The sequence below is a fragment of the Sarcophilus harrisii genome, chromosome 1, assembly GCF_902635505.1.
Source record: "Sarcophilus harrisii chromosome 1, mSarHar1.11, whole genome shotgun sequence".
NCBI classification, from domain to species: Eukaryota; Metazoa; Chordata; class Mammalia; order Dasyuromorphia; family Dasyuridae; genus Sarcophilus; species Sarcophilus harrisii.
In genome coordinates, this window is record NC_045426.1 from 560,213,470 (window position 1) to 560,501,827 (window position 288,358).

At 34.6% G+C, this 288,358-nt stretch overlaps 5 protein-coding genes across 16 annotated transcripts; 3 read left to right on the forward strand and 2 right to left on the reverse strand.

The window, feature by feature from the left end:
- Positions 1–61,199: 61,199 nt before the first annotated feature.
- ECI2 (enoyl-CoA delta isomerase 2) lies at positions 61,200–94,928 on the forward strand. 2 transcript variants are annotated; one of them, XM_003760213.4, is made up of 10 exons: positions 61,200–61,680; positions 69,207–69,369; positions 71,699–71,797; positions 72,021–72,200; positions 75,258–75,327; positions 81,532–81,634; positions 82,852–82,972; positions 89,810–89,899; positions 91,010–91,153; positions 92,264–94,928. In XM_003760213.4, the coding sequence occupies exons 1-10, from the start codon at positions 61,586–61,588 to the stop codon at positions 92,417–92,419; spliced, it is 1,221 nt and encodes a 406-aa protein (XP_003760261.2). In that variant the 5' UTR covers positions 61,200–61,585; the 3' UTR covers positions 92,420–94,928. The 2 variants fall into 2 exon arrangements, with proteins under 2 accessions (XP_003760261.2, XP_012397130.1); XM_012541676.3 differs by having other exon boundaries at positions 61,200–61,542.
- On the reverse strand, positions 92,485–121,555 carry LOC116420650 (uncharacterized protein C6orf201 homolog). 2 transcript variants are annotated; one of them, XM_031946928.1, is made up of 4 exons: positions 121,263–121,470; positions 115,352–115,541; positions 95,850–95,934; positions 92,742–92,829 (listed from the first exon to the last, which is right to left on the reverse strand). In XM_031946928.1, the coding sequence occupies exons 1-3, from the start codon at positions 121,453–121,455 to the stop codon at positions 95,922–95,924; spliced, it is 396 nt and encodes a 131-aa protein (XP_031802788.1). In that variant the 5' UTR covers positions 121,456–121,470; the 3' UTR covers positions 92,742–92,829; positions 95,850–95,921. The 2 variants fall into 2 exon arrangements, with proteins under 2 accessions (XP_031802787.1, XP_031802788.1); XM_031946927.1 differs by lacking the exon at positions 95,850–95,934 and having other exon boundaries at positions 92,485–92,829; positions 121,263–121,555.
- FAM217A (family with sequence similarity 217 member A) lies at positions 121,268–181,704 on the forward strand. Of its 5 annotated transcripts, none has more exons than XM_031946924.1 (9): positions 121,268–121,354; positions 121,811–121,958; positions 124,956–125,392; positions 150,152–150,257; positions 151,921–152,005; positions 152,130–152,143; positions 152,822–152,893; positions 152,983–153,053; positions 172,265–173,819. In XM_031946924.1, the coding sequence occupies exons 3-9, from the start codon at positions 125,121–125,123 to the stop codon at positions 173,490–173,492; spliced, it is 1,848 nt and encodes a 615-aa protein (XP_031802784.1). In that variant the 5' UTR covers positions 121,268–121,354; positions 121,811–121,958; positions 124,956–125,120; the 3' UTR covers positions 173,493–173,819. The 5 variants fall into 5 exon arrangements, with proteins under 5 accessions (XP_031802784.1, XP_023352133.2, XP_031802785.1 ...); XM_023496365.2 differs by lacking the exon at positions 121,268–121,354 and adding an exon at positions 121,384–121,459; XM_031946926.1 differs by lacking the exons at positions 121,268–121,354; positions 121,811–121,958; positions 124,956–125,392; positions 172,265–173,819 and adding exons at positions 146,552–147,244; positions 179,876–179,947; positions 180,789–181,704.
- Positions 181,083–223,572, reverse strand: PRPF4B (pre-mRNA processing factor 4B). Of its 6 annotated transcripts, none has more exons than XM_031946920.1 (16): positions 223,298–223,572; positions 214,664–215,866; positions 204,159–204,335; positions 202,315–202,470; positions 198,846–198,927; positions 196,993–197,203; positions 195,854–195,927; positions 194,389–194,479; positions 193,694–193,841; positions 192,295–192,432; positions 189,704–189,857; positions 186,201–186,315; positions 185,392–185,543; positions 183,885–183,971; positions 181,844–182,598; positions 181,083–181,334 (listed from the first exon to the last, which is right to left on the reverse strand). In XM_031946920.1, the coding sequence occupies exons 1-15, from the start codon at positions 223,420–223,422 to the stop codon at positions 182,395–182,397; spliced, it is 3,117 nt and encodes a 1,038-aa protein (XP_031802780.1). In that variant the 5' UTR covers positions 223,423–223,572; the 3' UTR covers positions 181,083–181,334; positions 181,844–182,394. The 6 variants fall into 6 exon arrangements, with proteins under 6 accessions (XP_031802780.1, XP_031802779.1, XP_031802781.1 ...); XM_031946919.1 differs by lacking the exon at positions 181,083–181,334 and having other exon boundaries at positions 181,844–181,978; positions 182,320–182,598; XM_031946921.1 differs by lacking the exons at positions 181,083–181,334; positions 181,844–182,598; positions 183,885–183,971 and adding an exon at positions 185,944–186,105 and having other exon boundaries at positions 185,482–185,543.
- A 5,499-nt stretch (positions 223,573–229,071) lies between these two features.
- On the forward strand, positions 229,072–274,594 carry LOC100920627 (zinc finger protein 26). The gene is made up of 7 exons (XM_031946929.1): positions 229,072–229,478; positions 245,024–246,202; positions 248,098–248,197; positions 248,947–249,192; positions 263,452–263,585; positions 272,704–272,827; positions 274,207–274,594. Exons 2-7 carry the CDS (start codon positions 245,050–245,052, stop codon positions 274,364–274,366), a joined length of 1,917 nt encoding a protein of 638 aa, XP_031802789.1. The 5' UTR covers positions 229,072–229,478; positions 245,024–245,049; the 3' UTR covers positions 274,367–274,594.
- The last annotated feature ends 13,764 nt before the right edge of the window (positions 274,595–288,358 follow it).

Genomic DNA, 288,358 nt, shown 5'->3' on the forward strand with positions numbered 1-288,358 from the left:
TTTCTATCAGCTCTGATTTTTTTCATCAGGAATTCTTAGAAGTTCTTCATTTCCTTAAAGATAATTTTGCCCCCAATAACATTGTAGTCAGTTTTGATGGATGTTACTCTTGAGTGTAAACTTCTGGAATTTAACATTATAGGCTCTCTGCTTTTCTATAGTGGTAGATGCAAAATCATATATATACTGACTATGGTTTCTCAGTATTTGATTTTATTATTTCTATCCACTATTTTTTTTTAACCTAGAAGTTCTGGGGTTTGTTTTTTGTTTTTTTTTTGTTTTTTGGTTCGTCAGAATTTTCATTGTGAAGTTTTTTCTTTTTTAATTTATTTATTTAAAACTTAAATATATTAAATAACATTAAATACATTAAATAAATTTATTTAAAATTTAAATACAAATAAATAAAAGAAAAAGAAAAAAGTTGATATACACACAGAACATAAGAGAAAATTCAAAGCAATAAATTTCCATTTCAAGAAAGCCTATATAATAAATACTATATATTATGTTCAGAGCTACCCATCTTTTCTTTGCTTCCTTGTAGGTTTTCTTTTGCTCTCTACTGTGCACTTTTTGCTTTATTCTTTTTTGTTCCTTCCCTCAGCCCCACTCCAAGAAGGCTACAATTAAGCATGGATATACATATATATATATATATATATATATATATATATATATATATACACACAAATATATGTGTACACACACACACACATACATATATATACATACACATATCAAGCTACTAATTCTTTCCATTTTTTTTTTTAACATAGCTGACATGTTTTTCAAGTTTTTACTCTAGCATTCTCACTTCAATTATAAAAAACATTTCAAAATTATTTTACAAACTCTTACTTCATCTTGTCCAGGAATTGTATTTGAATTTATGCCCAAAATGTGTTTTTCTTTGAGAGTTTGATTATAGATATTTTGGAGTCAGTCTCTTCTGGGATTCTGTCTTGAGTGTCATTGTTATATAATAGCTTTTTATGGTAGGTTCTTTTTTGTTTTTTGTTCCCTCATCCTTTTCCCTGATTTCTGATTCTTTGTTGGGGCCAGACTCTGTATACTTCAGGAAAGAATTTCTGGGCAGGTCCTGCTATTGTTTACTTTGGGGTATTGAATATTGGTTTATTTTATGATCTCAGGGACAGTTCAGAGTAAAAGCCTGTATGTTTTGTATTCCCAAAGTTATCTGACAAAATCCTGGGGAAATTCTTTTTTTTCTGCCCTCCTGGAATTGAGGAAGTATCAGGTACATAAAGTACACAGATACTAGGTAGTAGGAGAACAATTCCCAGTGTAAAGAATTCACAGTCTCAAAGGATGTCCTTTATTGACATGAAAGGGTTCACAGGCATTAAGCAAAATGACTACACACTGTGTTCTGGGAGATTTTTTTTTTAAGTCAGAAGGAAAGGGAAGTAAGAGCTGCGTTTAGGAAGTTAGGGAGGAGTTAAAGTGGATCTTAGTGGAGAAAAACTCACATGTGCATCTATGTGACCAACTGCACAGTGAAACAGGAGGAAGTAGAGTATGCTTTTTAGATATGCAAACAAAACAGTCAAAAATATTCTGGTAATAGGATGGATGATTAAAGCTCCAAGCATGGAGGTTGGATGGGTCAATTAAAGTTACTTTTCCACATCATCGGTACAAGTTCCTGATGTGTGTTTGGATTTGAGCAATAGGCCTATAAGCTTCTTTCCCATTTGGAGTTTCTGTAGATTGCTCTTAGATTTAGATACTACTACCCAACTAGAAATCTCTGCTGGTTCAGAGAGACAGACAAAGTTATTCCCTTTACAGGCTTCAAACTGAGCTAGAATATAGAACTAAAATTCTGCTCTGCTACAGGTCACACAGTTCTCACACTGAGAAATAATTCTATTGGATTTGGTATGGGGTGAAATTAAAAGTCTTTAACCATACAGCTGTACAGGTGGGTATCCTATAGAACTCTTGGAATCAATACCTGTCCTTTTTCATATGGGAAATCCAATTCTCTCCTTTCATACCCCATTGGCTGAGTACCAGAGATCACAACTTAAGTGCATAATCCCTCTTAGACCCTTCTGTTTTAGATCTGGGGGTCTCTTTTTGGTGTTATATAGTCTCTTCTGGGAGTTTTCATTGGGTATTTGAGGAATATTATTATGTTGTATCATTTCATAATCAATATTACTCTTTTGTCAAACCCCGTTTTCTCAGTCTAGCTTAAAAAAACAAGTCTCCCCTAGTTCAAATAAAAGTGTGATTGAATAATATGATCACTCCCTAGTACCCGGGGCATCTGCTTGTGAATCAGTCCAACCTGGATGACTAGCTTCATTTACTTAGTAAACAAAGAACCAACTTGGACTGAGGCCCTCCCCAGAAAATGGCTCTCCAAGCCTTCCCACTCCTTAGGAGCGACTTGGTCTCTAAGGGGAAGAAGGGGAGAGTAGGGGAGATCCTCATTGGGGTGATTCTGATTTTCTGGCCAAGATTACCAGAGGCAGCTGAGACCCATAAAGCAATTAGTATTCCTTAATTGGCTGAGAAGGGCTGTTCAGCCCCACCTGAAAGCCAAACCACTTTACCCAGCTGCAGCTAATTATATGGCCTTTTAACTATCAGTCCTATCCAATCGCTTCCTTTAGCTCAATCAAGTCTCAACAAATATGCTTGTTTTTTTGTTTTTTTTGTGGGTTTTTTTTTCAGTTTTTTTGTGGTAGCTGAGCCAACTTGGGGGAGGAGGGAAGTAAAGAGAAAAGAGTGATCTACTTTGTTATCAGCTACTTATGATACTGTTAAACTATAATCTTGCCCTGGAGACAAATTTTGTTTTTTATGAAGCTTACTGTAGAGATCTCACCCTCAGGGAATTAATACAGGTGAATGGCAAAGTGCTGCCAGAGGTCACTGGGGGCCTTATGGACACTTTGTAGATAGGCTTTTCACAATCAATAGACACCGTTTGAGCTCTCAAATTGACCCAATAGTGTATGGGGTGTTCAAGAAGGCCTAGCACCTCGGGTGTGAGGGCTTGCTGAGCCCCTTTCAGGCCTGCTCATCCACCTTTGGTGTTTCACCTGGCTCCAAGAAGCTGTAGCATGCACAGCAGCCACGCCAGGTAAACAGTCTCAGGAGATGAGCTGGGCCAGGCTGAAGGCTGCCAATAGGCCTCAAAGCCTGAGTGAGCTGGAGGGATGTCCATCCCCACATTCAAGTGGAATGGGCAGATGAGGACAGTTTGTTCCCTCGATCCTGAAAGCAGATATTGTGGGGGGCTTAAAGCTCGGTCAGACATCAAAGATAACAAGGTTGTCCACTATATCCCAGGCTGTCATCACGACTGGGTTTCAATGACTGAGAGAGAATGAAGTTGAAGACTTTGTGCAATTCTGCCTCACTTAAATCCAATTTGCACACCAGTCAAGATGGTTCTCTTTGAAAAGGACAACCAGCCATAGATCAAAGAGATAATGTATTGTCTGTGGAGCTTGCCCTGGCTAAAACTAGCAGGGTACAAAAGGCTGCCTTCAGTCAACAGATTCTCTGAAAGTGAAAGAACATGTCAGTGGAAGAGGTCACGAGACCTTAGCTTAAAAAGGCCAACGTCTCCCATGTCACCCAGGGCCATCTCCAGTCCTCCTGATCTGTCTCGGGCTCTGGAGGGGAAAATCAGACAGTGACCTTGCACTGTCCTCCCTTTCTTAAACCCAATTCACTTGCATGTCATGGCATCCCCTCCTAGTGATGTGGTCTTCTTCAAGAACAGGACAAACAATAACAGTCTTATAGCATTGTTGATACTCCCCCAGCTCAGGCTCATTTTGATTAAATTATACATAATACCTAGTATTTACATGTTGCTTTAAGATTCTCAAGGTACTTTATGTTTATTTTATTTTTTATTTTAATTTTTTTGACAAGGCAATTGGGGTTACACAGGTAGTAACTGTTAAGTGTCTGAAGCCAGATTTAAATTCAGGTACTTCATTGCATTATCTGACTGCTCTGTGCTTACATTTGTTTGATCCTCACAACAACTTTGGGAATTAGGTATTCTTATCCCTATTTTACTATTGAGGAATCTAAGGCAGACAGAGATGAAGTGATTTGCCCAGCTGTTAAGTATCTGAGGCAGGATTTGGCTTGGCTCTGATCCTGGTCCAGAATTCTATTCACTGTACCAACTAGCTGTATCACATCCCCACTATACCTCCAATAAAAAGATATATGGAAGAACATTCTGAGCTCATATCAGTAATCAGCCACAGTCAGACCCAGTAAATTGACTCTAATGTACGATGTCATTTTGGTCCTTTACAAGGATGAAGGACAATAACCAAAAAACTATGAAAGGTGTAGTACGGTAAGGAATGGTGGGAAGGCAAGGTTCTGTTTCCAGAGATGCTATAACTTGGCTATTAGAATAAGAGATTGGGGGAATCAACCCAGTGATCTATATTATCTCGGCCAGGGGTAATTCAAAAACCACAAGACATGATGGACATTCAATCCCACCAAGTTCAAACTTCAATTACAGTGCTCTTGCTACTGTGCATGCTTAATTAACCTCATTAATACTGACTTCTACAAGGAGGAGATTAAGCTTCATTAACATGATGGGGGGGGGGGGAACATGATAAAGAGAGTATGTAGAAGGTCTATAAGGAAGGGTTCTGACCAACCAGGACTCTAAGGGATGAGTAGACTAAACTTAGAATACAAGAGCTTCCTCTACTTCTGTATGAGCTCCTTGGGGAATTACACACCCACTACTTGCAAGAAATTAAATAAAAGCCTTCCTCCATATACTTCATCTCTGAGTCAAGTTTTGGCCACAAAGAATGGTTGCACATTACAGAGATAGATGGAAGAAAGAAGCCTATTCAAGTAGGAAGAATGAATTGTTAATTGGTCATTTTGAAATAATAAAACAAGCAAAAAACCAACAAGGCTCTCCAACGTGTTGATAGAACTATGATAGAGAAGCTATAGGATGAACTAGGCAGAAATCACAGAGGAAGAAAAGGTTTAGTGGTCTGCAATTGGTGCCCATGGAGAAACTAGCCATACCAAGTAAAATCCACTCTTTCTCACTACTCACCGAAATATCTCTCTCTCTCTCTCTCTCTCTCTCTCTCTCTCTCTCTCTCCTCTCTCTCTTAAATGTTTGGTAGAGAATGAAGTTCTTTACTAAAGCCAACTTGCCAGCAGTCTCAAAGCTAGCAGTGTGCTTTAATACAAAGAACACAGGCCGGGAGAAAGCTGAGACAAGGGTTCATATCCCAATTCTGCCACAAGCAAAAGAGTGAAACTTGGTGAGTCTCAGTCTCCCCTCACATTAAAATGTCTAGAGTATCTACTTTACTTGATTATTGTGAAGATCACATGAAATTATGTTAATATGAAATAATGTAATGATAGCTAACATTTTTATTGCATCTATAAGATACCAGATACTGTGCTAAGTGCATTACAATTATTATCTCATTTGATCACAACAACCCTAGGAGGTAAGTTTTATAATCCCTATTTACAAATAAGAAAACTGAGGCAGACAAAAAGTAAAATGATTTGCTTAAGGTCGAATGATTAGTTAGTGTCTGAAGGAAGTGAACTCAGTACTTCCTGACTCCAGACATAATACTAGGGCTATTGAGCCACCTAACTACCCCAAAGTAAAGGGCTAAGCAAAATGACAACTGTTATTCAAATTGTCCCAAAACTAGGATTAGGAAAATAGTTGATTAAGAATTGAGAAATTCATTTTGGCTGCATAATCTCAAGTAAGCTACTTGCTCTCTGTAAACTTCAGCTTCTTTATATGTAATTATTATATAATAATTCAAATTTATCTCTTGCAGCTGGGTGGTATAGTAAATAAAGTGCCAAGCATAGAGTCAGAAAGACCCGATTCAAATTTGAACTCAGACTCTTATTAGCTTAGTGATCCTAAACAAGTAATTTAACCCTGTTTGCCTCAGTTTTATATTTAAAATGAGCTGGAGAAGTAAATGGCAAATCACTCCATATTTCTGCCAAGTAAACCCCAAATGGTGTCAGGAAGAGTTGGACATTGCTGAAATGACTAAACAATCTCTTGCTTTAGGAAACAATTTCAAAAAGACACAGAAAGCCTTATATGAACTAATGCAAAATGAAGAACAATGCATATTGTTAACATCAATTTTATAAAGATGAACAGTTTTGAGGATTTTCATAAATTGATGAAGAATGAAATGAACAAAACCTTTTAAATGATTTTCATATGGTATGATCTTGAGATATTTCACTCTCCTAGTTATCATCCTCTAGAAACTCTCTAGTTTATCAAAATCTTTCCAAAAATGGAACAGAAAAGTGAAGACAATACTAGAAATATGGCTTGGCCAGAACAGAGTACAGCAGGTTTTTCATCTCCTTGGTCTAGACAGTTTTGCTTTTCAATGAAGTCTAAAGTCACACTCGCTTTTTTGATTACAATAATAAAACTACCCCTAATGAGCATGCAGTCTACTAAAAAAAGTTAAAACTTTGTCAGAAAATCTATTATCTAGATATTTTTCCTATTTGTATTTGTGAACTTGATAGTTTAAATCCATGTAAGACTTTACAATTCTGTCTATTATATTTCATCTTATTGGATTCAACCTAATGTTCTAGACTGTTGAATTTTTGTTTTGGATTTTTTAAAATTCTATCATTCAATGTAATATATATATATATATATATATATATATATGCACATGTGTATGTGCTTATAATGTATATATTATATATGTACACACATGTTAACATACTTCCTATTTTCTGCAAATTTCTGCAAATTTTCTGTATGTTGTGATAACTATATTTTCATCTAAGACAATGATAAAAATGCTAATTAGCACAGGGCCAAACATAAATCCCTGAGATACTACTGAAGACCTCCTCCAAACTGATATTAATGAATAATTAATTATTATAATTATAATTAATTATAATAATTAATAAATAACCCTTGTATGCAGTCACTCAACTATTTCTCAGTTTCCCTAACTTAACTACCATCTGGCCAACTTCTCTATATCTTATCCACCAAACTATCAGAAAATCTTTGTCATGTTCTTGTAGCAACTCTTTGGACTACCAACTTGTACTCTGACTAGCAGATTGGGTTCTCCAGAAGGAAGATATCACATTGGATTCTAGGGATGATCCTGTGGGTGCTATTCACATTATTGCTTCTTGTGAGCCCCCACCAGCATGTTTCTGATTAACAGTCAATAGACTTAATTAACTTATTAAAGGTAATTATTCAAAAAATATAGCAAGAGCAGTAGTTACAAAAGCATTCCCTCTGCCCCATGAGTGTAGGACACACTCCCATAAATACTAACAAAATCCAGAGGAAAAGTGGGTTAAAACAGTGTACAATGTTAATGAAGTATCTTAAGTACAAGGTATGGCAAAGGCAACTCACAAGTTACTACTGTAGGGCCCTGAAATCCTTTCTCTCTTCATAAAGGCTTCCCATAGCTCTCCCCACTTTGAGATATAGCATCACTGTTGAGAATGATAGTTATGTCTCTGCTAGCAGGGGGCCCATTCCTTGAAGCTATTTCCTTTCTCTGGTGACTATTTCTCTGTATCTACATCTGTCAGGAATGTATGTCTCTGGCCCCTAGTGTGTCCTACTGCAGCATCTCCTACTGATTCAATAGCATCTCCCAAAGCTACATAGCCGATGCAGTAAAGGGAGGAGAGAATTCTCTCCTGACTCCCTATAGAGAATCTCCTCTGGAAGCTTCTAGCCTGTAATCTTTCCTCTTCTCATATTCAAATGGCAGAAATTCTTCCAGGTTCTAGCTATTTAAAGCCCCCACAGGTATGCCCAATTTGCTTACTCAGACATTTCTTATTATTCCTTCCTCTGAATCAATCAAAGATGTTAATACCTCATAAAGGTATCCAAGAATAGACATTTCTTTACATTATAATTAAAATCTTGTGGTTACATTCTGAGCCCTCTGTTATTATATCAATTAAACTGAGAAGTATGAGAACCATATTCTTCTTCTCGTGCACCTCAATAAATATCTAAAGCAACTATATCTAATTGATCCTTTTTGTAACTATCAAAATAGGGTAACAAGGTGAAACTCATAACATGTTCTGTTTTAAAACTTTATTTTTTTCAATTAATAAAAATCTAGTTTCTCTTTTGCACAACTTCCTCCTCCCTAAAAAGAAAAAAGAAAAAAACAAAATCTTTGCAGCAAAGGAAAACAAATTCCCACGTTGGCCATGTCCAAAAAGAAAAGTCTCAGTCTCCATTTTTAAGTTGTTTATTGCCTCTCTGTAGGCAGGTTGATAGCATAGAATAATCTGTTCTTAAGGAAGTCATGCAAATCCTTAGTGATCACCATTCTCTTTGTACATACTCAATCACCATATCTTTAACAATACATTCTAGAAATTTGCCGGGAAACAAAGTCTAGTTCACTCACTGATCTTATGACTTGCAAAATATAATTTCTTCACTTTTTTGAAAATCAAGACATTTTCCCTTCTCTCATGCTGTGGCAACTGTTCCATTCTCCTTCATCTTTTATAACCCAACTGATATACAATTTATTAACCAAACTTAACTACACATTTGAGGCAAAGGGAATTAATGAAATAGATTAACTTGGAATTAACTCAGATATTAAACTCTCCTGGCACTTATTCTCAAATGGCTGACACCCACCCTCTGATGGTAGTTAATCAATTATATCTTCCAGTTTTATCATTATCCTGGTATGTAATTCATATGGTCCTAGTGACTTGAATTCATCAAACTCAGCTAAATAATCTCTTGCTATCTTTTTATTTATCTTGGTTTTTGACTCTTCATAATTATATTTATACTATTTTCTTCCAATCCATAGATTAGTCTCTTTGGAAGAGAAAACAAAACAAAACAAAAAAAAAACAAAAAAAAAACAACTGAGCATCACCTTTTAGCACTATCATAAATTACCATCATTTCATTCACTCAAGTACTAGTCTTGTTCCTTCTTGATCTTTCTTTTCTACCCAACATTATTTTTTAATCATTTATTATTGTTCCTAGCATTCCTTGCAACCCTTCCAATTTTGACACTTTATGAAAGTCTGTGACCAACTTGGTACTCATCCTTAGTTATCTCTCCTTGTTTCCATCTTCTAGGAATGCTTTTTAAAAATCTAAATTATTTTATCAATTCCCCATACAAACACTCACATCAAAATCGTTAAAAAAAATTTGCACACAAAATTCTCCACAGCTATCTCCTGGCCTCTATCATTAGAATTGTTTCTCTTTATGTGCTCAGAATTTTACTCTTGAGCATTTTCTTTTTGGCTAATTTCCCCCTGAAGAATTTTAGACAACTGGATCCTACCTCTCCTTTCTCCATATCTTTTGAAATCTTCTCCCTCCAAATCCAGGATACATGTCAGACTGTGCCCAAACATTTTTATAATGATTTCTATACATTGACTATCAAGACTGTCAACTCCTCCTGAGCAAGGATATTCTCATCATCTCTCACTTTACTTAGCAGAAGGAAGTACATCAATATCATCATCATCATTAGTAGTAGTAACATTTATACAGCACTTATACTATGTGCCAGACAGTGTAAAGTACTTTTTAATTATTATTTCATTTGATCCTCATAACAATCCTGATAGTGCTATTACTATATATATGTAAAATAAATGCTTAATTAACTTATTGTTATTATTTAATTGTTTTTCATCCACTTATGATTCTTTTTGACACCATTTGGAATTTTCTGGACAAAGGTACTTCTACAGCCAATCAACCTATAAGTGCTATATATATACTAAGTACTCTATATATATTTGTTTGGAGCAGCTAAGCAGTATAGTGGATAGAGTACAGGGTCTAGGATATGAAAGACTCATGTTCCTGAGTTCAAATCTGGCCTAAGACACTTATTAGCTGTATGGCCTTGGGCAAGACACTTAAAACTGTTTGCCTCAGTTTACTTATCTGTAAAATGAACTGAAGAAGGAAATGACAAACCAAATCACAGAGGGCTGGATATGACTGAAACATGACTGAACACATGCACAAAATATGCTTGTTTAATGAATGATCCATTTTAGGCCTCTACACTGTTTTTCTTTGCTATCAAGAATTTGGGATACTTGATATTTGCTTACTCTTTTACTTGCTTTCTCTTAAGAAATGTCATATTATCTTGTAATGTCTTCCTCTGCTAACTTCAGTTCTTCCTACTAGAAACTCCTTATAAATTCTCCACACCTACCCTCTGCCCACTCTCTATCAGCTGTCTGGAAAGCAACAGGATGAACTTCCCTTGTTTAGCTACTTTCTGGAGGGAGGTATTTGGCCTAATGATCCATCAAAAAAAAAACCCAAAATTATATTTTTAAATAATATATTTATTTATACAGAATTTATAAGTTTACAAAATGTTTCTTCATGATGATCCAGTGAGCTACATGTGACAGCACATAACTTGTGCACAAAGATCATTAGACTGTAAGCTCCTCAAGGTCAGGGACTATCTTTTGCCTCTTTGTATCTCCAGCATTTTGCACATAGTATGTGCTTAATAAATGTTTATTGCTTGGTTGAGCACCGAATAAGCCAAAACTAAATATACATATACTGCTTATCCCTTTCCTCATTGAGAATGTCACACAAACATTATCATTCCCATTTTACAAAGAAATTAAACATCTTCCCTGATATCACATTAGCTAGAAAGCTATAGAGAAGATTCAAATACAGACATTCCAATTCTAATTTCAGGGTTATTCAAGATATAACACTTTCTAACTGAGAAAACAAATGATATTTTCTTCAATGTTGAGAAGATGGAGCTTAATTATGATTTGGCTAATCACTTAAAGATGATATTTAATTTTAAAATTTGTTTTTAAATTAAAACTTAAATAATAATTTTTATAGATTTTGGAGGGTGCCATAACCTTCTTGGTACATATATGTATTATTCCCTCCTAATGTAAGTAGGATTTCAGAACTACCAGCCCTCCTTCCCCATCTAATTCCTGTTCTTGCTTTCACACTTTATTCACATAACATGATTACTCTTTTTATTATTTCCTATATGGTATTGCTTTTTTGAATCATATACTTGAAAACCAAGAGAACATTGTACACAGCAACAGCAAGATTATATGATGATCAATTCTGAAGGACGTGGCTCTTTTCAATAGTGAGGTGATTCAGGCCAGTTCCAATTGTCTTGTGATGGAGAGAACCATCTGCACCCAGAGAAAGGATTGTGGGGACTGAGTGTGAATCACAACATAGTATTTTCACTTTTTGTTGTTCTTGTTCTTGTTTGCACTTTGTTTTCTTTCTCATTCTTTTCCTTTTTGATCCAATTCTTCTTGTGCAGCATGATAATTGTGGAAATATATATATATAGAGAGAGAGAGAGAGAGAGAAGAACTGCACATTTAATCCAATATAAATTGGATTACTTGCTTTCTAGAGAAGGGGGAGAAGTAAGGGAGGGAGAAAAAAATTGGAACACAAGGTTTTGCAAGGATGGATGTTGAAAATTATCTGAGCATGTGTTTTGAAAATAAAAAACTTAATTAAAAAAGAATCATATATTCAGTCTACCCCAATCTTTCTATCAAATTACTAATTATAGTCTTAGAGATATAGTTTCCATTTCCACATACAGAACATAAATAGTTTGTCCTTACTGAGTCCTTTGAAAGTAATATTTGATCTTCACCTCATATTTCTCTTGGCTCTTATATGTCACATTTTCTATTAAATTCGGGGATTTTACCACAAAAATCCTGAAAATCTGGCAATTTGTTGAATGTCCTTTTTTTTTCATTCAGAATTATGATTACTTTTGCTGAATATGATATTTTCCAGTCACAACTTTTGTTCTTTTGACCTTTAATATACAATATTCCAAGATCTGTGATCTTTTATTATAGCTGCTAATAGGTCTTTTGTGATTCTAATTGTTTTTCAGCATATTTGATTATTTGTTATTGTCATTGTTGCTTATGAAATTTTTTCTTTGATCTGGGGGTATTAAAAATTAGGCGTGATGTTCCTATTGTTCTTTTTCTTTATAGGATCTCTTTCAAAACATGATTGGTAGATTTTTCCTATTTCTACTTTTTCCTCATTTTATCACTTCAGGGAAATTTTCTTTATTTCTTGAATTATTATATCAAGAAATTTTTTTATTGTAGCTTTCAGGTAGTCCAGTTATTATTAAGTTTCTCTTCTTGACCTGTTCTGTAAATCTGTTGAATTTCTTAGGAGGTCTCACATTTGCTTCTATTCTTTCATTCTTTATATTTTCTTTTATTGTTCCTTGGTCTCTTATGACTTTACTGGCTTCCCCTTGCCCTATTCTAATTTTCAAAGAATCATTTTCTTCCTTAATACTCTGAATCTCCTTTTCTAATTGGTTGACTTTAACATAATTTTCTTGTTTTTCTTGCATTGTTCTTTTTTTTAAGTTTTTCCTCAATTTCTCTCATTTGATTTTTAAAGGCTTTTTTTTTTTAGTTCTTCTATGAATTCCTGTTAAACAGGTAACTATTAAAATTACTCTTTGGGATAGGAGAGTCTTTTTTAACTTTGGTATCTTCCTCTGAAAATGAACTCTAATCTTCCCCTATATCCATAATATCATTCTATGATTGGGTTCTTTCTCCTTTGCCTGTTCATTTCTTTTTAATAACAGCATTTTAGTGTAATTACCTCTAGTCCGGAGGTAGAAGGGATGGTGCCTCTGGTCCTCCTTCAGTTCTCCCCTTTGGCCTAAAACCTGAAACTAAGAAATTTGTCCTCCTGTAAGTGTCTGTGGCCATCAGCATTCCTGACCCACTGCTTCTGCACTCACCCAATGTGTGCTGGTTCCTTATCCCCCAGGAGGACGTCTCAGCAGCACAGCTGGGCCTGGCTTTTCTTATTAGCAGAGGTTCCCTCAATCTTTCCTGACTGAGACATCTGAATGCCCACATTGTTTAGGAAGTGAAAGTTCCTGTAGCAGGGCCAAGGCTACCTCCCGATTCAGGTAATCCCAGGGCTCCAGGCTTGTTTTTTCAGTGGAACTAATCTGGAGGTATTTATATTTCATTTGGGCAGAATGTTCTTCTTGGCATTTTTTTTCAGATCTTCTCCAATTGTCCCAGAAGGGCTTCTGTTCTATCCCAACTCCTGTTTGTTTTTAACTGCTCTATGTTTACCCTGAGGCACAATTTTGTCTTATTTATGGAGAAAATCTGGAGAGCTTCGAATTTTCTGACTTATTCTACCATCTTCCCAAAATATTCTCAAGAATAAATTTTAGATCATTCCTCAAACTTCAGACTACTTATTGCAATAAAACAAATCCATTTACAAAAATATGTCCCAGAAAACAATTCCACAATATTCTCCCATAACCTTTTCTAATATTTCATGTCATAAAATTCTTTCTTAAGCTCTGAATATTATAGCTCTAGACCATTTCCAATTATTCTTTCCTCTGGTGAACAAGTGGTCACTTTCTTCTTAAGAAATTAGCCAAAAAAAAAAAAAAAAAAAAAGAATTAGCAAATCATCCTTCATCTGATTTTTCTACCTATTGACATCTCAGTTCTTTCATCTTGGTTTGTCCTCTTCTCTCTATTCTCTTAATCATATTTATGACTTACTATTGAAAGTTTTCCAGATTCTTCAGGTCCTTATAGGATTGTTATATATGGAAGAGGGTTTACATTTATTCAGCTTAAAAAGCAACCATGATGGCAAAGGGAATGGAGACTCTGCCACAAGGCAATGGATCTTCTCCAGCATACCAGTGTCCTTTCTAAAATGTTACCCAGATATAAACACAACAATCAAATTGTCTAAATAGGGAAAAGTTCAAAAGGATTATTTCCTCCATTCTCAATATTACATCCCTACTTATACAGCCTAAAACTGAATTAAGACTTTTTGGCAGTTATATGCCACATTATTAACCCATAGGAGCCTGTGACTTAGTTGCAATTGGCAAAGGCTATATGACCTTGATAAAGCCATCCCTTTCACCATTCCTTACTATAAAATAGCATTCCATCACATTTATACAATATAACTTGTTCAGTCCTTCCCCAATTGATGGGCTCCCACTACTCTATTTTCCACTTTTTTGCCAATGCAAAAGAATTATATTTTTGTATATCCTTAGTTTGTTTTGATTAGTATTAATCCCTTCCTAAATCTTCCTTCCTTCTCCTTCTCTTCTATTTCCCTTTTGAATGACTCCTTTCTCTCCCTTTCTTATTCCTTCCCTATTTAATCCAACTCTGTATCTGTATATGTTCATTCTTCCCTCTTTTAACCAGTTCAAGTGAGATTGAAAGAATTTTATGTTTTATTCTGGAGGCAATAAAGAGCCATTAGAATTTAGAAGTTAGAAAAGAACCAGGAGCAATAAAAAATAAATTTATAGGAAAAAATTAGAGAAAACAGGAGTTTAATGTTACTAACATAGCTGCTAATTTTATGACTTAGAGATGGAGTTGAGGAGTGATCCGATTCTGACTCTATACACAAGTGCAATACCCATAATTCTCTGGGAAGACCTTCAGAAGGAGATCTGTTTTTAGGCCTGAAACATCACTAGGTCAAGTAGTGGACAATCAACTTTGTTTTGCAACTTTAAGCACCTCATTATTGTTGCTCATTAGTCTCAGAAACTCTGTTATCACTGACCAAAAGGCTGTTATCTGACAGCCAGCAATATTTACAGCCATGGCATCCTGATCATAAAGAATAAGCTGGGGTCGGATAACCCAGGGGAAGAAATATATCATTTCCAGCTACATTCCTCCCAAGGCCAGGGGGCCTTCAATTATTGTCCTATCTCCACTAGAATCTGCATTACACTATAGTTCAGCAGCGAGAATTTTTTTCAGGCTTCTCTACATTCTTATAATGCTCTCCCTTTTCATCCCCATTTACCACTTTGCTCACCCCTTTTAATTTTATAAATTTATAAATTCTCCCTTTAAATTATTTTCTTTTATTTGATATATTGCTCATTTGTACATATTTGTTTACTTGTTGTCTTCCCTATTAGATTGTGAGCTTCTTAAGAAGGACAGGGCCTGTGTTTTTTTTCTTTTTGTATCCCCAGTGCTTAGCATAGTGCCTGGCATCTACTAAGTGCTTAATAAAAGTTGATTGATTATTGATAGTTTAATCCAAATTTTGCATAGATGTTTAGATTTGAAATATCTATTTCAATTTTTAGATATTTCAAATCTAAACCAGCTAAAACTGAACTCTTTACTTTTCCCCTCTAAATTCTTCCCTCTTCTAACTTTATTAAAACTATGGAGGTTCAAAGGCCTGGAGAGACTTACACGAACTGATGCTGAGTGAAATGAGCAGGACCAGGAGATCATTATATACTTCAACAACAATACTAGATGATGACCAGTTCTGATGGATCAGGCCATCCTCAGCAACGAGATCAACCAAATCATTTCTAATGGAGCAGTAATGAACTGAACTAGCTATGCCCAGAAAAATAACTCTGGGAGATGACTAAAAACCATTACATTGAATTCCCAATCCCTATATTTATGCACACATGCATTTTTGATTTCCTTCACAAGCTAACCCTACACTATTTCAGAGTCTGATTCTTTTTGTACAGCAAAATAACGTTTTGGTCATGTATACTTATTGTGTATCTAATTTATATTTTAATATATTTAACATCTACTGGTCATCCTGCCATCTAGGGGAGGGGGTGGGGGGGTAAGAGGTGAAAAATTGGAACAAGAGGTTTGGCAATTGTTAATGCTGTAAAGTTACCCATGTATATATCCTGTAAATAAAAGGCTATTAAATTAAAAAAAAAAAACTATGGAGGTTCTTCTCTTCTTCATCACCCAGGTTTTCAATCTAGATGTCAACCTTGACTCTCATCCCCCCTTATCCAATCAATGGCCAAGTCCTGTAGTTTCTACTTCATGTTATTTCTCATACACACTCCCTTTTCTCCTCTGACGCTGCTGTCACCATTGTAAAGCCTCTTTTCACTCACAGCTAGACTCTTGCAGAAGCCTGCTGGTTGGACTCCCGGCCTCCAGTTACTGCCCACTGCAGTCCATCCTCCAATCATCCATCAAATTGATCCTCCTAAAGTGCAAGTCTGAACACGTAACTCCCCTTTTCAATAAACTTCAACAGCTCCTTATTACCTCCATGATCAAGTGTAAGTTAGTTAGTCTATTTTTTTTGCTGAGGCAATTGGGATTAAGTGACTTGCTCAAGATCATAAGCTAGGAAGTACTAAGTATCTGAGGCTGGATTTGAACTCAAGTCATATTGGTCTATTCCCTATTTAGAATGTAATAAAAATATACAGCTGGCAATTCAAAACTCTTTTGCATGAAACTTCTTGGAGATTAATTATTCAATATTCATTGTGAGATACAAAGTTAGTGAGAGCCTGGGAGGGGGAAGGGAAGTTCCTGGACTTGGGGCATCCAGCTTTGAGGGGGAAAAAAAGACATACTTCTAAATTCTCTTCAGGTCCTTGATGGGAGAGCAAGACTCTGGGAAGAAGTAAAAATGTATGGGAGCCAGAATTTTGAACACATCCCTACCTCCAGTTTACTATACTACAGATTTCAAGAAATTTCCCCTTAGGGAAGATCTGGAACAATCTTTCTTAATTGAACATAGATTTATCATTCCTAATGAGAAATCTCATTTACTCTGATATATTCTCATCTATGTTCTTTCTCAGATTTCTATTTGTTATTGAGTTGAATAAATGGGTTTATTTGCTATAAATTCATCGTGAGACTGGTATTTGGTAGGAAGAGGATCAATTCTTGGCTATATAGTATACTCCTTTTCCTCTAGATTAATGTTAATTAAGGAGGTGAATATACATAATTCTAGCTCAATATTGTTTCTTTTAGGAGAGCAAATTGGCTACGTTCTGTTTCTATCTCTTGGTCCCCTCCTGGAAGGAATCACAGTCTCCCTAAGAGAAGGAAAGATGGAAGAGACTTGCCTTCATGTGAGCCATATCCAGAAGGATGTGGATACACATAATCTACCTTGTCCTCCATACTCCAAGAGGACCAAAAGAACATCACTGTTAAAGTCGAGTTACAGTCTGACTGTGGCTCATCAGACCAATATGACTACCAAGTGCCTTGCCACAGGTCAGACACAAATAGTTCCTAGGAACATCTGAGGGGCTTCTCTAACTTTGGGCATCCCGTGTTTCCTTTGGACTAATTCAGTTCTGCTTTGCTCGTAGAGCACAGCTCCTTCTCTGATGAGGGCACACCATGCTGGGCAGTCCTGTGCCAGTGTTTCCTATGTCATACAAATGAGTCCAAAGTTCTTAAGAAAGACCTTGAGAGTGTCCATTTAACACTTTTTCTGACCACTTTGTGAGCTTTTTACACACACACACACACACACACACACACACACACACACCGGTTTTTAAAATGTGAAAGGGACTTGTTATTCTATATTGAAATGATAAATATGATATTTTCCCCTAAAAACTAGAACCAAAAATTCTGTAGCTTTTCAGATGCCTTTTATCTGGTTTTAAAAACTGTTATTGCTGTTTCTAGCCCCAGGTAATTTTACCTGTAGGTCCCTGCTAAGGATAAGGGACATCTGATTATGTGAAGTACTGAGGAAAGGCCCTCAATAAGAAGCTTCACAAGGACAAGAGTAAAGAGTTTAATAAAAACAGGCCATGAACAAATGGCTTTTTTTCCCCTTTTTTTGGTAGAATCCTACAAATGAAGCCCGGGGAAAGACATTCCTCAGAAATAAAGTCCAAAGCCATTCCTCCCCAGAAATGACTAGGCAGTTTAGAAACAGCAGGCTGAGACTAACTCCAGATTCAAGGTTATATAGCCTTTTCTTTTTTCATACCTCAGGCACAACAATTTTAATATTACTTTTTTCTCAGCTTCTGTTAGTTAGTCTAGATCTTTCTTTTCTGTAAGAGCAGCCTGGATTACTTACTTTCTTCCCAACCTTCAGGGCATAACACAGGGTCAGCAGTGATCAAATAGGGGAATGATCTTTCTGCAGTGACTGGTAAACTTGAAATGTTTTTCAAATAACTTAACAATATTTCTGGACCTGCTTTATCTGAGAAACCAATCAAGATGAAAAGATCAATGTGTGACTGATGCTTTCCCCCTTTTGTTACCCTAAAATTTTATTTTATTTAGTTAACTAGATGTTATAATTATGGCTGTTTTAGTATAGTATTTTTGTATTCGGGTAGGTTGGAGCTTATCCTTCTGCAGAAAGGAAGGAGAGAAGGAAGGAAGGAAGGAAGAAAGGAAGGAAGGAAGGAAGGAAGGAAGGAAGGAAGGAAGGAAGGAAGGAAGGAAGGAAGGAAGGAAGGAAGGAAGGAAGAGAAAGAAAGAAAGAAAGAAAGAAAGAAAGAAAGAAAGAAAGGGAGAGAGGGAGGGAGGGAGGGAGGGAGGAAGGGAGGGAGGAAGGAAGGAAGGAAGATAGGAAGGAAGGAAGGAAGGAAGGAAGATAGGAAGGAAGGAAGGAAGGAAGGAAGGAAGGAAGGAAGGAAGGAAGGAAGGAAAGAAGCAAGGAAAAGAAAATTAAAAGGTATAGCTAGGTGGTATAATAGATAGAGCATCATCCTGAGGTCAGAAGATCTGAATTCAAATCCAGTTTCAGACATTTATTAGCTCTAGGCAAGTCATTTAACTCTCATTGCCTCCAAAATAACAAGAACCAAAACCACAGTGAAACTGTGGAAAAGCTTTGTAATCGGATATTGTTGACTCCCAATATGGGGCCAAAAGCCAAGACCTCCATCTCTGAGTTAGAATATCTCAGTATAAAAAGAATCTAGTTACAATGGAGATTGAAGAAAAAGAGTAAGGTAACTGGACTAGACCCTCTCTCCAAAGAAGAGAATTAGCCAATGCAGTCAGTGAGGTCTGTGCTTTATGGTAGTGAATGTGTAGCACTTCAGGATTCCCCCTCTCCCCACAAAAATATATATTTACAAAAAGACATATATGTGTATACATATATATAGAAAGACATATATACACAGAAAGATGTGTATATATACAGAAATATATATAAATGTATATGTGTACATATATATTTAGTATGTTAATCCCTTATGGGAGTGCTCATGAATGCCTTTCTGTCATTCACTGGGATTTAACTCCCTCCTGGCTCCATGTTCATGAACTCCAAAATTCTTTTTTCTGATCAAAATCTTCTATCATTCCATTTTCCCCTAAGCCTTATGACTCGTAACCCTGGTCTCCATCCTCAAAGTTATCTCCAATCCCTCAAACCCTTGGTTCTTTCCCAGATAACATCTCATCATCAGCTACATTCTCTTCCCTTCCTTATCTATCCCCTCACCCCCTTTCGTGAATCAGTTCAACCCCATGTCAAATTATCAACAATGATAATGGCCTTGAGAGACCAACCATGATTACTCCTGCCATCTGCTTCCTTCACCCCTATCCACCCTGATGAATAGAGCTGGAGAAAATCATGAAACATGTAGATTGGATCCTCTTATCAATTTATCCTACATAGTCTCAATCTGTCCTTCAAGGGAGAAAGACAATCCCTTTGAACCTTCCTAATCAGTTCTCCATCCCACTTATGTCAGTAGATATTCTAAACCTTTCCATCCTTTCTTAAACTCCTGGTAGCATTTCCTCCCCTCCACTTTCTCATACTTCAATGGGAAAAAATGAGACCATTCATCAATCCCTCCTTCTCTCCCCAACCTGACATCACTTAACAATCTTCCCACACTATCTCCTCCTTCACCTCTGCCTTGAAGGTATAACCCTGAGTGACTGATTCATTTAACCATACCCTCCTTTAAAGTAAGGGATAAGATACACAATTAATTACAGATCTCAGACTAAATGTGAATGACTTCTCAACAAGACTCCTGTTGTGACAGGCCCAGGAAACTTGACCATACCCCAGAGATCATTTTTAAATTATCAAGGGAGCTGAGAAGGCATTCATTCCAAAAACTGTAGTAAATGTGATTTTCTAGCAGCCTCTTGAGGAGTAAGAGAAGTATCAAAAGAGAGTATTAAGATCAGAGGTATCCAAGTGGATCATTAGTTCAACAGGTATCAGAAAGACATGAACTAAGGTAAGCGCCAAGAAAACCTTGGCTTTTCCTAGCTTACACTCCTGGTACCTATTTACGGAAATAATAACAACAATAACAACAATAAGAATGACTAGCATTTATTAACCACTTAGAGTTTACAAAACATTTTACAAATATTATCTTATTTGATCCCCATTTTGACTAGCTCACAAAAAACCTGCTAGATAGGAACAATGATTATCCCCATTATACAAATATAAAATTTAAGTGATTTGCCCAGGTGACCCAGTAACTAATGTTGAGAACAGGCATAGGATAGAGAAAAAGGGATTGATGAATGACCTCATTTTTTTTTCAATGAAGTAGGAGTTGGCGAGAAGAGATGCTCTCAGGATGCTAACTCAAATCTTTTTGACTTCAAGTCTAACGCTTTAGTCACTTTTATTTTGTTACCCAAAATTTTCCAGAAAACCAAATTTTGCCTCAACCACAAAGAAAGCAGGCATTAGCTAGAGACAGATATAAATATAAACAGAGAATTTCTACCTAAAGTAAGAAATTTTCATAAACAGGGACTTAGAGTGATGGATGACTGAACTCATAATTTTTTCTCTAAAATAAACTAACAATGAAGGATTTGAGAAAATCTAAGACATATGAAACTTAGAGATCATTATCTTGCCTTTCCTAATTTAAAATGAGCTATTTTAAAAAAAATAGGTTGTTACATATAAAGTGTCAGCCTCATCAAGCAACTGAAATAACTTTCTTTGATGACCTCCCAAATGCCAATGAACTTTTTTTTTTTTTTAATGATCATCTTTCTTGACTTTCCTGCAACTTTTGACAGTGGTAATCACCATTTTCTGCTATATATAAGGTTTATTAATACTTCTCTCTTCTTATTTTTCCCTACATATCTGATGACTCCTTCTCAGTCTCCTTTGCTTGCTCTCTGCCCACTGAACATGGATATCCCCAAAGTCTGCATGTATCTTTTTCTCTTCTATATAGTATTTCACTTGGGGAATCTCATCATCTCCTATGGATTTAATCATCATCTCTATGAAGATGATTTATAGATCAATATGTTGTTATTCCAACTCTTCATTACTTCATTTGGGATTTTCTTGGCAAAGATACTGAAATGATTTGCCATTTCCTTCTCCAATTCATTTTATATATGAAGAAATTGAAGGAAACAGGGTTAAATGACTTGCTCAGGATGACACAGATAATAAGTATCTGAAGCCAGATTTGAACCCAGTCTTCCAGATTCTGGGCCCAGCATTTAACCCTGATCACTCTCTAGAGCTCCAGGTGCTATCTGCCTTTTGGGTTATTACACTGAATGTCTTGTTGGCATCTCAAATCAAGATACCCAAAAGAAAATTCATGATTTTTCCCACCAAACTACCCTCGTCCCAATTTTCCTATTGTTATCAAGGGTTCTACTATTTTCCAGTTATTAAAATTCTCAACTTATGTGACATCTTTAATTCTTAATTAGAACTTGTCCCATGTATTATTTGTTGTCAAATCTTGTCATTTTTACCCAATATTTTTCTTGTATTTCTTCTATTCACACAGCCACCATTCTTGTACATCACCTTATGTCTAGACCACTGCAAAAGTTTTCTAACCAGTTTTCCTGCCTCAGGTCTCTCCACATTCAATCCATCCCTCACTGAGGTTCCCAGGGTGATTTTACCAAAACTTAATTCTAACCACATCATCTCTCTATTCAATACTCTTGTGGCTCCTTCTTATCTCCAGAATCAAATATAAAAACCTCCATTTGTCATGTAAAGCACTTCACAACTTGAATCCTTCCTCCTTTTCCAGGCTTCTTATACTCTACTTCTCTCAATGTACTCTATGATTCAGTAACCTCATTTTACCTGTTATTCCTCGAACATAACACCATGTCCAGGAACCACATCTTTACACTGGCTGTGCCCCATGCCCCATGTCTTTCTTCTTGCTTCTTCCTCCTGGCTTCCCCGATTTGCCTCAAATTCCATTTTTGGCAGGAGGCCTTCCCCTACATCCCATTCCCCATGTTAGTTATCCCTTTTCCCTGATACTACTTTTTTTTGTGAATTTTGGCAAGTGATTTGTGGTGTCATTTGAAAGAATTCAAGATTTGTATTGTCTTCAAATCAAATAAAGGCATTTATTAAAATTTACATAATCAGCAGGCTCTCCTCAAGGAAAGAAGCAGCCTAACAAAGTAGGATAAGGATTTTTATAGAGCAAATGGTATTGATTACATCTCAAGAAGTAAATTTGGGGGTTTGTCAGGTTCTAAAGTCTTAGTGAAACTGCACATGTGAATACTCAAAATGCATATAGAAAAGTCCACTCGGGAAGATATTATTGTATGATAATGATATTATAACTACTCTGATTTTATTATAAATTCACCTACAGGACAGCAAAGAAGGATAGTGCTCAACAATTACATTGGGGAAAGTCCCTTCTGTGATTTGCAATCCAACATCCTCCTCTGCATCCTATTGTTGCTACTTTCTTATTGGCTGATTTCTGAGGTATACCTGAACCAAATAGTGTGGTCATAGAGCATGCAGACCTGCTTGTTGCTATAGTGATTTCTGTTGGATTCAGGACTGGGGGCAATAGTAAGGATTCCATCACACTTATACTGTGTATATAACATGCATCTAACATGCATGAGTAAAAGCAACAATAACAATAACAGTATTTATATAATATTTTAAAATCTGCAAAGTGCTTTATATATATTTCATTTGATCTTCACAACCCACTAAGGACATTCTATCATTATCCCCATTTTACAGATGAGAAAATTGAAGCTGAGGGAGTTCAATGACTTGTAGTATTTGCATGTTGTCTTCTCCATTAGAATGTGAACTTCTTGACAGCAAGAGTTATGTTTTTGCTTTTCTCTGTATTCCCAGCACTAGCTTAGTTCCTGTCATAGAGATAAAATTCAATAAATGTTGTTTTCTGACTGACTTAATGGGATACCTTTGGAATGAGAACAACACTAAATTCTCCATCTGAAATGCATATGAAGGTCTTGAAAGACAATACTAGTTGAGGCAATTAGAAAAAGCTACTGAACTAATTAATGAAAGGAATCCAAATGAAATAGCTACAGGTGATTTGGGAAAGCTTCACATCATTTATGCACTAGACAACTACAGGGAACCATTCCCTTCTGCATTAATGGGTTAAATTGTCCAATAAGATAAAAGAGCATTCTTGGAAATCTATCCTTTCTTGAATGGATGTCTTTGGATGATACATAATAATTTCATCCATTAGTATTGTCTTGATTTGGCAAATCCTGAATTTTCAGTATGGGAGTATGGTTACTAAAAATTCACATCTATAACAACATCGGTGAACCTGTTTGTTAAGAGGAACCTGTTGTTAAGAACAGTCAGGACCCCATTTTTCATATAATCTTACAAATAACTGAGCTTCCTAGCAAGCATGAAGTATTTTGTAAGCTGCTATATATTTGGAAAGAGACAAGATTTCAGACTTGTAGATAACTACAACAAGCTGAGGACCTGAATAAGAGACTGAGTTGATGTCAGCTTCTTGATAGGTAGATACATGGAATTCCAGAGATTTTTGGAGAAACATGAAGAAGGAAACTGAAGATGATTGTTGAATATGTCCTTAATTCCCATCTTTCTTCCTTAGAAACTGCAAAGTGGATCTTTTTGAGTAAGATTGGGCCCTTTTTTCTTGGTTCAAGCTGAGAGATCATGCTCAAATCACAGAATCTGCAATTATTGTTAGGCTACATTTGCGGTATTAAGTGTAGAGAATTCTATATTTACAAGTCAATGGGAGTAATGTCTTTTATACACAACTTTAAGACGGGTTATATTAAAATTAAGATCCTAGAATTAATAATCAGATATTTTACTCAAGATTAGTTTGTGGTACAGCAACAAGATTATGTGGTGATCAATTCTGATAGATGTGGCTCTTTCCAATAATGAGGTGATTCAGACCAATTCCGATAGACTTGTAATAGAGAGAGCCATCTGCATCCAGAGGGAGGACTGTGGGAACTGAATATGGATCACCACATAGTATTTTCACCTTTGTTTTTGTTGTTTGCTTTTTTTTTCTTTCTCATTTTTTTCCTTTTTGATCTGATTTTTCTTGTGCAGCATGATGAATGTGGAAATATGTTTAGAAGAATTATACATGTTTAACCTATATTGGAATACTAGCTGTCTAGGAGAGGGAGGAGGGGGAAAAGGAAGGAGAAAAATTTGGAACACAAGATTTTTCAAGGGTAAATGTTGAAAACTATCTCTGCATGTATTTTGAAAATAAAAAGCTATTATTAAAAAATTAACAACAACAAAAAGATTAGTTTGCACTAAATGTAAAAGGAAGAATGGAAGCTCACATGGCAGTACATATAAGGCTTCAGTTTTGTTCCAAATAAGAAACAAAAACATGATAGTATCCTGTTCTAAAGTCTTTAGGCTTACTTGAATGATAGATCTAATCAATCAGGAAATAAAGACAATAAATTCTCCCCATTAAGGAAGAAATTTTGATAATGTGTTTCAAAGAAATTTTGTCTTATTTATGATAAGCAAATTAAGCTTTGAAGGATCATTGTAATCCAGTTTAAAAGTAGCATCTCTTTGAATTTGCTTTTGACCAGATTAAAAGGAGAACCCTAAGAGTTGGGGTTCTTAATTTAGTTTCAGTCAGACATTCCTTTAACAGAAACCTATAGGCCTATTTTCAGAGTAATGATTTAATTAATTAATAATTATTAAATTAATATGATTGATTAAATTAATAAAATAAAAACCATAGGATTAAAATGAAAATAGGTTATATTAAAATAGTTATCAAAATAGTTTCTTAAAAATTCATAAATCCCAGGTTAAGAATCATTGCAGAGGGAGTGACTAAAGAGAAAATAATTGGTTTAAGAAAGCTATTTACCTGAGGATACACAGATATTAACATTATTGTAGTTCTATTTGAATTGTTCAAGGCCATAACCTATCCTTTAAACTGCCTTATCTTGTTGTTGAATTATTTTGACTTATTTCTTGAACACTATTAAATGGAAGTAGACATTGCCTAGAGAGAAAGAATTCCAATTAACAGGGAACCTTTGTCGATTTGGTTCTCCCTTCAAGCAGGAACTCATTATTATTAATAAATCTTCTCTGACAAATATTGCCCAATAAATGAAGAATAAAGTTTTTGTTCCATCCTACCACCACTAAGACTAGAAGGAAGATCCAGGTGTTTCATCTTCTGAACCCACTTCCTGAGTTTTCAGATGTATCTGACATTATTGAACACCCTTCATTTTGTAGTAGTCTTGTGGTCTACAAGTCTCTCCCCACTCCATTCTATCCTCCACTCAGCTATCAAAATCACATCCTAAAACATGACCATGTTATTCTCCCCTTTCACCTCCAAGAACAAATATAAAATCTGTAAAGTCCTTCATAGCCTTTCCAGTTTTTGAATTCCCCAAATATATTGGGATTCAGTATCATGAAGTGTCTCAAAAGAATATGTAGGTTTGACTATCTCCAAATCAAGAGGCAAAGATTTTATTATGCATTAGCAGCAGCGTTCCAAAAGGGAGTTTAGACATTAACAAGGGAAAAAATGCTTGGCTTAAGGCAGACAAAGTTCCTAGAGAACTTGCTGTCATAAGTTGGACAGTTTCTAATGAACCCAGTATTGTGATGCTTAGTAAGAGGGCTAAAAGTTCCTAAAAGGAGTTAGCAAAGAAGTGGGGCACCAATATATTCTTTTATAGGAAAAAACCTCAGGAGTTGACATTTATAGCTTGGCCTTCTGACTGGATACTGTAACTGTGGGGTCATGATAATTTTGTCTATGTAAGAAATTCAGACAAGAGCCCATTGCAACAAAGGCCCACTTAAGGACAACAAAAGGGACCCCTTAAGGACAAGATAATCCTTTTCAATGTCCCTTCCCAGTTTACCCAGGGAATAGCTAAAGTTCCCAGTTGTATATAGTAATTCAGGACCTCTTCAGTTAATGCTTCTCCCTATGGCCCATGTAGCTACCAGGATGTTGGGGTCTTTTTTGCTAAGGTCTCATTCATCCCATCAACCCCACTTAACACACACATACAAATACACACTCATCCCCACTCCCTGCCCTCAATATACTCCACTGAAACCTTCATAGTTAGAAGACAAAATATTCAAATCCCATCCTGAGTCAAGAAAGTAGTGTATAGAAACAGAGTGATGGGACAGTGGAAGGGAGATAAATGGCTTATTTGATATTTTAGAGGACAAGTCTCTCTGATATGAATTTTTTTCAAGGCACCTTTACTTACATTGTACAGAACATACTCTAGGCTATTTTTCAAATGTTTTGATAATAGTATTCCTAGAATTACTTGGTATTTTAGGTCCTACTGTTTTTTGTTTTTTTTTAACAAAGTAAAATTCAACTAGTCAAATTCGGAATTTCTTACATAGTTATGGATTTTGCATTCCCTAAAGAAAGAAGTATTACAGTAAAGAAAGAACATAGGATTTAAAGTAAGAAAAGCTGATTTCAAGTCTAGACTCTATTTCATATTAGTTATATGAAATCCAGTCTCATATCTGCCACTGCCTGGTCATCTCTACCTGAATGACCCCATAGACTTTTCAATGTCTTCCCTTTAAACCGGCTCCTCTTCTTAATTTTCCTATTTCTGTTAAAGGTATCACTATTGAGTGAAAAGGGAAACTGAGGACTTCTCTGTGGGAAATTCAAGACTCAGCACCAAGGATCTGCTAATCATTAAGGCTCTGGGAAGAAGAGCAAAAGACTTGCTCTTCTAGCAGAAATACCTGAGATAACCTCCTAGACTTTACTTAACTGCTTAGAGAAAAACATGACTAATTATTTAATGGCCTGGAGATATTCAAGAAGTCTCCAAACTAGCTATCACTATTGATTGATTGAGGAAGCCTGAGATAAACTAAGTCTCCTTGGTTAAAATTCCCGCTTTCTTTTGTTTTAGAACACAGGTGGTCATGCCATCCCTGACTTCTCAGGGAGATCAGAGCCCCCAGGGGGAGGTGATCACACCCTCCCTGACTTCTTAGGGAAGGAGGTGAAAGCACCGAAAAGGAGGTGATCATGCCCTCCCTGACATCTCAGGAAGGGAAGTGAAAAGCACCAAAGGGAAGTGGGGATTGCTAGTGGGTTTTTGGGCTGAAGGGTCTTATTATGCACAAACCCATCAGCATGGGAGGTATTACACAAGCACATAGCAATAATACAGAGGCTATTAGGCATGAACCTCTTCTCAGTCAGTGCAGGCTCAATGTGGTGTAACAAACATGAATTGTACATGCAAGTAGTGATATAACAAACAATATAAATCAACATGGTGTTGTAAAAGATTTCCAGAAATCCTAGAAGGAGAGTATGTAAACAACAGTCACACATCCACCTTCTTCAGCAGCCAAGAGATAGTCCAAAACCAATCTATTGTCCCTTGCTTCACATGTCAGGGAATCCAATGATCCCCACAAGTTTTTGAAGTCTTGCAACAGCCTTTTTATGTATTAGGGAATCCAATGATTCCAGCAGATTTTGAAGTCCTACAACAATCTTATCATTTCTCAGAAAATCCAATGATTCCTGAAGGTTTTGAAGTCCTACAACAATCTTTTCATGTCTCAGAAAATCCAATGATTACTGAGGGTTTGCAAGTCCTACAACAATCTTATGTCTCAGAGAATCCAATGATTCCTGAGGATTTTCAAGTCCAACAATTTTTGACGTCCATTAGTGAAATGCCATAACTGCCATGCTCTTTCAATGGTAGGCACAATCAGCAACAGAACCACCCAATATTTCTTGAGTCATCTCCTTCGTTTCAAGAGTCTGCTCTGTCTCTCTGTGCTGGACAAGGCAAATACAGCTCATTGGCACCCAACTGATTCCTTCTTTACCTGTAGAGATATAAGCAAACCCTCTCCCCCAAGAAGTTAACCTATCTTGTCCATTCCACTCACCACTTTCTGGGTCTCTCCACATCACCTGGCGATTATCTAAAGATAGTGGAGCTTCTTGCACTGGACACTGCCCTTCCGGTGGGTTGTAAAACCTGTCTGCCGGAGCCAGTGCAGCTTTGTCAAAAATCAAGACATTAATAGTATAAAGAGCTAGATTTAGAAGTTCTCTAGGGTTACCTGTGGCTCCCCCTTTCTTTTGTTTTTGGAGGAGCATCTTAATGTCTCTGTTTCTCCTCTCTACCATTGCCTGTCCTTGAGGATTAAAAGGTATGCCCGTGGTGTGTAAAATCTGATACTGTGCACAAAAGTGTGCAAAATGTTTTGAAGTATAAGCAGGACCATTGTCTGTTTTTATTGTTTGTGGCACACCCGTAATTGCAAATGCTTGTATAAGGAAGTCAGTGACCACTCAGGCTGTCTCTTTTGCTTCTGGTATTGCAAAAGAGAATCCTGAAAAGGTGTCTGCCACAACATGGATAAAAGACAGACGACCAAAAGATTTATAATGGATCACATCCATTTGCCAAGTGTGATGACCGCATATTTTAAAATCAACCGGATTCAGGAATTCAGGTTAAGGGAAAATCTTCCATCTTTATTCTTTGTGGAGGTGTGAGCCATCCTGACAGGAACCTGGTGAGCAGCTTCTCTGTCTCTCTCTCTGCCCCTCTCACTCCACCCACCAAAGTCGTCCTTACGTCATTTCCTATACAACACATCAGGACTTGCACAGAGAGTGGACTGGGGACATTGTTTCTCCAAGCATGTATATTAATAGAGTATAGTCCAATTACTATTTAGCCTCATGTGCTTGGGACCTCAGTGCATCAATTCGAGCTTCAGCCCATTACATAAAATCTTCTAACTCCTCTGGTTTAATGGATTACTTATCTCTCTAAATAAATTTCCTCACTGTGAGGGATTATGTGTTTTCTCAGAAAATGATTAACTAAGGTAGATTGAACCTATAACCTAAATTTAGTTTATGAAGGTCTGATGGGTTTGGAAAATGAAATTCTTTGTACAAACCTTAGAATGCTCATACTAGCTCAAGTACCATAAACTTAGGCAAACACACCTGCAAGCATTTCTAAACCTTGTGAAACTGACCACCATAAACTTAAACACATCTGCAATAAGTCAGCTATATCGGCTTGGCTAGAATTTAACAAACCTGTGCTACTTCCATCTAAGCAGGCAGTGAAAATTAACTGAATAAGGGGAAGGGATTCTTGTGGGTTATGACTACATAATAGCCCTTAAGTTCTGTGAAATCGGCCTCCTCTCTCTGGAGAACTGAGTGACCGTCTGCTTCTCTTGAGAGCCTAATAAAACTTCTGTTCTTCACTTTGAGAAATCTGAGTAGTCATTTTGAGTTAGGACTTGCCATACCACATACTATCTTAACGGGTTAACGGGTTAATAATTTTCCAATTATCATAAATTCTTCAATGCCCCTCACCTCATCTCCCAAATCTAATCAATTGATAAATATATTTTTAGATTTATTCTATTTCAACAAAGTATGAACAGACGTTTTATTTAAGAACTCTGAAAGAAAAACAGGAGGGGGAGGATTGTTCACTTAGTCAATAAAGTGCAAGCAATATCTATATTTTTCCCTCTACAGCTGCCATGTAATTCAGATCCTCTTCTCTAGCTTGTATTACTGAAATAGGCTCTTATTGAAACTGGTCTCTCTGCTTTCCAGTGTATATTTGAGGGAGGCTTAAGTGAGATACTCTATGAAAAATTCTAAATTAATATCAATTTACTATTATTATTTCTGCTGACAATGTAACATGCAAAACTGAAAACAATACTGGAGAAATGTGTGGCAGCCAATGCAGGGAATACCTGTCAGGTGTGTACTAACCGACTTTGACCTGAATACTATGTCTCTCTTAATTGTAGACAACTATAAAAAAGGATGAACCTTGATTTGAAGCATATGCGATTTCTTTTTAAAAAATTAATAGAATTTTATTTTCTCCAATAACAGGCAAAGACCATTTTCAACATTTATTTTTTGAAAGAGTTGAAAGACTTCCAAATTTTTCTCTGTATCTTTCTTCTCTCTCCTCTCCCAGACAGAAAACAATCTAAGTTAAACACGTACAATCATATATCTAAGAGAAGAAGAAAAGATGAGGAGAAGAAGAGAAGGAGAAGAAGAAGAAGGTTTCTAATATGTTTCTACAAGTGATAAAAGGCAGGCAGAGATATCACTATCTAGGAAAATCAAGCAAGACTCCAGATAGAATAGACATCATAAAACTATATCAACAAGTTTTCAACCCAGCACTATTGCACCAGAGAGTATTGGGTGAGGATCAATCTTTCTCTTTTTTATCAAAGCTGTTTCATGGATTTTCTTTTTCTTTTAGTATTTCAGGCCCTATAGACTCCCAGGACCTGCATATATTGTTAGGGCTCATTTCTCTATCTTGTGTGTGATAAGATGTATTTTCTTAAACTTATATTTTCTTGTTTTACTGTATTATAGATTCCAGAAGAGATGGATTAGAGATTAGATTTTGTTCAATCCCACTCTCTCTGATCCCATTTTCTTGGCAAAAATAATAATTTCCTATTTCCTTCTTCATTTTACAGATGAGGAAACTAAGGCAGAGAGAGCTAAGTGAATTGCCCAGAGTCACTCAGCTAGAAAGTTTCTAAGGGTAGATTTATACTCCAGAAGATGAGGTCCAGCAATCCATCCTCTTTGCCACCCAAATGCCATTCTATAATATCTAATTCAATTCAATAAGTATTTATTTACCACCTGCAAATGACTATATTTCTCTAAAAATATTAATAGGCAGGAATCCAGAGGCAGAAGGGAGAAGAAAGGGCATCTCAAGCCTGTGGTGTGCCAACGCAGGGGATAGACTGTCATCTACAAGGAAGAACTCAAGTTCCATTTTAATTATAGCATACAGTGGATGCTCAGTATAGTTCAAAGATCTGGGACATCATTACCATGGGTATTTCTTCCAGCAAGGCAGCTCAAGTTCAGAGAAGTTCTTCATGAACTAATGTGGCTAAAAAAGCCATCTCCCTGCCATCAGGAGTCTTTTCTCATCACACTTTTTCTGGCTTGTCCTCAAATGACACACATAGTTCATCACCAGCTCTATACTCAAAGCCATTCCAGCTTAGTATCACCTGCCACAACTTAGGCACTTCTGACAGAGCTTTCAGAAAACCAAGAGTGTCTCCAGGGTATAATGCTGCATCAAAGTAAGTTTTCCTTCCCTCCTTCCTTTTTTCCTTCCTTCCTTACTTTTTTTCTTCCATCCTTCCTTTTTTCTTTTCTTCCTTCTTTCTCTCCTTCCTTCCTTTTCTCCTTCTTTCTTTTTCTCCTTCCTTCCTTTTTTCCTTCCATCCTTCCTTTTTTCCTTTCTTCCTTTTTTCTCTCCTTCCTTTCTTTTTTCCTTCCTTCTTTTTCTCCTTCCTTTTTTCCTTCCTTCTTTCTTTCCTTCCTTTTTCTTACTTTTCCTTTCCCCCCTTTTTCCTTCTTCCCTTCCATTACCCTCCTCTCTTCCTCCCCACTCTCCCAATATCCTTCATTAACAGAATCAACATCATGTGCCATCACACCTGGCAAAAACTGAAACTTTTGTAGAGGATATTCTCAGTCACTGAAAAAGGCATGATTTGATTGTTCTGGAACAGAATCCATGTTATCTTCCAGGTTTATTTCTTGCCTTAATTTCCTCCAGAAAATGGACTGCTCAATTACCTTTACTTCCAGAGAAAGCCACCTGGTTTCATCAACAAGAATGAGTGATTATTTTGCATAAAGAGAAGAAGAAATCTTTCAACCTCAAATCACAGATGCTATATAACATTTCAAACAGCTTGCTTGATAAGAATAATTTGATTAGTCTGTTTGTGTTCCTCTTATGTTTCTCTTTTGTTATACCCCAGGTGTTTTCTTCACATTTAGGGTGCCCCTGATGGACTAAAAGTGAGCAACAGGGCTAGACAGGAGAGGAAAGTGAGTGGAAAGGCTCTTGGACTTAGTCCTTAGCTATTATTTCTATAGTCACTCCTGCTGGTTCTAATCACTATTTATCCTTGCCTGAGTATTTCACTCAGCAGAGAAGGAAAATATGGTCCTTGAAATACTAGAAAGTTGGATGGAGTTATGGAGACATCCCAATACACACATTTGGACAAAGTTAATGAAATGGAACAGAGTTAATAAAATGGAACAGATGCTTATTGCTGAAATTTACTTCTCACTGAATTATGCCAACTGGGAATACCTAATAGCACTCAAAAGTCAAATAGAGCCTAGAATAATTGGCAGCTAGCTAGCTTAGTGGAGAGTGTTGGATTTGGAACTTAGACCTGAGTTCAAATCCTGCTATATCAAATAAGATATTTACTTGCTGTGACTTTGGACAATTCACTTAATCTCTCAGGTTCAGAGAAATTTCTTCACCTTTAAAAATGGAAATAACAATTGCATCTATTTCACAGGGACTTCATGAGGATCAAATGAATAATTTATAAAGCTTTTTGTAACCCTTAAAGGCCCTAAATACTAGCTGTGCTGTTCATTTGATTTTGTGGAAAAATAAATAAGGGACAAGAAACCTTAATATATATAAAAATATATAGTGATGCAACAAGTCTTATTTTTTCAGAGTATTTTGCCCAAAACTAATTGGATTGGGAGTGGAGAAGGCAGTAAGATTGGGAGAGAGACGGACCATGGAAGAGAAATAGCCTTGAAATACTCCTTTATAAAAGTAACAACAATCATGCATCAGCATTTGGTAAACAAGTCTCCCCCCGGCCTCCGTTGCCCCAAAACATGTAATATTGATGCATATAGTCTAGAAGAAGAATGATCTGGATCCAAAAAACAAGAGATGACCACATCTTTAGACACATCATTGATGGGTCTACAAAAAAATCAACACGTTATTTATGCCTACTATTTGTTGATTTTTAAAAAGCAATTTATTTGGGAGAGGGAAAAATGCATCCTTAAGTGTTCAACAATACAATGTGAAGTCCCCATGCATAGGTTAATGCCATATAAGTCCTTAAGTTTTGCAACAGAAATAGCAATGTTAATGATCCTTTGACTATATTAATATATATATTAAATAATGTATAAAAAAGAGTAATACTTTCCAAAGGTATTTGCCACTGTTATGGTAGATGTCTCACACAGATTCCTGAATCCAAAAGGGATTCCTGAAAGATAACAAGGTCCTCTAGAACCTCCTATTTATGGATAACATGATGATTACACACCTCCTAATTTTACAGCCTCTTAAATGAGATCTTTAATCACTAGATACTATCCATGTAATCTAAGTATCCATATGAGGAAAATTGATTTTTTTTATTTTGATGTATACAGTCTAAAAGAAGAATAATCTGAATTCAAAAGACAAGAAATAATACTTGAAGAAGAATTTTTATTGTCTAGATTATGATATGCAGTTAGATGACCTTAACCATATATATGGAAAGACTGTTAAGTTGAAAAGCTTAAATAGATAAAGACCAGATTGGATTCCATTTTGGAAAATGCACAATGCTTTCCATTACCTCAACATTCTCCCTTAAGCAAATCATATCTTTTTTCCCATCAAAATTCTTCCACTGATGTTGTGTGGCTCTGGGCCATGAACTGCCAGAATTAAAGTTAAAGTTTATGCCAAGGAAAATAGTAAGATGTGTAGTGTGGGGGACCACACCAAAACATATTATTAACTAAAAATGGTGCAGAATAAGTACCATAAGGGATGTCATCTGAGAGATTACAGTATCATAGTATTATAAATGTAAAGTTGGAAAGGACTTTAAGGAGGTAGAACAATTATGTAGTGAAATGCAGACATGAACAGGCTACATTCTCCAGTACTATCCATGCAATGTCATGAGATCCAAAAGACCACCAAGAATGTTTAATGTACCCCACCTCAAAGGATTTAGAGAAGGTCACAGACAAGAGTAGCAAGGTATGAGAAAGTGTGGATGGGATGCAGTCTTCACCATTGTTAAGAACACTTCCATCAATGAGATGAAATTGATATAAATAGATGCATTCTGAGTTTTACTTATATTTTTCAGTTCATAACTTTGCCCATGCTGTTATCTGCCCAATAACCTGTGCCTTACACATTTTTATACCCCTTTCATCACTTCTGGTACTATATGCATGTCAGTAAGCACCTGCTGAATCATTTTAAGCTTCACATATAGTGCTGTGGTTTAACAGGGATACAGGGTATGGTTGATAAAAATCATAACACCTGGCTCCCATTGCTAACCCTATGATTAGTTTCCTTAGTCATTTCGATGTGGGTGGATGATGTAATTTAGGAAAACACCAAAACATTGGGGTTTGATCATGGGAAGAATTCACAATAGTCATTCTCTTTGGCAAAAGGTAGATTTATTTAGGAAAAAATGTTACAGACAAAAAAAGAGATACGATAGATATCATGAATGGTGAATCTGAAATATAGTTGGGAGAGCACATAGCAAGGGAAGGGGGTTTTAATAATTTATAATGGAAAAACATTAGTGGAACTCCCAATTAGCCAGGAGAAAGGAAATCCTCCATGAGGTTGAAGCATGCCGTTAGCTGGCAGCGCACTGTTAATTAGCTATAAGGAGAAAGACATCATAGGACATGGTGGGGGTTCAGAGGAGAGCAAAGGGGGGGGGGGTGATGAGAGGAGAGACACTATGTGGGGAAAGGGGAAGGACACCACATGGCACACTGACCCAAAGGAGTGCAGCAAAAATGATGAGGGCCTTTGGCAGAGTTATAGGGGAAATTTAATCTCAGGTTCAAACCTGGGATTTCTTGCAGGACACAGCAAGGTGAGCCTGCCCACGACCCCCATAGAGGGTGGACCTCAGGGGTTTAACATAACTTGGATTTCATGGTTGGACCCTGCAAGGTGAAAAACTTGTCCCCATCAGTGCCCTTCCCTATTTGTCTAGGCAGTATTTCAGTCTTTCTCTACCAATAGCACCAGCCATCCAGGACCTCATCAACTTGAATTTCCCTTTGTTAAAAAAAAAAATGAAAAATATACTTTTTATTTTAGATAATGAGGTGTTGGATTATTGGATGTAAGGAACTTGTGACTTTTTCCAGAAAGAACTATAAATAAGCATTTCCTTTTTATCAAAATTCTGAAATAAGTAGTGTTCTTTATGAAAAGACAATGCTTCAATCCCAATGTTTTAGATTACAGTTTCCATTGGAAGAAATTGATGATCACTAGTAGAACATTTATGGACATCATGACACATTTTCCCATAGTTCTTGATTTTGAAGTAGGCTGTTATTGGCAAGTTCTGATATTATTTATGAAGTTCAGTCTCAAGGATGGATAGACAAATATATCAATTTCACTTTGGGTCGTTGTTAAGTGACCAAGCCATTGTTTGTCAGGTGGATAGTATCATGAGCATTAGTCTAATCTGATATATCAGCTAAGGAAAACTGATGTGGATGCATATCCTATCTCATGGGCCATATGAGTCCAAAGCTATGGCAGTGTTTACAGAAAGAGTAAAGGTGATCTCTATACAAATAACAACTTCCACCAGAGAGTGAATGTGAATTTTTATATACTGAACCAATTCTCCTTTTCTTATTTTCCAATTCAATTCAACTAACATTTATTTATTAAGCACCTACTACATATGCAAGCAGAATAAGCAGGCAGAGAGGATTCTGAGAAGATGTGGAGTAGGTGAGAAAAATTTTAGCTTTCCAAATTTCCTTTATAGGAAAAAACAGGACGTTGCCTCAGAGGAAATAGAGAACAGCAGGAGTAAACAAAAATCAGACTAAAGCAGTTGGTCTCCTAAAACAACCTAAGGTTACCCCAGGAGAGAGCTTTGGCCTGAGAGAAGTAGAAATACCTCCAGGTCATACTGCAGAATCAACAAATAACAACCCCGGGGGACAGCTGGCCTTGGGAGGCAGCCTCAGCTATAGAAACTCTCTGACCACTGAGTACAAGAAGAGTAAAGGACCTTCCTCTGTTTAAGGATGCCAAGCACAGCTGTGCTGACCGGACACAGAACTGAGCTGGGCTGCCACTGCAGGGGAGAAATAAACCAACCGTAGTTAACTGTGATGCGGATAGAGAAGGTCTGGTTTCATATTCAGAGGAAGATAATGAAGCTTTAAAAAGCCACAACTTTTTCAATAAGAAATGTCAGATGATTCCCAAGCACAAAAAGATTTCTTGGAAGAACATTAAAAGAATTTTTAAAATTAAATAAGAGAGATGGGGGAGGGGAGTAGAAGGGGAAAAAAAGAGCAATACAACCAACCTGAAAGAGAGCATTAAAAACTCTAAGAAGAAAAGAATTTTTTTTTTGAAAACTAGAACCGGGCAAAGGAAAGCTAATGATATTTTAAGACAAAGAAAATATAAAACAAAATCAGAATAAAAAATGGAAGAGAATGTGAAATGTTCAGAATATTTTAGAAATATATCAAAAAGACAACTGATCTGGAGAACAGATTGAAGAGATATAATATAAATATGTATTGCCTAAAAGTTATGATTTAAAAAAAGAATCTTGATTACAAGAAATTATCAAGGAAAACTACCCTGAAGTTCTTAGGCAAAGCAGAAATAGAAAAAAAAAACAAACAACCCACCAATCACCCCCTAAAAGGTTTTAGGAATATCATAACCAAGTTCCAAAGATCCCAAATTAAGGAGAAAATTGAAAGCAAAAAGAAGAAAACAATTTTTGTAACATGGAGTTACAATAAGGATTACACAAAACCTAGCAGTTACCTTGAAGGACTTTAGGTCTTAAAATACTATATTTTGCAGAACAAAAGAGCTAGGGTTAAGATCAATGGTAATTTGCCCAATAAAGTTAACTATAATCCTGAATGGGGAAAAAAAGGATATTTAATGAACTAAAAGACTTTAAGGTATTTGTGGCAAAAACGGCATAACTTAAGGGGAAATGTGACATACAACATCTAGAAGAAATATAAATATTGAAGATATAAGGGACTCAAGGTCAAATCATTTGCTTCTTATATATGAAAATATCAGTCCTTTTATGACTTATTTTTATTTGGGTAGTTTGAAAGATTTCAGCTTATGCTGAGCTGAGTATGATGGGGTGATTCTAATATATATATATATATATATAACCATGTAGGGAAAGATAAAAAAGAGCAACTATCTCATACAAATGAGGCAAAAAAGAAAAAATTGGTGTAGAAGAAACAAACAGGAAAAAGAGTAAGTAGTACTGAAAACTTATTCTCCTTGGGAATGGGTTAAAGAGCAACAGCATATATCTAGAAGGGTATAAAAGTCTTCAAATTCAGAAAGAAACTAGAGGGCAAAGGGGTAGGATGAGGACTAGTGGAAGAGAAAATAAAGGAGGGATTCTTGGAGGAGTGCTTAGGTTAAGGAATAGGAGAACAAGGTAGCAGTAAACTAAACTTCTAACCTTCTAAGCAAGTTTAGAAGTAAAGCAGAAAAGTGAAGAGGGATAGGAATAGGATGAGAAGGATACTGAGGAAAAATAGGAAGGAGGAATATATACAAGAAATTATAGTTTAGATTGTGAATGGGATGCATTTGTCCATATAATAAAAACTAATAACAGATTAAAATTTTGAATTCAATAATATGCTGCTTTCAAGAAATGTAAAAATGAGAGATATACATAAACATAAAATAAAGTTCAGGAGTAGAATTTATTATGTAATAAAAATCAGGGGTAGTAATGAAGATCTTACAGTTAAAACTAAAAATATGTATGTGTGTACATATATGTTTTCTTGAAATGGAATTTAGTGTTTTATATTGAATTCTCTATTCTGCTGTGTATATGGAAATTTTTTCTTTAATTATTTTGTATTTTAAGTTTAAAATGAATTTTAAAACTTTTAAAAAGAGAATAAGCAAGCAAATACAAAAACAAAAACAGTACCTGACTTCAAAGAACTTGTGTTATTCTAGAAAAATATAACACAAAATTATATTCAAAGTATATGCAAAGTAATATAATGTAGTTTCAAGAAAATACTAATAACTAGGGAGGCCTAGAAGGGCCTCATTGAAATATAACATCTCAACATTGCTTTGTATTAAGTGAAGGACAAAACAATAATAAAGAACTAGGGATAGGAAAAAATGAAAAGGGAATATATGTATTTTGTATATGGGGAGGGGCACTTGTATAAAGGCATAGAGGGAAATTGCATATCATCTTAAGAACAAAGTAAATATGATGGGGAATAACATGAAAAAGAACAAAAAACAATGGGAGAAGGATTATGGAAAACTTGCATTTTATCTTAGAATCAAGAGGAAACCATTTCCTGATTTCAGTAAAGGGGTGACATGGACAGATTTATATTTTAGGAATATCAGTATGGTGGCTCTTGGGAGGATGACTATATTTAGACAACTGGCAATGGAAGTAAATATGTAATGAAAATGAGACATATAGGTAGTGCATGGGATAGCATGTAGGGCCTAGAGTAATACAGATCTGATTTCAAATCCTACTTCAGATGCTTGCTAGCTCTGTAACTTGGGCAAGTCACTATCTCTGTCTGCCACATTTTACTCAACTCTAAAATAAAATTAGTAATAATAGCATCTCTCTCCCAGGGGGGCTGAGAAGATCAAATAAAATAATATTTGTAAATGACCAAGCACAATACAGGGAACTTAACAGAATCTATATAAATGCTCTTTTATTATTATAAAGAATTATGAAAAACCAAGAAGTGACATAGTCATCCTCCTCAAGGATACAAGATTTATTCTCCAAAGAATGCTAATGAGAAAGTGACAGAAATTGGGTTATATAATGAAATACTGAACCTCACTATATATAACTGATACACTATTTATTGCTATTACTAATGTATTTCATTTTGTCATTAAAGCATTACAGAATGACCTTGGAAAAACCTAGAGCTGATAAGAAATAGATCTTACTGGACCAAAATGGGAGCAGATACTTCTAAAAATAAGGAGACTTGCCCTTAAGTTCAAAGCAAAGTAATAACTAATTTGTTCTGTATGGTTGAAGAGAATAAGTCCTTTGGTACTTAAGTATGTAGGTTTTTTAATTTCTGAAGGGAGATGGGGAAAATATAACCAATAGCCTAGAAATATCAGAACCTTCAATTAGTATTAAAAAACATACCAGATAGGAAACAAAAAGCTTCTACGATTGCTAAGGTATTGTAGGAGGAGTTCTTTGTGTATGCTTTTCCTGCCAGATTCCACTTTAACCAAGGTAATCTTTGAGAGCTAACTACTTAAGATGTTGACTTTGGCAGAAATCAAAAATTCTAGAGCCATATTTTTACTACCTGCAGGGAGCCCCATACTCTAAGCATTTCAGTTGCATACTATGCTGGAGTATCAGTTGATAATGATCGAAGGTAATCGTGTCAGGCCATCTTATTATTTATTAGTGTATTCCTATTTTATCTGTCAAGCAGGGATTCAGATTGACAATGCCTTCTGAGAACTGTCTCAAACTTGGAATTCAGCTTTATGATCAGATGCATTCATTCAATACTTCCTTCAATGAACATAAAACATAAAACTGGAAACCACATGCTAAGAGTCACATCAATGACTGTCAAGAGTGATCAATGAGGTCCACAGTAAGCACACAGAGGCAACTTTCTGGCCTGAATTGCTGATAACTAGAAAGGGGAAGCAGCTACAAATTTTGCCAGGGGCTTATTATAACAATGGTAAGGAGAATGTGTATCTAGTCCTTGATCAAAATCATAAACTCAGATTTGTGCCCTGGACTGTAGATCCATATGCAAAATGACATAATATAAATATGCAAAGTAAATATAATGTAATTTTATGAAAACACTAATAATTAATATCCTTTAGCTTTGGAGGGGCCACTGGTTCCAGAGTTTTCATCAGTGTTCATGGAAGGACTCCTTGTTTATTATGGCAGAAAGTCCAAAATAAATTTTGCCATGTAGTAGGGTTCTTATTACTCTATTATTGGGCCATGATTTTAATCTACAGTATGTAAAATATATATTTGAATACTGGTGTGTTGGGGAGAGTATAAAGGAAGATGAATTTTTCAAGACCAAGAAGAATCTGGCTGCTCTTAAGAAAAATCATAAAGTGTCATTTCTGATCAATTTCTGCCAGGGATTTTTAACTTTAAGAGGTTTGTAGACCCTTTGACAATCTGTTGAGGTTTATGAATTCCTTCTAAGAACAATTATTTTTTAAATAATCAAAGGAAATGCTCGATTTCAATTAAAAGTTAGTGGAAAAAAAGATGTAATTTTTTTTTACCCATTCAAGTTCATAGTGCCTTGTGGTTCCAAAAATAAAAATTATCAAGGATGATGATTCTGTAGAATCAAAAGCTAGAGAAAAGGAAAAATACTGAACAGAAGAATATTGTCAGAAGAGTCCAATTTCAATTAAAAGATAGTGAAAATAAAGATGCAATTTTTTTCACCCATTCAAATTCGTAGTCCCCTGCAGTTCCAAAAATAAAAATTATAAAGGATAATGATTCTGTAGAATCAGAAGCTAGAGAAGAAGAAAAATACTGAACAGAAGAACAATGTTAGAAAAGTCCAATTTCAATTAAAAGTTAGTGAAAATAAAGATGCAATTTTTTTCACTCATCTGAGTTCATAGTTCCCTGCAGTTCCAAGGTAAGAATCCCTGCCCCTAGACTTTTGTTATTTTATTTGAAACAAATATTCCTTAAAAAATGAGCAAATAAACAAAAAGTTAATATGAGATTTCATTGGGGGAGGAAGCAGAAAAAAAGGTATGAAGAAACAGATATCTGGGCCAGGTTGTTAGATAGTGAAAGAATGACGTGCCTCATATAAAAAATTTAAGAAAAAAAGGGGCAGGAGAAGGATGAGGGAAGCTCAGAGTGAGATGAATATTATGAGGAGGAAGCTAATGTTTTTCCTTCAAGGTGGAAATGAGCAGTCTTGATCTGAGTCAATGAGAGAATAGGAGCCATACCTGTATAAGTAACAAGGAGCAAATTCCAAAAACAGCTGTGTGGCTCTGATCCCAAGAAGGGGGAAAAGACAGGGGGGTCTTTGGGGAAAGGATTGGGGAGGGGTGGGGGATGACTCAATTTTAGTTCATAAATCTTCAGTGGAATAAACCAGGGCAGATCAAAAACCAAGGTGGAGCCAGTAGTCCAGTCACTCTGAACCTGCAGAATATTCCAGTGAGCTAACTGTGACTAAATCCAGTGTCAATCTATGGAAATTCAACTATTCACAAGCTAACACATCCAGACTGGATGAGGGATTTGCAGAATGCAAACCTGGGAAGGGGAGTGAATAAACTCCTCCCAGATTACACCACTTTGGAAACACCAGAAATATATAGGCCTCCCAGACCAACCTATGAATGGTGCAAAAGGACATAAAAAACAAGCTTAGGACAGACATCCTGTCCAGAAATGAACAGAATCCAACACTAACATAAAAATCTAAGTCATTAAGTATGCTGGAAAAATGAGCAGAGATTTCTGACTTGGGGAGGAGGAACATAAGGAAGGGAAAGAGAAAAATTTGGAACACAAAGTTTTACAAAAATGAATGTTGAAAAATATCTATATATGTATTTGGGAAAATAAAGTCCTATTAAAAAAAGAAAAATGAGCAAATAACAATATCAACTTGTCTCTCCCCTTTTTTGAAGCTCTAAGATTTTTCTATTTACATGTAAAAACATTTTTAAAATAATTTTGAGTTTCAAATTCTCTCCCTCCTTCCATTGTCTTGAGAAGGCAAACAATTTAATCTAGTTTGCCCATGTAAAGTCATTCAAAATCTATTTCCATATTGGTCACATTGCAAAATAAACAAACAAACAAAACACAGAGACATAAAAGAAACAAAAATAAAGCAAATAAAAGTATATTTTTGATGTACATTGAGACTCCATCAGTTCTTTCTCTTTTCTTTCTTTTTTTTGGGTTTCTGTTTTATTTTTTTAAGCTTTTTATTTTTAAAACATATGCACGTATAATTTTTCAACATTGACCCTTACATAGCCTTGTGTTTCACATTTTCGACTCTTTCCCCCCACTTTCTCTCCTAGATGGCAAGCAATACAATATGTTATACACATTAAGATATATATTAAATCCAATAAATGTAAACATATTTATACAATTATTCTGCTGCATAAAAGAAATCAGATCAAAAAGGAAAGAAAATGAGTAAGAAAACAAAATGTAAGAGAACAACAACAAACAGAGTGAGAATGTTATGTTGTGATTCACACGCAGTTCCCACACTTCTTTCTCTGGATGCAGATGGCTCTCTCCATCACAAGATCATTGGAATGGGCCTGAATCATCTCATTGTTGAAAAGAGCCACTTCCATCAGAATAGATCATTGTATAATATTGATGTTGCCGTGTACAATGATTTCCTGGTTTCGTCAGTTCTTTCTCTAAAGGTGAATAGCATTTGCCAGCATTTGTCTTGTGAAATTGTCTTGTATCATTAAATTACTGAGAATAGCTAAATTATTTACAATTGATTATCACAGAATAAATATTAGTGTTACTGTATACAATGTTCTCCTGGCTCTGCTCATTTCACATTGTATTATTCATATAAGTCTTTCCCGATTTTTCCAAAAGTATCCTACTCATCATTTCTTATAACACAATTATATTCCATTTCAATCATACATCACAACTAGTTCTGCTGTTTCCCAATTAATAAGCAACCCCCTTAATTTCCAATTCTTTGTCCTCACCAAAAAAAAAAAAAAAAAAAAAAAAAAAAAAAAAAACACCGCTATAAATGCTTTTGAACATATATGTTCTTTTATTTTTTAAAAAAATATCTTTGGCAGGACCAGGAGATCATTATATACTTCAACAACAATAGTATATGATGACCAGTTCTGATGGACCTGGCCATCCTCAGCAACGAGATTAACCAAGTCATTTCTAATGGAGCAGTAATGAACTGAACTAGCTATGCCCAGAAAAAGAACTCGGGGAGATGACTAAAAACCATTACATTAATTCCCAATCCCTATATTTATGCACACATGCATTTTTGATTTCCTTCACAAACTAATTGTACAATATTTCAGAGTCTGATTCTTTTTGTACAGCAAAATAACGTTTTGGTCATGTATACTTATTGTGTATCTAATTTATATTTTAATATATTTAACATCTACTGGTCATCCTGCCATCTGGGGGAGGGGGTGGGGGGTAAGAGGTGAAAAATTGGAACAAGAGGTTTGGCAATTGTTAACGCTGTAAAGTTATCCATACATATAACCTGTAAATAAAAGGCTATTAAATAAATGAATAAATAAATAAAATTATCTTTGGAATATAGGCCTAATAATGATATTCCTAGGTGAAATAGTATGCACAGTTTTATAGTTCTTTGGACATAATTACAAATTGTTTTTCAGAATGCTTGGATCAGTTCACAGCTCCACCAACAATGTAGTGGTATCCCAACATTTCCTTTTCTGAAGTCATCCTCAAAATTGTTTTAATTTGCATTTCTTTAATCAATAGTGATTGAGCATTTTTTCATTTAACTATACATACATTTGGTTTCTTCTTCTGAAACTACCGATTCACATTCTTTGACTATTTATCAACTGGGAAATGGCTCTTATTTTTATAAATTTGACTCAGTTCCCTATGTATTTGAGAAATAGACCTTTGTCAGAGAAAGTTACTATTATGTTTGTCTGGGTTTCTTTTTTCCTTCTAATCTTGGCTACATGTATATACAAAACATTTTTAATTTCATAGAGTCAAAATTATCCCAAATTACAGAAAATGCTTGCTGGAGTAGATTGATACTACTTGTCATTTAAAAAAAAAAAAACTCCATTTATTCCTATGTTTTTCAGTGTTTTTAATAGGAATAAGTGTATTTAGTCAAAAACTTTTCCTACATCTTATTGAGATAATCATATGATTTTTGTTGGTTTTGTCTTTGATATGGTCAATTATGCTATGGTTTTTCTAATACTGAACTAATCCCTTATTCCTTGTATAAATTCTACCTGGTCATAATAGATGATCTTTGTGATATATTGGGGGGGTTAATTAAATTTTATTTTTTAAAAATAACAGTTTTTAGTTTTCAAAATATATGCAAAAATAGTTTTCAACATTCACCCTTGCAAAACCTTGTGTTCCAAATATTTATCTATTTCACTTAGATTGTTAGAGTTTTTTGGCATATATTTGGGAAAATTTATCATAATAGTTGCTTTAATTTCTTTTTCATTAGTGGTGAATTCACCCTTTTCATTATACTGAAATTTTGATTTTCCTCTTTTAGTTTTTAAAAATCAAATTAAGTAATTTATTTTACAGACTTTTTCATAAAATCAGCTTTTAGTTTTGTTACTTCAGTGGTTTTATTTTAAATTTTATTAATTTCCCCTTTGATTATCAAGACTCCCAATTTGAAGTTTAATTGGAGATTTTAAAATTGTTTATTTCCTACTTTTTTGAGCTTCATTCCCTATTCATTAATCAGCATTTGGAAATATAAATTTTTCCCAAAGAATTACTTTGGCTTCATCCCATAAATTTTGTATATTGTCTCATCATTGTTATTCTTTTAATTAAATTATTGTTTCTATGATTTGTCTTGTTATCTATTCATTCTTTAGGATTAGATTATTTCATTTCCAATTATTTTTAATGTTTCCACAGTTCTTTAATGAATGTAATTTTTATTGTGTTATAATATGAAAAACATGCATTTAATATTTCTACTTTTCTGTATTTGATTCTGTATTCAATTTCTCCCAGACATCATATCTAACTTTTCTAAAATTCTATCCATCTCCTTATTTTCTTTCTTATTTATTTTTTGTTAGATTTACCTAGTTCTGAAAGAGAAAAGTTGAAGTTTTTACTAATGTAGTTTTAGTAAATATTTCCTCCTGTAACTCATTTAACTTTTCCCTTCAGAATTTGGTGTATATATGTTTAATATTGATTTCATTTCATTGTCTATGGTACCTGTTAGCAAAATGTAGTTTTCTTGCTTGTCTCTTTTTGCTATGTCTGATTGCTATTCTGATTTTTTTTTAACACCAACTGAAATATATTGGATTCTGCTCCAATCCCTTATCTTTATTCTGTGTGTTTCTCTCTGCTTCAAGTATGCTTCTTGTCAACAACAGTTTGTCTGGTTCTGGTTTTAATCTACTCTGCTATCAACTTCTGTTTTATGGGTAAATTTATTTCCTTCCCTTTCACAGTTTTGACTACTAACTGTATTTCCTCCCATCCTATTTTCTCCCTGATTCTCTTTCTCCCTCCTCAAAAGCCTGTTTTGCTTCTGACCATTGCCTCCTGCAGTCAGCTCTCCCTTTTATCAATCATCTTTCTTTTATCTCTTACCCTGTAGGGCAAGATAGATTTCTACATCCAACTGAGTTATTCCCTCTTTGAGCTTCATTCTGATTAGAGTAAGGGTCAAGTATTACCCATCAGTCCCTCATCTTCCCTTCTATAATAAAAGCTCTTCCTTTTTTACTTCTTTTATGTGAAATAATTTATCTCATTCTACCTCTCCCTTCATTGAATTTTTTTTTTCTCTGAAGGATTATATCAGTCTTGTTGGGCAGGTGATTCTTGGTTGTAAACCTCGCTCCTTTGCTTTATGGAATAGCACATTCCAAGCCCTCTAATCCTTTAATATAGAAATGCTATGATTCCATGATACTTTCTGACTGCTTACCAAACCTGGAAGCTCTGGAATTTGACCCTAATATTCCTGGGAGTTTTCATTTTGGGATCTCTTTCAGGAAATTATTGGTAGATTTTTTCAATTTCTATTTTCCTTCTAGTTCTAGTATATTACAGCAATTTTTTTTATAATTTCTTGATGATATCTATGTTCTTTTTTTGGTCATGGCTTTCAGGTAATTCTTTTTTTTTCTTTTTTTTTTTTTTTGCTGAGGCAATTGGGGTTAAATGACTTGCCCAGAGTCACATAGCTAGGAAGTGTTAAGTGTCTGAGACCAAATTTGAACTCAAGTCCTCCTGACTTCAGGACTGGTGCTGTATCCACTGTACCATCTAGCTGCCCTAGCCCAATAATTCTTAAATTATCTTTCCCTAATCCATTTTCCAGGTCAGTTATTTTCCCAAGAAGATATTTCATGTTATATTCATTCTTTCATTCCTCTGAATTTGTTTTATTGTTACATGATGTCTGGTTGAGTCATTAGTTTCTGGTTGCCTTATTCTAATTTTTGAGGAATCATTTTCCTTGATGAGTTTTTGTAGCTCCTTTTCCCTTTGGCCAATTCTATTTTTTAAGGAATTATTCTCTTCAGTGGATTTTTGTGTCTCTTTAACCATTTGACCAATTCTGTTTTTCAAGTTATTATTTCTTTCAGTATGTTTTTCATTCCTCCCAAACTTTTGTCCTTTAACTAGTTTTTCCTCTACTCTTATTTGAGTTTTAAAAATCCATTTTTGATTTCTTCTAGGAATTATTTTTGGGCCTGTGGCCAATATAAAATTGTTTTTTGTTTGTTGTTTTTTGAAGTTTTGCATAGCTGCTTTGACTTTATGTCCTAATCTTCCCTATCTTCCAAATAATTTTATATGGTCAAGTTTTGTTATTGTTGTTATTTGCTCATTTTTTCCAGACTATTTCTAAACTTAAACTTACGGTAAAGTCAGTATCTGATCCTAGGATTGACAGGTCACTGTCCGAAGCTTTAGGCCTTTATTGCTACTATTTGCATAGCTAGCTCTGGAGGGTTGAAGGTCTTTGGTTCATTCAGAGTGATTTGATCTAAAGAGAAGTATAGCCCTTACTTTCCTGGGCTGTACTCTCATCTGTGAGTGACCTGAAACTATGACCAGAACTCCCAGACTCCTGCAGCCACAAGCACTAGTGTGCTAGTAGTTCTCTTGGAACTGTGAGCCTGAACAATGTGTGACCAATCTGATAAGGTTCCTGTATGCAGTGCCAGCAAATGTTCCCTTTGATCAACTTGTCTAATCCTCTTACTCTCTGTGAGTTGAGCTGTTGAAATACCCTGCAATGCCTGCTTCTGGCACCCTTGCACTTCCTGAGCTAATTGATCTGTGATGGACTACAGCACCAGCCCTACTCCACTGAGACAAACTTTTCCTGGGAACCTCCTAAGTTGTTCTGGGCTAGAAAACCGTTTCATCCTGACCTTTTTTTTTTTTTTTTGGTTCTGTCAATCCAGAATTTGATTTGAGATGTTATTTTTAAATTGTTTGAAGGAAAATTTGAGAGAATTCAGGTGAGTCCCTGCCTCTACTCTATCATCTTTTTAATTAAAAAAAAAAGAGCTGCTTACTGATGCCCCACACAGAAATGAGGAAAGGGAAGAGGGTACTTTTTTTCTCAACAGTTTTTTATTTTCTCAAATATATATATATATATATATATATATATATATATATATATATATATATATACATAGTTTTCAATGTTCATTTTTGTAAGATTTTGTGTTCTAATTTTTTTCTTCCTCCCTCTCTTACCTCTCCCTTTCCTAAGACAACAAGCAATCTGATGCAGGCTACACATTTAAAATACTTTAAAATATATTTCCATATTTGTCATGTTGTTCAAGAAAAATAAGATCAAAACTGAAAAACAACAAGAAATAAAAAGCAAGCAAACAAAAAAAAAAAAACAGCAAAAAAATCAAACAAGAAAATAGTATGTTTCAACCTACATTCAGTCTCCATAGTTCTCTCTCTGGTTGTGGAATTATCTTGGATTACTGAATTGCTGAGAAAAGATAAATCTCTCATAGCTGTTCATCACATAATCTTGCTGTTACTGTGTACTATGTTCTCCTGGTTCTGCTCAATTCACTCAGCATCAGTTCATGTAAGACTTTCTAAGCTTTTCTGAAATCAGCCTGATCATCATTTGTCATAGAACAATAGTATGCCATTATATTCATACATCACAACTTATTCAGCCATTCTCTAATTGATGGGCATCCTCTCAACTTTCCAATTTCTTGCCACTACAAAAAGGGCTGCCACAAACATTTTTGTACATGTGGGTCCCTTTTCCTCCTTTATGATCTCTTTGGGATTCAGACCCAGTAGTTTCACTACTGTAACAAAGAGTATGCACAATTTTATAGCTCTCTGGGCATAATTCCAAATTGCTCTCCAGAATGATTGGATCATGGAAAGAGAATTCTTAAACCCTTTAAGGTAGTAAAAAGTAACTTTTGAGGCAGAGTTCCTGGCATGCAGCAGTGATTGTCCCATTCTTGCTACTCTTACAAACTTCAATATCTTCATTATCTGTTTAAAATAACAACAAAATGCATGTGTGGGCTATTTACTTGTAAGTAAGGATGTCAGCTAAGTATGTAAAAGTCTTGAGTATTAAAAAAATGTACATGGTGACTGCAAAAAGCTAGTAGCTTCAAGAAAAGATCATGCCAGAGTAACTTCATTCTCTTTGGGAGAGAGGCAAAATTATCAAAGTATTGGATGAGGGGAATGCTACAGATAAAGCTTACATCAAATTTTATTAAAGCTTTCATTAACATATTTCTTACTATCCTTTTGGAGAAGATGAAGAGATGGGTATTAGATGATAATATAATCTGATAGATTCAGAGGTTGTTAAATGGCAGGACTCAAAGAATGATTGTCTCTAGAAAAGAGCAAGGATTTGTGCTTGGCCCTACGTTGTTTGAATATTTATTAATGACATGGATAAAGGCAGAGAGATAATGTTCATCAAATTTGCAAATAACACAAAGCTGGAAGGAAAAGTTGATACACCGAAAGACTGTCTGGAACCAAAAGGATCTTGGCAGGTTAGAGAACATTAGGCTAAATTCATTAGGATGTAAATCCTTAAGTACAAAAAAAAATCAACTTCATAAGTGAAGTGTACATATGAGGCCCTATAGTAGATAATAAAGAGTAAATAAGATCTTTTGTGGGGAGAGAGAATTCAAGATCTCATCTAAAGAGATATTTTTCTGTGTTAAGCTGAGAAAGGGAAATGGTCAAAGTTCTAGTTCCTCTACATGTTGACCTCTTCCCAGAGTGATTGAAAAGCTGTAAAATTCAAGAGTAGACTCATCCTATTCATCCTCCAAGAGAAGAACTAGTAATAATGGATAGAAATTTCAAAGAGACAAATTTAAACTAAATATCAGGAATATCCTTATTAATTAAGAGTTGTTTAAAAGTAGAAAAAATTACCTCAAGAAAGAGCTGGGTTCTGAGACTAGATAATCTCTTGTTTAGTGTGCATAGTGTAGAATTGGATAAGATAGCCACTAAGGTTCCTTCCAGTTTTTAGAATTATGTAGTTCTGTGATGGCTGCCCTTGCTCCAAAGGTTCTTCCTAGAATTCCAAGATGGAATGGCCAATACCACCACCATGGCCTGATCTCTGTGAGAAGTCTGATGCTCCTTTTGACTTAGTTGTAAAATTTCCTTTTCCCTTTTAGTTTAAGTCAAGTCAGGTTGGAATTTTCCAAAAGGAATTTTTATAGGAAACAAAAATCAAAAACAAAGAAAATACAGAAACATTGCCATTGATTGTATTGTCTAATGTTCAGTTATGTGGTTCACTATGAATTATCTTATATTCCCTGTATCTTTTGTGGTTAAACTCCTTGAGAACTCTTGATTACACTAGATTTCATCACTTCCTTTCTTTTCACTTTCTTCTTAATATTCTCCATTCTGGCTTCCAAACTCATCATTTAACTCAATTGTACTTGCCAAAGTTATCGATGATCTCTTATTTATCAAATTGAATAGTCTTTTCTCAAATTTCATGACCTCTCTGCAGCCTTTGACACTGTCAGTCATCCTTTTGTCTCTATTATTTTTTCATGGCTCTCCTGGTTCTCCTATCTAAATACTCCTTTTCCATCTTCTTTGCCTGATCTTTATCTGTGTGATGCATACTACCAATATGTCCTTTGAGACTTAGTCCTAGATCCTCTTCTCTTTTCCCTCAAAGCCATTTCACTTGGTGATTTTATCAGTTGCCATGGATTCAACTCTCATCTATATGCAATTGATTTTCAGATCCATAAATCTAGCTCTAATATCTCTCGTGACCTCCAGTCTCATATCATCAGCTGCCTTTCATAAATCTTAAATCAGTTGACCCATTACATGCCCCAAACAGAGCTCATTATCCTTCCCCAATAAACCATCTCTTCTTCCTAACTTTCTTGTTACTGTCAAGGGTGTCATCATCCTCCCAGTCATTCAGGCTTTTGTGACACATAATGATGTCTTTCAATTATTCATCACACTTTAAAACCTATTATTATCTCATACTCACCACGTATATCAATTCTGTTGTCAAATCTTGTTTCTATCTTCACAGCATCTTTCATATAGGTCCCATTCTCTCTATTCACTGGTATGAATTTTCATCATTTATGTTCAAACTATTACACTAGATTTGTAATTGATTCCTTTACCTCAAGTTTTTCCTTACTCAAATCCATCCCCCCTTCAACTCTTAAAGTGATTTTTCTAAAGAGCAATTCTGACCATGTCACTGCCCCGCAACTTCCAATTCAGCAAACCCCATGGGTTCCCTATCACCTCCAGAATCAAAATTAAATGTTCTTTTTATCATTTAAAGATCTTCAAAACTGTATCCCTTTCCACATTTTCAGTCTTCTTACATTTTAGTCCCATTCACCTATTGTGATCTATTGACACTGATCTTCTTTCTGTTCCTCAAATGCTACACTCAATTTTTCAACTTTTTTGCCTTTTTTCTACTGCTAGTCTTCCACGCCTAGAATATTCTTCCTTCTAACCTCCACCAACTAAATTCTTAACTTCTATCAAGACTTAGCTCTAATTCTACATTTTATAGTAGGTCTTTACCACTCTCCCCTCCCCTTGCTCTTGCTAGTACCTTCTTCCTGAGATTACTTTCCATTCTCATATATGTATATGTATATACACAATACACAGGTGCACATATATGTATGTGTACCAGTCTATAGATAATTGTACATATCTATAGATACATTGATATATGTACATATGTATGCATGTGTATACATGTGTGAGTCTTGCATGTTGTCTCTTCCATTCTAATGCAGGGACTGTGTTTTTGCCTTTCTCTGCATCTCCAGCACTCAGCACCTAGTAAGAACTTAGTGATGGTCCATTGACAGGCTAACAAACAACCTGTTCTTTTTCTTCCACTTGACCTCTCTGTATATAGGGACCACCTGAAGCATACTCACTAACTAGTTGTTAAAGTTAGCTCTACCCTCTCATGAAGCTGAGCTTCCTCATCTATTATTCTGTATTAAGCACTTCAATTCAGCATCCCTAAAAGCCATGAATGAAACCTTGTTGATGGACACCATCATACTCTGGATCTTGTCTGCATTAATAATAATAGCTAGCATTTATTTAACATTTACTAAATGTTAAGAAATGTGTTAAACACTTTTTAAAAATAGCTTTTATTTTCAAAATTCATGCAAAGATAGTTTTCAACATTCACCCTTGCAAACCTTTGTGTTCCAATTTTTTCTCCCTCCCTGCCTCTTACCCCCTCCCCTAGACAGCAAGTAATCCAATGTAGATTTAAAATGTGTAATTCTTCTAAACATACTCAGACATTTATCACGATGGACAAGAAAAATCAGATCAAGAAGAAACAAGCAATGTGCTAAACATTTTACAAATATCTCATTTGTACTCACAACTATTATGTAAGATTGATATTACTATTATCTTTGTTTTACAAGTGAGGAAAGTGACTTGACCAGGGTACACAGCTGGAAAGTGTTTGAGGACAAAGTTGAACTCAGAGCCTTCTTGACTCCAGGTTCAGGACTTCTATTAATGACACCACATAGTGGTCTATATCAGTCCCTTCCAAATACTAGATACTGATTCCTTATTTCATCCAATTTCAAAAATATATCCTCAGAGGACTTTCCACGAGGTTTTTTTTTTATCATATATGGGATATGGCTTTACCTCCCATCTAACTTGAAGATCAGATTTGAGTCCAGAGATCAGATTACTTATTTTTTCCAATTCTTATGGACAACTCCTCACTTATTTATTCTTGAGGAATTTTTTTCTATGATCTTATCACTAAAGTATTACACTGTCAAACATGTACATATAATGAGGATAACTTTCTATCTAAAATTTATCAGAAAGATGTCTGTCATGAAGCTTTTTACAAAACTAATCTGGTTGCTAGCAGTCCACTTGCCAGCATTATTGTGAGATTTCCAGTTAAGCTGTGTATATGTGTATGTGTGTGTACATGCACATGTGTGTATTATGTTATAATTATATATAATTGTATAGCTATGTAATACTTATTTCTAATCTATAATCTAATCTAAATCTATTTCTAATTATTTCTAATATATAATATTTGTATGTTCATAATATTTATGTATTTTAAAATCAAAATTTAATTTATTCTAAAGTAAAGTAAGCATTCAAATATTTTATTTATTTAATATAAAATATTAAATGGCATATATTAAGTATTATTAACTATATTGACATTATTGTGGTTACATAAATATTTTATAAAATACAAATATATTTACATGACTCACACATACTTTACTATATTTAATAATATATTTTAATATAATAAGTTTAATTTAAACATATTCACAATTATTCTAAATTTAGTTATTATAAATTTATATTTCTACATTTCAGATGATTACTCAAGAACACAAATGGAAACAGGAATAAAATGCCAAGTATATGAAGTCTGTATGCCAATGCCTGGATTCATACAAATTAGGGTTCAAATATGAGAGCATAGTTAGGTCCTGGATTAATGAAAATAATGAATCCCATGAAATAATAATGTATTGGAATTCAGGCATTGCAAGTTATAATTATGTAAAATATGGTCATTGGTTCCAGACTAATGGAAATATGCAGAGTAAATTCAAATAATGGGACCACTTCAGGTGGATTCATTATTACTACTAAATGGAACCTAGCTGTATTCTAAATAATTATAATTTCTTCCAGTTTCAAAAGTATATTTTCAGTGGACTTCCCTCTAGATTGTTGTGTCCTGATATATGGCTCCAGCTCTCATCTATCATGAAGACCAGATAAGAGTTCAGTGAATAGCCTCAGGTACTAAATCACTGATGCTGTCTTACTCTGTGCATCACAGGTAAAATCGTACCCCAAACCAGGCAAGGTATATGCATTTTTACTAATAAACTAATCAACAAATAGCAAAATAATAGGAAAACAATCACACATTTATTAGCGCAATTGCAAACCTCCCTCCCCCCCATTCTTAACTATTTATGAAACAAACTTCTCTAAAATTCATAGCCAATATGAGGTTAACTATCCCTCAGTACAGAAAGCCTTGCCACAGTGGCTTGAAAATTGAATTGGACTGTTGTCTCCTCTTTCTCTCATGTTCCACATCTCTGCAGTTCTCAGGTTGGCTACCCATTACCCTAGTCTCAATCATCCCAATTTCTTTCTCTTCCCTTAACATCTATATCGGATTGTAGAGAGACTTCTTGTTCAGGAGCTAAACGGACAGAGTAGCTTCTGAATGTCTTCCAAATGGGAGATTCTGGATGTGACTAAAAGGTTTGTGGAATTAGAATGTATTCATGCTCATCTTGGTTTAACCAGCAGGTGTCACTGTCGAACAAAGTTGGCTGAAGACATCCTTTTATTTCCACTCCCAAGGAGAAAAGGGGATGGAGATGAATTCTTCCCAGACCAGGACTTTTTCTCCATACTGGCCCTCCCAGGAGTGTAACTTTCCCTTTGGTCACCAGGTCTACCCCACCACCTTGTCTTCAAGGCTGGAGTTAGGCTTCAGATACCTGGGATCAAAGCCACCTAACCTGGCTACAACAATGAGCTCATTTTAGACTCTGGATAATGGGAGATACCCAGACAGACATCCAAAGACTCATTGGTTCCATGCACTTAGAGGTACAGTTGAGGAAGCAGAAATACACACTCTAAATATGCATGTATACAGTTACACCAGCAAAGGAACAGCTTCCGAGAATGTGGTCCTTGCCTAATCAAGAGCTGGACCAGGGAGAGAAGCAGATCCTGTAAGATCGGAAGATGAAATCTAGAAACTGATAACAAACTTCTAAGCCCTCCAATGCCAGACTTGTGAGATCTACATGTTTGTCCCACCTTAGTATCTGATCCTTGCTTGCTATGAAAGCTGTGAGCCCCAGGTATATGGGGGAAATGTTTTATTTTTATATGTTATATATTTTCACATGCATGTGATATATAATATGTATAAGATGTGTATTATATTTTACATATACCATCTGGGTAAATTTTTAAAATTCTGATATTTATGTCTGTATTGATTGATTTTGCTAAAGGCTAATTGTATCAAAGGCAGCTAGGTAATGCAGTGGATAGAACACTGAACCTGAAATCAGGAAGACTCTACACCATGAGTTAAAATACGGCCTCAGATACTTACTATCTGTGCAATCCTGAGCAAGACGCTTAACACAGTTTGCCTCAGTTTCTTCATCTGTAAAATGAGCTGGAGAAGGAAATGGCAAATCATTCCAGGATCTTTGCCAAGAAAACCCCAAATGGGATCTCAAAGAGTTTGGATAGGACTGAATTGACTGAACAACAATTGTTTCTACTGATTGTTAATGGAAAGCACAAAGGGTTTAAGGACTATAACATTAGGAATGCAGAACTACAGAATTAATTGTAGAGTCCAAGACAATAGCCACCCTATGGTGCAAGAACAAATTGAAGAAATAATCTCATACTACTACATAGTGCTACATAGATGAAATATGTACATACATAACCATAATACAAAGTAGAAAATAACAGCATAGAAAAGTACCAACAAAGTACTATAAGAACCTTAAGGGAAAAGAAATGGCATCCAGTTGTATAGGGCTGTACGGAGAAAGTATCACCAGAGTATTAGAGAAGGTAACATTTGAATTGAGTCCTAAATAGATTGAATGTAATTTTAATGAAGGAGAGTAGAGATAGATGTATTCCAAGTATACAGAAAAATATGAACAAAGACAAAAGTGGGAAAGCTTAGGATATATTTGTGAAATGATGTTAAATTCAATTTGATTAAAGTTCAAGAATGGGATAATTTGAGAAAACTAGAAAGCTAGCCTGGAATCAGGTAATAGAAGGACTTTAATGCTAGGATTGAATTTAGACTTTATCCTACAAATACCAAAGAACCACTGATTTTTTTAAACATGGAGTAAAGTGATTAGCTCAGTGAAAAGGGTTAGCTTTGGGTACATAGCTATAGAATACATTTTAGGTATTATGGTTTCTGTGTGTATGATATATTGCAGGAAGAGAAAGACTAGAGGCAAAGGTAGCCTAGCAATAGTCTAGGGAAAATGTAAAAGCAGAGGCACCAGCAAAGGTCCATATAGTCAAAGCTATGATTTTTCTAGTAGCAATGTGTAGCTGGGAGAGTTGGGCCATAAGGAAAGCTGAACATCGCAGAATCAATGCTTCTGAATTGTGGTACTGGATAAGACTTTTCAGAGTCTCTTGGGCAACAAGAAAATCAAACAAGTCGATACTTAAAGAAATTAACTCAGACTGTTCACTGGAAGGTCAAATACACATAATGAAATGACGGGGACTCATTGGAAAAGATCCTGACATTAGGAATGATTGAGGAGGAAAGGAAAAATGGGATTGCAGAGGATAAGATGGATAAGTGGTACCATGGAAACAATGAACTTGAACTTGAATAGACTTCAAAAGATAGTGGAGGATAAAAGGGCTTGGGCTTGGTCCATGGGATCACGAAAAATCAGAAAAATTGAACAACTGAATGACAACAAAAAAATAAATGTAATTAGGAGACACTCAAGAGTGGTTTTCATTTGGATATGACTCTTTTTGGGGTTTCTTAGCAAAGACACTGGAGTGGTTTGCCATTTCCTTCTTCTCAAACCCAGTCTTAACTAAAGATCATAACAAGAAAGGATATGAGATGGTGCTATACAAAAGGCTAGACCTATGTGGAATTTGTCTTATTATTTGTACAAAGGGCTCTTGGTCTTCTTTTTGACAAATATACATTAAATGAATTTTTTTTGCACTTGATATTTTCCCCAATTACAAGTAAAGATAGTTTTCAACATTCATCTTTGTACGATTTTGAGTTCCAAAGTTTTCTCCCTTCCTTCTCTGCTCCCTCCCCAATACAGAAAGCAATCAGACTTAGGCTATATATGTACAAATCATGTTAAACATTTCCATACTAGTCATGTTATGAAAAAAGAACAATTACAAGAAAGAAAAAACAAAAAACAAATTTTAAAAAGTGAAAATAGTATACTTCAATCTGCATTCAGATTCTTAATAGTTCTTTTTCTCTATGTGAATGGCATTTTCTATCACAAGTCTTTTAGAATTGTCTGGGGCCACTGTATTACTAAGATCTAAGTCTTTCATAATTGATTATCCCATAATGTTGCTGTTACTACGTACAATATTATCTTGATTCTATTCACTTTACCCAGTATCAATTCATGTAAGTCTTTGCAGGTTTTTCTGAAATCTAACTGCTCTTCATTTCTTATAACACAATAGCATTCCATTATATTCATGTCAGTAATTCAGCCATTCCCCATATAATTTTCCACTTTCATTTCTATATGATTTTGAGTTCCAAATTTTTCTTCCTCTCTCTCTTCCCTCCCCAAGATAGCAAGTAATCTAAGTTATACATGTACAATCATATTAAATATATGTCCACATTAAGCTGGTTGTGAAAAAAATCAAAACACAAGGGGAAAGCCATAAAAAACAAAAAACAAAATGTGAAAATAATATGCTTTGATCTACATCCAGACTACATAGTTCTTTCTCTGGATATGGATGGCAGTTTCCATCTCGAGTTAAAGAGAGGCAGTTCTTATTAATTTGTGTGCAAACCCTTCTCCTTGGGATACACTGAGACAAGAATACCAGTTCTGGGGATTCTGCTCAAGATAAGAGAGTTAAGTGAAGTAGAACAGCCCACTCAGATCTTAGAAGTGCTGAATAACAATCAAGAAATCTAAAAAAGTAGAGTAAGTGTATTTTGCCAGCCTGCTTCTGGACAAAGAGACAACCACAAGCTGGCAACAACTAAGAAAAGGATCCAGAATGGGAATGTAACACATGGAAACTCCTTTTAATTGCTCATATATTACTTTCTATGTTTCTCTGGGCACTTGTGTTTAAACCTCAAAGTTCCTACTCAACTCTGGTCTTCTAATCAGAAATGCTGAAAAATCTTTGGCCAGTGATATCAAAATCAGAGACTCATGGTACAAGCAGCACAGGGACTTAGAAAACCTGTGTTCTATTTTCACTTTGTTAAACATTTCTCAACTACATTTTAATCTATCTACCATTATGGGTCCTCTTTTCCCCCTGTAATTTTATATTTAGCTTTGTAGGGTAAATTATTCTTAGTTGTAAGCCTACACCTTTTTCCAAGATAACTCATTTTTAGGAAAAACTGCCCAGTCTTGTGAGATTCTGACAGTAATATCTTGCCAAAGGAACTACTTCTTTCCAGAGGCTTAGAACTTTTTTTTTTTTTTTTTTTTTTTTGGCCATATGCGATTTTGTTGTTAACATTCCTGAGACTTTTTCTTTTGGGAGCATCTTTAAGGGAACAACCAGTGGATTCCTTCTATCTTTATTTACTCTTTGGGTTTGATAGATGTGGGAAGTTTTCATTTATGATAGCTTGAAATATATTATTCAGACTTTTTTTTTAAATCATGGTTTTTTTCAGTCAGTGTTTTTTAAACTATTTCTCCTTGCTCTTTCAGTTGTTTTAAATCATCAAATAGCTTAATTTTCTTCTATTTTAAAAATCTATTGATTTTATTCTAATGTAGCTTGCTGTCTCAGGGAATCATTGATATCTATTTGTCCTTTCCTATTTTTAGGGAGTTCATTTCTAAATTTTGTAAATTTTATCATCTTCATTTCAAGCTACTTATCCTCTCCAATCTTTTCCTCTAAAACTTGTATTTCCTTTCTTACCTTTTGATTCACTTCTTTTTACGTATTTATATAATCTATTAGAAAAATCTTTTTTTAACTGCTTGTTGTTGCTGAGTCACTTATTCTTTCTTTCAGGGGATATTTAGAATCAAAATAGTCTTTTTTATACTGGTTTCTGTTTTCTTTGATTTGTTCCTGTCTCTAACTTTTAATTAGTTTTGGAGTTTTGTTCCACCCTAAGTCTGCTCCCCTTGCTGAGTTTCTAGGTGGAATGGTCTCCCGAAGAGTCCCCTGCATTCTGGAGAAATCCTTTGCTCTTGGATTTCGGTTCCCCTAGATCTTTGAAGTTTGGAAAGCTGGGTTTTCAGAGCCCTCTCGGGCATCTCAGTCCAAAGTAGCAGGGACTTCTGAACTCCTGGGCCTGTGGCCTGTTTCAAGCCACTCCCACCCTGGTTAAGGTACCACGTCATTCCCAGGCTGCTTAAGCCCCACTTACAGAGGCTCCAAGGTCCTAGTTGTGAAGGTTTTTAGGCTTTTTCAGGGAAATCCTTCACTCTGGCTGCCCAGAGAGGAGGAAACTTGATTCCCTGTGAATCTTTCTCATCACCTTGGGGCTTTTTCAGGGAAATCCTTCACTCTGGCTCCCCGGAGAGGAGGAAACTGAGGCAAACAGGATTCAGTGACTTGCCCAGAGTGTCAGCAAGGTCCTAGCTGTGAAGGCTTTGATTCCCTGTGAATCTTTCTCATCACCTTGGGGCTTTTTCAGGGAAATCCTTCACTTTAGCTGCCCAGAGAGGAGGAAACTGAGGCAAACAGGATTCAGTGACTTGCCCAGAGTGTCGCAGCAAGGTCCTAGCTGTGAAGGCTTTGATTCCCTGTGAATCTTTCTCATCACCTTGGGGCTTTTTCAGGGAAATCCTTCACTTTAGCTGCCCAGAGAGGAGGAAACTGAGGCAAACAGGATTCAGTGACTTGCCCAGAGTGTCGCAGCAAGGTCCTAGCTGTGAAGGCTTTGATTCCCTGTGAATCTTTCTCATCACCTTGGGGCTTTTTCAGGGAAATCCTTCACTTTAGCTGCCCAGAGAGGAGGAAACTGAGGCAAACAGGATTCAGTGACTTGCCCAGGGTGTTGCAGCAAGGTCCTAGCTGTGAAGGCTTTGATTCCCTGTGAATCTTTCTCATCACCTTGGGGCTTTTTCAGGGAAATCCTTCACTTTAGCTGCCCAGAGAGGAGGAAACTGAGGCAAACAGGATTCAGTGACTTGCCCAGAGTGTCGCAGCAAGGTCCTAGCTGTGAAGGCTTTGATTCCCTGTGAATCTTTCTCATCACCTTGGGGCTTTTTCAGGGAAATCCTTCACTCTGGCTCCCCGGAGAGGAGGAAACTGAGGCAAACAGGATTCAGTGATTTGCCCAGAGTGTCGCAGCAAGGTCCTAGCTGTGAAGGCTTTGATTCCCTGTGAATCTTTCTCATCACCTTGGGGCTTTTTCAGGGAAATCCTTCACTTTAGCTGCCCAGAGAGGAGGAAACTGAGGCAAACAGGATTCAGTGACTTGCCCAGAGTGTCGCAGCAAGGTCCTAGCTGTGAAGGCTTTGATTCCCTGTGAATCTTTCTCATCACCTTGGGGCTTTTTCAGGGAAATCCTTCACTTTAGCTGCCCAGAGAGGAGGAAACTGAGGCAAACAGGATTCAGTGACTTGCCCAGAGTGTCGCAGCAAGGTCCTAGCTGTGAAGGCTTTGATTCCCTGTGAATCTTTCTCATCACCTTGGGGCTTTTTCAGGGAAATCCTTCACTTTAGCTGCCCAGAGAGGAGGAAACTGAGGCAAACAGGATTCAGTGACTTGCCCAGGGTGTTGCAGCAAGGTCCTAGCTGTGAAGGCTTTGATTCCCTGTGAATCTTTCTCATCACCTTGGGGCTTTTTCAGGGAAATCCTTCACTTTAGCTGCCCAGAGAGGAGGAAACTGAGGCAAACAGGATTCAGTGACTTGCCCAGAGTGTTGCAGCAAGGTCCTAGCTGTGAAGGCTTTGATTCCCTGTGAATCTTTCTCATCACCTTGGGGCTTTTTCAGGGAAATCCTTCACTCTGGCTCCCGGAGAGGAGGAAACTGAGGCAAACAGGATTCAGTGACTTGCCCAGAGTGTCGCAGCAAGGTCCTAGCTGTGAAGGCTTTGATTCCCTGTGAATCTTTCTCATCACCTTGGGGCTTTTTCAGGGAAATCCTTCACTCTGGCTCCCGGAGAGGAGGAAACTGAGGCCCGGGATTTTTCTGCTTTCACTAGCACACTCGCAGGAGAGAAGTACCTGCGGGCGCTTGGAGGGAAGTTACTTGGCGGTTTAAAAAGCAGTAGTTTTTTCAGTGCTCCGCTCTTTCGGTACATCCGCCAGGGGGCTGCCTACCGGGCTGACCCACCTTCTTGGCTCTGACAGGGAAGAGGGAGGCCCCCCCGAAAAGAAAAAAAGAAAAAAAAAAGCTACAAAAGAAACTCTGCGATCGGGCATGTAGGAAGCCCCGGGGACTGGCGCGCAGCGCTCGCACCCGAGGCGGGCCCGCCGAGGGCAGGGGCGGTGGTTTTGCCTCTTTGTACCCCGGCTGGGGAGGGGGGAGGCGTCCGTGACCTGGGCGCGGATCGCGTTAATGTAAACAACTATCTGCGGCCCGCTTTTCCCGCCCCTCCCCCTAAGCCACTCGCCGGGCTGGCAAAGGGGAGGGCTTGGATCCCCACCACACACCCACACAGACGCCCCCACAGAGCTTGCCGTGTGCTATAAACCACCGATATTGACAAAAGTGTTCGCAGCCCCTCCCCCCCTCCCTAAGCCGCCCAGCAGGGCGGCGAAGGAGCGGACTTTGATCTCACACACCCCCTCCCACACACTCCCACACACACACAGGCTTCCTCCCGACTCCGCGGTCCCAGCAGCGGCCCACGAGCGCGGGCTCGCGGCAGAGTCCTTCGCGCTAAATCCGCCCCCCCCCTTCCTTTCCCCGCCTCCCGCAGCCGAAAGCCCCGGGCTTAATCCTGGTCTGACTCGGGATCGCGGCCCGCGGAAGGCCTGACGCCCACGGCCCGGGGGGCGTCTCCGCGCCAACAGCAATAGCCCGGGAACCCGAAACTCCTCGGAGCGCCCCGGCGGCTCCTCCCGCTCGCCGCTCCCCCCAATCCCGGACCGCGTCCGGGGCGGTGCCCTCGCGGCGGCTGGCAGAGGAGGGGGCCCCTCGGAGGGTAAGTGAAGCCGCCCGCGCGGCCCTTTGCGCGCGGCTAACCCATGGCTGCGGCTGCCTGCCGGCTCCGCGGCCTGATGCCGGCCGCGACTCTGCGGGCGTGTAGCCGGCCGCCTCTTCCGGGGAGTCTCTGGAAGCGGTAAGCGTGGGGAGACGCGGCTGCCCCGGGACCCGCAGGAAAGGGCCGGGACCGAAAGTCAGTGGCGGGGCCCAGCCCCGAGCCCTGGCACCGCTGACCTTGCCTCGCCGGCCTGGCCTGGCGGTCGCCGCCCTCCCGTTCTCGCATCTTCTAGACGCGCCTTGGCGATATTATCAGAAGCCGCTTCTGCCGGCTGCCCCCTTCGCTCTTCCTCTTCCTCTGCGTCCTTCTCTTTCTTTTTTTCCTCTTTCCCTTTCTTTTCTCCTATCCCTCTCACTGTCCCCTCACCCTTAACAGTTACCCTTGCTTACGCTTACCAGCCTGCAGAAAGATCTGCTTGCTACTGAGTTATCTATAAGATCGTTTTATGGAACGGTGATCATATCTTGGGCAGGAATAGAAACCAAACCAGAATGGTTTATTTAAAACATAACAAATATGAATATATATTTAAAATTATTGTACGTGTAACCCATATCAGGTTGCTTGCTGTCTTGGGCAAGAAAGGAAGGAGGAAGGAAAAAAAAATTTTGGAACCCAAAATCTTATTAAAAATGAGTATTAAAAACATGTTTTACAAGTTATTTACATGAAAAAACATTTACAAGTTACTGGAAAAATAAAATACTGTTGAAATAATAAAAAAAAAACTGCATTCTAAATTATCTCCTTTCTTCCCTCCCTAACACCCACTCATTGATAGTTCAGTATAGTTCAATATAGATTATATATAAATTCAATATAGGTTAGACGCGTATCGTCATGTAAAACAGGTAGATAGCATTTTCCTTCATAAGTCCTTTATCGTTGATTTGAATTATCATATTCTCAGAATAACTTAGTCATTTACAATTACCTTGAATAATATAGTTGTTACTATATGTACCTTTCTCTCTACTATATGCATTATTTTTTTTTTCTAAAACCAACCTGTTCATCACTTCTTTCAGCATAGTTTTCCATCACAGACATGTACCAAAACTTATTCAAACATTCTGCAATTGATGGGCAAACTCTAACGTTCCAATTCTTTGCCATCCCAAAAAGAACTGCTATCAATATTATAGATTCTTTTCCTTTTTCCCCAATCACCTTGGGAAAGAGACCTAATAATTCTATAATTCTTTGGCAGAATTCCAATTTGCTCTTTAGAATGTTTGGATGAGTTCACAATTCTACCAAAAAAAAGTATGTGTCCTAGTTTTTCCACATACTTTCCAACATTTATAATTTACTCTTCTATCATTTTAGCCAGTTTGATAGATGTGAGATGGTACCTCAGAATTGTTGTAATTTGCATTTCTCTAATCAATAGTGATTTAGAGAATTTTGTATATATGGTTTTGATTTCTTCTCCTGAAAACTGCCTTTTCATATCCTTTGATAATTTATCAATTGTATGTGCACGAATGTTTGTGGCAGCCCTTTTTGTAGTGGCTAGAAACTGGAAACTGAATGGATGTCCATCAGTTGGAGAATGGCTGAATAAATTGTGGTATATGAAAATTATGGAATATTACTGTTCTGTAAGAAATGACCAACAGGATGATTTCAGAAAGGCCTGGAGAGACTTACACGAACTGATGCTGAGTGAAATGAGCAGGACCAGGAGATCATTATATACTTCAACAACAATACTAGATGATGACCAGTTCTGATGGATCAGGCCATCCTCAGCAACGAGATCAACCAAATCATTTCTAATGGAGCAGTAATGAACTGAACTAGCTATACCCAGAAAAAGAACTCTGGGAGATGCCTAAAAACCATTACATTGAATTCCCAATCCCTATATTTATGCACACCTGCATTTTTGATTTCCTTCACAAGCTAATTGTACAATAATTCAGAGTCTGATTCTTTTTGTACAGCAAAATAATGTTTTGGTCATGTATACTTATTTGTGTATCTAAGTTATATTTTAATATATTTTAACATCTACTGGTCATCCTGACATTTAGGGGAGGGGGTGGGGGGGTAAGAGGTGAAAAATTGGAACAAGAGGTTTGGCAATTGTTAATGCTGTAAAGTTACCCATGTATATATCCTGTAAATAAAAGGCTAATAAATTTTTAAAAAAATAGAAAAAAAAAAGAAAGAAAGAAAAAAAAAAGATAATTTATCAATTAAGGAATGACTCATATTCTTATGAATTTGATTCCATTTTCTATATATTTGTAATTAAGCCCTTTATCTGAGAAACTAGTTATAAAATTATTCTTCCCCCAAATTTTCAGCTTTCCTTCTAATCTTTGCTACATTGCTCTTATTTGTACAAAATCTTTTTAATTTTATATAATCAAAATTATCTGCTTTATATGCCACAGTACTCTCATTCCTTGTTTATTCAAAAGTTCTTCCCATCCATAAATCTGATAGGTAATATCTTCCATATTCATCCAGTTTACTTAATAGTGTATGAGAAGTTCAGGGAAAATTAGCACTTCTTGTGTAAGGGCTTTTTGTCGATGTCTATCTTCACCCAAGACCCACATATGCTTCCAAGAAGCTTTAGTCACCAAACCTCCTAAACTGCCTCTCAGATGGCTTAACCTAGGTTAAAGGTAACCCAACAGACTTCACACCTGTGAGTCAGGGGAATGGCTACCCAAGCATGTGACTTTCACCCATCAAATGGACAAATGAAAGCAGTTTATTCCGGTGGCCATGAAGGTGGCTGAAGCAGGTGCTGTGAAGGGCCGAGAACCTGGTCAGCATTGAAGACGTCAAGGTCATCCATTCTATCCCAGGCCAATGCTGGTTGAATTGACTCTTGACTTGCCACAGGACTTTGAAGACTCTGAAAGGGGAAGTGAGACTGACAATCTTGTGCAATTCTGCCTCATTTCAATCTAATTCACTTGAAAGTCAAGACATAATCTCCATGATATGAATGGTCCTCTTTGAAAATGGAAAATGAACAATAACAATACTTATGACATCTCCCTTTATGTCTAGATCCCTTAATCATTTTATTATTTATCTTGGTAAATGGTAAAAGATACTGCTCTATACCTAGTTTTTGCAAGAATGCTTTCTATTTTTCTTAGCAATTTTTACCAAATGGTGAGTTCTTGCCCCAAAGCTAGGTTACTATAATATTTACTACTGCATATTGTATGCCTTTTTAATTCCATTGATCCACCATTCTTTTTCTTAGCCAGTACTAGATAGTTTTGATAATTACCCCCCTTAAAATACAGTTTAAGATCAGGTACTACTAGGCCTCTTTCCTTTACATTTTAAAATTAAAATTAAAATTCCTTTGATATTCTTGACCTACTGTTCTTCCAAATGAATTTTGTTATTATTTATTCTAGCTACAAAAAATAATTTTGGTAGTTTAATTGAGATGAAACAGAATAAGTATATTCATTTATATTGATTTGGCCCATCCATGAAAAATTAATTTGTTATTATTTATTCTAACTCCAAAAAAATTTTTTTGGTTTAAATGAGATGAAACAGAATAAGCAGATTCTTTTAGGTAAAATCGTCACTTTTATTATATTGGTTTGGCCCATCCATGAACAATTAATTAATTCTAGCTACCAAAAATAATTTTTGGTAGTTTAAATGAGATAAAACAGAATAAACAGATTCATTTAGGTAAAATTGTCATTTTTATTATATTGGTTTGGCCTGTGAACAATTATTATTTCTACAATTATTTAAATCTCACTTTATTTGTATAAACAGTATTTTATAATCATGCTTTTATTACATTTTTTAAAAATTATGTTTAGATAGTTCCTGAGTTTGTCTTGGATAGTATCCTGCCAGGTATTATTTCAGTTATTTTATCTATACATAGCTATTGTTTCAGTTATTTATTTATTCATTTGTTTATTTATTGCTGAGGCAATTGGGTTTAAGGGACTTGCGCAGGATTACACAACCAAGTGTCTGAGATCAGATTTGAACTTGGGTCCTCCTGACTTCAGAGGTGGTGCTCTAGCTAATGTGCCACCTAGCTGCCCCTTGTTTTAGTTATTTTAAATGAAATCTTTTTTGCTATTTTTTCTTGCAGGGTTGTGTTGGTGATAATATAGACATGCTGATAATATATATGGGTTTATTTTTTATTCTGCTACCTTAACTAAAATAATTACTTGTTTCAACTAGTTTTTTAGTTGAATCTCTAGGATTTTTATATCCCACACACTTAAGTAAATTAAAAGAGTATTGAACATGTAACCTATTACATTTATGGATAAGTGAAGAATTTATGAATAAACAAGAGGTAATATTATGGCATGTAAAATAAATAATTTTGATTACATTAAATTAAAAAAAGTTTTTGTACAAATAAAACCAATGTAACAAATATTAGATGGACTGGGGGAGGGGGTTGGGGGTAAGAGGTGAAAAATTGGAACAAGAGGTTTGGCAATTGTTAATGCTGTAAAGTTACTCATGCATATAACCTGTAAATAAAAGGCTATTAAATAAAAATTTTTAAAAAAACCAAATATTAGATGGAAAGCAAAAAATTGGGGGGAAGAAATTTTTTAACTAGTTTCTCAAATAAAAAGCTTCATCACAAAAATAAAAAGAACTGAGTCAAATTCATAAGAATATGAATCATTCCTTAATTTATAAATTGTCAAAGGCTATGAACAGGCAGTTTTCAGGAGAAGAAATCAAGGCCTTAGTTTTATTTCTTCATTGCCCATTCTGATTGCTTCAATTTCCTTTTCTTCTTTTATTGTTATGGCTAGCATTTCTAGTGCATTATTGAATAATTGTGGTAATAGCAGGCATACGTTTCACTCCTGACTTATTAGGAAGGTTTCTAGCTTATCCCTCTTACAAATAATGCTTCTTGTCATTTAAAGGAAAAATTCATTTATACCTTTGCTTTCAAGGGTTTTTAATAGAAACAATTGTTGTATTTTATCAAAAACTTTTCCTGCAACTATTGATATTGATAAGAATCAGTCAGGATAGTTGGTGTATCAGTAAAAGAATTTCAGGGAACAAGTTTGTTCTCAGTCAAGGCAGGTTTTATTGTGAACAGAGGAGCAGACTTGATCCTTAAGGGACTGGCAGTAAACTAGGATAAAGGTCTCACATTTATACAAATTTCTGGGCCATGTGTCATGGGCTGAATTAATTCTTACGTGGGCAGTTAACCACAAGGAACAGAATAACAAGACGAGTTTGCCCATCCATCCAAGTGCAGGAGACTTGGCTCTATTACCCAAAGGTAGTTGTTTTCAAGCTGAAATTCTGGGGTTCTGTAAGTTATATCTAGGGGATTTCTTTGCCCAAATAGGGTCCTTAAAGGTAGAGATCATATACCCCACACAGTTTTTCTTAGAATAAGTAGCTCTAGTTCTTTAGCCTTCTCCCTATATTAGTTATTCTGTCTTGATTTCTGCTGTTTTCTCAATGAGGCTGGATTTCAATTCAGGTCTTTCTGACTCCAGGTTCAGCACTCTATCTACTGTACCACCCAAATTGTGAAAAAGAACCCATTTTCTACCTGAATAGTCTTCCAACTCTAACTGAAGATCTGTTGCAATAGGAGCCCATTATCTCCAGTTAGCCCATCCTGTTTTTGGACATTTCTAATTGTTGTATTTATTGCACTTTAAGTTTGAAAAACTCTTTTATATACCTTATCTCATTTGAGCCTTAGAGCAACTATGTGAAGTTATTGGTGGTACTTGTGAGTACTATTCAATTCAAAATAAATTTTTTTATCAAATGCCAATTATTGTGCTAAGCAGAGGCAAAAAACAAAGTTTTGACCTCCACCACATGAAATCTTGAATTATCCACTAAATCACTTGATCAAGCCAAGAATGTAATTGAATGCTAGTGTTCTCTACGCTATGATTGGGCAAAGATCCAGTAAGCCTTGGAAATATCAAGGAAGCAAACTTCTGGCTTTTTAGTGGAACAGTGGGGCCTTCTGCCTCCTTATTCACGGACTCTTCAAAAAGGAGAAATTGCATAAATTCTAATGTCAAAAGACTCCTGGGTCCCAAGCAATAGATTACTGCCCCAGAAATGCTATGGCTCTTACAGTTGAGAACATTTCATTGTCAATCTTAATTTAATAAGCATTAATCATTTTAATAAGCCACTCATTTACTATGTGAACCCATGCAAGTCATTTAATTTTTCTAGGCCTGTTTGTTCAACTAGAAATTGAGGGAGGTTCTCTAGGTGGGCAACTAGGAAGACTCATCTTTGTGAGTTTAGATGTAGTCTCAAATACTTACCAGATGTGTGGTCTAGGCAAGTCAATTAATTCCATTTGCCTAGTTTCCTTATCTGTAAAATGAGCTGGAGAAGGAAAAGGCAAACCATTCCAGTGTCTTTGCCAAGAAAAATCCAAGTAGGGTCACAAAGAGTTGGATGACTGGAAAAAAAAAAATTCTAGGTAAGCTCCAAGGCCCCTTCTAGAGGGCAGCAAGGAAGCACAGTGGATAGAGCATAGACCCGGAGTCCAAAAAAAACAAGAGTTCAAGTCTAGCTTCAGACACATAATACTTGTATGACCCTGAACAAGTCATTAACTTCTCCTTAATTTCTTCAAATATAAAATGGGATAATAATAGCATCTACATCTTTGTGTTGTGAAGGTGAAATGAGGTAATATTCTTATTATTTAACATACTTCTTGGCATTTTTTGTTAAGTATATATTTACTTCTAGCTCTATGGTATGTGGTAAGATTTATTTGCCCTATTGCATGTACATGCTAAAATTGTACATCTAAAAGACTATGTTTGGGTGGTTGTAAACACATTGAAAAGATGAAGCATTCTAAGGATAGCAAAGGAAAAAGCTTCATTACTGCTGCATTTAGAATACAAAGGCCTTGGATCCAATATGGTCTCTGCTACCTAGCTCTTTTGTGGCCCCAGGCAAGCCCCTTTCATTTTTAAGCTTCTTGTTCCTTAGCTATAATATGAGGAGATTGGACATCTAAGGCCCCCCTTCCAACTCTAACTTGGATAGATTAGAAAGCATCATTGTGGCCTGAGTGAAGTTCCTTACTCTGTTCCAAAGAGTATAAAATATTATTGGTTTTATGCTGCCAAATAGCTGCCTGTAATTTGGTTTAAGGTCAGGGCCCAATCCTCAAATTTGCTGTTATGGTCGTAGTAGTATATTTGTTCCCTTAGCCTATGATCAGAGTTTGTCTTCCCATCTCACCATTGGCATTTTATTTTCCTTTATCTGCAAAGATTTACTAGTAAAATGTGGTTCCTATTTCACTTTGAAGCCTTTATTTCTCTTTCTACTCAAAAAGCTTCCTGGGTTGAGATGAATGTCTGTAAAACTGCACAGAGATGGTTTTTCCTTGTATTTTAGGTTACTGTGATTGACTTCTTCTCATTGATTCCTTATTGGAAAAAATAACAAAAACCCCAAACTGTTGTTCACTGTTAGCACATTGGAGGAAACATCTATAGTATAGCTAAGGGGTCAGTCAATATTGCTTTGGAGGGTTATCAGGAGTCATTAAAAATCATTCTATAAATTGTCACATCCTTGAATGTTTGTAGGCAACTTCCAGCTGTGGGTTTTCCAGCACTTCAGTTGCACATGACAAATATGGCTCTGAGAGCTAGTCAAGAAGACTTTGAAAGAGCCAAGGGGCAAATAAAGCTCTTGAAGGAGGATCCAGGAAATGAAGTGAAGTTAAAACTCTATGCGCTGTTTAAACAGGTAAACAAAGTATGTTCTTTTTTTTGGGGGGGGGGGCAGGTGGTAATTGAAGGTAGTTTTTTCTTTTTGCTAAATAAACTTTTTTATAATTTATTATTATTTTTCCCAATTATGTGGAAAAATAATTTCTCTTCCACCCTTCCCTCTTTCCCTCCTCATTGGGTAGACTAACAATTTGACATAAGTTACACATGGGCAATCATTCAAAAAATATTTCTATATTAGTCATATTGTGAAAGAAAACACAGACCAAAAACAAAACAAAACAAGAAAAATAAAGTTAAAAAATAGTCAAATCAATAAGCATTTATAAAATGCTTATCCCATACCATGTCTCCAATCCAGACATTTCCCCTGGCTCTCACATTCCAGGAATGCTCTCCTTTCTCATCTTTGCTTCCTACCTTCCTTGAAGCCTCAGCTTAAATCCCATCTACTACAGGAAACTTTTTCTAAAATCTCTTAATTCTACTACCTTCCCTCTCTTGATTATTTCCTATGTGTCCTTTGTATATTGCTTGTTCACTGAATGAGTGTGTTGCCTCAAAAAAGTGAGACCTGGAAAAGACTTTAGCTGCCTCTTGACACTTAGTAGGTGTTTGGTAAAAGTTTATTGACTAACTGACTGACTGTTGGGTGCTGTAGTACAGGTACCCAAAAAGAAAACTTTAAAAAAAAAAAACCTAACCCTTCCCTTTAAGGATTTCATAATGTAATAGGGGAGAGTATCATCTACTTTCCTAAAATTTGATTTAGAGTTCAACTTACTGTCCTCCTATGATGAAGAATTTGGTTTCCTTATAAAACAAATATTTTCAATGAAAACACAGTCAAAACTATTTTTGGAATATTTTCATATGTGACCAAGTATAATAAATTATTTATATATTAATTATCCCTAAATTGATTGATTATGCTTTATGTCAACTTATCCAAATCCTTTGTTTTTCTTGTTTTCCCTCTCAGAAAAGCATGATGATGTAGTAGCAAGTACCTCTGACACCTAGAGCTATGAGATCTTCTGAAATCTGTTTACTCATATACCATATTTGCTCTCTTTACTGGTCTCAGAGGGATTTTAGTAAGGAAAGTGTTTTGTGAACTACATATTTGTGACCCCTTTTCACCCAAGAAATTTTTGTATGACTCCTGGGTTATAGGTATATAAAATATGTATACAAATCAAACATTTATTGATAATAAATCATAATTTCATAACCTCCACATTCAGTTGCATGACCTCATATAGAGTTGCTACCCATAGTTTAAGAAACGTTGCTTTAAGGAAGACATTCAAGCAGCATGATTAGAAAGTAGGTTTTGACAAGGAAGAGAGGTGAATTTCAGTTTAAGATTAAGAGGGCGTCTAGGTGGCATAGTAGCGTGCCAGTCCAAGTTAAGAAGTCTTAGCTTCCTGAGTTCAAATCCAGCTTCTGACACTTAGTAGCCTGGACAGCTCACTTAACCTTGTTTGCTTGCTGGAGAAGCAAATGGCAAACCACTCCAATATCTTTGTCAGGAAAAACTCCCAATAGGAGTCACAAATATAACTGTCAGGATATAACTAAAAACAGCTCAACAATAACAACAAAAATTTAAGATTAACCACTTATTGTTCTTGTTATTCTGAGCCCTGGATCACCATCATCATCCACCTCTTCTTCCCTCCTTTTCCCCAAAACTCCCAAACAATGCTAGTCGTGAAACCAAATCAACTGGGAGCATTCCAAATTAATGCTTCTCAACTTCAATTTAGCTCCCCCTGCTACCCTTTTATTCATCTAGATTTACTTCCTATCATATTCTCCTCACCAATCATTTCAAACCTTCATCTTTCCCCTCAAGCCTCCAGTCAGTTCTGCCTCCAAAATGTAGTCTTTCATCAAAAAAGCTCACTTCCTATTTTATTTAGAAAATTGATCCTCCTAATGAGTGTCCTACCTCAGATGTCTCCTTTCTTTATGCCATCCTTCACATACTACCAAAATAGTCTTTCTAATAATCTTGGATATGTTTAAACTTTCATTTTTTATTGTTTTATTTTTTCTGGTTATACATGTGCATTTTTAACACATTTCCTTATGAATCATGTCGGGAGAGAAAAATCAGAACAAAAAGGGAAAACCACAAGAAGGAAAAAAAAATACATTGATTTATATAGTTCTCTCCCTGCATGCAGATGGAGTTCTTATTCAAACTTTGAATTGTTCCTGTTGCCTCTTGGAAGACCCCCTACTATCTGCCCCTGGCTTGTCTTTCTAGTCTGTCTAGCTCCATCATACAGTTGTAATTGAGGGCTGACACTGAATTTTTCCTGCACTTCTTACAGGCTACTGAGGGGCCGTGTACCTCACCAAAACCTGGGATGCTTGACTTTGTCAACAAGGCAAAATGGGATGCGTGGAATGCTCTTGGCAGCTTGTCTAAGGTGAGTGTCACAGTGCTACTGTCAGTCCTTTCCCTCCTATACTAAAAGATCATTTCTCCATGACATTTGCACTTCAAGCTGCTTGAGCTCAGTGTTCCCAGTTCTTCAGCCAGGTCTCCATCCACAGTCTCCTTTGCTGCTCTATATGATGCATTCCTTCATTAACAGAATTGTTATTTCTCCTAAACTGTTGAGCCATATTTATCTGCCATCTTTCTTCTAGGACACTGCCAGACAAAATTATGTGGATTTAGTAGCAAGTCTGGTTTCTTCTCAATCCTTAAGCCAAGAGACTTCTATTGATAAGAAATCTGAATATGAAACCCTAGTAGTCACAAGGGAAGACAATATTACAAAGATCATGTTAAACCGCCCAGCCAAGAAAAATGCTATTAATAATAAGGTAAGGAGATATTATACTTATTATTATACTTAATTATACTTAAATAGCACTTTTATTATTGTTCATTCATTCCAGTCATGTCTGACTTTTCATGACCCTACTTGGAGTTTTCTTAGCAAAGATACTAGAGTGATTCACCATTTCCTTCTCCAGCCCATTTTACAGCTGAGGAAACTGAGGCAAACAGGATTAAATAACTTGCCCAGAATCACACAGCTAGTAAGCATCTGAGTCCAAATTTGAATTCAGGAAGATGCGTTTTCCTGACTCAGGCCCGGCACTCTATCTGCTGTACCACCTAGCTGCCCTTTAATTCTCACTGCTGATGTCCGACCCTTCACTGAATCCATTGGGAGTTTTCATGGCAAAGATACTGGAATAGTTCACCTTTTCCTTCTCCAGCCCATTTTACAGCTGAGACAACCAAGGTTAAGTGACTTGACTAAAGTCACACAGCTAATTTGCCTTTTACCTTTTTTTTTTTCTTCCCCAAAACCTCTCATTTAAGTACTGTGGCCTTTCAGAATAGTCAGTGTTTTTCAGATAATCCTTTATTGTGATCTGTAAAATACCATTCAGTTAGAAAGGGAAGTCTTTTCTTCCTCTTCAAATAGACTTCTTGCAAATAGAGAAGTATTCACTAAACACTGAGTCAGCATTTAGAACTTGTGAGCTCCCAAAGATTCAGAATGTTAATTTTCCTTTTTAATAAACAACATGGTACAGTAGGAAGAGTGCTGATGCTGGAATCAAAGGACCTGGATTCAGATCTGATATCTGACACTACTAGCCTTTGGACAAGTCATTTAACTCCCCTTACCCATAAAATGAAGGTGTTGGACTAGATGGTCAGTGTGATCCCTTCTAGCTCTATCTCCTGTGACCTGCTACGGAGAAGAAAAATGCTCTGAGACCTCAAAGATACTCTTTAAAGTCAAGCAGAGATCCTAATTATTAGTATTTTTATTGAATCGTGAGCCCAAATTGAACTGCTTCCTGAAGCTGTCCATCCTTCATCTTTGGTTTTCCCATCATTTAATTATATAAATTATGCAAAAAAATCTCCACAGCATAGGGATGACCTAGTGTGGGATCTCTTTCTCTCAATAAAGATTATAATTAGTCTTTGACTTAATAAATAAGTCCTAGGAAGGTACCTCATACATAGTAACCAGTTTAGAGTCCCGCAAGTAGTAAGTACTCAAAGCAGTATTTGAACTCAAGTTTTCCTGACCCCAAGCCCACCATTCCATCCACTCTGCCTCCCTACTTCTCTGCACCATTGAATTGTCCATCCCCCCCTATTTAAAAAATAGAGCCCTGAAGTCAGGAGGACCTGAGTTCAAATCTGGTCTTGGGCACTTAACACTTCTTAGTTTTGTGATCCTGGGCAAGTCACTTAACTCCAATTGCCTCAGCAAAACAAAACAAAACAAAACAAACCAGATTGAGCAGTTAGTTGTCATCAATATTTATACACTAGAATGAGACATGGTTACAAACCTTGTCCATTGGATTCATACTCTACAGCAGGGGTCCTCAAACTATGGCCTGCAGGCCAGATGTGGCAGCTGAGGATGTTTATCCCCCTTACCAGGGCTATGAAGTTTCTTTATTTAAAGGCCCACAAAACAAAGTTTTTGTTTTTACTGTAGTCCGGCCCTGCAACAGTCTGAGGCACAGTGAACTGGTCCCCTATTTAAAAAGTTTGAGGACCCCTGCTACAGTATCATAAACACATGACACTAATAAGAGAATACTTATAGACAGAGTCTAGATAAAATCAGATAAAATCATTTATTTGAATGTCTTAATTCTCAATATGTTATCTCTGTTTTTCCCAACACTGCTGTGTGTAACTGTACTAGTCCTTCTTATTTCCCCATCCCAGAGAATAGTATTGTCAAATCCAAATAGAAACAGAGGATAAGGATCCTTACATAAGCATCCCTGCAGGCTACACATTGACGTAAAAAACGACATATTAATATTTTCTACATTCTGTTTATTTTTATTTGGTTAAATATTTTACAATTACATTTTAATAGGAGTGTTAGGGGCCATGGGTCATGTGCAAAGATCAACATATTGATCCTTGATCACATATTATATCTCACTCATGTTGTTTTTGAAAGACAGCATGGTAGAGCATAAAAAGAACAGAGCTTGGAATTGCAGGACTTTTGAGCTCAATTCATGTCTGAATGACCTTGGGAAACACTTAGGATTTACTGTCCTCCTTTGTAAAATGAAGGGAAGATGGCCCCTGGAGTCCTTTTCTTCCAGTACAGGACCATTGTCCTCCCAAGTCATTTTTTCTGTCAAGTTATATATAAACATCAGTGATATCAGTAAATTAGGTTGTTGCTATTGAGTCATTTCAATCTTCTCTAGCTCAATTTACAGATGAAGAAACTGAGACAAAAATTGTTAAGTACTTGCCCAGATCATATAGGTAGTTAGTATCTGAGCTGGCTCTGAACTCATGTCCTCCTGACTCTAGGGACAGCACTCTGATCTCCTAAGCCACCTAACTACTAAACCAAGAGAGTTTATGTGGAGGTAAAAAAAAACTAGAAAATGAACAATTAAAGACACATACCCCTCCCCAGTTAAGTACAAATTAGAAATTCTGAAAATCAAAGACAAGATTAACAAAATTGAAAATTAAGAAAACTATTGAATAAATAAAACTAAGTGTTGGTTTTAGGAAAAACTCAACAAAACAGATAAACCTTTGGTTAATTTGATTTAAAAAAAAAAGGGGGGGGGAGAAGAAAAACAAATTACCACTTATATAAAATGAAAAGGGTGAGTTTAACATCAACAAAGAGGAAATTAAAGCAATAATTGGGCACTATTTTGCCCAATTGTATGCCAATAAATCTGATATGAAATGGGTGAATATTCAAACTAAGAGAGTTTAGCCCTCCTCCTGGATAAAGACCAACTTGGGACAATCTGCCCCATCAGCTTGCTAACAGAGAGGCCTTTAATAAAGCCATTGGTTGATGATTCTTCTCATAATTCTTCCCTTCTGTCTCCCAACTCCTTTAGATGTATAATGAAATTATGCTAGCCCTAGAAGCTGCGGACAAGGATGACTCGTCCCTAACCGTTCTCACAGGTATTCTGTTTTGTGGGACATTTGGCTCCTATATTTGGATAGTTCCCTGACCTGTGTGGGAAGTTGAATTATAAGACCTGAAGAGTCTTTTCCAACTATAAAAATTCTATGGTTCTCATCCACTGATGCTAGGGAAATAATTTTCTTCCCACATTTCATGTTGAAATTCTCTGTATTTTGGCTTTCAGACTTGATCACTTGTAGTGTCTATAAGGGGAACATAAAAACAAGACTGTTGCCTCCTCACTACCAAATCAATACCCTTTGAACCTAGATAAATGGGTTGCTATTTGTGTACTTAGGTTTTATAGAAATCACTTAACCTTTTCTCTGCTTCATTCTTTCAAATCTGATGTGAAAATATATATATGACAGACCCTATCTAGGTGTGAGAATATGGGGGTCACATATAGGAAAGCCTAACCAGTTTTTAAAATCTTTTAAGCCATTCAACTTTATTTCCCTCCCCTGCTTTGTCTGATAGTAATTCTTCATACACTCTAGTAACATAATATTGAAGCATGTAATTATAGGTAGAGTCAAGTAGTTTAAAGACTAATATTTCATTAGCAAATCCTGAAGTTGTATTTTCCATTTTTTTTTGTTAGTTCTACAGGGTTGACCTCGAGTCCAGGGCTAATTTCTTTCATTTTAATTTTAATAATTTATTAGGGAGTCTTCAGGATATAATATATTGAAATGCCTAATTATAGAAATAATTGTTTTACACATAAAAGGGTGTTAGTATTAGCATGACCATCAATTTTATCTGTTTTTATTCAGTAATAGTTACTCATATTTATATAGCAGTTCAAGGATATTGAATCTTTTCCTTGTGTCCCTACTTAACAAATGAGAAAAATGAACCTCCAAAGGGTTAAGGGACTATTCTAGTGACACAATAAGTTTCAACAATCAGTATTTGCATCCTGGTTTCCATACTTCCTTGATGCATCATGCCATTATAGACAACTTCATGAATTTTTACTAAAAAATAAAACTAAGTTAATTCCAAACTACTAATGATTAAAGGATTTTGAAAAATCTCTTAAAATATCTATTTTTTCAAGAACTGAAAGAATTTGGAGATTGTAGACCATCTACCCCACCTATTAATAAGACAAATATTTTGCATTTGCTTTGTTGAATAGACCAAGCTGAATGCCAAAGGAGATAAAAAGGAACTAAACTCCCCAAGAAGCTTAGAATTGAATAGAGGAAATGAGGCATAAACACAGATAACATAACATGCTATTTATATTATGTATATACATACTAACTTAACTAAATACACTTTAATTATGTACCATAAGAGTGGAACTCTGGAGAAAGGAGGAAGAGAGACATAGGTAGAAATGTAGGTGAGAGGGATACTAATAAAAAATGCATTCCAAAACAAAATGTGTTGGTACCAGATAAGTTAGAAATGTCTGCTACTGGGAAGAAGTCTTTGAGCCAAGCCTTGAGAAATGGGCAACATTTAGTTAGGAGAAACCCTGGGAAAATAGCCTGTAGCAAGCAGAAGGAGAGTAGGAGAAAAAGTACAAGAAGACCCAGGGCAAGTTTAGGGCATGACTGGTGTGTTGAGTGTTCAGAGAATAGATAATATTGGGAGATAAAGCTAGAAAATGAAGATGGGGCCAAGTTATGGGAATATCAGGCTCAGGAATCTGGACTATTATTTAATGAGCAGTGAAGAACCAGTAAATGTTTGTAAATGAAACCACAAAATAGTGTTAAAAAAAAATCATCTGACAGAAGTATTCAAGGTAAATGGGAGGCTATTGTTGCCTTAGTTTAAGTATGTTGTAACATGAACATAAATTCAAGTAAAAGCTCTAGGGATGAAAAGAAGGGGGTGGAAAAGAGAGACAAAAGAGGAATTGTCAGGACTTGAAAATTATTTTTCTAGGGAATAGAAGGGAAAGGGAAGAGTAGTATAGTATTATAGTAAGATTATATTATATTATAGTAAGATTATAGTATTGAACCTGGTAGCTAGAAGAATAGAGGTTCCATTGACAGAAATATGAAGTAGTTTTTCTTTGAGAATAAAGACGGTATTGATAGTGATAGTGATAAAAGGAAAGAAAATAAGATCAGTTTTAAACCTTTTTATTTTTGAGATGCTAAACTGGACTTTAGAAAAGAAAACTGGATAAAGACAAATTTGAAAATCATGTGGCAGTAGTATTTGAAGTATGGGAGTGGATTGGATCACAAAGAGAGAGTAGAGAGGAAAAAAACTAAGGACAGGATTTTCAGAAATTTCTACATTTAAGGGCTAGGCAAAGGAAAAAGATCTAGCAGAGAAAACAACAGAATCAGAAGATCATGCAGTGTCATAGAAAAAAAAGGGCAAAGATTTAGGAGAAGGTGATCAACAATATCCAATACTATAATGTTTAATTTCTCTTTATATATTGCCACTTTAGTTTGCATAGTGTAATAGAACATAGTATTTGGTTTGCATAGTGTAATAGAACATAGTATTTTAGACAAGTTGCGGTATATTATTGTGGTAGGATATTATTATGCAATAAAAAATGATGAACAAGATGCTTTCAGAAACACCTGGAAAAACATACATCAACTGATACAAAGTAAAATGAACAGAACCAGGAGAACATTGTACACAGTAACTTGTAAGATTGTACAATGATAAACTGTGAATGACTTAGCTATTCTTAGTGATACAGTGATCCTAGACAATTCTGAAGGATTTAGGATGAAAAATGCTATCCACCTCCAAAAAAAGAACTAATAAGTCTGAATGCAGATCAAAGCATACTTTATTTCATTTTATTTTTCTTATTTTGGGTCTGTGTTTTCTTTCCCAACATGACTAATATGCAAATATGTTTTATATAGATACATATACATATATGTATCTATATAAACACACATATATAACCTGTATATAACCTATATGAGATTGCTTACCTTCTAAATGAGAGGGGAGGGAAGGGAGAGAGAATTTGGAACTCAAAATTTTCAAAAATGGATGTCAAAAGGGTGGCTACATGGGAGAATGGACAGAGCACTAGCCCTGAAGTCAGGATGACCTGAATTCAAATTTGGGTTCAGACACTTAATACTTACTGACTATGTGATGCTGGACAAGTCACTTTACCTCAATTGCCTAACCAAAAAAAAAAGAGGCAGCTAGGTGGTGCAGTAGTATGGAGCACCAGCACTGAAGTTAGGAGACCTGAGTTCAAATCCAATCTCAGACACTTGACACTTATGAATTGTGTGACCCTGGACAAGTCACTTACCCCCCCCCAAAAAAAAAGAATGTCAAAAAATGTTTTTACATGGGGAAAATAAAATATTAAATAAAAAAAATTAAAGCAAAACAATTAGAATATATCCCCCACAAAAGCAACTGTATTTATTAGAAGTCTCCTAACTTTTAGTAATCATAGTCTGGGATTTTGCCTAGAATATAGACTTATGCAAATATTTGTTTAGAACAGATTGCTAATCAAAGAAGAGCGTGTCAGACTTTGGGAGAGGTACTTAAAGTGGGAGAACCAAGTCCTGTTTTCTCCAATTTACCCTCTTAACTTCTAGATATACTTCATATAAATGGATAGAAGATCCTGTTTGTGCATAGGTAGATGGATTCCCAGTGCTCAGTCCCCTGCTAAGTTCAGCCTGAGAGTAAATATTTAGCCTACTGAAGAATAAGTGCCCCCAGAAGCTTTGCTCACTGGGCCTTCTGCTCCCCAGTAAATTGTCTGGTTAGTTGGATATGGCCTTCATTCCTGAAGAGGACCAGAATGACATCACTGTGCTGGAGTTGAGTTACGGTGTCTCCACCTGTGGCTCATCAGACCAATACAAACTCAGAATGCTCTGCCATAGGTCGAACACAAATAGTCCATATGAACATTTGGGGGTGAAATCTCTAATTTTGTGCCTTTCTTTTGGGATAATTCAATCCTGCTTTGCTCATGGAGCACAACACCTTCTCCCTACAGGGGAACTGGAACTTGAAGTCAAGAGGATCTGAGTTCAAATCTAGCAGCTAAATGCTAGCAGTGTAACCCTAGGCAAGTAACTTAACTCCTGCCTCCATTTCCCCACCTGTAAAATGGAGAAAGCAATAGCATTTACTACTAAGGATTGTTGTGAGGATCAAATGAGATGATATTTCTAAAGTACTTGGCAAACCTCAAGTGCTATGTAAATCCTATTTATTATTTCAAGGAGTCTATGAACTTGAATAAGAAAAAAATACTCTTGTTTTCATTAATCTCTAACTGAAATTTAGAATTTCCTTCAATTACTTAAAAACTTTCTTCTTAGGCATCTCAAAGATTCACCAGAATGTCAAGAGATCCATGATGCAAATTTAACAGTGCCTGACTTAAAATGATTATTACAAATGTAAATAACCTACAACTTACAATCAGATGTCACTGCTGATATTGTTCACCTAATGCTATGTTAATTTTGAATTGCAAATAAAATAAAAATTACACTGTGCTGCATATCTCCTAACCATTTCAATCGCTTGTATTCTCAAGAATAAGCCATTCCATTTTTTTCTCTTCCTCTAGACATGTAGGCTAACTTAACTACATGATATTTTGGGGTTTTTTCAATTTCTTGATTTCTCCAAATCAGGCAATTGTTTATCATGGCAAATACTCCCTCTCTCCTAAATATTTTTTTAATCTGGCTTATTTTCTTAAAAAGCCTTTGTACAAACAAAACTAATGCAAACAAGATTAGAAGGGAAGCAACAAACTGGGAAAACATCTTCACAGTTAAAGGTTCTGATAAAGGCCTCATTTCCAATAGAGAATTGACTCTAATTTATAAGAAATCAAGCCATTCTCCAATTGATAAATGGTCAAAGGATATGAACAGACAATTTTCAGATGATGAAATTGAAACTTATCACTCATATGAAAGAGTGTTCTAAATCACTATTGATCAGAGAATTGTAAATTAAGACAACTCTGAAATATCACTACACACCTGTCGGACTGGCTAAGATGACAGGAAAAAATAACGATGAATGTTGGAGAGGATGCAGGAAAACTGGGACACTGATGCATTGTTGGTGGAGTTGTGAACGATTCCAACCATTCTGGAGAGCAATCTGGAATTATGCCCAAAAAGTTATCAAACCGTGCATACCCTTTGACCCAGCAGTGCCACTACTGGGCTTATACCCCAAGGAGATAGTAAAGAAGAGAAAGGGACCTGTATGTGCAAGAATGTTTGTGACAGCTCTGTTTGTAGTGGCTAGAAACTGGAAAATGAATGGATGCCCATCAATTGGAGAGTGGTTGGGTAAATTGTGATATATGAATGTTATGGAATATTATTGTTCTGTAAGAAATGACCAGCAGGATGAATACAGAGAGGATTGGCAAGACTTATATGAACTGGTGCTAAGTGAAATGAGCAGATGTATTCTGATAGAAGTGGATTTCTTTGACAAAGAGACCTAACTCAGTTTCAATTGATCAATGATGGACAGAAGCAGCTACACCCAAAGAAAAAACACTGGGAAATGAATATAAACTGTTTGCATTTTTCTTTTTCTTCACGGGTTATTTTTACTTTCTGAATCCAATTCTCCCTGTGCAACAAGAGAACTGTTTAGTTCTGCACACATAAATTGTATCTAGGATATACTGAGACATATTCAACATATGTAGGACTGCTTGCCATCTAAGGGCCCTCCCCTAGGTGGAGGGAGAGAGGGGAAAAATCAGAACAGAAGTGAGTGCAAGGGATAATGTAAAAAATTAGCCTGGCATGGGTTCTGTCAATAAAAAAGTTATTATAATTTTAAAAAAAGAAAAAAATCTGGCCTTTTTTTCCTAGATCTCCACATGAATTTAAACTTTGGTCTTCTATTCTTTGGTCTCCCATCATCTTAATTCTAGGTAATGTTAGTGTGCCTTAAATATCTGATAATGAAAGTCATCCTTCCTTTGAAATTTTGATTCACAGGACCTATATGTTCAACTTTGGAACTTGTTTCATATTTTTATCAATCCCCATTATTAATATCTTATAGTTCAGTTCAGGGTATTAGAAAGAAAAAATATGTCAAGATATATGACCAAAAGCAAATGTAATTCTATAATTTATCATTGTATTTTAAAAGCACAATTCTCTGTTGCATTTTTCCTTCTGAAAATCTTTTATGGTGATGTTGATTTTTGTTGGTTTTAGGAAATGGTGATTATTACTCCAGTGGGAATGACTTGAGTGAAGCTGCAAAAGTTCCACCAGACGACATTGAAAAGAAAATTAAAGAAAGCTTTGTGTTACTAAGGTAAGAATGACATTTACTTGGTTCTAAAGAACCTTCTTTTTCATCAGAATTGCTCTTTTGTGAGCAGAAATAAAAAAAGTTTTCCTTATATATCTATTAAAAAGACTTAGTAAGCAAACTAGCATAGTTCTTTATTTTTTAATTATATTTTTATTGTTAAATATTTTTCAATTACATTTTTGAACTTTTAATAATAATTTTTTTTAATGTTGAGTTCCAAATTCTCTTCTCTCTTGCTCCTTCTTCCCTCATGGAGAAGGCAAGCAATAGATATCATTTATACATGCAAAGTCATACAAAACATATTTTCCCTTGCAAACACACACACAAAGCAAGAAAAATAAAGTTTAAAAAGTAAAACATAGTTCTTTAAATTGCACCCTTCTATTATTGATGTTCCTATTTTTTGCTATTTAACCACATAAATTTGATTAAGAATCAATTGATATAGTTCTTGAGGTAACAAGCAGCAGATTTTAATTGCATTTAACACCTTCTTACCCTGAGGAATTCATGACTAGAACTACTTACAATGATCAAGTCTTCTGCATGGGTCCCATTTTATTTTCATAAAAGTTTTTAATAATATCTTTAATAATAGTGTTAATACTCATAAATAATGTTAATAATTAAAATGATAAGTGCTAATGTAACTAATAATATTGTCTTTTAATAACTTTTGATAATTTTTTTTGTTTGAACAATTCAATGGGAGAAGGGGGCCCATGTGTTCCTTCTAGGGTCTCAAATTCCTACTATTGGGACACGGTAGCGTGATACTTAAAAGATAATTCTTAGCTAATGGGTCACAGTCTCTTTATTGACCATTGGGTCAATATTACCCTTGACATAAAAATTTTGGAATCTTGAATTTTGTGGAATACACAGATACACACACACACACACACACACACACACACACACGGCTTTGTGTGTCAAAATTGTAATGGAAAACCTAAGATTTACAATGTCAGATGTTTCAGACACCTTAACATTACCTAGATAACTGTCTAAAATGAATACAATGGGAGACCAAAGAATATTTTAAATCAATGTAAAGAAATAGGCTGTTGTATTGGACACTCTTCATCTGATCACATCCATTAACTCAGGCTTAGAAATATTTCTGCTATATTACATAGCTTCATTATTAATGTTCTGGGTGGGGGGGAAATGTAGATTATTATGTCCATTGTTTTTCTTTCTTTGTCTTCTAGGACATTTGTTGATCATTTTATAGATTTCTCCAAGCCCTTAGTTGCTGTAGTAAATGGTCCAGCTGTAGGAATCTCAGTTACACTTCTTGGGCTATGTGACATCGTATATGCAACTGACAGGGTAAATTATCTTTTCATTTCTGTTTTAAATTATCATTATTATTAATATACTACTTTGTCACAGTGGTATCGTTACTGAATGAATGGCACAGAATTTTGGTGGCTACATTTAGATTTCCAGAGTCTGTTTGATTGTAATAAAAACAACTTTTTGTTTAGAAGATGAGTGATTATCCTCCTTTTTTTTTTCATGAAAATTAGCTGATTTGTTCTTAGTGAGGCATGCTGTTCAATATATTAGCAGCCTATATTATTCATTCTTCAGTTCTAAGAATACTTTATAAAAATATTGCCTAATAATAATACAAGATTTATCATAAAAATTATGAATGAATATAATGAATTACTTTGTAATCCACGTCTCCCAAGTATATACAATCTTAGAACCATAAAATTTTAGTGCTATAATCAACTTTAAAAATTGTATAATCAAATCAAATGAAATAAAATAGGCATTGGAATAAACATATATAACAACTATTATGTGCCAAGTACTATTAAGTCCTTTTTTAAACAAATATGATCTTATTTGCTTTTCATAATGATGCTCTGAGATAAGCAAGATATATATATATATATATATAATTTATGTTTTTACAGCTAACATTTGTATTAAACCTTTACTACATGCCAGACAACTTGTTAAGCACTTTACAAATATTATCTTATTTGATCCTCACAACATGAAGTGTTATCATTATTCTCATTTTACAGTTGAGGAAACTCAGATCAGTGCCTTACTTTATCTTATTTATTTACTACTTACAGACGGCTAGTTTCTGACGTCAGATTTGAACTTGGATATTCCTGACTCTGAATCCAATCTTTTAACCACTATACTACATTCTGCCTTTGATAACATATATAAAGTGATTTGCAGACCCTAAATTACTAAATGGTAGCTATATTATTTTTTTATTATATATAACTCAAACCCCATCGTTTTATTGAGAAGGAAACAGTTCCAAAAAGTTTAAGAGGTTTATTAAAATTCACATAGCCAGTGAGAAACTTTATGTTCTCAAAAATTCTTTATATTTTTGTCATATTATTTCTTGGTCTCTTATAACTTCCATGGTTTTACTTTGCCCAACTCTATTTATCATTTTTTAGGATTCTGGGTCTCTTTTTCTAATTGATTGACTTTCTTTTCATAATCTTCTTGGATTGCTCTTTTTTTTTCTTTAAAATTTTTTCTCAATCTCTCTCATTTCACTTTTAAAATCTGTTTACACTTCACACTGGCCAAACTTTCTGGGAGTCTTTCTTGGGGATTCTCTGATTGTCCCAGGAGAACCCCTGTTCTGCCCCAAGTCTTATTTGTTTTTCAATGGTCTGGATTCACCATGAAGCACAATATTTTTTTGTTTCTGGGGGAAATCTGAAATGCTTGGGGTTTTCTGACTTATCCAGCCATCTTCCCAGATAGTTTATTTTCCAGAGCTTCTTTTATTGTAATAAAGCTGGAAAATTATAGAAGCTTGTGAACCGTGTTGGGATGAATGAAATAGGTCATTTGACTAGAGGTTAAGGTTAGGTATATCTTAGATTTGGGTTTATAAGCATTTTGAAAGTGAAAAGGGGCATTTCAGAGAAGGCACAGTCACCAGGCTATTTAATCTTAGTAATTAATCTAATTATTAAAAATAATAATTAATCAAAATACCACATCAGTCAGTCTGCCCATCAAGAGAGTTGTAGTTTTGTGTTACCTTCTCAAAGGACTTAATTAGGAATTATTTCTCTCAATACCCTTTGACTTAACAATACCATTATTATATCTTTATCCCAAAGAGATTTTAAAAAGAAAAGAAAAAGGACCTATATGTATAAATATATTATTTATATATTTATAGCAGCTCTTTTTGTGGTGGCAAAGAATAAGCAATTAATGGGATGCCCATCAATTGGAGAATGATTACACAAATTGTGATATGTGATTGTGGTGAAATATTATTGTACTGTGAAACATGGCAATCAGGATGGTTTCAGGAAAAACCTGGGGAGACATATACATTTATACATATAGGTCCTTTTTCCTTTTTAAAATACATTTTATACATACTTATATACATTGATACAAAGTAAAGTGAGGAGAACCAGTAGAATGTTTCGTAAGTAACAGCAATATTATATAATTATCAACTTTGAAACGAATTAACTTTTCTCAACAATACAGTGAGCCAAGACAATTCCAAAGGAACCATGATGAAAAATGCTACCCACATCCAAAGAATTGATGAAATTGGGGTGCAAACTGAAGAATACTTTTTTTCTTTATTTTTTAGGGATGGAACAGGAAGATTGGTCTGTGTTTTCTTATGATTGCATACATATGTCCTATATCAAATTGCTTATCTTCTCAAGGAGAGAAGAAGGAAGAGAAAAAGAGAATTTGGATCTCAAAAAATTTTTAAATATATTTTTAAATGTCTTTACAATTAGAAAAAAGTCCCTGCCCTCATGGCATTTACATTCTAACAGCATAAGCAAGATAATACGTGAATTATATGTACATGACAAGCACAGAGTATAGACTGTAAGATGGTCTTAAATAGGTAGAAAACACTGCTAGTGTTAGGGATACTGGGATTTTAAAAAATCCTGTCCCCACTGTTTTACAGGGGGGAAACTAGAAAAACGCAATAAGAGATAAATAAATATAACATAATCTGAGAATAACTGCTAGATTTTATATAGGATTTGCAAAGCACTTTATAAATGTCATCTCATTTGATCCTCACAACCACGTTATGGTTTATGTGCTATTATCATTTCAATCCTACAGATGGAGAAACTGAAGTAGGCAAAAGCTAAATGAAATACACTGAGTGGCCACACAGTGACATAAATGTCCAGGGCTTGATTAAAAGTTAGATCTTCCTGACTCCAGGTTCAGGATTTTATCTACTGCACCACCAAGCTGCTAGATAAAAAGGGAGAAAACATTTAGATGTTTAAATTTAGGAAAGACTCCCCATAGGAGAGAATATCTAAGCTACTGGAAGAAGAGATCTCAGAAATAGGGAGGCAGTGGTATGGAGGGCAAATTATAAGGATATTAAAGTAGAATATGAAAAGACAGAGTTCTGAAGACAAGAAGTTGGGCAATTTGACTGGAGCATAAAAGAGAACAGGGTGAGCCAAAGCTGGCACCAGGTTGTAGGACTTTACATCTCCTTTAGAATTAAAAAAAATATATATAGCCGTAGAAACATTTTTCCTGCCCCAATTTTTATTGTTTTTTCATCTGCTTTAGAATTTAGGATGAGAAAAAGGTGATTTTGTCAAAGGATTTTGCCCAACAGTATTCTAAATAAAAGTGGGAGAATAACCCCTCTCCTTGACATAAAAATAAATAAAACATTATTCCCTGTCATACCAGCCACTGTTGATGAGAGAGCACTCCACATGTTAACTGAAGCATCAGTTATTGAATAGTAAAGAAAAGGAAAGAGTTTTGGACTGGGAATCCAGACTCCAGTACCAACCAACTCTATTACTGATTCAATACTTAATATTATCACCTTTCTAGAACAGATTCTATCATCTGTATAGTGAAGGGGTTGATCTAGAGATCCTTCCTACTCTGAAATTCTGTGCAGCAGGAGCAGTATATACAAACTGCAGAACACATACAGGAAGCACTGTTCCCTTCCCCAAGCTGAGGACCTCACCTCTTATTTTATTGAGAAAATTGAGTCTTTGTACCAGGAGTTCCCTCTTCTCCCTTCCTCATCGTCTCAGAAGTTCTGACTCTTATCTCCTTTAATTTCTAATTATGAGACAAGGCTTCTCCTTGCCACAACTAAGCCACAACATGTGCCCTTGATCCCATCTCCCCCTGTCTTCTCTAACAGATTATACCTTTAATTATCCCCCTCTCATTCTTTAATCTTTTTTTCTCATGCAAAATATATTTCTATATTAGCTATATCACAAAAAAGATAAAGGAAGTGAAACAGTTATGTTTTAATATATGCTAAGTTCATCAGTTTTCTCCCTGGAGATGGATAGCAGTTTTCTTTTTAAATTTCATTAAATATTTCTCAATGTAAAAAAATTTAACATCATTTTTTTCTTTTTAAAATTTTGAGTTTTAAGTTCTCTCCCTTCCTCCTGGAACCCCCCCTTCTTGAGAAGGCAAGAAATTTATTATCAATTGTACATATGAAATCATGCAAAATGTATTTCCAAATTAACCATTTTGCAAAAGAAAACAGATAAACCCAAGAAAAATAAAGAAAACTATGCTTCTATCTGTATTACATATTCATCAGATCTCTCTCTAGAGGTATATAGCATTATTTTGCCATGAATTCTTTGGTTTTATCTTAAATAATTTTCTTGATTAGGATAACTAAGTCACAGTTTATCATCATACAACATTTGTTGTTACTGTGTAAAACGTTCTACTGGTTTTTCTCTATCCATTTTGGAGAAACTGAAACTGTTGGGTTCATCATTTCTTATAGCATAATAGTATTCTATCACAATCACATGCCTCAACTTGTTCAGCCATTTCCCAGTTGATAGGCATCCCTTCAATTTCCAATTCTCTGTTACCACAAAAAGAGATGCAATATATATAGTGTGTATAGGTGCTTTTCCTTTTTCCTTTATTTAATTGCTTTGTGATACAGACCTAATAGTGGTATTGTTGGGTCAAAGAGCATATACAGTTTTATAGTCCTTTGGGCATAGTTCCAAATTATTCTTCAGAATAGTTAGACCAGTTCACAACTCTACCAGCAGTGCATCAGTGTTCCTATTTTTCTACATCCCTTTCATCATCTGTCATTTTCCTTTTCTGTCATGTTAGTCAATCTGATAGGTATAAGGCAGTATCTCAAAGTTGTTTTAATTTGAATTTCTCTTATCAGTGATGATTTATAACATTTTTTATATGACTGTTGATAGTTTTGATTTCTTTTGAAAACTGCCTCTTCGTATCCTTTGATCATTGGCCAGTTGTGGAATGGCTTTTATTTTTATAAATTTGAATCAGTTTCTGGCATGCTTAAGGAATGAGACCTTTATACAGCTGACTGTAAAACTTCCCCCAAAAAATTTTTTTTACTTTCTTTCTAATCTTGACTTCATTGAATTTTTTGTGCAAAAACTTTTTAATTTCATGTAATCAGAATCATCCATTTTATTTCCTGTAATTCTTTCTATCTCTTGTTTGATGATAAACATTTTCATTGTCTATGGACAATGTGTTATTCTCTAATCTTAATCTTTCCCTGTCTACTGGTTCCTTCTTTACTGCCTTCAAATGTGCCTAAGTCTTCTTATCCCTATTTTAGTTTACTTATTTTTATTTTACATACTTATCTTTATTTTACAATCCACTTCCTATATTGTTCCTGTTTTTCTCAATTTAACTCCTAGAAAAAACTATATTTAGGTGCTCTCTAGTTCTTGTCATTACTCAACCCTTTACAGTGACTTCCATTTTTTCATCACTAAACTAAAATTGCTCTTTCCAAAAATTATCAGATTTCTATTAATTACCAAATTTGAAAATCTTTTCTCAATTCTTACTCTTCTTGACCTCTTAACACTTTGACACTTGACCATTTTCTCCATTTAGAACCTTTCTTCTTTGGGGCTTCATGACACTACAATCTCCTGGTTCTCCTGTCTGACAAGTCTGTTGACTCATCATCCGTATCATACCCTCTAACTATGAGTATTCTTCAGTATTCATATTTGCTTTGGGACGTTTTCTTTGTTTGTCTGCATTCTTTCTTTTTCCTTCAAAACCCCTCTTCCAAATATCCCTATTTTTGTCAAAATTTTCAACATTCTTTGTTCAGTTCATTCTATCTTGAAAACTCCATAATTCTAAGACTTTCCTTTTTTTCCATGTGAGAAAAAGGCATATTTCTCTGCTTTTTCTTTCCTACATATTAAAAAAGTCATATCATAATAAATACATCCCTTCCCCCCAAAATCAATCTTTGAAGCCAATTCCTCTCCAAGATATACCCTATTTTAATAGTAGTATATACCTAATCAATATCAATTTCTGATCATTCCATAATAGCTGAAATATTGTTTATATGTTTCTATTTGCAATTGTGTCTGCTTTATTCAATCAAGGAGCATTTTTTAAAGGTAAGATCTCTTCTGAAAAACGAATGAGGAAGATTTAAAATGCTCTTGATTTCTTTCTTGCTCACTAATTCAACTATAAATTTTTAAACCACTTGTAAAAATCTTGAGGGAAAAAAATCAGCCCTAGTGTCTAATAATAGTTTAAATGAAATCTAAACTTTCAGTTTAAACTATAATTGTAAATTAATTCTCTTCCATCAAAAATTCTTGAAGACTTTTATTTTTTCTGAAGCACAGAAAAAAAATTCAAAACCTGAGGAAAAATTAAGAATTTCCATGTTTTAGGCAGTTTTTAAGTTAACTAAAAATCATTTTAAACTAACTGATTTTCATTTAAAACCAAACTGGGCATGGTTATGGCACATATGTGTAATCCCTGCTATTGAGAAAGGTCAGCCTTCTTTTGAGTTCAGGAGTTTTAAGCTATAATAGGATTTAAGCTGATCAGGTAACCCTATTAAATCCTCCACCAATGTGATTAAAACTTCCCTCCCCACCTCCAGAAGCCAGACAAACCAGCCCATGTCAGAAACAGAACAGGTCAAAAGGTTGGTGCCAGTCAATGGTAGCAGCAAGTCCCCTTGCTTTTGTAGCCAAGGCAAAATAGGAAGATCTGGTTCTCCTCCCAAAAATAAAATTTTAGATTATATGGATGAATAGGGCCAATTGAGAAGTCACCACAAAAGAGCTTTTGTTTGTTTCTTTGTTCAAACAGGCAACATTTCACACACCATTTATTCAGCTGGGCCAGAGTCCAGAGGCATGCTCCTCTTATACCTTTCCAAAGATAATGGGTCCAATCAAGGTAAAATCACTGAAATAGTGGTGGGTAGCATGGGGAGAATGAGACCAATGGGTCCAATCAAGGTAAAATCACTGAAATAGTGGTGGGTAGCATGGGGAGAATGAGGCCAATGGGTTACATACCACCTTCTTTTAACATTTTGTTCATTGTTTTAAATGTATTGCCATCCAGGGGAAGGTGAGGGGAAGGAAGGAAAAAATTTAGAACACAAGGTTTTAAGGTGAATGTTGAAAATTATCCATGTATATACTTTGAAAATGAAAAGCTTTAATTTAAAAAATAAAAAAAATCATCTAAAGTAGAAAAGAACACTTTATATTGTTTTGAAGCATTGTACAAAGCTAACTTGTGGGAATTTGGGCATTTGCCTAGTAAGCTGTGGGGTTTACTAAAGAGAGATTGGTTGGTGGGAAGTAATGATGGCTCACTGAATTTGAGTTTAGCTTTTATATAAAGGTTCCTCCCAGTTAATCAAGGTCTGATTGTCTGCTCCAGGACCAAACAAACTCTGATCTAGTAGGCTGACCCTTGAGGTTGAATTCCCAGGGTCGGGAAGCAGACCATCTAGATGGACAGCCCCACAAGGAAGTACTGAGATGCTGAAGAAAGAAGCAGTCCATAACAGCATTGTGGATTGAGGATCTTGCTTACAGGGCAGTTCTTGGGTGGTGATCAGCCCTGGCCAGAAGTCATATAGGAACAGAACAAAAAAGACTTAGTATTGAACATGGCCCATGTTCATTCACAATGGTGATTATGTGAATTTTTACAAGTTTTTAATAGAGCTGTTACTGTTGTATAATCATACTACCCAGATGTAAAATATACTGAGGTCGTATCTTGCTTCCCCCTCCATACACAGGGGCTGTCTGTGGGGATGGCCTCCTAGGAGCTGTTGGCATTTTATATGAAATCTTTTGGGATAGAAACTAGCATGCAGTGAAGACTAAGCTTTGTATTTTCCCATCCCTGCTTGTCACCCTTCTCTCTCTTTCCAGAGAGGTACAAATTACACTAAGCAAATGTCCCAGTGCCCACAGAGCATCGATCAGCCGCAGGCTACCTTATCTTTATTTCATCAGGCTAACATCTTCGCCTTGTTCAATTTAGGCAGCTGAGATGCTTATTTTTGGAAGGAAGTTGACTGCCCAAGAAGCTTATGCTCAAGGACTTATTACTGAAGTTTTTCCTGATAGCACTTTTCAGAGAGAAGTTTGGACCAGGTTGAAGGCATATGCGCAACTGCCCCCAAAGGTAAGTATTCATGTTTTCACATATTAGATTTATGAAAATAACTTTATGAAAAAAAGAGGAAATTTGCCTTAAAGGAATGAGTTGGAAAAGAAAAATAGGAATTGGAATGGCATCTTAGTTTCTAAAATTTTCATTTCAGAAATCTTGATATATGATAATTACCTTTGAAAGTTCTACCTTTGGTCATTTAAACACTATGTTAAATCTTGAAGCCAATGACTTGCAATATATTTTTTCAGAAAACCTAAAGCTCTTAGAGTGAGAAAGACCTTAATACATGTTATTTGTCATTAGGTGAAGTCTGAGTTTTTAAAAAATCCTTTTCCTTCCCTTCTCCACCTTAGTTTCTAATAAGCATACTCCAATTCAGCAAAATGAAGAAAATCATGTTTATCTTGTCATTTACAAGGCAGTTAATAGACTAGAATTTTTCCATCAGAATAGCCCTGGTGGAATCTTGAAAACTCTGTGAGTTGTTACATGTGCATTTATATAAGCAGGAGCAGATATGTGATACAAGGGCCTTCTCAGACTAGTCAGCTCCATTGTTACATGTGCATTTATATAAGCAGGAGCAGATATGTGATACAAGGGCCTTCTCAGACTAGTCAGCTCCATCGATTTATCATAGATGGAATTAGAGGAAGGCCACAGAGATGACACATGTAACTGGTGACTTCTAAGCTAATAATACAAGTACCTAAAGTGACAGCCTTGTAGATTTATTAACTGTATCACTTGCTTTTTTAATATGGTAGCTAGATCACTCATTGTGCATTTATACAAACTTGTACCTAAAGGTTTTTATAGAATAAGGTATTGGAGCATTCATTGGAGGCAAACAACTTTGATATAGCATTTAAAACACACTACTTTTTACTGCAGTGGTGTATGTGTATATATGCATATATTCATATATATGTATATATATTCACTATGAGTATGTGTATGATGTCTCTAATTAAATCTCAAGGCCCTTGAGAATCTCAACATGGACTATAATTGATACTTCTTTATATACTTTATAGCATCAACATGTAACGTTTTTTCTTGAATGAGTGAAGGAATAACTTTATATTTATCCTATTTTTTTTCTCCTTTTTTCTACAGGCTATGATGTTTTCAAAACAGCTAATTCGAAGTTTTGAAAAAGAGACACTGCACAAAGTTAATTTTGAAGAATGTACTTTACTTTGTGAAAGATGGGTCTCTGATGAATTCATGAATGCCGTTGTAAACTTCATTAATAGAAAGTCAAAACTCTGAAGATTTTGAAAATGAAGATCAAACATTTCTGAAGCCAAAATTAATCTTCTCTTTTTAAGATAGACTAAACTCAGGATGCCTTTTGTCATTATCAAGCTACTGTTCTGATGACTATATTTTGCTGTGGAGCCACATAATCATGTTAAGTGGCCTTCAGAAGTGCATTTCTGCAAATTCTTATACTTTTGTTTTTTGACATGAATTTATGGAACCAATAACACCGTATGTTTCTGCCTGACATATCAGTAGAAAAAGCAGACACTGCTCTACAAGCTGAAATTATGTTCTCATATATAATTAGAGCACTTTGTTTTCCCAAAGTAGTCATTGATTCAATAGGCCCAAATACTGACATCTCTTCAGTAACTGATTCTTGATTCAATGGTGGTTTTGTACTTCTTCTCAGCCATCTAACATAATGAAAGGAGAAAATGTTACCAAAAAATTTAGCTTAGCTATACTCATTCATAGTGTAATAAAGATAATAAAAGAAAAACCAGTCCCTGTGATTAATAACAATTATCTTATTTAATACATGGTGCTTACTATATCCTATTTGATTTTGGTAATATGAATAAGGTCCCTGAAAGATGCTTTTGTTTTCTGTCCAACTACCTGCTTGCATTTACTACAAGATAAAGACTAGATATGGGAACTCTGCCTCTGGAAATAATTCATAGATAATTTTGGCATCTGAATCACAGAATCTCAGAATTAAAGGGACTTCAAGGCATCTGATCCAGGCATAGAGGGAGGCAAAACCATCATGACAGAGTAACAGGGATCAGTGCAGCAAGCTGCCCCTCCCCACAAAACTTCTCCAGACAGATCTAGAAAATGCACCACATAGAACCCTAATGGGGAAATATAAGAAAAGGTCATGGTGAGTCATTTTTCTAGCTGGAAACAGAATTGTGGATACTAGGAACAAGTAAAGCCAGAGGCAGCTGGCTGCCCTCCAACACACACAGAGGCTGTGCACTGACAAGAAAAGACCTAAGAAATATACTGAGGCAACACAGGATTTAGGAATGGGTGCCAACTAGCAGTTTTGCCAGTCCTCAGTTCTGGATTGTCCATTTAAGGGGCTCTGCACCCAGAGTTGGTATTCTCTGATGTGGAACAGCAATAGTCCCTAGCCTGAGAAAAACGAATCCAGAAGCCAACAGCAGCAGTTGTGACTAACCCCAGGAGAAAAATAGGGTTTCAGTTCTAACTTATAGCCTAGTCTGAAGCCAAAAGAGAAAGAGCCAGGGCAGAAATTAGACCAAAGAGCAGTCTACAATTCTGTGCATCAGAAGTAGCAGAACTTCCTAACTGATGGTGGCAGTTTACTCTTATTCCCAGGTAAGGAATCTAAAGAGCTTAAACCAGTGAATTAGCACTTTGTGAATTTGTCCTTTGTGATTTTGTCCTGAATCAGACCATTTTGGGAGCACTGAAAGCTTATAGGCTCTCAACCTCAGCTGTCTCAGAGATCCTAGAATAATACAATGTTCAATACTCCAAAAAGACTACAAGACCAGATGAGATTTTTCTTCCAGAAGGAACTAAACCTAATAAGTAAAGTTCAGAAGAAGTAGGCTAGAAAAATGAACAAGAAAAAAAATATCCCTCCATAAAAAGCTATGATGAGAAGTCTACCCAAGACAGAAAAAAAAAATCTTAAAGAGAATTACTTCAAACCATCTACAAGCAAAGAAAAACAGATTGGGCACAACTTCAACTAGAATTCCTGGAAGAGATGAAGCAAGTATGTTTTAAAAGAGTTCTAGAATTTTTTTAATGAATGAAATGAGAGGACTAGAGGGGAATGATGGGGAAAAAATAAGTTGTGGAAAATTTGGAAAGGGAATTAATAGCTTGGCACAAAAGGTAAAAACCTTACCCAAAGCAACAAATTTCCTGAAAATGAATTGAACCAAATAGAAGCCACTAACTATGAGACACCAAAAAAAATTAAAGTCAAAAAATTGGAAAAATAGGAAATATATAAGCAAAAAACAACTTAGAAAACAGATGAAGGAAAATGTAATTTAAGAAATGCTAGACTACATGAACACTATGACAAACAACAACAAAAATCTAGACATCGTGTTCAAGAAATTTTAAAAGAAAACTGCCCAGATCTTCTAGAATCAGAGGATAAAGAAATAGACTACTGGTCACCTCCTGGGGGAAAGAAAAGGACATTTCCAGGAATGTTGTAGCCAAAATCCAGAGCTTCCACATCTAACTAAATATTGTGACCTGTTAAAAAGAAAGAATTCATATACCAAGGAGTGAGTCACATTCAGCATCACACATAATTTAGTAGTCACCACACTTAAAGAACAAAGAGCTTGGAATGCAATATTACAGAAGCAAAGGATATAGGTTTACAATCCAAAATTTATCCAGCAAAACCCAGGGGAAAATGTATCTTTAATGATCTTTAATAATGGACAATCCATTAATGACAATCCATTATCTTCAGACCCAATCATCCCTTCTCTTCTGCTTTTGGATATCTGTGGACCCCTGTTTATCTTCTTTAATAGTCTTGCTTACATTATTTTCTTAGGAGACCTTTTCTTCTTAATTAGTACAAAGATAAAGGCCAATTTAGTCCATTTAAAACAAAACAGAGGCAGAATTGTTGGTGTGCCTATGGGGGAGGCAGTGGATACCCTGCTGGAGTCAAGAAGAGCCGAGTTTGAAGCTGGCCTCAAACATTTATTAACAGTATGACCCTGAGCAAGTCACTTAATCCTGTTTGCCTAAGTTTCCTCACTTGTACAATTAGTTGGAGAAGGAAAAGGCAAAATGCTCCAATGTCTCTGCCAAGAAAACCTGAAAAAGGTCATGAAGAGTGGGACAAAAGGCGTTAAACAAGCAAGTATCAATAAGGCTTTAGTTTGCAAATATCCAGTGCCAGGTGACAAGTATATGTTAACACACTGATCAGCTAAGATGACTAGAAAAACAGAGAAGGGAAAGAGGGGCAAAATTCTATTGGAAGAAAAGATCTGAATGGATTCTGGGAAAGTATCCAAGTAGAGCAGAACATTTCAGGCTCTCCAGACTTCACAAACAAGACAAAACATCACCTCAAAGAAAATAAAAAATAATCAGGGTAAAACAGATGTCTTCCTAAAAGAACTTAAGAAAATCTCAGGAAAGACTTGTCCTCCAGGAGGAAAAGTTTGATCTGAATGAAGTACAAGCATCTCAGGGCAGTCTCCACTGAGCCAAGAAACAAGTCCTAGAGGCAGTTGGTTTGGAGATAGCCAGGAGCTTAGGAACTTTCACTTCCCTGGGAGTGTGGGGTTTGGTTGCTAAGTAAGGGAAGATCGGAAAGCCCTCCTTTGTCCTCCTTTTCCAGTCCCAACCGTGCAGACTGGACTCAGCCCCAGACAGCAGCTATGGACAAGAGAAAGTAAACACACACCTGGTGAGTGTAGTATCAGAGGGGAAATTGCAGGAAAGCAGAGTTCTTGATTTTGGTTCCAAAGCTGAACAGTTAAAGTTGGCAGCTGTGGAAGAAAGCAAGAGTAGTTATGGGACAACTATCTGGGAGTCTCCTCAGGGTGGCCTAGAGATTGGGTCCCCAAATAGAGCTCAGAAAATTAGAGTAAGATGAACCTGAGCCTGGGGCACCATTTCCCACACCTCAGGACTAGAATCTGATTACAATAATAAACTGCCAAAAATAAAATAAAACAAAATAAAAATGAGTAAGCAAAGAAGAAAGAACCCAACCTTGGACAGTTATCATAAGGACAGAGAAGATCTGAGTTCATATTAAAGGAAAAAAATGAAGTTTAAAAAAATCACTCCTACTTCAAAGAAAAACATCAAATGGTCATAAGCAGAGAAAGAATTCTTGGAAGAACTTAAAAAGGATTTAAAAATCAAATAAGAGAAATTAAGAAAAAGTTAGAGAAAAAAATAACAGCAGCAAGCAAATCAAGAAAATTATGAAAAAAGTTAACCAATTGGGAAAAGATATTCAAAAACTTAAAAAAATAATTCCTTGAAAACTAGAACGGGGCAAGGAGAAGCTAATGACATTATAAGATATCAATAATAAAACAAAATCAAAAGAACCAAAAAAGTAGAAGAGAATGTAAAAAAATCTCAAAGAACAACTGATATAGCCCAAAGGGCTACAAAACTGTGCATACCTTTTGACCCAAGTGCCACTATAGAGCCTGTATCCCAAGGAAATAAAGGAGGAAACAGGATGCACATGTGCAAAAATGTTTATAACAGTTCTTTTTTGTGGTAATAAAGAATTGGAAAATGAGTAGATGTCCATCAATAGGGAATGGCTGAACAAATTATGGTAGATGAAGATAATGAAATATTGTTCTATAAAAAAATGATGAATGATTTGATTTTAGAAAGGTCTGGAAAGATTTACATGAACTATTGCTGAGCGAAATGAACAGAACCAGCAATACATTGTACCTAATAACAGCAAGAACATGCAATGATCAACTGTGAAAGCCTTGGTTCTTCTCAGTGGTTCAATGATCCAAAGAAATCCCAATAGATTTGGAACAGAAAATGCCATCTGCATCCAAAAATAGAACCAAGGAGACTGAATGTAAATCAACATATCCTATGTTCACTTTTTTTTCTCTCCCCCATGATTTTTCTCTTTTGCTCTGATTTTTCTCTCCCATCATGACTCATAAAGCAAGGTGTATTAAAAATAAACAAATTTACTAGAAAAAAAGGGAATGTACATTGAAGAGGTAGTGTTTAGAAGTAAATCAGATAAATAGAGAAAGTAAAAAGAAAGGCTAAGGATAATAGTGAGGGAAAAAGAGAATGAATGGTAATAAACAAAAAATAATTAACTTTAAATGTGAATGGGATGAACACACCCATAAAATAGAAGCAGATAGCAGAATGGATTGAACATCAGAATCTGACAATATGTTGCTTACAAGAAACATTCTAAAACGAGAGCTGCATACAGAGTTAAAATAAAGGGTTGGAATCAAATTTATTATGCTTCAGCTGATACAAAAAAAAGAAAAACGGGTAGCAATCATGATCTTGAACAAAGGTAAAGCTAAAATAGATTTAATTAAAAGAGACAAACAGGGAAACTATATTATGATAAAAGTATCTCCAACAATGAAGCAATATCAATTACTAAATAGCTGCATTAGATACTAGAGTATCTAAATTTTTAAAGGAAAAGTTAAATGTCACAGATAGAAATAGCAGTATTATATTATAATAAATAACAATTATTAATATGGACTTTAATCTTCCCCTTCCAGAATTAGGTGAATCTAACCAAAAAATGAATAAGAAAAAATCAAGACAGTGAATAAAATTTTAAATAAGCTAGATAGGATAGATATCTAGAGAGAATTGAATGAAAAGAGAAAATAATAAACCTTTTTCTCAGTGATAGATGTTATCTTTACAAAGACTGACCATATAGTAAAGCATAAAAATGTTATAGTTAGAAGCAGAAACATTAAATGCATTTTTCAGATCATAATAAAAATTATGTTTAATAAGAGACCACAGAAAATAACAAATCATAGAAACAATAATTTCTTTAAGAGAATAACAATAATGAGACATGTCAAAACCTATCAAAAAAAATGATTTAGTACAGCATACTAAAGACACTTGAAAGAATAAGTGTAAATGGATTTTTTTACTTAAATGGAAAACATTTACCTAAAAAATATTATTTCTCATGAGACTAAATTAAGCCCTTTTCCCTAAAATCAGGTGTGAAACAAAGATGTACACTATCATCATTTGTACTGAAAATCCAAGAAATTACAATGAGAAGAAAAAGAAATAGAAGGAATCAGAGTGGATAATGATATAAAATGGGCAGAAATTAGGTTACATCATTTACACCAATGTAGAAAGAATCATAGAAAGCAGAGTAACTTTAGTAATGACATACTTATTATATAGTTTTTCCAAAAATAGGTGAGAAACATAAATTATAAATTCATGATTTTACAGTGAAACCTCTTTTAATATTTTAGTAGTTTTTAAAATTTTTCCACATACATGCAAAGATAGTTTTCAACATTGATGTTTGTAAAATCTTGTGTTCAAAATTTTTCTCCTTCTTTCCCCTGCACCCCCTCCCATAGACATCAAGCAATTCAATGTAGGTTAAACACGTGCAATTCTTCTAAATATATTTCTATATTCATCATGCTATGCAAGAAAAATCAGATCAAAATATGAAAGAAAAAAAATTATGAGAAAAAAAAGCAAACAAAGAACAACTACAAAAAAGGTGAGAATACTATGTTTTCATCCACATTCAGTTTTCATAGTTCTCTTTTTGGATGCAGATGGCTCTTTCCATCACAAGTCTATTGGAATTACTGTGCATACCCTTTGATCCAGCAGTGTTACTACTGGGATTATATCCCAAAGAGATTATAAAGAAGGGAAAGGGACCTGTATGTGCACGAATGTTTGTGGCAGCCCTTTTTGTAGTGGCTAAAAACTGGAAACTGAATGGATGTCCATCAGTTGGAGAATGGCTGAATAAATTATGGTATATGAATATTATGGAATATTACTGTTCTGTAAGAAATGACCAACAGGATAATTTCAGAAAGGCCTGGAGAGACTTACACGAACTGATGCTGAGTTAAATGAGCAGGACCAGGAGATCATTATATACTTCAACAACAATACTATATGATGACCAGTTCTGATGGACCAGGCCATCCTCAGCAACGAGATCAACCAAATCATTTCCAATGGAGCAGTAATGAACTGAACCAGCTATGCCCAGAAAAAGAACTCTGGGAGATGACTAAAAACCATTACATTGAATTCCCAATCCCTATATTTATGCCCACCTGCATTTTTGATTTCCTTCACAAGCTAATTGTACAATATTTCAGAGTCTGATTCTTTTTGTACAGCAAAATAACGTTTTGGTCATGTATACTTATTGTGTATCTAATTTATATTTTAATATATTTAACATCTACTGGTCATCCTGCCATCTAGGGGAGGGGGGGGGCTAAGAGGTGAAAAATTGGACCAAGAGGTTTGGCAATTGTTAATGCTGTAAAGTTACCCATGCATATATCCTGTAAATAAAAGGCTATTAAAATAAATAAAAATTAAATTAAATTAAAAAAACAAGTCTATTGGAATTGCCTTGAATCATTTCATTGTTGAAAAGAGCCAAGTCCACCACAGCTGATCATCACAATAATCTTGTTGTTGCTGTGTACAATGTTCTCTTGCTTCTACTCACTTCACTTCCTTCAGTTCATGTAAGTCTTTCCAGGCTTTTCTGAAATTAGCATGCTCAGCATTTTTTATAAAATAATAATATTCCATTATATTCATATACCATAATTTATTCAGCTATTCCCCAACTGATTCACTCAATTTCTAATTTCTTGCCACTACAAAAAGGGCTGCTACAAACATTTTTACACATGTGGGTCCTTTTCTCTCCTTTATGATCTCTTTGGGATACAGACCCAGGAGAAACACTGCTGGTTCAAAGAGTATGTACAATTTGATATCCCTTTGGGCACAGTTCCAAATTGCTCTCCAGAATGGCTGGATCATTTCACAACTCCACCAACAAGGCATTAGTGTTCCAGTTTTCTTGTATACCTTCCCACGTTTATCATTAATTTTTCCTGTCATCTTAGCCAATCTGACAGGTTTGAAAAGGTAGCTCAGAGCTGTCTTAATTTGTATTTCCCTAATCAATAGTGATTTAGAGCATTTTTTCATATGACTAGAAATGGCTATAATTTCTTCAAATGAATCCTTTCATTATTAATTAGAGAATGGCTTGCAGTGAATCTTCTTTTTAGGTTGTGCTATGTATATAGAAAAAATTCTTTATATATTTAAATTCAAAATGAATGATTTAAAAACAAAGAAATAATTTGCAGACTGGAGTACTAAGTGATCAGTCTTTGCCATTATCTATGTGACTGGTTAAGTCATTTGGCCCTTGAAAGCCTGATAGGGGTCCTCAAACTTTTTAAATAGGGGGCCAGCTCACTGCCCCTCAGACTGTTGGAGAGCTGGACTATAGTAAAAACAAAAACTTTGTTTTGTGGGCCTTTAAATAAAGAAACTTCATAGTCCTGGGTGAGGGGGATAAACGTCCTCAGCTGCTGCATCTGGCCCACGGGCTGTAGTTTGAGGACCCCTTAGAAAGTGGATTTGTGGGTCAGCTAGGTGGTACAGTGGATAGAGCCCCAGCCCTGAAGTCAGGAGGACACGAGTTCAAATCTGGCTTCAGACACTTAACATTTCCTAGCTGTGTGACTCTGGGCAAGTCACTTAACCCCAATTGCCTCAGCAAAAAGAAAAAAAAAAAAGGAAAAAATGGGTTTAAAAACATAGGGATAGAATTGAATGACCTTTTAAGTTGTTTTTTCTAATTCTAATAGTGAACATTTAGTGAATACTTTTTTCTATTTTCTTTTTCATTCTAATAGTGAACAAAACCTGGGACTTAAAGGTAGAAAACAGGTTTGAGCCCAGACTCTGCCACTTATCTACTATTCCTGTGACTTATGGCAAATGACTTTCAGAACTTCTATTTCCATATCTGAAAAATGGTTTTACCTTACAAGGTTTTGTTAATAAAGATTTTGTAGATAATATTAATGTTCTAGAAACCTGGTTGTGGTGAGTCTTAGAGTGAAAATGTAGGGAACATTTTGTTTTCTATGCCCAAGAGTAGAGGTATCAAACCCACAATTCCCAAGCATAGCCCCAAACAGTTTAAAATATGTCATTGGGAAATGGTTAACAAAGAATTTAAAACATGTAATTTGTGGTTTTCGAAGTCAATCATGTGACATACTATTTGAGTTTGTCATCACTGCTTTTTAAAAGAGATGTTTAACCAGAATGCCCTCTTCAGTAACCAACAATGGAATGTTAATCATTTATAATTTATCTACACTAACAAAAACTAAACTAAAAACTTCTTGACTACTGAAATGGGAGGAGAAAGGGACAAAGTAAGCAAGGACATAAATGAACCTATTAAACCTTCACAATGCGCTAGAATCCTGTGGTAAGCTGTCTCTTGCCTTCTCCAGTTCAATTTCTGAGTTGTGAACCTTCAAAAATAACCTGAATTATTAACATAATCAATAAATATAATTTATAAGTAATTGTTTTTTGTATGCGATGTTGTTATTTGTCCTTCGTTTTTGACGTGGACCAATGACATCACAACGGTGATATTTTGACTTGTATGCATCATCAAGCAAAGATTTGTAATAGTTTAAAAAGTTGAAAGTTGGTCTTCTGCCAAGTTCTAAAGCAGTAATAACATCTGTAGCAGTACATCTTCAGAAAATGTATTAAAGACATGATTTGGAGATGTCTAGTTTGGGCATATGTCGAGTAACTGACAGAATTTTGAGAAGAATTATCCAAGTTAGTGGGCCTCTTTTTTGCTACAGCATCCCTAATGTTAACTATTGTAAAATATGAGAAAGGCCTCCCAGTGAGGCATGGGAGGGATACATAAAACAAGCCTAAGAAATATTGTGCTCTTTAATGATGACACAACTCTGGAGTGAAGGTGGCCCTAACTTCTCAACAGCTATGTGTTCAAGCATTGACAGGTCCTAATTGGAAAGGTTTTAAGTATGGGTACAGTAATAAATTAAATTGGCAGTTAAGTGGTACAACTGGTTGAGTGTAGCCCTGAGATCAAGAAGATTTCATCTTTATGAGTTCAAATCTGGCCTTAGACAATTACTGTGTGATCCTAGGCAAATTGTTTTACCTTATTTGCCCCAGTTCCCTCATCTATAAAACAATCTATAGAAAGAAATGGCAAACCATTCCAGTATTTGCCAAGAAACCCCCAATGGGATTTTTTAAAAAGATAGTTATTCTAACACAACTAAAAAAGCAACAACAACAAATGACTGAACAACAACAAAAATTTGATTCTGCTATCCAACTTAACTAAATACAGGAAAGGCTCATCACCAGTAGTCTAGACACTTAAGGGATGAATTTTTGGCAATGGGAATTCATGAAAAAAAGAAAAATACAAAATGATCTTCTGTTCTGTGTGGTTCTCTTGTGCTTTAATGTTAAAGGCAGAATGGTGGCAAACAGGTTTTACGGAGGGCCAAAATCAGAGTTTTTAGACCATCAGGATTCAAATCCCATTTCAGACACTTACTAATTCTGTATCTTTGGAGAAGTCATTTCCTTTCCCTGCTTTTCCTTATTTCATCTGTAAAACCAGAGAATTAGATTTAATGGTCCCTAAAGATTCCTTTATCTTCAAAACCAAAACATGGTATAAATCAAGGCTCAGATTATTGTTTTATTGATTGTCTCAATTTATTTAAGAAAGTGGTGGAGAAAATATTAAGAATCAAGATTAAATTCAAAAGTATGCCATGTATTTTCAGATAATCCATTGTTAAATATTTACCAGACACATCCTTTCAAGAGCTCCAACAAAGCAACATCAATCTGATTTATCAGGACTCCAATAATTCCTGTCTTCTTTTCATATGGCCAAAGTATTTGTATTACTCCCTTTCTTATATTCTATAATTAACCTAAGGACATTCACTTAGGAACTTAGTAGGTGAACAATGAAGAGGAAAAATGGAAAATATTTGTCAAGTATTTTCTATAATGATTTATTTTTAGCATCAATGATAGTGAAACTTTAGGACTAAAAACAAATCCATTTTCTATGCATCATAGAAGGAAGTAGAAATGATAGTCAAGAAAAAAAATTTAAAGAGCTGTTCTAGGCCAATTAAAAAGAGTAGAAAATCTGCTAGAAGCAACAACATCTTGAAAGAATTGAGAGCTCGTTTTATAAGATATCTAAAGGAAACAAATATTACCCAAAGATGGAGGAAGGGGAAAGAGAATCACAAACAATACCATAAATAAAAAAGTTAGATTATAGAGGCTTCAATGACTACTGAAGACGTCAAACATGAGAATGACCTTTAAGTGAATTTAGGGTACCCTTGCTCAAAATATAAGAAAAGATCAGGCAAGCTTTTATTGTCTATAGAACATTATATCTTTAGAATCATACAACTTGTATAAAGGTCTTCTCTGTTCAAATGATTCAGTCTTTCCACTGAGCTTCAGCCTTACATCACCAATTATCTAATGGACATTTCAAACTGGCTGTCCCAAAAATATCTCAAATTCAAGACCTCTAAAACAGAACTCATTATCCCCCCAATCAAATTCATTCCTCCTCCAAACCATTATCTTCAATTCTTCTCTCTCATTTCACATATCCACAATTTCTTCTTTCATTTTCCACAAAATATCTCAAATCTCTCTGTTCACAGAATTGATGGGAGTGAACTCTGAAACTATGTCCCCTTTAGCCTGTAAAAGAAGTGAGATTCGGGATCTCAGGCTCCCCTCTGGGAGAAGCATACCTTTCCCTGACAACGCTCAGTTAAATGGTCTCATTCAGTTGGAGATCTTGGTCTGATATTCCTATTGAGTGACTTGAAACTCCAAGATAAATAATCTCTTTTCAACTGGAAATCTAAGCCCTGGGAGGTGACAACATTGAAGGAATCTCATTCAATTTTGAATGGAAGCACAAGCCTCAGACTACTAATAAAAGACAATTATTCTGAACTCCGAATTTTTGCAGAAGTCAGAAACAGGATTATACTTTGCCAAGGAAGCTCTCTTCTTGGCAAAGCTGCCTGCCAGGACTCTTGCCCACTATGAAAATATTCTTCTCAATGTTAACCCTTGCCATTTTCCCTAACGGAACCTTTTGCCACTAAGAAGTCTGTCTTCCTAACAGGCTGGATTCTTAGTGAACAATAAACTTCCCTTTTTTGCCACTCAGACTTTTTGAGTTTGCGAATTCAGCAAATTCGCTGCTTAACCAGCAGGTATTCCCCACCTCAATTCTCACACCTCTATACTACCACTAGCACCACATCATTTTGGTTCTCTGACCAGGAATCCCCAAGAATCTGGATGAGGTAAAGCCTTTTCTTGTTGTTTATTCTATAGCTAAGGGCAATCCAAATTCCCAGGAAAAACTGGATTGTTGGAGCTCAACACTGGAACAGAATTCTCTCAGGGACGCCTGAATGGGAATTCCTGTATTCTCTGACAAGAGTCCCCTTAATCAGGGAGCATTTTGTCATCTCTCCATCTCTAGAGACATGTAGAGAAGGACAAGGAATTATAGAATCAGAGAAACTAAGGCTTGTGGCAAAATGGGACAAAACACCTCTTTTTCTAAGGACAAACAGATTTTGAGTTTGCAAATTCTTTTGGGTTGGCACAGAATCCCCTGTGCCAACCAAGGAGATTCCACATTCCAATTCTTGACCACTAGCCTCATCATTTGCACCGCATCAGAATCACGACCTTAATTCAATCCCTCGTTACTGACCTTGCTTCAATTATCTTCCTCTGTCCAAAGCTGCCAAAATGATTTTCCTTAAGTACAGAACTGACCATGTCACTCAATAAACTCTCTTGACTCCCTAATGCCTTAACAATCAAATGTAAATTTTTCTGGCGTTTCAAACCCTTTGGAAATTGTTTCCAATCTATCTTTTCAACTTCAGTAATAATAGCTAACATAGCCTACTACAGGCTAGGCACTGTATTAAATGCTTGACAAATATCTCATTTGATCCTCTCAGTAATTATTATGATTATTCCCATTTTACTGCTCTGGAAACTGAGGCAAACAAGTAGTAGCCTGTCCAGAGTTACACAGTATCTGAGACTAAATTGGAACTAAATTGGAACCCCAAAAGTGTTCACTATTTTAATCAACAGTTAACTAAAAATATCTATTAAAATTATTTACTATAAGCCAGGCACCATGAGATGTTTAGTCATTTTCAGACCTGTCTGACTTCATGATCCCATTTGGGATTTTTTTTTTTTTGGCAAAGATACTGGAGTGGTTTGCCATTTCCTTCTCTAGCTCATTTTATAGAGGAGGAACAGTCATCCTAAAGTAGCCAGAGAAAGAGCCAAGATGGCAAAGATAACAGGAAGAAATAAAGTTTAGCTCCCTAACATAAGATTTACAAAATGCATCGGACTATATCCTCATGAACAAATTCAGGAAAACAAAACAAAACAAACAGAAAAAAAAGTGAGTCATATTTTCAGCCCTGGTGAGCATAGGGAGATGACCAATATGTATGTAGTTGCTAAGTATAGAGATAAAGCCGGAATGGGACATTGTAGCACATGGCAAATGAAATAGTGAAATGAAAATACAGGTATCATGTGAAATGATAATATGTAATAGATTTGGGAAGGGTAGTGGTTAGGGACATGAAACAACTGTATATAGACATCTGCTACAGATTACAAAGGTTTGCCATTCATTGTGTGAAATAGCTTACAGACTTAGTCAACTATGAATAAGAAAGGCAGAAGTCAGGTGATTAGGCAACTTGCTTTTAGGAGGGAACAACTTTTAAAATCTCAGGTAGTGGAAGGAGGTATCGTGATCTAGGGAGTAAAAGAAGGAATCAGGTTATTTAAAGATAATCAAGACAGTCTTGGTGGAAGACTGGGTGGATGAATTAACAATAGACTCTGACTTCACATCATTCTATGCAAACAGAACAGTCTGGGAGAAATGACTTGATTATAATTAATAATAGGAACAAAATGGGCTCATTTTTTAGCAGTTTTCTGAGTACAATCTGGCTGAGTTCACAAGCTGGTTTAGAATTCCCATCAACATGATTAAAGTTGTGCAACAGGGCAAGAAGAGATCCTTGACTTTGTGCAGGTTTCAGGAACGGCTGCCAACTAGTATTATCATTCACTACCCAATTCCAAGTAAAACATCCAGATTGACCTGAGGGGGGGCACCTGAACCTAGATGTGGTTTCTAGATCAAGTCAGTCAATAAGTATTTATTATTAAGCACCTACTATGTGTCAAGCACTGTGATAAGCACAGGGGATAAAAAGAAAGGAAAAGGGCAATCCTTATTCTCTATGGAGAGCACTAGGAGTTCACAATCTAATAAGGAGTAGTCTCTGGCCCCAAGCTTCCTGAAAATTAGAATGTATTAAATAGAAGTCAATGACTCCATGAGGCAACAAGAAATATTAAAAGAAAATTGAAAAGACTGAAAAACGCCCAAATATGGAAAGTATCTCTAGATTATGTGAAAGCTGTAGCCAAAAAAAACAAAAAACAAAAAACAACAAAAAAAAAGCTTAAACATCAAGGAAGGAAAAGAAAAAAACTTAGGTTTTGAGGAATCATAAAACTTCCCAGATCTCTTAAAACCAGAAGGCAAAATAGAAATAGAAAGAATTCATCAATTTCTTACCCATTTCCTCCTAGGAAAAAAAATACAAAATGAAAACTCCCAAAAATATTAAAGGCAAAATTCAAAGCTTCCAGGTTAAAAGAAAAATATTGAAAGTCAAAAAGAAAGAATTCATATACTGAGAAGCTACAGTTAGGATCACATAGAATTAAGCAATCATCACCATAAAATTACAGAGGTATTAGAATATTGTATTCCAGAAGGCAAAAACAACTTGCCAAGAGAAACTAAGTATAATCATCCAGTAAATAATCATCCAGTAAAGGAAAATATTTAATGAAGTAGGGTGCTTTCAAATAAAATCAGAAATGCATAACTTTGACATAACTTTTGACATAGCAGTCAAAAGAAATATAGAAATATAGGAAAATATAGGCAATCATAAGGAGCTAAATAAGGGTGAACTGTTTACATTCTAATATGGAGAGTTGTTACATGTAGCCTATCAGGGAGAGAGGCTATCAGAGAGGAAATTTAATTAGAGGGCCTGGAAGTGGTTATATATAATGTTTTGATGATTTTAAGAGTAGAATAAAAAATGTATGGAAAGAGGAAGACTGTTTAGGGAATTATAGTCTATGAAGAAAGGAAAAATCAGAAAGTTTTTCTCACATCACTGGAAACTAAAATGTGCTAATCTTCTGCATAAAAGTATATATAGAATTCTAGCTTCCCTCTCCTCCTCTTTCCTATTTCCTTCTCTACATATTGGGCAGTGATACCATACTGTGTCTCATATGTAGAGTTGGTATTTGCCAACACATATCTGCTACCTTCTTGATGGGGAGACAATGAGGTTAGCAAACAGCAAAGACAGATTTGACATCTATGAATTGATTCAGTGGCCATTTTATAGCATGGCTTCTCCTTTGGCATGTTTATTTGTGATGTGTAACAGAAACTCTTTCAGTTTAAAATGATGGATTTTAAAATAAAACTTTCTCCTAATAAGACCTTTGAGTCCTGTCACTTGGAGGAGAATCAGTAGAATCTGCAGGATCCTATTTGGAGATGGTAGGCAATATTATAATTTATTTTCATTTATTTTGAATTTTTTCTTTTGTTTCACTGGAAAGAAAAGTTCCTTGGTTTTGAATAAAAATTACTTTTGTCTATACTTTATTTAAAAACTGCCTATATGCACAAGATCCCTGAATGGATTTCAGATTCAAAGGCAGGTCACAATAGTTGTGACCCTTTCCCCAATTTGGTCCCCATATGGTCTCCAGTATCCTTTCCTTATCTAAATTTATGGTCCTACAGTCCTCTGGTTTCTTTCTTCAAGAAAACCTGATAGTTCTGCACATGGAGAACACCAACCAACCAAACACTAAAAAAGGGGGGGAAGAATTTGATTATGTTATATTTTAACAAATAGAAAATGACCAAGTATCAATGTGGGAATCATTTCCAAACTAGCCATCTTTGTACAGTCAAATCACCTACTTGTTAAAAGAAAAGAAAAATCAATGCACCAAATTCAAAGAAAGGATAAAATTCCCTAAACAGTCTTCCTCTTTCCATACTTTTTTTATTCTACTCTTAAAATCATCAAAAAGATGAGATATAAAATGCAATTAAAAGAGCTCCAACCTGACTATTCAAGCAAGCTTTTAAAAAGAGAGAGGAATACATAATATATGCCAACAATTAAAAATTCAAATTTCATTAACAATCCTGTTTTTCTGTTTTAATTTGTATACAGGAATTCTCATTTTATTTGGAGTTGGTTAAGTTTAGAGAACAAAAAGAACAATTGAAAAAATAAACCATGCAAAGTAGTTTTTTCAAACTTAAAGCTGTATATAAATTTGTTGTTCAGTAATTTCAGTTGTATCCAACTCTCCATGACTCCATTTGGGATTTTTTTGACAAAGATATTGAAGTGGTTTGCCATTTCCTTCTCCAGATCATTTTAAAGATGAGGAAATTACAGAAAACAAAATTAAGTGGATTGCCAAGGATCATACAGCTAATAATTGTCTGAAATTGAATTTGAACTCAGGAAGATGAGGCTTCCTGACTCTATTCACTGTGCTATTGATATGTTATAAAAATATCATCTATTATTTTTATTACTGCAACATCCCCCTAATCTACTAATAACCTATTCAAAAAAGGGAAATAGATTTGTCTAACATAAACTAAAATCATACTTCTAGTGATCATAGATTGCCTTTCTAAATGCTCACAATGCATATCATTTGTAATATGTCAAAGAATTTTGCCCAGAATTATAGTCTAGCTCCTCAGGTTATGATCTATAGACTTGACCTTCTTCCCTTCTCTATAAAGTGGGAAAATATTGGCCATTTTCCAGTCCTGAAATACCTCATATTCTATAGAATATGTCAAAGATCACTGAAAGAAGCTCTGTATTCACACCTGAAAGTTCTGTAGGAAATGGATCATTAGTCTCACGGAATTGAAATCTTTAAGGGAAGATAGATGCAATATATTAGGTTTAGTCAAAATTTGGCTCAATGGATGCATCTTCACATCCCAGCTTCTTAAATTGTGGGTCATGATCCCATTTAGGATCTTGTAACTGAATGTGGGAGGACACAAAAATGTGATTTATTATCAGTAAATGTTTGATTTGTACACCGGGATCATGTTTTATATACCTGGGATCATGTAAAATTTTCTCAGATGAAAAGGGATTGAGAGTTATAAAAATTTATACCTAACAAGCTGTGATTAATCACCAATTTTTTTTGAACTACAAGAACTCTTTTTTTCTTCGTTTTTCACTCAGACTATGGTTTTTGCTCTTAGTTCCTTCCTGCTCTTACAGCCCTGTCTTTACCTTTGAGCTTTGGAGCTAGCAACAGACAATAGCAAGTGTTAAGAATCATCTCAAGATCCATTTCACATAATAATAAGAGGCCCAGGAAAAATGGGCAGATATTATGAGAAAGCCTAGAGGAGTTTGCACATAAGAACCCAGGTTTAGCTGAAAACAGAAATGCTATCAAAAGAAGCTGACCCACTCAGTAATAGAAGCCTTCCTTAGAAGCACAGTGAAGAGTACCTTGGGCCTGAAATCAGGAAAATTTGGTTTCAAATCCATCCCCAGATATTTAACCAGCTCTGTGATATTGGGCAAGTCATTTAATTTCTATCTGCCTAATGGCACCTACCTCCAAGGGTTGTAAAGATCAAATAAGATAATTTGTAGAGCACTTAGCCTAGTGACTGAGACATAGCAAGTGTTTATTAAAAATAAAAGCTTATTCACTTCTCCCTTTTCATTGTCCCATCTAGGATGCCTTTCATCCATATTTATTCACTCTGTCTCACCAATAATTTTTCCCAGACTCACAAAGAAAGCTGGACCTGCACTCACCATATGCGCACCTACTCCCTCAATGTTGAGGAATTTCCGGTGAAAGAAAACCATTATTCCTGTAGACAATGCAGACATCTCCAAAATTTGCTGGGGGCAAGAATGCAACAGAGAGGATGACCCAGGAGCCAACTTTCCATCTTAATATCCCTAAACTGATGAAGACTTTTCACCAATGTCAAACCACTGCCTTAGCTTCGAGAACCAAAAGACCCCCTGGTGTCTCCTCATAATTTATATGTTAATATAAAAATGCACAAAAAGCCCTCCAGCTGATGCAGGTGTGAGCATACCTACTACTATGTAGTAGTACATAGTACTACTTTTAGAAGATAAATAAGCACAGTGAAAGCAAAATGATTTCTGCAGCTTATGGAAGTTAAAAAGGGAAGGTAGGGTTGGGAGAATGGAGGAAAGCTGCTACATAGAGAGGTTTAAAACTAATATATGCCCTGAAATTTACCCCAAAAAATTACATTCACATTTGTCACCTAAATCTTGACGAAATCTTGACCATTTCCTGGCATCAAATGTTGTAGCCTGGAAATCTTGTTAGCTCCTCTCTTGAATCTTGTTGGGAAACTCTGCTTCTGTTTTTGAGAGCTCCCCTTCTCTGACTTTTTCCAACTAATCAATCAGTTCACCTGGATCCTGGTATTGGAAGATTGTTCTCCATTCCTGAATTTTGTTTGACTTTGTCACTTCACATTATCATCCTTATCTTGGGACAAGACAGGACCCAAATCATGAACCTTTGCCCTGATATGATCTTGACTAGTGTGGGAACAAACTTATTGGGATAGTCCCAATTTTGATAAAAATACTAGAAGGTAACAGTAGTTTTGAAGATTATTTTTCTTCTTTGTTTTGAAAATGTTTTCTTAATGGCTTTTGTTTTTATATCACACTCATTTCTGTTTTTCTCATTTCTATATTGCTGTGCCCTTGGCAAAAATAACTCTTCTTGTAACAAAGAAAAGAGATAAGGAAACTATAGCATGCTAAAAAAGGGACTACAGACAATGAAGCAATATCAATACTAAACATATATGCCCCAAGTGTTATAGTATCCAAATGAATGGAAACAAAGAATATACCTTTTTCTCAGCAGTACATGGCACCTTCACAAAAAATAGACCATGTAATAGGACATCAAAACCTCAAAATCAAATGTAAAAAGTCAGAAATATTAATTGTAGTCTTTTTGGATCATAATGCAATAAAAATTATATTCAGCAAAAGGTAGTAAAGATAGTTTAAAAATTAATTGAAAACTAAATAATCTAATCCTAAATAAGTAGATCAAAGAACAAATCATAGAAACAATAATTTCATTAAAGAGAATGATAACAATTTCATTAAAGAGAATGATAACAATATGGGTTGCAGTCAGGGCAGTACTTCTAGGAAAATTTATTTCTCTAAATTTTTTAATTAACCAAATGGAAAAAAAGAACAAATCAATGAATTGGGCATGCAATTAAAAAAACTTTAAAAAGTACAAATTAAACATCCCAGTTGAGCATCACATTAGAAATCCTGAAAATCAGAGGTGAAATTAATAGGGTTGAATGGTAAAAACAAAAACAAACCAAGAAAAATTATTGAGTTTATATATTAATCTAGAAACTAGTTTTATTAAAAACCAAGAAGATAGATAAGTCATTGGTTAATATATTTTTTAAAAGAAAGAAATTAAAAAGAAAACTAAATATCTAACATCAAAAATGAAAAAAGTGAAATAACCACTAATAAAGAAGAAATTGAAGCAATTATTAGGCAATATTTTGCTCAATTGTACGCCAATAAATCTGACAATCTGAGCAAAATAAATGAATATTTATGAAAATATAAATTACCTTGGTTAATAGATCAGCAAATAGAAACCCTAAACAGTCCAACTTAGAAAAAGAAGTTGAACAAGCCATTAATGAATTAGCTAGGGAAAAATCCCCAGGGCTAGCCGAGTTCACAAATGAATTCTACCAAACATTTAAAGAACAATTAATTCCAATACTACATAAACTATTTGGAAAAATGGATGAAAGAAGTCCTACCAAACTCCTTTTATGACAAGAACATGGTGTTGATACCTAAATCAGGAAGAACCAAAACAGAGGAAGAAAATTATATACCAATTTCCCTAAGGAATAGTGATGCAAAAAAATTTGAAGAAAATACTAGCTAGACAATTATAGCAATATATCAAAAGGATTATACACTATGACCAGGTAGAATTTATACCAAGAATGCGGATTGGCTCAATATTAGGAAAACTATTAATATAACTGACCATATGAATAACAAAACAAACAGAAATCATATGCTTATCTCAACAGATGTTAAAACTTTTGACAAAATACAGCACCTATTTCTCTTTAAAACACTAGTGAGCATAGGAATAAAGGTAATATTCCTTAAAATAACAATCAATATCTATCTAAAACCTTCAGCAAATATTATCTGTAATGTAAATAAATTTCAAGTAAGATCAGGAATGAAGCAAGGATGCCCATTATCACAAGATTATTCAATATATTATTAAATATATATACAATACTTCTGTGCAATAAGAAAAAATGAACAGGTAAATTTCAGAAAAAAGGAAACACTTGTATGAACTGATGCAAAGTGAAATGATCAGAACCAAGAAAACATGTACACAGCATCAGAAATATTATGTGATTATTGACTGAATAACTCAACTCTTCTCAGCAACATAATAATGATCCAAGACAAGTACAAAGGATTCACAAAAGAAAAATGCTATGCATAACCAGTTAAAGAACTGATGGACTTTGAAAGCAGAATGAAGCATTTTTTTTCACTTATCTTATTTTTTCTCATGATCTTTTCCCCCTCCCCCGACTTTTGTCCTGTTTCTTTTTTTCCCAACTGGGACTAATATGGAAATATGTTTTATATTGAATATCAAACTGCCTACTATCTTCAGACTAGGGGAGGAAAGGGAGAAAGGGAGAACAATTTAGAACTCAAAATCTTGTAAAAATGAAGGCTAAAAATTGTCTTGACATGTATCTTGGGAGGAAATAAAATACTATTTAATTAACAAAAATAAAATCCCAAGTGGAAGAAAATAAACAAATAAGTAATGGAAAGCATGGAGCAAGCACACAACCTTGCCTCACTCCATTAGTGACTGAAAAAATGCAAAAATATCATCAATTATCCAGAGCCCAAGCCATTATGAAATGACATATAAAACTGATGAACTTCTGTGGGCAACCAAATTTTGACATTATTTCCCATAAGTCCTCACAACCTGACAGTATCAATGGTCTTAGTCAAACTGACAAACATTGTCAAACAGACCTCTGTTCTATTCCTGGCATTTCTCCTGGAGTTGTATGGCAGTAAACAATATACCAGCTGTTCCTTGGTCATTTCTGAAGACAAATGGCTCTCCAATAGAGGTCCATCTTCCAGGTGAAGGATCTATCTATTAAGGAAGACTCTGGCAAAAATCTTGCCAGCAATAATTAAGGGAGATACCCTTTCCATAATTGTCACAACACAGTCTATTTCCTTTTCCTTTATATGCCAGTGAAGATTTCTTTCAAATATGACTTGGACCAGATAGCCATTAGCCACTTATGACTCTTTCCAACTCAGATTCTGCTTCTGTAATCTATGACTCTGATGTCCCTTGAATTTGAAAATTCTGGAATTTTGAACTTAATATTGCATACAAATTGTCATAAATTACAGATAAGTTGGAGCTGCATTAAGAAGATGCTACTATGCCACTTCAAAATCTCCTCCCTATTGTTGAATTCATATCTTTTGTCATATATGTTTTGCAAAATCTAAATGTGGAAAAATGCCATGTTAACTACAATAATGTCAATATACATTGGTGTGTCTTAAATATGTTATCTATTCAATGAGCAATTCCAAATATGATGAGTTATATTCCTTCTAATAAATAACTATAACACAGTACACAGAAATAAAACATATTGATTATACTTACTTAGTAATTCATATTTACCTAGAACTTCTAAAGTTTATAAAACACTTTCTTCACAACAATTCTTTGAAGTGGGTAATATAGTAGTAGTAGTATTATATAGAAAGTTACTTTGTAATATAGTAGTTCATATGGTAGTAGCATTGATATTGTTCCCTATATCCAAAGTCATTAAGTGACTCACCCATAATCAAATAAATATGAGAACCAAGTTTCCTGAAGGGAAGGGGAGAGGGGTGGAGACAGGAGAAGGAAACAAGCATTTATTAAGTTCTACTAAGCACTTTACAAATATTATTCTTCTTGATCTTCACAACAACTCTGTGAGGCAAATGCTATTATTATTATCCCCATTTTTAGAGTCAAGTAAACTTAAGTCACACAGAATAGGGTCATATTGTTAGTGAATGTTGAGATTGGACTTGAACTTGGGTCTTCCTGACTCCAGAGCCAAAGAAAGTTCTATTCACAATGCTACCTAGTTGCTTCGTGAGGTTGTCTGGTGCTCTCTCCAGTGTACCACATGGTCTCTCATAGTTCCCACTTTCTTTTAAACAATGTAGTAGTTTAATGTAGTTCAACAAATATTTATTAAGTTCTTACTATGTGCTAGGTGCTGGGGATACAAAGACAGAACTCTCTGTCCTCAAGAAGCTTATACTCTGTTAGAGAAAATAACGTGGACAGAGATAAATAAAGTATGTACAAAGACATATTCAATAAGTGGAAGAGGCAGAGAGATAACAAATAAAGAAATCAAGAAATACCTTATATCAGAAGAAATACCTACAAAACTGGATTTAAAGAAGGGGATATTACAAGGGAACACCATTTAAGTATTGAAGACAATGATTGTTATCATGGTTATTATATGTGTCCCACTGAGGTCCAGTTGAGCTCTTTGGAGTTGGGATGCACAGGGAATTTTGCATCTTCTCTTTATCTCTAAATAGCATTTTAGTAATGAAAACAGTTTGAGGTAATATGGTGTGGTGACTAGAGAGTATACCTTAGTTTCAGGCAGATATGGTTTCTAACCCAAACTATGTGATCCTAGGCAAGCCACTTAACTTCTTGATGTTCTGGCCAATTCTCTAAGTCTGTAAATTGCTGGTCAGATGCTGACCTGCACTAGTAGGAATTTCTTCACCTAGGAGTTCCTTACACCAAAGAAATCACAGATATAGGTAAAAAAAAAAAAAAAAAAAAGAAAAAGAAAAAAAAAGAAAAGAAAAATGAGGCAAACTATACCTTACAATTACAGCTGACATTAAAATCCCCATAGGTTTTTTCTTCTGAAAGATGAATTTTCTACTTCCTTCATGCTTTATGTTGGACATGGTTCTTTTCCAGGTTGCTAGATTTCGTTCAGTTGTTATATAAATCTCACTTGGCAGCTTCTTAACTTTTAAAATCTTTTCAACTTTAGGGTATTCATGATCTATACTTGGGAATAAAAGAAGTATTATTTCTTCTCACAGTATCATTTTATCAATTCAATTTAGCAAACATTTATTCATCTCCTACTTTTAATCATAGTCTTCTACTATTAATATTCCTACAAAATGATATTAATTGTTGGGGATACAAAATGGAACAGTCCCTGCCGTCAAGAAGCTAACATTCTACTGATTCTAATTCTACTATTTTAGCATTCTACTAATTCTAACATTAAGCCTACTAAGAAGCAAAATGCATAGGACACTTATTAACCTTGAAAATGTTGATAAGCAATAATTAAATAATTGTTAATCCCTTCATTTATTCAACAAGCATTATTGAGCATTGTTTGGTACTTAATTTAGTATTTGAAAAGCATGGTACTTTTCAAGTAGCTGATAGTCAAAAAATACTTTTGAAAGTGTGGAAGCACATTCAAACTTTAGTTCAACTTAAAATATTAATAAATACTTCTCTAGTTTAGAGTTCTTCCCAATATCACCTGAAGAAAGGAAAGTTGATTGGTACTTAGTCAAACTTCCTAAGAAACAATATCCACCCACTACTGAAATCCCTTCTCCTTTTATCTTAAGCCAAAATGCTTTTCATTTAGAAAACTATGTTTAAAAAAAAAGAATAAAACTAAAAATTTAGGAAAATGATCTAAGGATTGGAACCAAACTTAGATAGAAACAGCTTTCATCCAATATTTCCCATTTCCTTTCCTTTTTCCTAAAAGTATTAAGACTTTGAAAGGGATAAAAAAAAAATCTCTCCATTCTTTCAAGTTAATAGTTTAGTTCTGATTAAAAAAGTAAAATATTAACTTTTGTCTTAATCTTAGTTGGTAACTATGTTTTATCATATTGGGAAATTATAATTGTTCAAGATTCCTATAAATGTTTCTCTTTAAAAAATGTTATTTTTGGAGAAATATGCCCAAAGGAATGAGAAAATCAGTTGGGACATGTCTCATCAATCAATCAATTGTTCAATTGATTGCTCAAATGATCAATGCTGAACTTAGAATAACAATAAATTAATAAAAAATTGTTTTTGGTCATCTTTTTTCCAAAAATACAGAGCATAGCAGTAATATTTTTATTTGACAAATGGATGGATGAAATAAGTATGAATCAATAATTGGCACAGTTTTGCTAAATAATATTCAAATGTTTCTTAAACTAGTGGCAAGTTGACATGAGATTATTTTTCTAATACTATATGCTTTGCATTTTTTGATAATTATAACAATTATAAAATAATAAAAAAAAATCATGGATCTCATTGAAGAGTTGCAGTCATGCAAACAGGGAGAGATTGTAACTAATATTGAAGTTTCTCAGATTGGTGTCATGTTACCATGTGATTATTGTAAATGTATCGGCATCTTTCTTCTACTTGTACTCTAGAATAAAGGATATTCCGTAACAGCAATGAACACCTTTGGTGAGCATTTACCTCTGTCTCATGCTTTCACTAACATTAATAATCACATTAATATCAACATTGATTATCAAAGAGTTACAATAACATGAGAGGGTTCCCTGGTTTTATTTAACAATAAGTCTTGTTATTTATAAGTGTTTTCTCCTTTCTTTGTTATACATTTATAAATAACTTGTTATTTTCCTTACAAAAACCTTATCACTAACATAGTACATGTATTCTGGTTTTCAAAAGAAGTAAACTGATGCTCAATGATATACCCATGACAATACAGTTAGAAATGATCTGGTTTAGGATTTTAATTCTAAGCTCCTGACATAAGTTCATCGTTTCACAATGCCATGTGTCAATAGGCAATCACAACTTCATGAAACTTACATGAAAACTAGGTTTAGTACAAAAGGAATGAATATGTATGTGGAACTTAAAGAGTTCACAATCCATATAGAAGTTTGCATATTTATAAGTGTACAACAAAGAAAGGAGAAAACACAAATCACCACCTAAAAGAGAGTAGCTTGAGAAGAGAAAAAGGGCAACAAAAGTGAGAAAAAAGATAAAACTGCCCCCAAAAAGGAGGAGCAAGGTGATGTCAAAAGAGCTATTCTTTTCTCTTGGGAACTGCTAGACCATGAAGATATGATGGTCTGCTTATCTGCAAGGGTCCCAACTGCACAAGCTTTTCCAGCCTAGCACAGACTGCCTGGGGCCTGTCTTGACGCCCAAACTCACACAGGGAATCCACCTTGGGATGCAAACAACAAATTATGTCAGCTCAGGATGAGCTTTGTCCTCCATTTAGGATCTTCTGCATACTCAGGATCGGGGTATTTCTGGAAAATATAGCAATTCAAAAAGACAAATTCGGGGAACTCCTCAACATTTCTCAGTGCATCCAGACTTTATCATATCCATATCTGAGAAGCCCAAGTTACTTTACATTCACACATGGACATATGTACAATTGTCTCTAAGAGGCACATAACTAGGGACACTGAAATATTGTTTCAAGATCAATCCATGTTAGATACAGAGTAGAATAGGTCAAAATATCATTTTTGTTCAGAAAGATCTTCTAAAGTCCACCTAAAAAAACAATCTGATAGCCAGAAACCAAGAAATCTTATACATAATCACAGTAAATCTCAGAATTGGAAGAGATCATAGACACTATATAGTTTAATCTAGAGTTGAATAAGAATCTTCTGATAAGTGTTCATTCAACATTTGTTTGCTTTAAGACCTGCAATGAGGAAAAATTCATCTCTGCCGTCTGATAATGACTTTTTTTTTACATAGTTCTAATTGTTGAGACATATTGAGATGTATCAAACTTAAATCTGCCTCATTGCAACTCAACAACACACCGATTCTCAGCTCTGCCCTTCTCAGGCCTGTAGAACAATCCTTAATTTTTCTTCCTCTTAATTATAGCCTCTCAAAGTCTCACTTTTCCTCCTTCACATTCTTGACCTCAGGGCTAATGTGTTCAATGACAGTATTACCTTTGAATCACTTGTCTCCTTGGCCTATTACTACTTGTGCCTTGCTGATCCCTTATCTTAAATTATTATTAATTAAATTATTACATTAAACTATCTGCTTTTTCCAATACTACTTTCCCATTTTACTTTGATGAAATCTATTGAGAGCAGTTTGTAACACTATGCCAAGAGGGACTTCTATAAATTTCTATTATTCAGTCTTATATGGTCCTTCTCTGCTGTACTATGAACTTTTATTTTTCCCTGAGTAACAATCAATCCTATTCCATAAAATACTATACCAAACTCTCTCTCTCCATACACAGACACACACACACATGTGTATATATACACATATATAGGTAGACATAGAGCAATATATACATATGCTCACACAGAGAGAGACCTATATCTGTATCTATATATGTAGATTTATATCTTCATTACTCTATTCCCTCTCCTTTGCCTTAATTGCTATCACTCACAACACTGCCTTAATGAACCATGCCTTATCAATTCTCTGAAACGTTACTTGTAGGTCCACTCCAAGTCTTTTAAGTAAGACTTGGGAATAGACCCAAGGTATTCCTACACTCAGACCATGTAGCTTTCAGTGTTGCCTAATTTATCTAGGCTTTCTAATTAGCTCAGTGATTGCCTAGAATGGGCAATGAATAAATGGATGAATTAATAAAATAGTAAATGTTCTGCTCAAATACAATAACTATAAACTTATTTAAAAGTATACAATCCAATTACATATGCTAAAACCAAATCCTAAGAGTAAACATTGTTTATTTAATTGGATCACAATGATTAGCCTAACATGAAATATTTGTAAAATAGGAAAGGAATTCTAGGTCTATGTCCTTAGCTTAAAAAAAAAAATACTAGATGCTAAGGAAAGCCTCAAGCAGTTTTTCTAACTAAACTGTATTTATTATAGGCACATAGAAATATTTTAATGTATATTAAAAGCACTTGCTACAGTCAAAAAGACACCACAAGTAGTCAATGAGATGGCATGTCTAGCATATTGCAAATCTTAAACCAGTATATAAATGTTAGCTATTTATATTATTACTGTTATTTTTAAGAATTTGCCTTGGCAAATACAAACCTATTTAAATAGCTCTTCAAAATCTGGTTTCAAGGGGGCAGCTAGTAGGAGCATCAGCCCCTGAAGTCAGGAAGATCTGAGTTCAAATCTGCTCTCAGGCAATTTGGAACTGTGCTCAAAAAGTTATCAAAGTGTGCATACCCTTTGATCCAGCAGTGTTACTACTGGGCTTATATCCCAAAGAGATATTAAAGAAGGGAAAGGGACATGTATGTGCCAAAATGTTTGTGGCAGCTCTCTTTGTAGTGGCCAGAAACTGGAAACTGAGGGGATGCCCATCAATTGGAGCATGGCTGAATAAATTGTGGTATATGAATATTATGGAATATTATTGTTCTGTAAGAAATGACCAACAGGATGATTTCAGAAAGGCCTGGAGAGACTTACACGAACTGATGCTGAGTGAAACAAGCAGGGCCAAGAGATCATTATATACTTCAACAACAACACTATATGATGATCAATTCTGATGGACCTGGCCATCTTCAGCAATGAGATGAACCAAATCAGTTCCAATGCAGCAGCCATTGGACCAGCTACACCCAGCGAACTGAACCAGCTACACCCAGCGAAAGAATTCTGGGAGATGACTAAAAACCATTACATTGAATTCCCAATCCCTATATTTATGCCTGCCTGCATTTTTGATTTCCTTCACAAGCTAATTGTACAATATTTCAGAGTCCGATTTTTTTTGTATAGCAAAATAACGGTTTGGTCATGTATACTTATTGTGTATCTAATTTATATTTTAATATATTTAACATCTACTGGTCATCCTGCCATCTGGGGGAGGGGGTAGGGGGAAGGAGAGGAAAAATTGGAACAAGAGGTTTGGCAATTGTCAATGCTGTAAAGTTACCCATACATATAACCTGTAAATAAAAGGCTATTAAATTAAAACAACAACAACAACAACAAAAAAAAAAAAAACAAATCTAGTCTCAGACACTTAACACTTCCTAGCTGTATGACCCTGGACAAGTCACTTAACCCCAATTGCTTCAGAAAAAAAAAAATCTGGTTTCAATCTATCTTTTCATGTTGAACACATATTACTCCCTGCTTCCAAAATTTATTCTCTTCTAGCTTTCCTGACAAACTGACTTGCTGTTGTATCCTATTCATGACAATTTCATTTTTCTACATTGTGTCTTCACCTAGGTTTGCCCTCCATACCTGGGATGCATTCCTTCCTCCTCTCTTCCTCCTCTTGTTCTTAGCCTCTTTTCAAAATTCTAAAAATTCTTCTAAAAAGAGGCTTTTCCTGATTCCCCAGTTAATGACCTCTAGCTCCCAACTACTTTATTTGTATTATGTGTACTTATATTCATGGTTTCCTTTCAGTATAATGTAAAAACTTGGAAGCACAGACTATACTGTTTTTGTTTTTGCTGACCCAGCTCCTAGGACACAAAGGACATAAGCTTGATTGGTACTTGTTGAGCCACATTAAATTGAAGGCGAAAAAATTCCTTTAAGAAATTATAAACAAGCAAGATCACACACAAATCCAACCTACACACAAAGTTCCAAGAACATAAGTCTACAACAATGGCATAGGTTACATTGACAGAATTCCGTGACTGTCAAGAGTTGCCTAGACCATGTAAAGGAAGGAAGGAATGTTCATACACAAAAATCTGTGATCCAGCCTAAGCCTACGTACTTTCCCGAACATCCTCTTCACTAACGAAGGTGCACAGCAAGTCCCTCAGAGGATCAGGGAGGATCCAATGAAGTTTGTAGAGCTTGTCAAAGGTGTTAGAGATATCTTCAGTTTTGTGAAAGCGTTCCCCCTTCTGATACAAAGCCAAGGGTGGCAATTTCAGGGAACCTCGGATGTCCACTGGTATTGACATAATGGTAATTTAGATACAGGGAATAAGAGAATTTGAATCTTTCCTGATGAAATTAAATCCTTCCTTCCCTAATCTTTCCCTCTTAAAAAGAAACAACACAGTAACCCTTTCCTTTTATTTTCTTATTCTCTATGAATAATAAGCATTCTGAGAGTCATAAATGTCCTGGATAGGACATCAGAATTCTGAGTTCTCAAGCTATTTCTTCAAGGGCTGGAGAAAGCCAGGCATTCTAAATAAGATTTTCAAAAATTCTCCATGACTCTGGACAGAGAAAGGAAATGCCAATTTATATATTTTCCTAAGGAAAAGAGTACAAAGAATTAACACACTGGTTTTCTTCGCTATCCCTCAGAAAATACCTTGTACACGACAGTGTAAATAATTAAAACTCTAAAGACCTACCAGAGTCCCTAGGGAACCATTGTTACATCAGCACTATCCTCTAACAGGACTAAGGAAAGTGGATCATTACAAGTTGAAGAAATGACCAGATTAAACAGGTAAGAAACAAAGCAAATTGCTTCTTGTTCTCTTGTCTAAATCAATACTGAAAAATAAATTTTAAAAAATCTAAATTAGCTTTGCCAATAGAAATAGAAAATTGTAGTTTTTGACAAATCAATCTACTTCTCTAAGACTCAATTTCCCTGAGTATAAAATTGTTTTAGTAGTTTGATTGATTATAGTTCATGAACTGAAAGTAGGGAGTGGGATGAAATGAGGAGCAAGTGAGAGGATATTTACTAGGAAGAAAACAGTGTTCTAATAAGCACATAGACTTTTTTTTTTTAATCCTAAAATGCCTATTCAGGCAAACACATATATTATAAACAAATGGCTCAATCTATATAGTGGACATTTCATGTTTTTAATAGCAAATGTTCCAACCCTCTGTCCTCTGCTAGCTCCCTCTATTCTCCCATCCTTACAACTAGCAAACAAACAGTATTTCTAAAACCATCTTAACAAAATATGGTTGTAATATTAAATATGTGTGGGTTTCTTCCTTCATAGATATATGTTTAAGAAGTATGTTTTCACTTAATCTGCCACATAAATAGGAAAACTATTTCTGTCATTCATGGTACTATACAATGTGACCAAATACTGGCTATAAGCCATGCTGCTCTTTTCTATGCATTATAATAATAAGTCATTTATATTGCAAGGATTTTTTATATTTCAGGATTTTTCAAAATGTGTGTGAAATTGATAACATACATCGGTAATTGTTATTCTGAACAGCAAATAATAGAATATTTAAGGTTACTATGAGTTTATTGATGAATGTTGAACTATATACAGGCCACAAAAGAAACATTTTATAAATTTTGAAATGTATACTACAGACATATTTTCAGTGATGGAAGGGTTCTGTGAAATATATTTCATAAATTTTCCTCTAATAAATGGAAAAGGCATTGAACAGAAGGAATAAGTCCTAGACTATCTCCACCTTAAATAGCTTATGTTGCTTTGGGCAAATCATTTAAACTCTGTGCACCTAAATTTCCTAAGCTATCAAATGAAAAAGTTCTTTTTAGCCTTAAAATTTTGTCAATTCAATTGTTATAACAGAATACTTAGATTGCATTGCTGTTCATTTTTTCAAGTTAAAAAAATACAAGATGAAAATACTTTCACATAAAAATACATTAAACTGAGATTCCTATATCTAACAAAAAAAATAAGAAAAATATACTGATATTTTTATTAGATGAAAATAGAGAAATTCAAGCACTCAGACTGATAGTTCCGCATAGCTGACATGTGAATAATGTGGCACAGTGGGCAGTGTCTTGTACTGGGCCCTGGGAAGACCTGATTTTATATCTTGTCTCAAATAATTTACTAGCTATGACAGTGGGCAAATTATTTATTCTGAATTTGGGTTTACAATCTGTGAAGTAGGAATAATAATATCTATCAAAGTGTTTTTATAGAGATTAAATGATATAAAATGTATGAAGGGTTCTCTTTAAATATATGGGTGTGTGTATATATAGAGAGACAAAGATATACAGAGAGACAAAAAGGGAGAAACAGAGACACACACACAAAGAGAAAGAGACAGAGTGTTATTGTGCTATAATTGTTTTGACTGATTATTTGGTCTGGGAATGAGAAAACACCCAAAGGTTTAACTGAACACAGCATGTTTTATTGAGTGATTTCAGCATTATTTAAACATATCATAAGAGATTAAGGCTTTCCATAGTAATAGCAAAATTGTTTTAAGAACACCTTTGAGCAAATAAGTCATTTTAACAATAAATACCCAAATTAACTACAAAGAATATATGAAGGAAGATATTACATATATATATATATATATATACACACACACATATATATATGTACAGCCCCATACATATTTGTGTCTAATGTTAGAGGGGTGGAAAAAAGTAATTTACATGTTAACTTCATTATGTATTTAAAAGAAATGGCAGGTTGTACATACTAGATTTGCAGTTTCATGGGAAACTTTTTTTTTAACTGTACTATGCTATGGAACTGCTTAATTCCATAAATTAAACATAAAATAAATATTATTTTGAAAAAGACTGTTTAACTGCTATTATAATCAGGAAAAAATGTTCTTGTTTTTAGTTAGCACAAATAAACTAAAAATTTACAGTTGCTAGTGGAAATGCTCATATTAAAGAGATTACAAATCCATTGAAACATTTCGCTTCTGTTTTTTAAGAAGCAATAGATGTAAACTGATAATGGAAAGTAACTTAAAATAGGAGTATTAATCAATCATATGGGCAAAATAGACAAGACTTGCACAGAAATCTTAAAAGGTAAAGTTTTAAAATATGTAGCTATTTTACTATAGTGGCTTATTGAAATCTAGCCCTTTTTAAAAAAAATCTGGAGAAGAGGCATTTTCTAGACCTGCAGACTTCTAACAGTTTCGAAATAAACAATAGAATATTCCTGAGAATTTTATTGAAATATAAAATGTCATAATTATGAATGTCTCCTTATCAATGTCCATAGCTTCTTAGTCCTCTAAATGAGCAAATCTGATTCTATATTCTTAACAATCTTAAGAGTATAGTCTGTTAGAGCATAGAATCTTTCTTGCTCTCCTCTAGGAAAAGGAGAATGAAAATGAACATTCCTAAATATTGAACCTCCACAACAGTTTTCATACCAGTATTTGGAGGGGACTGGGGAGGAGGGAAAGGGGAAAATCATTATAGCTTAAAAGACGGATGATTCAATAAAAAAAGCAGATAGCAGGAAATTACAATGAATCAGCTTGCTCAAAACCGTTATTCAGCTCTCGGGTCACGCTTCCAGGAGCGTTCTTTGATGAAGGCAAGACTTGAGTTTGAGATCTCACTACTTATTTAACCCAGTGAGTTCCCTCAACAGCTAGTTGATTTTTCTCCACAATATTCATTAACTTTATCCTGGGGTTATCCTGGGGTTCTTATAGGAGAACTCTTATAAATAAGTAAAACCGTTTCTTCTCTGCTTCCCAGATTAGTGCAATAACTATTGCAAAGGAGCGCACTGACTTTTCCTGTGATGAGAAGCTGCCGTATATAACTCCTGCCACCGAGCGGCTACTCGCTGTTTCTCATTAACTAAATTGCTCCCATAGCATAGCTGCAAGCAGAGTGCTCATTTGTTTTTCTAGTCGGGACATGAGTTTTAAGTGGACACCAATTCCTCATCTGACGACAAAGACTACTGTGACTCCGGCAGACTTAATCCTGACCACTTCTTACGGCGATCCATTCAAGCACAACTGGGAATCTGAGGACAACTTATTTACTTGTATCCAAAGAGAGAAGATTATTTCCAAGATAATAAAGGAAAGTGTTCTGAAGCGTCCTTCCACTTCTGAGCAAAGGACGTTCACCTGCTCGGAACTAAAGAGAGAAGATTCAAATTGCAGTCTTACTGGATCTGAAAAGTGAGTTTCTCTCATACTAACAATGGCTGTGCTTGGTGTTCGTTTCCAAAAAGAGTGAATTTTATGGCTTAAACTTAGGAAAACATAATGCAGAGACTGACTGAATAGAGTAACCATCTGTCAGAATTACTGTAGTAAGAAATATCTCCGTTTGGTGGCGAATTGAAACAGATAAACTCTTTGATCTTCCAACTCTTGTGATTCAAAAAGAAGGATGTAAGTAAGGCTTTTAATAACACAAATGAATCATATTTTCATATCTAGGGAAATTAATGCCAATAGCAATTCTCACAGAAAATGAAAATATATAAGAATTTATTATTTGTCTTGCAGAAATATAATCATGTGGTTTAGTAGATAAATTTATTATGCACAATTGTAAAATCAGGTTTGGCTTATGGTTTTTTTTTTTTTTTTCATTTCTAACGTTCACCTCTTTTTGTAAGAAAATGAGTGACTATCAAATAGGGAAGGAGAAAAAAAGCCTATTAAAACAAGTTCTTCACATACTTCTATGTAAAGAAATACAATATGTAAACATGTTATTTAATTTAGTGTATAAACTCATAAAAATGAAATAATGAATTTAAGTAGGGTGAACATGAAAAAGTGTTTTATTCAGCAATTGGCTTTTATTGAAAGAGCAAACAGAATGGAGCTTACTAATTTTTAAAATGATATTGTAAACCAAATAACCCCTCAACAAATTATATATAAAATATCCAAAATTAAATTAAGATGCTTTTTAACCGATATTATATCTTCCAAAATGAGGACCAGAACACACTTTTTAAACCAGAAAAAAATATCAGTAGCTATATTTAGAATTAGAATTAAATAGAGCATGGGAATTTCTAGGCTGATACAATAAAAGATTTCTTAACTCATCTCTAATTATTTAAAAAGCCTGAGAGGATAAAATTTCTCTTGCTGTTTCTTCTTTCCCTTTCTCCAGAAAAATGAAAATAGATTCCTAAACATTAGTATAGTTACCATAGATAGTATAGTATAAATAGTTTTCATGGGAACAAGAGCTTTGCTGGTTCCCTTTAAGTCTCAACTGGGGTTCTACTTCTACAGGACTTTCCCAGTTATCCTTAATTGTAATACCTTCCTTCCAAGATAACCCCTAGTTTATCCTTTATATGTCTTGTTTGTATACCTGCATATTGTCTTCTCTTACCATCCCCATCACAATCATTATGCATTCCTAGGTGGCAAAGAATGATTTTTGCATTTATTTGTATCTCCACTGCCTAGCACAGTGCCTGGCATGTAATAGGCACTTAATAAATGTCAGTTGACCAATTAAGCAAAATATCTGATGGATATTGCTCCAGGATTCTGATTGTTTTTAATAAACTGGACAGAAAATAATTACTAGAAACATAAAGCAATGCAATCCCACACAGAAAATCTGGGGGTTATGTCACAATATAGTTTCATAATATTTAACCAATCATCTTTCAGGTGGTAGCAAATACATATTTAGTATGAAAGATATTGAAAGGAGGAAAAAAACCTTTCCTTTCAGAGTAATCAGATAATAAGCTCATCATCATTTATATTTATATGCTATTTGTTAGAATATTTAATTGAAGAAAAGATCATTTATATTTATATGCTATTTATATATTTATTTGTTATATTATATGCTATTTGTTAGAATATTTAATTGAAGAAAAGCAATATATTTTATAGATATTATGTAGAGGTAAATATTGGTCACATTTAACAGTTGAAAAACAGTTGAAAAAAATTAGGTACACAGAGACTCTCTTAGATTGGTCTCCCAGGTCATATGCAACAAGAAAAAAAATTGAAATGGGCACAGCACTGCCCATCATATGGCATGCCCTCATCAAAGAAAATGTTGTGCTCTATGAGCAAAGCAGAATTGAAGGGGAGAGACAGAGACAGAGACAGAGAGAGGGAGGGAGAGACACAGAGAGGAAGAGGGAGAGGAAGAAAGAGAGGGAAAAGGAGAGAGGGAGGCAGAGATGGAAATGTGCATATTTAGAGAACCCACCCCAAGTGTTCCTATGGACTATTTTTGCCTGGCATGTGATAGGGCATTCCAAGCTTGTATTGTTCTGGTCAGCCACAGTCAGACACACTGTAACTTGACTGTAGAATAGTGATGCCATTTTGGTCCTCTGAGAATGGACAATAACCAAGGATCAGTGGAGATTTCCTTAAGTGCTCCCCATGAAACTCTAACACCATGTGGACAAGAACTAATTTTTTTTAAAAAATTTTTTTATATTCCCTTGGTGCCTAGCACAGTATCTTACATGTAGAGGCACCTAATATTGATGAATAAATGATTCCAAACACCATCAGTTACACAAACACCCAATTTGAAAATAACTCTCCTCTACAGGGTTAGGTTTATTTCTGGCTCACTCATGAGGAATAGGGTAGGTACTGAATAAGGCAAGCCTGCAACTTTAGTTGGGTGTCTAATCTGAGGGCTGACTGGAAGTGATCTATTTTCCAGGAAGGCAATGTGGGTATTTCTCCTTAGCTGTGGATTTCTCAGAGCTTGATTGAATACATGGGATTTCTTGTGACAAGAGCAATTGCCTCTTTCATCTCTAGACACTTTTTACCCAGCCATCACCTTGCATTTGAACAGATAGCTTCTGTATATTTTTAAAAATATAGATATATGTTAACTTCCTGTGTCTTCCTGTCCATCTCATGAACATAAACTCTGGCCTCAGTCTATGATCTGTGTCAGTAAAGAACCCAATTGGAAAAAATAATGCCAAGGAACTCTGGCCAGGCAAGAAACCCAGGCCCTCATTGATTTGAAATGTGTCCTGAGGTACAAGATTCATATGTTCTGTGCCTAAATAGATAAGGGTATACAATCTTCCACAAATTACCACAGTAGTGTTGTAGTAATAATAGTGATAATAGTAATGGTACTGGCAGTAGTGGTAGTTAGTAGGAGAGATAGTAGTGGTGGTAAGCAGTAGTTAGTGGTGGTGGTGGTAGTAGTAGTAGTAGTAGTAGTTAGTGGTACTAGTAATAGTAGGGGTGATAGTAGTAAGTAGTAGTAGTAGTATTGATAGTAAATAGTAGCATTGATAGTAGTAGTAGTAATAATAAGTAGTAGTGGTGTACTAGTAGTAGTAATGGTGAAGGTAGTAAGTAGTGATAGTAGTGGCAGTAAGTATTAGTGGTGGTGGTGGTAGTAGTAGTAGTATTGATAGTAAATAGGAGTAGTGATAGCAGTATAGTAGTAATAGTAGTAGTAGTCGTATTTATAATAAGTAGTAGTAGTGATAGTAGTGGTAGTAGTAGAGGAAGGAGAGTAAATACACAGAAGACATGCATTAAGCCAATAACCACCCCTAAATGACATGCCTGACCAGGGTATCTCACACCTTGAATGATTCAGAACTGCCCTCGACTTCTGGTGAAAATAATGCTGCTCTCTATTGCTCTTTCCAAGGCACCTGCACTTTAAACTAGGCATCCTCTCTGAGCAGTGCAGTCTGTGCTGGTCTTCGGCTAGAAAATTCATTCTTTGTCAGCTAAACTCCTGTTATAGCTGCTAGGATTTCAGGTCAGGGAAAAGCTCATAACCTCAGGTGATTTCAGCTACCCTGCAAGTTCACAAGAAAAGTCCTTAGGGAATGTAAATTTGTCTCTTGAAATCCTTTTTTCCCTGAGGTCAATGGGGAGAGGAAAGGGTTGTTTGGATGCAGACTCTTCTTTAACTGAGAGAATTCTTTTAAACTTTTTTCATCTGTCTATGTAAATCATAGAGCTCAATGGAACTGAAAGTGGTGTTTTTTTCTTACTTATTTTTCCCTGAACTTTCTACCAGTATTTTCAAGAATCCTTCTAGCTAGGATGGGGATAGGTTTGTCCTCTTGGATTTGTTTATATGTTTAAATCTCTAAAAGAAATCCCTTAGGTAGTACAAGGCAGTTAAAAGGAAAGACAAAGATAAACCAGGGGAAAAGCAGGCACTTATGTCAACTATAATACAGTGCCTGACATGGTAAACTTTTAATAAATATCAATTGATTGATACATGAAAAGATTTTATTCTCTCCAGAGTTTTCTCTTCTTCTGTTCCCAACCTTAGAGAAGAATGACATCATCACTATCAAACAACTCATTAAATAACTATATTTAACTATATGTTACACTCTGGTCATGCCCTGGTCATGCATGTCATTTAGAGGGTGGTTATAGGCTTAATGCATGTCCTCTGTGTATTTACTCTCCTTCCTCTTCCACTACTACTACTACTACTACCACCATAATTTGTGGAAGAGTAGCTATTTATGTTCAATGTAGTTAACCAGAACACTGTGCTAAATCCCATACAAACAAAAATTAAACCAGTAGCACTTTTCCCACCTAAAACAGCAACATTATTGTAGATAGAGAAGGAAAATTTCTCACAGTGAAAACTGGACAAATCAAAAATTGGAACCAAGGTTGATTGAGGTTTCTAGAGAAATATTAACAATCTCAGATATGCAGAAGATACCACTTTGATAGCAGAAAGTGAAGAATAAAGAAGCCTTTTGATGAAGGGGAAAGAAGAGAGTGTAAAAGCTGACTTTAAGCTTAACATCCAAAAACCAAAGTTTATAGCAATTGATCCCATTACTTCCTAGCAAATAGAGGAAAATAAATGGAAACAGTATTAAATTTTATATTTTTTGGCTTAAAGATAACTGTAGATGGTCACTGCAGCCATAAAATTAAAAGATACTTGCTCTTTGGAAAAAGATGGCAAATCCATATACCACACTAAAAAGTAATAATGTATGGCTCTGAGAGTTAAACCATAAAGAACGTTGAGCACTAGAGAATAAACACTTGATTTGTGTTGCTGAAGAAGACACTTCCCCCCCCCCCCTGAAGCAGTTGGGGTTAAGTAACTTGCCCAGGGTCACACAGCTAGGACTTGGTAAATGTCTGAAGTCACATTTGAACTCCGGTCCTCCTGACTTCAGGAATGGTGCTCTATCCACTACACCATCCAGCTTCCCCCTGGAGAAAACTTTTAAAAATTCCTTGGACAGCAAGGAGGTCAAATTAGTCTATATTTAAAGAAAGCAATGCAGATTATTCATTGAAAAGACAAATGCCAAAGCTAATGTTTAAATACTTTGGTCACAAGTTGAGAAGACAGGACTCTTGGAAAAGACCCTGATGTTGGAAAAGATTGAAGGCCAAAAAAGGGAATAGCAGAGGATGGGATGGATAGTGTCATGGAAACAACAAACATGAGCTGGGACAGACTTCAGGAGATACTGAAGGATAGAAGGGGCTAGAGTGCTATGGTCCCAGGAGGTCATACAGAGTCAGACATGACTGAATGACTAAACAACAATGAAGACATTTGTGCCTGAGAGTACCTTCCTGAAATCTGTAATTTCACTGATATTCCTTGTTGATGGTCTCATGAATTGCTTTGCTGCTCTGCAGTCTCCTCTACCACACCTCCAAATTTCATAATTACTCTTAGTGAGCTTCTTTGAATTTAGCTCCTAGGATGAAGCATAAAATCATACATTATAAGACCCATATTTGAAATTTTTCTAGTTTGATAGAACCTGCTGGATCTTTAATTCAATTCAATCCAACAAGTAAATTAATAATAGGTGCAAATCCATTCTTCTAGGCAATGGAGAAACATAGAATGAAGAAGAACCCCTACTTTCAAAGAGGGTTTATTCTTTATATTTTTCAATGATCACAAAATATTTAATATTATACCAATTATACATAATATTACATCAAGTAAAATTAAAAATAAAGAAAAAAAGGAGGATTAACATAAAAAGATGCCGATTAAAATTTTGGCACAATTGGCAATTTTCCTCTTCATTTGCACACAGATATAGAAAGGAAATGGAAAAATGATGGTGGTATATATAAGCACTGGGAAATTCGAGTGGTCATTTTTTTTTAATCTAGTGCTAATGTAAACCACAACATAGCATTTGCACTCTTTCTGTTATTGTTTGCTTGAATTTTTTTTTCTTCCCAGGTTATTTTTACCTTTCTAAATCTGATTTTTCTGGTGCAACAAGAGAACTATATAAATATGTACACATATATTGTATTTAACATATACTTTAACATGTTTAACATGTATGGAACTGCCTAACATCTAGGGGAGAGGGTGGAGGGAAGGAGAGAAAAAGTTGGAACAAAAGGATTTGCAATTGTCAATGCTGAAATATATACCCATGTATATGTTTTGTCAATAAAAAGCTATAATAATAATAAATTAATAAATAAATTAAAAACTAGTGCTAAGCAACATGCAGCCATGAGCAACTTTGTTCTTGCATACCCCATGTCCTAACTGCACAACAAAATTTATTAAGAGCCTTCTCACTTAGCTATCTTTGACAATATGATGATCATCAACTGATAGCACCTATAAAATAAAAGGGGAAGGGAATAAGGAGGAGAATATAACTTGCTGGGACATTTATATAAATAAGTAAACAGAAGATAATTTGAGGAGGTAGATAGCGCTTCCAAATAAGAATCTAGATTTGCTCTGTTAGGAAGAAACCCTTTACTTGCAGCTTTCCACTTAACTTGTAGATGAACTTTCTATGTGTATTGTATCCTCCACCGGATCTATCTTACTCTTCTATTTGTATCTTCACTTTGCACATAAGTGCTTAATAAATACTTTTTCATTCATTCATTCAATGAAGGAAGAAATTTTTTCAAAGAGATGGGTAAAGAGGAAGTATATTTTAAACTTACATGAAAGATTATGCAAAAATACCTAGATAAGAGATTTAATGATGAGCTCAAGAAATAGCAAGTTTGGCTGTAACACAAGATATTGATATATAAACACCAGTCTGAGAAATCTGCATTTGATTTTAGAGACTTTAGGTAGCAGAGTAATCTGATGAGACCCATGCCATAGAAACCCTATTTTGAAATTCATATTGATAGAGAAAGGAGAGAATGGGAGTAGGAAGCCAAATTAGGAGGAAGGAATTACCATCAGCCTGAATGAGTAATGATGAGAGCCTGACCTAAGGCAGTGATTGTATGATAATAATAATAATAATAAGAGATGTTAGTTGATACGCAACATTATGGTAGTTGATTGGATATAGGGTGGGGTGCAGTTCAAAGGAGAAGGAAGAGGTAAGTATGACTTCTAGTCTTTGATTCTAGAAGATGGAAGTATCCATAAGAGAAATTAAAATGCTTGGAGGAGGAGCAAGTTTAGTAGGACAGCTAATGAATTCTGTTTGAGAAGTATTAAGTTTGAGAAATATATGAAAAATTGTGATAGAGCCACCTGAAGACAATTAGTGAGAGCTTAGGAGAGAGATGAGGGCTGAATATAAAGATTTGTGAAGCATATGCATAGACATGATAGATAAACTCATGAAAGCAGATAAAGAGAATTTATAGTAAGAGAAGGCAAGACCTAGGACAGAGCCCTGGAGAACACCTATTCTAGAAGGAAATAAATGGATGTCCTGTGAAGGAGATTGAGAAGGACTCATCAGATCCATAAGGAAAACTGGGAGAATAAAGTATCAAGAAAAGCCAGATGGGAGAAAATATCTAGGAGGAAATGAGTAGCCCATAGTATCAAAAGTTGCAGAGAGAAGTCAAGAAAGAGTAAGAATTTAAAGTCATCAAATATAGAAGTTGGGATGCTTGGTAACCTTGAAGAAAACAGGAAAAAATTAAGAAGTTGGACTTCAAATGCAAAGATTTCCCAGAGGGGTAGGCCATGGGTGCACTAGTGCTCTGAACCTTCCATTTCCTACTGGGCTTGCTGTGACCCTGAAGAAAGGATGCTAGGCATCTTTCATCTGCCCTGAAATAACAATTTCCATTTGGACCATCACAAAACATCTTCCATCTCCAGCAGCCAGGTCCTGTCTCCCAACTAGGATATCTCACATGATGAAATAGCCTTTTTCCTGACCAAGACTAAGCTCTCTACTTATTCATATAATACCATTTTCTCCCAACAGATTGTTCCCTCTGTCATCCTCACTTTTCCACTTATTTTCAATTCCTCCCTGTTTTCCTGCTCAGTCCCTCCTGCCTATAGAAACACCCAAACCTCCCTCATCCTGAAAAAATCTTCATTTGATCCTTCCAACCCCACTATCTACTTATATCTCTTCTACCCTTTGTATCTGACCTTCTTGAAAGTTTTCTACCATTAGTGCATCCGTTTTCCCTCCTCTCACTCTTTTATAAACCCTTGTAATCTGACATATAATGACTACCATTCCACCCAAACCTAAGACTGCTCTCTCCAAAGTTACTAATGATCTCTCAGTTGCCAAATCCAATGGCCTTTTCTCAGTCCTCCTTCTCCTTAACCTCTCTACACCACTGTTGATCATTCTCACCTCTATGATACTCTCATTTCTCTTAAGTTTTCAGGATTCCACTCTCTCCTGGTTTTATATCTTGCTATCTTATTGCTCCTTTTTTGTCTCTTTTGCTGGTTGCTGACTACTCCAGATCATACACTCCAAGGTATCCCTCAGAGTTCTGTCATGGGCCCTTTTTTATTCTCCTCCTATACTCATAGATTTAATTGCCATCTCTATAATGATAATTTTCTTTTTTTATTATAGTTTTTTATTTACAAGATATATGCATGGGTAATTTGTCAGCAAATTTGCAAAACCTTCTGTTCCAACTTTTCCCCTCCTTCCCCTCTCCCCCTCCCCCAGATGACAGGTAGTCCAATACATGTTAAATATGTTAAAGTTATATGTTAAATACAATATGTACATATATATATATACACACATACATATCTATACAGTTATTTTGTTGCACAAGAAGAATAGGACTTTGAAATAAGGTAAAATTTACGTGAGAAGGAAATAAAAAATACAAGCAGACAAAAACAGAAAGATTGGAAATGCTATGTAGTGGTTCACACTCATTTCCCAGAGTTCTTTCATTGGGTGTAGTTGGTTCTATTCATTATTGAACAAATGGAACTGATTTGGTTCATCTCATTGTTGAAAAGAGACATGTCCATCAGAATTGATCATATGATGATAATGTTCAAATCTACCTATGTTGTCAATTGAAGAATCTGGCATATTTACAGAAATTACCAAATTACTAACATCCACATCCACATGGAAGACACTAGGCAGCTACTTTGAGGAGAATGGAGTACCTAATATATTCTGTTGTCAATAACACAATCTCTTATCAATACCAAATTGTTTTTTTAATGATTATGGATATCTGATACTAGTAACCCCTTTTCCTTTTCACTTTTTAAAGAATCTATTCCCTTTGACCTTTTGTTCAACCAAATGAATTAAATTTTATTTTTTTCTCATTCTATAAAGTAATATTTTGGTAGTTTGATTGGCCTGTTACTGAATACGTTAATTTAGATAATATTGTAACTTGTACTATTTTGGATAAGCTTACCCATGAGCAATTAATAGTTTCAGTTATTTAGGTTTGTATTATATATGATGTTTTATAATTGTGTTCACATAGTCCTCATATGTGTCTTGGCAGATAGTTTTCTAAAAATGGAATTTTTTCTTTTATCTCTTCCTACTGCATTTTGTTTTTAAGATACAGAAATGCTGATGATTTATGTGTATTTATTTTATATTCTATAATTTTACTGAAGTTAATTATTTCTACTAGTTTTTTAGTTGACCCTTCAAGGTTCCCTTAGTAAAACATCTTATCATCTGCAAAAAAGTGATAGTTTTATTGCTTCTTTGCTAGTACTTATTCCTTCCATTTATTTTCCTTGTCTTATTGCTGTTACTAGCATTTCTAGAACATTATCACATAGTAATGGTGATAAATGATACTTTTGCTTTACCCTTGATCCTACTGGAAAGGCTTCTATCTTATGTCCATTAAGCTAATACTACTTCTTGGTTTTTCGATAGATAATATCATTTTAAGGAAAACTGTTATTTCTATGCTTATCAAATGTTTGTTTTTTTCTAAAGAGGTGTTATATTTTATAGAAAACTTTTCCCCACATCAATTATTTTATTCTCAATTATTATTGTTAAAATAATCATGTGATTTTTTAAAATTTGTTTTATTATTAATATGGTCAAATATGTTTATAATTTTCTGAATTAACCCTGTATTCCTGGTATAAATCCATTCTTGTGATAGTGTATTACCTCTGTGATATATTGCTATAATTTCTCTGCTAATATTTTACTTCAATTGTTTTTCATCAATATTTATTAGGTAAATAAGTCTATAGTTTTCTTTCTTTGTTTTGACTGGTTATGTATCAAGACTATATTTGTTTCATAGAAGGAATTTTATGGGACCTTTTCTTAACCTATATTTTTCCCAAAAGTTTATGTGGTAGCATTTATACTCTTTCTGTCATTGCTTGCTTGCATTTTTGTTTTTATTCCCAGGTTATTTTTACCTTCTTTCTAAACCTAATTTTTCTTGTGTAGCAAGATAACTATATAAATATGTATACATATATTGTCTTTAACCTATACTTTAACATGTTTAACATGACTACCTGTCATCTAGGGGAGGGAGGCAGATGACTATGGCAGATGTTGAAAAATTACCCATGCATATGTTTTGTCAATAAAAAGCTATAATAAAAAAAAAGTCTATGTGATATTGGAGCAATTAGGTAGTGCAGGAGGTAGAATACCAAGTCTGGAGTCAGGAAGATCTGAGTTCAAATCTGGCCATCATTTCTGTAAACTACTTGCTATTCTATTAATCTTAGCAATTTATATTTTTGTAATATTCCTCCATTTCATTTAGATTATCATTTTTGTTGGCAAGAGGTTTCTAATAATTGCTTTTATTTCTTCAATGGTTGTGAAGTCACCTTTTTTTAAAAAAAAAATTCTTGATATTATTAATTTGGTTTTCTTTTAAAAATCATATATTTTAAAAGGTTTCTAGTTTTATTTTTTAGTTCAATACTTTTTCTTTGAATTTTGTTAATCTCTAAAATAGTTTGTTGTTTAATGGGGGTGGGGGAGATTTCTAGGGTTTTCGGTTGCATGCCCATTACACTGGACAGCGAGGTGGTAGAGTAGGTCGAGCACCAGGTCTAGAATCATGAACATCTAAATTCAAATGCAGCCTGTGAAACTTCCTAGCTGTGTGACCTTAGGCAAGTCATTTAACCTCTGATGGCCCTAATGCACTGGAGAAGAAATGTCATTCCACTCTAGTATCTTTGCCAAGAAAATCTCATTAATAGCACTGGTGTGCCATGGTCCATAGGGTCATGAAGAGTCAACCATGACTGAACAACAACACATTGATCTAAAATTTCTCTGTTGATGTGTTTAGAGAAATAAATTTTGCCCTAAGTGCTGCAGTGGCTCCATCCTACAAATTTTGGTATATTGTCTCACTGTCAACATTATCTTTAGTGAAATAGTGACTGTTTATATGATTTATTCATTGATTTGCTCATTCTTGAATATTTAGTTATTTAGTTCCAATTTTATTTTAAATCTTTGTTTCCTTTAGTAAATTTGATGTTTTTCTCCATTTGTGAGATGTCAATGCTGTAAAACATGGTCAATTTTTACGAATGTGTAACATAAAGTTTAAAAATAAGTATACTCCTTTCTGTTTCCAACCTGTATTCTCCAGTCTAGCATCTCTGACTTTTTAAAAACTCTATTCAGGTTCTTCATTTTTTGGTTAAATTTATCTAGGTCTAAGAGAAGTCAATTGTGATTCCCATTATTAAAGTTTTGTTATCTTATTTCTCTCCAACTCATTTAACTTTTTCTTTAAGAATGTAGGTGCTCTGCCATTTAGTGAATATATATTTTAGTACTGATATAAATTAATTGTCTATTATAATTTTTATTTTTATATTGTCTATAATCATTTTAATTTATTTAATATTTTCCCCAGTTACATTTAAAACAATTTTTACATTTATTTTTAAAACTTTTCAGTTGCAGATTCTCTTTTATCTTTATCACAACCCCCTTTAAGAAATTACATATGAAGTTATGCAGAATACTTCCATAAAAGTCATGCTATGAAAGAAAACATAGATTTCCCACCCTAATTAAAGAGAGAGAGAGAGAGAGAGAGAGAGAGAGAGAGAGAGAGAGAGAGAAGACAGGAGAAAGAGGGGAGAGAGGGAAAAGGAGAGAGGAGAGAGAGAATGCTTCAGTCTGTATTCAGACACAATCAGTTTCTTCTCTGGGAATGGATAGGATTTTTTATTATAAGTTCTTCAGAGGAGTCATAGATCATTGTAGTGCCAAGAATAGCAAAGTCATTTACAGTTAGTTATCCCAGAACATTACTATTACTTAATATACAGTACATTTCACTTTGCTTTAATTTATAGAGAACTTTCCAGATTTAATTTTTTTCTGAGAGCATCCAGCTCATCATTTCTCATAGAACAATAATATTCTATTCTATAACAATTACATATCCCAGTTTATTTAGCCATTCCCCAATTGATGGGCATTCCTTTAATTTATAACCTTTTTTGCCCTGAGAAGAACTATCTCAAAAATGTTTGTACATATAGGTTCTTTTCCATTTAATTTTTAAAAATCTCTTTTGATATTCACGCCTAGTAGTGGTATTGTTAGGTCAAAGAATAGGCACAAATTTATAACCCTTTGGGCGCAGAACATATCTTTTAATCATTTGAGGCATGGTTCTTATTTTTTTTATAAATTTGACTCAGTCCCCCTTATGTTTGAGAAATAAGACCTTATCAGAGAAACTTGCTTCAAAATTCTTTTTAATACTTAACTATATCCTCTCAATTCTATTCTCTCTCCTTTTGTGCTATCCATCCTCAAAAGCATTTTGCTACTGACCACTCCTTCTCCCAATATGCCCTCTCTTTTATTACTCTCTTTCCATTTCCATATCCCATTCCCTTCCTATTTTCCTGCAGGGTAAAATAGTTTTTTATGCTCACATTGAGTGTCTTTGTTATTTCCTCTTTGAGTAATTCTGATGAAAATAAGATTCACTCACTTACCCTCCCTTCTCTTTTTCTTCCTCCACTATAAAAACTTTTTTCTTGTCTTTTTTTTTTTATGGCAGATGACTTACACCATTCCACTTTTCCTTTTACCTTTCTTCCAGTACATTCCTCTCTCACCCCTCAATTTCATGATTTTTTTGAAAATTCAACTTCATGTTCAACTCATACCTGTGCTCTCTTATCTATATATGCTCCTTCAAACTGTCATAATCATGAGAAAGTTCTAATGTGTTACAAGTATCATCCTCCCATGTAAGAATGTAAACCCTAAATCAAGTCCCAATTAAATCAAGTGATATCACTTTCCTGATTACCCTCTAAAGCTTCTCCTGAGTCCTATATTTGAAAATCAAATTTGCCATTAAACCCTGATCGTAAATGCCTGAAAATCCTCTATTTCATTGAATCTCCACTTTTCCCCTGAAGGATTATATTCAGTTTTGCTAGGTCGGTGACTATAGGTTATAATCCACTGGGCTTCAGAATATTATATTGGAATACTCCCTCGGGTCTTTTAAAATAGAAGCTGCTAAATCTTGTGTTATCTTGACTGTGCCTCTATACTTGAATTGTTTCTTTCTGGATGCTTGCAATATTTTCTACTTAATTTGGGAGTTTTGGAATTTGGCTATAATACTCCTGTGAGTTTTTATTTTGGTATCTCTTTCAGGATTCATGAATTCTTTCAATTTCTATTTATCTTCTGTTTCTAGATTATCAGGACAATTTTTCTTGATAATTTCTTGAAAGATGATGTTCAGGTGCTTTCTTTTCTTTTTGAACATGACTTTCAGATAGATCAATAATTTTTAAATTCTCTCTCCTGAATCTATTTTCCAGGTCAGTTGTTTTTCCAAGAAGATATTTCACATCTTTTTTCTATTTTTTTTTTTGGTTTTGCTTTGATTTCTCACAAAGTCATTAGCTTCCATTTGTTCAATTCTAATTTTTAAGAAATTATTTTCCTCAGTGAGCTTTTGTACCTCCTTTCCCAATTGGTCAATTTTGTTTTTTAAAGGCATTCTTCTCCTCATTAGTTTTTTTGCATCTCCCTTTTTTTTTTTTTTGCTGAAGCAATTGGGGTTAAGTGACTTGCCCAGGATCACACAGTTAGGAAGTGTTAAGTGTCTGAGTTTAAATTTGAACTCAGGTCCTCCTGACTTCAGGGCTGGTGCTCTAGTCACATCACCACCTAGCTGCAACTTGCATTTTCTTTTGCACCATTCTAATTCTTTCCTATTTTTTCCTCTATCTCTCTTACTGATTTTCAAAAATTTTTTGAGCTCTTCCATAGTTTGATACCAATTCTTATTTTTCTTGGAGGCTTTGGATGTAGGAGCTTTGACTATGTTAGCTTCTTCTCAGTGTGTACTTTGATCTTCCTTGTCACCATAGTAACTTTCTATGTCAGAAACTTTTTTGTTGTTGTTGTCTCCTCATTTTTCTGGCTTATGATGGCTCCCTGTCAAAGTAGGGCTCTGTTTCCAGGATGGAGAGTATGCTGTCTCAAGCTTCAAAGGTTTTGTGCAGCTTTTTTCAGAGATCCTTCCAGAAACCTGACCATGGAGCCCTGAGGAGTGTCTCTGCTTGGCTGTCTGAAGCTGAAGCCGGGACTAGGGCTAGGAGTCTACTCTGGCACCCGCACTGGGATTTCACTAGACTCCTGCTCTGTTGCTATAGACCTTTTCTACCCAGGTTCTCTTTGGTGTTTCTGAGCTGAGAAGTCTGGAAGTCACCAGGACTGCTGATGATTCAGAGGTCCCTAGACCTGTTCTTGCTTTATTGGCAGGGGGTTAGGGCTAGGGCTGGGGCCAAGGCTGCACTGAGGTATCCAGCACCAAGACTGTATGCTAGACTCCTAATTGGTGTTACAGACTCCCTCTGCTGACTTTCTGTTGCCTACAATTGAAAAATGTTTTACTCCATCTTTTGGGAATGTTCTGATGCTCTAAAATTTGTTTAATTATTTAAAGGAATGTAGAACTCTTTGGGGAGAGATTAGGTGAGTTCCTGCCTCTACTTCTCCATCTTAACTTGAGATGTCTACAATCTGATCACTTTTAACTGCTTGTTTGGTAACTTTCCCTGTTTGTCTCTTTTAGTTAGGTTTATTTTTGTTTCTGCTTTGTCTGACATCATGATTTCTCCTTCTGCCTTTTTGATTTCACCTGAAGCATAATAGATTCTATTCTTATTTAACATAATTTAGCTCTGTTCTTTATTTAACTTTATTTAAGCTCTTTATTTAACTGTATTTCTTTTATTTAGTTATTTAACTCTGTATTTCTGTTTCAAATGTTTCTTGTAAACTTATTTTTGGGTTCTGGTTTCTAATCCATTCTGCTATCTTCATCTAATTTTATTCACAATTATGATTGCTAAGTGTATATTTCCCTCCATTTTATCCTGTTATACTTTTCTTTTTTTTCTTGGTTACCGTTTTAAAAGTTTGTTTTGCTTTTAACTAATGTCAACCCCCTCAATTTACCCTCCTTCCCTTTCCATTTTTCTCTAACCCCTTTCTCACTGATTTTCCTGTTGGATAACAGTATTTATGTTACTAGCTAAATGTATATTTTTTCCTTTGACCAGTTTGGATGAGAACTTACTCATCAAGCTTCACTTGCTTTCTCCTTTTTGTTTTATAAACTACTTATGTATTCCATTTATAAGATAATCTTCCACTTTCTTCTTCTATTTCCCTCCTCTCTGTATTCCTCTTTTCTGTCCTTTCCATTTTTCTTTTGAGGACATCAAAATATAACAGCATCACCCTCAAGTCTTCTCCTGACTCCAGGGCCAGTGCTCTATCCAGTATAATGTAGCTGCCTCTAAGCCTTCTAATTAGAGTTTTTATAATGATAAATTCCTGGTGATGATCAAGTTCCAATGGGGAACAAGTATCATCTCCTTGTATAAGAAGATAAACAGCATAACCTTATGTATTCCCTTCTAATTAAGGACTGATAATTACCTTTCTAAAGGCTTCACTTGACTTCTAGTTTGTAGGTCACATTTTCTATCCAGTTGTGACCTTTTTATCAGGACTGTTTAGAAGCCTTCTATTCCATTAAAATTCCATTTCCCCACAATATAATATTATCTCAGTTTTACTGGGTACATTATTCTTGGTAGTAAGCCTAGATTCTTTGACTTCTTAAATATATTCCAAGTTTTTTTGCTCCTTTGGCATATGATCTTTACTATGGTATTTCAATTTGTTGGGGGGGGGCGCGCAGTTAGCTGCTTTTAATATTTTTTATTTTCTTTAATATTTAGAGTCTCTGGATTTGAACTAAATATTCATAGCTTTTATTTTGGCATTTCTTTCAAGGGGTGACAAATGTATTATTTTAATGTCTACTTTGATTTCTGGTTCTAAGATAACTGAGCAATTTTCTTTTATGATTTCTTGGAATGTGACATCTAGACTCATTTTTTGTTCAGGGTATTCAGATAGTTTAATGATTCTTAAATGATCTATTCTTGATTTGTTTTCAAAAATCTATTGTTTATCTTATGATATAGTTCATATTTTATTCTATTTTTTCAATCTTTTGATTTTTTTTATTATTTTTTATTGCCATATTAGCTCTCATTTGACTACTTTAATGTTCAAGGAGTTATTTTCTTTCCTAAAGTTTTGTAACTTTTTCTAAGCCATTTTAATCCTATTTTATTCTCTCTCCTCTAGTTCTTGTTTCTTTTCTCATGATTTCTCTACTCTTCTCATTTGGTTTTAAAAATAATTTTAGCTATTTTTAATTCTTATTTTAACTTTTCTAGAAATTTTTATTGATTTTATGTCCAGGCTGCATTTTATTTTTGAGGCTTTGCTTGTAGATTTTTTTTTAATCATTCTCTTCTTCGGCTCTCTAGTTGTTGTTTTGGCTACCCATAACTCTGATAAGTAATATGTTTCATGTTCTTCTAATTTCTTTTAAAATTTCTCTTTATATTTAGGTCATATATCAATTTTGGCCTTATCTTGGTAAATGGTGCAAGAAATTGACCTATACCCGTTTTTTTGCCATACTACTTTCCAGTTTCCCCAACAATTTTTGCCAAATAGCGCATTTTTATTTCAAAAACTTAAATCTTTTCACTTGTTAAATATAGTAGTACTTCAGCACTTGTCTATTTCTATACTTTTCAAATTTGGCATTCAAAGTATTTCTATGAGGAAAAAAAATGCTTTAGCACTTGATACTTTTTCAAAAACTTAAATCTTTTCACTTGTTAAATATAGTAGTACTTCAGCACTTGTCTATTTCTATACTTTTCAAATTTGGCATTCAAAGTATTTCTATGAGGAAAAAAAATGCTTTAGCACTTGATACTTGTTCAGTGCTCATTACACTTGATTGTGCTCTTGATTGAGTCCAGAAGAAAGATAAAGATAAATAACCTTCAAAATTACTAGAGAACATATAATATTTAGGAATCCATTTACTGAAATTTGCATAAGAATTCTAAGAAAACAATTATGAAAAACAATATAAATAGACATTTCAGTAAGTAGAGATGTATTTATTGCTAACAATTAATGACAATATTAAAAATGATAATGCTACCTAAATTAATTCATTTAACCTAAATTAATTTTCAATCAAATTATGAAAGAATTATTTTAGAAAGCGAGGAAAAATGACAAATCCATTTGGAAGGACAAATTCAAAATTCAAGGAAAATAATGAAAACAATAGGAAGGAAGAGATCAGATTTCAAACTATATATAAAAAAATGTTATTTATCAAAACTATTGGTATCAATTAAAACATGAAAAAATTAATATGTGAAGTAGATTAAGTATTTAGCACATAGAAGCAAATGAACACAGTACCAAAATGTTAGGAAACCTAAAGTTCTCAACTTCTAGGGTAGAGATTAGCTTTAACAAAACTTCTGGGAAAACTAGAAAAACAGTTTGAGAAAAAAAAAGGTTTTAGACTAACACTTCACACCACATACCACAAAAAAACTCCAAATAAATGCATAAACTAGATATAAAAGCTCATATAATTAGAAAAAATAATGTAAGACTGAAGAAGAAAATGCCCTTTACAACTATGGATAAGAAAACATTCATGACTAAGCAAGGAATAGAGAAGATCATAGAATATAAATTGGAACAAATTATATCACATAAAACTGAAAAGTTTTTATACAAACAATGGAATTATTATTATAAGTAGGAGACAACTGGGAAAATATTTGCAATAATTTTTCTGATAAAGATCTAATATCCAAAATACATGAGACTAATTAAAATTATTATTTTTAGAGTTTTTAAAGGATTTTATTTGAGGGAAGTAGAAACCAGATCGCATAATAATTTTCAATGACATTTCATTCTTTTGTTTGAGTTAATTTTTTTCAATTAAAGTCTCCATAGTTCTCTCTCTGGATGCAAATGGCATTTTTCATCACAAGTCAATATATTGAAAGTGCCTTGAATCACCTCATTGTTGAAAAGAGCCAAGTCCACCACAGCTGATCATCACATAATTTTATGACTGTATATAATGTTCTCTTGGTTCTACTCACTTCACTGAGCTTCCATTCATTTAAGAAGCCTTTCCAGGCTTTTCTGAAATCAAACTGCTTGTCATGTCTCAAAGAACAATAATATTGTTTTACATTTATATATCCATAACTTAATTAGCCATTCCCTAAATGATGGGCATCCATTCAATTTCCAGTTTCTAGCCACTACAAAGAGACCTGCCACAAACATTTTTGCTCATGTGGGTCCCTTTCCCTCCTTTAAGATCTCTTTGGGATATAAGCTCAGTAGAAACACTGCTGGGTCAAAGGGTGTGCATAGATAGCCCTTTGGGCATAGTTCCAAATTGCTCTCCAAAATGGCTGGATCAGTTTACACCTCCACCAACAATGTATTATTATGTTTTCTCGTCATCTTAGCTAATCTGTATCCTTCATTTTCAAAGAAAACCAAAGGCATCATTGGGTGATGTTTTGACTCATGCATGAATTTAATTTAAATGAGGCAATATTACACAGAATTGTCAGCCTCACTCTCTCTTCCAGAGTCATCGAAGTCCAGTAGCAGGATAAAAGTCAAGACAACTTGTGATGGCCTGAGATGTAGTGGATGAATTTGGCATCTTCAATTTCTGATCAACCTCTGAGTGCTCCACAGCACCTGCTTCATGGCCCTTGGAACAAATTGTTCTCGTCTCCCCATTCCACCAGGGAAATCTTCACATGCTTGGGATAGATACCTCCCTATCTCGTCAATGGTTTTGAGGTCTTTTGTTACTTTTAACTTTGTCTGGCCTGTCTGCCAAGATAACTTACTGGAGTGGAAACACTGCACATGCTACAACTTCTTGGAGCCTTAGGTGAGAATTATGCTAGGTAGACACTAAAGGCAGATGAGGAGGCCTGAAAAGAAGCTGGCAAGCTTCTCTCACAACCGAAATACTAGTAGTCCTTGAACACCTCATGAAATACTAATTCAATAATTTGAAACAATCAAAGGATCCTTTTAAAGAAACCTGGAAAGATTATGAACTAATACACAGTGAATAGAGCAGAACCAGGAAAATAATTTGCATAGTAACATGGTAAAGGAAAAAAAAAATTGAAAGACTTCAGAGTTATGATAAGTACAATGACCATTCTACACATTTCTGACATATGATAGACTCAGGGTATATGAGACATCTTTGGACACAGCAAGTGTAGCTTTATTTTTCTTGGCTGTTGATTGGTTATAAAGATTATGTTTTATTCATTTGGGAGTAAGAGCTGTATTTGGTTGGGAGAGGGCATACTAGAAAAAATGTTTTACTGCCAAAATTAAAGAAAAAAATGAGAATTATAGAAGCTATTTAAAAATACACAAAATAGAAAAAAAAAAGCCCAAAGAAACCTAGGCAAGAAGAACTTTAAAGTTACATGTTATCATATACTTTGTTAAAGCAAGTTTTATGTAATAAAGGTTTGCATTTTCACATATAAAATCTTTTTCTACTACACTTTGTATAGTAAAATGATCATTTGGGGGGCACTTGTTATATCCAGAATAAAAACAAAAATAACATTTAAAACCTTTAAGTATTTAGTGTCACATATTGACACACTTTTCCTGTTCTTTTTTTAAGGCAATATTGTTCATGTTTGTCAGGTTTATAATAAAAAGATTTTTAGAATATGAAATTGTTTAATGCTAGAGGATTATGAGGCATTATTACCTTATAAAAACATCAAGAACCAGTGGAAGGAAAAGACAAGCTTAAAGAACGCTTGACAGGAACCTTAACTGAGTAATATCATCTATAAAACTTAGCATTTCATGATGAAAATGGAAGTACCACCTGGAAGTACAATCACTGAGAAGAAACTAAGAGTTTTATTCTCTGGGAATAGAATCACTGGAAAATTAGTAATGTGGAAACAGTGTCATCCCTGAAAGCAAGAAGCACGAGATGACAGGAAAGTATCATTAGTGGGGAAAGAATAGCTGGAAGTAGAGCGCTGGTATTATTCTATGGGTAGCTAGATGGCAGCTAGATGCAGAGGAGGGAGGGAGGTGTTACTACGCACTCCGTTTAGGAAGCTGAGGAAACTGAGGCAGACTCAGGGAGCAAAGGCACTCTTGAGTTGGATTTGAACCTGATCAGGTGGTCTGAACCCCGCCCCCAGCCCTGTAGCAGCAGCAGCTTTGCCACCTAGCAGGGAGAAGGACGCCTGACAGCATAATACTGGGAGCTGAGTGACTGGGAGCGTCAAGTTGCTGAAGGCTGAATTGCCGAAAGCGGGCGGCAGCTGGAAGCATCCCGGAGGCTGCTGAGAGGAGTGATGGGGAGCACCTAGCGACTGGGGGGAGCATGTGTCGGGGGGGAACGGGCAGTGACTGGGAGTACCGCGACGGGGGAGCACTCGTTGACCCGGCACAGCCAGGAGAACGGGGCTGGGGCTGGAAGACACCGAGAGCCCTTCCTCTCGCCTCGGGGGCGCGCGGTGACTGGAAAGCCAAAAGTGACACGGAGCCCGTGCTTCGGAAGCTGGAGGGGCCCGGGAGCACGTGGAGATTGGGCGCCCACTCAGAACCGGCAGTCATTGTGACCAGGCTTCCACAGACTGGCAGAGCAGCCTAGGGCCAGGAGCAACGGGTCCCTGGGTGCCAGCCGAGGCTCTCGGTCAGCAGAGCTGGCTCGCGGGCAGTCGGCAGGGGCCCGGATGCCCTTCAGAGGCCCTGGCACCCCGCCAGGGCGCCCGCCTCCACTAGAGGTGTGGGGCCTCCCCAGCCCCCTCGAGCCCTCGAGACCGCCCTCCAGGAGACGCGCTGCCGACAAGCTGCAGAAATGGGAAACCGAGGCTGCTCGGGGCCGCAGGCCGACATCCTCCTCCCCCCGGCTCCGCCCATCTCCCGAGGCGGTCGTGAGGACCCCTCCCGGCTCGGGGTCCAGGTTCCGGCCCCGGGAATGCTCCCCGTGCTGGTGGAACGGGGCCCCTGAGGAGGAGGAGGCCGGAGGCAATTGTAGTTGCCTAGCGACCCGGACCCAGGAAACCCCTCGGGGGGAGCCGCCGCTGCCGCAGCCGCCGCGTCACCGGCCAGGGGTCACTTCCCCAGGCCCGCGGTCCGGCCCGGCGCCCTCGACCGCGCCGGGCTGTGGGGCCCACATGTCCATCAATGGCGATGCAGCCCTGTGCACCTCCCCGCCCTGCTCCCTCAGCGTGGCCGGCCCGGGCTTCTGTTCCCGGGCCTTCCTACTGCACCTGGAAGAGGCCAGCGTCCAGGCGGGGAGAGGAGCAGCCAAGGAAGAGCGGGACGGCACGTGGGCCCAGGGCGCCGTGGGGTAAGCGGGCCGGCCCCGGCAAATCCCCACTCCCGCCTCCCGATCTTCCCCCTCCCCGCTTCGCGCCCAACACCTGCCGAGGGAGCAGGGCCTTCCGAGGCCTCTCCTGTCCTTCATTTCTCAAGCAGCCTCCTGCCTGGGTGCTTCCGCTCCACCCTCGGGGGGGGGGGGGGAAGGGAGGATCACTGCCCCTCCCCCCGCCCGCCCGAAAGGGGCAACTCTAGGAGGTGGGACGACAGTCTCTGATGCCCCGCCTTTGCTCCCGCTAGAGTTCTCACCTCCCCCAGGCCGCAGCCCCATTGCCCCGGACCATTTCCTCTGGGCCTTTGTGCCCAAGGCCCCAGCTCCGGTCCTCAAGTCTCCAAGCCTCCCCTCCCCCCTCCCTCATCCTTCGTTTCCCGCATTCCCAGCCCTGGGAGCCCGCCCTGGGGCCCTGCGGGGGGCGCTGGGTGACGCTGATACACCCACAACACTTCGCCTACTCCAGCTCCTGGTCTCCAAAGGCCTCCCCAGCTTCCAGCGCCGTGCTCGCGGTGCCTCCGCAATCTTGTAGCGCCGAAGGAGGCTGGGGTTTCTGGCGCATCCCTCCAGCCAGACATTTACGCAGTGGCTCCTGTGCTCCCGTCGCCCTAGGTCGGAGAAAGACAGCTGAAGAGGGCAGAGAGACAGAGTAAAAAAGCTGGGTCCTGTAATGCTAAAGGCGGAGCCAGGAAATCTGAATTATCTTCTCCATTTATGGCCAACCGTGTATGGTTATACTAGCTGCGCGTGTCACCCTGACACATGAGTGCTTTCCCCCTCCGATCCTTAGCTTCCTCATCTAAAAGATGAGCAAAACCACTTTTGTCAACTATCTAACAAGGATTTGTTTAAACTAACTGTTTAGTAGGGAGATTACAATCTAGCAGATAAATTATCATAATACAAAATAGATATAAGTGCATTCAAGGTGTAAACAAAATTGCTTTTTTTTTTTTTTTTTTTTTTTTAAACTAACAGGGACAGTGTAATAGGAGATACAACCTAGGAGGTAACAGATTACCATAATACAAAATAGATATAAGTGCATGTGAGGTATGAATAAAATGGCCCTTTTTTTTAAACAAACAACACTTTTTTTTAAACAACTTTTTTCTTTTTTGCTGAGGCAACTGGGGTTAAGTGACTTGCCCAGGGGGGTCACACAGCTAGGAAGTGTTAAATAGATGAGGCCAGATTTGAACGAAAATCTTCCTGGCTTCAGGACTGGTGCTCACTGCACCAACAAAGGGATTCACTGTTTCTCCACACAACCCCCTCTTTTTTTTAACCAACTTTCTAACAGGAACAGTTGAGTAGCAAGATTACTTTAGAGGTAATAAATTACAAAATAGATATAAGTGCATGAGAGTTTAAACAAAATTGTACTTTATTAGAATTTTAAAAGGGTAGAGATTTTTAGGTGGGTAGATCTTTAGTACTCCTCATTTTGCATTGAGTATGTGCTGCCTGCCCTGTTTCTAAGTCTAGGACATATGTAGATCATAATGGACTTTAGTAAAGGAAAGCCCATGACTTTTATTAATTCCAAATAATTCGCCTTGTTTTACTTTTTCTAGAATTTATCTTCTCTCACTTTCCTCTTTTGATTTCTTGTTAGTCTGATCTTTTTTTTTTTTTTTAAATTTAATAGCCTTTTATTTACAGGATATATGCATGGGTAACTTTACAGCATTAACAATTGCCAAACCTCTTGTTCCAATTTTCACCTCTTACCCCCACCCTCCCTAGATGGCAGGATGACCAGTAGATGTTAAATATGTTAAAATATAAATTAGATACACAATAAGTATACATGACCAAAACGTTATTTTGTTGTACAAAAAGAATCAGACTCTGAAATATTGTACAATTGGCTTGCGAAGGAAATCAAAAATGCAGGTGGGCATAAATATAGGGATTGGGAATTCAATGTAATGGTTTTTAGTCATCTCTCAGAGTTCTTTTTCTGGGCATAGCTGGTTCAGTTCATTACTGCTCCATTAGAAATGATTTGGTTGATCTGTTGCTGAGGATGGCCTGGTCCATCAGAACTGGTCATCATATAGTATTGTTGTTGAAGTATATAATGATCTCCTGGTCCTGCTCATTTCACTCAGCATCAGTTCGTGTAAGTCTCTCCAGGCCTTTCTGAAATTATCTTGTTGGTCATTTCTTACAGAACAGTAATATTCCATAATATTCATATACCACAATTTATTCAGCCATTGTCCAACTGATGGACATCCATTCAGTTTCAGTTTTTAGCCACTACAAAAGGGCTGCCACAAACATTCGTGCACATACAGGTCCCTTTCCTTCTTTATAATCTCTTTGGGATATAAGCCCAGTAGTAACACTGCTGGATCAAAGGGTATGCACAGTTTGATAACTTTTGAGCATAGTTCCAAACTACTCTCCAAAATGGTTGGATTGTTCACAACTCCACCAACAATGCATCAATGTCCCAGTTTTCCGCATCCCTCCAACAATCATCATTATTTTTCCTGTCATCTTAGCCAATCTGACAGGTGTGTAGTGGTATCTTAGAGTTGTCTTAATTTGCATTTCTCTGATTAATAATGACTTGGAGCATCTTTTCATATGACTAGAAATAGTTTCAATTTCTTCATCTGAGAATTGTCTGTTTATATCCTTTGACTATTTTTCAATTGGAGAATGGTTAGCCTGATCTTTATCTACTTCTAGCTACTTCAAAGTATCTCCTTACTATAATTCATTTTCTTTAACTGGCTGATTCCTTACAATGTTACTTGGCATTTCTTGATACTTCCTTATCCTCTTTTAGACAGAAAATGTGAAACTTTTGCTTTACTTTTATGGGTAAGACAACACTTACATAAATGTACCTGTCCTGCATTTATATAGGAGGATTTTGAGGAAACAGAGAAGCAACTTCAACATAATGGGGAAAAGAAACTCGTTTGGTGGGATCTGTGGCAGTCATCTTCCTATCTCAAATGTCCCTCATGAGGTATGATATCATTTGGAATTTAAAATACTTTGTAAGAATAGTAGTTCTTATTACCAACTGGAATTGAATCATATTCTTAAGAATCCTTTTTTAATTTCATTCATAGGTGTAATCAAATTTTCACTTGGTAGTTTTGGTAAATCAAGTAAAATCAGTTTCTTGTGCTTTAAATATGTTTCTACTTGGAAAAGACTTCACTAATATGTTCAGGCAATATTCTTCTTGTTTCACTCTTCACAACAAAAGGACTTAATAATAAAAAAAAAATTCTGAGTACCATCTGCAAAGTACTATGGGGTATACAAAAAATAATAATAATAATAAGGCAATTCCTACCCTTAAGATACACAATCTGGTTGACATGATACAGTATAATATAGAATATGATGGTTGCTTGATGAACCAAGTCTTCAGGCTATTAGTAGAAAGCAAAACTGGGTTTTGTTGAAAAGGTTCCCATCTAATATTAACAGTTTACAAACTTCCCTTTACATAATGATTTCTGCAGCACATGTTAGAGTAGTATGTTAAAGTACTAATAAAATCTCTAAATTGAAAGTTACTTTCAAAAAGTCATAATCACAATCCCATATTATCCCAAATGGAAAGAAGGGGTTTAAATCAGTCAAAGAGGAGGAGATTCTGTAGTCCATTTAGTATACCATTCCATTGTTACATGACTAACTCTTCAGTCAGGACATTTTTTTCTTGTAATTAAACTGAGTTCATTTATATTCAGTGGAGATAAAGGATAGCTGGTCTTAATCCTTAATAAAATAATTTTCCATAATACTTCTCCTTTCACTAGAATGAATTGATCCATGTGTTTTTAGTCTTTTTTCACTCTTTTTTGAGGACTTTATTCTTTAATTTTCTAATCACTTTTATAGTTTCTTTTTGAGTTTTTCCTAAGTTTTTCTCCAGTTATGGAGTCCAGTACTAGTAAAGGTATGACCAGTGCTGAATATAATGGGAACAATGGGCTTAAATATGGTAAGAATTTTGTGACATCTCAGATCTGATAGTGGTTCCCCAGATGCAGAAGGTTTAATGAACATGCAATTAAGTGCCAAGGTATTGAGAGAAATTAAACTATTTGTAATACATCTGTGATAATTAAAACATTAGCCCCTTTAAAAACCTGTTTTCCTTTGGCTTAAAAGGAAGTGTTGCATAGTGGAGAGAGAGAGAGCTGGCTTCTGAACTAGGAAGACCTGGGTTCAAGTTCCACCTTTGACCTATTCTGGCTGTGTGACCCTGGGCAAGTAATTTAACCTCTCAGTGTGCTAGGCAACTCTTTAAGACTATAAATTGCAGAGAAGGTGCCAATTTGCATTGGTAGAAGGAATTTCTTCATCTGGAAGTTCTCTACATCAGTGAAATCACAGGTCCAGTCCCTATCTCTTTCCTTTGGATTAAAAGCTTGCATCAAGTGTTTCAGGTTTGTATCGGATTGATAGCAATATTTGTCTGTTCCCCAACTTTAGTAGTGAAGCACAATGTATATGATAAGCACAGGGAAAAAAATTGAAGCATTATTGCTTATTAGAGTTGTAATTTATATATTATAATGTTTAGTGAATAATAAAAATTGCATTAAGAAAATGTAGCTGATCTTCTTTAATACTTAGCGTTGTCTATTCTAAAACAAATATTGTTATAGAATTTACCTCACTGGAGTTTGGAATCAGATGTCTTCATTCCTGAAAGTAAAAACCTCCCATCTGGAAGGGAGAGTGCAGCAGGTGGTAAGCAATCCTAGATGTTCATACTTCTCTTGGAAGATAACTCATTTTAAAGGGGGTTTATTTTTAATGTACCACCAAACTTATATAAAGACTAACTGTTATTTTTTCATACATGTTCTTTCAGGTAAACTGAAAAAGGTAAGGATAAATAAGTTTGATGTCAATATATAAAATATATTTTTATTAAGTAATGTAGTATTTTAAGACATCTTTTTACCCCAGAGTATATTGTTTTAAATTTCAGTTCTTCAGAATTATTACATGTTAGAACCATTATTTAATTTAATGAGACTGTAGACTACTCATTGTAACTAATACTTGATTGATATGTTATTTAACATATTTTTATTAGGTTCAGTAATCCCAGAAAAGGAAGTTAGCATTGATAATAAAATGAGAACATTTCCTAGTTATTTTTTGGAAAGAGCAAATAGCCTTGTAAATTTTGTGAAAGTTTGAGATTATTGTCAATAATTCATTTTGAGGTTGTAAAAAATGCTTTATCCTTCTAATTTTGATTAAAATGTTAAAAGTAAAATGTTTTTAAAAAGAGTAAACTTTAGATCTGTTTAGGGCTGAACAGTTAATATTTCATTGACACTTTTAATACAAAAGTTTTAAGACAACAAACATATCTAATTCTTTTTTCAGCATATGTTGATTATTTCTGCTAAAATTACCAGGGATTATTTATTTGTATGTAAGAGCACCCTATTGCAGGGTTTTACTGTGTATTTCTTGACATAGAACATGAGCCAGGAATCTGAGATACATTATATTTTTCTTTTTTAAAAAAAATGTTGTTCTGCTTTATAGAATCATTTGGAAATCCCAGTAGAACAACTGATAGAGCTTAGCTTGTCAGAGAACCCACAAAAAAGATCACAGGTGAGATATATTCAACATAAACTAAAGAACATGTTTTAATTTTGTTTTGCATTTTGGCTGTTTTTAAAATGCTAATTTTCTGTTATCAGAACAATAGTAAATCAGGAATGTTTCAGTTCTGGAGCTACCCTCATAATGAAGCAATAACTGTGGAGAATAGGTAAGAGAAATATTATTCAAAGCTAAATCAAATCGAGCAACATTACTTTTTAGATGAGCTAGCTAATTAAATATGAAATCTTCAAGATTTTTAATGTTTCCAGGCTTTCTAATGATTACTAAGTTTTTAACTGGAGGAGGAAAGCATATTAGCATGGATAAAAATAATAGCTCATATTTATAAGGCATTTTATATGGTGCACAGAAAATATTTTCTAAAATAATACTGTGAAGTGCTGTGCCCCCATTTCATAGATAAGAAAACCTGAGACTCAGAGAAATTATGACTCAGGACTCACATTCAGATCTTCTGATTCAAATCTTCCCTTTCCAGTAGAACATCACTGAAAAATGTTCCTTTCAGTAATAGGAAAGTCATATAATACTCCATGTGTGGGTATTTAAGAATTGACTGTCAAGTATAATGTTTTCATGTATATTTGACAATATTTGATTTGCTGCACAGTTGTGATATAGTTGCCTCTTCTCTCACATTCTGACTAATCCATATAGTCACTTAGGCTATTGGACAGGTCAGGTTATTCTTTTGACAGTATCACTGAACTAGTTGTGCTATTTCACTTCTCTTACATTTTTCAGCTCACTTTTGGCATCCTTTTGAATCGCAGCATTAGTAAATGTATTTTGTGTACTCCTGATGTTTTATTTTTCAACTGTCAAAGTTAAATGTTTTAATTCTAGTGTAAAATGAAAGACCTCTAAATTCAAACCCTTTAAGAACACTGTCAAGACAGAAGTACTATTTAAGTGATGCTTAAATGAAAGTACTATTTAAATTTCTGTTTCTAGAAGTAGAGCACTGAACAGCAGATCTCATGAATTGACTTCCTCATTGTAGACACTAATCTGTGTTCTTTCACATATAAACATACATGTACATGTATAATATGTGTGTGTGTCTGAAGAGAAGAAAAGATATCATTTTAAGAGGGATGTTTTAGATAAAGAAGGTTTATTTCAAAGTCTTCACTGGTTTTGAAAAAGTGACATCCCCATAGCTAACAACTGTCTAAATAAATTATCTTCCTTTGTGGTCAATGGATGGTATTAGAATTAGCAGAAAAAAAAAAAAAAAGACCAAGGTAAGCTGTAGTAAGCCCTCTGTTGCTGTCACATCACAACTTGTCATCCATGGTGACAAAATATATTGTGTATGCCCAACAAGTAGAGATATCCTGTTAGGTGAAGGGCTGCTATCAAAGCAGTGGAGCTTTATTGATGGATAAGAATTTTCATTTTGAGAGACTTAAAGTGCCCTGTAATGAAATATTCCAAAAGTTGAATTTTATTCTGGCAATAGGGAAATATAATTTATTAAATTGGGGTTGGAGATAAGCTATTACAGAAAGACAAGTTTCATTGCAAGGGTCAGTACTTGGGTCAGTACTTAAGAATTATCCCCTCCCCCAACCTAATAGCAGGAGACAATTAAACTTAATAGAATGTTTAAAATGAATTTTCAGTGCATTGTTTTTTTTTAAGATTAGACCAACATAACTGACTCATATGTCCACAAATAATACTTTCCCCCCATTTTAATAGAAAAAGTGAAATTTTCAAAAAAATTTCAGACAGATTTGATATGTAGTTTTTATGTCAGATTGAGGAAAGCTGGATTTATAAGCATCAGGAAAATGGTATCACTGCATTTTTGTAGATGAAGACTTCAGCAATATTGATATTTCTAATTAGCTTGATAAATAAAAAAGCCAAAATAACTGTGCATTCCCCACATTAATTTCAAAATTCTTTCACATAGTCTTTGTTCTTTCATTTCATTATTAGTGTTACTTTAAAAATGAAATCATAACATCTAACTTAGTAGGTTGATGATTATGCCTGAAAACATTTTTCTTTGGTGGAAGCTGTGTATTTAATTTTGGATTTTTCTCTAAATTTTTTTACTTTGCTTTTAAATTTGCTAATGTTTGTCAGAATAATTTTTAAAAACACATATTGGCATAACTGGAAACATGATTTAAATTATCTCACTGTTATTATTATAAGAGCTTCCTTATCTCTCATTCTAGACAAATAAAGTAAAATTTTCCATGTGGTTTCAATGTTAACTGGTACTTTTCAGATATGATAGTTGAAGTATTATTTATTTATGATTATAGGGGGAAAATGTGAATATAATTAACTGCTTTTGTTCTAATGGTGAATCATTTCTTTAATTACTACATTAAGGGACTTTGTAATCAAATTTTTGTTTATGACTGTTTAACTGCAGATCAGACAATATTGAGTATCTTTTGAAGTTTTCAGTATCATTCAAACATTTCACAAGGGTATATTTTAATACTAGAAGGACATACAAGGGATGTTTTATCATTAATTTTGTAATTATTCTTAACCATTACTTGTCATTAGTGATATTCAGATATTTGCCTTACAGAAAGAATAATAAAAATAAAATTAAAAAATAAAATAAAAGTTTATTCTATTATAAAGATAAGTAAAAATTCCACTAATGTTTATCTTTCATCTTTTGTAAAAGATGCATTCTTAGCTGTAAAGCAAATCCTTTCTTCACATTGACTTTTATTACAATTATAAAGGTATGTTCCTACAGAATTAAATTTCCCAATATAAGCTGAGGTGAAAATTTTTGGAAAAGAAACAGCTAAGTTGTTATTCAGCTTTATAGCATGTTAATTCTGCTTTCAGAACAAGTTAAAAATGTTTTAGCACCACACTTCATCTAGACTCTTACCCTTTTTTTTTAGACCCTGTGATTTCCTTTCCTAGCTAAAGGATCTCTTTACTTTTAGAACTTAACATCCTTTCTCTCAACAGAAGAGATTCTCATATAATATGATTTTACCAACCCAAAAATTTATTAATAACTCCTTATATTTATTGAGTTCTTTAACAATTGCCAAGTGTTATCTGAATGACTAAATCATGCATCATTAGAGTAGTCAGGATAGCATTGTATATTAGCCTTTTTTCCACCAAACAACTGCCCTAGAGTCTACTGCTGCGCTGTCTCAGCTTACTGCAACAGAACTATAAAAAGGGTGAAGGAAGGAAGGATGCTGTGGCCTCCTGAACTCTCTGCTGAGTCAGTTGTTCAATTTGCTGTGTGAGCATTTATACTTCAAGAAACTGACAAACCATATAAATTTGGTTTGATGTATTGTTTTATTGTCAAGACTTAAGAATAGAATGGAAAAAAATGTTAATTCAAATTAAGGTTAAAAGTACATCTGTCATTTTTTTTTTTGAAAGCAGGCTGTTAAATGATTTCCACCACATTTCTGTCTATTGCCCTCCATGCTAGCTGCATATTCCCACCAAGCTGAGACAGGGTAAAGATTGTTGGTACTTTAGACTTAGTCTGGGAGTAATGCATCAGATACTAATACTCCTACTTTTGGGACCCAATCTAGCACCTGAAACTCAGATAATTAACAAGTCCCTACTATGTGCAAAGCTATGAGGATAACAAAGATTAAAAAAAAAAGAAAGATTCCTGCTCTCATGGAGCTTTAATTGTATAGAGTAAAACATGTATGTATATATTAAGCATGTATATATATAAAGTAAATAAAAAGTAATTGGTGGGGAGGGGGACCACTTAGTAGCTGAAGGGATCAAGAAGGATTTTTTTTATTATAGCTTTTTATTTACAAGATATATGCATGGGTAATTTTTCAGCATTGATAATTGCAAAATCTTTTATTCCAATTTTTCCCCTCCTCCCCACCCCCTCCCCCAGATGGCAGGTAGATCAATACATGTTAAATATGTTAAAGTATATATTAAATATCATATATGTATACATGTCCATTTCAGTTATTTTGCTGCTCAAGAAGAATCAGACTTTGAAATAATGTACACTTAACCTGTGAAGGAAATAAAAAATGCAGGCGGACAAAAATAGAGGGATTGGAAATGCTATGTAGTGGTTCACACTCATTTCCCAGAGTTCTTTTGCTGGGTGTAGCTGGATTCTCTTCATAATTGAATAAATGGAACTGACTTGGTTCATCTTATTGTTGAAGAGAGCCACGTCCATCAGAATTGATCATCATATAGTATTGTTGAAGTATATAATGATCTCCTGGTTCTACTCATTTCACTCAGCATCAGTTCATGTAAGTCTCTCCAGGCCTTTCTGAAATCATCCTGCTTGGTCATTTCTTACAGAATAATAATATTCTATAACATTCATATACCACAATTTATTCAGCCATTCTCCAATTGATGGGTATCCACTCAGTTTCCAGTTTCTGGCCACTACAAACAGGGCTGCCACGGCATTCTTGCACATGCAGGTCCCTTTCCTTCCTTTATAATCTCTTTGGGATATAAGCCCAGTAGTAGCATTGCTGGATCAAAGGGTATGCACAATTTCAAGAAGAATTTTTTATCAGGTTTATCATGAACTGAGTTTTGAAGAAAACTAAGAATTTTAAAAAGCTGAGGTGAGGGAAGGCCATTTCAGGCATGGGGAATAGGCTATAAAAGTTATAGAGATAAGTGATGAAGTATTGTGTGACAGGAACCCAAAGAAAACCAATTTGTTTTTACTAAAGTAGTATGTTATAGAAGTAGAGTATTCTATAATAAGGCTTGAGAAGAAAGGAGAAGTTGGTCATGTTTTAGAGGATTTTAAGTGCTACATAGAGAAGCTTATATTCTATTTACTGGATCAAGTTGCTACTGGAGTGTACTGAACAGGGAAATTACACTGTTGTAGGAAAATTTCTTTTGCAGCTGTGTGGAGGATAGGTTGGAGAGGTAAAGACATGGTAGGGAGATCAATTAGTATATTATTGCATTAGTCCAGTTGAGGAGTGAGGGAGCTGTGAACTAGGATTGTAGTTGTCCAGGTAAAAAGGGAAATAGATTGGCGAAATGTTGTGTAGGTAGAAGTGACTATGGATTGGATACTTGGGACATGAAGGAGAGTTGAGGAGTTGAGAGTGACACTGAAGTTATAAACTTGGTTGATTGAAAGGAAATTAATGCTGCTACAGAAAATCTGAAAATATGGAAGAATAATAGGTTTTAGGGGAAAGATAATGAGCTCTGTTTTGGACAGGTCAAGTTTGGAATGCCTTTAGATCTTCTAGTTTAAAATGTCTAGTTGGTTGACAGTTGGTGGACTGCAGCTTAGGAGAAAAATGAGGGCAAGTCACATTGAAGATTAGAATCTCCAGGATCAGAGCCTTCAACTTTGATCTTTGCTTCTGGGATCCTAGCCTAAGATCAAAGATTTAGATGCCAGACTTTTTGCTGCCAGGACCTCATCTACAATAAGGGCCACCATCCACTGACAGACCCAATCTTCCTTATTCCCTAGTGAAAAGAAATGTCACTCACAGGACTTGAGGTTGGGAGGGCCCAGTCAAAATGGAAAACATCTCTGTCCTATGGCTAGCAAACTCCTACTTCCTCCTCTCCCTATCTGTGTCATGCAGAATCCTAAGATTCTGCCTAAGAAAGAACCAGCCCTGTCCTATTCTCCATTTTCTCATCCCCATCTACTTCAACCCAGTCAAATCTCTACCTGCTTTTGTCTTTACTTTCCATTTTGCTCTCTGGAACCTTTTGTTTTATTATTAATGAATTTGTCTTTATCTTAGATCTTTTCTTCTTATGTTCTTTCTCCTTTGTAATACTCAAGGAATTCTGGCTCCCTCCAGAAGACACCAAATCCCTAGCTACACTTTCCAATCCTGGATGAACCTTCCCTAACATTGCTGAACACTAAATCAGGAGAAGGATAAGCATATTTTTTGCTCCTCATTTCCAGACTCTGCCTGCCACCATCACATAGCAACCTCTCCTTTGAGATTTGCTCTATCCATTTATATTAGTATATTGAGTTTGACAGTTTTCTATTAACCTATAGATAATCTTTCTTTCTCAAGTGCAGCTGTAGAGAAAAGTGTCCTTTTCACACCAATACTCTCTTATACTTGGAAACTTCAATATACATGCTGATGTTCCCTCAAATACCTTGACCTCCAGGTTCATCAGCGCCTTATCTCCCATATCCTTTACCTTGTCTCCACTTCACTCATGCACAGGAACAGTCTACTTCCATAACTACGAACTCTGAATTTTCTCTGTCTGACCATACTTAGCTAAGTAAACTTCCATCTTTGTCTCTGCTTTACTCTTTAAAATTATTCTTCTTCTTCATTATAATTTAATCTCCTTATCCCTCATTAATCTCCCAGGTTCTATCACTCCATTCTGGTTTCACTTTCTTTCCTTTCTAACCTGTTACTAATTAGCTTAATCTTACATTGTCCTCTCGATACATGAATCACTTGTTCCCTCTCTCATTTGTTGGTCATGCTTTGCCAAATCTAAATCCTTGACTCCTGTCACCATTTGTATATTTCCCCCCACCCCATCCTCCCTATTTTACACATTTTCTCCTCCATCTGTTTCTATTGATGTGCTAGTGAGTTGGGAAAAGTCATACAATACTGAGGGCCCCATTACCTTTTATATTATGTAATCTCCATTTCCTCTAACTGAATCTATTTTAGACTCTACAGTAGTCTTTCAAAACATCCTTATATCTTCTGAAGGTCTACTACACCACTTGCTATCTCCTCCCATTCAGCTGAGGACCTTGCTTGCAAACTTTACTGAATGCATAGGACATTCACCCAAAGCTCCATCTTCCCTATTCTTCATCTCAATATCCTTCCACATTATCCCCTATTCTCTCTTATTTTGCTCAGTCCCTGAGCAAGATGTTATTCTTCTTTCTAACCAGGCCATCTGCTATAGTTGCTCTCTTGGTTCTAACCCCTCGCATCCCTTTGCCAGTCATTCCATTCCTTCCCTTTAATTTCTTCTTGGAAAGATCTGTCCCTGTTGCCTACAAACATGCCAGAGTGTCCCCTGGGGAGAAAAAATCTTTACTTGAATCTACTTTCCCCTCAAGCTGTTGTTTAATAGGTCTCCTCTCTTTCTAAATTTAGTCGAAGTTATCTATACTTGTTACTGCCACTTCCTTTCTTTTCATTCATTTCTTCAGAATCACCCAATGATTTTTTTCATTTGCTTTTGAAAATAGCAGGAGTCCCAGAAATCCCCTAGGTATGTTTTCAAATTGGTAGAAACTTAATGGAATTGAGGGTGGGATCACCTTTTCCTAGGATACTCAAATCTAAAACTGAAAAGTGCTCACTGCCTATCAGTTTGTCCAGGGCATCTTGGATTGGTATGACATACAAATACACTTTTCTCCTATACAGAGTTCAGTAATCCACACACAAAAAAAGCATAAGAATGATTATGTACTGCTGATGACTTTAGAAGGTATTTTCTTTTTTTAATTTTATTTTGTTTTATTGAGTTTTTAAAAATTACATTTCGCATCTTACATTTAGAAATCCAACTTTGTTTAAAAAACAAACTTTCTGAGATAGAGCTAAGATGGCAGGACAATGGAAAGCAATGCAATGAGCTTCTGGCCAGAAACTTCTAAGAGATCTAGAAAGTGTACCAGACTGAATGATGGAAAAATCCATGGGAAAAAAACTTTTTTTTTCTTTTAAATTTTATTTATTTATTTATTTTATGATAGCATTTTATTTACAAGATATATGTAATTTTTCAGCATTGACCTTTGCAAAACCTTCTGTTCCAACTTTTCGCCTCCTTCCTCCTACTCCTTTCCCCAGATGGCAGGTAGACCAATACATGTTAAATATGTTAAAGTCTATGTTAAATACAATATATATATGTGTATATATATATGTATGTATATATATACATATACATATACATAGTTATTTTGCTGCATAAGAAAAATCAGACTTAGAAATAAGGTAAAATTAACCTGAGAAGGAAATCAAAAATGCAAGCAGACAAAAAGAGGAATTAGAAATGCTATGTTGTGGTTCATATTCATTTCCCAGAGTTCTTTTGCTGGGGGTAGCTAGTTCTCTTCATTCTTGAACAAACAGAACTGATTTGGTTCATCTCATTGTTGAAGAGAGCCACATCCATCAGAATTGGTCATCAGATAGTATTGTTGTTGAAGTATATAATGATCTCCTGGTCCTGCTCATTTGACTTAGCATCAGTTCATGTAAGTCTCTCCAGGCCTTTCTGAAATCATCCTGCTTGGTCATTTGTAACAGAACAATAATATTCCATAAAATTCATATACCATAATTTTTTCAGCCATTCTCCAATTGATGGGCATCCATTCAATTTCCAGTTTCTAGCCACTACAAAAAGGGCTACCACAAACAGTTTTGCACATACAGGTCCCTTTCCCTTCTTTAAGATCTCTTTGGGATATAAGCTCATTGCGGGAATAAAGAGTATGCAGAGTTTTATAAGTTTTTGAGCATAGTTCCAAATTACTCTCCAGAATGGCAATTCCACCAACAATGTATCAGTGTCCCAGTTTTCCCACATCCCCTCCAAAATTCAGTATTATCTTTTCCTGTCATCCTAGCTAATCTTAGAGGTGTGTAGTGGTATCTCAGAGTTGTCTTAATTTGCATTTCTCTGATTAATAATGACTTGGAGCATCTTTTCATATGACTAAAAATAGTTTCAATTTCTTCATCTGAAAATTGTCTATTCATATCCTTTGACCATTTATCAATTGGAGAATGGCTTGATTTCTTATAAATTATAGCCAATTCTCTATATATTTTGGAAATGAGGCCTTTATCAGAACCTTTGACTGTAAAAATGTTTTCCCAGTTTGTTGTATCTCTTCTAATCTTGTCTGCATTAGTTTTGTTTGTACAAAATCTTTTCAATTTGATATAATCAAAATTTTCTATTTTGTGATCAATAATGATCTCTAGTTCTTCTTTGGTCACAAATTCCTCAGGTCTGAGAAGTAAACTATACTATATTCTTCTAATTTATTTATAACCTCATTCTTTATGCCTAGATCATGAACCCATTTTGACCTTATCTTGGTGTACAGTGTAAAGTGTGGGTCAGTGCCTAGTTTCTGTCATACAAATTTTCAATTTTACCGGCAGTTTTTGTCAAATAGTGAATTCTTGTCTCAAAAGCCAGGGTCTTTGGGTTTGTAAAACACTAGATTATTAAAGTTATTGACTATTTTGTCCTGTGAACCTAACCTATTCCACTGATTAGCTAGTCTATTTCTTAGCCAATACCAAATGGTTTTGGTAACCTCTGCCTTATGATATAGTTTTAGATCTGATACAGCTAAGCCACCTTCATTTGATTTTTTTATCATTAGTTCCCTTGACAATCTTGACCTTTTGTTCTTCCAGGTGAATTTTGTTATTTTTTTTTAGGTCATTAAAATAGTTTTTTTGGGAGTCTGATTGGTATAGCACTAAATAAATAGATTTGTTTAGGTAGTGTTGTCATCTTTATTATATTCTCTTGACCTGTCCAAGAGCACTTAATATTTTTCCAATTGGTTAGATATGACTTTATTTGTTTGGAAAGTGTTTTTTAGTTTTGCTCATATAGTTCCTGACTTTCCCTTGGAAGATAGATTCCCAAATATTTTATACTATTGGCAGTTACTTTAAATGGAATTTCTCTTTGTATCTCTTGCTGTTGGATTTTGTTAGTGATATATAAGAATGCTGATGATTTATGTGGGTTTATTTTGTATCCTGCAACTTTGTTAAAGTTGTGGATTATTTCTAATAGCTTTTTAGTAGAGTCTCGGGGGTTCTCTAAATATACCATCATATCATCTGCAAAGAGTAATAAATTGGTTTCCTCATTACCAACTCTAATTCCTTTAATCTCTTCTCAACTCTTATTGGTGAAGCTAGCATTTCTAATACAATAGATACAATACAATACAATACAATAGTAATGGTGATAGTGGGCAACCTTGTTTCACTCCTGATCTTATTGGGAATGGTTTCGATTTATCCCCATTACATATGATGCTTGCTGATGGTTTTAAATAGAGGATACTGACTATTTTAAGGAAAAGTCCATTTATTCCTATACTCTCAAGTGTTTTTTAATAGGAATGAATATTCGATTTTATCAAATGCTTTTTCTGCATCTATTGAGATGATCATATGGTTTTTGTTAATTTGTTTATTGAATTAGTCAATTATGCCAATAGTTTTCCTAATATTGAACCAGCCCTGCATTCCTGGTATAAGTCCTACTTGGTCATGGTGTATTTTTCTGGGGATGTTGGAATCCTAGTGTCAACTCCTAGTGTCAACTGGGATGTTTTTCTATAATCTTTTTGTTAATATTTTAAGATTTTGCATCAATATTCATTACTGAGATTGGGCTATAATTTTCTTTCTCTCTTTTCAACCTACCTGGTTTAGGTATCAGTACGATGTCTGGTATCATAAAAGGAATTTGGTAGGAGTCCTTCATTCCCTATTTTTTCAAATAGTTTATATAACACTGGAGCTAATTGTTCTTTAAATGTTTGGTAAATCTACATGTAAATCCATCTGGTCCTGGGGATTTTTTCTTAGGGAGTTGATTAATAGCTTGTTCTATTTCTTTTTCTATGTGACTATTTAAGCAATTTACTTCCTCCTCTGTTAATCCGTGAAGCCTGTATTTTTGAAGGTAGTCATCCATTTCATTTAGGTTATCAAATTTATTGGCATAAAGTTGGGCAAAGTAACTTCTAATTATTTCTCTAATTTCATCTTCCTTAGTGGAAATTTCTCCCTTTTAATTTTTAAGACGAACAATTTGATTTTCCTCTTTCCTTTTTCTAAACAAATTTAGCAAAAGTTTGTATATTTTGTTAGTTTTTCATAAAACCAACTCTTAGTTTTATTTATTAATTCAATAGTTTTTTTTTTACTTTTCAATTTTATTCTTTTCTCCTTTTAATTTTAGTATTTCAAGTTTAGTATTTGATTGGGGGTTTTTAATTTGCTCTCTTTTTCTAGCTTTTTAGGTTGCAAGCCCAATTCATTGATCTTCTCTTTCTCTATTTTATTCAAGTAAGCCTCTAGAGATATAAAGTTTCCCTTTATTATTACTGATTTGGCTGCATCCCACAAATTTTGGTATGTTGTCTCTTTGTTGTCATTCTCTTAGGTGAAATTATTAATTGTGTCTATGATTTGCTGTTTCACCCATTCATTCTTTAGGATGAGATTATTTGGTTTCCAATTACTTTTTATTCTATTTATCCCTAGCTTTTTGTTGAATGTAGTTTTTATTGCATCATGATCTGAAAAGAATGCATTTACTATTTCTGCCTTTCTGCATTTAATTTTGAGGTCTTATGTCCTATAATATATGGTCAATTTTTGTATAGGTTCCATGAACTGCTGAGAAGGTGTCCTCCTTTCTGTCTCCATTCAATTTTCTCCAAAGATCTATCATACCTAACTTTTCTAATATTCTATTTACCCCTTTAACTTCTTTCTTATTTGTTTTGTGGTTTGATTTATCTAATTCTGAGAGTGCAAGGTTGAGCTCTCCCACTATTATAGTTTTCCTGTCTATTTCTTCTTGCAACTCTCTTATTTTCTCCTTTAGGAATTTAGATGCTATACCACTTGGTGTTTAGTATTGATATTGTTTCATTATCTATACTACCCTTTAGCAAGATATAGTTTCCTTCCTTATCTCTTTTAATTAGATCAGTTTTTACTTTCCACACAAATTAAGTCTGATCTAACCAACTGGAAAAATATTAAATGCTCTTGGATTGGGCGAGCAAATATAATAAAGATGACAATACTACCTAAACTAATCTATTTATTTAGCGCTATACCAATAAGACTTCCCAAAAACTATTTTATGACCTAGAAAAATAACAACAAAGTTCATATGGAAAAACAAGGTCAAGAACAAGGGAATTTGAGAAAAAAATCAAATAAAAGGTGGCCTACTATACCAGATCTAAATTATATTTATAAGGCAAGGGTTATAAAACTATCTGGTATTGCTAAAGAAATAATAGTTGATCAATGGAATAATTAGGTTCAAAAGGACAAAACAAATAACTTTAATTACCTATTTTAAAACCCAAAGACCCCAGTTTTTGGATAAGAATCTTTTTGACAAAAATTGCTGAAAATTGGAAATTAGTATGAAGAAACTAGGCATTACCCCAAACACCATAACCAAGATAAGGTCAAAATGGGTTCATGATCTAGGCATAAAGAAAGAATCATAAATAAATTGGAAGAGCATGGATAGTTTCTCAGACCTTGGAAGAGGAAGGAATTTATGACCAAGAAGAACTAGAAATCACTATTGACTACAAATTGAAATTTTGTTATATCAAATTGAAAAGTTTTGTAAAAAAAAACTAATGAAGCAAGATTAGAAGGAAACAATAAACTTGAAAACATTTTTTACAGTCAAAGGCTGATAAATACTCATTTCAAAAATAAAATTGACTCTAAATAAGAAATCAAGATTTCAATTGATAAATGGTCAACGATATGAAAAAGACAATTTTCAGATATGAAAAATAATACTATCATATGAAAATTTTCCAAATCACTTTATCAAGTAAAATTAAAAACTCTGAATACCCTTACCCTTCGATTGGCCAGAATGTCAGGGAAAGATAATCAGAATGTTGGAGGGATATGGGAAAACAGGGACACTGATACATTGTTGGTGGAATTGTCCAATCAGCCATTCTGGAAACAATTTGGAACATACCCAAAATTATCAAAAATTGCATTACCCATTTGGTGTCTCTACTGGGCATCCCAAGGTACTAAAAAGGGAAAGGGACCTATATTAAAATGTTTGGGCATTTTTTATAAAGCTGGAAAATAATGATGCCCATCAATTGGAGAATAGTTAGTAAATTGTGGTATATAAGTTATGGAATTTATTGTTCTGGGAAAAAATAAGCGAAGAATCGAAGGATTGGGGACTTACATGAACATGTACAAAATAGGCAGAACCAGGAAATCTTATATACCTCAACAAGATACTTTGAGGATTATTCTGATGGAATTTCTTCAACAAAGACAAGATCCAACAGTTTCAATTGATCAGGATGGCAGAAGCACTACACCCAAAAAGAATACTAGAAATGAATAAACTCTTTTTTGTTCTTCTTCCCAGGTTATTTTACCTTCTAAATCCAATTCTCCCTGAGCAACAAGAAAACTGTTAGTTCTGCCACATATATTGTATCCAAGATCTACAATCTATTTAAATGTATAGGACTGCTTGCCATCTGGGGAGAGGGTGGAGGGAGGGGGGAAAAATCAGAACAAGTAGTGCAAGGGATAATTTGAAAATACCTGGTGGGTTCTGTCAATAAAAAGTTATTAAAAAAAAATTAGATCAGTTTTTGCTTTTGCTTGATCTGAGATCAGGATGGCTACCCCTGCTTTTTTGACTTCACCTGAAGTATAATAGATTCTGCTCCAGCCTTTTACCTTTACTCTCTATGTATCACCCTCCTTTAAATGTGTCTTGTGTAAACTACATATTGTAGGATTCTGGCTTTTGTCTGCTATCCTCCTCCACTTTGTGGGAGAGTTCATCCCATTAACATTTACAGTTAAAACTACTAATTCTGTATTTCCTGCCATCATCTTATCCCCAGATTATGCTTTTCTTTTTCTTTTTCCCCTGTTACTTCCCTGCCCAGTATTAAACTTATGGGCACCATTTCCTCATCAGCTCTCTCTTTGAATCCCCTCCACCTCCCTTTGGTCCCTTTCCATTCTTTATATCTTTCCCCCTTATTACTCTTTTCCTTTTCTCTTTTCCTCTCCCACTTTTTAATGAGGGTGAGAGAAGTTTCTCTGTAAACCAAATATGTCTAATATTTTTGAGCCAAATCTGAAGAGAGTAAGATTCACACAATGTTCCTCTATCTCCCTAAATTCCCTCATATATGATGAAGTTTTCTTTGCCTCTTTGTAGGATGTAATTTCCCTCTTTTTATCTCCCCTTTTCTCTTTTTCTGATATTTTCCCCTTTCCACTTTTATTTCTCTTTTTTGTATTATAGCAGTAAAATAAAATTTTACATATGCTCTTTATATATGCCATAACAGAAATACAGTTCTCAAGAGTTCTTTTTATCTTTTATGCTTCTCTTGAGTCCTATATTTGAAGGTCAAATTTTTTGTTTAGCTCTGGTTTTTTCATTAGGAATAAATGGAATTCACATGTTTCATTGAATGTCCATCTTTTTCACTTGGAAGAAAATGCTCAGCTTAGCTGGTTTTTTGGTTGCATTCAAAGTTCTTTTGCCTTTTGGAATACCAAATTCCAGGCCCTTCAATCCTTTAATGGGGAAGCAGCTAGATCTTGAGTGATCCTTATTATGGCTCCTTGGTATTTGAATTGTTTTTTCTGGCTGCTTGTAATATTTTTTCCTTAGTCTGATAGTTCTGAAATTTAACTACAGCATTCTTTGGAGTTTTTATTTTGGGGTTTCTTTCAGGAGGTGTTCGATGAATTCTTTCAGTGCTTTTTTTAGCTTCTTGATTCTATTAGATCTGGGAAGTTCTCTTGGATGTTTTCCTGTAAAATAATGTCTTAGGCCCCTTTTTTATCATAATTTTCAGAAGTCCAATAATGCTCAGATTATCTCTCCTAGATCTATTTACCAGATCTTTTGTTTTTCCAAGTAAATATTTAACATTTTTTCTATTTTTTTGGTTTTGCTTGACTGATTCTTAATGTGTGAATGAGTCATTCATTTCTATTTGTTGTTAAGTTCTGATTTTTTTTCAGTTCTGATTTTTAATAAGTAATTTTTGTTCATTAGCTTTACTTCCTTTTTTATATGTCCAATTGAGTTTTTAAATAAGTTTTTTTGCTCTATGGAATTTTTTTCCATTTCACTATTTTTTTTTAATTGAGTTATTTTCTTCTTCCAATTCACAAATGCTACTTTCCTGGGAGTTCTTTATCTTTTCCAATTCACAAATTCTGTTTCCCTCGGAATTCTTTACCTTTTCTAGTTCACATTTCAGGAAGTTGTTTTCTTCTTCCACTTTATCTTCCACTTTATCAAATCTCTTTAAATGAGTTATATAACTTTTCCATACACTCTTGCAGAGTTTTTCTTTCCTTTCCCCATTTTTCTTCTAGCTCTCTTTTAAGATCTTTTATAATTTCTTCTAGGAGAGCCTTGTATAAAGGGGATCAGGTTATATCTCCCTTTGGGGTTTTGTCTGGAGACTGTCTGCTAATAATCTCCTGATGGTTGGAAACCTGTTCTCTTTCTGTATAGAAGCTATCTATAGTTAGCATTCACTTGGCTTTTTTGCTTATTTTTTTTTAAAAAAGCCCTTAGGGTCTGCCTTCAGGGCAAAGAGGTTACCAGCTTACTCTATAAAGAGGGATAGATGGACAGTAGCTGTCAGACAGTATTTTCAATATTCTACACCAGTCCTACTCTACCACTACACAACAGAATTTTCTACTCTTTGAACAGTCGCTACTACAATCTAGTCTCTGTGGTATAGCATAAAGAATGCTGGACTTTAAGTCAACAGAGCTGGGTTGAAATCTTGGTTCTTCTACTCTGTGACCATGAGCAAATCACTTAACAAATCTCTATGCCTAAGTTCCTTATCTGTAAAATGAAGGGGATTAGACTCCATGGCCTTTGAGGTTCTATCCAGTTTTAAATCTATGAGATGTTGTAAAGCCATACTAGAAACACAGATGTCACTGACAGTGACTCAGCAAGCATAACTTCCAGGTCTTTCAGTACTATGTAGTAGTTCATCATGGCATGGTGACTTGACCTCCTTGAGGACTGATTGCTATAGAAGTACTCTTACCTATCTCACTTATCTTGAATTTTCAACTTGAATTTATTTTATGCACATTTGTGTTTTTAGGTAGCTGTCCTTTTCCCCCTTCAGAATCCTGTTTCATAGACATTTAATTTTTGAGTTTTTCATTCTTGGACTGATGTAATATTAGACTGTGGGTTCTTACCTCTAAAATGTTTCACATATGCTCTTCCATAAGTCTACAGTACATATCAAACTATGTCTAGCTTTCTTTTCCTGTAGCACTGTTTCTAAGATGGGGTGGTCAGTTTCTTTTAAAAATTACAATAAGAAGGGTCAATTAGGTAGCGCAGTGGATAGAACACCAGCCCTGAATTCAGGAGGACCTGAGTTCAAATCTTGCCTCAGACACTTAACACAGACTTAACCCTAATTGCCTTAGTGCCAAAAAAAAAAAAAGTTACCATAATTTTGACATCAGCAGTTTTTTCCTTATTGGTCAGATTGATTCAGCATTGTAACTTCTCTTATTGTTTCCTTTACTTTGAAGAAATAAATAACCATTAAATTTCTGCTTTTTTGTGAAGTGACTAGATGTAACGTTTTTCATCATTAAGATAAGCCAGCTCAGCATCAGATTTGTCATGTTTCCTGAATTCCTTTTCTGTTTCTTTCCAAGGAGTTGATAAAATATACTCCCACAATAGTATATACTCCCACAATAGTATCACTTCTTTCTCTGTTGATCTCTAGATTATTCATTTTTTTTCCATTTTCCCCTCTTTTCTCTGGTTCTTGGATTTTTTTACTTTGTGTTTTTTTCCTCAATATTCAGTGCTACTTTACTGTTCCTTTCTTTTTTTACTCCTTTTGAAATAAATATTCAGTTCATTAGTGCCCACAGTGTGCCAAGTATTGTGCGAGGATCTGGATATATAGCTACAGAAGAATTTTTTATCTTTCCATAGTCATAGTACAATAAGTCTAATCCCACTAGATCTTAAGGATAGCATATGTGTTTTAAATTTGTCTCCATCAGGGTTTCTAGTTTACCCTCTTAATCACCCATATTTTTTGCATTCACTTATAAATAGCTGAAGTTGTGGATTTCATTGCCAGTTTTTTTTTCTTGAATATAGATTCCTTTGAATGAAGAAGCCTCTTTACTGCCATTCTTATATTCAGAATTATAATTGGTGCTTTCTGGCTTCCTGCTGCTTTTCCAGTTTAAAGCCATTCAAATAAAGGAAAAAACATGTATTTTATCAGTGTTTGTTGATCCATTGTAAGTATTTTAAGTCTTGTACCAGGACTCTATATCCTATTCTCAGATACATATTCTTCAGAAGCTTTTCACTTCCTGCATCTACCTGTCTTCTGAAGCCTCTTCTTTTATTTGACAGTAGTGATGTAATGCCATTTTTACCAAGAAATTTTTAAATACAATGTCTTACTTTTCTTAATTGTGATTGTATAGTACTTTACTTCCTCTCTTCTTAATGTTTTAGAAACATTTATACTTTTCCTGGAATTAAGAAAGCAGATACATCCCTAAATATCATATAGTCTATTTTTAAAAATCCCTATTCTGAGTTGTAGTTTTGGTTCTGGGATTAACATGCTATATAATTTTGGACATGTCACCCATGTCTTCCTTTCCTCATCTGTTTGTGGACTAAATATTAATAATTCACACACTTGTTTTTTACTGATTTGTAGTTTGAAAAATACTGTTATAAACAACTCTGTGGAGTAGATAACATATGAATTGTCCCCATTTCACAGATGAGGAAATTGGGGCTTGAAGAATTTAACTGGCTTTCTCATCATCATGTAGCTAGTAAATGGCAGAATTTGGAATGTGAATTCAAATCCAGTATTGTTGCCTTTCTTTTATTCCTTGCTGCTTTGGTTTTCCAGATATAAATTCTATGATTTAGATATTAAAGCTAAAGGGGGAATTAAATTCATAGGAAAGGGATATGTGTGGTATATATGCAAAAGTATATAAAAGTACATGGCATAGAAGAAGGTCTTAAAAATATTTTAAAAGCATCATACTCTACTTTGATATGGTGAGGCCTACGTAATACAGTGTACTTTAGTGATTGAAATAAGACAAGATAAGTTAGGGAATACCTTTTAGAAGATATAGTTGAACCAGATTTTGAAGAATGGAGACTCAGTGAGTAAAAAAGAGGGAATTGTGTGTTCTATTGGAAGAAATAATAGGTGGTGCAAAGCATTGGATGCAAGACTCGGTCATATTCCAAAGCAGGTTATAGTCCTGGTCAGACCACATATATAGGAGTTTCATTCTGGCTATCAACATTTGGTGTAGGACTTTCCCAAGGACTTGAAAGAAGAGTGACAAGTTGAGGATACATATATTCAAAAACATGTCATATAAATATCATTTGAAAGAACTGAGAATGTTAAGCCTAGAGAAAAAGATTCAAATATTAGAAAGATTTGTAGAGTTAGAGGTTATGTTATGTAACCCCAAGAATCACTAGGTGAAAGTTAGAGAGGCAAGTTTCTGTTCAATATATGGAAAATCTTTCTTAGAATGAGAGCTATCTAAAATAGAATGTGCTGCTTTGAGAGAAAATCTTTTAGCCCAAACTAGTTAACCATTTGTCAGGATTATTATATTTTAGTTATTAGAAAGGGTACTAAGTGACTTCTGATGTACCTTCCAAGCTTTTATTCTTCTGCGATTCTAGGGGAGCCAACAAATGTGAAAGGCTGTGGTGGATACGTGTCAGTGAACAACAAACAAGTTGGTGAAATTGGGAAGATTGAGGAAGATAGAGAAGCCTTTATGATCAGAGAGGAATTTGGATTAGATATGAAATGTGATATCCCTTCTAATAAATAATAGCTGACATTTATATAGCAGTTTACATTTAGTTTTACAATTAGAAGACATGGGATTTTAGTTGCAACTATGACACTTATTAGAGATATGAAACACTGGGTAAGACATTTCTCTGAAGCTCAGTGTCCTCTTTTGGAAAATTGGGATGAGTCATATTTCCTATCTTGCCAGATTTGGAGAGCACATATATAAATGTGAGCTGTTATTATTATTATATGCAAATACTATCAATGAATAGGAAAGATACTATGTCTGGTTATAGTGCTTCTGGGGGGGGGGGGGTAGATAAACTTATGGTATCTCTAATCTGTTCTAATCTAGGATGTGCTTAAATTAATTTAAAAATAATTTGTCATGCCTTGAATACTAGATAAAATTAGAATTGAAAATGATAATTTTACTTTGAATATTTATGCAAAATAGTCCTGGACTTTAAATAGAAATATGGCTGTAATAATTGATTGGTAAATTAACTCAGAATACTTGGTTTAGTTCACAGATAATTATTCAGGATTCTGAAAGTTAACATTTTCTGTATAGGTTTCTATGGTTAAAATTCAAAAATTTTATTACTTATATTACTTTGTTCATTTCTATAACATTCTAACTCTAGTAAATAAATCCAATTTTTTTTAAGGGATTTCCAAAAATCTTCAATGGAAAGTGGCTTTAATATAAATAGTAATCCTCTAAGGCTCTTCACTCTGAACCACTCATTAACAGATGCTTCAGTTGACAAACAAGCTAGTTCTTACTCTGGACTGCAACAAGACATGCCATTAAGTCTCTGCTGGCCTTATGCTGATGGAGACTTTTGTAAAGATAGAAGTGAGTCTCAGAGTAACTCATATCTAGCTATAGAAAGCAATAATGGTGAAACTTTATCTGCTTCAAATTGGAATACGAAATATGGGAATAGCAGCATAGAAGAAAATCTTACTGACGAAAGTGATTTATCAGAAAATGAAAAAGTAAGTGATACATTACTCACTTACTTTAAAAAGATGGACCTAAACTTAAAGCCAGAAGTAATAGAAGACTTTGAAGAATCTTTTTTAGAACAGCCAAGTGAAGCATTTTCATATCCTGATTTTCTCCCACCACCTTTTAATACTATAGACTTGCACAAACTGGCCTTCTCAAAATCTGAAAATTGGAAAGTGGCATTAGATCCTATAGAAAGCTCCATTGAGCAGTTGATAGGTCGTTTATTGGAAATGGAAAGGATACAGCATCTAACTATACAAAAGGAAAAGCCAAAGATACCAGTCAATTGCTCTACTCAAGTCATTACTGAAAGGCCCAGTTCATCCAAAGGTTCATCCAAACAGAAGCCAGCAAAATATCCTGAATCTCTGCCCCTTCAGACAGCTTGTACAGATAAAAATAGAGAAAAAAGAAAAAACACTAATTTTTGCAAACTTGAGCAGAATACTTCAAAATGCAGTTGGAACAACGGTGGTAAATATAAGTGGAATTCCAGACCACCATCTATCAGAAGCTCTTCTACTACAAAACAGATCATTGCTACTTATGATGATTTTAAAATTCCCAAAGGTTCCTCTTTAAGTCCATGCCAAGAAGTTTCATCCAGGCCCACGTCAAGCCATTCCATTGCTCAAACAACTCAACCATTGGTTAAAATGGTTTCAACAAGATGTCTACAGCCAAAGTCTCCGATACCTGTTACATCCCTCTCTCTTTTTTTGCCTGAGGCACAAGAAGGCAAACCATCAAGAAGCAAAAAGAAACTTTATCGGAAAAATATAGCTGTAAATAGACCATTACATGTTCAGAAGAGGCATTGTTTATCTCCTTCATCTACAGCTAAATGTGAGAAGTGCTCACATGTTGACCAAAAATAACCTTTTTTTTCTGTCTTTATTCTCATTGGGAACAAACCTAGCCCACCAAACTGATTGAAATCTGATTTATCACTCCCAGTTAGAGGTATTTCAAACTAAAACCCCAAAGATTAATTGAAGTGATGTGAAGTAAATCTTGTGAAAATTACTACTTTGTCTTCACATAAAAGTGGGAGTTTTAATGATGAAGACAGATCTAAGAAATCTTTTGTTTTGTCACCAAGAAACATTTTTATTGAGAAAACCAAATTCTACATTGTCCTTTTGCTGTGACTGTTTTCCAGTGTAATTACATCAAACATCAATAAATTGGATAATTGACTTTAATTGTATTGCTAATTGTTTCATTGGAATATTTGTTTTGTTTGAAAAAGAATATCATATGTAATATATACTGATATTATAATAGCAATTTTTGGTGATATTCTACCATCTCCCTTTACTGCAACTTTTAAAAAAATTTCCTTATTCCAATTATGTAGTGTCTGGGCTAGCTTTCTGGAGGTCCTTCAGACGGGCCTTGGTCTCAGCAGGATAGTTTATTGTTTCCTTCACAGTCTGTCCCAGTCTGACCCCTTCACAGTCTGTTCACTTTGACTGATTGACCTTGTCCCTAGTTCTCTCAGCCCTTAAATACCCTATTGCAATTACATCATTATAGTATGCTAAATATATGTGAACTAGAGAACCATTACATCACCATACTAAGTACTAGAGAACCATTATCTCATCAATTCCACTGAGTGAACACCTTGTTGTATCTGGAGTTTCAAGTATACTACTCCAGAGTTCAGCCCCTTTACACAATTATCTTTTTTCACTCATTCTTTTTTATCCTTCCTTCTTTCATACCTGTCTTTTGTATTAATGTATTTCAGGAAGTTCATATTAGCAATTAAAGCTAAAGTGGTGACTAACTCAAGAGCTAAATTAATAATACCATGTACTTATGCTTTTTGAAGACATATTTCTATTTCCTAGGCCTTGTCACTTGTTTTAAAAGGATGCTAGAGGATGAATCAAAAAGATCTGAGATGAGATCCACTTATTTCAGACACATTAGGAATAAGAAACTGTGATTTAATCATTGTAGGAAAACCATCCCTTTTCATTTTTCCACCAATGCTGCTCAGAAATTTTGTAGATTGTCCAGATTGTCCTGTTGAATGATTTGCCTAGAGATATACAATAATTTTTAGACAGGATTTCTGCTTGCCCTAGTTGCCTCTGTAGAGAAGATTGAATCGTGAAATAACAATGTGTCTCATTTTATTTTCCACAGCACTTGATATAGTATGCACGTAGTGGGTACTCAAAACAATTTTAATCGAATTCTGTTCCTCCTACCACCACCAAACCACAGCTTGGTCATTTCTAATGTTTCTCTCATTTATCTTGCTGCACATAAAACTCTATGTACCAGGTCATATATGAATTTACATGCTAATTTTCAGGAGTTTAGATTTCAATTTTTTTCAATACTTAAAAAGACTATTATATAGAACAGAGATCAAATTTGTGTTATGTTGTTCCAAACTATGAAAATTAAGATCCAAAGGATATAGATTTTATAACAATATAAGAGAGAATGGCATCCAGATTATGCAACAGTACCTAAGACATGCTTTCAAAGCTATCTTTATCAAAATTAATATGAGACTGAATGGCCATCTTGAATGTAGGATGACGTAGTGAGGCTTTGTGCCATATTAAAGAGATTGGATTGGATGACCTCAAATGTCTTGTCTAGTCCTAAAATGCTGATCCAACAGCAGTGACAAGAAAAATCCGTTGTTAAGAAGTGATGGTAGTTATTAGCTTTTCTATTCCTTCATTTGGAATATCACACCAACTTTTTTTTAAAAATTACTAATTTACAATTTTGCAATTGACTTCCAAAATTGCCTCAATTTGAAAAATTATACCTTGACTATGATAACTATAGATACCCCAAGTGCAAGAGAACAACTTCAGTGAATGAGATTTTATAATTAAAATTTCTGAAATTTCCTTCAAACAGTTCTTAATGGAATTATTACTTCGAAGACTACCAACATGGGAATTTCTTTCATACATGGGAGGTGGGGAATTTGCAACTGAAACATTTTCAAAAACCAGATATAAAATGATTTGTACTATAGAGGCAGTTATGACCTTCATAGCCCATTTTAAATCCTCAAACTCTGACATGTTGATACTTTTCCCAATAGCACACATTCTATGACCCTCTATACCTCATTAACCGATTAAGTTGCTCTGGCCAATGCACTGATGAGCCTTTCTAAACCCCGAAGTTTAGTCAGTTTATCTGGATTCATTTAACATTTCCAACTAGGTTAAGACCTATTGGAATTTGCCTTTAGCCTTCAAGAAACCAGGGTTATTTTCATGCCATCGTACGAGTTTAGAATAAGATTTTAGGTGGTCTGGATCTATAGTTTTATGGGTATGAACTCCCCCTGTGGAATCCCTCAATCAAAGCATATTAGCAACTCATTCAAGTCTTAGTTGCCTGCAGCAGACTGGATATATAGAATTGCCATTAACAGCTTCTATTAGGACTAGGAACCCAAATCTTCTGTACTGCACAACTTCAGGCCACTTCTCCTGTATTTACATGTGAAGATCAAGCAGGACATAATGGCACATGCCTATAGTCCCTGCTGCCAGGGACCCCAAGACTGAAGATTTTGAGCTTAGATTCTGAAGGCTTAAATATGATCAGGGGATTGGCTGTCCAAACTGAGTTACGTATCAGTTATAGCAAGTCTCAAGAATATTTTCCTGAGGGTTGATAATCTGGCCCAGGTGAAAGGAATAGGTCAGAAATGGCAAATCTGAATCGGAATGGGTCCCATTGTAATGATGTTTATATAGCCCTGCAATGTTTGCAAAGCCGTTATCAAATATTTTATAATCGATCACTGTAGGAGGGAGGTGCTATCATTTCTATTTTATAAATGAAGCATAAGTGAGGCTGACTTGCCAGGAGTCAATTATGTTTTGACCCAGCTGCTTAATAAATGTTAATGTGGGTTGTTAAGGTAAAGTCGCATCCCCATTATGACCCTTACTCCTCTGAAAGATGGAGATTTCCTATAATTGTTTAGATTCATGTAAATAATATAAACATTATACAGGGCTGCAAATATCCTTGAGGCATCCTGTAAGTCTTCTCAGACATTTCCCCACTGCATTATTTGTACTGTAGATTAATTCCTTTTCAGATAAAGAGAGCAATAACTTTAGCTCATTTGATTCAATCTGAAAAAACAAATCCCAGTCATCATCAAACCCACTTCTTAAAAACAAACAAACAGAGCATTTTCAGAGAGAAACATATTTATTTAAGAAACTCTTATGAAGATATACAGTTCAATTTGATAAAAGAAGAAATTTGTACTGCTGGTTCCAAAAAAACTTAAAATTTCGTGTCCTTCAAATTTTAAGAACTTCAGTTCTGTTTATTTTTTTGTTGTTGTTGATATTCTTTACAAATAATAAATTTTGCTAAATGGCCAAAAAATTGAAATTATCCTTTCTTTGAAAGCTGATTACTTCCAACACAAGTACAGTCTATTTAAATAAACACAGTGGTCTAAGAAAAACCATTAAGTAAATCAAATCTAGAAAATAAAGACTGGATAATCAATTTCAAAACAATCAAGACTAAACAGAAAGAGCTTTGGGATGCTCCAATTAGTGAGTCTTCATTGTGTCCTTATAAAACTTGGAAATATTTTGTGTCTCCATTCTCATATGATACTCTACAACTATTTGCTTTACATCTTATTGTAAGATGTATCCAAAAAATTTACTTTTTTTCCCATTCATTTCAGAGGCATGCAAACAAGACTGGAGATATGAAATCTATCCTTCCAAAATAGACTTCTTAGAATCTTAACTTTAAAACTTAATTGGCTGTAAAATATGGAAGACTACATGCCTCAGAATATTTATTTATAGCAAATGATATAAATAGTACAATAATAACATAGCAATTTTTATGTACTATAATGCAGTTTTTTAGCAGCCCACTGCATTCAATATTTGGAAAATAGAACAAATAATTCTAAATTAAGAAGTGGTGAATTCTAACTTGAATAAACATTTTTGGGAATTTTAGTAGGCTATCTATTTCTAAAGCAATCGTTTATTACCATTTTCCCTGGCAGGCCTAGTACTTAAGATCAATTAGGAAAAAAAAGCTAACACATCGACCTCATGATCAAAGTTAGCCAGCTCCCCCCCCACCCCACCCCCAAAAAAGATAAAGCAAAAGCATGCTGAACTCAATCTTCTTTCTCTTGTCAAATGAGTGTCCTTTAATGGAAGAAATGTACATTACATTTGTATTTGAAATTTGTACTGTATTTTCCTTGATGCTAAAAAATTGGCATGATCTGATTTGGGTATGTATATATATATATATATATATGGTCTATCTTTGAAAGCTATTTTGAGATAGTAAAAGCTAAACAGTAAATTTGCACACCTAAGCATTTTATTAATGAATAATTTATAAGGTTACAGCATATGTTTTTGCTACTGTGGGAAACAATCAAGTATTTTAAAAGTATATTAAAAGGAATAAAACATACAACACAAATACTTAAAACAATGTTTTTGCTATTTAGTAGTTTAGAAATGTTTCTGAATCATCCTTCTAAAATAAAGGCATACAAGAATACCAAATTCAAATGAAGGAAAAAAAAAAAGACTAGAGAGGCACATTTCATCAAGTGACCAATAACTAAGCAAAGAAAATGTGCTCCTTAATCCTTATTACAGTTCAACATGCCATGAAATAATTAAGTTGTATCTTCAACATTGCAGAGAAACAGGCTTCCCATATCTTGATCATTTAAATGCAAAAGGTTCTTCTGAAGAATAGTCACTTACCCTATATACGGAGGGAAAAGAGAGATTAAGAAAGGGATAGTATGCTATTTTACCTACAAAAATGACTGCAGATTACTTATAAATTAACTTAAGAATACATTATGACACAGTAAAGACAAATGAACTTGGTGACTATTCCAGTAAAATAGTACATTCCATCCAGGAGTAGTAAAAGTTTAAAAATTGTGCATTTGGCATATGGAGAGTGATGAGGTACTTGGTAATGTAATACTATATACATCTCTAATTTCATATGATATGCCTCAAAAAAGAAGCAGCTATTCATCTTTACCAACAACAAAAAGTACAGTATATATATTCCTTGTCTAAATTTGTATTAGGCAAAGAATTGTTTTTAATGACAAACATTTTGGCCTACAGAGCCACAGTGCTTCTGATTTAAGTACTCTGAAAATAAAGTACAGATAAAGCAGAGTTTGGGGAAAAAAAATGTTGGAATGAAACAATAAATTTTGTGTCTTCTACATGACAATTTGACAAGCTAATTTGTCAGTACAATAAAATGCTCCAGGTTCAAAGACATTTACTAAAATGATCAAGAACCTGAATTTTATTTAATTGTAAGGAACATGCTAATAGATAATATATATGACATCATCTTCTAAAATCTAATGTTTTTAAAATCAGTATGAAAAGTGAGGCATTAGTACACACTGGGAAATTAGCATGGCTATAAGTTAAGAATAACTACAGAGGTTAGTAGGAGCTTGAAATAGATAAGATCTTCAATATTTTCATTAATTTAAATCTCTTTGGCAAAACTTAAGTTTGGGCTCGAGGGAACTAAGTTTAAAATGCCTGTCTCTAAGCTTTTCACACCTACTACTATATATCACTTAGATTTTATAGTTGTGAAGAAAAAGAAAAACTAATCTTTGATTATCCTGCTGGTATGAAAATTTCAAGAGCATTAATGGAATACTTTCTTAAAATAAAACTTTTAAAGATTAAGAATTACTAGGAGGCAAATTATTTGCTAATCTTCCCTGCACCTGGCCTAACTATTTAACAAAAGACTGAAAATAACTAGTTAAAGAAAAGATGGATTCTGGTAAATGGCTCTCCATTCCCTCTCCCCTCCCCCCAATAATTCTTAATTTAAAAAAAAAATTAGGTTGCTATTTTAAAATATATAATTTACACAAATAATTTCATTACTGGTTGCCTTTTGAAAGCAAAAAATTTAAGTGACTTTAAATGAAAAAATTCAAATGACAGGATCATAGACTTAAGAGCCAGACCTTAGGGGTCACAGTTCTGCTCCATTTTATGCTCTTCCTTCATTCCAAACAAAGAAAAAGCACAGCCATCAAACAAAAACACCTTACAGATGAACATCACAATAGTAATACTATTCTAGGAAGCATCAAGAATACAAAAACATGAAACCTAAATCGGAATGCTGAAAACTAAAAAATTAGACAAAACTAAATGGAGAGTATTTTTTGTATCTTTTATAGGACAGAAACCTTAGCTCATGTCTTCTGGTTGTCATCATCTTCCTTGAGCTGCACCTACAACACAAAGAACAAGTAAACAAGCAACTTTATGTTTTTAAAGAATAGTTAATATGCTTTGAAGGTATAAGGTGAAGTGTTTCTAGTGGATGTTATCACATTTCATTATTAAATAATGATGTAAAATGGTGCTATGAAATCAGCAGAAGCATCAAATTATATCTGTAGGGAACTGTTAATGAGAAAATCCAAACGTGCAGCATGTTATCACCTATGTAAAATAAAGGACACTGGAAGAACTACAACTAGTAGTCTATGATATACAAAAGCTGCATTTTTGGTTGTCTTCAAAAGACATAGTATAAAAATCGATTTTGGTTTTAAGGACTATACATGAAGAGACAGGTTGTAGGTTCAGATAGCTATGTTACATCACCCATCACCTGCCTGTTGTAGTTTCATGTCCTTAATGGGGCACAACCCACCAGCAGAATGCCTGCTGTTCTGATTTTCCATCCTTGAATGCACCAAATGTGCCTGTTTGTTGTAATTACGTGCCTAGGTGAACAAAAAAAAAAAACCCATTTACTATTTCTTAAACTATTTTAAAATCTAAAAGTTGATTTTCCATACTTGTTAAATAAACAAGTATTTTTATTGCTCAACAAATACAGGAGACTATACTTGATTTCCCTATCATTTAAAAAATACTGATATTTACTATGTTCTTGTTTCTTGGAATTGAAAAAACCAAATTGATTTAAATGATTTTCTTTTAACTTTTTTGCTAATGTTTATCTACACATGCTGTCAGAAATAACCTTGTTAAGAAGGTGAAGTTGGTGTCTCAGCAAATCAGGCCCCCTGGAGAAGGCGTTGAATGGCCTGTGCCCCGCTTTCTTTTTTTCTCTTTCAGCACCATCAAAAGGAAAAGTGAGAAAACAGCAGAAACATTAGTTATATCCTGAATTAAATCCCATAACCTACAGGAAAAAATGCACTACAATGAAAGCTCACAGTATTGGCAGGATTTTACGAAAATAATTGGGATTCTAATTATTTGCCTCACATGAACTTGGCAAGACTCACATCTTTTACTAATCCCTTTAAATAAAGGATTTATAGAAAAATGGAAGGTTTCTTTCAACTTTTACGGATTATCTGACTTACCAGCAGTGAAGACAAAAACTTTTAAAAATGGCTACAAATGCCTTGTTCACAAAAGACTTTATTATCTAATGATGCATACTGAAAACATACAGAAATCTGCATGGTCCACTTTACATGCAGCAGAACAATCTTCACTTTACAATAAGTGAGTGTCAACTGTTTTATGTAATAGACAACACTTTAAAGTCACATATCTTAAAGAAAAGCTTCATTTACAAAAGAAATAAAAGGTAAAGAAGCAATTACCGCTTTTAAAAAGCAGCTGCTTTGTTCAAGAGTGGAAGGTTTATGCCTGTATTGAAAGACAACATGATCACAAATAATGAAAACAATGAACAAATGAAACACTTTTACCATAAAGCAGTACACTTTCAAAATGACATACAAATAGTTAAAAATTTCATTATGTTGTCTATCTAACTTTTAAATGAGGACTTTCAGAATTAGACCCCAACATTTATAATTAGTAAATGAAAACTGTTAAGTACTGGTACTATGTCATTGGGAACTGTATTTAACAAAATGTATACAAAGTCTATAGCAAGTTGATTTAAAAAATTAAAGTAATAAGAAACAGTACACTGAAGGCGCTTTACCCATCAAGCGCGCACTCTCCAAATTTTAAATGTGATGAACAGAACAGAAGTTGTAACTACGCCACAGTTGCAATGCCAAAAAATAAAACAAGATCAGTTATTGAACATGCAGGGAATTCTGCCACAAAGCTACTGTCCCTCATTTGCCAGTTGTTCCAGTAAAATAACATCTTAAAACACCAGTGATGTTGATGGTTTAGCTTACCTTCAGTGTACTGAAAGTTGTACACAACCTGCTTTAAAAGAGGAGACCATCCCTGCAGGCAGGCTCAAGAAGGAACAGACCCCTTTCGGCACTGACTACACCAAGGGCATGCTGCTGTGGCCTGCACACACACACCTAGGAAAACGTGAATATAAACAGCATTTATGCTGGCCTTTTTTTTTTTTTTTTTAAAGACAAAAATGAAGCCAAGTCTGCTAAAAAACCAATCATCCACCCAGTATTACTGTTCATTTTATAACAGATTTTTTTTCTTTTTGATGTGAACTGCAACCATTTACATTAGCACTGTACTTGTGTGCAGTCTCAGCAATTAAAACAGTTCTACAGTGAAAATTTTCACATAAGACACAAACAGATTTACTCTAACATTTCTAAAAGAAATATCAGCCTTGGTGTTAATTCAAATATATCATGCTTCCTCAATTTGCGGGGGAAATATTTATAAGTTTATATACATTAATAAACTGCTGTGAAATTTCTTCAGTCTTTGTATTTTAATTACTCAAACCCTTTGAGCTTCTTCATCTCATTTAAATTTTTTCCTGGATGAAGGCATGCTGTAGAGCCTGGTTGATGCTAATTCGTTTAGCTGGGTCCAACATTAAGATCTGGTCCAACAAGTCCTTTAGCTGGTGCACTTTTTTACGTTGGTCTTCAGGAAGTCGCTGGCACCCAATCAAATCAGCCAAGAGGTCCTTGGTAGGATTAATGGTGCTCATGACAGTAACTTTCTCCTAAAAACAGTTAAATTTATATTTACATAAAGATGACTGAGAAAATTCCGTACTGATATGCATACTATTTCCTAATTGAATTGTAAAACAAAACAAAAACCAACCCACACACTACTGCCCTTCAGCTTATCCATTCTCATTACTTTTTAAAAAAGGCAATATGAACAATTAAAACTAATTGAAAAGCTCAATCAAGTACAGTTAAGGCTCTTAAATGTACAATGGTAAAAAATCTTATCTTAAAATGTCTATTCTATTGACCACTAGATTTGCATAGTCCTTGAAGGCAGTTACCATGTATACCATCTATACATGTAATCCCTAAGTACCTGGTTCTACTGTCATTTAGCATATTTCAAATATTAGAAAACCAAAGGAATATTCCATTATGTCCACTGACCAGAAAAATGTAAAAATAAAAACAGTAAATAATACTGGTGAATTATGCTTGGAAAGTCGATCTAATAAAAGTCTCCTCTCTTAGCCTCAAACTAACTTAGAATATACCTATGACATTAGCTATATCATCATGGACAAATGACCTCTCTGAGCCTCAGCTTTCTCATTTGTAAAATGAAAACAATATAAATAATTATCAATTTGTAGGACTGTTGTGAAACTCAAAAAATGTTATGTCAAGGACTCTGTAAATCTTAAAGCACTATATAAATGTCAGCAATTATATCAGAAATGCAAGAAAGGTTGAATAATATGAGCTACAGTTGACACTAGGATTCCAAGTTGACTTTTGGGAGAGGGATTCTGGGTTATCTCCCAGAGTGCTCTCTGGCCCTAAGAAATTCAAGGGAAGTAAGCCCTACACTGTGAACTCCATTGAGTACTTAGATACTTATGAGCTCTCTAAAGGTGTGAACACAAGCATTGTTTCCATCAGTATTAGCAACTTATCACCTTGTAAGGATTCACTCTAAGGTGTGAACCAATAAGTACTGTATCAATTCTATTGAGTTAACACCAGGATTCTGACATCACCCTTGAGTTTCACCTTGTTTCAAGTTGAGTTGACACTAGGATTCCAACAAGCTACAGTTAAAAAGAAAATTATTCTAGAAAGTCAGGCAGCTCACATTGTTTTAGGCATATGTATCATGTCTGTGATGACTCTGTATAGAATCAGATTAAATGAAAGTGTAACTATCATTATGTGGCAGAAATGGAATTTTCCCATTACTTTTAATCAGAAATTCTAGCATTAAATTTCATTTACAAGTAACAGTATTTATAAACGAATACTGCTTATTAAATATTACATTTAAAATACTTACCCTTTCTGTTACTTTATCTACTTCTATATACATGAAGTTGAGATTTTGATCAAAGTGTTGATCTTTGAACACACCTTTTCTTATCATCTGAAAAAAAAATACATTTGGACTATTATTAGATCATCAAGACCCACTATTTTAACCTTTACAAATAACTGATTGTCATTACTTTATCTATGAGCTTATTCATCTGTACAAGGAGTAGGTAGAGCTGGACTAATAATCTCTCAGGTTCTAAATTCTAAGATATTTAATATGACTTCTGAAAAATCATTAGAAATACTCTAAACCAAATGGACAAAAAACCCATTAGCTTTTCTTAGTTTCCTTCCCAAAATCATGTGTTGCTACTTCTGTTGTGAATCGTTTAAATATTATTTGATATCTTCCTATATTATAGCTTTCAATCTGTGTAAATTATTCTCTAACAGAAAAAAGAAAGATATAGTCTCTTAAAAATAGATATAGGTACGTATGGAAGAGAATAGAAAAGAATGGGGGAAAAGCCATTTTAAAATCTTTCCAAATCAAGTTATTGTCATATTCAACAATTTTAACCTTATTCATAGAAACTTGGAAGAAAATGTAAAACTCCATCTGGCAAAGTTCCAACTATACATCATATACATGAATAGGACTCCCATGTTATCTCACCAGCAGCAAAGTAAGTTATCTGGAGACTTGTGATAGCGAACCACTATTTACCAAGTCAACCAATTCCAATTCTGGAAGTTTTTACTTTTATCAAAGCACATTCTGCCTCTTCATAACTTCTGCTGATTCCTTCTCTACCAACACTTTTTGGGGGGTTATCTTTCAAAACTAAACAATTCCCATCTCTTAAATGTATTATGTTCTTTTTAGACACATCCACCAATTCCTTCTTTTTGCCACCCTTCTTAGATACATTCCTATTGTATTGTTAATACAAATAACAATTTAAAGGAGAAGAGAGAGACAAACAGGAAACCAATCATGAGTATTTTACCATTAGTAATAATCATACTACCCAGCTCCAAATACAATTGTTATCCTTTCTCCCTAATACCCAAATCATTCAAAGCTCTGAGTCAAAGTCCTTTCTTTTCTTGTGACCACAGTCTATCACATACTTTGTCAGATCTTTTTTCAACAGAAATCCAGAGGAAGGAAACAGACAAGACAGACAGACAGACACCAACTAAAAAGTGGAAGGACAGAAAATAGAGGTGGGGAAGTAAGTATCCTATATACTGATTATATATATCTAATCTGGCATTAATAGCAATCTCATCCTTGATCCTTTTCCTATTAAACTAAAATCACTATTTAAAGATAAAGGTAAAAGGGAGAAGGAGAAAGGGAGCAGCAGAAAAGAAATATGATTTAGCCTCTTAACTTGCCCCACTCATATTTCTGCGATAGCTATTTTAGGGTATTTCTCCATGCAAAAGCTAAAGTTATTATTATTGAAGACCATTTAGGAAAATAAGAGTTCAAGAAACAAAGAATACACCTGCTAACTTACCTTATTTGGCATTTTTCCTTTGAGATCCATAGCAAGTTTCAACATATGATTATTGGTTTTACCAGGAAATAATATTTTTCCAGTATAAAGTTCATATAGTGTGCAGCCTACAGACCACATATCTATACCATAGTCATAGCTTTTTCCTATAACTGAAACAGAAAGATATTTTAATAAAACTAAATTTAAAAATCAATGAGGTGGTGGTGGTAATAATAATGAAATACAACTCATTCATATTAATCGGGGATTGAGATTAGCCTGGGAAAATAAGACATAACTCCCAAAACTCATTTTAATAATTTGACTGAACTTCTCTCTCCCACCAAATCTTTTTTTAACAGAGAACCTAAAAAAAAAAAAAAAACAACCAAAAACAAAAAAAAACAAACAAAAAAAGAAAAAAACACCCAGCAAAAATATGTTTTCACCTCCTTTTCCATTCCCACCTCTGGCAGAGGTGCTAATGAACAGTAAATTCAGAATACAGGCCAACAGGAGGGAGAAGAAAAAGCAAAGGTCCCAGATAATCCACAAATTTGATAATCAGACCTTGAATAATCAAGAGCAGTCTTCTAAAGTCGAGGATTTTCCACAATTGTTTTGCTACTCTTGCCCGACATGATCAAGACTCCTGTCACAACTACCATCATTCCAACTGAGGAGGTTGAACTTGCTACGGTTCCCTTCCTCATGAATGAGCTCGAGCAGCTGCTGAAGTACGATGGAAAACAGTACTTAGAAATTAAATATGCTGTTTCCACAGCATGTGATGGCCCCAGAGCAAAAGGACATTTGGAGAAACTTACTAATTTCAGGAGCCCGATAAAATCTACTGACGAGATAGGGTGTAATGTCATTATCTGCAACATGTGAAGCCGATCCAAAATCACAAAGCTTTAGAATAGTTTTCGATTCATTAACCTGTAAAACATTATCAAAAATTGTTGTTGATTCATGGTTAACTAAAACAAAACAAGACAAATGAACACTGGGAAGTTAACTGACACATTCATAGAACTTCATTTTAAACTAGGTTTATATTTGCTGCTATAAAATAATCTAAAAAGAAACAAATATTTATCACTTGATTACATTTTAGTAAGAGAGGTTTTTTTTCAATGATGATATGCTGGGCAAAGTTATTTAATTCCATTTTTCTAAATACTTTAAAATACAAGAAAGAAACCCAGAGGCCAATGTCTTTTAAAATTTCCCTGAATTAGAAATTGCTATATATTAAATGGATAAGAAATTAATGATTGATGTAACTTCAATGAAAACAAAGGCAGAATCATTACACCATGTCAAAATGTATTCTTCATCCAAAGGTGCTGGAATATTCAAATTTATAGAAATCACTTGGAAAAAGATGGAATTTGAAAAACATCCTCCCCCCCATATATTAGTCAAGAAAACAGCAAACATTTAAAAATATAAATATGAATTGTATATTAGTCATTTGTTTTCTTCCCTTTTCAAATATTTCAACATACACAGTAACAGTGACATCTGCTGAGAAAGGCTGGAAGTTGCTCCCATGACTGCTGCCATTCATGAGTCAGAAGCATGATCAGGATTAACAAGTGAAGATAATTCACATTCCAGAGTCCCTTCCCCCCTTTAAAAAAGACACACACAAATTCTGAGTTGGGACTTGAACTCAGGCTACTTTCCCCACCCCAAAGACATATAAATATAATGTCTAATTTACTAGCATATAATAATTGTTCAAAAATGCCAGAGTAAACTCATTTAAGAGATTATCAATCTGATTTCTGGCAAAGTATAAATAACCCTTTTGAAATTGGAAGCTATCAAAAGTCAAAGGATATTTTAAAGTATCAATTTTATTTAACTTCTAGGAGACATTATAATATGACAATGTTAATGGCTTAAAATAAAATTTCTAAAGTGAATTTTCAAATCAATCTGTCATCAGTGAATTGCTTGGATTTAAGACGTCTTGAAAATAAACATGTATGATGTATACATTATATAGTACTACATGGAATAGTTCACATAGTACCACCAAAATCAAAGTACATATGCCATTGTTTAACATTTTATATTATTACTCATTCCCCCAAATGGCAAACCTTTTTCTGAATTCACTGCCTTATTATAATTCTCATCCTCTAAGGTTCAATTTCTTTCATGGGAGTAATGAAGGGAAAATAAACAAAGGGGACTACCTCAAATGAAGCCCATATTTGGCATTATCCCATATGAAAGCTTGAAAGGTAGGACTCATGCTGGTCTACCAAAACAATCACAAAGAACATTCTGCAAAACAGAACTCAATTTGGCTAAGCAAATTTCTTTAATCTAAAAACCTCCTAGTACTTCAGCACTCTTTTTTACTTTTCATTGTTAAGATTCATAACACAATAAAAGGATTTTGTAGGAAAAAATATTAAGTCTTTATACATTTTCTCATGTAGCTTAATATTTAAAAAATTTTTTTTATTAAGCTAACATTATATAATTATATAACTATAAGTGAACTATTTAAGACTCTGACCTAAGATATAAGCAATGTTTTTTTTTTTAAATTTCAATTCTAAATAAATATTAAGGTACCTACCAGCTTATTTTATATAATCAAAACTGCTCACAACATAGTATGCTTTGAAATACTGCTTCCCTCAGAGATCAAGAAAACAATATAGTATAGTGAAGTAGATAATTAAAGATGTATGCCATAGAATTTGCATTGAGAGCCCAATGTAGGGAGGGAGGGCCATGTCAAATTGTAAGAATTGTCCCCATAGATGTAGAAATTAGGAAGCTACCACCCAGTTTCTTGAGGAACAAGATTCTATGAGAAATAAATTTGTAGGACAAGTAGTAACAGAAGGCAACTTAATCGATACTGATACTAAAATTAAAAATCAGCAAGAAATCTTTACTGGCTAATAGATTTAACAGACTTGCAAGAGGACATGTAGTCCAAACCCCTCATTTTACAGATGTGGTAACTAAAGCCTAAATAACTGACTTGCTCACACACAGAAACTGATCCCTTTCAAACACATATGTGAAAAACCACCACCACTACCACCAATCACCTTACCAGCAACAGTGGAACTGCTAAGAAATACTTCTAGGAAATATTAACTTACTAACAATAAGAAATGGTAACTTTCTAGGTTGCCTTTGCTCATCAGATTATTTTGAATTAAATAACACAGGGCAACTATGGTATGGGAAAAGGTTTATGGATAAGGATTTTGATGCTGTCTGTTCTATATGAGAGATACCCATTGAGGATTATCTATTACCTTAAAAAATAAAATCACAAAATATAATTTGGGAAGCTACAATAGACAACAAATATAATATAGCCTAAATAAAGGTAGTCAGGTGGTATAGCAGATAGAACACTGAACGTGGAGTAAAACCCAATTTCAAATACTTACTATCTGTGACTGAACAAATCGCCTGTCTGCTGTTTGCCTGTTTCTGAACTATAAAATGGGGAGAATAACCTTCCTCCCAAGACTCTTGTGAAAATCATATAAGAATATTCTAAAGCACTCAGAACAGTGCCCGGCTTATAGTAGGTACTATTTAAATGGTACCTATTGTCACGTGTTTGAAGTCTGTGGCCAATTCCAGATACCTCATTATATCTTCATGACTATTCCTTTCCACTTACAACTCCACATCATACTTCTGCAGAATCATGGTTGATTTTAGTGATAAGACCCTTTGCACTGAGCTGTGATGATTCTTATAAGACAGAGAGGCCCTTGGATCTATAAACGATGCTTTCCCAGTAAAACTTGCTAGGTAGATGTATTTATAGAAGCATAAACTTTCTGAATTCATAATCATCTCTATAACAAGAGGAGGCACAATAAGTGCTATGTTAAATTCATAAACACAGGAAGAAAAAAGGAAGGAACCAACATCTTGTTCTTTTATCTCATTATTCAAATAGAATATCTGTTCATTACAATTTAAAAGTTAATTTTAATTTTCTAATCCTCTGGAAAATTCATTCTTGCTGAGCAAAATTTTACTTTTATTCTTTCAAATAATAAAAAAGTACTTTTTGAGAATATTTGCATTGGTTAGAAAATATGATTTGCTTAAAACCCAAATACAACCTATGATCAGTGTTACTTTTCAGTATTCCTTTTTCTTTCAAAAAGGGATTATTTTAGAGGCATTGTCTATTTTTTGTTCAATACAATATCGAATTATATGTTCAAGAATTAGTTGTAGTTTGAAAACAGAAAATTCATTTTTATCAAAATAATTTTGTAAGTATATATAGTATATTTTGAATGTATATTTCACTTACCAGGATATTGTCTGGCTTGATATCAGCATGTAGGATATTGCACCTTTTAAGAAGCTTTAATGCCAAGAATAACTGCTGACTATAGGATCTTACAGCCTTAATATGAAGACCAACGTCCTTTCCATACTTTTTCAAAACCTCCCGTAAATTCATACTTTTTACAACAAAAGGGGAGAAAAAGCAGGTTATAAAATGTGTGATATAAATATAAATTTAGAAATAAGCATTTGCAAAATCACAATGGCAATATTGGATTAAAAAGAAAATTTTTCCTTTGAATGAATTTCATTCCATATAATTAAAAGCTTGACTTTGAGGGATAACAACCATTTGTTTGTAAAAATTTAGATTTTCTCCATTCTGAAAAATGTGCATTGGCTTCCTTTCAGTTTACCAAGTCCTCTCCTAGTCAAAAGTATTGCCCAACATCAGAAAGGTTTAAAAAAAAAAAAAAATCATTTCAGATACAGGAGAATGCCTACATCATTATACGAAGGCAGGTTGTGATAGAGGAACATTTTGTTCAGAAACAAAAATAAGGGTGGAAAGGTGGAAAAGTAAACTCAAGTCTGATTGAGGAAGGTGTTTGCATTTTCTAAGTAATTAGAGAGCTGCTGAAAGGATTTCATTAGGAAAGTGTCATGCTCGGATCTAGGCAAGAGACAGATAATGATGCTAGCAGCTTATAAGAAGGATGGGCTGGAGAGGAAGGGGGGAATCAGGTATACCCATTGTATTGCTGTTCCATGATAGCCCAAGCAGGCAGTACTAATAACCCTTTCTCTACAAGGGAGGGCTAAGCAGAGAAGATGGTCATGGGAGACTAACAAATGCTTGGTAACTGACAACACAGGAGAGAGAAGAATGAGGGGAGAATTCAAACCTAAGAAGACAAGGTGATAGTATCAAGAAAAATAGGAGTGACTGGGAGCAGGTTTAGAAAATGACTTGGACTTTGATTTGACATCAAGATAGACATATGCAACAATTACTGGATGATACAGACTGAAACTAAAGGAGAAAGATTAGGGCTCTATTTAAACATAACTGGCAGACACATGCACAAAGTGAAAACTAAAATTTATCAGAAGAGATTGTCAAGGAAACACAAAGGTAGAGAACAAAGGTAAACAACCATGGAGGCAAGAGGATAACAAACCAGCAAAGAACAATGACAAAGTGGGGAAAGTAGGCAAATCACTGAAGAAGAGTAAAATGAGAATAAGCTCATGGGCTTAGACAAAAGCATCAGGAGAAGAGCAAGAAGTTATGTTTCTGTAGCTCTAAGACTTAACAAAGGACTTTTATCCAGAAGATAGGGAGACAGGGCAGAGCAGAAACCGAGTTTGATGAGTGAGCATGTAGTAGAGGTAGTGGTGATAAGTCATCTTATAAATGAAGAGAAGATTATAATCATCTGCTCTACAGTACAATGAGACTACTTAAAATAAGTGCAATCATGGGAATTAATACACATTTTATTAAAATGTGGTGTTTTTTTTAGGGGCAGCTAGGTGGCACAGTGGATAGAGAGCACCAGTTCAAATCTAACCTCAGACACTTAACATTTCCTAGCTGTGTAACCCTGGGCAAGTTACTCAACCCCAATTGCCTCAGGAAAAAAAAAAAAAAAGTTTTTTTAAAAAAGAACACTGGAATGGAGACAATACTAAATCAGGAAATAAATTATTCTGGTTCTATTATTAAGGATATTTGCTTTACCTCTCCTGAACATGACCAATACAAAACAGGGCATCCCCAAAGTCTTAGTAATGTTTTAAACTAAAGCTTTTGGGACATTCTATTTAAATAATAAGCAAAGTGTAAATACCCTTACCAGTTGAATCATAGATCGTTTGAAAAAGTATATTAATTTCAAAATAACAAAATTACATTTTAAAAATCTGATTCAGAAGACATTTTCCTATCTTATTTTTAGCTCTTAATTCTTTCTGGTTTAAATATTTTCTAGGAGTTAGCTAAATAATTTAAGTTTCAAAAAACAACCTAATCAGACTGTGGGCTCTTAAAGAAACTGACCATAAATGTAAACTGTTTAGATCAAGAAAGGAAATTTCGCTATAGTGTTCAGTACACTAAAAAATAACACATAGTATATGAAGTAATGAAATATTGTTCTATAAAAAATGAAGAGACTGATTTTTAGAAAGGTTTGGAAAGCATCTGAATGATGCTGAGTGAAACAATCAGAACCAGGAAAACATGGTACACAGCAACAGCAAGACTCTGCAATGATCAACTATGGTAGGCTTGTTTCTTCTCAGCAGTTCAATGATCCAAAGCAACCCCAATAAAATATGGATGGAAAATGCCATCCACATACAGAGAGCGCGCTTTGGAGACTGAATGTAAATGAACACATATTGTGTTCACTGTTTTTTCTTATTTATTTTCTCTTGGTTTTTCTCTCCCAACATCATTCATAAGTATGTTTAAAAAAAAAAAAAAAAAAAAGTTGTTTTACATGTAACTGAGGAAAATAAAAAAATAAAACCAAACAAAAAGTTCTGCTTAATAAAAGATGCTAACAAAGAAATTTCTATTTAATTTACATATTTTGACATTTTTACCTTAGAGGCTCAAATACAAGGCAGAGATGTTGTTTATGGTAAAAATGTCGGAAGAGCCGTAGACAATGAAATTTGTCATCGGGATCAGCATCATTAAGTTTCTTCAAAAATTCCAGTTCTTTTAAACCCGTTTTTTGCCTAAAAACAAAAAATAAGCAATAATAAGTTTAGTGGAACATATTTAGTAAACAAAAATAAATCTGTCCTGTTTTGGTTGTGTTTTACATCTTACAGATATTTTAATGTATTTGAAGAAATTACTAAGAGATCAAACTTGGCAGGAAAAACAGAATACATAATTTTGTAACATTTTTTAGAAGTTGGATTAGATGAAAAGGAACAAAAAACCTTATTAAACAATAAAGGAAAATGTATATGCCATCTTTTTAAAATCAGAATTTTTCTACAATAACGGTTACAACCACTCTTATAACTATGCTACTCAGCTCTGAACTGAATACAAGCTTCTTAATATCAATTAGTATTCATAATTCATCTAACAATTTTCTACTTTTATATACATTATTATACAGTTACAATATTTATTCTTAGAAAAAGTTACCTAAAATATCCACTCAAAATAGTAGAATAAGAAGTTCATTTAGCTACTTTTTATCTCAATGAATTACAATTTTCTATTAAATTACTTATGTTTCCTTTACCTCATGTCTTTCCTGCTACCAGTTTTCTTTCTTTTCACTGTTGTTTATTTTCTTTGAAATGTTGTTTGTACTGTCTGTTAACAGCTCAGCTTGTTATTAGCAGGTAATATATTAAAAGAGCTAATTCAATTCATTGCTAATTCAATCATTGGCAGTATTGGTGGAAAGGTTACATATATTAAAAAAATACAACACAAAAGGTTACATTATGTTTAAAAAAAATACAACTGAAACCTCCAAACTTGACCACATTAACTTTAATAATTAACAGATAAAGTCTTAAGTTTTAAATCAATGCCTTTTCTCAACACTATTGAATTTCAATAATAGCACAATGGGTAAAATACCAACAAAACCTATAGCCTTCTATGTAATAAAGGTGTTTCTTCATTCAGGATATGACTAAAGTTATCGGATCCAACCTTAGAATGAAGATGTATATTCTCTTAGATTATATTATCATTACTTGTATCTTTTTCCTACTTCTGTTTACCAGAGTAAGCTTTGAAATCAGAAACTAACCTATCTTGCATACTCCAAAGACTCATGCACATACCAAATTCTTAATAAAATTAACCAATTCCTTCAACCAGAAAAAGAAAGTGGCTTTCATTAACTGTGTTGCCAAATCCTTTATTTTTAGCAAAATCTAAATCAAAAGTTAAAACTAAATGGTGAATAAGAAGTTTCAATATTTTTCCTGATATGTCATAATTTAAATGTATAAAATAACTTACATAAGCTCATTGTTTCTGATGATTTTCACTGCCACTTCCTGGTTTGCTCTTGCCATATCTCTGGCTCTTACTACATTACTAAAGACACCTTGGCCTGTGTAGCCATACACATTGTAACGTTTATCTAGGACTTCACCTATATTAACACCTAAAAAACAAAATGTTAAAAGAGAATTGGTTGTATTAGAGTACTCATAAAAAATTAAAACAACATTTTGTATAAATCAGAAGGAAATAGTATTGTCGCTCAGAAATTATAACAAATCCCTCCTATTCACTATGTTTTGTAAGGAACAGTAAAAACCAAAACTATGCTGCCACTGGTCACATGCTTATAAGTTAGATGTTATATGCCCACTTAAGCCCATTCTATGAAAATGTTGTCACAATGTTGACCCTGAATACTGAATGTGCCCTTTCCTTCTGGAGGTAGTTCTTATAATTGAAAATAATTTTGGATGCATTTAAAATTTTATATTAAGTGTTTAAATTCACTTCAATCTGTGACATACTTCTGGGCCGCTTTACTTAATAGTTTATTGTTTCATAGTTTAGGTAGTAACCAGATATGCCACACATGACCCAATAGTATTTTCACAGAATTTAAGAAAAATGCTTTTTAGCACACAACACACATGCTTTCAAAAGTGAGGAAAAACCTCACAAACTCCTCTGAAGAAAGAATATATACTTACGATAATAGCCTTCGGCATCAGTCCAATTATCCCTGAGGTTGGGATTCTCTTTGAAATCTTTTCCAATGCCAGCAGCCCGAAGACGAGCGCTCTGAAAGAATTAACAACAATGAACTAATACGTTTCTAAATAAGTAAAGAAGTCAGGGAAGTCTTCCCAAATAAAACCATTTTAGTATTTTTATTAAGAAAGATCAGAAATAAGAGTTTGATGTTTTGCTCTCTGACAGTTTTAAAAGTAATGCTAAAATTAATTTGGCATTTGTGCTAAATATAGTCTAGTATATAAACTATACTATATAAACTATATAAACTAGTACTGTAGGTTATTTCTCCTAGTAAAATACTACAATTAAACTAAGGGACAATATCTCCAAAAGCAAACAACAGATAATGACAGTAAAGGGGACTATATAAAAAAACTGTACTGTGTCATTGATAAGACTTTTTCAATAGACATATATAATAGGCAGATGTTAAAACTAACAGCAACCACAGTTATCTAAGACTGTTCTACTTTATTAACATTCTTCAAATAAAGAAATAAGAAAATTGATGCTTATTAAATGCTTACTACATGCTACACATTGTACTGGATAAAAACTCTTCTGGTTAATGTAAATAAAAATTTGATATGAAGGATATTCACTCAATTTCAAATTTCACACTCCAGAGATCAAGTATTTCTTGGGAAGCAAGCAGTGTGGCAGAATGCAAGGTACGCTTATTGTGGTGCCTCAAGACTAGGATTCAAATCCATGTCATGCCACAGCTAAGTCATTTAATTTCAAAGTACCTCAGTTTTCTCATCTTTAAACAGAGATAATGATTCTATTTCCTCTCTTAAAGAGAAAATGTGAGAACTGAATGAGATTAACATATGGAAAGTCCTTTGTATATTGTAGCATTATATATTACCCTTGTTCCAACAATTTCCTTTCCCATGTATTATGACCCACACTGAATCTGCTTTACAGAAAAAGAAAAATGAAGATAAGTTTTTCCTCTTCAATCACAGTCACCCAGCAACAAGCCATCTAAATTAACAATAGGTGGGCCATCTGTTGCCTAAAAATCATTTAATTTTCATTCAATTTACTTTTAAAATATGTATTGCTTTCAAAATTTTTTAAGTGACAGATTAATTCAGCTATTTACTGTCTGGGCTTTTTGAACAAATTGGGACATCTTATACCCTTCCATTTTGATTCTACAACACTGCTGTTTTTCATATTTATCTTGATTTGCCACCAGATACTTTTGTAAAGTATTCCTGTTTTATAACATAGTTGACCATTTTAGTGTTTCTTCAGATTGTTATGTTTCAAATGTTGACCACTAAGCTTTACAAACCTCTACTATATTTTCAGATCCCAGACTTGTGCTTTTTTTTAATTACTATTACACAATTTTCATTTGGTGATCTATCACATATAAGCTAGAAAATAAATTCTAAAATTACCTACATCAAAATATGCAGCAAACATATCATCCGATTCAGTGAACATGTCAGGAGCCAACAGCTTCTTCTGAGTTGAACCTTAATGGAAATTCATAACAATCATTTGTACTATCATAAACAGATTATAAAAAGAAAACAGAATAACTCAATAGCAATTGTCCTAAAGGCAATACAAAATGCATTCTATCTAATAAAAGGATTTCCATTATATAACAGTTCTAAAATCCTTTTAAATACTTATGAGGATATGTAACCTTTACTTAAGCATTTTATAGATGTATCTCATATAATTCTAATGAAGAAGCCCTATTATGTTCATAATCCAAGTTTTCCCTATTAATTCCCTTGAAAGTTCTATACTCTCTAATAATAATTATACTGGATACTAAATAAACAAAATAGAAGAAAAAGGTTTTTTTTATTACATTGAAGAAGAAGTGACCAAAATGTTCATACCCTTTGACCCAGAGATTCCACTGCTAGATATATGCCCTAAGGAGGTCAAAGACAAAAAGAAAGTCCCATATATACCAAAATATCCATAGCAGTACTTTTTTGGGGGAGCAAAGATATGGAAACAAAAGAGATAGCTAATGACTAGCGAAAGGAATAAAAAATTATGGCACATGATTATTACAACCCTTAAGATGAATATAATGCAACATGAAGCAGAAACAGGAAAATTTTATCTCTCTTTCTACACACACACACACACACACCAGAGAGAGAGAACAATGGAAATGGAAATAACAAATGAAATTAAACACTGTAGTTACACTGATCAAATGTGGCCCCAGAGAAAGAGAAAATGCACCTCACTCTTTTTTGCAGAGATGAGGGATCTATGTATGTGGAACGCATATTGTCAGACTTGGTCACTGTGTTGTTGAGTTCTGATTAACTTCTTTTTCTCTTTTTAAATCTGATATAAGGGAGAGTTCACACTACACAGAAGATGAATATAAATAAAACTATCAATAACATTCTTTTAAAAAAATATTCAGAGTAATGTAGTCTTAACATTTTACAGAGCAAGAAATGTCAACACCTTTTTTTGCCCACCCATATGGCCTACAATGAATCTTATGACTAAATTATGGCATTAATAATTCGATTATATGATTTAAAAAGCACTTTACTTACCATTATTTTGTTCAACTGTCATAAGATTATGTTTGGCTTTTACTGAAGCCTCAAATGTATCAACATTTTCTCTTTCATATTCTTTAACATCAGCAGCAACCCGTTCCAAAATATCATCAGGGGAGGGTGAACGTGTTCGAGTGCTACTCTGAGGGCTGCTTGGCTCAGATGGCATAGACATATTGCTATCCTCAGCAAGGTATTTGTACTTCTGCAATAGCAATTTTCAGTAAAATGTTATTTTCAGTAAAATATATACTCATTATTGAAGAAACATTAAGTTTTCTCTCTTACAACTCTAAACCTAGAAAATTAATTAGGACAGTAAATATTAATTACATGAACTTAGAAAAGTCTCTGCTATTAATTGTAGTGATATGGCTGTGGCTAAGGCAGATAAAAACACCAGTTATCACAAACATGGGACCAAGTATACTGGTAAATTAAGTTTCTCTCATGATTGTATATCAAACTCCTGGTTGTATGCACTGTGCCATCACTCTTTCTTCCCTTGCCAATGTGTCCCTCTAATTCTTCTACCACAAATCCCAGCACTATCGATCCCTGCCCTCTACCTCCCTTTTTAAATTAGTAGCTGATCCTAACCTAGATAAAGTTTGTATAGTCCCTGTGGTATCTGAGTTGCCATTACGGCTCTGATCTTTCCTCTTCCAATTCTATTTTTTACTTTTGTGTAATTATTTATAAAAAGCTCACCCTTTAACAACATACCCTTTGTCATATCTGCTAGACACCATGTACCAGCAGGCACAGGAATATCTTGACCTCAAGAAAAGACATTTCAACATTTTATAAGGACACACCAGGAGCCAACATTAACCAGACTCCACTAGACGCTATAGGGGATTACCATTTCATACTACCTATGATTAAAAATTTATTTCAATATAGTATTTGGCAAAGTGTGATTAATGAAGGCATCAAACTCTTAGTGGTTATAGCATAATTGTGAAATACATACACACAATTTTCTCAGTAATTTAAGTAATTTAAGCTTGACTGGCTTAATTATAGCCTATATTCTAAAAGACTGGCTCTCTCAGAAAGAAGAACTATTGCATGCAAGTGACTATTTAAATGTAGCTTTTAAAAGTTGCCCATTTTTCTTTTTCACTTCAAATAAATTTTATTATTATTATGAAACCTCTACCAATTTCATTGTTGTTTTCTTCTCTACTTCTGGCTATCTTCAGCCTTTGTACCTATTAAACTGAGTGTGGACTGTATTTAGACAAAAATCCTGAAAGTTCTCAAGTTAATCCACTTTCAGACAACAAAGGTTGTAAGCCTTCTTGAACTAATACTTTATTTATTTTGAACTAATTTCTAAAATATTTTTCAATGTAACTAAATTTCAAAATATTTCATAACAATGTCACTGTAGTAGGCAGACATTTTGTCAAACAATCAGTTTTGGGTAACTAGCATGTTTTATTCTGTGAGACTTCTGGAGACAACTTAAAATAAAATTAGAATAACTTCAGCTCATATAACTTATTGGGAAGAATCAACTTTTTATGTAATTCTTTGGAGAGTAAATAGATGGCTTAGATTAGAATTATATAAATCCCAAAGGAAAAAAGAAAATCCCAACAATACAAAAAGACCTAATGAAATTCTAACCCTAACATACTTTAAAATGTCAGTTTCTCAACTAAAAGTCTTGCCCATACGCTGCTACTAGATTAGTTTTGTCAAAGATTTTCAGACAAAATCAAAAAGATTTTGAAATTTTATTTTAGGGTAGTCACAATTTCATATATGTTGAGGCAATGTTTATTTACTTGAATTAACTTGGGCACTGTTATATATACTAATTTATAAGCACATACCTGAACAATCGCTTGCCTTTGGATTCTTCTCTGCTCTATTAGGGCTTCTTCATCTTCCTCTTCAACATCAAAGTCTTCTAGGCTAAAAGAATAAATTTTATAATTCTGTATCTTTATCAATTATTTTTAAAATGTGGTCTAACAAAACAAAAAACATTTCTTTGGGGGGGGGGGGGAGTAGATATCTAAAAAAGAGATATACACAAATAAGTAAATATATCATAATTTGGAGAAATTTCCCAAAGGTACCACCCTGAACTTTCAAAGAAACCAAATATTCTAAGAGATGGCAGTTTGGAAGTGTATATATCGAAAGTCAGAGCAAAGGCCTTGGCTTTTCACTGGTGGGAGAAGAAAATATATGCAAGTGTGCTAGCTTAGCTTTGATATAAAGTAAAAATAAATCTAGAAAGATTATCTGGAGACAGATTGTAGAAGGCTTTAAATGCCATAAGGAGTTTATATTTTGTCCCACAGGCAAGAGTCCACAGAACATTTCTGAACAAAAGTGACATGACAGCTACACCTGTATCTTAAAATTGATGAATGACAAAATGACAAAAAAGCAGATAGACTTTTCAAGTAGACCACTCAGAAAGCTATTTCAATAGTCCAAGAGATAGAGGCAAAGAGGCTCTAAACTAGAGTAGACAATGTTGTTGTTGTTTTTTTTTTTAATAAAGGAAGATATTAAGAGATATAAAAATAGAAAGCCAGCTTTTCTTCAAAGGAAGCAAAGGATAAATGACTGAGAGGACGATATGGGGATGAGATGGAGAATATAAAGGAGGGAACTCATGACAAAAGGTGCATCTTTTTTTTTTATCATTAAAATGAGGTAACTATAAAACTAAAAGAGGTCAACAAGTTCCGGCTAAGGTTGGAAATTTTGCTTTGTAGGACTTTTGTGGCTACAGGGCCTTTTGGTTTACAATGTTTAAAGGACCTAGGATGAGGTCCAAAGGAAAGGAACAGACCTCTTTTAAGTTTACTTTAGACTTAAAGGTGAAGTAAACCTTGAGATTTCCATCTTTGAATCGTCTCTTCTTTTTTTTTATTTGTGTCCTAAAATGAACAGTTCATAGATATTTAGGAAAGAAGTTGGGGTTGCTTACTCTTATTCACTATAGGGTAAAACTACTATTCCTTGTTGCCAGTTTCATATATATTTTCTGTTAAATATATATACAACTGTGATGGAAATGGCTCTTCTCAGCAATGTAATGATTCAAGATAATTCCAATAGATTTGGGATGGAAAATGCGATCCATATTCAGAGAGAATTATGGAGACTGAATGTGGATCAAAACATAGTATTTTTGGCCTTTTCTATTTGCTTGCCTTTTCTCTTTTATAGTTTTTCCATTTTGGTCTTAATTTTTCTTGTACAACATGACAAATAGGATTCCACTTGTTTTAATTTATATTGGATTGCTTGCTGTCTTAAAGAAGGAATAGGTAGGGTAGAAGAAAAATCTGGAACACAAAGTCTTACAAAAATGAATGTTGATAACTATCTTTACATGTATTTGGAAAGATAAAATACTAATGAGGGAAAAAACTATGTAGGCTAATGTTGGAAAAACAATGAAATTAGAGCAACAAGACATGGGTCCAAATTCTTGTTTTGCAAATTACAACCTGGGAAACCTAGGGAAAAGTCACTTAAGTTCTCTGGGCTTCATTTCATTCACCTGTAAAAGTCAGGACAATGTGATCTTTCAATTCTGAACTCTACTATCCTATAAACATTTTAGGGAAATGATTCTTAGGTATTACATTTTAATCTACAGCTTAATTTTTACTTTGCTTGCTTGAAAAGTTTCATGGCAAAGATACAAACATGTCGCTTTAAATGATTTTAACATTAACTGTCAGTCAGCATTAAGTTCACTTGGTAGTAGGTTTTACTGTTGGCCAGTTTAAGATTTAGCAAGCTGTACCAAAAAAAAAATGGTTTCTCTATACGTTCTTCATTGGATCAAATTTTATTTAAAAACAACAACAACAAAAAACCTCATTTCCCACCTTTGCTGCATAATCATTTAAATCTTTCCTTATAGACTATAAAGATGAAAGACAGAAGAAAAGTGCCCAAAAATAGAAATTTAGCACCTTTGTGTATTAAGATAACTTTAGAAACTAGTTAGCATGATTACTTTGCTGCCCACATAAGGGAAAGAATATGTGCCTCTCAATTCAGTGTGTCAAAGTTCTGGGGTATTTTAAATTAATTGTTTTCACAAGTAATCATTATAGAAGACAGATTGCTGAAGAAAAAGTGTCCCTAATGATATTAAAACAGAAGAAGCATAGTGACCTACTTACCCTCAATTTCTAAGCTAGTTTCTTCTCAAGGCACTTAAAATTAATGGGAATGCCCCAGAGTAACACAATTTACAGGTTGCCTTGAGTCAGGCATTCTCTCTAGCCATCATATCAGAATGCTTCTGAAAAGAGTGCCCCTGCCCACTAATAATTAGAAAACACAAATTAAAACAAGGAAGTTCTATCTTATATCATCACACTGACAAATTAGGGGAGGAGAGAAGAGAAAATGACAAATGTTAGAAGATAAATGTGGGAAAACAGACACATTAAAGCAACATTTTTAGAAATGTGAATTGATTCAGCTCTTCTAGAAAGCAATTTGGAAGTATATCCCAAGAGTTACTCAATTATGCATATCCTTTGATTCCACTAAGAACAACACACATATGCATACATATATTTTGTAGCAGTAGCAAAGAACAAGAACTAAGTAGATAACTATCAATTGGGAATTAGCTGAAGAAATTATGGTATAAGAATATAACAGAATACAACTATGCCAAAAAAAAAGATCAACGATTTTTTCACATAAACCAGAGAAGATCTGTATGAAGTGATATAAAGTTAAATGAGAAGAACCAGGAGAACAACTTAAATAATAAAAATGATTTAGAAAGACAAACAAGGAAAGACTTATGAATTTTAATTGATGCAATGATTAGCCTTCTACTGCTGAGAACTGATGATGAAGAATGCTACCCAACCATCTGACAGAATACTCAGGCTAAAGAGTGAGATTATATATATGGAGACAAGATAAAAACAGAAATTTTGCTCCACAATGTATGTTACTAAAGTTTTGATTTTTCTTTATAATAATAGTGGAGAGTGAAAGGGGAAATAGGTGAAAAGAAACTTAACCAAGAAAAAAAATTAAAGTCAAACCCTACTATCACACTGATATTAACAGGGAAATAAAAAACCTTCATTCATTAAATGTTTAAAAGGCTAATTTTGAAGCCAAGTCCCTCCTCCCCGTCAAAACACAAACTCCACAAAAGATTTGGTCTTGACAGATGTTTGGCTAGCCAAAATGAGACTGCAAAGAAATCTGTGTATACCACGTAGTATTTCCTTTGAATTCTGATTTAAAAAAAAAAAAAAAAAAAAGATAATTCCAGTATAGTTCCACCCTTACTTATCATCAGATGATGATTCCTGTTCAACTTTCATTCCTTCAGAAAGGCTTCCTTTAAATTTATCTTCCTTTACTTTGCTTCTGCTTCTGCGCCTACGACCACCACGGGATCGAGACCTCCGTCGAAGTCGAGATCTACTCCGCCTACCTCTATCTCTGTTGAGGAAAAAAATTAAAGAAAATAATGGCAATTTATTCATTTGAAAATAAGTACAATGTGGCACTTTATAATTCTGATCTTTAGTTCTTTCAAATGTGTATGAACTTGACAGTAAACTCTTTGTAGGATGAAACCCAACATTTTTCTATTACTTCTGAATTGTATAATATTATAACTATTTAACAAATACTGGATATTACCTACATCCTCGATTCTTTAATGACTAAAAATCTTGTGAAATTCATTCTAAACTAACACTAAAATACTGTTTTCAAAATGCATAAAATTCTTCCAAGAGAACATTGTATACAGTAATAAGATTATATGATGATTAACTATAAGGAACTTGACTCTTTTCAACGACGAGGTGATTCAAGGTAATTCCAAAAGACTTGGAATGGAAAGTGCTATCCACATCCAGAAAGAGAACTATGAAGGCTGAATGTGGATCACAATTGTTTTTGTTGCCGTTTGTTAAACTAATTTTTTTTTGTTCAGCATGACAAATATGCAAATATCTTTAAAAGAATTGACAAATATGGAAATCTTTAGAAAAATTGCATACATTTAACCTATATCAAATAACTTGCTGTCTTGGGGAGGGGGGAGAGGGAGAAAAATTTGGAACACAAAGTTTTTTTGCAAAGGTGAATGTTGAAAACTATCTTTGCATGTATTTGGAAAAATAAAATGCCATTTTAAAAAAGTTCATAAGGATATATATATATATATAAAATTTCATTTGAACTTCAACATTGGAAGCAAAGTTACTGGTCCCCTGAGAGATAAAAAGACTAAGACTTAAAAAGGTAAAATGATTTGACGAAGGTGAGACACAGACTGCCTCAAGAGTGAGTATCTAGTTATAGGACTCAATAACATACCTTACAAGTTTTTGTTTCTGAATAAACTCATAAAACATAGCAAATGAAGGAAAACCATTTAAGTTTTTAATCAATCATGTTTTACAGCACAAGTGTGTAATGGATTAATTTTACTTAACTTTTTCAAGACTAGGTTTCCTTATCTTACCTGGAAAAAGTTCAGGAGCTATTCATGATTCCAATACTGATGGGCTAGAGAGTTTTGACTTACTCTGCTCTAATCATCCTTAGACAGTCTAGATGCTCCTGAGAGCGCATCATAAAGTACTTATTTTTTTTAATACTCAACAACTCTAGGAAGTTGGTACTATTATTATCTATAATTTGCAGAAGAAAAAACTAAAGCCTGGGGAAGTTAAGTGTTTTGCCCAAGGTCACACATCTCAGTAAATGTATGAAGTCAAATTTGATCTGAGATTTTCCTGACTCCAGAAGTAGCATTCTACCCACTGTGCAAAATAGCTGTCTATGTTAATACCAAAGTTAGTACACATCCAACATAATACAAAATAACACTGCAGCTCAATACTCTTAAACCCAAGAGATCCATCAATTTCAGCTTACCCTAGTAGCTAGGATTAGATTTGTATCATCATACCTAACTACCCTGACAGAATTTTAAAATTAACACACAAGGAATTCTCATGAAAATCATGGATATGAGATAGTATAACTGTTACAATCTTTTGCTAGGAAACATTATGTTTATATTAAGTAAAAAATTATCTATTCCTAGAATATCAGTTATTTAGCATGCTACTATTTCCAGAGAAAGAAATTATTCTCAACTGGATTTTTACCTCCTTCTTGGAGACCTGCTTCTCCTTCTTGGAGTTCTACTTCGCCTGAGTGGTGAACGAGATCTCCTACGGATAGGAGACCTACTTGATCTTCTTCTAGTTGGAGACCATCTGCTAATAGGGCTGACATCTTTTGATCTCTCACGTCTGCTAAGAATATCATCTCTAGGACGTGTTCTTGAAAGAATAAGAAAAGTGGGTAAAAAATAAATTAAAATCCTTTTATTATCTAGAATATTGGGGGGGGGGAAGAAAAAAATTTAAACATTAAAAAAAAAACCCAAACACACACCCATGCACCAAATGATATAGGGGGAAGAGAGGAGTATTGAAAAAAATCCTCAAGTTTCCTTATGTACAACTTTCTCTAATGTTATAGTCCACTTGTACAAGCCCAGATAACCCCTCTGCCCTGACTTTGCAGCTGAACAAAAACTTTTTAAATTTATTTTTAAAACATTAATTTTATATTAGACTTGTTGGCTCTGACTTGATATGCAAGATTAAAAAGAAAAAAAGCAATTCCCACATAAGAACCAGATTCTCTCCTTTTTTGTTTAGAATGATTTTATTGCCTTTGGAATCCCCAGAGCCTGACATATAGTAGATAATAAATGCTTGTAAATCATTATTATTCAAAGCCAAGATCACTTCTGGTTTTGGTTTTTGTGCTTATTACTAGTAATAACATCTTTAAAGAATGTATTCAAATTGACTAGGATTTTAAATAAAATTAATTCAGAAAATAAAAAGACAACAAAATAATTCACTATATCCAAGATGGATTCATACCAAGGATTCAGAAATGATTCAATATTAGGAAAACAATTAGTATTCACTGATACTGAAAATACACAGGCAACAAAGAGTCCTTATTTGTTAATATGATAAGGAATATATTTAAAACCACACGCCAGCATTGGAGACTTTCTCAGTACAAACAGGTATAAAACAAAGGAAGCATCCTCCTCCCACCATTATTTGACACAGTTCCTGGAACGCTAGCTATAGCAATAAGAGAATAAAATAATAGAATAGAATAAACTTAAACTTAAAAAATAAAAATTAAAAGTATAAGCAACAAAATACATAAATATCCTTTATTTGTAAATGGAATGATAGTATACAAAGAAAATCAGCAAATAAACTAATCTAATAATAAATTGTAATAAATAAATAATAAAACAACATAAATAACTAAATAGCTGAATGAAAAATATTTATAAAAATCAACAGCATTTTTGTATAATATTAATAAAATCTAAGAATAAGAAATTCCATTTTTAAAAAAATATAAAACAGGAAATAAACTTTCAAGAAAGATGAAAAATTTGCATAAAATACAATGACCAACAAAACTACAAATAATTTTATAAAAATTCAATAAGTCATTTGAAAGAAGATTGATCAGTTTCATCACTTTACTATATTCATATATCAAAGGGATATTTCGGAGAGCTTGACAATGAGCAAAATACCTAAATTCTCAAAATAAATAATGAGAAAATTATAAAGCAATAAAAAAATAACAGTAACCTAAAATCTGACATACACAAGAACATGAATTGTTGAGAACTATTTGCATTTTTACAGTAACTGGCAAAAAAGAAAATTTTGTAGAAATTAGATGTAGCCCAACATCTTGCACTATTAACACAGTATAATCAACATGGATATTTAATATGAATTCAATAAAAGGTCACAACCTAAAATTTAGAAGAGAATAAATAAGAATGAGTACTTTTCTCAACAGAAGATGAAAAAGATCACAAGAGAAAAGACACTGTGAAATTTTAAAAGTTTTTGCATTAGAGTAAAAAAAGATAAAATTAGAAAAGAAACTGCAGAATGAAAAATTCTTTGCACCACCTATCAATAGTCCAATCTCCAAAACAAAAATCACAAAGAACAATTGCCTAATACATAAATGCTCAAAAGGATCAAAGAGATCAAAGATAGAAAGATCTCAATTGTGCTATAAGAAACAATAAATTTTTAGAATTCAGGAAAGCATGAGAAAACTGGTACAGATTAAGGGAGCAAAATGAACAGAACCAAGAAAACAATATATAATGATTACAATATAAACGAAATTTTTTTTACAAAAGAAAAGGTATATACCAAAATAATCATCATTGAACAAAATGAGTATTCAATGATTAAGGGACACCTAAAAAAAAACTATGTCACATAAATGAAATGGAATATTATTGTTCAGAATGAAGAATATATAAAATTCAGTAATGCAGAATGAAATACACAGAAAGGAGATTAATATACATAATGACTACAAGTAAATAAAAAGTTCACAAAAGCAGTTGAACTCCCCCAGAACAGCTAATGAAACAAAACTTTGCCCTTATGGTAGACATGGGACTACTGGAGCAAATGTTAGATATATTGTTAAATGTGGTCACTGCTTAAGATGTTTTTGTTTAAAATTATTTTTCTTTGATACAAAGAGAATGTTCAATCTGGAGAAGCAAAGATGAAAATAACTGATGTAAAGACAAATGTCATTAATTATACACTTATTGTTTATATGGGAGAATAAAAGGAACGAGTCATTTTAACAAACAAATCTGCTTATAGGATGAGATGAATACAAGCCCAATATAAAACTTTTTTTAATATCAAAGAAAAGCTTAGAATAAAGCCTGCCTTACAGGAGCTCCAAACTAATTTAGATAGCAATCCCAATCTAAGCTCAAAGCTTAGTTAAGTGCTAGCTACACTCCTGTGCTACATGTTACTCTACTTCTGTTGCAGATACTTTCAAAATAGGAAACAGAAGACATTATTTAAAAGTCAGCAAATAATGAAGTAACTACTATGCGCCAGGCACATGCTAAGAATAAAAAAAAAAATTCCCCCAGGAAGCAGCCTAATGAGAGCTTGGGGAAAAAAAAAAAAAAAGCCTATGTGAAACAAAAATTTGAGATGGTAGAAGGAAAACACTAACATTAACAGAGATCAAGAAAGGTTTCCCAAAGAAAAATGGAATTTTAGCTGATAAAGGCAGAGAAGCCAAGGGGCAGAGGTAAGGAAGGATGAGAAGTAGCCAGTGAATGCTGGCTTTCTGGAGCCAAGAGATTCTGGAGATGGGATTGTCTTGTATTAGAAGTTCTGAATGTCAAAAAGGATTTTATTTTTGAATCTGGAGGTGAGAGAGATGATCTACAGGAGTTTACTGAATAGGGGTCATAAAGGATTATTAGGCCAGCAGGAGAAGGTAGATTACCAATGAAACCAATTATTTGAAAACTCTATTGTGCAATATCCTCTTTAAAATGTAATGTTCTATGTTGAGGTTTTCTTGGGGTCTCTGGGAGCAGCCTTTCTTTCAATTCAGAGCAATCACCACACGAGTGCAGACAGGTGTTAAAGTCCAAATCCTTTATTGTCTCTTTAAAAGTCTTGTCTCCTTTCCTGGGGCCAGGTTAGCTTTCTTAGAGGCCTATCTCTCTCCTTGGTTCCGAGAGCTTGAGCTCCTGCCTCCTTTTCTGCCCTCTGAATTCTTCAAATCCAAAGGTTTGTGCTTCAGCCTGCAGACACCACAAAGGTGGACGGTGGAATGAATCTGTCTCGGCCTCTCGAGAACTTCTAGTGCACTTGTCCTTTCTGGACCTGAGAGCTTCTACCTTAGTACAAACCAGTCATTATATCACTAGGAAACCATTATTTATTGTAGGACTAAATCAATGCTAAACTAGATTTAACCATTATACTTAGTACCTTGTTTCAAGTTCTGGCCCATAACTCCTTGTAGGATTAAATCAATCATACTGAACCATGCTAAATTAGATAACTATTGTCTCTATCAATTCCACTGACTTAGTACCTTGTAAGAATCCTTTGTTTTAAGTTCAGAGTTCTGGTCCATAACACTGTTGAATATAATAGATTACAAATATTTTATTGTTACATTTTATAAAACAAGATATGGTGAAGTAATTAGTTAAAGCTGCAAATGCTGGCAAAGGAGGAGTTAAAACATAATTTGTTTAAAACTAAGAATATTTTACTCATAATTTTTCTTTTTTTCCTGAGGCAATTGGGGTTAAGTGACTTGCCCAGGGTCACACAATTAGGAAGTGTTAATAAGTCATATTTGAACTCGGGTCCTCCCGACTTCAGGGCTGGTGTTCTATCCACTACACTACTTAGCTGCCCCTTTTACTCACAATTTCAAAGGAAAAAGGAAAGATGTTTCATATGATCAAATGCATTTTTTATAATTTTAACAACTTATCTTTAAAGAGAACTTTCTTGAATTCTTAATCCTTTTAGTGACCTCTAGAATCTCTCCATGATTCTTCATTCTCCCAGTTTATCACCCCTGCTTTGGCCTCTCTTCCCAGACTTAACAGTCTTGATCCTATTGTGGGCCAGATTAACTGTACACTCAGCCATCAGGCTAGCTACAGCTTTTCAAACTCAATCCTGGATAAACCCCGCCCGGCCCTCCCTTCTTTGTTCTCATTCACATTGTAGAACAAAGTAATACAACTAGGATCAATATATTCATTGAAAATTTATGGTATTTAATATCATGGGCCCTCCATACTGCACAAAAATCCTTTTAATAAGGGCGGCTAAGTGTTGTAACAAAATTCGGGGCCCAGAATCAGGAAGACTCTCTTCCCGAGTTCAAATCTGGTCTCAAGACACAAGTTGTATGATAGGGAGCTCACTGTCTTTATCTGCAAAATGATCTGGAGGAAATAAACTACTTCAGTGTCTTTACCTAGAAAACCCCAAATGGAATTCCAGAGTCAGACACAACTGAAAAGCAACAAGTACCTAATCATTCTCTTTTTAATAATTCTTCCAAGTATTATCTCTATCATTCCACAATCCCCTCATTCATTGGAGGACTTCATCTCCTATATTCAGTGAGGAAAAGTGTCATTTTTCTCATTCAGTACTTCAAAACCCTTATCTCCCATTCCCTACTCCTCTGCTAGTCTTTGATTAAGAGATGGGCCTCTAAAAATGTTTGTGACAGCCCTGTTTGTTGTGGCTAGAAACTGGAAAATGAATGGATGTCCATCAATTAGAGGAATGTTTGGGTAAATTGTGGTATATGAATGTTATGGAATATTGTTCTGTAAGAAATGACCAGCAGGATGAATACAGAGAGGATTGGAGAGAATGATGCTGAGTGAAATGAGCAGAACCAGGAGATCATTATATACCTCAACAATGATACTGTATGAGGATGTATTCTGATGGAAGTGGATTTCTTTGACAAAGAGACCTAATTCAGCTTCAAATGATTAATGATGGACAGAAGCAGCTACACCCAAAGAAAAAACACTGGGAAATGAATGTAAACTGTTTGCATTCTTGTTTTTCTTCCCGGGTTATTTTTACCTTCTGAATCCAATTCTCCCTGTGCAACAAGAAACTGTTTGGTTCTGCACATACATTGTATCCAGGATATACTACAACATATTCAACATATATAGGACTGCTTGCCATCTAGGGGAGGGCGTAGAGGGTGGGAGGGAAAAACTGGAACAGAAGTGAGTGCAAGGGATAATGTAAAAAAAAATTACCCTGGCATGGGTTCTGTCAATAAAAAGTTATTTAAAAAAAATTAAAAAAAAAAAAAAGAGATGGGCCTCTAGAAATGATCCAACCATTCTGGAGAACAATTTGAAACTATGTCCAAAGGGCTATAAAACTGCATACCTTTTGAACCACCAGTGTCTCTACTGGGCCTGCATCCAAAAGAGATCATAAAAAAGGGAAAAGGACCCCCATGTACAAAAATATTTGTAGCAGTCCTTTGTGTAGTGGCAAATAATTGGAAACTGAGTAGATGCCCAGCAGTGAGGAAATGGCTAAATTAGTTATGGGATATGAATGTTATGGAATATTGTTTTTCTATAAGAAATGATCAGCAGGATGATTTCAGAGAGACCTGGAGAAACTTACATAAACTTCACATAAGTGAAGTGAAAACTAAAAGAACACTGCATGCAGCAATAAAAAAGATTATGTAGTGATCAACTGTGATAGACTTGGCTCTTCTCAACAATGCAGTGATCCAAGGCAATTCCAACAGACTTAGGATAAAAAATATCTACATCCAGAGATAGAACTATGGAGACTGAATATAGATCAAAGCATAGGTTTTTCACTTTGGAAATGTTTAAAAGGACCGCACTTGTTTAACCTATATCAGATTACCTACTGTCTTGAAGAAAGAAAGAAAAATTTGGAACAAAGTCTTACAAAAATGAGTATCAAAAACTATCTTTACATGTATTTGAAAAAAATATATTATTGAAAAAAATTTTTAATTTAAAAAAGAAAAAGAGTTGAGCTTCTTGATGCAAGATAAAGAGTGTAAAAGCTGGCTTTAAACTTTACATCAAAAAAAAACTAAGGACATGGCAACTGGTCCCATCATTTCCTTGCAAACAGAAGAAATGGAAGCAGTGTCAGATTTTATATTCTTGTACTCAAGGATCACTGCAACAGTGACTGCTGCCACACTTCTTGGAAAGAAAATTATGGCAAATGTATACAGCAAATTAAAAACTATGGTTTTTCTATTAGCAATACATGACTGTGAAAGGTGAACTTATAAGAAAAACTAAGTTTTACAGAACTTAATACTTTCAATTTATGGTTCCAGAAGACTTTTGAGAGTCCCTTGAATAGCAAGAAGGTCAAATCAATCAATACATAAAAAAATTAATTCAGGCTATTTACTAAAAAAGGTCAAATACTGAAATTGAAGCTTAACTACTTTGACAACATAATGTGAAAATGGGTCTCATTGGAAAAGACTGATGTTGGGGGAAAATGAAGATGAGAGAAACAGTGTCATGGGAATTGTCAACATGAACTTGGACAGACAATATGAGGAGGATAGCTAGAAGGGTCTGGCATATATGGTTCAAGGAGTCATGAAGAATTGAATACAATAACTGACGGAACAAATCCATCAAAGAACTAGAACAAAAATGTCCACTGGTTAAAGAATGGATAAAAAAAACTATGATATGTAAATGGAATAGAATGTATTTTATTTCCACTTTCCACACTTATAACTCTAAAAGTTCCTTTTAATTGAAAAAGTACCACCATCATCTAATTATCTACATTTATAATCTTTTAATTCTTGATTCTTTCTCAATCTCCACTGTCTAATCAAGTACCAAGTAACAAGTATGGCTTCCAACCTTACTCTAGAATCACACACCTCCTTCCCTGTTTCAGGTCCTCAGCATCTTGCTAGTTGTACTATTGCAAAAATCTTTTAATTCATCCTTGCCTCCAAACTCTCCAACCCATCTTCCACATGGCTGTCAAATTGATGTTTCCAAAGAACACGTCCAACCATGTTGCTGCCCTACTCAAATTCAGTATTCTCTTTAGGATAAAATACAAACTCAAACTGGTATTTAAAATCTTTCCTCGATTTGGCTCCTATATATCTTTCTAATCTTATTTTATATTTTTCCTCTTTCTGAACTCTCCACTATAGTCAAATTAACCTGGCTAATCTAAATCCTATATACAGGATCCCACCTCCTCTATCTGTGGCATTGTATAAATGGTCTCCTGTTTCTGGAATAGGCTTTCACTTAACCAAAATTCTAAATACAGTTTTGATGTTACTAACTACCTGAAGCCTTCCCTCTTGAAATTACTTTGTACATATTTTGTATTACTTCTGAATGTGTTATAACCCCCTTCATAAAATGATTGCCGCTTGAAGGAAATCATTGTTTCATTTTTGTCTTTGTACCCCCCTTCTCATAGTAGATACTTGCTTAATAAAATGAACTGCTTTATATCTAAGGCCATCTATTAAAAGCCAATGATACACACATTACATACATAGGTACTGGAAAATTCATAGTTGCAATTTCCTTCATTTAGAATTATACTGAAGTAACAAGCAACTTCATAAACATAATATGAAATGTGATATAACCATCTCCAGAAAAAAAGCTTACCAACCCAAAAAGCCTTCTATTAAACACCAGCTTACTTTTATTTTCTTGGGAATGTACAATTAACAAAAAAAAAAACTAAGTATATACCTCATTATTTAAAAAGTGTGTCTATCAACTAAAGGAATCCAGAAACACTTCACACAGGAGAGGGTAAATGAATGTGAAGAAAATTGAGCATTCTAAGAGGGTGGAGTCGAGGATGAAATGCATTTCAGATATAAGGGCCAGTCTGTTCAAAGGCCAATAAATACAAAGGATAGTGATGGAATGTTGAATTCCAAGACTAAAAAATAAGCCAGTTTGGTTTGAACACAGCATGCATGAAAAATAAGCTAAGGATTTTAAATGTTCCAACTGAAAAATCTGTGTTCAACCTAGGAGGAAGAAGGGAGTCATGTAAAGTTCCTAACAAGAAAAATGACATAGTTAAGACTTATTCGTTAGAAATATCCGGTAGTCAGCAGGATGAATACAGAGAGGCTTGGAGAAACTTACATGAACTGATACGAAGTGAAATGAGCAGAACCAGGATATCATTATACACTTCAACAACAATACTGTATGAGCTTATTGTGTATCTAAGTTATATTTTAATATATTTAACATCTACTGGTCATCCTGCCATCTAAGGGAGGGGGTGGGGGGGGGGGTAAGAGGTGAAAAATTGGAACAAGAGGTTTGGCAATTGTTAATGCTGTAAAGTTACCCATGTATAAATCCTGTAAATAAAAGGCTATTAAATTAAAAAAAAAAAAAAAAAAAAAAAAAAAAAACAATACTGTATGAGGATGTATTCTGATGGAAGTGGATATTTTCGACAAAGAGAAGATCCAATTCAGTTCCAATTGATCAATGATGGACAGAATCAGCTACACCCAGATAAGGAACACTGGGAAATGAATGTGGACTACTTGAATTTTTGTTTTTCTTCCCAGGTAATTTTTACCTTCTGAATCCAATTTTTCTTGTGCAACAAAAGAACTGCAGATCCAAGATATACTATAACGTGTTTAACATGTATGAGACTGCCTGCCATGTAGAAGGGGTGGAGGGAGGGAAGAGAAAAGTTGGAACAGAAGTGAGTGCAAGGGACAATGTTGTAAAAATTACCCATGCATATGTTCTGTCAATAAAAAGCTATTTAAAAAAAAATAAAGAAATATTTGGTAGTCAAACGGAGGCTAGATTGGAAAGGAGAGAAAGCTAGAGGCAGGAAGACCATTAAGGAACTAATTCAAGAATAGACTATTAAAAGGTTCAAGTCTAGTTAAGGGGTGAAGAGAGTTCCAAGTAGGTGGTGGCTGTGGAGACAATCTACATGGTTGACTGGTTAGGAAGATTTGTTAATGAGAGGAAAGAGTCATGAGTTAATAGGAAAGTTAAAAAATGTTGTTTTCAAGAACTTTTGAAGCACATTATACATGTATAAAATCTAATTACAATGTAAAAGCCAGTGATATTATGACACTGATTTTAATACAAATTATTTTTCACTAAAATAGGATTATTTCCCATAATGTTTAATTTGTAATTCAATTAATATGAATTTTAAATATTTAATTCAGATAGGACCCAAAGCAAAATCATTTATCATATATGTTTATCAACATTATCAACAAAACTTTCAAATATCACCTGCAATTTTCAATCAAGTAAATATTCTCATGGAATAAAACTCCAGTTCTGTAATGTAAATGATACCTTTAAAGATACTTAAAGCCTTGTTAGTATAGTTCTTAGTATTTTTCATAGCCTGGATAAATTTTAATTAAGGCCTGGAGCTTTGCTATCTTTACCTAGGAGATTAGAACAACGGAAGCTGTCTACATAAAATTGCTTTCTCCGCAATACATGTACACATGTGCACATTAGAAAAATTTTGCACCATTAGAAGGGTCCTTAATGAGCCCAGACAGATGAAGTGATTTAATCAGTCACTCATATAGAAGGTGACAGAGTCAACAAGAAAAGGAAGATGCCTTCCAGATTCAGTATTCTTTCTCAAAAGGCAGCCTGCTATCTTTCTATAATAAACTCCAGATAGTTTTACTAAGTCATGGGTGGGCTACACTGCTAGATCCTTGATTCCATCATTGATTACAAGTTCAAAGGCTCAGAAGTCATCTTCCTTACTTATACAACAAAAGGGTAGAATTAGTTGACCTCTAAGGTCCTTTCCAGCTACAAATTTGTGATTTTATGATTCCAACTAATGACTTAAGGCTAACCAATCATTTACACACTTCCCCACACAGCAAATAAAAAGGCATGTTAGAATTCAAGTTAGAATGTTACTTATCTTAAACATCATTATATATGGTAGAAGAAAAGTTTCTCCAGACTAGTTTTCCCCCATAATTCATTAAAAATGAATAAAAATTTAATAGTTTGCATTTAATTCTTTAAAATATAGTTTAACGCATTCACTAAAATTACTTAGCAATTTTTAAAAAGATGGGGCAAATTTTAAGTATTGATAAATTTACTAAAAGGATTGAGCTTAAAAATTTTAATGAAATTAATTACCTTGGAGAAGAAAGCCTTCTCCTTTCTGGTTCTCTTCGTTTTCTTTCCACTGATCGACTCTTTGCTCTTCTACCAGGAGACAAAGTCCGAGACGGTGATTTACTTTGCTTGGATCGCCGATCATTAAGTAGTGGAGACCTACTTCGTCTCGATTTATCACGCTGTTTGGGAGATAAACTTTTTCCTTTAGGACTACGACCTGGTCTTCTACTTGGGGATCGATTTTCTTTCCCAGAAGAAGCATCTTTAGAAGGAGATTTAATTGGCTTCTTTTCTTTATCAGTCTCAGATCGTTTGGATTTCCTATCTTTGGATCGTGACCTTCTGTCTTTGGATTTGCTTCTTAGTTCTATTGGAGATTTGGATTTTTTTCCACGATCACGACTTTTGCTTTCATTTATAATTGGGGATTTCTTTCGATCCTTTGATTTGCTTTTATCTTCTACTTTAATCTTATCCTCGGGAGGGGATTTGGCTTTTCCAATTTTCTCCTGAGATCGCCTTTTAAGTGCTGGGGATTTTGATTTTCTTGCTTGATCTTGAGATTTGCTTCTTTTAGATGGACTTTTGGACTTTTTTCTTTCTTTAGACTTACTTCTAGTTGTTTTTTCTTTAATTCCTTCAACACTTCCCTTGCTTTTCTTTTTATCAGATCTATGTCTAGTCCGTTCTTTTGATCTGCTTTTGCTTCTTTTCTTTGAACTATTTTTATTGTCAACAAGTTCAAGTTTCCCCTTAGTGTTTGATGACCTAGCAGTTGATCTATTCCCATTTCTTGCCTTCTCATGTATTTCTCCTTCTTCTTCTGAACCTGACTCATATCCCTGTAATATTAGCCCCATCCCAGACTGAACTTTTCCTTCCATCAACTCATTATCAAGTTCAGCTTTAATCAAAGCTCTCTGTTTCTCCAAATCTTCCAGCAAAGCTAAGTCATCAATTTTAGTTCTTTTTGCTGGAGATGCACCTTCTTTGTCAGAGGCATCAATAACCTCTTTTCGTTTATGTTTCTTATGTTTATGCTTATGTTTATGTTTTTTGTCCTTGTCATCTTCTGAAGAATGTTTATGTTTCTTGTGTTTGTTTCTATGTTTGTGCTTCTTTTTTTTGTGTCGACTGTGCTTATTTTGAGATTGGTCCTCCTCTGATACTTCTCCATTTTCTTCATTTATGCTTTTTTCAGAATTATCTGCATCTTCCATCCTAGAAATATATAAAATGAAAATCTTAAAAGCCATAATTTTAAAAATTTGTAACTATACAAAATGATTCATTTTAAAAATAACTTCTAGATATGACATTTGAAAAACACTAAGAGATATCACCAAACCAAAGTAATAATGACTTTAACATTCTTCTCAGAACATTATATTAACTACCATTTACATAACATTTTTAATGTAATGCTAAGTGTTTTACAAATATTTCACTTGATTAGGGGCAGCTAGTTGGTACAGTGGATAGAGCACCAGCCCTCAAGTCAGGAGAACCCGAGTTCAAATCTGCATCAGACACTTAACATTTCCTGGGAAAGTCTCTTAACCCCAGTTGCCTCAACAACAAAAAAATGTGTGTGTGTGTGTGTGTGTGTGTATATATATATATATTTCATTTGATTCCTACAACAAACCTGAGAGATAGGTGATATTATGATCTGCATTTTATATTTGAGAAATTGGAAGCTCAGAAAGGTGCTTTCCCAGGATTACACAGTATAGAAGCATCTGAGGCAAAAGCTGAACTCAGGTCTTCCTGACTCCAGGCTACATCTAGCTGCCACATATAAAGTTCTAGGCACAAATAAATTACATCCAAGAACAGGGAGGGTTTCAAATGAGATCATAAATCATTCCCTTTAAATAAAAAACATGAATTATCAGCTCCCTTTCTGGAGAAGGAAATGCAAATATGTTTGTGTTTGAAGTGGAAGAATGCCTGTTTATCTCCTCCTCGTTCCCACCCCAACCTTTAATGGTTGCCTTGTAGACTTGAGACCTACAAGATCTTTCTGAACTTTTTGAGGCCAACAGTAACTCTCAAGATTTCCTATAGAAGAACATGGTTACTAGTTCATAGTAAAGAATGATATGTATTTGCATCTTTGGCCTGGAAATGAGTTCTTAAAAATTGCCTGATAGGAAACTGGTAACAAAGAATTGATATTTTACTATTTTTTTTTAGAAGATGTCCAAGTGGAGACAGATGGGAAATGTTTCCTTTCTAGCAGTGATTTAAACAAAGGGTGGTATAGAAGGTGGAGCACTGTAGGAGAAAATTAGGATATAGTGTGATAGGAGAACTAAGAGCTGGATTTTGAACACAAGAGACAAATCCCTGCTCTTTCACTTACTAGTCTCTGGGCTGTGGGCTACTTTTATTTTACCATTAAGTAAAAATATTTCTAATTATTGCCCTGGGTATAGGAACCCTTTCTTTTAAGCAAGTCTTTCTCCAACCTAATGTAGATTTATGATATTATCAGCTCTTAATGGGAACAAGAAAGCATCCTTTATTTTCTCCTTCAATTGTCACTCTGCCTTCTATCTTGCTACAAAAGACAGTATAGGTTCTCTTCATGGAACAGGTCTTCAAGCTCCAGGGAGAGAGGTCCCTGATAATCTTAAGTAGCTGGGAAAACGTTATGCTGCTACTAAAATAAACTAGTAAGGAGAAGGGTAGAAAAAAATACATATTAAAGAATTAAAGTATATTAAAGAATGAAAGAGATTCCAGGAGACTAGAAATAACCATATATTATCGTAATTTCAAAATAAGTATAACTATAAACCAATGAGCCCGTTAATTTTTAATAATTTATTAAAGTCATGAACATTTATCCAGGGTGAGAATAGATTTCACCAAACTCATACATAATATTGCAAACAAACCCATTAATTTTTTGCATAAGATCATTAAATTAATAAGTCAAAAAAAAATCTATGCAACAAGTATATTTTGATTTCAATAAGGTATCCAGATAATGTCTGCACATCCTTATAAACAAAATGAACCTATGTGGATTGGCTTAAAGTACATTTATTTAAACAAATTTGTAGTTGGTGGAATAATACAAACTAAATTTTAGCTTGATAGATTCATGTTGATCTAGAAGGATGTCTCTAATGGTATGAAGGTATGAATTTCAAATTCAAACCATGAATACAAAGGTAAATGCCATTTAGCATTTCGGTAAATCAAGATCTCATAATAGTATAACTTTAAGACTAAACAAAATTTAATTTAATAGGGATATAAGTATATGACAAAACATTATGATTATATAATATCGTGCAAAGATATAGTTATCTGTCTCTGAGTCCTTTCTATCTTACATATAAGTTTCATAAGGGCAAAGACTATTTATATGCTTCACAAAATCTGCTGAGTAGAATATTTTTTCTGATTAAAAAATCCTACCTAAGTTTAAAGAAAAAAAAGACCTGGAAGCATTTTTATGTAATTTTAGGCCATAACAGTATCCATATGAGGATGATATTTATTCACTATAATGTATCCTATATTGATCAGACAAGTATTAGGTTCTGTTCTAGGTACTCTTTTTTCTTTTTTGCTAAGGCAATTAGGGTTAAGTGACTTGCCCAGGGTCACACAGCTAGAAGAGTCTGAGGTGAGAAGTCAGGTCTGGTTACCCTATTTCAATAGGGACACTGACAAAAATATTTCAAGAACTAACATGTGAAAGACAGCACAAATAGGCAGAAATGAAACAGATTTCTTCTAAATCTAAGGAAGAACTTTCTAATCAATTTAACTAGTTTTTAGAAAATATTAAAATATGCTACCTCCCACACCGTCATCAAAGTTATTCAAGCAAACGGTGGATGAACATTTTTAGGAATGTTATCAAGATTCCTCACTAAGTAAATGATTAACCTCCAAGTTCCTTCCAAGGCTAACATTCTATAAGTGGATGTAATTAAAACAGTAACAGAAGTAACTTGTGTCTTCTAGATAGATCTATAGTTTTTAGTAATTTCAATATTTCAAGGACCTGTTATCCATGCAGACACTCCATTCATTTAAACAAATTAATAGATAACTTCACAGAAACAAATTATAGTTAGCAGTTCTATGGAGATGGTGTTTTTAAGGTGATAAATCGAGGTGGAAGCAACCTGGGGCTAGACTGTGGGATTATATTTGTAATATTTTCAGCTTACTAGAACCAGCCAAAAGCTTGCGCTCTATTAGGCTTTAAGGTGTTGGAATGGTGAGGATAAGAGAAGCTGTTACCTGAGTATCACAACATTGCAGAGTAGGACTGCAGTGGAAGGTTTGTTTTTAAATAAACATATTACACTATCTGCGTTCTTCTCTATTATATCCTGAATCTCTCAGAAACACTATTTGAATTTGTATTTTCATTGTAAAACCATTTGTTTAATCTAGTCATGGAAGCCCAAACTCATGGACATTTTGCACAACAACACAACAACAAATGTAAAAAATCTTGAAAATATTGTTAAAAGTAGCCCTGTTCCTAGAACATCCAGATCCAATCAAATGGCCTTTCCCCCCCAGAGTCCTTTTGTTTAATTGCTAATAAAGTTGATAATTCACTTCACCTTTGCCCTCTTTGCAGCTTAAAAATCTTATTCTACTCTAAGCAACACCTGTTTTTATTCCCTTTAGATTCTTCTCTCTTCAAGCTTACAATGTCCCCAGCTCCCATTTTCAGGAGATGACTTAGTTTCCTCTATCACTAAAAGACTTTGGAGAAGTCTGGAAGAAAGCTTCTTCAGTTTCCCCCTTTCTACTCAAAAGTTGTGAGCATTATCATTTATTCTTCTCTCCTTTCTTGTTTCAGAAAAGGGAGTGTACCTACTCCTAGATCAAATTAATTCTATCTGTGGCTTCACTTCTTTCTTTATCACTAATTATAGAACATTGACCACATTCATCTTAAAGAGCTTAAAGAGAAGCTCACTTTTGTATTCTTTTGAGTTTGATGTACTAGTGAGACAACCAAGTGATAACACATAAATAAGACAAGTGGAAATATAGATTACTGACTCAAGACAGAATTAAAGAGATTGGTTTGTTCTGTTGGATGACGTATGTGTAATAAGGAAGGGTTTCTAACTGAAGAGGTTGTGGGAGGTGCCAAGTTAGAGATGTGATAAATGCACTCCCCCAAAATGTAATTAATGAAAACATTATTAAAATCACAGAAAACAAAAAGAGTTTCTAAGAGGAAAGAAACAAGTAGAGCAGGTTTATTACTACCCAGTTAAACTGAAATCTAGAATGTTTACACATGGATGTAATACATTATTAAAAAAAAAAAAACCCTACACAACCAAGATTCAATGTTTCTTATATAAGCTACTGTAATTTTTTTTGGTAGAGTGAATTATGATTATTAAATAACAGTGAAAAAGAAAAAAATTAAAACTTTAAAGGAGAAGTTGAGAGGGGAATTATGGGTTTCATTTTGGATATGCCAAGTTCAAGACTACTGTTTAAGAGAGACATTTCAGAGGGCAGAATGTTGCTAAATCTGTTTGATGTGGTTACTCTAACCAGTTTTTCGAAAACTTTCTAAAAAGTTTTTCTAACTTTTTTTTTCATTGTTACAAAGGAGTGCTCAATTCCAGGAAAGGTGGTCATATCATACAAGCAAAGAAGGGTGTATTAAAAAACCTTTTACATTTGAATGAAGTTATTTTCCCTTATCTTTACTTTTTTATGGGTTCTTCTCCATCTATCTATAAATATGCTCAATTCTCCCAAACTCTGAAGGCTTCCCTTTAGGGTCAAACTTCTTGATTATTGATAATTTCCTCCTCACCAAACCCAGTCTTTATTCTCGTAGGCATTTTTAGTATTTGACACTGCACCATCTTTCCTTTTCTCTGGGCATCAAAAACAATGCTCTACTACTTCTCAAACAGGCCCTTCCAATTTTCTTCACTTTCTAGTTCCCAGTACTCTTAAAACACATCTTAAATATTCCTTCAGGGTATTTTCTTCACTTGCTTTTCTCCATATAATTAATCACTTGAATCCTTCAGATAAAAGTTATTTTGGACTCCACTGAGAATTTTACCTCCAGGACTTCAATGTTTAAATCTACATCTCTCCACTCAAACTTTATTCTACATATAAAAAATAGACTTCTAAGTATCTTATACTTCACTAGTGAATCCAAGTCACATCATTTACTTAGTCTTCCAGGGTTTAAACTACAGTGTTATCCTTGGACATGAGAATTAAGGGAGGAGTTAATCCTACATTTATAATCTCTCACATCCTTTTCCTACATCTCCAAAACAACCATGTAGTCTTGACTATGAAAATACTTTTTAATAGTTCTTGTATCTAATCTCTCACTCTTCTCACTCAAAATTTCCTTCATACTGCTATTATACCCTATTCAGAGGTGGTAGGTAACTTCTCTGTTCTAAAATCTTCCTGGACTCTCACTGATTAATGACTAAAGTTCAATTTTCTAAGCTTGTCATTTAACACAATCTGGAGCCAGTCAAGTTTTTTAAGTATCATCTCATATTAATCAATCCTTCACATTCTATGATCCACATTAACTACTTAACCATTCCCATATTTGTCCAATATTTTAGTTTCCAGGACTTACTGTGTTTCCTATACCTAGAATACCCTCTTCATTCTACCTGAACTTTTAGCTACTCATCTAAAGTAAGGCTTATTGACCATGTGTGTCATGTTATTAAGGCAATCAATTAAACTGAAATACAATTATCAAAATATTTTTCAAACAAAAACAAGATCATGGATCCCCCAGTTAAGAACTGTTTTAAAACCTACCTCAGATGTCATCTCCTTCAGGTCTTCCTTGAAATCCCTTCCCCATCAATGACTATTTTTCTACCCAGACTTTTTACTTGGCCTTTGTTTCTATTTCTTCTGGCACCTATGCAATATTATTTTGATCTATTATGGATTATCTAAATATCCTACTCATTTTTCTGTGTCCTATCACTCTATTATTCTGTAAGTTTCAAATGGATAGGGACCTTGTTTTTGTCCATCTCTATGTTTAATAAAATATTCTCCGTGCACAAATGTTTAATAAATGTTTTATTAAACAAACTAATTTGTTGAAATTTAAAACTGTAATTGGGTAAACAGTTTTCAAACTATTCAACAATAAAAATCCACACTGTTACTATTCCAAACTGAAGGATCATTAAACTATAGGAATGATGAGGACACAAAGCACTTAATGTTTATTAATTGCTATTCAAGTAATTGCTGAAATGAATCAAATAGAAATGAACCTCTCAAAAAAAAAAAATCAGATATCTCGCAGTAGTTGCAAGCTTTTGGATGGATCAAAAGACTTCCAAAAACTTCCCCCAACCCCCAAGACTTTCAAAACTTCCCCCAATCCAAAGCGTTCTTCTAGTTCCAGTTGTGCCATCAGTGAAAAAGATTTGGCATTAATTTGGAAATCTGAATTCCTGTATAAGATCAGACAGTTTCAAAAGATCGCCAAATTATTAGCGATATTAATATTAATGAATTAATATAGCGATATTAAATCAAAACTCTAATTTCATAGCTGGCAAAAGTAAAAAGCTTACTTTAAAGGGCTCAGAATGGGGGTACTAATATACAGAGGACAACTTGAGCTTCAGTCCTTTTAACTGGAAAAACTTTAGCCTCCACGTTACAAATGTCGATGATACCAACTACTTTTTCCTCCAAAGGCAGTTATACCCCTTTCTCATCTGCAGTTTTTGTGGAGTGTGAACCACAAATTATTTTTAGTGGACGAACAAAAATCAAAACAACATTCCCAGTACAGCAACGCTGTTTTTGGCATCTTTATCTTTTATATTTCTTAAGTTCTTAAGTATATCATCTTAACTTTTGCAGATAATCCTCATTTCCACTAGATCTGCTGCTTCCTCCTCCCATCCTCATCAAGAGTACAACCTGGAGCCAAACTTCCAGCCCTTGAAACGGGAGGCTACATGGTATCAGCCATGAGAATGCCAGTAAGTACTGGGAAACCTACTAGGTGGCACAAGGAGCTGGGTGGTCCTCCTGCCCGCCGCCATCTGCCAAAAAATAGTCTGGGATTGAAGTTTTGAGCTGAGCGATCTAAGCGCGCCCCTGCCGCCCCCTTTCCGGTTCTGGGCACAGGGTGACAAAAGCGGGGCAGAGTACACACGGCAACAGCCGCACGTCCGCCCCTGGAACCCACTCCCCGCGCGAGGCCACCGCGGCTAGCTCGCTCCCTTCGCCCGCTTCCGGAGGGGCTCCTGGGAGGGGCGACGCAGGCGCCGGCCACGCGCCCCGGACCGGGAGAGGCCGCTCGCGCCTGCGCCTCCCGGGGCAACGACGCGCGTCAGGCCGCAGCCGCCGCGGGCTCTAACAGCCGAGCCGGAGCCGGAGGGGTGCGGAGCGAGGCTCGCGAGCTGCCCGCCAGCTCCTCGTCGTCCTCCTCTAGCTGCCACCGCGTCCTCCGCTTCCCACAGCATAATAGAAAGAGAGAGGCAAAGTTTGGCTCTCGCTCTTAGGCCTCAATTTCCCTTCCCCCCTGTGCAGTTCACCCGTACCAGCCCTCCGGCTCTCCTCCCGGGCCTTAGCCGGCCCGCCGTTACGCTACCAAGAATTACCACTTACTCAGGCGCTTCCCGCGGCGGCTGAGACTCCACGGCGGCCATTTTGAACTTCCCGACTCCTTGGCGGCAGCGGCTGCGGCTGCCGGGACAGGGGAAGGTGGTAGTTGGAAAGGAATCGTCGCGCATGCGCCCCACCCGGAGAAGAACGAAAGGAGGAATGAGTCCTCAATAACAATCCGGATATGAAACCCTTCATCCGGAGGGTGGAGCGTAAGGACGTCCACACGCACTTCCGGCAGGCTCAGGGGCGCGGTGATACGCTCCTTTATCCTTCACGGGGGTGGGGAGTTTAATATTCCTAGCACTTATTTGGGGGCAGTAATTAAGTAGTTTTAAGAACTAACTTTCTAAAGGTTCTCGTTGAGCTTTGTCTGTTTGCATCCTTTCTCCGTTTCTTTTTGGCCCCGTCCCCTTCCAATTTACAGTCTCCAAAGCAAGAATTTAATTCCCGTGTTTTGGCATAGATTTGAGCCGAAAGTGTAAACTCCCCCAGTTCCGGCCATGTATCAGGGACCTGTCACTTCATAAGTGTGTAATGGGGAAATTCCAAAGGCCCCAGCATTTTTTGGTCTCCGGTGTTTTTAAAATTTGTTAGACGGTTTCCTAAGGCTCAAAAGATAACCAGATACTCCAGAGCCACACCGCTGGTGAGTTTCGTGGGTAGAAATATAAGTGGGGGACTCAACTCTAAGCTTATAAAGAAAATGAAATTTTACATTAGTTCATCCACATTTACTGGGTGGCAGGGACAAAAATCTAACGTAACTGTGTATACTCTTGAACATCCAAGAAGGTAAAAATAGATGCTATGAAATTTTGAAGGTGTGGATAGGAAAATAATATTTTTTATCAAATCCCAGAATTTAAAAAAAAAAAAAAGGGGTGGGGGAGAAAAAAAAAAAAGCTTTAGGTAACCTTATAGATCCAAAAAGAAATAAAGGCAAAGTATAGAGATGTTTAGATTTTACCTCTGATTTTTCTTTTTTGTTTTGACATGCCCTTCTACAAAGTTTCTTGGTATTTCTATCCGATAAAGAATAAACTGTGGAATAAGCCACTAATAGAATCTGGACCTTCATCTGGAAGAAGATAAATAGTCTGTAGAATTTGGGATATATTTTATGAAAACAAACAAAAAAATTATGCTCCTCTTGATTTTCCTGACACTGATCTTTCTTGGATCATTCTTCTTTGCAAGAGCACTATCCAACTTCTCTATACCATTAGTATGGTTGTCCACTCTGTCCTGGGCTTTTTCTGATCTCATCTGCTATTATATACTCAAGGGTCATGTTTGATACTCCCAAATCTATATATCCAAATTTCATCAGTCCCCAGAATTTTAAGTCCCACATCACTATCTGCTGAAGTCATTCAAGAAAAGTAGTCCTTTGTTTACATTTTAATGAGGGAAAATAATAAAAAGGAGCTGAAATGGGGGTCTGAGGTAGGGAATAAGGTAGCATGGTAGAGAAAGAAAAAGTCCTCAGGAAAAGTTGGCAGCAAAGCTTGGAGAGGAGCCATGCCTTCATATGGTTAAGACAACTTTAATTATCTAGATATATCTATTGTGTGCAGTGTTCAAGAGGTGTGAGGATTTGTCAAACCTTTTTAAGGGCAGTTCATTCATCTTTGAATCTACTTGATTGACCCAGTTCTCATCAGTGAGTTCAATATGCTAAAGCTTTTGCTACAGGAATGCTTCAGGAATGTAGCTACAGGAATCACAGCAGCTACACCTGGTAAACCATCTTGGCAGATGGGCTAAACCAGACTGAAAGTAATTGACAGACCTCCAATCTGTGAGTTAGAGAGATAAACATCCCAAGCATTAGGAAACTTTCCCCAGTAGAATGGGCACAAGGGAACAGTTTGTTACAGTGTCCATCAAGGAAGGTGAAGCAGATACAGTGGAGTGTTTAGAATTTAGTCAGACATCAAAGATGCCAATATCATTCACTGCTTTCCAGAATATGATCAGTTGTCTAGATTTTTGTCTTGCCACTGGACTTCAATGATTTAGGAAGAAAGAATAAGGCTGACAATGTTGTAAGTGTGCCTTACAAAGGACAAACGATTTGAAGTTACCTTTTCAAATTTTGTCCTCATCTCTAATCAAATTTATTATCCTCATCTCTAAATTTGCCCTTTTCATACAAGTATTTCTGTTGAAGATACCATCATTCTATAAATTGCCACTCTTTGGAGTCACTCTTCCATTTCCAGACATCCCATTAGTAGCCATGTTTTGTTGATTTTAGCCACACAACATCTCTTGTATTTATTCCCTTCTCTCCATCCTACTTCTCTTCTTGCTCAGACTCTGGAATAATCTTCTAATTGGTCTATATTTCTAATCTCTGCCTTCTCTGATGCACTTAGTTGCCATGGTCTGGCCATATTATACCAGATAATAAGAAAGGGCTTCCTCTAAATTTCCCCTCCACTCTTCTTCTGTCCTCCCATGTTATACCAGATAATAAGGAGGAGCTTCCTCTAAATTTCCCCTCCACTCTTCTTCTGTCCTCCCATGTTATACCAGATAATAAGGAGGAGCTTCCTCTAAATTTCCCCTCCACTCTTCTTCTGTTCCTCAGAGAGTGACCACCTCTCCTAAATCACTTTCAGAAAATCCCTGAATAATGCTTTACTTCTCTTCCTCCTTCCTCCTTTCCTGGCACCTTTCACTGCATTCTTGGCTACAATATCATACTGTTGTCTCATATTTGATACTATAGTATATTCAAACTCCCCAAATTTTTTTCATCTAGGCATGTGTCTTTCCGTCCCCTCCACCCCCGAGTCTTGTACAGGTGAAGTAGATTGTTTGAATCCATGTGAATGACTTTATATTTACTCTAAATCAACATTTTTATGTGCTCTTTTTATTCTGAAATTAACAAATGAATATTTTCATATATATAGTATAACAGAGGAATGTTCATGAAATAGTACTTCTTGCTTTTCTTTTAAATATATGTAATAACATATCTCATCAATAAGCACTTATTAAGTGTTTAATCTGCAAATAGACAGTCCCATACTACCCTCAAGGAGTTTACATTCTAAATCAAGGAAGCAGAAAATGTACATGTTGTGGGAGATGGTGGTCTGTTTTTCTTTCTGGTCTGCTGTACTGCAGTTAAGAAAAACAGATGTTTCACTGAACTTTTCACTTTTTTTTTTTTTTACTATGCTATTCCTAGGACAGCTAGGTGGCACAGTCAATAGAGTATGGGGCCTGAAGTTAAGAGGAGCTAAGTTCAATTCAGATCTCAGACATTTATTAGCTGTGAACCTTGTTTCCTCATCTGTAAAAGTCAAGAAGGAAATAGCAAACCATTCCTGTGTGTTTGCCAAGAAAACCTAAAATGGGGTCCCAAAGACTCATTTATGAGTGAACAACAAATTTGTCTCCTTCCTCATCTATTATACTCATATATATGTATACATATATATATATATAACATATACTTTCTCAATATATATGTTCATAGTGAAACAAAACAATCCAATATTAATGGTCTAATATGTCTTATGTTCTAAGTACATCACCATCATTATTGTCAGTCTTCTGAATGTACAGATTCATCACTATACTATTCAGTCTTGTCTTTCAATCACTTTTCTTTACATTGTTGTTATATTATAAATTGTTCTGATTCTGCTTTTTTCACAAGTCATAAGACGTTTTCCAATCATGTTACAGCATATTCATATGCCATAATTTAAGCCATTCTACCAGTTGATAGATACTGTGAGAAATGGACGGGCATTTATTTGGTTTCCACAGTTATGAAAATTAAATTGGAGAAATGAAATTAAATTAGAAAATTGAAACCCACAAGGACATCAAAGAAAATCAAGGGTGGATGTTATCTTCCCCCAAAAGAATGGAAGCTCCTTGGAGACAGAGACTGACTTTTGTAATCAGGGGTGGTGGCCTAAGATTTGAAAACAGTCTTTTGTTCTTTGCCCTTAGTCCTCCTCCACTACCTTCCCCTTTTTAGAAAGTAAGTTCCTTTGGGGCAGGAGTGGAGAGTCATGTTCAATAACTTCTGTAACATCTAATTAGTGAGGAATAAGGGGAGGGATTTGTGCTTCAGGGTAGGAAATAAAATGCTACCTTTGGAGTTTCAAAGGTGTATCTGCTAACCTAGCCATCCATTCTTGCAAGAATGTAAAATTTTCTTTCCTGCATTCATCAGTGAATCAGTGGAGCTGATAAGATATTTTGTTTCTTACAGATACCCTTGGTTTCCAGTTTGTTTTTTACCATAAAAAGAACGGGTATATTTTCATAGATACCCTATAGTAGTCAATTAACAGTGTTACCTAGTAGGAACACTTATTTAGGGCCTATTAGGTGCTAGGCATGGAGCTAAGCATTGGAGATACTAAAAAAATAAATAAATAAAAGACAAAAGCAGCACGTTTTCAAAGAGCATACAATCTAATGAGAAAGACAACATACAAACAAATGTATACAAAGCAAGCTATTTATAGGGAAAATAGGAATTGTCAGAGGGAAAGCAAAGAGGGATTGAGGAAAGCTTCCAGTGAAAGAAGATATTTTTAAATTGGAACATAAACTAAAAAGGTCAGGAGTTGGAGTGGAGGAACAGCATTCCAGGTATGGAGGAAAGCTTGAAAAAATGCCAGGACCGCAGGGAGAGATGCAATGAATCCAGAGACGCTGGATGAAAGAGTACTAGTTGGGAAGTATGAAATAAGACTGAGGTTGGAGGAGGGCTAAATTATGATGGGCTTTGAACACTAAATGGGATTTTGCATATGATACTTGGAGGCATAGGAAACCAGAAGAATTTAGTGGGGGTTGTATATAATATAATCAGACTAGTACTCTTGGAAAATCACTTCAGTGGTTAAAAGGAAGATGGATTGGAGTGGATCCAAACTTGAGGTTATTGGCTATTGCTGTATTCAAATGTGAGGTGAAAGCCCGCACTAGTGTTCCTAATATCAGAGGATAAATGAGGATTTTGGGGAAAAGTTGTAGAGGTGAAATCTACAAGCCTTGAAAATAGATTGGATTTAGGGGGCAGGAGGAGAGAGATGAGGAACTCTTGATGACTTCTAGGTTGCGAGCATGAAGGACTGGGGGGATGGCATTGTCCTCTACAGTAACAGGGAATTTGGGGATAGGGAGAAGAGGAGTAGAGGGAAAGATAATGAATACATGAGTACATCTTTGAGTCTTGAATTTAACAGATCGTGAAAAGCGTCTAAGCTCACAAGGAACTCAAAAGTCTGATGAGAGAGGCAACATGCAAACAAATATCCATAAACAAGATATAGCCTGAATCAAATGGAGATAATTTTAGGGGAAAGGTATTAAAATAGAAGAACAGAGGTTTAGCTGAAACTTGAAAAAAGCCAGAAAAGCTACTGCCGTTGGGCTATATGCTTGGAGGAGAAATTGCCAGATGAGAGCAAGTACAATTTCTTTCAATCGTAAAATAAAGGTTTTGTTATGTAACAGTTCGACTCGATTCAGATCCTAGAAAATTGTTCTTTAACTCTCCACTAATACGCTAGGCTCTTGCCCCACTCGGACCCTTTTGCCCGGCCCGGGTGAAGGGCCGCATGGCGGGCTTTCACGTAGATGGAGAGTTAAGCAACGGGGCGGAGGGTTCCCAATGACTCCCGCAAGGGCCCTCCCGCGAGGCCCCGGAAGTCCTGTAATAGGGATAGAGGGAAAGGAGATAGGGCGTGGCCAGGAAAAGGGGCGGGGAGAGAGGCGGGGCGTCCCTAGCTGTCCCGGCGGCGGGGCGGAGCTCGGAGAGCCACCAGGTCGGGAGGGAGTCTGCAGCTGTCGCAGCAGCCTGGAGGCGCCGGCCTAACAGCACACGTGGGGGCGGTCCGGAGAGGCCGCGCGGAAGGAAGGAACAGGTGGACTAGAGCGGACGGGGAAGCGGTAACCTGACTGGCCTCAAAAGGGGCAGCCGCGCGGCCCCAGCCTTGCTCCTCCTTGGGTCCCCCGGAGTCGGCCGGAGCCGACTCCCTCCAGCTGAGGCCGGCAGAGAGATTTCCCGCAGCGGCCGCCGTCCCGGCCGGCCCTTGCGGGAGCCCTAGCGGCGCGCCCGGCGCGGACCTGCGACGGCTGTTACCGTTAACAGCCAGTGGATGCCGCCCGCCGCGCCGGCCGGGCCAATCTGTAGGTGAGTTTGACTTGAGCTCCGGCGCCTACAGGTGGGGAGCCCGGGGCCGGGTGCAAGTGACGCAGCTCGCCTGCAGCTGGACTGGGTGGCGCGGCCTCCGCTGGCGGCTCTTCGGCCACTCCGGGAAGCGCGCGCCGCTGTTTGATTTGATGTGATTGTTTCTGGGGCGCAGGTTTTTCTCCTCCGAAGCTATGCCCTAGGGGGCAGATTATAGCGCAGGCGAAGCGGAGTCCTGGGTTTTGCCCCTTACCTGGCCCGGAGACCTGGTGCAGAGGCGTGAACACCTGCCTCATGAGGGCAGGCGAAGACGTTTATTTTTTTGCTTTTTGTTGTTTGTGTTTGGTGCTTTTTGTTTTTGTCTTAATGCCGTAGGTTTAGCTCTGCGCCTAATTTCAGGCAGTTGCGCAATAAATGCGAGTTGAATACAGGAATATCCGGTCAACTCCCTGGGCCTCAGTTTCTTACCTTTGAGGAATTCATGGCTTCCTTATCCTGGCCCAGGGTCTGAATGAGTTCATTTCAAAGGAATAAAACATGATTTCCTTGGGAATTTTGTGTCTTTCATCTTGGTTTTTTCCCCCCAGACTATTCATGCTTATACTTTGTTAGATAAACTCCGGGTAGAAATAGAGAAGCTTTTTTTTTTTTTTTTTTAAAGTTTCTCGTTTAGCTAAGTATGACTTAGATAAGTATGGTACTCAGAAGTTAATAGAATTTTCAGCTGAAGAATACTGTAGGACAACAGCACTCTTTCAGCCTCATTATTCAGTTGAAGAAAGAAGGGAGTAAATAACCTGCCCAAGATAACACGCAGCAGAATTAGGGTTCCTATTTTTTGAATTCGAATCTAGCTCACAATAACACCCTTTTTGCCTCTTAGAATTTAAAGTTTCTCTAGTAGTTTTCCCATTCACATTGTGAAATATAAGTACTTTTAGCCCACCATTATCTAGCAAAAAAAAAAAAATGATAATGATCTATTGAGAAGAGACTGTTGTTGGGACTGTTATCTGTGTAGTGATGAGATTAGAAGTGACCTGTATTATTTTGGGAGGCGCAGCTTGATCTGTGTTGCTGAAGTCCAGTATATATAGTAGCAAATGGAGAGTGGAATTAAGACCAATTCCTGCCCTTTGTAAAGGACAAGATTTTTCAGCCTCCTCTTGAGACCCTCTGATTGGAGTGCTGGAGGATTGAGCACTAAACTCCCCCCCAAAATTTTTCCTTAGAGTCAGGATTTGGACTTTAAGGTCACTCCACTTTCCATCTGTAGTTCTGCTTGGTTTCTGCTCTATTGCACAAGTGGTGTTCTTCTATAGCCCCTCTTCCCACTCTTTCCAGCTAATTTTTGTGTTGTCTTTCCATATTAAATGGTAACCTCCTTGAAGACAGGGACTTTATTACTTGTATCTCCAGCTCTTAGCACAAGTCTTGGGGCATAGTAGGTGTTTAATAATAAAGAAATTAATTATTTCAGTTCATCTTGAATATTAAGTGCTCCTACCATTTTCTCCAGGACCATGCACACATTTATATGCATTTTTTATTACGTTTCTTAATTCTACTGTCCAGATCTTTTTTAAAAAATTGTGTTCATAAGTTTCTTATACTTCCATTGTGGTCCATGATTTTACTCTTTTCTGGGATTTTTTTTCCCCCTCATGCCCTCCTTCAATGCCTTTTTGGTTAATAATACATAAAGGATTTTATTGTCCCAAATCTATTGTCTAGTTTTTAGCATGATTGACTTTCATCATTCTGCAAAAGAGTTGATGTTTTCAACTATCCCAGTCATTTACACTCAGCAACTAGTTCTTCTTGGTTAGAAATGAATCAATAGGGTCATAGTTTTAGAACAGTAAAAGATTTTAGAGATCTTAGGTAACTTGTTACTGAATCCAGTCCCTTTAGTTCACAGACTAGGAAAGTGAGACTGAAAAAGATTAAGTGATTTAGTACAAGCCTAACTTGTTCTTATGCTTGTTCACACTTGACTGTCTGACTCTTGGTGACCCTATTTGGGGGGTTTTATTGGCAGAGATAGTGGAGAACTTTGCCATTTTCTTCTCCAGCTTATTTTTACAGATGAGAAACCTAGGCCAACAGGGTTAAGTGACTTGCCCAGAGTCATATTTGCCCAGAGGCCATATTTGAATTCAGGTTCCTGATCAGCACTGCTGCTCTTATCTACTGCTCCCTATCTTTCACACTATCCACTATATCACTTTGCTTTCAAAACAGAAGGATGAAATTGTCACAAAGGCAAATTATTTAGCTACTTTGTCTCTAGTAGAGAACTGTAGCCCAGATGTCTGACTAATTTCTCCCCTCTCCTCTCCTCCCCTCCCCTCTCCTCTCCTCTACCTCATTATTACTACATGATGCTTGCATATCAGGATCTGTTTCCTAAACTACTACTCCTTTTTCTGCCCTGGTGATATGTAGTGTGCTCTAATGACAGTCAATTCTGCTTCTGGACTAATGTTGAGTATCATCTAAGACACTTTCACTATGCTTGCCAAATCTAACTCCTGGGTTTTTCAATAAGAGTATGCTTTCTTATCCAGTACTATTCTATGCCTTTCTCTACCCTTTTCCTTATCCAATTGCTATTTCATAAGGTATAGCCTTCCAGAATCGTATTCCAGTCATGAAATACATCCCACTGAACATAGTTGTTAACCCACCATGTCATGTTTTCATCCTCACTTTAGTAACTCCTATTTCTATACATTTGAGGCAAATGAGTTTGTTGGCCAATGCTCTCTTGGAATTTATTTCCTGTGAAATCGTGTCAGTTTTTTTTATTTTTTACCTCTTCATTGTTATTTTTGTAGTTGCTCTCCATGTTATTTTGCTTGATTGAGATATAAGGGTAATTCTCCTTTATCTTCCTTTTCAGTTTATTAAAGATCCTTTGATTTGATTTCTAAGACTCTAGCAGATAGTTTCACCAGCTCTTTTTTAGACAATCTATCTTTGACCAAAAGCCTGTCATTCCTATGTTTTAAGCTTTTGGCTACAAATCTAAATTCCATTCTTAGATACCCTATTCTTAACCTCTGGCTATTTTCTTTCCAAATCTGCTTTTTCCCTCCTTTGTGAGGCACTTGCCTTCAATCATCAGTAATTATGAAAATACCATCTCTTCTTGCTCTTATGATTTTAACTTTCTTTCTCAAGTATTTTCATTAAAGGAAAACATTCATCTGGGAAAAGCATCTGACAAATGTAGTTTTAATATCATAGAACACCTTGGTGGTCATGGTCATTCTGTTTATATAAAATAGCTTTGGGAGTTGATGTTTATAGCTTAACCTCCAGATTATATAAGGTAGGCATTAGTGCAGGACAGTTCTGTTTGTACTACATAATTCTACAGGGTCAGCTTGTTCCTGCAGCAGGAAGAGATAGTTTTCCCCGAGAGCCCACTCAGTTTCTGAGTTGTTGCCAGGGACGTAGTCTTTTGCTGGAGTCCATTCACCCCATCGGGCTGGTTTTCCCTCCCTTAGGTTGCCTTGTAACTAAACCTACCCAGCCTTCCCCCAGCTGCTTATATTGATTCAGGACTTAGTGTGGATCTTTGATTTAACTTCAACAATATTACTGATCAAAACTCCTGAATTTAAACCATCCACCAGCCTTGCTCCTCTTATAGTAGGGATTACAAGTCTTTTCAATCACTCTGCTACTTTGCTAGATTCTAATTATTTTGTATTTGTGGTAATTAGGGACTATGTTTTATTTATTTATTTATTTATTTTTGCTGAGGCATTTGGAGTTTAGTAACTTGCCCAGGGTCACACAGCTAGGCAGAGTGGAGTGTTACGTGTCTGAGATCATATTTGAACCCAGGTCCTCCTGACTTCAGGGCTGGTGCTCTATTCACTGCACTACCTGTGCTGCCCTGCTATGATTTACTCTCAAGAAAAAGTTTGTAAATGAAACTTAACACCAGTAAGATTTTAGTGACCATGTTTAATTTTTAAGTAAAAATTTTAAATAAATTTTCTTGATATCACTAGGTTTTCCTTGTACTGTATCACACCAAATATCCACTCCCCCCAAAACCATCCATATAACAAAAAAAATTTAAAGGGAGAAAAAAGGAAGACAAAATAATTTGCAAAACTGATCAGTGCATTCACTCCCCCTGTATCTGACCTTGATTTGGTGCAACTTCTAGAGAAGATGTACCAATAATCCTAAAGTCCCGTGGCCTTGGGTTGGAAATGATATATGTCTTTCCCCTAGATTATCACTACCCCACTTTACTCTATATGACCAGGTGGCCTTAAGGATATTGCTATATCCTCTAGGAGTTGCACCACATCATTATTATAGGCAAAGTTCCATACCTCTTCAAAGAAGGAAGAAAAGATATCTTCTCATATTTCTTTTTTTGTGGTCAGGCTTGTTCTTTATAAATTTTTAAACATTCATTTTGAATTGTATTTAGAGTCTTTTGTCACAATCATTTTGGGGGAGCATATGCCTAGCCTTGGTACCTCTGGGTTGTGGACATTTTTGGTTACTTTATTTGCATAGTTCTAAATTGATTTTTAGAAGAGTTTCACTAATTCACAGCCCTACCAAAAATATATTGGAGTGCTTCTTTCACACTGCACTAATGTTGACTGGTCTCATTTTGTTCATCTTTTATCACTTTGTTGAGGGTAAAGTAAAAAGCCAAGGTTGTTTGGATTTTCAAGTCTCATTAGTGATTTTGAACAGTCTTTCATATTATTGAAATTTGCAAATCTTCATATGAAGACTGTTCATATCCTTTGACCACTTACCTATTAGAGAATAATTTGGGGTTTTATATATTTGTTAGTTGTCTATATATCTTAAGTTATCAAGCTTTTATTAAAAGTATTTAAGAAAAAAATTTCCCACATGACTTCTTTCCTTTTTGATCTTTTTTCTTTTTTTTTTAAATGTTTTTAATGTTATATTGTGTTTTTCTATCACCAACATTTCTCTCAAATATGTTTACCTCTCCTTTCTCAAAAAACCATCCCATATAACTAAAAAAAAAATTTTTTTTAAGGAAAAGAGAAGAAAAAAGTCAATAAAATTTAATGAATATATCCAGCCCCCCCCCCCCAAAAAAAAAAAAAAAACAACCTGGATATATATGTATTACTCCACATCTCTGGAAAGGAATTGGGGTGGGTATGTCTTATTTCTCTTTTTTGGGGCTATATTAGTCTTTGTAATTGTGCAACATTCATTTTCCATACTTTATATATTATATTTATCATTTCTTCTAGCACAATAATATTCCTTTCCATTCATTCTATTACATTCATTCATGTACTACAGTTTGCCTTGCCATTTCTTAATTAACTGATATGTGCTTTGTTAATCATTCTCTGCTACTATAAAAAGTGCTATTGCAAATAATTTGTTGTATGTGGGGGGCTTTTTTCTTATCAATGACTTTGAAGTGAGTGGGAACGGATCTGAACATTTTTGTCATGTTTGCATAATTCCAAATTGCCCTTCAAAATTGCTTTGCTTATTTAGAAACTGACAGTGCACTAATACCCCAATTTTTTCCTAGTTCCTCTGATATTTTCTTGGTGCAGAAGCTTGACAGTTTCATGTATGTAATCAAAATTACTTATCTTTTCTACTTGCCTATATTCCTTGTTTGATTTAGAATATATCTTCTAAATTACACATGTTTAACATATATTGGATTACTTGCCACCTAGAGGAAAGGAAGGGGAAAAAAATTGGAACACAAGGTTTTGCAAGAGTGAATATTGAAGGTTATCCATGCATTTATTTTGAAAGTAATTTTAAAAATTAATTTAATTAAAAAAAGAATATATCTTCTAATCCATCTAGCATTTATAAAGTACTTTTAAAATATGCAAAGCCCTTACAAATATCTCCTTTTATCCTTTAATGACCTAGGGAGACAGTGCTATTATCATCCCTCCTTTATAGATAACATAAAAAGTTAAGAGTTAAAGAGAAGTTAAGGAATTTGTCCAGTATCATTACTTAACTAATAAGTATCTGATGATGAATTTGGACTCTTCCATACTTCAGATTCAGTACTCTCATTGTGCTACCTGCTCTCTTTTAGCTAGAGTTGCAAATTATCTACATCTCTTCTATGATCTTTAATATTCAGGTTGTATAGTTGTGTGTGTGTGTGTGTGTGTATTTAATTATTGTAGAATGTTTTAAAATACTGGTCTAAGCCTAATTTCTACCAGAATACTTTTAAATTTTTTTCCCCCAAAAGTTCTTATTCGGTAGGGAGTACTGCCTAGAAAATTGATATTTGGGGGTTTATTGAACAGAGTTGTTAAGTTCCATTATTATCCATTCTTCCTTTGTCTAGTATATTCCATTGATCTTTTCTTTTTAAAAAAAAAATCCATTGTGAAGTGGTTTTAATAATTGCTGCTTTATTATAGTCTAGTAAAAATTACAAAGTACTATTTCCTCTTCCTGCTTTTTTCATTGTTTTCTCTTAAATTTTATATCTTTCTCCCAATGAATTTTGTTTCTTCTTCTTCTTCTTTTTTTTTTTTTTTTTTTTTTTGGTAGCTCTGTAAAAAGTATCCCTTTGGTAATTTGGCATGGAATTAAATCTATCAGTTACCTTTAGTTGTCTTGTTATTTTTATTATATTATCACAGATCACAAATGAGTGCTGAATATTCCTTTAGCTGTACTGAATATTCTTCTATTTAAATTCTTTATTTAAAGAGTATATTGTAATTGAATTAACTATTGAGTATTACCATCAGTCAAATAAAATCAGGTATTGACTTTGCTTTGGTAGTTTTACACCAAATATTTCATGTATTTTGTGGAGTTTTTTTTTTTTTTTTTAATGAGATTTTTCTTTCTGTTGCTGCCTTTTGGAATTTATTATATAGAAATATTACTTCATTTTTGTGAGTTTATTTTGTACCTTCAACTTTGCTAAAGCTCTTAATTATTCTAATTAATTTCTCTTGCTTATTTTCCCTAAGATTTTCTAAGTTAGAAGTTTTTAATCTTTTTTGTTTTTGATTACTATATTTGAATATAATTGTTTTGCTTTGATATCTTTTTTACTAAAATTTAAGAAAATGTTATGCATTTAAAAATTTCTGTGGAGGGGATCTATAGGCTTCCCTAGCTTGACAGAGATGGAATTTATGACAACAAAAAGGTTAAGAACTCCAGTTTTTAATTAAACTACACTCGGTCAACAGATAGGAATAATTTTGTCTCTTTGCCTGAATTTATGCTTTTAATTTTTTCTCTTGTTTTGTTCTTACAAATGGGAAAGCTAGTATATTCCCATTGCACATGATGATTGGTTTTGGGTTTAAGTAAGTTTTTTTTTAATCATATTTAAAAAGATCCCTTTTTGCCTATACTTTATAGTGGGTTTTTTCTTTCTTTCTTTCTTTTTTTTAAATGAGTCTTGTACTTTGTTAAAGGCTCTTTCAGCATATGTTGAGCTAATCTTATAGTTTTGGATAACTTTATTTTTAATGTGATTAATTTTATTCTTTTACTAAAGTTAACCTTTCATACCTTCTTGTATAAATACAACTTGATTATAATAAATGATTTCTTAGATATATTGCCCTAGTCTAGTAGGATTATATTAAAATTTTTTGAATCTATATTCACTTATGATGTCATTAATGATATTGTGTAATAGTTTATATTTTGATTTCGGTTTCCTGCTTTATTCATGAAATTGTACTTGTCTCATGAAAGGCATTTATTTGGTCCAATGTTTTCTCAATTTTGGAGAATAATTTATATAAGTATTAATTGTTCTTTAAAAGTTTGTTAGCAGTCCTACTTGCTCAGTGATGAAGAGAGCCATCTATACCCAGAGAGAGGACAATGGGAACTGAGAGTGGACCACAACATAGCATTCTCACTCTGTGTTGTTTGCTTGCATTTTTTCTTTCGCAGTTTTTTTTTCCCTTCTTAATCTGATTTTTCTTGTGTTTCTTGTCCAAGATAACTGTATAAATATGTAAAAATATGTTGGATTTAACATATATTTTAATATATTTAATGTATTGGACTATGCCATCTAGGGGAGAGGATGGGAGGGAGGAGGGGAAAATTTGAAACAGAGGGTGTTGCAAGGGTCAATGTTGAAAAATTACCCATGAATATGTTTTGTAAATAAAAACTTGATTAAAAATAAATAAACTTTCTCTCAAAAAAAAAAAAAAAGATTTGTTAGAATTGTCTTGTAAATCCATCAAGACCAGAATGTTTTCCTTGATAATTCCTTTGCAGTAATCCTATTTCCTTTTCTGAGAGAAAAGATTATTTTAAGACTTTTATCAGGTATAAGACTATTATATATTTTTTGAATTTAATCTTCTTTTTCCTGTGTTTACAATTTTATTGACAAATCATAGCAGTTTCCTTTTCTTTAGATTAGGTTCTCCTTTCTCACTCTCCACTAAAAGTATTCAGGCTATTTATTTATAGGCCCACTACTGCTAGATTTAGGAGCTTTGTTCTGCCTATTTCTGCCATGGGCCATTTCACCCCTCATAGCAGCCTTGGGGCTTCTATTCTACTCCAGAGGAACTCACTATATTGATGCAGAACCCCATGACTCTGGATACTACAACTTTGAACTACAAAGCTCAAGATGTGTGTACCATTCTGCCTGGCTATTAGTTTCTGATCATTCTTTTAAATTTATTCTGGTTTTGTTATGTTCCATTTTATTTTATTGATTTTTGCTTTGCTGGCTTCCTTATTTTAATCAAGTCCATTCAAGGTTTACGAATTGTGTTAGTCTTCAAGAACCAACTTTTAATTTATCAGTTCTATAGACTTTTGGTTTTCCAATGATCTTTTTCTTCTACAATTTAAAAAAAAAAACCCACACCCCATTTTTCCAATTTTGTTTATTTGCTAGGTCTCTAGATTTTAAAATATTTTTTCTAAAATTTAAATTATAAAATTTTGGGGTTTAAGTTTAAGTTTAAACCCAAATAAAAATATTAAATTTTTATATGTTTAGTTTATTAATTAAACTCTATTATGTCAATATGTGTATAAAAAATAATTTTTCTCTTAGGATGTTGCAGAATTTTTTGTTTTATCATCATAATTTTATTTTAAAAACAATAACAATTTAAATACAGATATGTAATTCTCATTACAAACTACCTGTTTATTGAAGTAACTGAATGTAAAATGCTTTTAAAAATCTTTTGCTTATTATCTCTGGTTTTGTTGGCTTGAGTATTCTCTTCTGCTGATACATCACACAACTCCTCTATATCTTATGGTCATGTTTAATAGTTGTTGTATGGGGCAGGAAGGGTGGGGATAGAGTGTGATTTTTAACCTTAGAGTGTTAAAGTTTTCATATTTGATTAGATTGGTCCTCAGATAAACATTGCTAGACTAGTAGATGAAAATTTTTAGAATTTGTAGGATTAATTTGGGAGGGGAAGCAAATTTTTCATTATGGTATGTGTGTGTGATTAGACATACATATAGAGACATATATGACATGAATATTTTCTTATTCTTAGAACAGAAAATATCTTGCATATGACAGTGGATCTATTGTGTACAGCATGTTTTTTAAAGGATAATTACATTTTAAAGCATGAATAAATTGGTAACTAACCCTTACCTAACCCTAACACTACCCCTCTTATTTATGTCTTTTGATTTTTCTTTTGTGTATTTGAAAAATTTTTGACTTTTCTTTTTTTCTACTATCCCTATCATTATCCTCAACTCCTCATCACCCGTTATTCTCCTTATTCTGGTAACATATTGAAGCAAAACAAATTTGCACTTGTTGATTGTGCTCAAAAATATGTCTCATGTTATAGTTAACTTTTTTGGGAGGCATGTGTGGCACTTGGAGTTAAGTGACTTCCCAGGGTCACACAGCTAGTTAAGTATCAGAGGCTGAATTTAACCTCATGTCCTCCTGCCTTTAAGACCAGTACTCTATCCATTGTGTAATCTAGGTGCCCATATTCCTAATTTAGAGTTTATCAGTGTCAAGAATTGGTAAGTATGCTTCAACATTAGCCATCTGAAATTGTGACTGGCTGTTTCATTAATAAGAGTTCTTTTAAATCTTTCAGCATTGTTTGGTTTTTTTTGTGTTGTAAATGTTTTCATCATCTCCCTTTTTTTTCACCTCACTCTACATTAGTTCATGCAAATCCTTCCAGGTTTCTCCAAATTTATCTTTTCTTAAAGCACAGTGCTATTCTATTTATGTACAATAATTTTTTTCAACCATTCACCAATTAAGGGGAAGCACCCCTTTATTTAGGTTAGTTTAAATCTCACTGCACTGAGAGTTTTGCTGTACCCTACACAGTATCAGTCTTATATTATAGAAACTTGCTGCAAAGTTAATTTTTCCCAGTTAACTTTTTTCTCTTTTTGTTCTGACTCATTAGTCTTCAATTTTGTCTTGTCAAAATTATCCATTTTATTTCCTGATAACCTCTCTGTCCCTTGTTTTGTCATTAACTCTACCTCTTACCCATAATTGCAAAAAGTATCTTCATTTTTAATTTGTTTATAAGACCTTTTTTATATCTGGGTTGTTACTCATTTGAAGATTAGTAAAATATATGAAATGATATATGGTCATAAGCTGAATTTCTCCTGGACTATGTTCTGATTCCTCAGCAGTTTGGGTGATACAGTAAGTCCTTTATCCTTGTAGTTAGTGTTCTTATGTTTATTAAATTCTTAGCTGCTATGTATCTTTTGCATCTTGTGTGTACTACTAATCAGCTTTTCTATTTTTAACTACTGCCAATTTTTGTTAATGGTGATTGTTTTGACTATAGTTGAAACTCTAGTACTACTAGATTCTCTTCTTTCCATCTACTTTTCATTATTCCATTTAGTCTTAATTTTATAAAATAATCCTTCAGTTATTTGATATGATACTGAATAAGTTAAACTAGATTGTATTGGCATGTATATTCATACATTTTTTCCATTGTTTTATGTTAATATGGTATGTTTATGGTTTCCCTAAGGTTGATATTACCTCCATCTGCAGTATGAATCCAATCTGCTCTTAGTGTATCATCTTTTTAGTATGTTAGTATAGTTGCTTTGTTATTCAGTATTTTTATGTTAATATTCCATTAGTGTTATTGGTTTATAGTTGTTCTAAATTTAACATTTCATCTGTGAATACTTTCATATACTTAGGAGTATGGGGAGGAATGTATATGAAACTATGAATCTCTATTATGTATAATTAGCTTTTTTAAAAAAGTAGAATGAATTCAATATTCTACTTTGTGTGTGTGTGTGTGTGTGTGAGAGAGAGAGAGAGAGAGAGAGAGAGAGAGAGAGAGAGAGAGAGAGAGAGAGAGAGAGAGAGAGAGAGAGAAAAACAATCAGGATTAGGTGACTTATCCAACATCATACTGCAAGTAAAATGTGGTATGTTTGAGGCTGGATTTGAACTCGGGTTCTCCTGATTTCAGTGCTGGTACTCTATCCACTGCACCATTTAGCTGACCCCATAATTTACTTTTTTTTTTTTTTTAGTAGCTTTTTATTGACAAAACATATGCATGGGTAATTTTTCAACATTGACCCTTGCAAAAACTTCTGTTCCAACTTTTCCCCTCTTTCCCTCCACCCCCTCCCCTAGATGGCAGGTAGTCCCATACATGTTAAATATGTTAAAGTATATGTTAAATACAATCCCATATTTTACTTTCAAAGCTGTCTTATTTCTTGATTCCTTTTGGCCTCTTTTTAAAAAAGATTTTAAAATATATTTTGATGTTCTATCATTATTATTTTTCCTTTTGGGCATTTGTATCCTTAGCTATTCCTTGCATCTTTACTCCCTACCACTCCCAAATTAAGAAACAAGAAAAACAAAGGTTTTGTAGTCAAGTAAAACAAATTCCTATATTGGCTATTTCTGAAAATTTTCTGAAAATTTAACATTCTGAATCTTGAATATATCCCACTCTGAGTAACATGCTTCATCTGTCCATTGCAATCATAGGACTTCATATTTATTGATCAAAGTTCTTAATTAAGTCTTACAAAGTTTTATCTCACCAATGTCATTATTACTGTTTACATGGATCTGATTTTGCTCTCTTCACTCTATAACAATTCATATGTCTCACCAGTTTGGTAGGAAGTGTATGTTCTTTGCTGTTCCCATTTATTGATCATCAGAGATCTAATGCATTCTAACTTTTTAATAAAATACTTTTTAGGTCCTTAATTTGTTTCTTGTTTTATCTTTTTCTTAGATTTGTTTAGGCTTGAAAGAAGACATGCTGAGATCCCTAACCATTATTGTTTTTCTGTTTATTTCCCCATACTTCATTTAACCTTTTTTTTTAAGATATAGATGTGTGCAGGAAAGTAGGGAAGGGAGGGTATAATTATAATGGAGGAAGAGGTAATCAGAAGCAAAATAGGTTCAGGGTGAAAAGAGAGAAAATAGAACAGGAGGGAAATACAGTTAGTAATAGTAATTGTGAAAAGAATTGTAAAGGAAATTTCTCTGATTAAGTCTCATTTCTCAAACATATAGGAACAGAGTCAACTATATATATATATATATATATATATATATATATATATATATATATATATATATATATATATATAAAAGCCATTCCCCAAATGACAAATGGTCAAAAGATAGGAAATGTTTGTAATCAAACTATTTACAGTCATATTAAAAAAATACTCTAATCCACTATTGACTGGAGAAATATAAATTAAAACAGTTCTGAGGTACTACCTAATACCTATTAGGATAAAAAAAGAAAATGACAAATGTTGGAGGGAATGTGGGGGGAAATGAGACATTAATGTATTGGTGGAATTTTGAACTGATTCAATCATTCTGTAGAGCAATTTTGAACTATATCCAAAGGGTTATAAACTCATGCATAACCTTTGACCTTTTAATACCACTTTTATACATGTTTCTCAAAAGAAATTTTTTTTTAAAGGAAAGAAAAAGAACCAATATTACAAAAATATTTATCGCAGCTCTTAAGGCAAAGAATTGGAAATTGAGGGAATGCCCATCAACTGGAAAATAGCTGAATAGATTGTGCTGTATGATTATGATGGGAATACTATTGTGCTGTAAGAAATGATGAATAGGATGCTCTCAGAAAAACCTGAATTTTCATGGGTCATGCAAAGTGAAATGTTCAGTGTACAAAGTAAAGCAATAATAAACAATGATCAGCTATAAATGATTGTTATTTTCAGCATCAGGATAATCTAAGGCAACTCCACTTTGAAGGATTTATGATGAAAAATGCAATTCATACCCCAAAAAAGAACCAATTGTGTCTGAAATCAAATTAAAGCATAATTCTTTAAACTTTATTTTTCTTAAGGTTCTTTTTTGGGGGTTGAGGTGGAAATGTTTTATTTAACTTCACATGTGCCTTCTCAATGACAGAAGTGGAGAGGAAGGAAGGGAGAGAATTTGGGACTCTGAAGTTTTAAAACATGTTAATTTTTTCCCCTGTTATTGGAGGGAAATAAACACATTTTTTTTTAGCAAACATTGATATTTCATTATCCAAGGTGTCTTTTAAGTGTAACCAATTTATCTCCTTTGATTGTTGCCTTATCTGATTGCCATTTTTACTTTTAAAAAATCTCTAGAAGCATAATAGCATTCTACTCCAGCCTTTTGTTTTATTTTTTGACGCAACACAGATAGCAATATGTCCAGGATCTATGCATGTGAAACATGGTTTGAGGCTAGCTAGATATAATTTGCATAATTTTTACTGGCCAAACAAGCCTCAGAGGGAGCTCCAACTTGAGTAGGTTAATTCATCTTGGAAAGGATGTATGATTTTTGTCCCAGATGCCCTAAGATAGCCAGCATGGGTGAAATTACCACCTAAGTTTACAAAATTGGCGTCATTCTGGACTCTTTCCCTTTCTCAACCCTAACAGCCAATCAGTTGCCAAGTCTTGTCAGTCCTGTTTCTAGTATATTACCCTTTCTTTTCTACTCACGAAACCTCTTAACTTAGTTCAGGTTCAGGCCCCTCTTTCTTGGCCAACTGAAATATTGTTTCCATTTTTTCACTTCTCTATTCCATCTTTCAAATTGATATTTTAAAACATTTTTATTCATTAAATATTTCCCAATTACATGTAAAAATTTTTAACATTCTTTTTAAAAATTTTGAGTTTCAAATTCTCTCCCTCCTTATCTCTTGAGGAGGCAAGCAATATAATATTGATTATACATGTGAAATCATACAAAATAAATTTCCTCCTTACTCGTGTTGAACATACACATGCATAAAACAAAACAAAAACATAAAAGTTTTTAAAATATGTTTTAGTCTGTACTCAGTCAAATTGATATTTCTAAAATATACAGTAAGCATTTTGAGAGCTTTTCATGGCTCCCTGTTTTTTTAGAGGTAATAAAAAATAAAATCACTCTAAGTTAGTCTAGCTGCCACTTCTTTCCAGTCTTGTTTTGTGTTACTTCATCTTCAACCTCTGTTCTAGTCAAACTGATATTCTGACTGTACACAACATTGTACCATCTCTTGTCTATGCCTTTGCATAAATGGTCTTCCACATCTGGAAAATACTCTTTTCACCTTTACTACTTAAAGTCCTCACATCCTTCAAAGCACAGCTCTGATGCCACCTTTGTAGAAGACATTTCTAAATTTGCACTCCTTCCCCTCTCCCATCCTTCTCCAGTATTTTTACTTTCTTCCTTTTGAATTAACTTTGTATTTATTTGTGTATCTATTGTTTTTGCCCAGTTGAGTGTAAATTCCTAAAGGAATAGACTGTTTGAATTTTGTCTTTGTATCTGGCAACTAGTGGTAAGAACTTTACAAATGTTCTGTTGAGACAATGTAAATAAATAGAAAGATCAAGAAGAAAGATAATCACAATGCCCAAGTTTTACTCTGAAGAAGGGAGAAGAAAATGTACTTTCTTTGTTTGCAGATGTTAGGGATCCTGAATGTACTGGCTGATTTGGGGGATGGCTTGGTTAATTTGGTTGAATTACTTTCTTTTTTTCTTTGTCACTAGGGTAAGGTTGTTTGGGTAAGGAAAGGAGAATATTTTTGGGAATGAAAATAATGTAGACATTTTTAAAAAGAATAAAATTTATTAAAATATTCTTATGAATTGAATCTCATATTCTATGCAAACTTAAATAGGTTTTTATTTTTATTTTACTTTAAAAGTAAATATTTAAAAATAACATCTACATATAGGTAAATAAAAGTCTTTACTATTCTGGGAATTGATCTGTTTGGGAAATGTGATTAAGTAGAACATTTCACTTCCTTCAGTCTTCCAGATAATAGGTGGCACACTATGCCTTATTGTCTCTTATAGCCCATATTTAACAACAATAGAAAGCTTCATTTAAGTTATGCTCCACATTTTTAGGAACCTAGGCTAAGTCACCAACTACCTAAATCCTTGTTAGACTATTCGCAAAATTTCATAACATCTTTTAACTATTCTCTTTTTATTTGTAGGTCCTCATAAGCTGTACTTTTGAAAAATGAATGAATTTAAATTTAAATATCAATACATACCACCTGTGACTGTGCATTTATCTGAAGAAATCACCACATCCAAGCTATCTTCCTCTTCTGTGGAGGGCTTTGAAGCCAAAATTGCAAGTCTGGTAGAAATGTTTCTTGTAGAGGTATACAGATGTAAGCTTTGCCAGTTCACCAGCAGCGTAAAAAACAAAATCAAGACACATGTATTTAATATTCATGAACAGGATGGATGCCATCCTAGTTCTGAATGCCAAGAAATGAGTACAGATCCAGATGAAAATGATTCCTACAGTATCGGAGATGAAATAAATCAAGAAAACAAAGAAAATGAAGAGAATCTGGAGAAAATGTCTTTCCTTTTGCCCATGTACAGAATGCTTCATAACATGAGCCCTGAATGTTGTGATATAAGCCTGGATAATCACAATGACAGTACCCATGCACCCAACTCATGTGATGTAAACACACTATTTGAAGAAGAATCTGGACAATTCCATCTGGAGGAGCCCAGTTCCATGGTATCTAATGCACTATCCTATTCACCAGATCTCTCTGAATCTAAAAATAGCAAGGAAGATGAGGAAGCCCAGTCTGAGCATCTAATGTCTCTTGGCTTGTGCCGTATTTCTAGTGTGAAATCTCTAGCCATGGAACAAAAGATGCCCAAATTAGGTACCAAACAGGAAATGGGTAGAAGTCATAAAAAAGACACAATTGACAAAAATAACTCATCTCAACCATTGAAAGATATTTACTCCCTAAAGAGTGGTGACAAAAGACATTTAAGATGTGCTTCTTGTGACCAGCAGTTCATGTCCAAAGATGCCCTTGAAATACATGATAGATGCCATAGTGGAAATCAAGGATTTCAGTGTCTTTACTGTAATTTCAGTGTGACTGAATGGAGTTTAATGGATAAACACTTAAAATCTCACAAACGGGTGAGGAGGAGCTATCAGTGCCTAATATGTGAGAAGGTTTTTATGACCCAGAGTGCCTGGAAAGTGCACAAGGAGAGTCACCATGGGAGGAAGGGCCTTCTTCAGCACCCAGAGGGCAAGCCACTTTATGGGACAGATCCAGCAGAAAATCTCTCCTTGGCCTGCCATCATGAGGGTTTATTTAAGTGCCCTCACTGTGATTTTATTGGTGAGTTCTGAAAAGTTGCCTTCAGCATTTATGCTCATCATTAACCTCTGGAGATTTCTGTTTAGACATTAATGGTGCTCCCCTGCTTTCCTAATGCACCCAATTTTACTAAGCATCTTACAACTTGTGGTAATTACAGAGTAATATCATATAAACAAGTTCTAATGGAAATGTGTATGTAGAAAAGGACTTTTTGGTACATTTTCTCCTATTAGTCTATAATTTCTGCAACTTAATCCATATCCATGTTTCTGGTTCAACTTGTAGTTACTTGAAAAAAAAAATAACATTAAAATATAAAGGGTTTCTGCAAACTTTTATAACCAAGTTTTAATTTTTAAAATCTAATTTTGCCATTTCAGTAATCTTTCTATTTAGTCTGCAATAAATTTATCTCTTTGAGATTATAGAGATTTGAGTAAAATTATTTCATGTCTATCTGTAAATTAATATTTGCACATTTTATTCAGTGATTTCACTATCACTGCTTAGCTTGGTGCACTTTTCTTTCTATATGTTTTTGGATCTTGTTGTAGACAAAGTATTATTGAGCAGTTAGCTCTCTTTTTCCTTAAGGAATATGACAAATTCTCATTTTAATTGTAAAAATAATTTCAAGTTTGCTTTTTGTTTTTTAAGGTCATCAAACTCAAAAATATAAATTCCATAGCAGTTAGTTTATATAGTTAATAGATATGGTCACTTTACCACAGTGACTTTCTTATGCTAATTTTACTCAGGGAATTATCAGAGCCAAAGAGAAAGGTTAAATCAAAAATCCCTGAAAAAATTCTTTTATGTTTTTGAGAAAATGAAGTTATAGTTTATTTTCTTTTTGTCATGTTATTGTTTTTTTCCTTTTACTGTAGTATTTCATGTTGGAAGGGAAAAAAAGTCCATATTAACTGCTTAATTTATCTCTTCCCATAAAAGAATTCCTGGCCTTTGAGATTTTTTTTAGTTTTTGAGTTATAATTCTAAAATTTCACTGAAATAAATGACAGTGTAACTGTTGGATGAACATTTGAGAGTTTGTAAGTTTTTTAAAGTTCCTCTCAATAAATTTGTCAGAAACAAAATTCAGATATAGTTACTTTACCCTCAGATTAGCCACAGACCACCCAGAAAACATTGAGAACAAACCACAGTTCTTTTGGGTGTATTAGTGATGGTCATTCCTAGATGAAGTGAACTACTCTCCTAAAAGAGGAGCACAGATTCAAGGTAAGCAGAATAGCAAAACAGAGGAGCAGAATTGATGTGCAAGAGAGATTACTCAAAACAGATTATGGAAACTTCAGGGAAGATGCTTTGTTAACCTTAGAAGCAACATTTATGTTTTGTTGCTTGAACTACACTTTATTTTTGATAGCACTAGACTATTTGGTATCTAGTGATATACCTGTGTGTATATATATTAGAAAAGATTGATGATTTGATTTCTTCTCTCTGCAGATTATAATCCCTTCATGTCTCAGGCAGTTTTCTTGAATTATTACCAAAAACTTCATGGTGACCAATTTCCTGGTATCCTCTCTGAACTGAGCCAGGATGGTCTTTAAACAAGACATACAAAACAATCATCAGTACCATAATTGAAGATTTTCCTGCTTGTTATAAATTGTTGGAATTTGCCCTTCCCACTGGCATAGACTTTGAGAATTCAGAATCTAATTTGTGCCATAATGAGACATTCAAGGAGAACTTCAGTGGAGATAATCTATAATGTAATTTTAAAATTCTGCTTACAGTACATGTACTGTATATATTCACAATAAAAGAATTTTCTAGTAGCCACTAATATTAAAACATGCCAAAAATTGTCATTTAATAATTCTTCTAAATACATATATTTCTGTTTTTGTTTTGTTTTGTTTTTTAAATCTTTAAAACAGATAGCGATTGGCCTAAGGTCCACAAACATCTGAATAGTACCCATGACTATAATGCCAACCCACATCCATGTACTGAGTGTGAAAAAAAGTTCTTCAGAATGTAGGTAACCTTTATCATAACTCTTTTGAAACTAATTTGTTTGAAATTTCAAGGCTTAAGAGCAGGTGGGGAAATTGAGCAGGGTGGCAGAAGGAGATGATAGTATATCAAGAATGCTAGGAAAGAGATTTTCTTTTTGTTAGTGTTTTAAAGCAAATACAGATTGAATTTAGATTAAAATAAAAAAAAGACTTTAAAAAAAAAATCAGGTTAGTAATCTGTCTCATGGTTGGTATGTTTATCACATTGGTAGATGGACAATATGCTAAATCCCCTAAGATGCAAAAAATTTAATGTTAATTTCTTTTTGGCAAAACTCTAAGAAATGTTTATTATAGTTACCGTGGTTGTCTTTCAGATCACATAGATTGTATTTGATATCATATATAGTATCACAGAATCTTTTATATTCTTTTCTATGAAGGTAACTTAATTTCTCCCCCCCAAAATGTCCATTCTTTAGGCAATCCTAAAAGCCATTTAACTGATTCATAATTTTCAGAAGCTACTATCTTATCCACTTCTTAGGGCATTACTCTGGACTTTCATTTCAGATATTAAATTAGTTTCCCATTAGCTTGGATGTGGTACTAGTTAGTGGGCCTAATAACTTGTATCTAAGGCATAAGATTTTTGGTGGGGAGTTTTTTAAAGCAGTTTTTAGTGTAAATGGAACTGCACTTCTTGAAATTTATTTTAGCCATGAATTCTTCTGTTTTGATTTGGTTTTTTCCTTCCCATTTATATAGAACAGATTTGAAGATGCATATGTCCAAACACAAGAAAGCCAGGGCCTTTCTTTGTTCATTATGTGACCAGACATTCAAATACAGACGTCAATTGAGCAGGCATCATAAGCATGTGCATCAGAAACTGAATATAAAAGAGAGAAAAAAAAGAAAAAAAACAGAGATTAGCCTCATTTATTCAGGCACAGAAGCCACAGCCAGAACCAGGAAAAATGCTGATGAATTTACCTGCAAAATTTGCAACAGGTATGACTTGTTAAAGTTAGATAATTATGGTTAGATATGGTAACTGTCACCAGCATTAAGGCATTTACTACTTGATATTCTTTTGTCTATTTTTGAATTTGTTTCTGCTCATTTAATGCTACATTAGCTACTTTGTATCTATGTTAAGCTTTATCTTCAAATCTATAGTGAGATATTTTACAGGATTCTGGAATTCTATGTATTCTGAATTAGGAGGTTGATGGGGAAAAAAAACACATTACCATTTGATAGAGTATATAGATACTGTATAAATCAGGTGTTACTTGATCAGGATCCCTTCACTCTCACATTTTCTCTAAGTTGTAAAAGCTCCTTTGCTGTTCATACATATCATGAAATAATTTGTGAGATTGCAGATGTGGATATGGTTCTTATCCAAGACTGGATTGCTATAATTGAACTACCTCTCACCCAGAATTCTCCTTTTTTGATATTCTAAATAGTCAAGCTATAAGCTCTTTAAAATGCAAATCTTTCATGTGTTATACTTGTCATCTGATCAATATAATATGCTGCTTATTCTTTCATATAGTGACTTGATATTTGGCAATTGTTATACAACTTTGCTGTCCATAGTAGAATGATCATTTCTTTAGATATTTTTGTCACTAACATAAAAAGAATTTTTTTTTTTTTTTTTTTTTTTTTAGCATTAACTTCTGGGATTTAATAGCATTTTGCATTAATAAATATCAGATTAACTTAAGCGCAAGCTCTATCATTGTCTAAAATATGTATGGATAGACAAGAGTGTGTCTTAATTTGATTTAGTTGGGAAAAGTATATAGTGATCAAATATTCACTTATTGTATTAGGAAAAAATGTTTTTAACTTTGCCTTCCCCAAATAGATACCACTTCCTAGTTTCTCCATTGCCATTAATAATTACATCATCTTCTTAGTTTTCTAGGCTTATAGCTTTGACATCTTTTATACTCCTTTCTTATCTTCATCTTGCATTTCCCCAGTGATATCTCTAAGACACGGCCTACATTTCCACAGGACCAACCTATTTTAAGCCCCTACTATATACTTTTGTTTGGAGTATTACAGGCAGTCACATAGCCAACCTTTTTCTAACCCATTGCATTTGACAAACAACTACAGATGTAAATAAAAACTTAAAAAGTTATCCCTCTATTCAAAAAATCTACTGTCTGTCCTCTTATATAAATTTTTAAATTTCAAAAGCTTAATTTCAAAACAAAGATCGTATAAAACATCATTGTACCTATCTGTTTCTCTTTGATATTGTAGTTTCAGATAACAAAATTGACTCCCTAGTCTGTCTTTTGGATCTAATTTTCTTGTTAGCCAACATAACTCTGCATTAACTGGCAATCTGCTTTCCATTCTGTGTCTTAATTTGCCAATTCATTCTTTTGGGCCTTCATGCATGTTAATTTTACTTAAATGTAATTATCTCCTTTCTACCAATCTATTTTTTGCATCAAGATATAATTTTTGCCATGTTATTTTATACTTGTTATAAGTCACTGTGTATTTACTTTAAGTGAGTATTAATTTGTCCATAAATTTTAAGCTTTTGGACTGCAGAGCAATACATGTCATTTCAGTATTAAAAACCTCTGTTAAATGCTAATATGTGCCAGATTTTCTCATTCCTATTTACTTCACTGAATCAAAAAGCATTTCTTAAGTATTTTTTGTGCCAAGCACTCTGCTAAGTGTTGAGGATATGAAGCAAGGCAGAAATATTGTACCTGCAGGATCTCAGTCTAATGATGAAGACTGCATGCAAATAAATATGAATATATAGGACACATACAGAGTAGAGAATATAATCACAGAGAGAAAACACTAATGTGGAGTGGGAGTAGATGGGGAGGACCTCCAGCATATATGGGATTTGGGCTGGATTTGGAAGAAAGCCAGGGAAACTAAAGAGGCTGAGTGAAGAAAAAGAGAGTAAAAACGTGGAGAAGTAAGATGAAAGGAAAGTGATGCCCTTGATAGTAAGAGGGAAATTTAATTAAGTTGGAGAGTAATTAGCACAAAGATGATAATAATTACATCCTTGAGAGCTGAGATTACCAACTGAAGTAGTGTTCGAGGACAAAAGAAGGTCCAGGAGAGAACCCTATGGACATGACTTTAAATGAAGACCCAGTAAAGGAAACTGATGTCCTAAGAGCTTTAAAGAAAGAAATATATAGTTGAATGATGTGGTCAGAAGCCAGGTCATAAAGAGTTAAGAAAGTTTCAAAAAGGAGAGGAAGTGGAGACATTTATTGTAAGTTTAGCCACAAGTGGCTGAAGAGAATTGGAACAATAGTTAATGGGGATGGAAGAATCAAGTGAAGGTTTTTTGAGAATGAGGGAGACAAGGCATGTTTGTAAGTAGTAGGGAATCAGTCAGTAGATAGGGAAAGATTTAAAAGAAGTGAAAGAGTGGGGATTATAGAGGGAGCAAACTGCCAGAGGAGATGGGACAAAGTGGGGTCACTTGTTTAGATAGAAGAAGTAGATTTGCAAGGAGTAGAGTTGCTTCTTCAGGTGAGACACAGGTGAAGAAGATAGTGGCAGAAGGCACCTGAGTAATATGAGAGGAGAGGTGAGAATTAACATTGAAAGAAGGCCCCCTCAAGTTGAATGGCCTCAATTTTTTCAGTAAAATATGAGGCAAAGTTCTCAGCTGAGAGGATTGAAGGAAGAAAAATGCAAATGAAAACTGAGGCATCCCCATAAAATTGGCAGAAAATAATTTGAAATTATAAAATTCAGCTTATTTTATTGTGAGTTTAATGTTTTTTTTTTTTAAAGACATTTTGTTACATTCTTAGTGGAAATATAAATTGGCACAGTCTTTTTGGAAAACATGTTGTAGGATAATATGTAATGGTAATTATAAAATTGATCATAACATAGGTTGATGACATGATACAATAAAAAGGGCATTAGAGTTGGAGTCCATTGGACCTAGGTTCAAGTTCCTTCTCTGCAACTTGCTACCTATGTGACCTGGGCTAAGGTACTTAATCTCCTCAGACCTCAGTTTCATAAACTATAAAAGGAAGGGGATAGATTACAGTACGATTCTTAACCTGGGTTCTTTGAACTTACTTTTTTTTTTTTTTTTAAAGCAATTTTACCTTATCTACCCCTGACTTTTTTAAAAATAAGTTTTTGTAGATATTTTTTTGTTTCTTATATCATCATAGTTATTCTAGGTATCCCTGTGCCCTTTTCTCTCGGAGAGCCATCCCATATAACAAATAGTATATTTTAGAGAAGGAAAAAAAATGTGCATAACTGAGCAATACATAAAAAAATGATTAAAATATATATAATATCTGATGAAAACATATAATATCTGCTGATCTCCTATCTCTGTGAAGATAGAAGAGTGCTCATATCCCTTTATTAAGAGTCCTGCTTGATAATTTTGCTACATTTACTTTTTATTTTATTTTGGTGTATAGCTATTCTTTCCAATGCTAATGTTGTAGTTCTTCATTTTCTGCTTACCTGTCATCACAATCTTTTAAGGACCATGCCTAAGTGAAGGGGCAGATCAATTCTCTGAGAGCCTCCACAGCTGTGGATCATAACATCTGAAGGAGTTGCAAAGCAGCCTTTACTGACACAGGTGTTGCTTGTGAATTGGGAATGAAATAAATTGGAGGCAGAGGGAAGAGGAGAGAGATTAGAGAACTCAACAGCCCCAGTCTCCTTGTATCATCATCCTCCTCTCACATGAAGAGATCCATTCTACAGGTCTGAGTTAGACTTCCAGCAGCCACTGGCAGGTGGCTCCTGTATCATAACAACAATTATCATTTTTTCATATAGTATGATAATACTATATTACTTTTATATCCTATATGACATTTTGTTGCACTATTCCCCAGTTGATGGGGATCTACTTTGTTTCCAAATAATGCTGCCATAAATATTTTGGAGTTTATGAGGATTTCTTATCTAAGACTTCCTTAAGGTATAAAAGCAGTAATAGAGTTTTGGGTCCAAAAAATATGGACATTTTAGTCAACTTTATTTGCACGATTCTAAATTGCTTTCCCTTTGACCATTTTACAGCTCCACTAATAGTATATTAGTGTGCCTATCATTCTAAATCTCAACCTGCTACAATGATAAAAATCCTTACATCAACTTTCATGCTCATTCCCTTAACATGATACTCCAAAAAAATCCTGAGTATGAATCAATACTACCACACACAGTTTTATCATTAGCATCTGAAGCCTATCTCTGCTTTATCACAACTCTGATCTAGGCTATAACTATAACAACTCCTTCTCACTAGATTCCTTATCAGGGATCATCCCTACAACATTGACTGTTGCCAACATTTTGTCATTTTTGTCACTTTGCACAGTTATATGATAAAATCTCAAGGTTATTTTGATTTGCATTTCTGTCATTGGTTATTTCAAGCATTTTTTCTTGTGGTTCTCTACAGTTTTCAGAGAAATGTTTGTTTATATCCTTTAGCTACCTAATAATCTATTGAAGAATGGCTATTAGTCATAACGTGTGTGTATTTAGTTTTTACGGGATTTTAAAATCTTTATCCAGAGACTTTTGATATATAGGATTTCTTTTCTCATTAGATTACTTATCCTGTCTTATCCTAAGTGTATATTAAAACTTTGTTAATGCAAATGCTTTTCAGTTTCAAATAATCAATGTTATCTTTTTTATATTTTGTAATTAGTTCTCTCTTATTTAGTTAGAAATACATTTCTGTGAAGGTTTTCTTGGAGGCAGCCTTAGTCTCAGTTGAAATAAATAATTACTCCAAAATCGCAGCCAGCTGTCCTCTACTTTACAGCAGTTAGGTAGCACAGTGGATAGAACATTAACCTAAAGTCAGGAGGCCCTGATTTCAAATGTGAGCTCAGACACTTAAAACTTACTAGTTGTGTGACCATGGATAAATTACTTAATCCCAATTGCCTTACCACCCCCCCCAAAAAAAAAAAAAAAAAAAGAGTATAGCTCCTAACCAAAACTATAAGAGGTATATGATCTGTTTCTCCAATTTTTTTCATAGTATGATATTTAATATTGCATATCCATTTTGAATGAATTGTGGAATCTGTTATAAAATGTTGGTCTAATCCTAATTTCTGCCAGAATGCTTTCCAGTTTTCTCAGCAGTTTTTTCTTACTCAAATAAGTAGTTTTTCCTTGCTGATATGTTTTAGAATTTATTTTTTAAACAAATATTTTGACAACTATAACATAATTAATTTCTTTTGTAGTTACATGTATTTTATTTTGAGAATGGGTTGATAGATGTCATCACCTGCCAGAGATCCATGATACAAATAAGGTTAAAAATCCCTTAACTGATGTGTGATTCTAGGATCCTCATTGGATCAAAGCTTTTAATTGTGAGGAAACCTTTCTGTGTAACTCCTTCATTTTACATAGCCCATGGAAGCCCATAGAGATTTGGATTTACCAAAAATTATGTGAGTACTGATTAATGTAGTGAAGAATAAAAACCAGGTTCTCTGACTCCAAATCCATCATGCTTTCCACTTCAAAGCCCTGCCTTCTAGTCAGTGATCCTGTTTAAAAACTGTATCCTAACATTGTTATTAAAAGGAGAAAATTAAGACTTTTTTTGTACATGGAGATGAGAAGGTTGACATGTTACACATTACACATGTTTTCAGAATTTTTCTATGATTAGTTATGCTGATATTTCTCTCTAAAATACTATTTGTCATATGAGATGGTTCTTTGGGAAAACACACAAGGGACAGGAATATCTGAGATAACTGATGATATAAGAAACAGAAAATATTAATTTTTTTAATGTCAGGGTAGATAAGATCAAACTCTAAAAAAAGAAAGAAGACCTGTCATGTATTAGTGCATGGTTTCCATATAGTTGTTAAAAATTGGAAAGAACTAATATATCTAATAATTGGGATATGACATTTAATTGTGATATGACAATGGAATAGTGCATTATAAAAGTGATAAATTATATAAAGAAATGTGGAGAATGAGGCAGAGAAATAGATGCAAGATTCAAAAGTCATATATTACAATATTTTTACATGTATATATAATTTTAGCTACACAGTTGAAAAGATCATAGAAGATGGAAAATAGTTATTCTAGTTTAAAAATTCTTTTGTCAGTGTACAGTTGAGCTTTTATGACTATCTTATTTATTGATTTGTATATGTTCAAATTGTTATTAGATTTATAATTTAAAAATAGTAAAACCGTGGCTACATGCTCAAGTTTTTAATATAAGATTTTCAGTGATGGCTATTACCTATAGAAAAAAAATAGAGGATTTGGATTCAAATTCCAACTTCAACAATTATTACTTATATGATTTGGTACAAGTCACTTAATTAAATCAAGTAATCATTAAGCATTCATTATATACCAGGCACTAGGGGATACAAAGACAAAATGCGAAATAAACCTTTTCCTCAATTATCACACATTTTGTCTTAACCACTCTGGGCTAAATTTAGGCATGCATGCTAAACTTTTGTTTCTTCTCTCCCTTCTCCTCTTTCTCTTTGTGTCTGTCTCTCTCTCTCTCTCTCTCTCTCTCTCACAAAAAAAAAAAAATAATAATCCTTTTTATTCTGTGGTTTTACTCTGCAAAATCAAAATTTACTTATTTTTCTTATCAGTTTATTTTCATGCCATTGAGAAAAGGAGGAAGATACTTGCTGTTTTTTAAAAAAAAAAAAAAAATCCTAAATAGTAAAAATATCACTATAGGAAAGGTTGAGCATCTACAAACAAAACATTATGGATTGAATAATATTAGTCATAGTTTACCTGCTTGTGATAGAATAATGAGATCTTGGTCTGAAGTTATTTTCTGCTGAATCACTTTTTGGTTTTGCTAGTTATACTTGTGAAGCAGAATACTTTCCTCAATAGTTCTTGGAATTAAGAAATATTGAGCAATATTGTTAATATTCTCCTAGATCATGTTTTTATAACCTTATTCCTGGATCTACTTCTCCCAACATCTTTTTTTTCTCGATGATTAATATTTTGTAACATAGTTTGAGATCCTGTAATCTCAGACTCTTTGTATTTTTATATTTCCTGGTTTCAGTTCCATTTTTAAAATCTGCTAATCCTTGCTGCTTTTCATGAATCTAATTTTAATTTTAAGGTAAGCAGCTAAAATATTTATAATTCTTATTTTCCAAAACTTTTTAAACCAACTTAAATTAATTTGTTTTTAACAGTTGATTTATTTTCTATCACTAAAAGCTCTCATTAAAAAAAATAATTCCCCATTGTGGCCTCAACAGACCTCAAGAAATAATGTTTATGTTTCATGGTTCAAAGGTTTATTTTGAATGTTTTGAAAGTATTATGACATAAAACAAACTGTAAACTCTCAACCACAGAGATGATAGAAAGAACTAGGAGGGTGAGACATCTGGGCCCTCATTTAACAGTTTGATGGCCATCATTATGAATAAAGATGTTCCATATAGACTTGTGACTTTTAAGATTTTAACTTTCTCTGGGCATCCAGGGTATATAATTCACTAGAATTTTGCTTTCAGTACTGGCTCTTTTCACTTTGAAATATAAATAAGCCATCTGTAAGCAACACAACATTTGTAGAAATCCTACAGGCTCTTCTCTTAGCTAAAAAAAAAACTCCCTGCCTAATAGAGAGGCAAAAATCAAATTGACTTTTTATGTGGCTCCCAAGTTTCTGTCATGGATCACCTTCTCTTCTCCTATGGCTTCCATCTTGTCCATCTTCTCATGAATTCAATTATCTTTATGCTGATAATTTTCAAATCTACCTATCCAACATTAACCTCTTTTCTGACCTCCTCTCACATTTTCAACTGCCAATTGGACATTTTGCATGTAGTAGACATCATGTCAACTTTTAAGATGTTATGTAGACATCTTAAACTTCTCCAAAACCAAACTCAATACCCTTTCCCCCCCAAGTCCTGTCCTTTTCCTGGCTCCCTTTGCTGAAACTACTGACTCTTATAGGCTTCCTATCAGTTCTTTTATTATAACATCTCTTCATAGGCTGCTTCCTTTTCCTCAATACTGTCATTATCCTGATCACCTCATACCTCTACCATTGCAATAATCTTCAGGTTGGTTTCCTTGCCTCCAGTCTCTCCCCACTTTGGTCCATCTTCCATTTAGCAGTCAAATTGATGCCCTCAAGGGCAAATCTGACCATGTCCTATACATTCTTCCCCATATAGACATACATTATTTATAAATCTTAGTACCTCCTTGTTACCTCCAGAATCAGTATGAAGTCTTCATTCTGACTTGTCTAAAGCCCTTCACATCTTACCCTTTCCTGTCTTTCCAGTCTTCTTTTACTGCACTGCCTCTCCAAGTATTCTGAAATCCAGCTACAATAGCCTTTTTGCTGTTCTTTACACACAATACTACTCCAGACTTGGTGCATCTTCACTAGTTATCCTCCCTGTCAGATATTCTTTCCCTTCTCATTTCTATCTCTGGATTTCTTTGACTTCCTTCAAATTTCTACCTTTGAAGGGGAATTGGGCAACTTTTCCTAATATCCTTTAATGCTAGTGACTTCCTTCAGTTTGTCATGTGTATTGTTTGTGCCACAGTTGGTTTATGCTATTTCACCTTTTGGACTGAGATTCCCTGAGGGAAAGACTATTTTACTTTGTTTCCACAGTACAGTACCTGGTATGCAGTAGATGCTTAATGCTTGTTGACTTCATAACAGAAAGAACACTGGATTTGGAGGCAAATCCCAGCTCTGCCATTTTGACACCTAATAGATGCTCAGTGATTCAGATTTAAGTTACTGTATATGTCTTTTAATTAAACTCTCCATTACATTTTCATGACAGTCATTTAACCTCTCAGAACAGGTTGTTCCAAGCAGTTCTTTAAGACAAATGTTCATGGTAGCTATAGTGGCTCTGGAGTCAGGATGACCTGAATTCAAATCTAGCTTCAGATACTTGAAACTACTTGTGTGACCCTGGGCAAGTCACTCAACCCCAATTGCCTCATAAAATAACAATAACAACATGCTGTACATTGCTAATACGAAAATGTTTAATATGATTTTATATGCATAATTGATATATTGCTCACTTTCTCAAAGAATGGGGTAGGGAGTAGAGGGAGAGAATTTAGAACTCAAATATTTTTTTTTCCCAGAAGAATGCTAAAAACAAATAGTTTTTAAAAAGAAAAATGACCCTTTCCCCTGAAAAAAAAAAGTTACTTGTTAAAGAGAAGATGCCAACCTGTGACGTTAAGAAGGAATTTCCTCACTGAGAAGTCTCTACATTAATATATTCATTTTTCAGTTAAGAAAAAAAAAAGTGAATTAAAAAAATTTAAACAGTAATATGAAAATACTTCTTTCTCTTTTTTCCCAACTGCAAAGGCCAAAAGGCCCTTGAAATACATATACATACAAACACACACACACACACACACACACACACACACATATATAAAATAACTTGTAGAGATGATATTTTAGTTATCAAATATTTATTAAGGACCCATTACAGGCAAGGTACATACTAATATGCTTGAAAGCCTTCTTATTCTCATCTTAAAACTTAATAGTGTTATCAACATATTTATAGATAAAGATCTTACAAATTTAGGATTTTTGTCATAGACTAGTGATGAGAAGGGTATTTTTTTTTTTTTTTTTTTGGTTCCCTTGGAAAGTAGATGATGGGTGAAAAAATAAGGTCCAGGGTTTTTAAAATAAGTTTTCTTCTTTCTGAACTAAAACACTAAATCAAATGGACACTTTTCTATATATGGTTATTGTCTTTTGTTCTAAAAGAGGACCAAAATAACATCACTATGTTGGAGTCAAGGTACAAGTACAAGGTTCAAGTCTGCTTGATCAATACAACTTCAGAAGACTGTGCACAAATAGTCCATGTAAACATTTGGAATGGAGATATCTTTAAATTTGCACATCTTACATAATAGGTACATAGTGAAAGAGAAATAGAGAATTGTTTTGTGAAATTGAAGATCTTTGTACATAATAGCATCTTTTTTTTTTTTTTTTTTTTTTTTTAAAGTATATAAGATGAACCTGTAGCTTTCCATATTGAAGGAACATGACTTTTTCCAAGTACTCGGTATCCTGTCTTTCAGCTCTTTTTTAGAACCAGCTGTTCAGGGTCCTTAAAGCTGATCATTAATCTCATTAGAATTGACAAGTTAGTGGTCTCACAATATATAGCTGATTTGGAAAAGCTGGCCACATTTTCATCAGTATTATATATTAATCATATATTTAATATCATATATTAAAATTAGTTTAGTTTTTTGTTCTATTGTTTGGCATTTGCCATATTCAATGCCTTATGACTTTATCCTCATATTTATGAGGATATGTGTGATTTCAGTGTAGTCTGTAAGCTTTGGCCTCTCACTTTTTGAACCACCTGTGCTTATCATTGCATGGAAATGACTAAACATTTACAGTATATGTTGATTTAATTGGGGAAGAGTTGGGAGATTTGAGTTCTTTGTAGAATTTCTATTTCCATATCCTCTGCAATAAATATTGGAACATAAGATGTGATTATTTGCATGATGGAATTTAGCAAATGCATTACAGAAAAAGCACTCCAATACAAGATCACCAAATGTCTTGCGAAATATTTCTTATATTTTGATGTACAATTAAGACAATTCTGTATTTCTTAGGGAAACTTGTAAATTATTTTTACATTTGGTTGCAAATTTCTTTTAATCTTTAGAGCCAACAAGTTAATGTTTATAGAAATTGTAAAAATGGTAATTTTGAACTGCTTCTTCTATAACTGCCACCTGCCATCATTGTAGATGAAGAAGGATTGTCACAGGAATTTATGATCCTGTTGTATAAATTATACACAATTTATAAATGTTATTTGCTTAACAATGAATAGTTATGTTGACTTTATATATTCTCATTTGTATTTTACTCCAACCCTTTGAATGAAGTTGGTTTTATAAGTGATAATCCCATTTCATCTGTGAGGACACTGACTTTGAGAGGGCCATTGTCTTGTGCAGGGCCTTGCAGCTTGTAAGTAGGAGACCTGGGTTGGGAGGTTAGGGTAGGGATAGTGTTGGGATCATTGAAATTGGAGAGCATACGTTCAAGCTGTGTGCCTTGGGCAAGTTACTTAATTTTTCCTGCATCAGTTTTGTCATGAAGAGATTAGACTAGATAACCTGTAAGGGCCTGTCTAACTCCAGTTCTATGATCTTAGGAATTCTGGTCTTTTGATGGCAAATCAGGATTCAATTATATACTATGTCAGCTCTCAATCAAGTCTTTTTATATCACATAACTTTTCATGCCTGATGTTATATTTTTGTTTCTAAGATTTTTATTCTATAATTGCTCCATATTTTTAAAAAATTATTTTGTATAAAGGAAACTATGCAGTCATTATTAACAACTTTCATCATTTAAATTTTTTTATACCCAGATTTTAATGGCATTACAGATGGATTAATAAGGCATTTTCAGATGGTACTTTGAGATTAAATTGCTTTTCCCAATGAGTCTCCACTCCATTTTTCCTAATAAGTTGTTTAAGATGCCCTTTATTTTGATTTTTATCATGGCTGTTTGGATGCCTCATTTCTGTCACTAGAATGTAGTAGGAACTAACAAATTCTTTCTCAAAAAAAAAAAAAAACTTGAAAAAAGAAACCTAAATCCATAAAGAAAGGGACCTTAGAGGTCATTCAGTTAAACATATTATAGATGTAGAAGGCTCAGGGTAGTTATATAATCTGCCCAACGTCACATAGGTAGGAAATGTCAGAATTTAACAGATGACAGATTTGAACTCATTTTTTTTTATAGTTACTTAAAAATAGAACCAATTTTTTCTAAGTAGAAGTTTAAAGGATTTCTCTCATGAGAATATAATAATTTTCATGTAGGAAACATCACTAAGAATTTTTTCAAAAGGACCTTTTAAAAAAGGTCAGAAATCATTTCTGATATCCAATTCACACTCAAGCATTGTGCCAGGCATTGTACCAAATGCTAGGAGTACAAAGAAAAAATTAGTCCCTTTCTCTCAAGGAACTTACATTTAATTGGAGAAAAACAACATATCCGTAATTTATATGTATAATACACGTAATGGGTATCTGATTATGATTTGATTGGTGCTTTTGACACTGTCACATAAAAACCACTGTTTAAATACATTATCTTGCCATAGTTGCTTGCATCAGAATTTCAGAATAAAAGTGTTTGCTCTTAAATTTTGTCAATTTTGCTAAATTATTTTTGGCTTCCCATCTTTTTTCTAGTTTATGAGCACTGGAATTATATGGACTTCCATAAAAATTCTGGAAATTTTTGAGCTTCCTATCTAAAGTTTAATAAATGGCTTGGAAGCAGTTAGTAGGTGGCTCAGTGGAAAGAACATCAGATCTAGAGTCAGGAAGACCAGAGTTCAAACCTTACCTTGGACACTTAATACCTGTGTGACATTGGACAAGTCACTTAACCCTGTTTGCTTTGATCTACTGGAGAAGGAAATGGCAAACTACTCCAGTATCTTTGCCAAGAAAAGCTTTTTTAGCATAAATTTTATTGTTTCTGATACTCTTCTTGCTATAATTTCTCTATTTTTCTCTTCCTAATATAAAATAAATTTTAAACTTAAAAACTAATTAATAGTATTTAGCTCTCTGTCTTTTGACTGTCACTACTTTATGCAAATGTAAACTGCCTGAGTGCAAAAAAAAAAAAAAAAAAAAAAGAGGGGGCATAACTATATAATTTTTTTTTTTCTTAATGTCTTTTTATTGACAAAACATATGCATGGGTAATTTTTCTACACTGACCCTTGCAAAAATTTCTGTTCCAACTTTTCCCCTCCTTCCCTCCATCCCCTCCCCTGGATGGCAGGTAGTCCCATACATGTTAAATATATTAAATGCAATATATGTATGACATTTATACAGTTATCTTGTTGCACAAGAAAAATTGGATTTAGAAAGCAAATAAAAATAACCTAGGAAGAAAAATCAAAATGCAAGCAAACAATAACAGAGAGTGTAAATGCTATGTTGTGATCCACATTCATTTCCCATGTTTTTTCGCTGGATGTAGCTAGTTCTATTCATTACTGGTCAATTGGAACTGATTTGGATCCTCTCATTGTTGAAGATAGCCACTTCCATCAGAATTGATCTTCATATAGTATTGTTGTTGAAAGGTATAATGATCTGGTTCTGCTTATTTCACTCAGCATCAGTTCATGTAAGTCTCTCCAGGCCTTTCTGAAATCATCCTGTTGGTCATTTCTTACAGAACAATAATATTCCATAATATTCATATACCACAATTTATTCAGCCATCCTCCAATTGATGGGCATCCACTCAGTTTTCAGTTTCTGGCCACTACAAAGAGGGCTGCCACAAATATCTTTGTACATACAGGTCCCTTTCCCTTCTTATAATTTTGTTCTAACAAATACTTGATGTAGGAAATTTTCTAATTGTTACAAAGTAAAACTTGAACCCAGGTTTTTCTGACTGTAAATCTAGCAGTCTATCCACCATGCTATGCTACCTAATGCATGATAGATGCTTAATAAATGCTTGTTAGTTGAATGTATTCTTTGTCAATAAGTTGTTTTTTATAATAGGATCTCTTCTGAATTGATATTTTAAACAAGATTCCATGATAAATTGACAGCCTGATAAGAATTTCTGATAGTGCTCATTAAATATATGTGAAATTTAAAAGTCATTAGAGGACATTAAATCATAAGATCATAGACTTGGGGCCATAAGGGAACTTATTGGCCATCAAGTCCTTCCCTCTCTTTTTTCAGATGAGGAAACTGAGGCATGGAGAGCTGAAGTGATTTTCCAAGGTCACATAGCTTTGAAGTCAAACCCAGTGTTCTATCTATTCTGCCACCTACTAGTTACTTTTTTTGGTGCTCCTAATTAAAGAATCCTCTTGCTAGACATTTAAATCAGAAAAGTAACATCTGTAGTGATATTTTGATACTTTGCAGATGATTTTTTAAATAGTAGACATATCTTTAGATCCATATTCCTTAGTAAAGTGTGGAAATAGTCTTAATATCTTAGTATCTAGATTTCAGTACCTTTGAGTTTACCTACTGTAATCCCACTATTTTATAGAAGAGGAACTAAGAAATTATTTTACTATGTTTTGACAAATCTTGTTTCTTTTTCAATAGAAAATGTTCCTCCAAATTGGCTTTGCAGAGACATATGGGTATACACGCTGGAGTTAAGCCCTTCCATTGCCAGCACTGTGACTATAAAACAAGACTGAAGGCTTCATTGATACAACACATGCGGATTCATACTGGTAAGCCAGTGGTTTTCTTCTGCTTGCTTGAACTGCCTTTCAACAAACAGTCAATAAGCCCTTTAAATCCTTAAGTCATTGTTTTATATAGAGAGCCAGTTCTTTTACAGTAGATGGTGCTCTAGTCCTGTCTTATAGTTTTTAGAACAGGCTTCTTTTCCCCTCTTTCCCTTTTTCTTTTCTTTCTTTCTTTTTTTTAAAATTGGTTCTGTATATTTAATACTGTGACATGATAGAGTTTATGACTTTTTTCTAGGAGAGCAACACCTGGATACTTTGAAAGATTCTTTTTTACTATTCTCTTTTCCTTTATTCCCCTATCTCTTGATAATTATCTAAACCTTGACTAGTTACCATAAATAAGCCTTTAGAATTTATAGATCTGTATGAAAAGGGAAAGCAAGAACCAGAATCAGAATTTGAATGCTAAAGCACTTAAGTAATTTTTAACTGAACTCCCACCTACAACAAAGGCAAGGTTTAGATAACTGTTAAGAGATAGAGGAGGGTAAAGGAAAAGAGAGTAGTGAAAAAGAACCTTTCAAAGTACTCAGGTGTTGCTCCCTTAGAAAAAAGTCATAAACTCAATCATATCACTGTATTAAATATACTGAACTTCTAACTCTCCTGTCCTTTACTTTCATTGTGGAAATTAACATTGTATTAGTGCTATGAGGAATGTTAGCAGCTCTAATCCAAACCACTCGTTTTACAAATAAAGGAGCTGAGGCCCAGAAAAGTTGAGACATTTTATTTTTCATCTATGATTTCAAATATATCCTTCTTCACTTTCTCTTCTAGAGAGTCATCCCTTTAAAAAAAAAAAAAAAAGGCAGGGGATGGGAGAAACCAACAAAACTAACCAACATATTGAAAAAGTAATAGCAGTATTCCACATTTACAGACTTTTACTTCTGCAAAGATTCAGGAGAGATACCACCTCATATGTCATTTTTAAGGCCAAGCTCAGTCATTATCATTTTGAAGCATTGAGTTGTGATTATTTTATTGTTGTCTAGAGTAGTTGAGAGAGAGTTGCCTAAAAGTAGAATTAGCTCTTCAACAAATATTCTGGTCCTTATTCTTTTCTAACATGCTCTTCCAGCAGCTTAGTTTTGAAGAGTTGGGATTTTTGTTTTAAAATGTTTATGCCTAAAGCTGAAATATCAGTAGTTTTGGCAAGGAATTTTGGGGTCAACCTTTACCCAAAAATAACCATTTCTATTTTGCTGATAAATTGTTTCCTATTTTTGAGAAAGGCTGATCCTCCTTTGCTCTCTAAAATTAAAATGAGCTGGGATATATATAAGCTCTTTGGATCAGAAATAATGGATGTGAAAATCTAAGTTTTATACATATATAAAGTGATGACATCTTGCTTATTTCTTAGCACACCCCCCCTTCCTTTTTTCACAAGAATAGCACTTAATAGATTTTTATTTTTTCATTCATCTTTCCTGGCTTTGAAGAACCTTCATTTACTTAGCCAGTAAAGTTGTTTCTCTAAAGCTAGGAAATAATAGAATTTTAGTGCTGGTGGCTTCTGACAGCCATTATAAATAATCCCTTCTTCCTTTCTATTGGCAATAATATATCATATTTTTATAGTTCTGTCTAGCTCCTAACTCCACATTCATTGTTCTTTGTTATATGCCAAGTACCTTTCAAAATATGAATTATTATTGTCACTAAGCTTTTATTAAATGTTCATTTACACATATTAATGGAATAGTGTATTCTAGGATTTAAATGAAAGGAAAGTTCATAGTGACTCAAAAAGTGCATGAGTTAACATTCCCTTCCTGCTATGAATTGTCTTTTCCCACTGTTTGGCCCCTGGCAGAGAAATACTTTTTAGACCCCATTCTCAGTGTGCTCTGTTTTAGACTAGCCACAAGGTGGAGTTTAAGAGGTGAGGTAAAAAGTTTCTTGTTTTTGTCTTCATCTTAGTGGTTTAGTTGAAAGAAAAAGAACATTCTGACATGACAGGCAGACCCTTGGCACAAGAAAGTGTCAACTTAAAAGAATTTGCCTGGGTTCTAGGTATTTTTAAGTAGGTTTCAATCAAGGAATATTATTAACTCTTCTACACACCTTTCCCATGTCAGCAAATAGAACAGAAATAATTAAATCTACTTCAGAACTGAAATATCACAGTATAATTAAGTTGTGATTTTTTTTTTGATAAGGTGACAAAATTTAGGTTATGTGTTATATATAGTCTGCTTTCTTTTTTAAAGCCTTTTTTCTATAGTTCCTAACAGTTGTTCATTTCCTCAAATAAAAGGCACCTGCCTCAGCTTAAAAAGCATGAGATTGGATCTTTTGATGAAGTTTTCATTTCAGGAAATATTTCTTTTCATTTACTGTTTCATGTAATGTTAAGTTCTTTGTTAGAGAACTAGGACTCTTTATTTCATTGATGTTGATGGGTTTGGTGGAGTGAGAGGATTGTTTGAGATTTTTGTTTATGGAAAGTACATTTCCATAGTTACATTCATTTCCTTCTTCCTGATGGAAAATAAGTGGCAGTCATAGAGTTCTTGGATTACCACAAAGTGTTATTTTAATCTAGTTTTATATGGGATTCTTTAGACATTCCAAGGCATTGGCCATTTTTATTTTTCTCTTTTAAAGAATATTGTGACATTGAGCACCAAGGAATCATGTGGTATGGAGTATAAAAGGGGAGTTTTCTATTAATGACTGACCTAAGCCTAATTTGAACTAATATTTCTATGATACACTCTGGATTTAATTCCCCCAGTGATGTAGTCTTTTCTGCGATACATATGCACACACGCACAAACACACATGCATACACATATATAAATAATACTAATTAGTCACTTCAGGCAACATTTGTATACTTAAACATAATCATTAAGGTTTCTGAAAACAGCCTGGTCAACATACTCTCCAGTTAATAAAAATATTTTATGTTATTAGAGAAGACTAAGCAAACTTAAAAAGAAAAAAAGATGAGCCAAACTTATTAAATAGAAAAAGTCTAAAAATGTATACATTCTGTACCCATGAACCTCTTCCATAAAGGACTAAAGTGGAGTTGTCTTCTCATATCTCTTCTTTGAAACTGCGCTGCTTTGTTATTTTTCAACATTCATTTTTGATTGTTTTATATTGGTTGTTCTTTCTACTTATATTGTTATAGCCTCTATGTGTGAGCTTTTCTTAGCTTTGGTTATGTCAGGTTACTATGTGAGGGATTATATTACATTAAAAATTTACAATAAAAAATTTTAATGACATAAAAGTAAAATAATTTATTCTAGAGTCAACAAGGAGGTACTGACGTTTTAGTAAGGAAGTGACAATAAAAATGTGCTTTAGGAAAATCACTTTGACAGACTGTGTTCACGCAGTGATTAGAATCTGTGGATTAGAATGAAAAGTGTGGATTAGAATGGAAAGAGTCTTTGAGACAAAGAGACTGTTTAGGAGAATTATTATATTTAGGTAAACTATATCTTTTTGGAGTTTATTACTAAGATAATAGTCAAAATCTAACAACTTTCCCAATCTTACTATAAGTTCTTATCAAAGAGCATCTTCTTTTCCTAATAATTAATGTTCTTGTTGTTTATTGGTTATTCCATTAATCCAGATGAAAAGTAATGAAGACTCAAATGAGTATGGGGGTGTTAGTAACAACAGAAGTCAGATGAGAAAGATGTTTTGAAGGCAAAAATTACAATATTTGACAACTTGTTGGGTACATAAGAGAAAGTGATTCATTAGAGATGACAACAAGGTTGAAAACATAGGTTCCTGGAAGGTTGTAGTGTCCTTAACAATAATTGAAAAGTTTTAAAGAAGAGTGAATTTGGAGAGAAATTGGGATGTGGGTATATAGGTCATAAAGCTAAACAGAGCTTCCAGGCTATGATGATAAAGACATTATATAGAGATGCGTGATGGCATGAATTTATGCTTTACAATACTCAGGTCATAATAGGTTATATAATTCCTTCCCTGAATCCCCCATGACTTTTGCAGCCATGGAGCATCAATTGTGAGAATAAGAAGAGTGGAGATAGTAAAGAAGTATTAGATATAGAAACTTGGGAGGATATGATCTAACCTATTTTTCTATTCAGAGTAGTTAGTCATCCTTTGATGTTGACCTTTGGAGTCAAGCCTCATTTTAAACTCCTATTTTAATGAACATGTAAACAACTTTATGATATACATACTTTGTATTTAATGTATATAAGTAGTTTTTACTAGAGTAATTATGTTTTTTGCACAAATATTCAAATGCATTTGGTCTCTTTTGTGTGTACACTTTTTTTTTCAATGATGTAAATCACAGCTCATCCATGCTGTCCATCCTTTCTATTCCTATTTTCTATATTCTTATATAAATTTCTACAGGGGTTTCACTGAATGAACACAGTTCTGACTTCTCTTGAAATAAACCAGTGAAACACACATGATAATCTATTGGTTATTCCTTTGCTTTTCTTACATCTTCTAACATAGTTCCTTATTTATCATGTGTCTTGACCTGTTTACACCCACCATTATCTTCAAATAGATCTGTAAATTTAATTCTTTGGAGAACATAATGTTACACTATTAATAATGGTTATAAAATACTGATTGGCACTTAAAAGATAGGTCTTCATTCTACCAAGAAATTGAGTTCATGAATGAGGTGCTATAATGCTCCATAATTAAGCTTGCTTTTCTCTTATTTAAATTATGTACCCAATCTGTTTGCAGTGTCTATTTAGTATATATTATATGTTTGTGTATATATTTATTAATGAATTCTGTAAACTATATCACTAAAACACTAGACTCTCTTAAGAAAAAAAAGTGACAGTTATCCCCTATAAAGTAAAATGGCATAAATAGAAATAAATAAGTCAAAACAGGTAAACTACTTTGGCATTTAATTTGAGTTGTAATTTTAAAGTTGTTTGGGGGGGAATGTTGGGAGAGTTCAATTGATTTGTTGTTTCTACTCTTATGTCTTGACTTCTGCCCCATCTTTGTCCCTTGGGTATTTTACCTTTAGGATGACTGGTTAGTTGAGTTTCTTACCAGGTTTCTTAAAAAAAAAAAACAAAAAAAAAACCATGCTTTTTTTTTTTTTTTAATCTACCATTGCTTCTGTCTGTGGATACTGCTAAAAAATCTTTTGCTGTCCATCTCTATAAGATTTTACAAAGAGGTAGAATTTGCTTCAAATTGTTACTGTCATTGGCTGCTATATCTATATAGCTAGACAAGTCAAGTGCTGCTGTTTCAAATGTTTAGGCTCTTTGATACCTTGCCATGGCAACTTATTTCTTCAATTTAGATTTTCTTAGGCCATTATTGTAATTAGTGTTGGAGTGGGTAAAGGATGAAGTGACTGAGAAAACAAAAGATTGGAGCTTTCAAGCATATCAATTTTTTAAGCCATGCATACCAATTACAAAACAAATAAGGACGAGTCAGCTTCCTCAGTTTTGGCATTAGACCCCCCAATGTGGGAGGAGACAGACTCTTATACATTAAAAACAATTAATCAAGTAAAATCAATTAATGAAAACACCAGAAAACAACAGTAAGTAATCTGATTTCTAATTGGAGGAAAGATTAGGGACTATTGGGAGAGGGAGAGGGAGAGCAAATAGGTACAATTTCCTGAAATCAGAAAAAAAAGGTATCACACTCCCCCCAAGTGTGTATAAACAATCAAAGGAATATAGAAACAATAACTTGATTAATCAGAGTGGGGCCAGTTCTCAGATAAGACATATAGGTTACTTGAGATATACATCTCAATTGTGAGAAAACTTGGATCAATCTTTGGACCTACATGGGGTTCTGATTAGCATAACCTCAGTCCTTAGTTAAGGGTATCTAAGCAGGAGGTAGAATTGGTCCAATTTCCTAGTCACACAGGTCTAGATTTATTAAACATTGTAATAAAATTCTCTCACAGTTTTCACAAATGAATAAAGTTTTTATCACAAGATAGAATTTGGACTAGATCCACAATTAAATAGAAAGAGAACTGAGCTAGTTCCAAAATTGATTCAATATAGCACCCTCAATTCCCACTACTACTTGTTGCTCTAACCCTTCAGTGTCTAAGTCCCTTTTTATTTTCATATTCCATTTTTATACAGTGATCAAATTGTTAGACATTAAAAAATGACTTTCTTAATAAACATTGTTGGTGGAATTGTGAATGCATCCAACCATTCTGGAGAACAATTTGGAATTATGCTCAAAAAGTTATCAAACTGTGCATACCTTTTTAATCCAACAGGGTTACTACTAGGCTTATATCCCAAAGAGATCTTAAAGAAGGGAAAGGGACCTATATGTGCAAAAAAAAATGTGGTGGCCCTCTTTGTAGTGGCTAGAAACTGGAAACTGAATAGATGCCCATTAGTTGGAGAGTAAAGTTATGGTATATGAATGTTATGGAATACTATTCTATAAGAAATGACCAGCAGATTGTTTTCAGAGAGGCTTGGGAAGACTGACATGAAGTGATGCTAAGTGAAATGAGTAGAACTAGGAGATCATTGTACACGACAACAAGATTATATGATGATCAGTTCTGATGGACATGGCTCTCTTCAACAATGAGATGATTCAGTCTAATTCCACTTATTCAGTGATGAAGAGAGCCATCTACATCCAGAGAGAGGACTGTGGGAACCAAGTGTGACTCACAACAAAACATATGTATGCCTATTTTGGATTTAACATATTTTTACCATGTTTAACATATATTATTATTAATATATATTGGATTGCATGCCATCTAGAGGAGGGTGTGGGAAGAAGGGGGAGAAAAATTGGAACACAAGGTTTTCAAGAGTCAAATGTTGAAAAAATTATCCTTGCATATATTTTGAAAATAAAGAACTTGAATAAAAAATTTAGAATAAAAAATTAAAAATGACTCATTTATAATGAGTAGTTTTCTATCACTATAATCATGTTCTTTTTGTTGTTGTTATTATATTCTTATTAGGTGCTTACCTTATCTAGCACTTTTCCTTTCTCAAAGAAAATATAATGTGTGGTTAAAGTTTCTGTTTTGGCCTCTTTTCATTCATTATTCCATAAATTCACTATTTTTAAAGTTATTTTTTACCATATCTCTTTTTGCCTTTGTATGGAAATTATGATTGTCATAATATCAATATGTTTATTTAATTTGAAGGATTATGAGTTCTTTATAGAATTTATATACCCCTTCATTCTTAATGACAGATAAAAATGTTTATGATTTTCATGATGGTATTTTTCTAAATACTTATTAATCTCTGTAATGTAAATAATCAAATATCCCATGAAATAGGTTTCTTATTGCTTTTGTAATATGGGATAAATTCCAAACCCTTTTTTAATTAAGGAGAATCTGTGATCACATGATGATTAATTCTTTGGTCATGGTAACCCATTAAATAAATTTCATTTTAAAAAATTTTTTTAATGAATAGTATTTAAGTTTTTTCAATTATATGTATGTAAAGACAGTCTTCAAGATTCATTTTTTGGGGGCATTTCATTTTAGGGCAGCTAGTTGGTGTAATGGATAGAGCACCAGCCCTGAAGTTAGGAGGACCTGAGTTCAAAAGTGACCTTAGACACTTAACACTTCCAAGCTGTGTGATCATGGGCAAGTCACTTAACCCCAATTGCCTCAGCAAAAAAAAAAAAAAAAAAGGTCATTATTTGAAAGATTATGAGTTGCAAATTTTTCTCTGTCCCTCCCTTTCTCCTTCCCTAAGATGGCAAGCAATCTTATGTGTTAAATATATACAATAATGTAAAACATATTTCTATGTAAGTCATGTTGTGAAAAAAGAAACAGGACAAAAGGAAAAAAACACAAAGTAAAAAATGAAAATAATATGCTTCAACTTGCTCAGCCATTCCCCACATGATGGGCATACCTTTGATGTCCATTTCTTTGCAGCCATAAAAAGAACTGCTATAAATACTTTTGTAGATGTGAGTCCTTAAGAAATTTCATTTTATGGTTTTAAAAATTTAAAGTGATTCAAAACAATACTCCTTGACTTCATCTTTGCTCTAGATTTCATTCTTTCCTACTTCTAGGTAACTTCATATGTCATCTCTACTTCTTAGTCCTACTGCCCTAACGTTTGTTTCTCTATCATTTACTGTCAAATATCTTGAATGAGTGAACTACAGCCACTGCTCCATTTCTCTCTAATTCTCTGAAATGAGAGAATTCTTGCTGCTATTGAATTGCTCTTTGAATGATACATTTGTCTTTTTAAGTCACGTTTTCCTGGATCTTTTGGTGGATCTTTCTTGAAACTGTTTCCTCATTAGTCTTTAGTGCCATACTAATTTTCCTTCAACCTTTCTTCCTTTGCCTGTCTCCAATTGCAGTGTCTTCCCAGATATTACTCCATATCCAAGGTAAATACTTTTGTCCCAGCTTCAACTCTCATGTTTTTATCAAGGATATGGAGATTTACATTTCTAGCAATCTTTTCCTCCAGTTTCTAATTTGGGTATTCATCTTACTTATAAAGTAATTCTATTTTGATAATTTGTCACAACATCAAAATCATTTTCTCCAAATCCAACCTGCTTTTCGGAAGCTAAATATGGCCCATATTTGGATCTATAAGAATAAAACATAAAGCAAATCTTTTAATACCATAGAATGATTTTGACTGTCATTTTAGTATTCTTGACATTTTTTATTTTTAGATTTACAGTGACTAGAAATATCACCAATTTAATTTCCAAGTGATTAAATGGTACTAAATTATTTTACTTCTTTGAAAAATAAACAGAAAATGTCCATGAAATTGACTATTCAGACATCTTGAGATGCTAATAGTATTTATAGCATTTGCCCAGAATAGTGTGTGTCTGTTTAGGAATCCCTCTTCTTCCTATCTTTTCTTTTTCAGTCCTTTTTTCCTTTTTCCTCCTTTAAGAAATCTTTCTGTGGCTATAATCAGCAAGAGCTAAACTACTTAAAACTTTCTTCCAATTTTGATTCTCTAAAATTCTGGAATATATTTTATTTTCATCTTGAAGAGCTGATCTTTTGTACAATTGATGTCTCCATTTGTGACTTTACATTTCTCAATAGGTGAGAAACCTTTTAAATGTGAAGTTTGCTCCTATGCCTCAATTGATGCCAGTTCCCTTCGCAGACATTTTAGGACTCACACACGGGAAAGACCCTACAAATGCCAACTTTGTTCATATAGTAGGTAAGTTGACAAATTTTCCATTTAAAAAAAAAAAGTAGAAGACAAGACTCTGCTGTTCCTGGCAAGAAAAGGAAAAAAAAGATCAGTCATATATGTTTATTTATATTAGTTTAATGTGCTATACATGACAGTTTATCTTATTAAAATTGTCTCTGTCTTGTAAGGATACCTTTTCTGTTGCTTTCACAGTTATTATATTCATTCTCTTTGCTTCCCCTAAGGCTCTATCCTCTAGAAATACTGATATGAGTTACTAAAGGGTTATTCTCCTATAATAATGCGAAATGTTTACGGTTGATTGTTCTATGCTATCTACTGTGGTTTGGGGAGATTATGGAAAGGATATTTTTTAGGATTTTTTTTATCTTTTCTGCATTTGACAAAATTATAGTTCTGACCATGAATGTAAAGTGATTATACTTACCCAAAAAATAGATGACATTAGCTTAACAGATTAGAAGGCAACATCCAACAATAAATTTATAATAAAATTTTAAAACATAAAGAATCACACAGAATTAAAATGAGTGACCAGAGCAGAATTATTATAGTTGAGGAAATTTCAGAAAAGCTGGTATAGCCATTAGGATCTCAGAAAAGGCAATAGGAAAAACAGAGATGGTTTAAAAAGATAAACAGGGAGACTATATTGAGCAAAAAATGTCATGACATCTAAATACTTTTAAAAATAACTATTCAAATTATAAGAAGAAACAGACAACCAAAAATAAATACAATTTGAAGAGAATCTTAGAAAAGCTAGATATGGCAGATTATGGTTGATTGCAAAATGAGAGAATATATGTGTATGGTACTTTTATAAAAGTAAAAATGTGCTACTTGTGGCATAAACAACTTTCATAATTATACTAAAATGTAATAAAAAGTGTAATCAATGAAGGGCATTTGAAGAAAGAATTCAAGTTACATGGAGACTAATTAATCCTAAAAAATTGTGAATGACTCAAGGAACAAATTACCAAAAAAGGATAATTTTCTCAAGGATAAGAACAGTGCAACAACATAGCAAAACATTTGGATGTAGTCTCACTATCTGTAAGTGAATATGTTCCATGAAACAGATTTAGAGATAGAGTTCTGCCCTGTAGAATGAAGGTAAACTATAATGTTCCATTTTAGTTTGATGTTTGTTTGATGTGAGTTGTTTGACTGAAACAGTAATTGGCATTAGGGGAGTTTCTCAGTCATAAACTACACCTATGACATTCTGGTTCAGAATACAAAGTTCTGAAGCTTTATTCTTTAGCCTTTTCCTAAAAACTTTCAAAAGGCACAGCTTTTAGAAAACAGAAATATTTATGACTCCATTTTAAAAAAAATTCACCAAAAAGACTTGCCCATTTTCTTTTTTATTGCAGTATTCAGAAGAAGAGCCTGGACCTTCATGTACGGCGACACCACACAGGCGAGACATTTGGCTGTAGTTTTTGCTGCTACTCCTCTCCTGATAAGCAGCTCCTACGGAAACATATTAAAAAATACCACCTCAGTTTGGAAACTCCATTGGCTGACACTTAACCAACCATGACTTTCAAACTAATTTACAATTTCCCTTATAGAAATCTTTCCAAAAGGGATGTCATTATAATAACACTCTCAAATTATTACTGATTTCATCACTTTAACCAGAGGGAGTATCTGTGACAAGAGATAAGAATTTATGGCTATTTATACAACTCGGTACTGCTGAACCTTACAGAATGCTTAGCAGGAGTACAATGAGGTAGAAAAACACTGCTATTGGACTCTGAAGAGACCTACCTTTGAGTTTAGGCTCTGACATCTAATAGTTCTGAGACCTTAAAAAAGTTATAATCTCTCTGAGCCTCAGTTTCCTTTTCTGTAAAATGGAGCTAATACTTGCACTGTACACCTCACAAAATTATTGTGAGGAAATTGCTTTTTAAACCTTAAATTTCTATACAAATGTGAGTTAACTTTATATTATATATAATTGTCTGCTATTAGCTTCTTAGCACTCTCTGAGTGCTAAAGTATGTGGTAGAACAGGATTGAGTAGTTTTTTTGTCTCCTGCTGCTTTCTGGGGTAGTTTGAAAGGAAAATGGGAACTAATCAAAATGTCAATTTGGTAGTATCAAACCCTACAGCTATCATTTAAAATAATAAATGGTCAGAGTACATTTACTATTGATGTGATATTCTTCCCCATCCTATCAAAGTAAAAAAGATACTTAAGAACCACTGACTAGTTAATATTCTATTTATTACATGCAGATTATTCACTGTTGCTCAAATAGTGAAATAGTAAATGCACAAAGCATGCTAAAAGAAACATCCAATAAATCTGCTTTTACAAATTAAGTTGTCTCATTCTATTACATTTTGGATATATTTGAAACTCAGATACATACACACTTCTATCCATCAAATAAAAATCGACAGTGTGGCAAGAAACTTGTGTTTTTATGGTGGTCATAATTCATAGAGTGGCAGAATTTTAGAGTAGTATAAGACCAAAGCAGTCACCTAGTCCAATCCATACATAAAACCAGTCTCTGTTATAACATACCCTGCAAGTTGTCATGCAACTTCTGACAGCCTCCCTCCTTAGGGTTACCCATCCCATTTTTATGCAGTCCTGATTGTTGCTAAGTTTTTCCTGATGTCAAGTCTCAGTTTATCTCTTTGGAACTTCTGTCTACAGCCCCAACTTTTGCCTTCTGAACCAACAGAACTTGTTTAATCACTCTTCTATAACAATATTCCCTTTCAACTACTTGAATATAATTTTAATGTTCTGCCTTTTTCCCCTTTATAAAGAGCCTTCTCTCTTGACTAAATATCCTCCAATGAATCTTCAAAAGATAAGGATTCTAGGCTTTTTGTCATCCTGATTGCCTTCCTCTCAACACTGCAAATAATTGAAGTTCTATGTAAATTGTGGTGCTTAGAGCAGAACAGTATTCCTGAGAAGGGTAGAATATAGTATGATTACCATCCATCTCCTTATTTTTGGAATCTATGACTCTCCTAGTGCAGCCCCAAGTTTTTCTCCCCTCCCCTTTTTTTTTTTCCTTTGCCTGCCATAGCACACTGCTGACTCAATGAGTTTAGAGTCTGCTTAAAACAGAACTATTTCATCAAATGTTCTGATCATGCCTTTCCCTTATCATCCTTGTGAAATGCAAAAGTTACCCTTCATAATGCCTTCTACCTTGCCATTCTTCTTAGACCTCATTCCCTGTCATGTAAATATTCTGCATTCCAGTGGCACTGATCTCCTTTCTGTTTTCTAAAAAACAAATTCCTGCTCCATCTCAGCTCCAGGCATTTTCCTTGACTGTTGCCCCTGCCTTGACTTCTCTCCCTCCCCATCTTTACCTGCCAGCTTCTCCACCTTCATTTATGCCTCAAGTGAAACCCCATCTTCTAGGAAATCTTTCCATTCCACTTAATTCTAATGCCTTTTTTTTTTTTTTTTTAGCTATTTTTCTATTTATCCAGTATATAACTTGTTGTTTATATCTGATTGTTATTTCCCCCATTTGATTGTGAGCTCCTTGAAATCAGGGATCTTTTGACTCTTTTTGTATCTCCATCACTTCGCACAGTGCTTGGCACATAACAGGTACCTAGTGTTGATTGACGGATTCAAAAGTTACATCTGTCAGGTCTTTTTTTCCAGAGGAGTATATAATTCTAGGCCAGGTGATTTGAATTCATTAATTTATTGAAATAGTTACTTTATGCCAAATGCTTTGTTAGGTGATTGAGATTCAAGTTTAAAGAATGGAACAAACTTATAACAAAGGAGGCAAGTGAAGCTTGTGTTTGTGTATTACACATATATAAATCTAGAGCCTTGGTCCAATCACCTACCAAATCTTAGTGATCCCCAAGAAGTAACTTTTACCTCTTTGTGTTAGGACCTCTAGGTTTTCTTTGTCGATTATGACCATTGATTGGTTTTATTATTGAAACTTGGGTTTCTTTCTTTGTAGCTTTTCTGTAGTACTTGTAAGGATATGCATAAGAAGGCTTCTTCTCTATTCCCATCCTTTTTAGTTTGAAGTCCTTTTGATTCAATCTACAAGACACCTGGCAAAAACTTTCCATATATACATATTTTTTTCAGTTGATGAAAGTCTTGTTTTTCCCCAATCCACCTCTTCCCCAACCTTCTGATGAAGAAAAAAGGAAATTAAATCCTTCATGACAATACACAATTGTTTACAATTCCCACTCTTTGTCCAAGAAATGTCTCATTTTCTACCAAGTCTTTCATTCTCCTAGAATAAGAGTACCATATTTCATTATCATCCCCTGGAAACATTTTTGGTTATCGGGTTTAATCAGAGTTAAGTGTATGAAGACAATCTTGATATACTGTTTACATAATATTGATACATTGTTACCCTCTGGATGGATCCATGTACTCCAAAACCTTTGTTTAAGCAGGATCTCGGGATAAGTCAAGTTTCTTAAGTGCATTGTATGTACACCACCATCACTTCCAAATCTCCAATTTTCAGTTTTTGTATGTTGTCTTATCCCATTAGATTGGAAGCTCCTTGAGGATAGGGATTATCTTTTCATTTGTATTTGTATCTCCAGTTCTTAGCACAGTTCCTGACACATAACATGGGCTTAATAAATGTTCATTAATGGACTTCAAGGTTTTTTTACTTTTGTAGTGTTATAAAGTATTTTTCTCAATCTGTTCATTTCATTCTGCATCAGTGTCTACTGGAATTGTACTTGGGTTTCTTTAAAGCCATTCAGGCAAAACATTCATATACCATATTTCATTTAGTCATTTCTCAATTGATGGGCAATCCTTTTGTTTCCAATTCTTTGCCATTATAAAAAAATGCTATAAATACCTATGTGCATAATGGACCTTTTCCTGTTTCTTGGATCTCTTTGAGCTGTAGACTTGGTACTGCTAGATCAAAGGCTATGCATAATTTAATCACTTTTGAGCCATAGTTTAAAAATTGATAAATATATTAACAGGTGTCTTGCAAGTCTCATAGAAGTTTAAAAATTGATTTAGTGTAATTAATTAGAACCAAGAGATTCTTCATATTTCTCTTCTAAGATGAATAGAATTTAAATAATTTATCCATAGCCAACTAATACCAACTGAGCAGCAAATGAGTAGAAAGCCTGTGCTTGAGTCCTTTGTTGACAACTTAATGACTTGTCTAATGTAACTTGCAGATTCTGGCTTATTTAAAAACAGTACATAGGTTACCCCTCTCTGTGTTAGTATGTTACAAATTATTGTGCAAATGTGTATATTTATATGCAGTAATTCAATCAAGTAATTTGGTATATGTCCAATTACTATGTAATCTTTAGATTTAAAGAAATGAGATTATTGAGTCTATTACCATAGTCCTATTTAGCTATCTACAAATTACTTAAAAGTCAAATTTCTATGTATTTATATGATACTCCATGACCATAAAATCTTTCCTAATCTCTCAGTTTCTGAGTCTCCCTCCCCATATTTTACTAATGGTTTTCAGTGTTACAGAGATGTTATTTTATTTCATCCCTTAACCCAACAGTTCCATATTTGCTAAAGGTAAATTTGTTCATTTAAAAAAGCCTATTAAATCAAAGCCTATAACCATACTACACAGTAAAAGTTTTAAGAAAGACCCATAGAGTAGTGGTTGATTAGAGTTAGTAATTACTTTGCTAATATTGCTGGTAATTTAACCCTTCACAGTAATGATGACCACAGTTTGATATATAATTTAAATATGAACCAATCAACCAGAAAACATTTATAAATGTTTTCAGACACTGTTAAGCACCAAGGATACAAAAAGAAGCAAAAGACAGTTCATATCTACAAGGAGCTTACAATGTAATGAATGAGACAACATGCAAACATATATACAAAGCAAGCTATATACAGGGGGGAAAAAAAAGAAATAATAAAAGGCACTGGAGTTAAGAAGGTTGGGGAAGGCTTCCAGTAAAAAATGGAATTTTAGTTGGGACTTTAAAAGAAACCAAAGGGGTGGGTTGCTAGAATGGAGAAAGAATACTCCGTGCATGGGAAAAAGCCAGAGAAAAATTACCAGAGCCAAGAGATGTCTTTTTTTTTTTTTTTTTTGGTAGAACAGCCATTGGATCCAATGTCACTGGACTGAAGTATGTGTTGGGGAGTAACGTGTAAGAATGGAAAGCTAGGATAGGACTAGCTTATTAAGGGGTTTGAATGCCAAACAGAGGATTTTGTATTTGATCCTGGAGGCAGTAGAGAGGCTTTGAAGTTCATTGAGAAGTGGTATGACATGATTCGACCTTTGTTTTAGGAAAATCATATTAGTTGCTGAATGGGGAATAGATTGAAGTGGGGATAAACTTGAGACAGGCAGTCCCAAGAGTGGACTATTGCAATACTCCAGGTAAAAGTTAATGAGGGCCTGTACTACCATAATGATAGTGTTGGGAGAGGGAAGGTGCCATATTAGAGAGATAGTGTTGCCAAGATGAAATCAACACATCATGGCAACAGCTTGACTATGGAGGATGGGATGGGATGACAGCTAGCGAGGAGTCAAGGATTATACCTAGGTTGTAAGCCTAAAGGACTTGGAGGATGTGTTACACTTAAATTGTTAGCCTGGAGAAGATAGGGATGAGAGATGGTTTAGTACATGTTGAGTTTAAGATAATTACTGGACAACCAATTTGAGATGTCTAAAAGGCAATTGGAGATGTGATTTGGAGGACAGTAGAGAGATTGAGTCAGAAGAGGTAGGACAATCATCAGCATAGAAACAGTAATTAAATCTATGAGATCTGATGAGATAGCCATATCAATATAGAAGAAAAAAAAAGTAAAGGACTGAACTCTGAAGGACACCTATAGTATGTAAGATGCAACTGGATTTTAACAGACGTATTAGAACTTAACTTGCATGGATATAAAAATCATTGCCTCGAAAGGCTACAATTATTCCAATGATGGAAGAGTATGTAGCAAAGGAGATAAAAGTGTTATCAGAGAGGAAGTAAGAAAATCAGGAGAGAGTGGTGTCCTGAAAACCAGAGAAAAGAAGAGTATCAAAGAAGAGATTGAACATCATTGTCAAAGGATACACAGAAGTCAATCATAATGAAAATTAAGACCCTTGCATTTGGAAACTAAGATCATTAGTAACTTTGGAAAGAGCAGTTTCAGTGGAATGATAAGGAGAGACGCCAGATTGTAAAAGATGCAAAGTGCTTACTTAGTGATTAATAGAAATATTTAAGTAGAAAAGGAATTATATTTATGGGAAAAGATGTCATAAAACAAGAAAAATATGCTTGAGCAAGGCATAAAATAGTGATTTATGAAGTGGACAAGACACCTGAATTTGAGATTTAAAAAATTTGAGAGACATAGTTTCTGACTAATTAGTCATTTTATTAAAAATACTAGCATTTTTAAAAAGAGGATGATCATTTGACCATCTCTCTTAAACCAAACACCCTTCAGGGTAGCAGGCTCTGTTTATATGCCATTAGAAAACTAGATGTCCTGAGGGTGGCAATCAACTCGGATTGGTTAACCACTAGAGAATGAACATATTATAATGAGGGGCTGGGCTATATTCCAATGATGGTCTTGGGAATATCTACTTCTACCCCAGACCTGTCTGACCAAACAAATGAACAGGAATTCACCAATTCTCTGCCCAAGATTTCCCACACTAGTTGATTTCTGGATAGAAATGTAGAAAAAGGGAAGAACCTTGGTTCTGATTCAATAATTAGTTATTAATATAAGATTTTCTCTCACTGTCACTATTGGCTGGCTGATCTTAATAAGTCTCTGTGACAGGCATAAAAAAATTTTATACTCAGCTCGAATTAATCATTGAAGTAAAATGCAGCTTCTTGTTAAAGACAAAAGTGAATATAAAAATAATTATTGTTATTATATAACATGGTTTTATATCAATAATAATTGATATTATATTACATATTATTTTGTTAGTTAAAATACATTTAATGATATGCCTCAAGACTGTCTTTTAAGGTCAAATTGCTGTTAAATTTAGGAAGTAATATTTAGCACTTCCTAATTTCATAATGTAAACTTTAAAGTTTTAGCTCAATTTCATTTACTCCATTGACATAATTTAGGTCTCTGAATTACATGCAGTTGAAGCACTTTCATATTGTAAATAACATCATTTGTTGATGTTAGTTAGTAACAGGTCACCTGCAAACAAAAGGCTCTTGTACTCCTATTTCCCCTTTCCCAACTCTCCCTCCCTGTTATTTTGTTCTCTCATAGAGTTTCCCTTTCACACTCAGGAAAAGACTTTTATGAAGAACTAACCCAAGAAAGCACAGTACCAGCACAGTTGGCTTAAAATCAAGAGGGTCTTTGAAAGAAGGTGTTTGTTTAGATTCAATGCTTATCATTTACTCATTGGATGCATTTAGATTTTAAACAGAAGAGAGCTGTCTCATAGACTCAATTGCATCTTTTCTGGTGTCAAGGAATTTCTTATGATAACAAAATTCATTTATAAAAGGTGAATTTTTGTGTCTCATATTTATACTCAGAGTTCATTCAGGAGCCCTCAAAATAAGAACTGTGCCCTTTAAATTGAGTTTATTGTGTAAGATATAATGGTAAGATGACACTGGTTTTTAAGAAACATATCAGAGCTCACTTGCATGGATACAAATGAGAATCATTACCTTGAAAAGCTTTGTAATTCCAGTGATTCAGGTCACAACATTTTTGGAATAACTACTTTTGAAGGGACCTTCAAAACCTGCAATACATTCTTTGGAATATTCTTAGTAATTTGAATAAGGTTTAAATCTTGAGGGCAGATATGCTTTTTGGATATAAACAAGTTATTCAAAGATAAATTTTATAGGTCAGTTGTTATTCATTTATTTCAGTTGTATCCAACTCTTGTGATCCCATTTGGGATTTCCTTGGCAAATATACTGGAAGGGTTTGGCATTTCCTTCTCTAGAGAGTGCAGTAAGGTATTTTTGTATTTAAAAAATGGGAATATAAAACAATGAAGCTGATTTGTGGGTTGCTTAAAGTTACCAAGGGCATTTCCAAGAGATACAGAGCATGTTTTACTTGATGAAAGAGAAGAGTGGGGTGGGGTGGGAGTGGGAATCTTTATCTTTATGTGTATGAGTGACTTTCATGTGAAAAGGGGATGAGGTTTATTTGACTTGACCCCAGAAGGCTAATGTATAGGAATGTATACGAGTAATATATAGGAAATTGCAGAGGTAGATTTCAGTTTGGTATATAAGGAAAATTTTTCTGATGGTTAGAAGGTTGTCCCAAAGTGGGATATATTAGTGAATTCCTGATTATTAGAAACCTTGACATGCAGACTAGGTGACTCCCTGTTAAGAATGATGTAGAGTGTGTTTCCTTTGGTTCATGTATTAATTGACTTAAAGAGCTCGTTGCTCCTTTCAACACAGATCTCTATGCTGATGATTTTCGTATCTACCCATCCTTTCCCAATCTCTCTATGACCTCCAGTTTTGGATCTCCAGACGTTGCAAACTGGATGGCCTATAGACATCCTTAAATTCAATTTGCCCAAAATATTTCCTTCAAATCTTCCTCACCTCTCCTAGCTTCCTTATTACTGTAGAGGGCAACACCATCCTCCTTCATAATCCTTCAGGCTCACAACATAGAAGTAAAACTGGATTCCTCACTATTTTTCATTCCCCATATCCAAATTTTGCCAAAGCCTGTTAACTTCACTTTTGCAGCATCTTTTGAATACACTCTCCCTTTTGACGCTACCACCACTCTACTACAAGTCTCCATCATCTCACAGCTGGATTATTACAATAGGCTGCCTTGGTGGGTCTACTTTTCTCAAATCTCTCCCCACTCTAATCCATCCCCCACTCAGCCACTAAAGTGATTTTCTTAAAAGCACAGATTTCATCATGTCACTTCTCCTAATCAATAAACTCCAGTGGCTCCCTATTGCCTCCAGATACAAATAGAAGTGCTCTGTTTGGTATTCAAACCTTTTTATAACCTAACTCTCCTATCTTTTTACCTTTTTTACATCTTACTTCCCTTCCCAGTACCAACTCTTCAGTCCAGTGACACTGGCCTCCTAATTGTTCCATGAATAGACACTCAATCAGTTCCTAACTCAGGGTGTTTTCTCTCAATGTCCTCCATGCTTGGAATGCTGTCCTTCATTTTCACTCCTAACTACTTATATTCCTAGCTTCCTTTAAGTCCCAACTAAAATCTTCAACTCCTCTTAATTTTGGTGCCTTCTCTCTGTTAATTATTTATTTTTCCTGTATAAAACTTGTTGAATATATTTGTTTGCAGGTTGTCTCCTTCATTAGATTGTATGCTCCTTGAGGACAGGGGCTATCTTTTGCCTCTTTTTTGTAACTCTAGTGCTTAGCACAGTGCCTGACACATAGGTACTTAATAAGTTTAGTGATTGAGCCTATGAGTCTATGTTTTTATTCTAGGAATTAAAAAATTATTAAGATAAAGATAATACCATTAGAAAAAAAATTGTTTAGCCTCCTAAAGTAAAAACTTATAAAGTCATAGATTCTAAGAACTGGAGGAGACCTGTAGAATGCTGAGCAAATATGATAAGGAAGTATGATGAATGAAAGGATGTAGCTGTAAAGACCCACTTGAAATTAATATAAATATATAGTGGACTCAGGGCAATTATGTGGCATATTGGACAGAATGGTGGTCTGGAATTAGGAAGACTCATCTAACCTAAATTCAAATCTGGCCTCAGACACTTACAAGTGTCCCACTTGTCCATGACCCCAGGCAAACATGCTAAGTTTCATCATCTATAAAATGAGCTGGAGAAAGAAATGGCCAGAAAACCCTAAATGGGGTCATGGAGAGTTAACATGGTTGAAAAAATGTCCAACAGCTCAATAAAAAGTAGCCTCAGAATAATTACACAATTTCCCATTATTGTAACTCCAAGACCTGGGAGTAAGACATAAGAATGAAGTTGGTGGGGTCATATGTGGCAATTAGCAAGATAGGGATTGAAGGAATTAGGAGTAGATCTAAAGATGGAGTAGATAAAATGATAAAATGGCTGCTTATTTAAAGGCTATAAAGGGAGAAAAGTGAAGTTAAAACAGGAGTGAAGGAAAGAGAAAAGGGAGGAATCAAAAGATTGGAGGTCCTGATGAAGATAAATAATGAGGATATAAGAAGAGGGATCAGTTTTTGTGGTTGGGGAAATTTTAGAATTCAAGATCTTGAAGGATGAATAGTTTTCTTCTGAATGAAGTAGAATGAGATTTCCATGATAGGATTTAAAGCAATTCAGGAACTTCACATTTGTGAATGTTAATATGGGAATACATTTCATGTATGAGTTATATGGCCATTGAGGTCCCTTACAACTCTTAAATTTTGTGAACTTGTGGCTTGAGAAGTTGGTTTATCAGAAGGTCATTAATGTGGATATTAATTGCTCTGAGGATGATGGAAGGGAATAGGTTAGGAAGTCAGGTGCTGAAGTCATTGATAAAAGTGGGATATTTATTGATAGATAGGTAGTGAAAAGTATCAGGAGGTAATAATATGAATTACAAAGCTGAAGCAGTGATGGTGGCATAGCAAAAAAAAAAGTGGCAACAGAAAGCTAGATTTATACTCATTACTGGATCTAAGAGGGGAAAACCATCAATTAAGCTGAGGAAGAGCTATGGTGTCCTTGGGAGTAAGCCAAGTTTCAGTTAATGCCAATACATGGCAAGAGTTTAAAAGAGGACTAGGGATGAAGAGTATTTTGTTGACCAAAAAGTAGGTTTTCCAAATATATAATGGAAGGTATAGGAAGATAAAGGAGAAAAAAGGGATGACATGAGAATTGAATTTAGATGTAGGGTGAGTAGTGATAAAAGTAGAAGAGGTAAGAGATTTATACCAAAAGCATAGTTTTTGAATGACAGGGATTAGGGGAACAGGAAGTTATAGAAGAAAGGTTGAACTGAAAGGACTTTTTAGTATAGTAGAGGGAAAATATTGAATTGGAAGATGTATTATATAAATCAGCACTTGGTTCTAATTAGTATGATGTAATGTACAGGATTAGCATCCCTCAGTTGATTTCCAGAAAAAAATTATGGTCATTAAGGATTTCCAAAGTGCCTTTGGAAGGTAACTGTTGTTCTTAAATTATATGTTCTTTGACTCAGGAATATAGGTGACTAAAGACAAAAGTAAGTCTTTGGGCCAGATGTTTCATAAATATAGAACATCTATAAGAATTGAGAAAACCAGGGTTTTCAAATGCTATAATGGATATAATAATAATTGTGTATTAATAATAGAAAAGTAGTTATAGTTTTTAAAGGAAATAAAAATTGGAAAGAGTGGAAACAGCATATATTTAAAGCCAAGTGTAGGGAATGGGTTAGATGACCAAGTACAACAAAGTACTCTAGAAACAGTTCTCAAAATGGTCAGGTCCCCCAAAAATTGAATTACAGGAAAGCAAATGATGAATATTAGATGTTATCATACTAAATTTAAATATATCTTCTAAACATTCATTCAAAATCAATTAAGATATTGAAATAACTAATTTTTGACGAGGGATTCTCATCAATTCTAATTCTAAAAGGATTTGAGGAAACTTGTAAAATTAAACAATATAAAAATAGGACAATTGAGAGTAAAATGAAAATAAATCTTCTAAAAGAAGTTTTGAAAGAAGCTGTACATATTGTCAATTACCTGGGATAAATTAACTGCTATAGTTAGGTGCTGAATTTGACACTTAATATAACCTGACAACTATAGCCAAAAAGGGACATTTGTCAGATTACAGAGTTTTCATTGGCTGCCAAAACAAATTATTATTTGTCAACAGAGAAGAAAAACTTTTTTCAGGGAACTAAACACAGGAGAATTTATCATGTGGGTCCTTGTTGAAGAAACTTTGGACATCAGCAGACAGTGTCTTCAACTGTAGTTTTGTAAAAGTGTTCGTGTAAACATTGTGTGTCAACTTGCCACAAAGATCAAAGGTGTACCATAAAACTACAATTCAATAAAAATATTTTTAGGAGATAGGAGAAGAACCTGGCAATTAATAATATTTATTGATCCTTAACATTATAATTAATACTCAACATTAATTAATGGCTATTAATACTTAACATATCCATAGAGCTTTGTAGTTCACAAATCACTTTTTTAATGCCTTTTTAAAATAAATAATACAAATAAGCATAATTGATTGGTTGTTGTCCTTTGTTCTCGAAGAGGACCAAAATAATATCACTTTGTTCAGGTCAAGTTACAGAGGGTCTGACTATGGCTGATCAGATCAATACAAGCTCGGAATGCCACAGTTTGGGCAAAAATAGTCACTATGGGATGGATTCTCTAACTTTGTACATCTCATGTTTCTTCTGAGCTAATTCAATTCTGCTTTGCTCATAGAGCACAGCACCTTCTCTGATGAGGGCACCCCATGCTGGATGGTCCTATGCCAATGTCTCCCAAGTTGTACAATCCATAATAAAGTTCTTAAGAAAAACCTTAAGAGTTTTTTTGTATCACTTTTTTTTGACCGCCTTGTGAGCACTCATCCTGTATGGGTTCTCCATAAAATAATCTTTTGGGCAATTGTACATTTGGCATTCGAACAAGGTAGCCAGCCCAGCAAGTTGTGCTCTCTGTAGTAAGAGGTTGAATGCTTGAAAGTTTTTCAAGAAAGAACCTTAGTAAATGGTATTTTATCCTGCTAATTGAGCGTCAGAATCTTCCTAAGACAATTAAAATGAAAGTGATTCAGTTTCCTGGCATAGCACTGGTATATTATCCAGGTTACAGAGACATACAAATAGAATATCCTCATGTTTTTTTTTTCCCTTTGTTTTTGTTTTTGCTGAGGCAATTGGGGTGGTTAAGTGACTTGCCCAGGATCACACAGCTGGGAATTATTAAGTGTCTGAGATCAGATTTGAACTCGGGTCCTCCTGCCTTCAGGGCTGGTGCTCTATGCACTGTGCACCTAGCTGCCCTAGAATATCCTCATCTTAAAGAAATGGTAACTGAGGCTCTGTAGCTAGGTAGAGTAGTAGATAAAGATCTAGAACTTGGAATCAGGGAAATCAAAGTTCAAATATGATCTCAGACACTTATTAGCTCTGTGACCCTGGGCTAGTCACTCAACCCTGTTTACCTCAGTTTCCTTATCTCTAAAATGAGTTGGAGAAGCAAATGACAAACATTCTTTGCCAAAAAAACCTCAAAATGGAGTCACAGAATTGGACAAGACTAAAATGACTGAACAACAACTAAGGTTCTGAAATGCAATGTAGTTTAATAGGAAAAAAACACTGAAAAAAATTAAAAAAATAAAAACCATTATTTTTACAATTAAATTGTTCTACTACCTGTCTGCAGTCATTACCAAGTCACTTGATCTCTATCAAACTGAGTTTTATTACATGTCTCTGGGAGAATTTGACTTAAACCTACAAGAATGTGTGTGTGTGTGTGTGTGTGTGTGTGTGTGTGTGTGTGAATGTTATCTCTTTGTCCATTGGCATGTAACGTCTTTGTCAAGATATTTACAAAGGACTGTTTTCTATTTAAGACCTCATCTCTGTATTAATGCTCTCATTCCTAATATTCCCTGTACCTTCCTGTGGATCTATCTTCATGCATTTCCCTTGAAGGACCAACTCCATGTCTTCCCTTTGCCTTATTTGTAGCTTCAGGGTCCTTCCAAAGGGGATGAATTGCCAGTTACATCTGTTTTTGAGTCCTCCCAATCTAGAAAGGAGCTTAAATTTAAAAAGCTTATCCACCAAAAATTTCCCCATCATCCTCATAAGAATAGTCCAATGAATTACCATCCTTAAACCTGGAAGTTTCTTCCCTAAGCTAAATTGACTTATTTCTAGCGGCCAAGAAAGGTTAATTTCCCCCATTCAAAGTACTACAGCAACCAGAACTCCAGCAGAACCAGAAATGAGCAGTCCAAGCTGCTGCAGCCCAAACATTCCCTACTGTGGGAAGTTATTGGCTATACCCCAGATTATGTGCCAGACTTGAATAATTATGTTCCTGATAGAATAGTGTTGTAAGGATAATAGTTATCATCATCTAGCACATTTTTGAATTTATTTTCTCAGTTGATCTTCATAATAATCCCGGGAGGTAGATGCTGTTATTATCCCTATTTTATGGATAAGGAAATATTCTAAAAGTGGTTTTTACTTACTAAGGGTCATACAATAAGTATAGGAGACAAGATTTGAAGATTTTCCTGACTTCAACTCTACACACTATCTACATAGTTGCTTTAGGAGAAAGCACTTAATTAAACTTTAAAGCTCTAAGTGTGAGTATCAGTAAAAATAGTGAATGAAATAGATTCTTTTTTTTAAATTATAGTTCTTGATTTACAAGATATATGCATGAGTAATTTTTCAGCATTGACAGTTGCAAAACCTTTTGTTCCAATTTTTTCCCCTGCTTCTCCCCATCC

Bases quoted from the DNA above. Each gene is read 5' to 3' on its own strand.
- ECI2 (XM_003760213.4), top strand. From the start codon at position 61,586: ATGGCTGCGGCTGCCTGCCGGCTCCGCGGCCTGATGCCGGCCGCGACT. The intron at 81,635-82,851 runs GTAAGAATGACA...TTTGTCTTCTAG, and splicing joins GAAAGCTTTGTGTTACTAAG to GACATTTGTTGATCATTTTA. The intron at 91,154-92,263 runs GTAAGTATTCAT...TTTTTTCTACAG, and splicing joins ATGCGCAACTGCCCCCAAAG to GCTATGATGTTTTCAAAACA.
- LOC116420650 (XM_031946927.1), bottom strand. From the start codon at position 121,455: ATGTCAATACCAGTGGACATCCGAGGTTCCCTGAAATTGCCACCCTTG. The intron at 115,542-121,262 runs GTACGTAGGCTT...TCCCAAGTATAG, and splicing joins TGAAGAGGATGTTCGGGAAA to ATCATGAATACCCTAAAGTT. The intron at 92,830-115,351 runs GTATAGTTTGCC...TCATTATGTTAG, and splicing joins ATGTCAGCTGTAATTGTAAG to ATGGCTGAGAAGAAGTACAA.
- FAM217A (XM_031946923.1), top strand. From the start codon at position 146,625: ATGCCCTTCAGAGGCCCTGGCACCCCGCCAGGGCGCCCGCCTCCACTA. The intron at 147,245-150,151 runs GTAAGCGGGCCG...GCATTTATATAG, and splicing joins TGGGCCCAGGGCGCCGTGGG to GAGGATTTTGAGGAAACAGA. The intron at 152,894-152,982 runs GTGAGATATATT...TTCTGTTATCAG, and splicing joins ACCCACAAAAAAGATCACAG to AACAATAGTAAATCAGGAAT.
- PRPF4B (XM_031946920.1), bottom strand. From the start codon at position 223,422: ATGCGCGACGATTCCTTTCCAACTACCACCTTCCCCTGTCCCGGCAGC. The intron at 194,480-195,853 runs GTAGGTAATTTT...TAATTCTTTCAG, and splicing joins TGTTTGCTGCATATTTTGAT to AGCGCTCGTCTTCGGGCTGC. The intron at 182,599-183,884 runs GTAAGTATTTTA...AACTGTTTTTAG, and splicing joins TAGATAAAGTAACAGAAAGG to GAGAAAGTTACTGTCATGAG.
- LOC100920627 (XM_031946929.1), top strand. From the start codon at position 245,050: ATGAATGAATTTAAATTTAAATATCAATACATACCACCTGTGACTGTG. The intron at 248,198-248,946 runs GTAGGTAACCTT...CCATTTATATAG, and splicing joins GAAAAAAAGTTCTTCAGAAT to AACAGATTTGAAGATGCATA. The intron at 263,586-272,703 runs GTAAGCCAGTGG...ATTTCTCAATAG, and splicing joins ACACATGCGGATTCATACTG to GTGAGAAACCTTTTAAATGT.